The 215,025-nt window shown below is 37.3% G+C and overlaps 2 protein-coding genes across 9 annotated transcripts; one reads left to right on the top strand and one right to left on the bottom strand.

Moving 5' to 3' along the window:
* The first annotated feature begins 7,045 nt into the window (after nucleotides 1-7,045).
* CBR4 (carbonyl reductase 4) lies at nucleotides 7,046-13,108 on the top strand. 3 transcript variants are annotated; one of them, XM_066548262.1, is made up of 6 exons: nucleotides 7,046-7,125; nucleotides 9,031-9,191; nucleotides 9,711-9,831; nucleotides 10,303-10,439; nucleotides 11,039-11,173; nucleotides 12,545-13,108. In XM_066548262.1, exons 2-6 carry the CDS (start codon nucleotides 9,050-9,052, stop codon nucleotides 12,721-12,723), a joined length of 714 nt encoding a protein of 237 aa, XP_066404359.1. In that variant the 5' UTR covers nucleotides 7,046-7,125; nucleotides 9,031-9,049; the 3' UTR covers nucleotides 12,724-13,108. The 3 variants fall into 3 exon arrangements, with proteins under 3 accessions (XP_066404359.1, XP_066404361.1, XP_066404360.1); XM_066548264.1 differs by having other exon boundaries at nucleotides 7,069-7,125; nucleotides 9,050-9,191; XM_066548263.1 differs by lacking the exon at nucleotides 7,046-7,125 and adding an exon at nucleotides 7,204-7,550.
* A 9,585-nt stretch (nucleotides 13,109-22,693) lies between these two features.
* PALLD (palladin, cytoskeletal associated protein) lies at nucleotides 22,694-210,370 on the bottom strand. Of its 6 annotated transcripts, none has more exons than XM_066548254.1 (22): nucleotides 210,268-210,370; nucleotides 203,580-204,626; nucleotides 149,142-149,320; nucleotides 146,774-146,840; nucleotides 146,094-146,199; nucleotides 145,067-145,162; nucleotides 142,439-142,580; nucleotides 140,835-140,858; nucleotides 132,289-132,408; nucleotides 131,204-131,522; nucleotides 61,628-62,320; nucleotides 47,509-47,644; nucleotides 45,021-45,122; nucleotides 44,412-44,462; nucleotides 42,804-43,025; nucleotides 37,771-37,920; nucleotides 33,856-33,950; nucleotides 28,739-28,871; nucleotides 27,552-27,759; nucleotides 26,663-26,828; nucleotides 25,777-25,910; nucleotides 22,694-24,804 (listed from the first exon to the last, which is right to left on the bottom strand). In XM_066548254.1, exons 2-22 carry the CDS (start codon nucleotides 204,623-204,625, stop codon nucleotides 24,632-24,634), a joined length of 4,362 nt encoding a protein of 1,453 aa, XP_066404351.1. In that variant the 5' UTR covers nucleotide 204,626; nucleotides 210,268-210,370; the 3' UTR covers nucleotides 22,694-24,631. The 6 variants fall into 6 exon arrangements, with proteins under 6 accessions (XP_066404351.1, XP_066404352.1, XP_066404353.1 ...); XM_066548255.1 differs by having other exon boundaries at nucleotides 132,289-132,405; XM_066548256.1 differs by having other exon boundaries at nucleotides 145,067-145,141.
* Nucleotides 210,371-215,025: the final 4,655 nt, after the last annotated feature.

Genomic DNA, 215,025 nt, shown 5'->3' with positions numbered 1-215,025 from the left:
ACCCCTGTGATGTGCAGTATACAGTAATTCTCTATGTTCAGGATAGAAAAAGTACAAAAGATTTAGGCAAGTAAGGATAAAACCATAAAAATATATTTTAAATATACATCTAGGAATTACATATATATAGGTATAAATTTTTCCTGTTCTGGAAAAAATAAATCAAACCAGGCTCTTGTATCACCCCTACAGCTGTATCAGCCTGTATTGTGTAGCTTTGAATCAGAATTTTTGTTCAGCATTTTTGATGGTAAAATATATGATAAAATACACACTATCTAGACTAATCTGAATTGCTCTTCCCCCCTTCTTCAACTGTATTTCCTATAAATTTAGTATAGAGGAATAATAACAAAATTACCCTCTGGATTTTAGAGATGGTAGCTTGTGCAATCCTGGGTTTCTGCAAAACACACAATTAACTGTGTGCTGTCAGGCAGACCTTTTATGGGGAGCTCAGAAAATGTTTGACTTCTAGTAAAATCTCATCATAAACGGTGCTCTTACAAATCAAAACCTAGATGAGGGATGATTAAAAAAGCCCAGCTGTTGAAATAAGGTAGGTATGCATTTTATATAATCAAACATTACTTATAAAACAGTCGAGTGTGAACAATAGCTAATTTTTTCCAAGGAAGCTAATCTCTCCTGATAATTATTGAAAGAAATTATCCACTGTGATAGATAAATTGAAAAATGGTGTAAGCAATCATCTGAAAATACTTCTTTTCATCTTTAATTACCGAATTCTTACCTCGTTAAGCCAGATGATTGGGCATTATTATGATTGACTACTTTATTAGAAGGACATACAACAGTAAGGGCTTCTGTATGTCACAAGAAGATGAAGTCTTCAGTTAAGTACATGAGTGAGATGAAATGACAGCAAAGAATTTCTGAAGAAGATCTGATATGAAACCAGATTTATTTAGGACGATCTGATAGAGAAAATTGAATGTTGGGAGTTCCTCGAAAACTCTGTGAGCATTACTGAGTGCGATTCAGGCTGCAAAATGGTAACAAGCTGTAAAGAGTATTGGTTTTGACATTTCCTATAATACTGGTGAAGATAAAGGAGGTGAGCAGTCTGTGAGATCTGAGTGATTGTCACTAGCACTATCACAGTTGCCATTTATTATGGAGTGTGTTCAACAGTCATTGCTGGCAAACCATCAGCTGAAGTTTTGCCAGTGAGAGTCCTTATGTTTAGGATCACAGCTATTTGCAATTATGGAGGGATGACTACTCAGTCCCTTGACTTGCTGCTTTCTGTCAGTGCGTGGATGTGCTACATTAAGTTGGTATTCCTGTACTCAGTAGATCTGTGCCTCATTAGGGCTGCCCTTGAAAACATATTCATGGTCACATATTGGATGTATGCTAAAATAGCTGAGGCTATAAAAACAGTTTGTGCTTGTGGATGTGCCTTCAGTTTCCTGCTCTAAACAGCTTTTGAACTCTTCATAAATGTTATGAATGTCAAGGTAGGTATTTGGGAGAATGACTGATTTCATTTTCATGTATCTCAGATCTGCTATTTCCTGGATGTTAATTACTGTGTTTATGAAACAAAGATTTTGCTTTGTTTTGCTTTGTATAAGTCCTTAGAACTTCTCATGAGAAGGGAGGTGAAGTAATTCTTGTTACTTATTAACTATGTTTTTCTATTCTTCCAGCATAGGCCTTTAGATGAATTTTCTCACCCTAATGAGTTCAGTCCAAATTACTTGGTCAAATCTTTCTGTCTTTATTCCCTCACTTCTTTGTGACCTTTGCCCATTTCTCCCAACATCCCACCTCCTCCCCACTCCTCCACAAAGCAAAGAGTTTACTGACTGTAAATATGAGTAGACACAGCAAATTTTCAGGAGACTGCATCACAGGACCAAAGTGGGCAACAACTTGGATTTGCCCATACCATTTCTGGAGATTGGACACCTGAGACTATGATTAGGGATGTATTATGGCAGGAAAACCTTGACACTTCCTCCACCATAACAGAAAGGAAATTTTGTCTGGTTAGACAATTTTTTTTCTGTTAATCCTAATGTTGAGAGCAGTTTTTTGTATATTTTGGAGTGAAAACCTTTGCTGATGAATACTTCTCAAAAATACTCTTTTTTTTCACCAGAAATTGCAGTATTAGTTAAACATAGATTTTTACAAGATAAATTAATTCCTGAAATGATTTGTTATGAATCTTACTTTGCAGCTTATATAGATATGTAGTGAATGGAAATATGGATGAGACTATGAAAGGCAAAATGGGGAAGTTAAGGATGTTCATATGTAAAATAAAAGCAAATTATGCAAGACCTTGAGTAGATGCTTATCAATGGTTTTTAGCTATTTTTAAGTGCTGTTCCTGAAACTAATTCATTTTGGGTATATTAGATATAATTAAAAGTAAATTGCCTCTAAGAGAACAGGAGGAGAGTTATTTACCCTAGAGTATTCAAATACTTCTGCAAAACTCTTGGATGTTATTGTACCAGACTTCCAGTGATATTCTTAATGCTTATGAAATATGCAATACCCAAAAAAAAATATCCTTTCTATACAAAAAGCTCAGTGGAGACTGCTAGGAGTGACATGTCACTCCGTGGTGTCAGCTTTGACTGTTTTTCAGATTGCCCTGCTGGGAGATGCTGACTGCTCTGTGTGATGCACTTTGTAGTTTTGAAAAACTGTCTGTCAAAGAGGTGCTGTACAGAAAGGGGTGAGTTTACTCCCTCGATGGATGAGCTGGTTATTTCTTCCTTGTTCCTGGTCCTGGCTTGGGATTTAGGAGCTAAAAAGGATACATTCTGTGGCATACAGAAGGGGTGGGATGTGTGGAGGGAAGTAAGAGATTTCAGGACATGCTGAGATCCTAGATTCGATCTCTTTAGTCCAAAGTCCACTGATACACAGTGGGAGTGTCCAGTGTCTGTGGTCAGACAGGACTTGGGGACAGAGGCTGAATGTGAGACAAACGTTTCTTGAACACAGTTTTGCAGGGGTGGGTGACGTTGAGGTTGTTTTATTTTAACATTTCAGGTTCCTCAGGGCAGCACTTGAAGTGAGGTGCTCCATTTCAGCAGCAGATGAAGCAGCAATAATACAGGCTCCTCTCTGTTCCCTCCCTGGTGTGCCTGACTGCTCACTGGGAGCAGCAGCAGTTCAGTGACCGTGCTAACTCAAACATGGGCCTCACACTGACGTGTGAAATAATCCTGGTCCTAGTGGGAAAACCTGTTTAGCCAGGAGGATATGAAAACATTAGGTAATTTGCCAAGGTTCTGATAGCTTTGTTTTGTTCTGGGTTTTGGTGCTGTGTTTTGTTTTTAGAGTTTTCACAGAGCTTTTATACTTTTCACAGAGGTACCAAAAAGAAATTTTTTAAGAGGAAGAAGTTTTCAATTTTTTGAAAATGTACCTAAACTGTATAAATCCATTTCATGTTGGCATGATAAAAGTTCACTGTTATCACACAAGAACAAATATTGCAGAGATTTTGCATGGTCTAGAAAAACAAAACAGACTGCAGTGTCATAAAAAAAGATCCCTTAAGAGCAAAGGTGTGGCAATTTGGCCGCTTAAATATCTGAACTGCTGTGGTTGGGGAAAGTCTGCCAAGTGGCAAAATACTGGGAGGAGATGGGTGCTTTTTTCTGTCATAGAATAAGGCAGTTGGATTTTCCCTCAGCAGTTTATCTCAGCTTTATGTTGCTTGCCCAGAAGGCTGAGGCCATATCAAAGACATTTGGGAATTGCAACATAAAACTTCTTAGCTCTTTATTTATATATTTTGTATGTGTGTATAGCATGTATATATATAAAATCAGTGACTAGACTGGATTTTTCCCAAGTTAAATGACAAGTGCATTCCTGAAGAAAGGGGAAAAAAAAAGAGACAGCAGCTTCAGTGCTGAGCTGCCCAGGCAAAGTGGAAAATGATCAGGTAAAACAAGGCACCTAGTCCAGTTACACCCCTTTTTTTACTGGAAGAAATGCATGGCCATGTGTTGACTGTGTGACCTGCCATGGAGTTATCATTTGACCTGGAAAGAAAGAAACCTCTTAAGCTCTTCCCTGGCTTAATTCTGTTCTAAGCCCATGACTCCTGTATCCCAGATACATGTCCCCATCATCAGATTTGCTTAAGCTAGGGAGGTCATCTTTAATACACCAGTTGAAAAGCAAAATAGTTTCTTGAATGTTGATTTCAATTGATGCTTAATCCGCAAGGTTTTACATTTCTGGACAGTGATCATCTGGCTTGAGTGTCAAATCTTCTTGGCCCACTTTAATTTTGTGTTCTTGTTCCTATAAACTGAAACCACTTCAGACTGCTGGCTATGACAAGCTTGTTCAGTGGTGAAAACCTGAAGTTAGTGACCACGTTTCCAGCAAGGGAGGAGATTTGAAAGCAGGGTTTCTCAGGGCTGAGTGCTCCAACCAGAGGTGTTTGTTTCCAACAGGACTGAGCACACGTGCAGCCAGGTCTCCAGTTGCTTTGTCCCTGGCCTTACACAAAACCCATGTAATGTGGGAGGTATTTCACAAGCAGCACAGGGAACAGAATGAAATGCTGCTGGACATTGGAGAAGCATTGCTCTTTCAAGTGTGACTCTTGGCAGAAATTTAAGAGGCCACAGATTCAGGCAGCACTGTGGTTAATGATTAGACTCAAGTTCCTCCGTAAATCTTGCCTTAAATCAAAACCCAGGAGGAATTTGAAATACCTGATGAGGAGACCTCAGTTACAGTGGCCTGTTTTGTGCTATTTTGCTCTGATTTGTTTTGTGCTTTTAGATACATCAAATATAATTTCCTGTTTGAGCTATTCTGTTTTTTCCCATGTTAATAGAGAAATTCTTACTTGAAAGCAGTATCTTGGTTGTGTGGGAGAATGACTAAAAACTTTTAGAAAGGAATAAATAACTCTCTTAGGAAGAGTATTTTTGCTTTAGGCTTGAGGAAAGACAGCTGTGTCATTTTGTACATTGTGGACAGGCTCCAAGTGTGTGTATACATGGTCACACAGACAGACATACAAGAATTCTTAGCTTGTATGTTCACATTAATAGTAAGGCAGGCATAATAATGACCAGTGTTGAACTAGCTGTTACAGATCTGGTCATGATAGATGGAACATGTCTATCAGATCAAGTTCTTGTATCAGCTACTGTTCCCCCAAAAGGGGAGGTAACTATTATGACACTGATCTGTCTCTTGCACTCCACTAGCTTTATTGGGAAATCAGTGTGAATAAACTGGCTCAGCTGAACTCTGCTTAATCTGATCTCATGATTTGACCAGGCATCTGGAAAAAAAAAGGCTAATGTCACTTTGGCCAATGAATGAACATACAGCTGGTTTTAAACACTAAGTCAATGAACAAGAATTAAACAGAATCTTGTCTGAACTTTTGAAAAGGATATTTAACTTTGTCAACTATAACACACTTTAAAACCCCCACACTAAACTCATGCTTACTCTGTGTCAGCAAAATCTTAACAGTACAAGACAGATGAACCTTTAACTTTCGTACAAGGGTAGGTCAGCTGTATGGCTGAGGACACAGGTCAGAAATAAGGTAAAGTCATAATTACTTATAATTTTTTTCAGTTAACTATGAGCATCATATTGTATAAGGACAGCAGCAGGCAGATTTTATTTTCTCTGTGGTATACACAACTTCAGAAAACATCACTAAGGACCATTTTTTTGCACTCTGTGTTACTTTGCTTGTAAGTTTTACTTGAAGAAAAAGCTATCCTGGTCCTTAATTATGCTGGGTACAAGAAATCTTGGTCAGAGACTATTCTGAGTCACAACCTCATCTGTCAGTGCCTTTTCTTCTTTAACACTGGGGCCACCAGGCTTTCAGAATATGGCATGATCTGAAACATCATTGTATCACAAAATCTCATTCACTCTTTTGAAAAGAGCCATTTTCAATCTAAATATACTTACTAAAAGAAACTAATTCTCATAATAGCTTTTCTTCAATATTTTATTTTTCTTACAGATGCCCACCTGTTTGCCATGCCTAAATCTGCTTTTTTTTCTATATGTAAAGAATAATCTGTGGAAGAAGAATCCCACATGCATAGAACTAATGTTATTACATACACTACAGCTCCCCTGAAACACATATAATCTGAAATCCTGAAAAACACCTTTCAAGTCAAAAGCAAAAACTGTATGTTTGCACATAGAAACTCCAGTAGGATTTCAGCATATTACTCTGCAGAAAATAATAATAACAAATAACAAATTAATAATAATAATAATAATAATAATAATAATAATAATAATAATAATAATAATAATAATAATAATAATAATAATATTTTTTCTCAAAAAAAATTCCGAAGTGTACTCTTGTACAAAATTGCCATAGCTTTTATTAGTATTCCTCAGGGGGCAAATTTACTCAGCGTGTGTGACTTGAGAGTCCACAGAAACCCCTCCAGCACATCATCAGACATGGCTCATAACTGTAAACAGCATTACTGTTATAACAGTTTTTTAAATATTAGTTTAATTGCATATCACGAAGTTTGCTTTGGTTCCTGAATAGGAACTCTCACAGATGTTTCTGTATTTTGGGCTTATCTACCTTAACGTGTTTGCAATTTAACTCTTCTGCTATAGCGATACCCCATACAAGGTCCTTCCGATTTCGGGGCAAGGATACATGAAAATGAGAGAAACAAAATCGTGATTCATCTAATTGTTTGTATCTCTATATGAAGCACATTTTTGTGCAGGAAGGGAGGGTAACAAGGGCAGGACTGAGAGCTTCAGCTCCAGGCCGGACGCTGTAAATTGGAGTTGCAAAGCGGCAAGCGTGAGGTGAAAGCAGAGGTCTCTCGTGTGCCAGGCTGCTGAGGCCTGAGCCCCTCAGCGGCCGGGCCGGGCCGGGCCGGGCCGGGCCCTCGTCCGGCCGCAGAGGCGGGGGAGCGCCCCGGGCTGGCAGCCCCGGCTCTTTCTACCGCCGCCGCTCCCGGCGGCCGGTGCCCCGGCGGTGACGTCAGGCCGCTCGCCGTGACGCCTGCGCTCAGCGCGCAGCGGAACCGGCCTGCCCGGGGAGGGAACCGCTCTCCGTGAGGGAAGCGAGCCGGCGGCCGGGAGGTACCGGAGCGCACGTGGGACGCGCTCCTCACGTTCTGCTCCCGTGCCCGTGGCGGGGCGGCAGGCGCAGCCCGCGCCGGGCTCGGGGCGGGGGGGAACACGTAGGGACGGCGCGGGGCGACTCCGCTGCCACCGTGGCACCGGCAGCGCGCTGACTGCGGTCCCGGCGTGCCCCGCGGGCGCCCCTTCCCGCTGTCCGTGCCGAGGGCTCCACCTGCAGCCGGGCCCGGGCGGGAGCCCAGCTCAGCCCCACGGGCGGAACAGGGAAGGAGGGAGGCGCCCGGCTGGGCTGGGCACGGGTGCGGGAACCCCGCTCGCCCTTGCTAAAGGGGCCCTCCTTGGGCTGGCCGCCGGGCGCTGTGGGGTGGTGCCCTCGGAGTCCCGCGTTACGAAGTTTGGCTCAAAGAAGAGCGAAGGTGATAGAGGTGCCTGCGTGTGCCTGTTGCTCCAAGTATAGCTGGTTTTCCCTTCCGTTATTTATCCAGGGAGCAGCGGGGCATGACTCCTGCTGCAGCTTTTCCCTCCCGAGTCCCAGCTCCAGGGAGCCTGTGTGGCGTTTCTGTGTTAAAGCACAAACTGTATGTACTGTGTTGCAGGTAGGCCCTGCCTGTGGATGCCTGGTTAATGCACAAGGGGCTTTCTCTGCTCTGAGAAGTTGCCAGGGAAGGCAGACACGTGGGTTGGTTTCAGGCACTTGTGAATACTTAACTAGGGAAGAGGACAGACCGTCTGCTTGTTCAGACTCTGTCACAGAAGACCGAACTCATCATGCCACTGCATGAGTTGGTGGTGGCCTGGCACACTTGGTACCATGTGCTTTTCTGATTATCACTCATCCAGAAGGGTTTAATAGAGCTCAGTGAGACCAAGGGCAAGGTCTAAGGACTGGCACACTCCTTAGTGATGTATTGAATAGCTTCCGTATGTGTAGGAGTAGCTGAATAGACCTGAAAGAGGATACAGGTGGAGAGTGAAACAGTGAGGGGAAGGTATGAGGAGAAATGCATAGAATTATCTAATCAGAAAGCAAATTAAGAATAAAAGGAAGTACTTTCCGACAAATAATAAAACTCGTTGCCTCAGGATGAAGACAGTATAATTGGGTTCAAAAAGGATTTATTCAAATGTATGGAAAAAAGATTCATTGTTACTGCTTGATTCTGCCCCTGTCTCCTCAGGAAATCCCAAACCAGCTGATTGGTTTCTAGAGCTTGCAGAATAAAAGATCATTCTACAGAAGTGCTTCCTTTGTGTACTCCATTCTGAACATCAAAGCTAGCTACTTCAGAATAATTTCGTATTTCAAAAAGCTTTTTTTCTGCCTTCAAAAGCAGAAACAAAAAACCCCAGGCTTGTGGTAAAACACAATCTGACAGTATTAAACCAGTGTAAATACAATAGTTTCAAATCATACTCAGTAACATTTGCGCTGGTGGTGTCCAGCACAGATACTTTGGATGGAGTGAGACCTTGAGGCTAAATGATTTCAGCACAAGAATAGTGGTTGCAAGAACAATATAATTACAACCAGTACATCAGCTTTGAATAAGCAGCTGAACAGTACATTATAGCCTTTAGGTACATAAATCACATTATTCATCAATTGAATAAGAGTTGCCATAACTCTAGTATTGGAATGCTAGATTATGTGCGTGATTTTGAAATTTTTTTTAATACTTCATAAATATTTAAGAATTAACTTTCATTTGTAGAGGTGGTGTCTAATTTAGTTCAGCTGTTTATTTTGAATAAAAAAAAGAATACAAATGAATGAATAAAAACCAAATCACTAATTTTGTAGCCTGCGATTACAAACTGCTGCAAACAGGTAAAGGCTGTGATGTTGACAAGAACAGCAGTTAATGTCTTGCTCTACTGGACACGAAGTTGATGGTTTATTTGCAGTGTCTGGATTCTTTTGAAGATGGGCAAGGTGTGTGCTGTTTTTGGAGGATCCCGTGGGATAGGCAGAGCTGTGGCAGAGCTCCTGGCGCAGAAGGGCTGCCGCCTGGCCATCCTTGCCAGGAACCTGGACGTGGCCCAGAGCACTGCCCGTCACCTTGGTGGTACGTATGCTGCTGTGCACCCCTCACTGCTCCCTGCTTGGGTGACTCGTGAAAAAAAACCCTCCTTGTTTAACTAGATGGAAAGGAAAATAAAGGCTGAGGGACATTAAAAACCAGCTGTATTGCTCTGATTCTGTTTTCACAATAGTCCTCGAGAAAGCAGATTACCTTTTTTATCTGCATGATGGCAATTTTAAGATGAATGAAATTGTTTGGGGGTCACAATAGAGGTGGTGTGAAATGAGTCATCCTCAGCTCCTGAAGAAGCCAGAACTGAGACCAGTCTGCTCACACTGAACTTCTGACTCCAAAAGGCAAAAAATATAAAACAAGGAATTGTCACATAACTAATGAATACTATACTTGAAAATCGTCTTTATTTAATTACCTGGGGATTAAATAGGTTCCTTAAATTATAACTAGTTCAACATCTGTTTTGCAACTGAGCTGATACATTCTGAAGGAGGTTTATGAATTAAATACAGCTTTTATTGTGACATTACATATATTTCAATACAGCAGGACATCTGGCACTTAGCTGTGATGTATCCAGTGAACAAGAAGTCCAAAAGGCTTTTGAGGAGATGCAGAGGAATTTGGGTCCTATTAACTACTTGGTTAATGCAGCTGGGATCAACAGGTTGGTTACTCCTGACAAGACAATAGGTAATTCTAGATGCAGGCAGCCCGCTGTAAGGTGCTTTGGCCCTTTGTGCTTAGTAAGAGTGTTGTTAATGAGCACATCTGAAAACAATATTAAGTCCTTGCCAATATTTTGTTTCTGATGGCAGTAAAATGCTAACAGATGATACAGCTTTCACTGTAGTTTCTGCATTCTGAGTTTGACTTCCCCCTCTATTCTTCTACTTTTTCTCCCAGAATGGTCCAAAACAGTGCTTGATACCACTCTGCAAAGGTGGCTCTGTGTCTAGAAGCATGGCTAACTTGTTTTTTGCTATGTGTAGTTCTTGCAGCATTGTCATTTTGAATGCTCAAATGTATGGAACCACATACACCCCATTAATATTCTGTCCAACTGTCTTTTTTTATGAGTAAACATGATCGGGGGTTGTTCACTGAATTCTTTGGGTTTTTTTGGTTTGTTTGTCAGGGATGGTTTGCTACTGAGAACCAAGACTGAAGATATGATAGCCCAGATTCACACGAACCTTTTGGGAACAATGTTGACATGCAAGGCTGCTCTAAAGGTCATGATTCAGCAGCAGGGAGGTGCTATTGTCAATATAGGTAAGTTGTTTGTGTAGGCCAGTGGAGTTCTGTGTACTAGTCTTCTAGAAATGTTTAGCAGGTGAAACATATTACATTGCTTGTTACCATTTACTTGTTTTCCTTTTGATTTAGACATTCTATATTTAGCATTTCTTTATGAGTGCTTATTCTTTTGTGTAATTTCAGCAACTTCTAAATAGCTTTTTTTCAGTAATAAACACCTCAGAATTTATATTTTATTGAAAAAAGAAACTTTGCTATTCTTACCAATTCTTTCAATATCTATATATACCAGCTGCTGGCAATTAATTAAGAATTGATAGATTTAGTCAGTTTCTTTCTTTCTTTATTTAATGTGGGCAAGGATACTTTTTTTAGAAAAGTCTTAATTTTACTTTCCTTGTGCTTGTTGGTCAACATAGATACATGAATTATACAAAAATCATAACTAATTGGGACATTTGCTTATCCCAGCAGGCTAAAGTGCATAAAGTCATGCATATTTTACTCTTCTTGTGATGTCATTTTTCATTCCAAGTTTAAAACTAAAATGATAAAGTGAGTACAATGTTTCAAGTTATCCATTTAATCTTCTCTTTGATGTTTCTTTATTTTAGGGAGTATTGTAGGACTTAAAGGCAACCCTGGTCAAAGTGTGTATAGTGCTACCAAAGCAGGATTAGTTGGATTTTCACGCTCTCTTGCTAAAGAAGTAGCAAAAAAGCAAATTCGAGTCAACGTTGTTGCTCCAGGTTAGTTCTTGAGAAATTCCTGCATCCTTGACTGTTGCAATTCATTAAGACTGTGGATATTTCTTGTACTCTGAAAGTAACTTAAGACTAATTTCTATTGTTTTCTTCAGCTTTGTAAGTAAATATTTTTAATGTATTTTGTTTGTTTGAAGTATAATACATTCTTATAGAAAACCTTCAGTCTTTTCAAGGGAACACCAAGAAATTTGGAAGAGTGAATCTACCTATTCCTCTATCCATTATTACATAATGAATGTAGTTTTTTTCTTTGATCCTTCTTCAGAACTTGCTGTCCTTGCAGATGGAAGGATTAGATCTAATTAGAGACAGAGAGCTACCCTTGTCTCCAGCTAGAGGATGCTTGTTTGTTATTACAGAAACATGACAGACCATAAGAAAGCTGTCATAAAAGCACCCCTATCTCCCTGTAGTAAAAGGAGGAAGTCCTGAAAGTTTTTTCTGTGAGCAAAGGCTGTGATTTTGTAAGATGATCTAGTTCAAGCAAACTGCCACCCTTAAGGAAAAACCCCTTCTATATTTTCTGAATTTTTCCACTCATAACTGTGTACACTGCTGCTCACCTTCTGCTACCTCTGATGCCTTTCAGAATTCTACATGAACCTGTTCAGCTTGTGAACTAGGCAGGAAAAATACTTTTATTCTTTAGTGAGTTGAGCAGCTCATCCACAGCCATCATAAAGGGGCAGAGTATTACAGTAGAAAGCAAAAGGGAGTCTTTCCCTTCTTGATGGCAGCTAGAAAGCAGGTAAGATCAGCTGTTTATAAAGCTGCAGCTTTTGTGTAGAGTTGTGCAGCAGTGGGAAAGCCAAATCTCAGATAATGAAAAACTGTAAAAAAGGTCCTTCAAAAATGTCAAGAAATATTCTTCAAATGAGTGCTCTAATAGAAACTATGCAAGAACTGCCATAAGTTCTAAAATAGAATGCAAACACTTTAAAGTCAGAGAGGGTTTCTTGCCAGAGACGTTTTGTGCTCACATTTTAATTGAGAACATTTTGGTGTAATGAGTATATTTTTTCTTTCAGAAAAGTGATATTAAATATAGTTTTTGGATTGAATTTTAGTTACCCATTCTTGTTTGATTTTGTTTGGGTTTTTTAAACGGACTTCTATAGATCTCTGCATTTTGGTTATTGCATCATTGCTTCCAAAAATGAAAAGTATTTTATTGGTTAGATAAGAAAGTGGTTTTGGCCATCAAATGATGTGGGCTTCTTTGGGAGACTTTGAAGAATGGTAGCTGGTGCTGAATCCTGGTAATAGATTTCACTTTGTAAGATTCAGTGGGAAATCCACTAGATAAATTTAGTTGAAGGTTAGGTAACTCTTCATATATCTCTCTGCTCTTAGGCTTTATTCACACAGAGATGACAGCTCATTTGGAAGAAGATCAGCTGAAGAAATCAATTCCCCTTGGAAGATTTGGAGAGCCTCATGAAGTTGCACAAGCTGTTGTCTTTCTTCTAGAATCCCCATATATTACAGGGAGTGTTCTGGTTGTAGATGGAGGCTTGCAGCTTATGACCTAAGTACTGCCTTGAATAAATGCCTGCTTCAATGTCATGATGATAATATATAAATATATTCTAAATAAAGGGAGAGGGTTGGAAATCGTTTGAAGATTGATGTACATAATTGACTTGGTCTTTTTTAGTCAGAGGAGAAATTCAGCAGCAGTGAGGTGCAATGTGTGTGTTTAGCTGCCTGAAAGAGTCTGTTTGGTATTACAAAGTCTGTGTATGAAACAATTTGAAAAAGATCTGGTTTTGATACAATGATAGCTTTAATAATGTGTTGATATGTTTTTAAAGCACTGTATTTTTATAAAGTCCTGTTTGCTAATTTGGGATAGAATGAGATTTTATTTGAATTATCATGTTACACAAAGGTTAATAAAGTGCAGAGACATGTTTATTGGGTGGCAGGTATGATTGCATCAAGTTTTTCAAGTAGGGCAAAGATTGTGAACTGCATAGTTTTGCATTCTTATCAGTTAGTCCCTACAAAGTAGCAAGGAGTTTCCTTTGAGCTTTGTTTGTTTGTACCTCACACTACAAAGCTAGGAACTTCTAGATCTTCAGCATACCTGAATTGCCTTTAGAAGCTTTAATTATATGCAATGTGTTTTTATAAAGACAAAGCCTACTCGGTTCCATTCCTGAATGTATGTACAGCACTCACTCAATCCAGGGACTCTGGTGTGTGCCCACTGGAGGATTGGTACAGAACTGGAGCTGCTAATCCTGTCATACTCTCAGCTTGAGCTGCACATGCACTGCTGAACACTACAGCTGCAGACCTTGCTCTGTAAGACACTGCAAGGACTCAGTAGATGTTTAGAACATGTATCACTTCCAGAGCATGAAGTCAAGGTGTTTTGTGTTTTGCTCTGTATCTTCATGGGCACTCAGTTCAGCTCTTAAGTTGATGCTCCCTCATATGTATGTATAGTCAATAAAATGGCCATTTATTTTATTCAAAGCAGCTTTTGAAGCACAGTAATTTTTCTGCTGTAAATGATTCTGAGTTTTCCTGTCTTGCTGAAAACTTACCAAATGTTTGACCTCAGGCTTTTCTATTGAGCTTGAGTAATTTTTGATAATTGATGTTTTTATTGTCTCTGAAAAAAACTATGAATGTGGTTCAGGACCTTCACTTCTTAGCTCTGGTGTTCATTGCATCATGATCCAGATGTTGATTCAGCTTTTGAAATTACTTTCCATCTTGGCACACACCACAATACAAAAAGAAGAGATCTCACTGATGATAACTGTGTCTTTAAAGTTGGAGGTTTTCTTCCTTTGTGCAGCTGAGAAATTTTGTCTTTGTGCCAGAAAACAATACATCTTCAAGCTTCTTGCAGGTATGTATTGAGAAATAATACAAGGAGTACTTGTATGATCAGGAGATTTTACAGTTGGTTGTGCTACTCATTTTGGAATATAAAATACCATAGAAGTAATCCTTCCAGGAGTCCTTATCTTCCTGTTATCGCTGTTACGTGTCATATCTGTCTTTGCACCAAGAATATAATTGCTAATTATGTTTTTCCTTGATAGAAGGAGTTGGCCAGAGATGATGTGAATTTTTTCCAAGGGCACTGAAGGTGAGGAAGGACAGCTGGTACATTTTCACTAGTCAAGTAGGAATATGTCAGTGACTTGGCTGCTGCCCATACCTGCCCTTGGTATTTTACAAACAAACCCTGTGTGACATTTCTTGACCAAAAGCCAAACCTAAGAAACTAGAAATAATTTTCTTTTAGTAAGTTCTGACCCTAATTATTATTATCCCTTTTTTTTGGAGGGTAAGGGAGTTGTTAAATAGTTATTAGCAAATGAATTTTTAGTTTATATTTGCAATTAAAACCTGAAATAATGAAGAATCTCAGCATGCCCCACAGAGTAATTTCCTCAAAAAGTTCCAGTACATACTATGTTTTTATTATTGCTGTTGCCATAGGACCAGACTGAAGTGTTGGTAGCTTTAAATCATACTTTTAAAAAGCTTCCCCCCTCCCCCCTTTTCTTTGAACTGGTAAATTAGAACAGAAAACTGGTTAACATAATGCTGGATCTGTCTGGCCTGGTGTGATGTCTTGCCCAGGGGATGTAGGGACTGTGCAGGGTAGGTAACAGATCAGGTGTGTGTCTCCTTAGAAGATTCTGGTACCTCCAGCAGTTTGTGACTGGGATATTTGAACCCACCACTGTGCAGCTCTGGTTGAGGCCTGCAGGCATTAGAAACAGCCTTCAGGTGCTCTCTCTGTGTTGCTTTTGAATTTGTAGACTTCTTATCTTATCCTGCCTGCCTTAGTTGTTTCTGTTTCGTACTGAAGAGTCATATTTCTTTTAATTACTTGTTGCTGGAGAGCTCTTTTGTATCTTAAATTGTCTTTGCTTTACTCTTTGAGTTTTTCAAGGAGGGAGCACTAGGTAGAACTTCTTGCAGAATTCACTGTGGATCTATTTAAAAAAATTAAATTATTTTATGTTTTGTTTTATACTGTTTCCAAAAATTATGCCTAGGTGTTTTGCTTTTTCCTAACCTTTGCACTTTTATTTTCAGAACGGTAACTCAGTCCTGTGTAATTAATGGTCAACTTGGAGTTCATTTCCATATATATGTACAAAAGTCTGAATTTTTGGTTTTTTTCAGCATGTATTGTTCTCAAATATCTGCAGTGAGTTTGGTTTACTGGTTTTAACACCTATTTCCTCGGTGAAATCATTCTGCTATTTTTTAATTCCTTAATCTCTTTGTGACTTTAACTTAGTGTTACTGGAATACACTGTGGCATTCAGAAACTGCTGTCTCAGAACCCTTAGAAATAGATTGCACTTTGCCTGCCCCAACAGAGGAACTGTGGTGTTTTATTGGCACTGCACATCCTTAGAGGAGAACAACTGCTGATTCATACCCTTTGTCTTCTATCTTCAAACAATGTACTGATATGACAACTTCTTTTGGCAGCACAGCATCTTTAATAGTTTTTGGCAAGGGACTGTGTCAGATGCCTTTTAGAATTTCAAGTATGCACCATTATTAGATCTCCATACTCTCTTTTTTAAGTTCTTCTTTAGAAGAACTCTAAAATGTTTATCAAACATGACTTTCATTTGCAAAAGCAACTCTGTATGTTTATCCTGTTGTTTTCTTGGCTTTAGAACAATTTCTGGCACTTTGCTATGTACAGAAAAATATATTTGGGCTTTAATTCCCTGGATCCCTCTGGAATCTCTTCTCAAAAAACAAGTGGTCCTTCCCACCCACTAAAATCACAAGAACTTGCTGTCACGTTTGCCAGCTTCCGGTCACTTGAGGCAGGTTTCACTCAGAAGTTTCCCACTGCAGTTAGAACTGGGGAGTGAGAGCCTCATCTTTCCTCTTTGTCACTCTTTCCTCTGTAACCTCTCCCTGTGTAAAGGAAGGAGTAAAACCTTCAACAAGGTGCCTCCAGAAGTTCTCCTCGAGTTCCTCCATGGTACCAAAAACTGATCATAGGGATTTGTTCAGAGTCTGGGGATTTTTTTCCTCAGTGGGTTTTCCTTCCCTGAGCACTTTGCTTTTTATTTGATCATCTGCTTGCCTTCTACAGGCACAGTTCCTGTTCCTGAGGTGCCAGTGCACTTTTGCAGATTATTCCTCTGAACTCGATCTGGCTGTAAATGTTACATTCATTGACTGATTAAATTTGACTCCTAAAGCTAGATTGCTGGTTTTACAAAGGTTGATGTTTAAATGCTAGGAGCTTCCCCCTCTCCACAAAAATTGTAATTTGATGTGTGTATTTAAAATCGTTGTACTGAAGTTCAATACATTCAATCTTGGTGTTGTTCTTGGGCTGCATCTTAATTTTGACTTGTCTTTTTGGCTTAATTTAAATATTTTATTATATGTTGCTTATTTTTTATGGAAGTCTGTGGTAGTGGACTTCTGTCTTTATTAATAAACTTGGTCAATAGAAATAAAAGTGAAATAAATGCAGAAATAAAAGTCACCATTAAAAAAAATCACTATTTGAAAGTAGCATTTTGGCTCAGGCCGTGTACAACTGGGGTGACCACAGCCAGAGCTGGGTTGCCCTGATCAGTTGCATGAAAAAGAATATATTAAAACAGTGATCTTGGCCTCTTCAGTGTGACATTTATCCAACATACTCATGATTGCTGTCTGTCATCACAGTTACATTGCTGGCCTTAGACATCTCAGATGTCATAGCTATGGCTATACATATCCATCTTAAAGGTGTGAGTACCAATATCATCTAATAACAGAGTTTACCTTGCTAGGTTTGGAAATTCAATCCGTGTTTGATTGGATGATTTAATATGTTGATATTTATTTTTATGACTCTTCTATATATTTTGTATCAATATCTTTTTTATCTTACTTCCATCATTATTCTGGTATGTCTGTTTTGTCACTGTCCTTGATTAAAAGCAGATATCTGGGCTTTACATCTTGTGCTGCAGCATTTATGCCAAGCTGTATATAAATGTTTGGGGTTTTCTGCATATGGGTGTTTGTGAGTCAGACTGCACTTGACTGACTTAAAATGATTACTCAATTGAATTTTTAGAACTTCAGGGCACTATCATATTAGATATAGTTTCTGTGATTCCATTCCTAATGGAAACGAGAGAATGTGCTCTTATCCATCTGATGTTTCTTCACCTGCTATGTTGCTTTAAAGTCTCCTATAATCTCTTGAATATTAGCATCTTTTTGCCTCTTTTTCTTTTTAAGAATAGAGTATTTTCTGGATTCCCACTACTCCATGTTTCTGCAGTTTCTAAAGAATCTGTAGTCCTGTTCTTACAACTGTTTTTTCAGGCATGCATTGGAACTTTGCTTCATCCACCTAGTTTTGGGAGCATTTAAAGAAGGCTGCAGTGCAAATCTGGTATTTAACTTACTCTGTGTTTTATTCCACATCTTTTCTCCTGCCCCACCCCATCTCTCTGGTTTGTACATGACCTTTCACTACCACCACAGAATTTCTAAAGAGACCATCAAGGCAGGTTTTGAGGGTGGCTGCTTTTGCAGCTGTCATTTAATTCAGCATGCAGTCCTCTTACACAGCAACCCTCTTTCTGACTCACCCATAATGATTGCTTTGAGTTTTTACTCAGCTGGGTTCCTGCTTCAGAGAGGATATCCTTGCTAAAAGAAGGCTGTGTACTGCAGTACACAACCATGACAGTACACTGTCATTTCTGTGACCTGCCTTGTCACTACCAAGTTAGGAAATCTAAAATTGTTCTTCCGTTGGCTTTGAGTTTGATTCAGTTCAAAGTTCATAGGTAGTGTGATTTGCATGTTCTGGGGTTTAGTTGAAGCCCATTGTAAACCTAGAAAGTTAATTGTTTTGTATGTCTTCTCTGCATTCTTCTAATGTTTGGGAAGATGATGGAGGACTCCTCATCTTTTTTCCTAGGTAGGACATTGGAGCCTGACTTCTGCTTATCTCTTAAGAAATCTGTTTGTAACTTAGAATCTGCTGTAGTGAGCTCACTGGCTAACACAAACAGTCTTTTCTTGCTCTTGAGGCATCTGTTGCAATGGATGGGCTGGATGGGCTCTGAGCAACCTTGTCTAGTGGGAGGTGTCCCTGCCTGTGGCAGGGGACTTGGAACTACATAATCTTTAGGGCTCCTTCCAACCCAAGCCATCTGTGATTATTGTCAGTAAAATTCTGTAGGAGGACACAAAATTTCATGAGGTGGTTTTGGTTTGGGATTTTTTTTAAATATTGCAGCTGTAAGGAGGAGCTCTGGTGGTGAACAGCTTTTGTAGATTGTGGTAACAGAAATATATAGTGTTGTCTGAGGTGGTGCATACTGAGTGAGTTAGGGTTGTATCCCATGAAGAGATTTCACTGTGTCCTCCTGAGGGCAGTCTATCCTAAGGCATTATTGTATTGGTGATGACTTGGTGAGTAAACCTCTATTGTTTTGGGGAAGTGGAGTTGCTCGTGTAGATGCGAAACTGATGCTGGCATCCCTGTTACTGGTTTTGTAAAATCCTGTTCCATATATCCTCAGCTGCTGGGGGTTGTAAAGCATGACTTTTAAAGATGGAAAGGATTTCATACTGAGATCAGTGAAATTTGGATAGGAAGTGGATATCTTAATCCCAGCCTGCAAAATCTCTTTGTTATATCAGTACCTACATTAAATATACATTGTAATGATTATTTATTGCTGTAAGACAAATTTTCCTACTTTCATGTGTTGCACAGTGCGAGGTTGTATTACATGACCTGGAAATGTATATTGGCTGTTGCAATTATGTGACTTATTTTTTTGGAAGAACAGTGTAGTTCCTTTAAGTAAAGCAAATGAAAAATGAACTCCTCAAGTCCAGGTGCTCCCACTTGATTCAGTTAATCAGTGTTTGAAAAGACAGGTCAAGTGTAGTTGTGGAGAGAAGTCATTGGGTGTGCTTAGTGCCTGAAGAAGTAAGAACTCTGCTAAGTCCCAAGTTATATTTGATTTTCATACACACATTGTGTCCAATTTCAGATCATATGCTAAAGGCTTCATTTTGCTGTAGATACGTCTGTTAGTAAAAAAATGCTACCTGTACCTTGCCAAACATCTTTGGATCAGCATGTCTATAATCACAACTGGTCTGGTATTTTTATGGTTTTATTTTCTATGTTAACAGCTCTTATCTGGTAAGGTCTGGGATATGTTTTGTTCATGGTATATAACAAAACTGCTGGTTCAAATATGTCGGTATCAAATGCAGGGGGACAGCACCCAAGTAAAAGCCACCAAAGCTTCCTTGGGATCATTACACACACACCAGGGCAGTGTCAGTGGGAGCGTGGGGGGGCAGATGTCACTGAACAAATGGAGTTGTGTGGGTGTTCCTCAACATTTCCCAGGCTGCTGGCTGATGGTACTGAGGTGCCCTTGCATGTGTAGTGTGCTGATGAGTTTGCTATTGCTGCATGATTTTGAACAGTTTGTTTAAGTGCAAAATGATTATATGGCATTGCTGAAGCTTGTTAATGAAGCAGTTTGATGTTTTGTGAATTTTTACTTGCAGATCTCCCAGCTCAGTATTTTTAATGCTGAATGCACTCAACTGCTTGTTCCAGCTCTGTGCTAGAGGCTCTACTGTCAACACTTGGATGCCAATGACCTGTTAAAAGCTCTCAGTTGCAGTGATCCTCTCAGTATGACCTTTTATCCTAGTTTTTCAGATAGTTGGTAAATTTCTACTGCAGACTTCCTACAACTGTAGAGAAAAGAAGGAATATAGTAATTTCTCGTGTTTTGTTTAGATGTAATTTAGTGTGCATGTATGATTTTTGATGGTGAGATGTTCCTGTCAGCAGCAGACTGGAACTGCATCCATTCTTTGCAGGCTCTTGTAGCTCTGTTGTTGGAATGCATATATAGAACAGAGAGCAGCTATAATTTTATAGTTCACCTTAATTTTCAGGACAGCAACATGGGAGAGGTCCTTAATGTGCAATAGATTACAGGTGTGTTCCTGTTGTATAGCAAGTCTTATCTTATTTTCAGCACCTTTTGCAGTAGCTCAGAAAGGTCCTGTTTGGCAGTCTGGGTTTTGTAGCCTCAGTTCTCTACAAATACTCTATGATGTATTTGAGTTTTGGACAACTCTTGGGCCAAGAGTTGTCCAAAAATCTCGATGACAATATGTTTCCCTGAAACTGTGTTGTTAAGCACACAGGAGAAAAGTCCTAACATAATCCATTTGGTGTGATATTTGTGGAGCTCCTTCTGTAAGTGTTGTAATCATTCTGTGCAATGTCCATGTACTGTTATTTTTTTCTGCTTTCTTGTTCTGCAGCTGTTTCAGGACCATTTATGCTATTGCAGAACTAGAAAGTGATAGCAGTTGCAAGACTTGGCCAGTCCCCAGGGTTACCTGTTACACTGCAGTTGTTTTATAAAGCACAAAATTTCTCCTTCTGGGTGGTGTTGGAGTTCATCTCCATCTGTATGGCTGCTGAAATCATTTCTGTGCAGATCCTGCTGCTTCTTGTCTGGCTTTTGTGCTCTAGATGTGACTGAGCATTGTGTTCCAAACACATTTTTAGTAGAGATGGAGTGCTCTATTAGATAATTTTATGTTTTAATTACTTCTGTTAAAGAATGCAAAATGGCCTAATTTTGAGTTAGAGTTGCAAGCTTTAAGACAAGTCAAAGAATACTGTGTGCTGTCTGGAATACATTGTAAATTCCTTGGGGCAAGAACTGTGTTTCCATCTGCCTGATGTGTTTCATGTGCTCATATTTCTGTTCAAACAGAAAATCTGTGCAGAGGGAAGGCTGTTTCTTTTAGTTCAGGAGAATGATATAAATGTCAGTAAATTCTATCCCTTGCATGTACATTTGAATGGTGAGGGAGTGAATTAGACAACATGCATAATCCAAGCAGGCATTTCTAGTCTATGCTTGAATTTATCTGTAGTGCACAGTGTGGGTTTGGCAGCTGGGTCATGCAGTCAGAGCATGCAGCTCATCCCCTCAGCATCATGGCATGTTGGATAATGTGAGCTCATGAAGTACTTACATATGAAATCTGTTTGGGCTACTTGCAGAGGTGAGGATGTAGCAGTCCAGATGTGGAAAATCAAGGCATTTCTTAGCATACACCCTAAGTGAATTAAAATAGACCTTGAAAGTGGTGATACAGAAAGAAACAATGATTTATAAACTGGGGTTTCAAGCTGGACTGGTTTTGATCCCCAACTGCCAGTTAACTGTGATGGAAGCAAATTGTGTTTACTAATGGTGCTGTTGCCTTAAAGCTGTAGGATAAAGGCACTGTGTGCTAAGGTACACCGGCAGCTGCAACAACCTTCATGCATGTGGGATTTTGCACCTCACTGCTGGTATTCTTGACAGAGGTTTCTGTTGTCATCCTGATCGTTGTTGAATTGAGTCTCTGATTGCTGTGGATATGCTTGGACTGATCAGCTTCATGTATAATTAGAAGTCTTCCCATACCTAAACTGGAAGTCTTGCAAAAAGTCAAGGCTCGTTTTTATAGTCTTAAAAAAATGACAAAAGTACACTCTCAGGTCATACTATCTATCTTTGGACTATGTGGAAGGAGATTAAACTTCTGAAAGTTACTTTGATGCTTCCAAGAATTTTTGCTTTTTGGCTTGAGAAGTTAACTTGCTTATGCCACGCTTCTATCTCTGACTTTGTAAGCCCAAACAGTCCCGGTAACTAAGTAACAGCACAGCTGAATGTTTTCATAAAAACAATGTTGCTGCTTAGAGATGTGATTTACTACTTAAGTGTGTCTGTACATATATACAGAGGCAAAAAGTGATGATGACCTCATCTTCAATATGTCTCAGTTTTTTAGTCCCCAAGCCAAAGCCAAACTTGCTGTGAGCAGACACAACTCCAGTGACTTCAGTTGCAGTTATCACCATTAATGTCAGTGCTCACTTAATTGCTGACAGAAGCCTGTTTGTAGTGATCAATGCTTGAAATGTAACCCCAAAAGCAAAAATGGATAATGTTGCATCTTTCCTGGTATCTTCACATTGAAAAAAGGAGAAACTAGTTAACAGTCAGGATTGTAAGTAAAAATCTGACATTTTTTTAAAATTCAATTTTGATATTGTCTTGTTATTCTTAAATGAATTTACCACTGCTCAGACCATGTCTGTTGCTTAGAATCAGCTGTAAGTGATGACATATTGCAATTATTAGAAATACAAAACAGACCTGCATATTTTCTAGCCTATTGAAAAAAAAAGTATCTTCCAGTTCCTCTATTTGGCAAAAGTTTCTCAGAATTTATAAGTAATGTTCCTCTGTTCTGTTCAAACAAGATTCCAGGTCACAAGTAGATTATTCTGATAAACTCTAGTAGTTTTTAGATGCTGCATATAGGCCTCATGTAATCTGTATTCATAATATTTAAAATTTCCAAATCTTACACTTGAATGCTTGTACCGAAAAAGTTATTAATCTTTACCAGAAGAAAAACTTTCTATTTGTGTAATATTTATTGATGCTAAACCCACATTATATCAGCACAACAGTCCAAAGTAATGATAGTACATTTTTATAAATACAAATAAAAAGTGGCAAAATAATGCTAGTGAAGCTAAACAAAAAAGTAAATTAGCATGTCACAGTTGAGGAAAATTTGGCAAAAGATATGACATACTTCTAGAATAAAATCAGATTATTCCCACCTGACAGACTGACATTAATCTGGATTAACCATCCCCACTACTAGTCATATCCTGCACCAGAATAGTACTACCTTCTGTGCTAAAGTTTATTAGTCACTAAAAAACAAAACAAACTTTGTGTCCTTACAAAGCAATACATGTATAGCAGTAATGCAATATATGGTGTACACAATTACAAAATTAAAAAAAAAAACCAACAAACAAACCCCTAAGTACAGGACTTCTGAATAAATGAACTGAGATAAAAGATTTCAACACTTTTATTATAAATAATGAAAGATACCATATATGTGCTTCATATAAGGAATACAGTGTTTTCCTTTCCTAGCAAAGGATCGTAGCTCGTACCATCAAACACTCATTTTCCTTGTCAGGCCTAGTAATTTTTCCATCCATTCTCCCTCCCTCCCATTCAACTGAAATTCATTTGGTTCTAATTTAAAACTACCCAGTCAGGTGTGACTTAAGTGGGGCTCCACTTCCAGATGGATTTGCCTTTGCATTCTGTAAGTAGCCTTCAGGCTTTTCACCTATGGTGCACAGACTGTACCCTGCAAAAGAGTTGACATTTGCCTGCAGTCAGGAGAAGGAAAAAATAAAATCTACCAGAGACATGTTATATTAAGAAGAAAAAACAAAAAGCAAATTGGATTTTTTTTGCCTATCTTCATTTTCTACTTCCTCAGATTTGCAAACTATCACCTGTGGTGTATACTTGTCACTTAAATCTGTAGTGTAGTTTTAGTTTCAATCCATTTTTCACTTACTATACATTTCTAAAATCCTCATACCATACATATTACACAAACTTTAAACAGTCAAACATTCCATACATACACTCTCTTGTTTTCAGCTCACTTTAGAATTTCAGAATCTTGAATGGGAGTATTACAAGGTTCACACTGCTGTCCAGAAATCCAGAGAGTTTCAACGTCTTGCCCAGTCCCTCCCACCCCTTGCAGTAACTCACTGCAGTGGTTTATACTATCAGCATTTTTTCCCATCTAGTTACCAATGTGTAATCTGGAGTAGATTGTTACTATATCTCAACTCTTCTTTGTTGGCCTGCAGAAGTAAAATTATTTCTGCTTAGACTGCCATTGCTATGTGTTTGTAAATAAGCCTCCTCCGAGATGGCAAAAAGGAAAAACACAAATGAATTGAAAGTTAGGGTATTGATGTCCATACTAACAGCATTGAAAGAAAGATTCTTTTTTCATGGTTGAATAGAAAGCAGTTTGCAGAGATACAGCATTTGCTTACATTTCTTTTCCTTGTCTCTTCCCGTTTCATTCTTATAGTATTGCACTTGTTCATCATAGCTGTCAGAATGTGTGTAGCCATTTTAGAACTGTTGATAACCCTTGAAGAAAACATCTTGCACCATTAAGACTGTGTAGCATCTACTTACTGCTTACGAAGGTATGTAGTGAAAAATCTTTCTCTCTGATGCATTTTGGCCTCTATGAAAAGGGTTATGAAGCAACATAGGTTAAGGAACCAGTGAATGTGATTCGTTGTGCAATGTGTACATTTCTAATAATAATCTATCTATTCTTCTAATTTGGTATAATGAATAAGGAATATATGGTTACTGTGTTTGTTGTTTATCTTTTGTACATGAAGGTGTCTGCCCTTGCATAAAGTGACATAGGAGTATCATTGGTCAAGGCAATGGCTTTCAGTGTTTCTGCTTTGAAAGAAAATGATGGAAGCGGCAGTTGAATCTACAGATCGTCGCTCTCTACCAGGCCAGGCTGCATTGTCAGGTGCACTGGGTTTGCTTCTGGCTGGAAAGCTGCTTTGATGTCTAGTCCTTGGTCACAGAGAGCAGCGTACCGGCTGGCTGAGGGCCGCACCTTCTTTGGCTTGGTCTGCTGAGGGGGTTGTTGCCACTGAGCTAGAGATTGAAAAGCAAAGAACAAGTGTTAGCCTTCCTGAGCGGTGCACCTGAGTGTGCCAGATGCTCAGTCAACCCTTTGTGAAGGAGATAGTCATTTCTGAGAAGCAGAAAACCATTATATCAAAGGTAAATTTGTTTAATTTCTTCACATTGTTGTTTTTTGGGGTTTTTTTCTCAGCATCTAGTTTCACCTTCCAATCTGGTAAGTAAATACAACAGTCTGTGTTACTTTTTGGCATCGTTTTCTATTTCCTTGTGCCACTGAGAAGGGTGACAGCAAGGAGGTTGTTTCTGTGCACTCCTATTATGTAGCAGGCCTGTTCTAGGGTGAGTTGTTGCATGTAAAATGAAATTTTCTGGTTGCCATTGCCACCCCTTGTATACTGAAGAATGCTGAGCCAAATCTCCTATTCACAATTCCCACTTCCAGCACCACCCCAGAAACCATCCTTTATGAGCCTCTCCCCTTCCCCCTCCCAGTTAATTCTTGCTATGAGAAGACTGGTAAGAGATACTTCTTTAAGAAAATACAGGGCTGCTTTGGAACAAACTGAGTAATTAAGCAGAAAGCTATAAAAACATCTACTACACTTTTGGTAACTATCACAGGTGTATTACAAACTAATGTACAAAAGAATACAAAAGGTTAGGGAAGTGCCAGCAAAACAATACTAATAATGATCCACAAAAATCATATGATCATGCTGTTATCTGTTGTTAATTAGCTACATTTAATGTACGAAGCAAAACCAGAAAGCATGCAAGGTTGTTTTGCTTTAGGTGTCTGAAAGATGGTGAAATATACTTTGACAGAGCATTTGTTGTCTTGAAGTAGATGTTTACTATTGAGGAGAAACTATAAACAAAAGAGAGAGAGACCAGTGTAAACCATTCTGTGAAGAACCCAAAACTTATAGAACTGTTGCTTTTGGGGGGATTAATATGATCATGAAAATTGAAGCCACTTACTATAAACATCCAATCTGGCAGTGCAAGACACAATCCCAGCCTCATTCTTAGCTGAAACAGTATACCAGCCAGCATCCTCCTTTGTAGCTCCCTGAATAAGCAGGCAAATGTAGCCATAGTTATCCTGGTGCATGCTAATCAAAAGAAAAGTAGGAAATTACTATTTAAATCACAAACCAGTGTAAACTGTTTTAAAATGGCATTATAAACTGACCCGATCATAGTTACAGATTGATTACAGTCTAACTTTAATTAAAATTTTAATTAAAATAGAACTTTCTCTGAACTTAGCAAGTGGAAAATAAAGCCTTGAGTATGCTTGACAATTTGGCAGTTTAATATCCTGTATTGAAAACTAAGAAGAAAATACACATGAAGTAACTTTTCTTTCACGATTATGGATTAAGACATCTGGAGTAGCAGGAACGTGAGATCTTACCCAGACTTTTTGTGGAAAGGATAAAGAAATTCGAGGAAGATCTTAAAATATAAAATACTGAATCTTAGTTGCTCTACTGTACAGCAGAATTATGAATTAGAGTTTCTGCTGAAAAGCACAGAGTGTACCTTTGGAACCTTGATTTTCACTAGCAAATTTCTGTAGTTTTGATTCAGGAAGAGTAAAACTAGTTCGTCTTTTGCTTAGAGTGCAAAGGTAGTTGTGTAAATCTAATGATGGAAAACAAGTCAAGTTTTATTTCTGGTTCAGGCACCAGGCTGGATGCAAGTTTTGAGTAAATGTCATAAATTATTACAATCACTAGTTAATATTTATGAGATGCCCTTTACACAAAGTGTTCATGTGACCTTTTAGGTTTTTATTTGTTTTACAGGATAAATCATCATTGAAGTTTCACATGGGGAGGTTATTCTAAGCCAGTCTCACCTCACTCGGTCAGTGTTGTATGTGAGTGACTCATTCTCTTTCTTCCAGAATATCTGAGGAGATGGCTCCCCCGAGATTCGACACTCCAGTCGCACTGGGAATCCCTCAGTCACACCTGTGTTTTGAAGCTTCTCTATAAATACAGGTGCTTTTTGTACTTCCTTAGCTGTGAAAATAAAGATTGCAGTTATGTTGACATTTGTCTATGAAAACATAGCCTTTCTTTCAGCAGTGTGCCAAAAACAATTATGAAAGACCTAAGTGGCAGGAAATGTAAGTGCTGTCTTCATTAATCATGAAGTTCAGTCCTGGTTCCTCTGAAGAAGACAGTCCCATGATTATTTTAATAGGGGGAAAAGTGAGTGATGAAAAGCTGATTCTGTCTTAAAATAATTGAAATGTAGAGCATGACAACTAGATAAACCTGCTGCACTATGCTTGGTAAAAAGTGCTCCCCATATTCCACAAAAGCACAGACTTTTAACTGAAGAAGGAACTGCTGTACCAGAAATCTGCAGTGGCATTAGTCTGATGTGCTGTGAAATGCACGAGGCATTCCCACTGGCTGCCCAGGGGTAGACGTGGGTCTGCACAGATTGTCATTACAGAGAAACATCCAGGGAAATAGTCTGGGTGTGGCGTCAAGGCCAGCAGCCCCCTTTTCTTAACTGTGTGCAAAGACATTACATGCCAGACAACTTATGCCACAATGTAACATGAATAGCTCACCTATAATAAATATCCCATACTTCTGTTACTGCCAGGTTTCCTTTTTTCCTTTTCTTCCCTTTCCTCCACCCCTCAATGTGTCATTTGACATCATCCATGTTTCCTTTTTTCACACTATGCTGGCAGTGCTCAGTCTGAAAGCTTAGCATGAAGATGTTACCTGCAACAGTGAGCTCCAGGCTGAATGAATTCTCACCAGCTCGATTGCTGGCGATGCAGGTGTAGATTCCAGCATCTCTGGCTGTGACCGGCTCTATGATCAAGGAGTGCACCCCGTTCTCGCGCACCAGCATTTTGTGAGAGCTGTCAGGGCGAATTGGTCTGCCATTGAGCTGCCAGCTTAAGTCTGGAGTTGGTAATCCACTAACCTTGAGTGTAAAGACAACAGTGGGAAATTGTTTTAGCCACATGAAACACTGGAGGAGTCTTGACTTGTTTCTTCAAGGAAGTTTGGTTTGGTTTGCTACTGCAAGTGTACCAAAAGATTTCAAGATCTAACTCTGTCCCGATTTACACATTGAGTCACTTGTAGTCATTTACTTAACTTTCTGGCCAACTCCCTAAATTCCATGATGTCTTATGGGTGCGACTGAAAAAAGATCAGTGTGTAGATAGGCTAGAAGCTAAATAATAATACATTGCAAAACAAAAGGCAGGGTGACACCTTTTGTCTTTTTATTGTTTGCTCTTCAGGTGGAATGAGAAGATACTCCTTTCTAGATTAACTTCTTGTTGGAAAGCTTGCAGACAAAAAGATGTTAGCTGACCAACTACTGACCTCTGAAGCTGCATTCCACTGAGGTGTGCCCTAGTGACAGCACCACCTGCACTAGTTAATGCTGGGTCTGTGTGGACAAGTCTTGCACTCTTGAAAGCTGTGCCACTTGCTGTGGGAACAGCTTCAGAGCAAACAGCTTCTCCCAAATAGGTCAGCATAAAGTAAACAGGAGTTACCGAAGCCTGAATTATTTCTGCTCAGCAGAGTCATAAATCAGGTTTATACTGTTTGAAACTTTTAACAGGGGTTCAAAACTCAAGTAGTAAAAAGACTTAAAATTTAGAACCACATTGTCTTTATAGTGTGTGCTGCTTCCCTCCACACCCTTGTGTAGCTGAATTCTGTAAATCAGTTTACTGTGAGCTCTAAGATTTGCCTGAAGCACTTTCATTGGACAGGAGGGAAACTTTTATTGTCCACTTACTCACTCATAAGCAATGAGACTAATTACTCTGCTAACAGGAGCCGAAACTGCCAATAGGCAAAATTGCCTTGAAAAGAAACCAATGTGGTTTTTGAGTCAACTGATGTTATCAAAAGGCTGCTGCTACCCTTTGCATGACACTTGCCTTGCAGTCCATCCTGCATAGTTTTCCTTCTTGAACAGTCAGGTCTCCAGGAGCCTGCAGAAAATGAGGCCGGAAGAATCGTTCCTGAATTGGTTCATTTTCATCACCACTGTCCCTTGATCGAGATCGTGGTCTTAAAATAACATGAAATAAAGGTAAATTATTTTTTTTCTCTGCTAAATCAGAAGAACCATAATCACTTATAAGACTGGTTTGAATTTTAAACCACTTCTTTAACCTATACCATAATCACCCCATATTTACACACATGCACTGGTAGCATTTGGCCCAGACTGAGTTAATTATGACACTGCAGTTATTTAATTACTTTCATTTAATTCACATCTTGTGACAAACTATGACCTATAAAACAATATTGCTACAGAATAATAGCTTGTAATATTAATTAATTTTATGAATTATAGTATTTTTGTTTCATCTTTAAATCACTGAAATACAAATAAAACAAGTTAGCAAGCCTTGGCATGTAGCTTCAGTTCCCCATTTCCAGTGTCCTGTGTAATCCCCTCACTGCTGCTGATTACACCAGAAAGTACATGGACTGTTCATTAGTCATGGTTCCCTTTCAGCAAATAGCAGCAGCTGAAAGCTGACTCATCTCAATTGACAAGAGACCTTTCACATCAGAGTTATCTTCTCTTGTTCTGCACTAGTGAAGACCGTACAGAAAATTCTGTGTATTGAATTGCTGTGGATATATTTATTCCTCATTTAACAGGTTTTTTGTATGTGATACTCTTGAATATTTTCAATTCCACCAGACTGTGGAATTGAAACAATGAGAGTTTCAATTGTGAGAAATAGGGAGAATAACTTTGGTTGTTAGGTTTTTTTAATTTGATTTTTTTTTTAATATAAAGGTGCCATAAACAGTTTGATAAATAATAAAAATGAAAGAAAAATAGCTCCTGTCCCATACACAGTATCAATCACCTTAAGCTTCCATGATATCATTTGATTCATTTTCAGCATTGGCTATTCTTCGCTTTTAATTTGATCCAACTAATCTTTTTCTAAATGATTCCTCATTTAACTAGATTTTTGTTTCTATTGAAATTAGATTATTCCATTTGTGTGATTTAGTAATCAAATAATCTTGAATCAAAATTTTATGTCCATTTTTGTCCTTGCCTGATCAGCTCCATTGGGTTCCATTCTGGAGCCAGCTGCTGCCTACAGTAACATCCTGTGCAAAGAAGAGGAGCTACTCAAATATCCTCCAAAGACCTCTTTTATCAATGACACATTACAGTGAAATTCTCTTATTTGAATCCCACATCCTGTTAACTTCTGCCAGTGTTTTGTTTTGGCCACTGTTTGCAGTGTCCATGCTGCAGTACAGGTGCCCATATGCATTTTCTACTGCCCAAGGTCACTTCTCCAAGTTAAAATAATTCACAACAAAAAAGAGCCTAAAACCCTCAATGGTCACATTTGGAAAACATGCTGTACTACTGCATGGTAGATAAACACTCCAGCTGCATGCTCTGCTCCACTGAGGCTGCAGTTAGAGTTGCTTGAACTTGATTTATTTTGCCCTGCTCTTGTTGTTGCCCTTTTTTCTGCTTTTGCTGTGTTTGAATTGGCCAAGCATCACCTGTGCTACAGTATTCTCTTATTAATAACTCAATGTTGACTTTTTAATGATCATCACAGTTGTCAGACAGCTGTAACTAAGGGCAAATGGAGGGACTGGGGGAGCTCGTGTAGATATCACTCAGTACTGCCTAATAATGTGGGACTGGACACTGAAATGGGAAACACAGACTGACATCCCTGCACACACCAAGAGCTCATGTAACTCTTTAGGTGCCTAAATCCATGTCTGGAGCACCTCATAGTTTTTGCCACTTGAATACATCGAAAGCTACTTCCGTAGGTCCGGCATCGCAGCTCACAAGCAGCTCTGAGCTTTAACTGGTGAGCTCCTCATCAGTTTTGGAGACATAGATGCCTCGTGCAGGTGGATGGATGGAAGATGGAGAGCAACAAGGAAAAAGTGTACTGATATTGTTTAGTAATGAGTTCTGCAAGACCAACTAGAACTTAAGGTATCTAGTCAAGTGAGTGCTGCACGTGCAAACAACTTGAGCAAAATCTGCCTCCACATAATTGATAAGCATCCTGTTGATTAGATGCCAACAAAGTACAAGAAACTGATGCTTCATAAGGTTTTGTGAAGCTGAGCCAAACAGATGACCTGGCACCACAGAAGTGTGAAAGCCACCAACTCATTGCTGCAGCTGCAGGAAAAGGCAGCACTGCTCAAAACTGGGAGGTGTGTGGGGGGAACTTATGTTAAATAAAATGGAAAACAAGTTAAGAATTTGTGAACACAGATGTTACATTTCTATCTCTTTGTAAGTTTACCTTAAAATCACAGACTTTTTTAAGCCTTTGCCTTGAGAGGTGAAACTAGGGTCATTTCAATTCTAAAATATTTTGTGGTTTTAAACAAATAATGAAATGAGTAGAGCCAAGTAGCTTCAGATGTCTAGGAATGACAAATTGCAAAAGACTGGAATAACTTGGATTCATTGTGGGCTCTTTGGAGTTGCAATGCGGCCATCACATTGCAGAGAACAGTTTCAGCAGAACTGACATCATGTACTAAATGTGTCCAGGGGACACTCCATGGGTTGGTACAGTGCAATGCAATGGGAATTTCAGTCAGTAAGAAGATGAAGAAGACTTTATGACTGGCCATGTGGCAATGATCACTAATTTGGAATAAAGGAGATTAGTTCAAATTAATCCCCTAATTGAGAGCAGAGTGATAGGAATGTTTAGTTTTAAAATCTTCTTTCCATCTCATGTATTTTATGATTTACTTTGGACTCTGGCTGCCATGGTTAAGTGACACAATGTTTGTTGAGCACCTTGTCATCTAAGGGATTGAGTCCAAGCTTTGTACACATCAGAAAATTCAAAAGTGGCCACCCACATCAAGTGATTCTAAAAAAGTGATGTTTTTCAGCTAAGCAAATTTCAGAAAACTACATTAAGAGTGAAATAGAACCCCAGAGTTCTGCCAGAACACATTCTGTAAGAGATTAAATATACTTCAGGAAAAAGCCTGTCAACAATGTAACAAGTCATAAAATCCATTAAGCTAATAATTACACTTGTAATAAAAGAAGCAAACAAATGTTTTGTTATTTTCAAGCAGAAAATCTTATAGAAATAATATCATAGTGCCATAGGAATATTACTTATCAAAAGTCAATGGCAATAGACGTGACAAATACCACAGTATATGGGAGAACAGTCATTTGGGATATTACATTAGAAAAGCCAATGGCAGGACTCTGTCTTAGGAAGGTTTTACATGCTCCCATTTCATCAGTCTTGGGTAAACTCTCTGATGGGCGTAGTGAGAACTCACTAAACAGAGATTCTGTGCTGAATGCTTACAGAAAGTGCTCTTCCAGAGCAAAGATAATGGGATAAGCCCGTCACATGGTTATTTTACAGGAAATAAGAACCCCCAATAATTGCCCTAATTTTAATTAAACAGCTCTACAGAAATCCCTTATTTCTAATTCATTACTCACTGGACACCCAACCCAAAGCAACAGCAGCTGCTTGAGTGCCTGTCTCCATTAGAAAATAAAATACCAGCCAGAAGTGGCCTTAGACTTTGAATGCATTTGGAGAGATTGAAAAGAGCCTCCTCCATTATTACCTGAGGTTCTGTCCCTCACAAAAAGAGAGACACACACATTTGTCCTTCAGGAAGCTGCAGGAGTGGCAGCTGCTTGATGCTTTCACCCCTACCTACCTTCCCAGTATCTTTACTTTTAAAGATCTTTCCCCTTTGTCACCCTGTGTGCACTGACTTATTCAGCTGAAACCTGATTCTTCATGGCAGCTTTTCCCTTCAGGCACTAATGTGGACTTTCCATTTTTACCCATTACCTGAAGGTGCTAAGTGCATTAGTGACTGGAGATGCTACAGCAGGTGGTCCCAGCCTTTTCTGTGCTGTTCTCACAGTGCAGCCTGGCAGGATATTCCCCTCCAGAAGCACTCTGAGCTTTGGGCTTAACACAAGGTGACATTGCAGAGGGAGTTGGTGGCCATCTCAGAGAAATGCTGGGAAATGCTTTCAGGGTTGCAGTTTGTTCCACGCAGGAATAAGACTGACAAGATCTTTTAACCAACCAGTCTCACTTCCTAACACTTTATAGCTACCAGAGGGGGGAAGAGAGCCTGTTTTACATGCAGCAGTTCTACATTACATACTAGTACAGTACTAACTGTTACAGAAGTCCTTTCCTGGTTGTATACTTACTGTGTAATTACATGTACTCTGTATATTAGTTGGGCAATATTGAGATTCTATGGCTGTTGGAAGCATTAAGCAAAACACGTCATATAACAGCAGAATCCAGAAACCAGAGCCCTCACACTGCCTTGAAACAGTTCTGATAACCAAAATCAACCTTTTTGTACAATCTAAAGCTGTCTAAGCTGTGCTAAACAGACTCATAAATGCTTTGGGCAAAGAAAAAAATTATTTGAAGGGAAAAATTCCCTTCTATGGTCCAAAAACATAACCCATAGCTTCATATGGGAAAAATTGTAAACTCACCAAAAATAAGTTTAATACTTTATTTCTGACTCATAATTCCTTATAAGAAACTGAACTGAAACATTAAATACTGAAATACTAAAATATTTCTAATGTAAATCTGATAAAGCTCTTTGGCATGCAGTTATTAAATGGACACCTCCTAGAAGCTGCAGAAGATGGAGGATCCTGGTAGAATCCTCATCACATGAAATATTTTTAAAAAGCCTAAGTGGCAAGAGCCTTCTCAACAGCTGATAGTGTAATTTGAGATACTGAGTAACTAGTGAACACCACAGAGAAAGGAGGAGACAAGGAAATGTAAAGATATTTAAAATTCATGTCATTTCAGAGGTTGCTTATACTTCTGAGTGTACAAGTTCTGTAGCAATTTCAGACAGCAGAGGTCACATTTCTTCCTGAATGCCATGTTTTTAACTTATCTGCTTACCTCACATTCTTTACCTTACCACAGTTATTTTGCAAAATCCATATTATTAAAAGAAAAAAAAAAGCATCAAATACCTTCTTATGTGAGGCTGACCTGAAGGTGACCAAGGACTGCGGCCTCTTTGATTTACAGCTTGAACCATCAGCCTGCCTGTGCAACTTACTCTGCCCTGTTAGGATGACAGAGAGAAGGAACATTAAAAGACTTAAAATATGTAATAATAAATGTTCAACCTGATCTATTCTTTTTTTTTTCCTACTATTTTATCAGCTTCCAATCTAACACAGAACAGACTGGAATGACTGTGACTATAATACATTCATGTTGTTTTTTTTTTTTAAAGACTGTTAATACCACTGGCAATCAAGTTCCAAGTTCATAATGACTGTTACTGATGTGGGCAGGAGGTTTCCTCTGTGTGTGGCAAGTGGGCAGAAGCTGTCCCATGGTGATTGTTGTTAGTTACCAACAGAGTTGCTGCCTCCAAAGTGGATTGATCTACTTGATCTGGTGGGCCCAAAACGCAAAAACCCCTCATTACTTTGAAAGCCAAAAGAATTTGACAGGTACATAACAGGTCCTCTCTGCAGAGTGAATCTGGTTTGAGGAATTGCACTGAAAGGCACAGATGTGCTGATGGACATTGGTGATTTTTCAGGGTATTTTTAATGAATGATAAATAAAACATGGTTCTGGTGTATTTGCCCCCTTTTTTCTTTTACTTTGTCTTTTAGAAGGCAGGTTTTCTACCACAAGCAGCAGTCCTAACAGATTTGGGATGAGACTGCCCTGTAAGGGGTAAAAGCATCTGGTGGTCATAATAAATAACAGCTCTGCTCCTGGGCTGGTAGCAGTAAAGCAACATCCACATCAGCTTTGCAGTGTATTTCAGCTCTAAGCTGTGGGCTCCACACTCAAGTCTGCCAGCATAGAAGTGACAAATATTTTTATCACAATACTTGTGGGGTTGCAAATAGCAATTCTTTAAGAACTGTCCAAAGCCCATAAAAAACAATTTCACCAGGCTCACAAGCAGCCTTCAAATAGCAACAACTTTTGTGTTCCCTTAGAAATGAAGTCTGTTCTATTCCACTTCTATTCCCATGACCCATTTAGTCTGCAAGGAAAATCCCTGCATTAAAATAAGCCATTAAAATTGTGCAAAACCCACAGCAATTCCTTATGTAAAAGCTTTATTTTCCCCCTTATGTTACAAGACCATTGAAGACATCTGGAACAAATGAATTTCTATTTTGGGTACCACTGCATATTAATATTTTTCTGGCAGGTGATGAATACACATAGTTTGGGATCATTTCTGCATATCCCAGTACATGATGGTGTCACAAATGGAAACACAGAGGGCAATAAGGAATTTGGATAGGAAAGATTAAGCAAGAAGCCAAAGATTTCGGAAAGGTCACAGGATGGAGAGGATGGAAACAATGAGTGGGAAGTAATTAATGAGATGATGTCCTAGAAACTAAGGGAACTCCAGCCTGAAGACTGTGGGTGTGTAATGCAAAGAAGCAGAGAGAATGGGATAAAAAGAAAGGTGAAAATAAGAACATGATGTGAGCCCATAGAGTTCATAGAAAGCTCAGTTAAGGGATATGATCTCTAACTAAAGGCTTAAACCAGGCAAGGTTTCGTGTTTGTCTAGGCCCAGGGTCCATTTGCTCTGGATTAACTTCTATGGCAAATTTTACAACAAACCCCAGTGGTGTGTCAGAACTTTAATTCCAGCTCACTGCACTTTATGCCATGGGCAATGGGGCCTGCTGTGTTAACTAGCATGGACAATCTCCAGGGTCTGTCAACAAGGCATTTCACACATAAATCCTACTATGTTAGCCCAGGTCAGGAGATGGCATGGACTGGCAGAACTTTTATGAACTGAATCCTTTAATAAAACTGCTTCCTTTGCTTTAATAAAACTGATTTCTATCAGCTGAGAACACATCTTTTGCTTTAGAGTTTGGTGATTCCAATAGCAATGACCAAACACAGAAGCAGCCTAGCAAATATCTGCCAGTCCATCAGAGTTCTGATGGGAGCTCCCTTATATTTATGTACTTTGCTCTCTTAAGGAAAGGCTGCCAAATTTGCCTAAGTTTGTGATAGCTTTGAGACGTGGACAACTTTCCATTAGTATTGAGAAGACTTTGCCAAAATTATTTCCACTCAGGATGACTTAAAAGAATTGGAATCCAAATCTTTGAGTGTGAAAGGCTAGTGCATTAACTCACAGCCCTTCTTTGCCTCCATTGTGCTGTTAAATGCATAGTAAAAGCAAGCAAATAGTGGAAGAGATAAGTATGTTTGCTTAGGAATTACACTGTAAAAAGGAGGATGCTTCTGGTTCTTCTCCAAAGAGGGGAAAAAAGCACAAGCACAGAATTTTATCATTTAACAAAGCTGCTTTTTCAAGCTCCAAGCTGGGAACCACACAAACCCAGCTCATTTTAGTACATCCAAAAATCCACTAACAAAGTAGTGCCATCCATGACCAGAACTGGTAACCTGGGTCACTGTTGTGTCATTGAATGAACATTATCCTGAACAACAAATGCTCCGAAGTAGGCTGTAAATATTCAGGGACAGAGTACACTGCCCAAACACAAAGGCAGTTTGTTCAAGTTCTCCAAGACTTTGAATCACACAGTAACACTACACAGTGAAACTCTGTGCATGCACTGAGACAACACTTAGAGGAAGATGAACAGGAGCATTTCTTACCTTGAGCATGCATATATTTTTAAACCTGTTGTGAAATTTCACCACTTAAGTGGTACCAAGTATTGGTAACAATGTCATCTATGTGTAAAAGCTCCCAGCTTGAACAATTCCACGGCCTTATGCTACTTCATTAATATTTCTTTTACATTCTTTACTTTTCTACATATGTAGAAATAATAATTAAACCACCTATATTTAAGCACTGCAGTTCATAGAATCTACCCAAAAGCTGCTCTCTGTGTGTTGCCTGTGTGTACAACCCCTTGTATTCCCAAGCCCTCTGCAGTATGAGCAGGACTGACAAGCTGACAAAAATGGCAGCATCACGCTGAGTAACCTAGCAACGTGCACAACAGAGCACAACACTCCTGCTTAGATTAAACTCTGTCTCAGTGATACAGTTTGTTATTCTACAGTGTGATTCTGCTTGCAGGCCTAGTCTTGGCAAGATATTTGGCACTACAGAAGAAAATAATTCATTACATCCCAAAAGTTATGTTACTGCTTTGGTTTCTCACATGCAACTCTTTCCCCTCAATTTGCTGTGGTGTAGGAAAAGTGGATTGAAAAAGCTACTTCCATAGGATGAGCGATCTATAAGTTTGGCTGTGTCTAATGAACTAGTGGGCTTCTGCTGTGTACCTCAATTCTTGTATTAAATCTGCAAAGAAAAAGTGGCATTGCCAAGCCAGTAACACTGTGTGTTTCAGAAAAGCGCTGCTTAAGATGAACACAGGACTGCTACAGAATAGAGCTAGATTTTTTTTGCCTTACAGACTTGCAATCTGCTGATGTAAAGCATGTTGGGGTGTGATGTACTCCCACTCATTTAAAAAAATTGGCCTCAGTCAGTGAGTAGGGTGAACAAAAGAAAGGTAAATCTCTGGACTGGGTTACTTCTGCTGGTAAACTGGATCTTTTTCTCCCTTTATATATATGTGCTAGCCATGCTCAGTTAGAATACTGAGATGCTATCAGCTGAAACAACTAGTGTAAGACTAATTAAAAAATGATACCCCTCCCCCTGAAACCTCAAACCATAGGAAAAAAAACTACTGTTGAGTTGCTAATCTCTTGGAGATAGAAAGGTCCCACCCTACTGATGCAAGATGAAAACAGAAATCTAACTTGCATACTTTACTTTATTGTGACTTCATCATTTAATTAAATCATGCACATGTGAGATGAGATAGTTTTCTGAAGATTTATGTCCAGAAGGATGTTTGCTCTGGAGCCAAACCTTCATTTACCTGTGGGTTAGCAGCCATAATAGTGTAATTCCCATCATCATCCAGGGTGGAGGCTGCAGTATGCAGTGAGCAAGTTCCATCAGGTTCTCTTTGAATTCGGTAGTGATCACTCCGTTTAGAAATTTGCTTCCCATCTTTAAACCAATAAATCTACAGGAAAAAAAGCAAAGCACAGCTGGTAAGAGGTGGGTGCTCATTGCCATAATTTCTCATTTAATAGCACTAACGAACTGCTAAAAATATCATAAATATATCAAAAATATAAATAGCACTAACTAACTGCTGGAAAACTCTCTGGTAGGTAGTAAAAGAAAACTGCTTTGATCAACTCCTCATTCTATGAGTCACTTTCACTAACAGTTACAAGATTATCAGTGGTCCAAAGAGAAACAACGGCCTGAACAATTTCCAACAGAATGTACAGGTGCATAAGGGCTGAACAGTTCAAGAACTGAAACTAAATGTCATTACAAAGAAGAGATTATTGATTTCAGAGATCACTAACTTTACATTTATTCTGCCTAAATCTGAAAAAGTTGCAGAAAAACCTTGAGAATGCTTTTGCCGTCTTTTCAGAAAATAAAAAACCCCAAGATAATGATAGGCTTAATTAATTCAGTGATGAATAAAATAGAAGCAATGATCTCACTGTTGAAACACCCGTTTTGTCTCATATCCATTACGCTGAGTGGACTGGACCAAAATACCAGAGGGGATAGAGCTGCTCAGCTGGCAGTGAGCAGCTCAGTGTAGTGACATGATTGAACCTAACAATGTCACCCCGGTGTGACAGGCCAGCTACGCAAGCAGACAGCTTTGCAAAGTCATAGGAAATACTTCAAAGCAAAGCAGCACGTGGACATCCCTTAATAACTGCATGCCAGCACCAGCACAGCTCCAAGCTGCACAGAACAGTTACACTGGCTATCAAACAGAGGGCTTTTCCAATACTTTTGATACATAATTTTATTCTCTGGCTGACCCAATCTATACTTTCAGTGAGCCAAAAAAGTGATGTATGCGGGATAATATCTTACAGTAATCCATGAATTACACACGAAAAAAATGTACTTTTAGTGCCTCAAACTTGAAGGGAAAAAAAATTGACCTAGCTTTCAGGAGTTTTTTTTTTTACATTATAATAATAAAGTAAAATCCCAAACTGATATCTGCTGGAATCAAAAGTAAATGTGTGCATGAACACACACAGAGGAATATCTGAAAAATGTTATACTAGGAAGGCTGTACTCAGCTGCCCAAATCCATATTTAAGTAGAACATTATTTACTTGTTGTTTCTGAAACGTGTACTACACATAACATCAATTGTGTTCAGCATTTGAGACACTTATGAAGATACCTACATCATTTTTAGGAGGCCAACTCATTCAAAGTACAACTGTATTTGTCCTGGTCCTGCTGGGACTATTTAGCATGAGGAAAACACACATTTTGCTTAAGCTCATTCTTGAAGTGGGAATTTAGGTCTTAAGAGTGAGGAAAGGGCGCTGGCTCTCTAGTAAAAAATGAAGTGACAGAGCAATGTGCAATTCCATTCCTGATAGAGTTTAATCTGGTGGGTTCTTCATAGGTGCAATGTTTCAAAGCTTGAAATTCACTCACTTGGGGCAAAGTTAAGGGTATACGTTTGAATTTAACAAAAAACAATGGAGGATTTTTTTGGTGAAAATCAGTGAAAATTTTCCTTAAACATTTATCACTGTGTATGATTTTTTTATATTAACAGGCATTATGCGTAAGTTGAAATGATTTCATTTCCTCAATAGCTGGTTATACTTGTTTCCCATTTTGTCTGTCAGCAGCCTTGCAGAGGCTCTGTGGCCTGAACAAAAGGTTTAGTCATCTTCTTGTCTGCTGACAGAGCACTTACTGGAGATGTAAGAGATATTTGATCACTTACATACACATGCTAATGGGTGCTAAAACAACATTGCTGCAAAAAATGAGTTTTAACTTGCATGCTTTACATGTGTCATAATGTTGCTTGGAAATCTACTGCATTAAGTAGTAACTATTTAATAACAGTACACTTATCAGAAATATCAGGAGACATGCATGGAAATACACACAAATATTAACTGAACCAGCTATCCAAACATCATGTATATGTTGTCCAAAACTTATATCAACTGAGTTTAAAAGCATTGTCATCCCATATGAGCAATAAATTCTTAATATTACTTTTATCTTACATGGAGTTAATAAGTAAAAAAGCACCACTGCAGGAGACAATGGTCCTTGCAGTGAAATATTTTCTTTCTAGGATAACTTTCAATAAATGTACCATTAAACTACGTAAGCACTGAACACTGCATCTGGATTGCTTTTATTTGCACCAGATTTTCAGAAACCAGTGTGCAATGACTAGGAATACAATGGTATACACAGCACAAAGGGGGGTTTGATCTTGGGCAGCACAAGCATTTTTAATCACCAAGAATTATATTCAGCCATGTGAAGAGTGAGCAGTATGAGATTTATGTAACATTTGTGTCTCAATTACTCTCTTGTATGGCACTGTCTTAATTCTGAAGAGAATTAATCCCTTAAAAAGAAGTATTCCATAGCCCCTTCTGTAGCACCACAGGTTTCTCATTTCAATGAGAAAATAGTTTTACATTATACCAAAGGTTATAACAAAGAGTAGGCTCAGATTTAAAAAGTCATACATATGAAGACAGAATTTGCACATCAGTATTCAATTTACATGGCATGTTCAGGGGAAAAAATAATCAAGCCAATAACTCTGCTTAGAAAAATCCCTTGTAATGAATGCCAGATTTTAGAAACACTACAGTCCTTCCCAAAGCCATTCCTTGGCAGACCTGACAGAATACTTAGAAGGGAGGAGCTTCAAGTTAGTAAATTATTTCCAGCTTTTCATTTGCCAGAGTAAAAAATTTATTCACAAGCAACACTTCCAGCTTCAACAAACGACAGCAGAAGGGCAGCACTCAGCCATTGAGCTTTTCAAAACTGCTGTCTTGGAATGCTCTGGCAGATGAGGGGAAGACGGTCTTGGACATTTGTGAAGCCTGGCTAACAAGCAGCCATATAACAGGACTGATATTGGTTCCATCCAAGCAACTTAACAAATTACACAAAGCATCTGCGAGTGAATGGAACAAAGGGCCAGAGTTCCAGGTGCAAGAGCAAATCCCTTCTTAATGTGCACAATTTGACACTGCAGGAAAACAGAACATGGCTGTGAATTCACAGGGCATTCTCATCAGATACTCCTCTGTAAGGGCAAGCTTTGGGGGAAGTGCTAGGAATGTGGCTTCTTGGCTGTGCAATCCTTATCACCCCACCAAGGGAAAGAAGACATCCCCTTTCATCTGTCTTAAATGAGAGAGAGAAACTACACCTTAATTGGAAACTGTGGAAATTAGGGAATGGTGAAGTTGACTAAGGCTGACTCATAATAGGTCATCTAGCAACTTAGTCATGAGCCTCAGGCAGAAAGAATATCTCTGCACACACGGCACTTCTGTCAGCAACAGACCCATTTGCATTCCACCCTTGTCCAGCACAACAGACTCTTACCTAGGGTCATCTCAGAAGTAAGGCTAGACATGAAAAGTTTGGTTTCAGTCAGACTGGGCTTATCTTCCCAGTGTCTGTTTCTTCAGTTTGAAGCAGGAGTGCTTTTTCGATACAAGTATACTGATCTACCCCGCTTACTTTGTAGTGGTTCACATCATGTTGTGCTCTTGGAGCACAGAACTGGATTCCTTTCAGATGAAACTAAGCCAGAAAGTGTGCTCCAAGAACTCATCTAGTGTGCATCTGCTTCAGTCTGTGGGACGAGATTAGAGCTAGCCTGGAGTAAAACCTTCTGACGTGTGTAGGGGTGGAGATCTCATTCTAGAGATTTTCTTCTTCTGGTCTGCACTCCTTGCTGATGTAGATGTAGTCCTAGTTCTCTGTTCTTCCTCTGCTACCTCATAAAGTCCTTTTTTTTTAAATTAACAGTTTGTACAGTATCATATACATATATCATTTGGCATATAAAGTCACTTACATTTCTCTCTGTTTGAAATGCTGAATACCCATAAAACTTACACTGGAGGAGAGATTTGGATGTGAGTGCTTCTGTGAAGATCTTATATAACAGACAAAGCATCATTGATATTGTCTAAGAAGATAAGAGCCCCTGTCCACAAGAGGTCTCTGTGAGAGCTGTGAGAACTTCTCAGGGAAGACACTGGCTTTGGCAGGGGAGTTGAAGAAGCTGCTGCTGTTTGCCTGCTGCATAATCAGTCAGTTGATTGCCAAGCGATTTTTGAAATGGTTGTATGCAACCTATCCAAGGAGGGCATTCTTCCAGACTACTGACATCATACAGCTGGTACGTTTACATTTGCTACAAGGAAATGCTTCCCAAGCCCAACCCTCCCTCAGAAGTTCATCATTAAAACCTCACCATCATGTCTCATCTTGCTGTTGGGATATATGGTAGCTTATGGTATTTTATTACACCTTCTTCTACATTCCAGTAAAATCCAGTCTTGTTAGTGTGTGTAGATGCTGAAGAATGAGAGACACCATGCTGGCTTCTGAACTAAAACCCACATATTTTTGCATTATCATGTTACCATGCCTGAACTAATTACCCATGCTTGCAAGATGAGGTGGCTTTTGGGACTCCTATGCCAGCTTACATGGGGCTTTCTAGCATTGCACTGCATTCTGTGCACAAATGTACCCTGAAAGGTAATTCTGAAAATGACAGAAGCTTTCCTTCCAAGTAAAATAATTGAGAAGAAGCCTCAGGAGGAAGTAACTGAGAGCAGAAGCCTCACAGTAGCATTTTTTACTAGATTTTGACTGAATAACTCCAGTTGTGCCAAAAGAGATTCAGCAGTTTATGCTAGATAGAAGATTTTCTTTTCAAGTGTGAATATCTCCTGTTCCTGTAAGATACAGCCCATAGAGTCCAGAGCCTGATGGTAAAGGACCAACACAGAACTCTTCAGAGAAGTTCTAGAAAGATTTACTGTTTTTTCTTACCTTTGGCTTTGGATTTCCTGCCACTTTGCATGTAAATGTGACTGGCATTCCCTCAAAGATTTTGTAGTGCTTCAGCTTTATCTCAAAATAGGGTGACATACTGTTATCAATAGGTTCATCTCCATGTTGCACTTCATCATCTGATTCTTCCACAGGAGATCTCTCCAGCCTGTATTCAATTTCACTGATCAGCCTTTGCTCAAAGCTGGAGACTTTATATTCCTGTCAAATGAGACGTAGATATTAGTGTCCAGCTTCAACACATTGCTCAGGAAGATATGTTCTTAATATTTGGATTTTTTTATTTTACCAATCTTTAACAAGCCATTAAGTTTTTACATATAAAAGGAAACTGTATCTTGTTGAAGAAAAACACTATAATCCTTGTCTCCAATAGCTTCCCTATGAAACAATCGAGACATCTGGTATGAGGCAAAAACTGTATTTCATGTTGTCTTAAGGTCTAATTTATAAGGGGAAAGAAAGTCATTGGTTGCTTTCTTTCCATTTAAAAAAAAATCCTCTAAGAATAAAAGTATTCTGAGGCAGTTCATAAAGACAAAAGGAACACACTAACATTTCCTTGAGGGTACAGACAGATTTAGGGTGGGTTTTGTTTCCAGATGGCTAGAAGACCATATGGTTCACATCTGCTATTTGCATAGAACTCTACCAGAGGCTGAACCAGAATGATAAAATTATTTTGTTTACAGTTGCCTGTAAAAATGAGGAGAAAAATAAGAGAAAATTGCAACAGTGGCAGTCCATGATAGTTGTTTCCCTTTACTCCTGTTGCTATGATTCCCTTTGTGTGGGATCCTCCCTTAGAAACAAAATTTACCATAATTGTATTGAAGATATAGCAAGAAGAGCAGAAAGGTTCATTGAGTGACTTGCTTGAATTTGTTATGATTTTCTGACATACACTGTTATTTGCTTTCTTGAACTGTTACTTTGCAGAATTCCTGCTTGGAATCTTACTGATAAGAGTGATAATGTCAGACTGTAAAATAGCTCAAAAGCAGGAGAAAAAAATATTAGCCAATGCTCTTCTCAGTCAGCAGAAATTCAGACACTCTTTCAAATTGCTTTTGGCCATTGTCTCTGACTCTTGTATTTAAGAACAGAACATGCATCTCATGCAAAGTATCCTTTCACATCCCCATCCCCTGTTGCTGCCTCTGGTCTGAGAATGACATGACATGCTTCTGCCATTAGTTACAGAACTAATCATAACCCTCGATAATTGCAACAAATGGAAGAGCAGAGGAATACCTTGTAAGCTGCAGATAGTTTTAAAATTTCTTTGTTTCCTGAAGTGCACCATAAAAATAAACCATGAAGTATATGACAGTTAGTATCATGTCAGTGTATGTTATTGTTACAGCACAAAGATAGTGGAGCACATGATAATGGCTGTTAAACTGTCTGCACTCACACAGGCTTCCAGAACAACTTGAACATCCTCATAAATGGAGTGCAGTCCAATTCTCCACAGTTATTAATGCTAGATGACCTCTTGTTATTAACCAAGAACAGCAGAATGGAAAGGGGACAGAAAGAAAAACGGACAAAAAAAACAAGACAGAAAAAGGTGAAAATGATAACCTTTTGAATATCCATGGGACTCACTACAGAAGCACCAACAGAGCGAGCTTCCTGCAAGGGTAGAAGAAAAGATCAAGAGGAGAAAGAAGACCAAGAGATATCCATGACAGTTCCTCAGTTTTTATCAGGAGAATGTGCTTTGTGCAGCACCATAAGCAAACGAATGCTACACATTTCTGAATAGCAGCTCTGGCATCTAAACAATGGAGAGCATGTACCTGGCCTTTTAAGCAGACTTTCTGTTGTGGTTTTGGTCTGCACCCAAAAAGTGCCTATTATACAAATAAAGAGAAGATGGTTTCAAGATAGGAGATGCATTTCTGCCTTCAGAGACTTAAAGGTCAGGACAGAACAGGATAAACAGAAGAGTTTAGAGCAGAAAGGAGACATTCGAGAAGTCTCAGCCTTATGGAAAAACTGAGCCATGGACATGTGATCCTCCAGGTTATTTCACTAATAGATAACATATGACTTCTGTAATCAATAACCATCCTATCTTGTATATATTTATTGTCTTATGTAGGATTTTATTTTAATGACAATCATAGTCAGTAAAAGAGAAAAGCTGAAAGACATTTTGTCCTGTGAAATTGTAGAGTTATGTGGCACCTGTATTGCAGGATCTTCTTCTGGTTCCTGTATGTTGAAGACAGTTGCAGCACTGTCTGCTCCCAGCAATCGACGAGCCATTTTTTCCTCATATGTTAATCTCTGAACAAAAAATAAAAAGGACATGAGGGGGGAAGCAAAAGAAAGAAAAAAAAATAGTATTTTCCAATGACAAAGCAGTACACAGTAAGCAATGCTTAAAGTAATGTTGATAAAAGAGAGCAGCAATATATTTCTAACAGAAATTTTCTACCACAGATTGTAATGCATTTTTTTAGTATTACAAGTGGCTCTTTTGGCTTAAGCAACCCTTACACTGACTCTGCCATTTGTTTCCATCCTCATGCCAGGAACTTGGGTCAGAATGAGCAATAGGAACTGCTTAAATCATGGCCAACAGAAGAGGGCATATCAAATCATCCCAAATCTTATCCAAGTCATTCTGCTCAGTTTTTACATTAGAACCACAAGGCAGAAAACACTGCCACAAAATGATAAGGAGATTCTACTCTACTTGAATATTTTGTCCAAAATACAGAAAAATGTATTCTTCAAGATTTTAAAATTTCTATTTCTTCTTACTCTTTCAGAAATTTAGCAGACAGCTTATAAAAGACAATTTACACTGAGAAAACAAATTAAAGGAAAATCTTAATGCATAAGCCAATTATTTCATTATTAGTTTTCTTCCTGCATTTACAAATGCATTTCAGACACTTTCCTACAAATCAACATTGCAAAAAAAAATGCAAGTTTGTGGAAGACAAATTAATTTCATGGTGAAATACCTCATTTAAGGAGAAAAATGAAAACTGAATGAAGAATGGAAATTGTAAATATTACATCTACTGCATGTATGCTTTTTTAAAAAAAAATCTCATGTAATTAATTTTTGTCTTAATGTCATATTGCAGCTAAACTAGCAGGCTGAAACTCGTGGCAACTAGGTAGCAGTGTTGCCTCGGTTACAAGCATCTAAGGAAATCATGAACTTTTCTTCACTTATATTTCTTCTGCAGTCACTCCAAGTGCCCACTGCCATGATTACACATACAGAATTTACCCAAGACAGCAGGAATCTGCAAGGCAAAAGCCGCAAGGCAAGCACCAAAACAGAGTTTATTTAGTTCAAGCACCCACATCATCTGATCACAGTTGGTCTCTCTTTTTTTTTATACCTTGGGCCATGTGGGCATTCTCAGGACATTCCATTCATTTGTCCAGGCCAAACATCTCCCTCACTTTCCAAAATAGGCATTGACAGTCATTCTCAGCCCACTTCCTTGGAAAAAACAGGAACTAATACACTCTGGCAGTGATTTTGCTTAACTGCTACAGAAAACTGCCAAATGCTGTGGAGTCAATGGAGAAAGGTAACAGAAGCAGCAGACACTCTGAACATTCTCCCTACTTCACTCCATTGACCTTATTAAGAACCAAAATCGAGCAATGTTGATAGACAGTCTGACTCAATGGGCTTTCTTGAACTACGCCACCACAGTTCACAGCTCAGACCTAGAAGCAAACTTAGTAAAATTCTGGGCATTGTCCTGAGAAATGTAAAATTCTACTTCCTTTCAAAGTGACACAAAGGCATCCCAAGGTATTCAGACTTTTAAAAAAATATTTTATTGACAAAACAGAGGTGACAGTTTACATTTTAAAAATTACTTTCCTCTTAGAAGAAATCCCTGCTTCAAAGATAGTGTCTTAATAACTGTAAAAAATTCTTAGGAAAGTTGCTTCTCATCAACTCTGAGCAGGAAGAATTTGGTATTTTATCTTTCATGTGTATCTTAAGTGCATAAAAAGGAACAGAGCTCTTTGTGGCTGTGCATTTCCATTACTTGATATGCTCATTTTACCTCATTTCTTGACTCCTCAAGCAGTTCATCAACCCTTGAGTCTGCAAGTTAGTACTATGGGTTATTTCTGTTCTACTGGTCAAAATTCTATGAGTCAAAAGAAGCCCCCCCCCAGCTGCAGAATCTAATGATTCCTGATTCCTACTGGGTTGTTTTTCATGATGAACTGCCTTGTACCTCCCCTGATGTCCAGTTACCACCTACTGCTTCCCCCATCATCCAGTGGCTGGGCACAAGGTAGAATGAGCCTGGACTGAATCAGAGCTGTGCATATTCATCCACTCAGTAATGAACAGTCGAAAGCAAATGGCCCTTGAGGCTCAAAAAGTCATGGAGGTACAGACTGCGCAGGCTTCTTATGCAAATTCACCATTTTGGTGACTTCCATTGCTTTGTTGAGTCCAAGTAAAGTTGTCAAATAGGAGAAGGAATGATAGAACAAATTGTTTTTTTGTTCTATCTTTTGTTCTTTTGGAAATGCAGTTTTGAAAGTTCAATTAAAAATTATAAATACATAAAAAGCAATCTACAACAATTATTTTATATGTAGCATAGCTCAGAAACTACCAATGGTGCCCACCCTCATTCACTCCCATTCCCCAGGGTATTTTAGGTTTTTATACCGGTTGCCCGTTGTTCAAAAGGTCCTCTTTGAAGCGAAGTTTTCTCTCCAGATCCTGAATTACAGCATCCTTTGACCCTTGAATCTCTTCATCTGATGCTATCCTAGCAGTTCTGCCTGTTTTCTTGGGAAATCCTCTGCAAAACAGTACCAAAAAAATAATGAGCTTTACCTGAAGTAATTTGTACTTAGGAATGTATTTGGAATCAGTGTTATTAATGAAGAAAACAACATTGTGTCTTTGAAACTAGAGGTCTGACATCTTTCTTTCTATAGTGTCTCTACTAACTCACATTACTGATTAAATGGTTAGTTTAAGGACAAAGATGAAACTATCCTTTATTTATGCTTTAGTTAAAATAGCCCTCAGGATTGCTTGGCAGTGGCTGTAAACACCATACACTCACAGATGAGCAGTGGCAATAAAGCAAAATGAGAGGAAACATGAAAGAGAAAGCATGACTAGATAAGTGGGGATGGAAGATAAACTAGGTTCCTGTGAAGTACCAGAATAAAGATCAGGAAGATGTAAGACAAGGCAGTTAATTATTAATTTCTTATGTTATTTATTAACTAATTCCTTGTAGCAACTTTGCAATAACTGCATAACTTAATGTTTATTCTTCATATCTCTGTGAACACATACCCATGAGGCAACACATAAATGTTATTGCTCTAAGAAGAGCCATTCACAGCCTGGGTTACACTGGGAAAAAGAAAAGTCATCCTTGTGAAGCAGTTCTCAGCAGCAAGATTTCCCAGTGGAATTGCAGCCATTTAGCAGTTCGCATTCACAGAGCTAATTTATTCCTCTTACCAGCTCACAGGATAGGATTGCACTTCCAGCAATTTTCACTCCCATTTTCTTAAACAGCACAGGAAATTTTATTTTTCCAGACTGCACTAATATTTAACATTTTACAGTAATGTTATGATGGCTTTATTGCTGGAAATGCCCAACATGGGTGGTTTCTACTGGAGATCAGCTGTTCTTAACACAGTTGTGAAGAAATCAGTATTGCTATCACATTTGAAACTTGTAGCACACTCCATTTCTCCAGTGAAGTCACACAGGATTGTTTAAAACTCTGATAACTGGTTCAATATTAGTTTACAGGGTCTTTATAACCTTGTTGAGTAAATAGGGCTCAGCCCCATTACATGTGAATGTCATGGAAAACATGGAATTGAATCAGGTAAATAGACAAATTCAGATGACAGAGATAGGAAAAAAATCAGACTAGCATGTAATTGGCAAATTTATTTCCAATACCCAACTTAATAATTTAATTACCAGTGCCAAAATTCTAAACAAGAATCATAGATAACAAATTTTCTTGGATAATATTAAATTCTACGTTTCTATGGTTAGAGAGACTTCATTCTTCAGCAAGTGCTTTCAATGGTAATTTCCAGCATTAGAAAAAAATGAAAAAATACACATATACTCTCAAAAGCCAAGAAGGAATTAAGTGAATAGATGCAGAAGACAATAGTTGTAAAATTCCTAACTAAAACATTTCATATTCCATTGTTGTAAGTAAATCCAAAATGTGAAAACAGTGAAGTTCTTGTAACAAGGACTGCATTTTTACATTAAATCCCAGCAGAAGAGCAGACATTTGCCTAATTTCACAAACAGACATAGAACTATATCCCTTGCCCTAGAAATATTCATCTGTTAGCTGGTGACCACCAAGTAAAATAATTCCCTCAGCTTTCAGCTGAGGTCTTCTCAGTTACAGTAAGAAAGCAAGTCTCCTCCACTCTGTTTTGGGGAAGAGATAGGAAAACTGTCCCGTCTACAGGGAGCCAAGAGAATGTTAAGAGGCAGGGATAAGGTCTCTTCCAGAAAGAGATGCCTCAATAAGTCCAGAAATTTGGTGCAATAAATGTAAAGGAAGACATGGAAAGAAAATGGACAGGAGATGGTGGGAAGAGTGGATCAGAAGGGAATGTCCCTCAGGAAGGCTCAGCATCTGCTGGCAGGCGGGTGGGCAGGTGCCAGCTGCTTCTCCCCTTACAGTCCTTCCGTTCACCTCCCAGTCCTTAATCACCTAGGCCAGCATTGCCATGAAACCAAATTTTGTCACTTTTGAGACTACCTACCCCCCAAAAAAATTAAAAATCCCCAAACAAACAACAACGACACCACCCAAACAAAAGAAAACAAACCCAACCCAAAAATCAGCCAACTTCAAGGCAGCAATTTTCAAGTTTGGCTTCACCTTTGGCTTCACCTGTGCCAGCTTTTAATGGAGACATGCATCCTCCCTTGAAAATTTCAAGTAATACATTAAGAAACAGCTTTCATTCCTCATTCTCACAAATTTTATACTTGACTAATAAACAGAGTTTTTCCAGAAAAAGGCCTGCTTATGCTTGCTTATGCTACTCAATAGGCTGTAAAGGTGAAATGTACACTTCACCCAAGTAAGTCACAACAGTGTATGAAAAGAAGAATGAGCTACATGCTTGGGAGTGGATTTCAAGTAAAGGATTTTCTGAAGCACTATTGATTATGTCTGAAAACAAAACCCCCTAAGCAAATACACACATTTTTCACAAGGAAATGAGTACCCAGAGAATTTAAAGTTAGTAAGTTCAACATCCACACTAAACACAGAAAAACAGTATCACAGTCCATTTCTAAACAGAGTAGGGTAATAAGAAAATGAAAATTGAATCATGCCAAACCTGATGTTTATCTCTCTGTCAGGCTGAAGTGCGTGCAGATAGGCAACAAGAAGTAGCTTTAATACACTTCAGTTTATGGCTTCTGAGTTAGCCTTCAGGAGCTGCACTAAGTTCCCTAGTAAATCAGGGAAACAGAGCCTGGCTGAAATTTCTATGATATGGCTGTGTAAAGCTATTCAGTCTGAATATTCAGCTATTCAGAGACAACCAGTGATTTCTTTTTCTATCAAACTGAAATAATATAGTCCAATGAAGCATTTCAAAGAGCTCTGTATACTAAGTTGAGCGCTTAGGATTTCAGCCTTAATTGGAAAAGTGAAATAGAGAAACACATTTCTCAAATTGGTTGATGACACTTAATTTGCAGAGGCTGTAATTCATTTGCAGGTAACAACTGCCACTTACAATAATCTTCATCATTTGTCTAGAGGTGTTCTAATGATGAAACTCAGGAAAATATTCAAAGCATGATAGTAATGCTAATGGAAAATTAGCATTAACATGTTAAGCATCTCTTGAGAATCTATGAGATTAAAACTTGGAAATGAACAGTATTATTTCAAAAGGGAAAGAAATATAATTCCAGGGCAGCCCAGTATAAGACATGAAATTGAGCTGTTTTCCTTTATTCCTTGCTATTAGACACTGAATCCAGTTTTACCACTGCACTTCAAGAAAAATACAGCAAACTGGAAAGTTTTAGAACAAGAAAACTACCAAATGGTTTTAAAAACATAGTGACAAACTATGTCAAGCACAGAGAGGCAAAAATTCTTGTTTATTTAGTCAGGAAATTAGGAGAATGAAGATAGGCAAATCAAATGAAATGTCAGAAATCAGACAACAGCTGACATCAGAAAATGGCATTTAATCATTGTTCATGTCCATTGAGGATGATAAGTCACAATAACTTGAATAAGAACAGGCCTAGCTTAGACACAAACAATGTAGAACTCTCCTTCCTCTACCCTACAACAGTGGCATTTAAACGCTGGAGCAAGTTATGTAGCAAAGCTACATAGGAATTTTATTTAAGAACAAGGTATGCAAATATGACAGCAATGGACTGGGGATCCTGGGGAACTTTTAACAGGAGAGGCAGAGTCCTTAACAACCTTCCAGATCTCTGGTTTTGTGTCAGATGATCCCGAACTCTGCACAGTCCATGTGGAAGTGTCACCCAAGACCTAGTCAAGGCAACTTGCTTGAAAAGTAGATTATCGTCCCTATAGTATTTAAGCAAGGAAGCAGTTGGTTTAAAAATTTAACAATAAAGGTGAGCACTGGTCAATTTCTTCAAATACCTTTGGAGAGCTCCTCTCTTCCTCTTTCAGTACTATTTTAAATTGGGACAAAAAACTCAAAGCAGTGCATAAGGAAACACAGCTCTTCCTGCAGATGCTCTGTTTCCACCCGCTCTTCAGAATCTCTTTCTCTAACTATATACACTTTAAAAACTGTCCAAATAGATACATGTGTGTGTATATATATATATATATATATATATATATATATATATATATGCATACATACATACCCCTCAGCAAGTTAACTCTTAAGACATACATTCTTGGGATGAATTTCAAAATGTCTACAAAGCAATGATAATAAATAGAAGGACTTTAGTAAATCTATCTTCCAAAGCACAGATCCTTTCAGCCTGAGTAATGGTTTACATGGCAAGACAGCCTGGCAGCAAACTTTCTTCAGCTGCTTTTGCAAATATTTTCCACCATCCTTACATGCCCTTATCTGGATGCATTTAGCTCCAAAGATTTGTGTCCTCAGTGACGCATGAGCTTTCTTTCTGTCTTCTCTCTGGGATAATATCAAACAAAAAAAATCTGCCAATTCATTTATGTATTCGTATGTTCATTCTTTGCCCCAGGCAAATTTCAGATTTGCTGCATTAACCTAGCAAGAGACAGCGTATTTCAGGCTATTGACAGCATCAGTCTCGAGCACACAACCACCACCACAAATGTGCAGAGAAATGAACAGGCTCGAGAAGTAGGCTGCAACTCATATGGATTTTAAGCACCTCTGAAATACACATCACCTAAGTCAGTGGGGGCTTGAATCCAGGTGTAGATAAAAGCACAAATGTTTGAATTCTTTTGGTCAGAAAGGGTGTAATGAAATTGCCAAAACTGTCATCTTAATTCACACAGAGATTTTTGACAGCAAAGATTTTTGCAGCCTCGGCTTGGCTCTCCTTAGTTTTGAATATTTGCCCTGACATTTGTTTAGAATGAAAGCCAAACCAGCAGTACTTTTTATGTTTTAATTACACAGAGTGCATGCTGGATGCAATTCTCTCTTTTTCTATGTACCTTTACAGTGTAAACAAGGGCAACAGGCTGGCTGTTGTTATCCTTCCAAGAACAAATTCCTGTTTGCAGCCAATATGGCTTAGTTTCACAGAAATCCAAATTAATTCTCTGGTACTGAGGTAATGAACAGTTACTGTATTTTTTTTCCTTTCAAACTAAAGCCTTCCAAAAATACAGCTAATTCCTGCTCACTTCACACATTTTTAACTTACTGTAAAAGCAAAGTTACTACCAGCACTGTAACAGGTCACAAACTTTGAAGCTGCAGCTGTATAATAAAATTGGTTTAGTCTGATCTTGTCATACATGCTGTGGAGACCAGGAGCTTCAGCTGTGTCCAGTAATGTGATGTTACATGCATCTGAATGAAGGGAATGCCTGAAGAGCAGACCTGACTAAGGATGACTTCCAGCAAATGGAACAAATGTAACAAAAGTTCAATTATTTCTACCACCAGTGTTCTGAAACTGTGGTTGAAAAAAATAAATCATGTCTCAGCATTGGATAGGGTTAAGACAGAAATGAACAATATAAATTTCAGAACATCTTTGATTCCTCTTAATGTTTAGATAACAGAGTACAACTCACCTACAAAGTGCATGATTGCTCCCATTTTTTTTTCCTCTAAAGCTTATGTTTAAAAATGCATTTTTACTCATGAAAAGAAGAATTACTACTTTTTCATTCCCCTGTTTAGTTCCTTCCCCTCCTGAGCAAGCTATCTCTCTGCCTCATGCTGCACTGGTTACTGTAGCTACATAAGCACCATTTGCCTTTCAAAAGATGTGCATATATTTTGACATCAAATCAAAAATCAAATGCCTATTTTGTAATCTGAATTTCTGATTGTTACCACCAGTATGCTGGAACTGACGGTCAAGAAGAAATAACTAAAGCATCAACTGCTTTAGGTAGAAAAGGCTGGCACAATCCTCATAGTCCTGAAATCTTTAGAAGAACAGGTAACTGTGAGAAGCATGCAAAGAAAAAGCTACACTGGACTGGGAAAAGGTGTCATATTCAAAATATCAACTAATTTCAGTTGATGTGGTGTTACTGGTTAAGGTCTCTGCAGCTATCAAGCATTGTACCTGGCTTTTACATTCACAGATGTTTTTGTGGCATTCAGATCTGTTTAAAATAAAGAAGTTATAAAATTAAGTCCCCTGAAAAGAAAAACCTGCAGACCAAAACAAGCATCAAAGCCATGCTGTGAACAGCCTCTCTGTCTTTTCAATAGGAAAATACATGTACTAATTATCTTAGTTCATTTCACTGCCATCTTCAATATTCTTAAGTAGCTGCAAATACCATTTTGAAAAAGAACTGGATTATGCATATCTTGAAAATTAATACTTCCAGATGCAATGATTGTCAGGATACTGTTATTTTGGCTAATGTCTGAGTGTCTCCATGTTACCTCCTTGAGCTCTACTTTTGCACAGCTTTATTTGATTAGATCTGGGGCACAACCTGGATTTCTAAGTTCAAGTGGAACAAATATGCAGTCATCATATCTCAGAAAAGCTGATATGGATATGTATTTTATGATAAGCATGTGCAAAACTGAAGTCCCCAATATGAGCTGTTTCTTAGCACAACCAATAGGAACCGGTCTAATATCACAGCTAAACCCCTCATGTGTTGGTATAATAGCCACAAGTACTATCCAAGCTATGGGAAAAGAAAATTTTCAAGAACATTTAAACAAAAATTGTTTAATGGACAGGAGCAATAGCTTAACAAAATTGGAGGTTGAGAATGAATGCAATATTCATTGCATTCATTCTCTGATATTTTCTGGAATTTTTCCAGTTACAGCAATACTTGCCTTTAGATATGTTTCCCCAATATGTTATCTGGGAATATCTCCAGGTATGACTGAATAGGCAGCAAAGAGAGATGAGTTCTCTCTCATAAGCAAGGAAAACACCCTGACCTGTCTTCTCAGTTTGATGTTGGAGTTCTTAATCAAGGTACTTTCTTCTATGCATCATGATTTTCACATCAATCCTACTGTAGATAACCTCCATTTTTAAAAAGTTGTGGCAAGCATAACTTACAGAAAGTCCCATCTACATAAGACAGCCCTGCAGTTTACTCTAAAATGAAAGCTGGCTTTTGTGCTGGGAGAGTGTTGAAGGCTGTAAGATAAAAAGATAGAGAAGTGTATTTCTCCTCAGAGTGGTCACCATCATTGCCAGTTGACTAAAGGAACATGACAATTACTAAAATATTTGTTTCAATTCCATTTGAGACAGAATGCAATGGACAAATCACAGTACACAGCTTCAAGAACAGACCAGTAGCTCTGATTCAAAGAGAAAAAAGTGCAATCTCTTTCTGATCTTGCTTTTCTCATGATTCCCACATAATCTCCTTTATGATTTGGATTTAATGTTCTAAAGGTCACTGAGACAGCAGTTAAATTTTTTGCAGAATTATAAAAGCAGCTTATTTAATTACCTTCTACAAGGTAATTGTACAAGGTTTTCCATTTTCCATCCTTTTCCAGAAAGTAGTAACTCAATATTCATGTTCTTTCACCAATTCTATACAGTCATCTTTTTTTCCTGTTCTTAACTAAGGTAGTATTACTGAAGATATCTACTTTAAGAAAAGGTCTGCTTTAAGGAAAATCATTAATTTTTAAAGTTGTCTTCAAAAGGATATATGTATACCTAACAATATTTATTTTTTATACTTAGAAAGAGATCCCATTTCTCCAAGATAATTCCACATCCTCTATTGGCAGGTTTTATACTTTTTAAAAGCAAATATTCACTAAATAAATAGTCAACAAATCCTTCTCATGGGATTACTTGTGCTTTCACAAATGCTCATGTAAACATATAATTTATGTGTTTAGCTAGAACTTTTAGGTATACTTATCTCTATTCCTTCACGTGTAACTTTTTGATTTTTTTCTAGGAACAGTGAAGATAATTTTCTAGCTTCTACAAACTTAACTGTGAACTAACACCCCTCTGTTGTATGTTTCTGTCACATTAACTCTCTTCCCTGAAAGTGGTTTGTAACCAAAAGCTAATCTGAATACAACAGATCCACCCACCCTAGAATTTTCTTTAGGTAAAGAAGGAAAGAACTGAGATTTTTAAGAACAGTGTTCAACAGACTTACTCCAGCCAAGTTTTACCTCAGAAATTACTGACAAGTGCTCATAATTCCCTTAAGTACTTAATTAGCTATGCAGTTCCACCAGCACTTTTCTTCTGCTTAATAACACAATGCTTTAGCAAGACCTGAAGTCTACCAAATCTATTCCACTAATAAAAAAGGTTATTGCCAAAGCTTGTTCAATTAACTCCACCATAGCCACAGCTTGAAAATACTGGTCACTATAAAGTGTCTAGAGCTTACTGGAAAATTGAGATAAAATTTATTCAAGGGAAACACTCACCATATTGTTGCAAATAAATGCTTAAAATATTTAAAGATTGATTAGTAGGTATTAATGTCCAAATAAAATGTAGTAAATTCACAAGTAGTTATTCCCATAATACACGCAAGACTGTAAGACCACATGCTATTAAAAAAAAATCCAAAACAACCAAACCACAAACTCCATTCCAAACAAATTAACAATTCCCACTGCAATGTTTCCAAATCTATCCAAATTTAACTGGAAAGAATATTCATTGGTTCAAACTAGTTTAGCTATGCAGTCACTTCCACAGAATCTTAGGGTTCAAAACCAAGGAAAATGTTGAAACATTAGCATGGTATTTACTGTTCATGGGCCCACAGAATACCAGAATTGAAGAGAGGGTTAGAAATGTTTTTACAGAATCACAGAATATTCTGAGTTGGAAAGGACCCACAAGAAAAACTGAATCCAACTCCTGGCCACACACAGGACACCCCAAGAGTTACACTGTGTGCTTGAGAGCATTGTCCAAATACTCTTTGAATCCTGTCAGCCTTGGTGCTGTTACCACTACTCTGAGGAGCCTGTTCGAGTGCCCAACCACCCTTTGGGTGTAGACCAAGTATCCAACCTAAACCTGCCCTGACTCAGCATCTGGCCATTCCCTTGGGTCCTGTCACTGATCACCACAGAGGAGAGATCAGTGCCTGCCCCTCCTCTTTCCCTCACAAGGAAGCTGCAGACTGCAGTGAGGTCTCCCTCAGTTTCCTTTACTCCAGGCTGAACAGACCAAGTGATCTCAGCCACTCCCCATATGGCTTCCCCTCAAGGCCTTTCACCATCTTCATTGCCCTCCTCTTGACTCTCTCTAATGGCTTAATGTCTTTTTTGTATTGTGGTGTCCAAAACTGCACACAAGACTTGAGGTGAGGCCACCTGAGTGCAGAGCAGAGCAGGACAATCACCTCCTCCTTTCCCGGCTGGGGATGCTGTGCCTGATTCCCACCAGTGCAAAGCTGGCCCTCCTGGCTGCCAGGGCACAATGACTTTCCATCAATCAGGACCCCCAGTCCCTTTCCAAAGAGCTGCTCTCAAGCCTCTCATCACCCAGTCCTCTTGTATATCCAGAGTTGCCCTGTCCCAGGTGCAAAATCTAGCACTTGCCTTCATTAAACTTCATACAGTGGGTGATTACTCAACCCTCTAATTTGTCAAGATCTCTCTGTAGGGCCTCTTTGCCCTCAAGGTAGTTGACAGTTCTCCCCAGTTTAGTATCACCAGCAAATCTACTTAGTATTCCTGTGAGTTCTGCATCTAAGTAATTTATGAAGAGCACTGGCCCTACACTGGAGCCATGTGGAACCCCATTGGTGACTGTTTGCCAGCCTAATGTAACTCTATTTACTGGAATTCTTTGTGCCTGACCCAAGAGCCAGCTGAGCATCCATCATATGATGTACTGATTCAGCTGAATGCTGGACATGTTGTCCAGAAGGACACCATGAAAGACAGTATTGAGAGCTCAACCGAAGTCCAAAGAGATTACATGAACAGGCTTCCTTTGCTCAGCTAGGTGGGTTACCTTGTCATAAATGGAAATAAAGCTAGTGAAACAGGGCTTTCCCCTGATGAAGCCATTCTGGCCAATGACTGCATGATCCTTCAGGTGTTTTTCAGTAACTCCAAGAGTAATCTTCTCCATAATTCTACCAGGCACTGAAATGAGACTGACAGACCTGTAGTTTCCTTCATGCTGTTCTTGAAAACTGGGACAACATTAGCCAGCATCGAGTCAAGTGGGACCTCTGCAGATTCCCAAAACAGTTCAAAAAGACATTGAGAGAAGTCTTGTAATGACATCAGCCAGCTCTTTGAGGATTCCAGGATGAATCCCATCAGGCCTCATAGACTTACAGGGATCCAGCTGGAGCAGTGATTCCCTCACAAGTTCAGAGTTGACTCTAAGTTTATAATTCTCAGAATCCTCATCCTTCAGCTGAGGGCACTGAGACCCCCATAGTCCATGACTGGTTCTGAAGACTGAAGAGAGCATTAACCCTCTCTGCCTTGTCTATGTCCCTGTTCGTATGGTGAACATACTCATAATTTAACAAGTCACTGTTATTTCTGGACTGCCTTTTGCAACTAGCATATTTTTAAAAGTTCTTTTTATTGTGCTACACAGTACTGACTAGCTTCAGCTCTAATTGAGCTTTTCCCTCACAATTTTCTCCCCATAGAGGAGAGCAGCATCTCTGTAGTCCTCCCATGTCACCTTGCTTCTGCTGGTCAAACATTTACTTTTTTTTTGCCTTACCTCTAGAAGAAGATCCTGCCTAGCCAAGTTGGCCTTCTGCCTCACCTGCTTTTCCAGCATTTTGGAATTGCCTGCTCCTGAGCCCATAGGAGGTGTTGCTTAAAAAGTCACCAGTAGTGATGGACCCCAGCACCATCAAAAACATTTTCCCAGAGGACCTTACTCATTTTTTCCCTAAGCAGTCTGAAGTTTTAAATCCAATTGCTTTGTGGTTGCTGTGGCCAAGACAACCACCAATTTCCACTTCAGTCATAAGATTCTCTCTATTAATGAGCAGCAGATCAAGGAGGACATCTTACTGAGTTGGCTCTCTTAGTGTCTGCACCATGTAGTGATCATCCAGGTGTTTATGAACCTTCTGGACCTGCTTGTATTACCTGTATGGTATTCACTAACATTTGCCAAGTTGAAGTCCCCCATAAGGATAAGAGTGGTTAACTTAGAGATGTTCCTTAGTTCCTTAAAGAATAACTTATCAGCATCACCATTCTGGATAGGAGGTTTATAGTAGACTCCCATGATGACATTTGCATTACTTGTTTGTCCCTTAATCCTTATCCAGAGGCTTTTGACCATGCCATTGCCAACTGTAAGCACCATTCATTCCAGACCCTCTATTACATACAGTGCCAACCTCCCTGCCTCTCCTGCCCTGCCTATCCCCCCTGAAGAGCCTGTAACCATCCTTCATGGCACACCAGTCCCAGGACTCATTGCATTATGCCAATCATGTCATCTCTCTGGGGCTGGGCCAAAGCTTTTAGCTCCTCTTGCTTTGTCCTGCATCTGCTTGGATAGATTTCTCTTTTCAGTAGAAAAAATATGATACATGCATGGGAAAGGAAATGACCAAAGAAAGCTAATGAAGGAAGGTTTGACTCCAAGAGGAGTAACAAAGACTATTGGCTTGTATACAGCTACAGAGAACTTTACTGGTGCTGCCTTTGACCATTTCCAAAAATAACTGCCTGCACCTGCAATGTTTATTACTTAACATTTATTCTGCTCCTATCACAACACAAAACTGAAAAAAAATATGCGTACCAAGTTCTGCTTTTGAGGAGCAGATCTGTGGTTGTGCCAAGATTTAGCAATGACAAAGTCTTTGAAGATAAATGGCTTGACTAGTATTTCAGCTGCTGAGCAAAACTTTGAATGCAACAATTTATTTCTTGCACCCAGTCTGTAAAGCACACTGTCAGGAAACAGCATCATAATTTTCAACCAATAGATCTTGGAGGTCATGGCAAAATGGTGAGACTACAGGCTGAAGTTATGGAATAGTGTATGAAGCTCAGAAACTATGTCTCGGATAGAGAAATGTGCTGAAGAGGACTTGTGAGGATGGAGCAAAAAACAAAGGAAAAGAAGCAAAAAGTAAAAGGGGCCAAAAAAAGAATTGAGGCTATAGCATAAAGCAGAAGAGGCCTAAAGCTGAGTGGGAAATGGAGGCCAGGGGAAGAACTGCTCAGGAGTGGTATTAGAATTACGGGAAACAAAGTAATTTACTCAGCAAGACACACCAGACATTAACCTACACAGTAACATGAAAAAGAAGAAGCCAGGGAAAAATTGGCATCAAAGATATATAACAATAGATTATGGCTTTTCTGCATCACACAGTACATATTTTACCACGTTTTAACGTTATAATTCAGATGACAAATGCTCACTGTGTATGTATATATACATACACACATATATATACACACATAAATTATACACACATACATTCAGTACAGTTAACACGATCCAGCTCCCATCTGGACTTTATTTCCTGAGGGAATGCAGAAAAACAGCCAACTACCTCATCCTCAGCTCAGACCCTGAGGTTGCTGCCTTGTTGGGTGGGGGAAGGAGGAATATAGATAGACACATCATCATGTGCATACCCAGACTAGCTGCTGCACTTGGGGAAGTGAGGGGCATGGTGAAGGGGGAAGAATCTTTGCAGAGTTGTTTCTCTGTCCAAAGATCAAAGGGAATGAGGAAGAACATAACTAATGCTTCAAGAGAGAACATGTATCCATAAGCACAGAGTAACAGGGAAAGAGGGACACAGCAGAGGCTCAAGCTGCTGCTATTACCCTCACAGCACACAGAGGTGAGCTCAAAAATGAATCCAGCTCTTGTCAGAGCTGTATAGCTGGACTAGAACCCTTTCTTGGAAAATCAAGGGTAATAGCAGGCTTCAGTGGGCTGTGCTTACTGGTCAAGCTGTCAGTAAATTAATCATGCAATTTTCAGTGCTCAGTATCAATAGTAAAACTCAGCCAGTGCAAAGGACACAGTAAAACAGAAAATCACAACTATGATGACTGCAAGGGCAAATTGCAGTATTTATTAATTTTTCTCCTAAAAACTTTTCATAGCCAGACTCCATAATGAGCTGTATGAAACAAATCAAGATAAAGAAATGCTTTTTAAAACAGATACATGACTTATTACTTAGATATCTGTCCTCTTTCTTCTTTCTCTTCCTTTTCATATCTTGGATTGAAATAACAGAATTTCCCACTGCAACAGTATGTAGCTGAGCAAGTCACCTAGATACTGTAGATATGTTTAGACAAACTTCTGGACAAAGTTATAAATAAGCCTTGGATACAGCTATTTTCATTTTTGTTCTTCAGCATGTCTCTTTGTTCTCTAAGGATGGAATGAGAGTCTAGTGCCAGTAGAAAGAAAAACTGATCTATGATGGGAGCTAACATGCTCCAAAATACTATTTTGGCCTTTAAAGAAGACAAAAGGGGAAAATAAGTGAGTGGAGTTGTTAGGGATAGGGATTCTGTTTGTTTTTATGCACTGCTATTTTAAATCCCTCTGTAAACACTTTCCCAAGCTTCCTCAGAACAAAATCTCTAGCTGAAGCCAATGAACTGTTATGGCCACTTTGTTATCAGATGCATACTTTAATACCTTGTATTTTCAGTATCACAAAGCTATAAGGATTTCTGAAAGATATACTCTTTACTTGAAATTTCTCTACCTGCAGATGTAATAGGAACAGAAACTGCAAATATCACTGAATACGTGACTTTAAAAGAACTGGGCCATGAGAAGGGTTTTCTTGGATCTCCTTTCACTGCCCTGGGCCCGCAGAGCCTTTTGCTTCTGCTTTTACATGTTCTCAAACTCCAGTTTAAAGCTTCAGCTTCTCATCTTTTGTGCTCCTACTGTAGGGTTCTTTCAGAATCTCACTTCTGTGAGGGCTAAAAAACTATCTCACATCTTGAGCACAGAAGCACTTGCAATTTATTCACACATCTCTCCCTCTCAGATAACTGCTAACAGCAAAGGACCCTAGAAAAGTACAAATGAAGCAAGTGCAATAATCTTTACAATCTGCAGTACATCAAGGAGCTCATCAGCTGATACTTACGGAGGCGTCACTCCTTTCGGGAGGCCTAATGCGTTGACAGAAATGGGTGGTGGCTGGGATGGCAGCATGGAGCTGAGAAAAGCTGCTGGAGACTGGCTGGAATTAGGAAATCTTGGAGTTGGAGACAGGCTGTGGGAAGGTGAAGAAAGTGAAGGAAGAGGAGGGGGTGGAGGAGGTGGAAGTGGAAAGGAATCACACACTGGATATGTCGCTGTTGGACTAAAGACAGGTGGAGGTGGGGGTGGAGGGGATGGAGAAGAAGGAGACCAGGCATATTCCCCTTCTGGAGCAAACTGCTGAGAGAAGGGAGGAACTGGCACTCTCCCAAACTGTTTCTGAGAAGCAGTTGGAGACATAGGAGAAGGAAGGCTAGATGTGGATGACCCAGAAGATGGAGTCACGTAACCTGAAGCAGGGCTGATGTTCTGGGCAGCAATGAACTGCTTAGGCCGAGCATAGTTGAAGGAGCTGGAAGACTGCATGGTTGGGGAAGTATGAGAGTTAAGAATACTCATTGGCACAGGAGAGGTGGCAGACTGGCTGGACTCAAGCTCCTGGAAGGAGGGGGGAGGAGGAAAGGAAGGAGAAGAGGGAGGGTGCTGATGATCAGGTTGCTGTTGGTGACGATACCACTGTCCACTTTCTTGTTCCAGACGAATTTGGTTCTGCAGCTGCTGTATTTTTTGGGGGTCCCTGCGGGAAGGAAAAATAGACAAAAAGATGATCAGACATGCAATTCTGGCTGGAGAGGAGGTAAAAGTTCCACTGGTCTATGGTCCAGGAAAATTGAAAGAGAGGGAAAGTTCAAAGCATTTACACATGTTGAATAGCCCCACTTCTTCAGAGTTAACACATGGCTACAAAAGTCCATTTTTTTGTCCTCAAGATGAAGGAAAAAGGGTATGCATAATAGAATTTAACAGAACCATCAATTCTTCAAAAAGGTAAATTATATGGCAATGTGAAGCACTTAGGATATTTTAAAGGCACAATCCAGATAATGGAATTCAAGGTAAAAGCACTGAAACTCTTAACAAGGTTTCTTTTTGGTTCTTGTGATTATTTTTCAACGGCCCCATTCAAATGATAAGGCTGAAATATTTACCAAGTAACAACTTCAGCCGTAGCTGAATTTCTACTGTAGCCTCTGTGGGCCAATCAGACAGACCTAATTACAGCCATACTTTTAATGAAGAACTTGGAGACAAGGGACCAACTTCTGTGTTAGAACCATCCATGTACGTAGATGAGCAAAGACTTCTGAGAAACATCTGTAACCTAGGGAAGCTGTGAACTGAGCTTCCCCAGGTCTTTAGTCTCACTTTTTCTCCCCAGTTTTATTTTCAACTGTAGGTCCTGAGACGAATCTTAGTAGATACTTAATATCGTTCTGGGGCTATCAGCTTAAATGGAAGTAAGAATTTAATTTAGAAATTCAGAAATTCACTGGAAGAAGAGACTAAAAAAGTTAATATGCAGGAGCACTCAGAACTCTTAATTAAGGGGAAAAAATGAAAGAAAAAAGTAAAATATTCAGCACTGAACTGGGGGGTTTTTTGGTCTCAATACAGCTGTTTGAAAGACATTAAGCTCAAAATTAACTGTGGTCTATCATGTGACAATACATCAGACTAGCTTGCTTGAAATTGTCCTTTTTCTGATGGAAAACATAACTTTATCTCAATACTCCAAATATCCACAAAGTTTCAGCATATGCATATATACCTTTTCTGTATATTTAATATATAAATACTTTATTGTATACAAGTATGTCATTGTTTATATATAATTTAGGTCATCTAAGCAGACATTTTAGAAGCAGTTTGCCTAATGCATGGCATATGAATGTATGATTCTGGCACAACAATATACTTTTGTTGATAGCAACAAAATTAGAAATGGTAATACCATCATATTTTCCACTTGAAGATTAATTTTGATATTCCAACCATCTACATTTCCCAGAAAATGTTTTCTGACAATAATTCTGCTTATGATCTCTGGCCAAAAGAGATTGCTTAGATAAGAAAAAGGGGAGCAAGCTCTTTTAGGGCAGAAAACTGAAAAATGAGTAACTTGTACTTAACAGTTGCCTTTCTTTGGTATTGTTGTTGTAAAGATAGTTCAATTCTACCAATGTCTCACTAACAATACAAATTGCAGCACTTAAAAGGAGATTAACTTTTTAACTTAAATTAGCAACAAGAACATTTGAAACAGTTTACAGTTCACTTTGTAAATTTTAAAATTAATTTTTTAATGTTGATAATAGAGATTCTTAATCCCTATCAGTTTGACTTTTCATTCCACAGGATGCCAGCTGAAACTTATTCTATTTTTGTGAAATTACTTAACATTCATCTTTATTTAAATCAGTTAAACCAACAAAATTTTAGTTCCCGTCGACATTTGACTTGCTTAGTTGATGACAGCAACAGTTCTGGTCACTTCTGGCTGGACAGAGAAAACCCTGTAGGATTACTACTTTCACCTCATTCTGCATTTTTGGCCTGAATATTTGCAGACCTACTGTCCAATACCTCTAAAATTATTAACAAATAATAGTTATTTTATTTTTCATCATAATCATCCTCAATTTTTTTTTTATTTTTTACAGACAGACTAAGGTAAAAAAACGAAAAAGGGGACAATTTAGCATTGTAAATGAGGTGTTGAATATAGAAGAAACAGCTGTCTCCGACACTACTATGTTTATCCAACATGTGCTGAAAGCAAGTAGGAGTGTCATGTCTTGAGACCTTTTTATTTGCATTTGCCAAGTCACATGGCGCTGTGCCCGGCCAGCAGCATCCCACAAATGCCCATCTATGGCCTTGTCAATGCAAGTGCAGCGCTGCAGCACTGCCCTGCACTGCTGCTGACCCTGCCAGGCACAGGCAGAGACCAGATTCAGGGCATCTCTACAAAAGGATGACAGGCAAAAATGAGGTTGCTCAGCTCTCCCACTAAGCTTGACTTGAGGCTGCAGAAATATACATGCCTGTAAATCAGGGTTTATTAGCCCAGGACAGTACTGATTCAGGTTGAACAGCTGTTGGTCAGCTTAGAATCCACCTAAATTAAGTGTTTGTTTGCTTAAAAAATAGCATGCAAACACAACCATTATCACATCACTCCATGGGGCAAAAAAACCACGAAGACCAGCTTAGAGTAAATTTTCATGCCAGTCGTAAGAGTGCACAATCCTTGTCTGCAAAGGCATGTTCTCTACCTCAGAGCTATTCTTTTAACATCAGACACTGCCATTTTCTTGAGGAGAGGTATTCTAGAGATGTGTCATTATGAAGGAGAAAAGGAGAGGAAACAATAACAATTCACCAGTGTTTCTTTGGAATGACACCATCAGTGGTGGAAGTTCTACATAGGTAGATCCTCTGCTGTGACAAAGGCAGGGAGAGCCCAGCTCCCAAAATTATGAAAATTATTAATTTCTCATTAATAGGGAAACAAAGAAGGGAATTAAAAGAGTTTGGGTTTTGGATGAGATTACAAGGAAAACTAATTTAATTGTAATTACATCCTCTTTCCAATTAGTTGAAATGTGTTTTGTAATTTTAAAGGGCACACATGCGTTCAGGAAACACATCAAGCTTGTCTAAACAATAGAGCATAAACTTATTTTCTCATGTGGAATTTTTTATTTTGCCAAATAATTAATTATAACAATATAAGAATGAGCATATAAAAGTACTTTCTTAGCAAATTCAATCAGTAAATGATAAAGGTAAGTAATTAGAAAAAAATCATAGCTAGGATAAAATGAATATTGAGAAACTCCATCAACTCACTGAAAAGCAGGCCTAGTACTATATAAATATGTTCAAAACTTCTGCTTTAGAATTTGTAATGTTTTTCCAATACCAGGTATTATTAACCAAGATATTAAAATACATTTTCAGATGATCTGATAGGTATGCTAAAAAAGTTCCAAAATGCAAGCAGCAAGGCAGTAAGATGTTAATGAAAGCAGACATCAGTTACAACAGAGGGGAGGTTTCTGAGCCATGAGAGCAGCTCCATGCATGGGTTTGGTACTGGGCACTCAGAACATGCTCAGTAAGGTGATGACTTTCAGAGCTAAGGGACAGCAAGAAACATTTGAAAACAGATGTTAAAAGCAAAGAGGAGGGACATGAGACATTAGGTTTCTTGGTGGACAACAATGGTTGCCAATACGTACACTGCAGTTTAATAGCTACTTGAGAAAACATATTTTGAGGTATGCACTTGGTTTAAATTACAATAGGCTGGTTTATATTTTTATCCCATTTTCATAATGCTTTTTCTTCCTGATAACCTCTGTATCACATTGCTTTGAAAACAGAGCAGTATGTGACTGAGAATTAAACTGGTAACAACCCCCATCAGGAACTGTAAGTGCCTGAACAGAGTGGAGTAAAGGAGCAACATAGGTAGTGGTTGCACATCTCTCCAAGTCTCAACAAGACCTGGCTACTGAATTGCAGATAACATTACAGCAGATGGCATTCCCAGGAATGCAGTAAATCCTTCACACTTAACTTCTGTCCTAGGCTCATTCACATATTCCCAGTATTAGGGTATGTACCAGCTTTACTTTTATCTTACATTACAAAGCTTATTTAGAGAAACAATGTCCCTCTTCTGGGAAGCATCTTACTGCTTGCAGTTTAATCATCAGCTTTGTGTACCTTTAAACACAAAGGTTTAAAAGTTCATATGGAAGCCCTTCTATCCAAACTACCTCTCTTGGAAGGGGAAGTTCCCAAAAGGAAGAGAAATGCTGTTGTAGCCTTGAAGCCTTTGTATATGAAATGAACCCTATTGAGTCATGCCTACCATGAAGTATGCAAGGACATTGAAATTTAGTCAGTGTTTTACAACACAGTACACAAAGTAAATGGAAATAAATGACCACAGGTAAAGAACCAAGACTAAGTGATGTTTTCTATAACATTTTAAAATTCTAAATTTTGTACCTCCTGATCTCAATAAAATAAAATGGAAAACAGACAAAGAAAGGCAATTTTTGTTTGAAAGAAAGAGTAGAAAGAGTCCTATTTATCTCAGGTATGGAAGAATAACGAGCTCCCTTCTGTCTCAAGTCATTCCTGAGCAAAAGCAGATCGGCCCCTTCACAATCCTATCAGTGACCTGCTTTTTGAGAAACAGATGGTGCAGTTCTACAGAAATATACAAAACATACCACTGAAATGAAGGTACAGGAATATTTTAAATGAAAAATGAGCAGAATTAAGCACAATTTAAAAATGTTGAGCTATTTTTCTAAGTTAAGATTCAAAAACAATGCCAGAAAATGCCTGTATATTTGGGGTAACAACTACTCATCTCCATAAACTACTTTCCAAAGAAGATCTAGCTTCTAACTCAATACTATTGCTTCAGAATTATGCCAGAGCTCTACCGAAAGGGAGACAGTCACTATCACACTGTATCAAATGGCAGGGGCTCTTCTCACTGAGTTCAATGCCAGCAGCTCTCTATGTATAGATGTACTTTGTATATGTGTACATTTAGATATATTTATCTCTAAACTTTGGTATTTATACAATAAATACCAGGATGAGTTTTTTTCCATAATTTTTTAATTTATTAAAATTGGAATGTATCACATATATTTATATCTTTCTAGCTCCTGGGCAGCCAAACTGGATACCTGCTTCTGCATCTGTGGTTCCCAGCAGCTGTTAGGACAAATCTGCCAGGTAGCTCTTAAAGACATTTAATTTGCTTTCTACAAGTACAACATGGGCATTTTGCTGATATAGTACCTATTGAAAATTAGTAATTTTCTTAACTACTTCTGACAGCTACTATTTAAGAGACTAAAATATACATACCAACTTATCCAAAATGTGATAGCAATCTACTGGAATTCTACTCTTGACAAAATTCCTAATACAATTTAAATTTTTCCACCAAACTTACAACTTACCAATTCCTGAGTTGCTAAAAATGAAAAAACCCAAAACCTAAATTAATCTACCTAAATTAATCTGCCAGTGAATTAATTACCAGATGTACTGAAAAGAAATACTCAAAATACAAAAGTAACTCAGACTGAAATATCCACTGAATAAATATTTGCTTATTTTTAGAAATGTTAAAGATGTACATATATGTCAAGGCAAGAATGTGAATTACAGGGAGAATAGTTGCCTCTTTTAACAAAAACTGCTATGCATTCAACACACAGACAGCCTCCAGGCTGTATCAATACAAAAGCATTTAGACAAGTTTTAGGTTTTCTGAGACTGAACAGTCCCTAAGACTGTGGGAGGAAAAAAAAAGGGACTGTTTTAAATGCTGCAAGGGTTCATATTTATGTAAGACTAGAATTAGTCTTACATTGCTACAACTAGAATTATCAGTTAAAATAAAAATGGGGGGAAGACAGGTGATGGAGGGGACAGGATGGAGGAATAACAACAACAACAACACACAGAAACCAGCACCAGTTTGGGTTCTAGCATGAAAATATTCAGAGGTATATTTTGTCTATACTAACATTACAGGGAGGATGCAGGTTGTCATTACAATTTAAACCTCATGCTGGGTAACTTGATGGAGAACTGTAACTAGGAACCACTTCCAGCAGCTGCAACACTTTAACATTTTTATTACCTTCCCTTCAAAGCTTAACAATCTGAAAATGCAGATTTACAGAAATATTTTCTGTATTTCAGGTTGATATACAGGAGCATTTATAATTAGTTTCAATGTAAGCTAATACAGTCCTAGAAGAAGAAATATGATGCAAGAACTTACACAGGGACTGTGTTATGAGCACACACTGTGAAGCTGAGCTTAACTTTTCATCTAAAAAACTTCAAACACCCAAATGAGAAGTGTAAACCATCTGCATTGTTTGTGGACTCTTTTGTAAGGAAGTCCTGCTGTAATTTGGCTGTTTAAAACCTTTCTATCTATCCTAAAAAGTGGCAGTTGTAGCTGTTCCCATTTTCCACTCTGTTTTGATTATCTGTCAAACACATCAAGGTAATTTCTGTGCTAAGGAAACCAACAGTAGAGAGGGTGCCAGTATTCAGCAAACACGAGCCATTCTTTCGGAGACAGGAACCATTTTTTACCCCTCAATACCACTGCGGGGACATTTTTCAGAACATGCACCAGTGAGATAACACATTTAGCTTGGGTACAGAAAGACAGGAAATGGTGCTCTTGTGCACATTCATTGTTCCCAAAAGTCACAAAGATACAGTACAGCTTTAGCAAAAATGCTAAACTTCATATCTCTGGTAGGGTTAGATCATAAGAATCGGTCTGGTAGTCAAAAATCTGTCGGGCTTGGTAATTCAATTGTGTTGCACAACGAATGCACAGGCTATCCAGTGACAGATATAACAGCTAAAATATTACACAGGCCACAGGTTTTACTGAGAAAGGAAGCTGAAAGTGTTATGTTATTAAGAGGTAAATTGCACCGAGACATTAATTACAATGCAGGTTCCAATCAGCTGAATCAACCCAAAGTGTAGGAAATAATTACTCAAAATGCAGGAATGAACTGGCCTGCAAACAGAAAAAGAGGTCTTCTGACTCTGATTATGCTATACTAAATTATGTTCTGTGTTGACTGGTATATATTCAAAGAAAATATGGATTGGAAAAAAAAATCTAAGTATGAAAAACTGTGTTAGCCTAAAACCAAAAGTGAACAGAAGAAAAAGACGTAATAATATATATCTTCTCACTGGAACAACACATGCACAGTTGTCTTTTTTAATTCACATATTTATTTTAAATTTAATATATTTGATTAACAAGATGCTGTATAAATCATCACATCTTATCACTACTGATCACCAGAGTTAGGAGATTTGCTGATTTTTATGCTACTCAATAACTGTTACAGTGGGCTTAAAATTGAATTTCCAGGTCTTCAATATTAACATTCCAGTAACTGTCAGGTGTGTTCTTTGGGTTACATATAAAGATGACTGCTTTGTACTATTGAAAGAGATTTTCTTTGTGAGGAAGAATGGATAATATATTAAAAAGGGAAAAAAACTGAGTAGCTACTGTGTGTCCTGCCATTAAAGGGAGCCCACAGTTCCTCACAATGTGCTTTTAGGAAAATTAAAATTTCAACTCTCTATTAAAAATACTCACAAAACTAAGTTTCTAGTTTTGTGAGTATTTTTAGAACCTTTAGAACCTAAGTTTTAGGTCCTTTTATCAGCTATTCTGTATTCACAAACAGGTCTGATATTGGAGCAGGTAGGTGCCTCATGTAAAGCTGGGATATTACCAGCTGACACATCAGTAGTTTATGAAACTTAGTGGAGGTACCCTATTCTTAAACCACCATATGAAAAGGAACAACTGAAAATGAAATAAATACATAAGAACTGGTATTTAAATGAAATAATTGTATACTTCTGCAATTCCATTACAACAACATATGATAGACTTACTTTAGGTGTCAGCCCCATCTTAATGCCGTAAGAGTTTAGTGCTATACCATTCTGTCACTGTCGAGGTGGTCACGACACAAAGCAGAGACCACAAGCAGTCTCAGTTGGCAACTCTATTAGTGAACATGGTTGACTTTTATACACTTTCCAATTGTTTATGCTTCTTCTACCTTTACTATTGGCCACAATAAGTCAACATAATACTATTGGTGAGAAGTTATAGTGACTTCAACTAACTTTCTAAAAATGCTTCGTCCAGCTGCAAGGTTCTCTTATCTTTCCTCTCTCAGTCTCCTTGGTTAGAGCCTTGGAGAGAGCTCCTTATCAGCTTCTTCTTACTTCTCAGCTTCTTCTTGCTCCTTTAGCTAACAGGCCTGCTGTTAGCCCCTTCCACACCATTCTTCCTGAAGTCCTTCTGTGCACACAAAAATAATCCCCTCAACAACATACACTAACTTTTATGGAAGAAGGAGATGTACCAGGAAGTAAAACCAACTGCTAAAGACAGTAAAAATCTTTCAGCCTTGTAGTCAGGAGCATTGGAAACTGAAAATAACATTGCAGCTTTGCCCAGAAATTTTGTGACATTTATTCAACCAATACAATCCTAACACAATTATAACTTAGGCTTGGTACAGCAGAGAATGCTATATCCCCCAAAATAAAATAATTTACAGGGTACTGTCACACCTTATCTAGCCAGACATGTACTTCAGAACTGCGAGTTTGGAGGCTGAACTTTTTTGTTTGTTTTTTAAAAGGTGTCATCCCCAATGTATAAAGAGACAAGAAAAATTATGATACCCAAAATTTTGCTAAAGCACCGTCAGATATGAAGGGATGCTACTTTTTGCAAGGGTATTGTAAACAGAATTTCTCCACTTGGCTAAAACAAACAAACAAACAAAAAATCTTTCAGCAGTATTACTAAGCAGAGGCAAAATCCACCTACAGTACACAGATGTCACTGCAGTCAAAACCTGCTTTTAAGTAGTCAGAATATATTATGTGCCTGAACACTTAAATAGACCTGACCAGTACTTATTACATTCCTTGTCACCACAAAGAGCAACAATGCATACGGTTGTTACACGAATTTGGACACCAACATACAACCTGAATTAGCTTCTTGCAATGGCAACACATAATTTTAAACAGAATTTTGCTCATAAAGAGATATAGTGATGTAATGGTGAGATTTTTATTTTAAAACTGCTAGCTAAGTGTACAGTATATTGTTCTGGAAAGCTTAAATGGAATATCTTACGCATAAATGGCAGAGCAAATAATTTCTTTTGTATTCAGAGTGAAAATACATTCCATAAAGATGATTCACTTCAGGTACTATTTGTTTTTTACTACAGCAAACAACCTTGAGTATGGGAGACATATAGTAGAGACTTCTTCTATGAATTAAGTTGCACCTTAAGTGATGTATAATCACATAAAAAAGAAGGAATCATACAGGCAAACATGTGGTGATAAACATTTGTTACAGACAAATACTGTGCCAATGAGTATGAATGGCTGGTTCCTTCCCTAAAACTGTTTTGAATCTTGCTTAGCTTCCAGTGAAAGCAGCCAGCCATCTTATACAGAGAAAACAAAAGGAAGAACTATATTTCATTTTTTCCCAAATGAAATTATGACCAGCATGGTAACTAGCCAAAAACAAGGAACCTGACACTTCTCCTAAGAGAACAGTAAGGACATATCTGCATCTGGGTTTTCACTTGGGTCAGAAATGTGCTTTTGAAACAAATTTCCAACCATTTCCCACTTCCTTTTTCTCTGGTTTGCATCCATGAGAAGCCTCTCGAGAACATGAACTCCTTTCCTATCAGGTGAAATGAACTAACCAACCTGAGACACTTATGAGTCCATGGAACAGACTAGAGCTAGTCCAAAAGGAAAAACCAAAATCCCAAAGCTCAATGACCCTGAAGTGTGCAGATGCAACACCCTCAGCATGTTTCTTCACTCTATGGAGCCATCCTTGTTTCTGTGCACTATTTGCCAACGTAGGCTATACACTGAATAAACTACCATGAAGTGATAGTCAAACCATACAATCTAAGAGGCTTTTAAAACTAAGTGTGTATACCACAAGAGGTTTGTGGCTTTATATTTTGTCTGTCAAGTTCTGGTAAGTCAAACACATCTCTTTCTAAATGAATACACTGAAAATTATTTTATTTGATTTACAGGGTTTTCTTTATAGGATTTCTTTACAGTTTCAAGTGTACAACATACTGATGTGTAATATATGTCAAAAATAGGGTATCTTGCATATTATTAAACATTTACATACTCAGAGACAATGTATTGACCTATCCTAGTTAGCAATTTTACTATTTCTATGTTGTAGTACAGATTTTCCTATTTGGTTGCCTGCAGCTGACCTCTAGAAATCAATTCCACTCCTCCCATCTGCCCTGCAGTAAAAACCTTCCAGACAAAACAAACACGTCTTTTTTGCTATCAGTCTGATCACAGCAGTAAAAAGCTAGTTACAAAGTATATTTCTCAGGATTTAAAACCATTTTGTCTGACAATTATGAAGATTCACTCTTTATGGACTCAGTATTTTGATGACTCACGCACCTTCTCAGCCTGAATCTGGACACTGTCTGAGAAAGACTATTAGAAACAGCACTTGTCTGATTTAAGGGTTCCAAGTTATATTTTTCCATATTTATTAGGATAAGATTTATGTTAAAATGAACATTCCAGAATGGATGACAAGAAGAGTGGTTTACCTACTCCTATAATAAAGTTCATTTAGTTTATCTTGACCAACAGCAGTTTGTTTTGTCCTTATTGTCCCTGTTGTAAAAGGTTTTTACATTGAATTGTATATGTACTTTATTCCAGCCCACGTTCCTTGCCCACAGCAGGAAGGTTGAAACTAATTATTCTTTAAGGTCCTCTCCAACCCAAACTGTTACACAATTCTATATATAAATTGTTTCCTTCACATAAGTAGACTACTAAAATTACATTTGGAAACTATTGGTAAATCACTGTTAGTAAATTGAAATTAGTAAAAAGTAATCCATGCTTTGTTTCTATCATTCTAAGTGCTAGCAAGATGTAGAAGCTGCAATACGTATCTCTCACAATTAATCCAACATTGTAGTAAATTACTTATTAATTATTATTACTTATTAATTAATTAATCCAACATGAAGTAAATTACACTTGCAGTCCAAGCTGCTGTGATACTTCTCAAGTACACAATACTACAAGTATCAAGTACAATTCTCAAGTACAAGATACTACAAGTATCACAACAGCTTGGACTCCAAGTGTAACTTACTTCAAAAACAGCTGAGATAGAGAAAGAGAAAAATCAGGCTGTGCTTTGATAAATGACCAATAGTTTCATACGAAATATGTAATTTGGGACTTCCAGGTTACTTCAACAACAGAAGGATATTGACAATAATAATATTGGAAGCACTAAAGTCAGCATCAGTAGGGATCATATGGTTCTTCCTTTTTTCACTATGAATTTCCACATGATCCTGTTCCTCTCAGCAACACTCAGATCATGGTATAATGCTGGTCTGCCTTCTCATCTGCCTCCCTGCCTCTTCCTTTGGGCTACCAGCACATCTTCACCACCCCATGTGAGCTTCACAAGGCCTACCTAGGGTGTACCAAAATTCATGACTTTACCTTCTATCTCACTGCATATTCTAGCTTCTCTGGAAAACCATGCTTCATTCTCTGGAAAACCATAATTCATTCTTGGGAAAACACTAGTCTAAAATAACCTCACTTACTACAGTTTTCTACCATGAACTCAAGGAAAGTTATTTGAGGTATTCAAACCTGCGTGACCCTTGTGTCTCTGGGCCAGTTTACTTAAACTACTGTGTAGCCACAAATAAAATTTACACAGTACACTGACCTTGTTTCTCACTTGAAGGATCCTCCTAGTTCTATTCTGTTTCAGGTAGAAACCTCAAGCATAGCACTCAATGAAAGTGTACACAAAAACAAAAGCATTTGGATGGTTTGAGGTCAGCTAATTGATTAGACAAATCATACAAAATATGCAGAAAAATAAGTAAAAAGCCAAAAATCTAGAAAAAACCCAAAAATAATTTAAAAATTTGGTAGTTTTTGTCATAAAGGTACAAAATAAAGAAAGGACATTTAAGTTCTCCAACTAGTTGTCCTATATACCAGGGAAAGTGTGCACCCAGAACTGCAGAAAGATTTTGCTGCTTAGTATTTCTGTTTGGAGGAAAACAAGTATATTCCCCTACAGTCATCCTCTTTCTCATGCAAAGACTGTAATGAGTCCATGCACTCAGACTTACCACACTAATTACATTCTCACGCCCTAAAGGCAGTGTTGTTTGAAGCTGTCCATTTTTTGGTCATTTCATAAACCTTCAGAGACTGCAGTTTTCCAAATGAATTTCAAGACTTCAGTATTCAAGTTACTTAAATAATCAGTAATCCACAAGGCCTTAGTTTAAAAAATGGGGAAACAAACTTTGATAGCACATAATTCTTGCAGTACACTGTCCAGGCAATATTTCACAGATTAGTTATGTCTGATCTTCTACACTAGGGAGAACATTTTCCTGCAAGAGCCTAATACTAGAAATGGCATCTCATGATTCAAGATTTTTTGTTTGGTTTAAATTTGTCTAATGATTAAAATCTAATTTGAAATTAAGAGGAATCAGTAAGGCAAAAGTCCTAGTTTCATATATTTCATAATTGCAGGAAATGTTTTTCGACCCTTGGTTGACTAAAAATTTTTTCTCATGATTTTTAGCAGCATGATCTACTTCCCCAATGAATCACTCAGAATGAATGAGAAGAGATCTGCATACTTGGAAATAGCAACAGAATCTCGCAATCATTTTCAAATCTTCTAAACATTAGACAGATTTATATTGCTGAAACAAGCTCCAGATGTGTAAAACAGTAATATTTGATTTGTGATATGACTAAAAGATCATTTGCCTTTTTCTACTGGCCTTCAGTTTGATGTCACATTGCTCTAATACTTCTAGTCAAAAGGAGATACATAGGCAAATGTTCTCATCACTCCTCTTTGGCATCTCACAAAGTAGTACAGCCTCCTAGAGAGCCAGGGAAACCCCCAGGGTGCAGTTCAGAGTGTGTAAATTTGATGCTAAATGTCAGAATGTATGAAGACTCCCTCAAAAGCATTTTAGAAGTCATCCCAATAAACCACAGTCTTCAAAATGAAGACAGACAACTCAGATATGAACAGAAAATACATAAAATGTTTTATGCATCCTCAGTAATGCAGATAAAAATAACACTACACAAAATTCTTTCTCCCACCCACAACTTAGTAGCTCATGAGACAACTGAAGAACTCATAATAAATCACATGGTTTCACAATCACACTAGACTTAGCATTTAATTTATTAAAGTACCTTTTTCCCCATATACATTATGAGTTAGTTAACTAGTATGACAGCTCTTATTTATCACTTAACAAATGTACTCAGTACTCTTGCTGGGGAATATTCTTTTAGGTGGAATTAGTATGAGGGAGGATCCATAGTTCCAACACTACCACACCCAGCTAGTGTCAGAGTAGAATTAATAGAAAAGGTCAAATTGTTTAACAGCATTATGAAGTAACATTGTTAAAGTCAGGAAGAAATCTTGTGATTATTTATCAACACCATCAGCTGTAGAACAAAGAGTTGAACAAAAGCCAGGAGGAAAAAAATCTACTAATTTAAAAGGAGACTCATTTACTCATTTAAAAAGCAGTCCTAAAGAAAGTCAGAGAAGGTGATGAACAAAGATATGCCAAACTAATTTTAAACCTTGCCAAAAAAGCACAGTATCACACTGTATTCTGTATGAAGAGGAATGTGAATATTTCAGACCAGAAGATCAGACTGCAACAGGAATGTCAAGCTCGGTTTTAATCACACCAATCTTGTCAATTGGTTTAAAGTGAGACATCTGCAGTGCTTAGATTAAAAAGACTCAGATCAATGTACTTAACTTCCTTGTACTTTATGTTCCCTAAACAATCAGCAAAATAGTTCAATTAAAATGTTAAACAATGTTTTTCAGCACAGAAATACATACCTTGGAAGTACAAATGTAAAAAAAATACCCTAGTCTTTTTTATGCACCGGGAGCAAATCTAGCATTTACTTTTCCCAAGTTCAACCTCTTTTATTTCTGTAAGATACCCCAAAATCTTTTTATAAATCTTTCAATTGCATATAAACATAATCTCCTGGTATTAGTATATTAGCTTGGCTAAATATAGAAAGGAGCACTCACTCGTGTTTTATGGAGCATTTTCTTTGGTATGCAGCTAATATAAATAAAATGAGCAGAGAGAAGTTGGCAGTGTTCCACTGACATTACATCACTTTTCCTTAATAGGAAACCTCTCTGCAACTTAACATCTTGCTTTAAACACTCAGAAGTGTCCACAAAGTCTTCAGTGAGGATCATCATATAAGGCCAGGAGTTAGCTGCAAAGGGCTAGAACATGAAGCTGGATCTCCCAGTACAACATTGAAAAGAAACTCTAGTGAATACCACTTTTTAAAAGTCACCAACCACAGAGCAAGGGAGTTGCATAATGTCTAAGAAAAGACATCTGTAAAATGTACATAATTCCCATAAAAAGAAAAGGAAAAAGTCCTAATTTCTATGATGCTACTTCTCTAGACTCAGAAATTCCTCTAGAAACCAACAAATTAAAAACAGAGGCCTAATCCAACAGATACAAATAGGACAGAGACACAAGTATCTACCACAGTTTCATTTGCTGCTTACTCTTTGTGTTCCTCAAAAAGACATGATCTTCTATTTTGATGAAATTAATGACTGTAAAATATTATATTATATTTATTTACTAAGAGACAGATGTTGCCACCCACATAGGTTGAGCTCGTCACCAAAACAATAGGACTTTTTGACTGTACACAATGAAAATAAATTATATGTGCAGCAAAACCCAGTGGATCTATAAGATTCCTCTGAGAAAAAGACAAGTCCTTGCACTCAGTTTTTCTCATCCATCACTGGGATTGCTAGTCTTTATTGTGCCATACTTTGAGGGATGAAAAGCAATCCACATAGCACATGAAGAAGAAAAGAGCCCAGAGAAATTTATGTTCATGTTGTAATTAATGTAAAAATAAATTCCCGTTATTGTATTTCTAATGTGCATATTGCTGAGCAAAAATCCCATTCCCCTTCAAGTCTGCATGCTGTATTTGCTGGCATGGAATTTTATTGAGAACATAATTTATTGAGGCACTGTCACACAGACACACACATGAACACAAAAATGTATTTATCACAGTACAAAAAGTCATGGTAGGTCATTTCGTCCTCTGCTTCGTCCTTTCCAGAAAAGTTTGAGAGAAGTTCACTGAGTGGCTCCTACTGCTTTTAGTTGCAGCTGTGCAGCAAACAGTCTTTAAAAATTTACAGTAATTGTTGCCATGTTTACATCAGTGGCTCTCAGTAAAGAAAATACTAATCTAGTAAAGGTATGCAAAAAATAAATGTAAGCTGAGCTACAGTGACTATCACTATGATTGCTCTCACTTAGGAACCACCAGGTCTTACAATACCATGAATTCTCTGTCCCCTTAGTAAGACATTCCTTAGTACTTCTTTATGTCCAACCCTGTTCTTTCACTGCCATTTGTGATGGCACAACAGCTCAGGACCCTAGGAGAAAGGGCAAGTGAAGTAAAAGTCTACATAGAATTGGATAAATTGATGGTTTTGTTTGTTGGTTGGATTTTTTGTGGCTTGGTTTTGGGTGATGGTTTGTTTGTTTGGCTTTTTAAAGTCTTGAGTCTGTTCACTCCTTCAGACCAAAGAGCAGCCACCTGAAGGGTTCTGCTGGTGCAACAGCAAAGTGCTGCTTGTCCAGGAACAAGCGCTGAGAGCTGGACCTCTCATAGCTCACACTGCCAAGGCAGGGCTTGCAAAGCCTATCTTTAGTCAGTAATTGTGAAGAGTAAGAATGAACTTCCACATCCATTCTTCTATGGATGACTTTGCTGTTTCTCAACGGCAAATAAGATGATGAAGCTTTATTTCACATATACATTTTTAATTCAACTGCCACAAAAATGAATGAAGTCTTTAATGGAGACTTAAACAAAGTTTAGTTTACAAGAGAAAAGTAACTTCAAACTGGTTAGAGTGCCCATTGAAAAACTGGAGAAAATTTTACTTCCATTGCTAAAACTATATAAAGATTTCAAGTAGGGGTATTTGTGCAATACTACACTCTTACCAAGAACACAGTACAGGCCTAAAAATGAGGACATGTAGCTTAAGACTTGATTGCATGAATGACAAAGGTATAAATAAAAATATTCACTTGACCAGTTTCATCTTTGTGTATTTTTGTTGATACATGAATTGGCTACTTGCTCCATAACTAGATTTTCTTTTTTCTAAAACGGTATTAGAATTATTAGCATTAGCCAGTGTTCATTTTCCAAATGATCATTTTAGCAGCGGTTTCAACTAATGCCAAATTTTGAGAAAACATCAGGAAAAGCAGATGAATGAAGTTAAAACAAAATTGAAAATAATAAGGCACCTATATTTATCTAACATTAATTGAATCTTATTACAAAAAAACTTCACCAAAACCAGCTGATTGGACAACAGAGGTCCTGCTAAGTAAGTTGATATAACTCTTAGATTTCAACTATCATACTGTGTTGCTGTGTTATTTCAAAATCAGAGAAAACAGCTGCTAAAATTAGCTGCAACGGAAAAAAATCAACTGCAAGTCTCTCACTCATCCATCCCACCACTATTATTATGCAAGTTATCCTACTCTATACAGCAACCACAAGCAGAACTGATGTGCTAGCTGGGCACGTACATGTTGAATCCATCATCTTTTTCTTTTATCACAGAAAAATCAAGCTACAACTGCTTTCCAAATTTGTGTAAATGAATTCAGGAATTCACACTAGTAGCTTGTGTGTTCAAGCACACAGACATACCATTGAAACCAACAGGAGCAACAGTAATTAGTAGCTCTGAAAATCAGGCAACTTTCATTTGAATTTAACTTCATTCAAGTGAATATGAACATTTATGTTTAAAATTCATCCATGTATTGAAATACATTTTAAAAATATTTGTTTTAGCTCTGAGAGTAATATTTTTTTAAAGAAGAATTAAGTATCTCAGTTATTTTCCGTTACTTAAATGGCATAAAAATTCTTGGACATGTAAAGGTTTTGCACTCAGGTCCCAGGTTAAGTCCTATCAGTAGCAACAAAAATGGAAAGCATCTGATCAGCATTTGTGACTGAAGTGAATCAGTCTCAATGCTCTTTCCAGAAAACTTGTTACAATGTCTGAATATGCTACCTTTTGCATCAGCCTTTATTAGCATATTTAAGCAGTGAAAAAGCAGAAATCTTTCTTTTGTGCCTGGAAGATGTCCCTATATATAAAGGAGTATGAGACTTTTTTGGATGGATATTATCTCCCTGCCTTTGGTGTCACTCTAGAGTTTTTTCCAAGATTTACTCAGACCACAGAGAAGGCTTACCATGGCATACAAATCCAGGTAGTCTAAATAACAGTGATGAATGATATAATCTGGTTCAAAAAATGAAATAAGTGGTATGGCAGAATTTCTCACAAGCTCAGGAGAACTTTTTTTTGTTAAATGACCAAGGTAGCAATAATACGTAACTCTTACAAGCTGTAAACTAGAACAGGCTGCCCATGGATGTGGTAGAGTCACCATCCCTGGCAGTGTTCAAAAACTGTGTGGATATGCCACCTGAGGACATGGTTTAATGGTGAACTGTGTGGATATGCCACCTGAGGACATGGTTTAATGGTGGTGGTGCTGGGTTAATAGTTGGATTTGATGATCTTAAAGGTCTTTTCTATGCAATATTGAGACCGCTCACACAATGAAGTTTCAGAAGACACATCAGTTGAATAACAGTTTTAAATGCCTAGAAATGTATAAATCAGAAGGTATCTCCTTCAATACCACCTAATAATCACTTAATTAACTTTGGCTTAGCAACCAGTTGAACTAATTCTATGCAGTACTTTTCACCTACAGTTTAGAAATGTTGCTTTTCCCTCTGTTTTGGGCTAGGAAACACGAAACTAGAGCTGAAGGAAGCAGTTAAATTCACCAGCAAGGCTGGTGAAATTATATCAGATAAATATTCCTACCACAACAAGTGCTCTGAACTACTTAGGCATACATACTTATTATAGAACAGAAACAGAAAAGTTTAGAGTTAGTGAAACACAAATAAGTAAACTTGAGAGTTCTTAAAGACTTTTATAACTTTGAGTTATTCCCAGTCATTGCCCGACTTAGCCTGGATATGGTGTACAACACTATTATTTCTGATGGCTTACCTATCTTTCAGTATTTAGGCCAGTTTGTAAATTCACCAAAAGCAGTAAATGAAATCCTTATTTTACTGGGAAACAAAAAATCCGAACATGCCACAGATAAACCCTAAGAGTTAGCACCTCAATGAGAATTTGAGTAGAAAGACAGTTATTCAAAAACACTGGACAATGCGTACTATCATAACAGCAAAACTAGTAATATTTTCTGAAAAAAGGCACTGAAATGGTTTCATTAAACCAAAAGCACGAGTTTAGTTTAAACATGTTCCTGTCCACACAACATCCCAACCTGTACATCAGCATGCAATACCGATATGACCCGAGTCTGTGCAATGCAAGACCTGATTACAGATAACAAGACTATTAGGCACATTCAGCAATTTACAGGACAAACCATTAATTTAGGCCTGAACAGGTACATCCAAGAGCATCCAAGGAAAATTCTGAAACACTGAACTGCTTCTCAATAAGGAAAACACATTTTTCATGTCCTTTGGTATCCAAAAAACTATTTCACTACCTCTTTTCTGTCCTTAATGCAGCATGTCACAGTTACCTTAAATTATTCTCAAACTTCACCATTGGTCAGTGATTTTACCAAACTGTAAAGTTTTCAAAATTAAGGGCAATTAATTGAGAAACTGATCATATTAGTACCTTACTTCCTTTACAAGTCTCTCAAAGACATTTTCAAATTCATGTAAAGCAGTGAACAACCTTGTTGTGGTTTGAGAGGAAGTAAGTTTACTGGGATATGCTGTGGTCACCAATAGGTGGTCAGATTTTAATATCAGCACCTGGTGTGGCCACTGGGCCCATGGATAGGCCTCTGAGAACACAGGGGTTAAAAGCAGAGCGCTCCCGGGGGAAGCTCTCTTGGGTTCCAGTGAGGAAAGAGTTCGGATCTCTCCCCTGTCCAGCAGCTGCTGCTGGGCGGGGGACGGGAGCCATGCGGCCAGGTGAGGTAGGCTGGGCCTTGGACCGAGATGGCAGGTGAAGAGGCCCACGAGGATGGAAGGGTGGGATAAGCACCAGGAGGCATCGGGCAGCCCTCCCCAGGAGAGAGAGAGAGAGTACAGCCTGTGCTTGGGACTGTGCTACCTTGAAACTTGATAGCATGTGCTGGGAGCACAGCTGAGAAGGAGAAGAGGAGGGGTGCAGTGAGAAGGTGTCCGGCCACTGTGGGCATTCCTGAGAAGGCAGAGCCCAAGTTTTTAACCCTTTTTTGGACAATGAAAACCTTAACTTTAACCAGAACATTAACCTTTCCTAGAAGAGAGATAGAGATGAAATGGAAGAAGGAAACATGCAAGTGTGAAGGTCTGGGCAAGTGAAAGATGTCAGAAGAGTAGAGAAGAACTTAGGTGGGAAGAGATGATGGAGTGGCTTTTGCTGGACTTTTCTTGTATAGCCATGGACAGAACCATGTTCCTTGTGACACAGAGACTGCATCCAGGGGGAGGCAATGGCTCAGAGCCAAGAGGGTTCAGTGTTGAGACCCCTCGGCCCCAGGGGGTGAAATTTGGGGGGGACAGGTGTCCCAAAGGTGAGACTGTGCTCTTTTTGGGATGGAATAAAGCATCCTTAAAAGAACGACCCTAGAAGCAGCTCTGGTCCGTGTTCAGTGGTGAGAGCACTGGACATGGAAGGAAGATGTCACCATGGCAGATGTTCTCCGGGCGGTGCCACGAGTGACATGGAAACACACGAGGCTTCAACGGTATTTCCTGGGGAAGCCTATGGCACAAGAAGGACTCCTCTCCTCTTGATGAACCGAGAATTGATTATTTAAAGGGTGGTGATGGACCGAGAATTGGTGATTTGGTGGGGGGGAGGAGGAAATGTTTTTGGAAGGTTCTCATTTTCCCTGTGTGTTTCTTGTTACTTAGAGTTGTAGTTTAGTTAATAGTTTCTTTTCTTTATTTCTAAGCGGGGGCCTGCTTTGCTTATTCCTGGTCACATCTCACAGCAGAAACCAGGGAGAATGTATTTTCATGGGGGCACTGGCATTGCGCCAGTGTCAAACCATGACAAACCTATAACACAACTTTTGAGGAATCTGAGGTAATTAAACAGAGAAAGCATCTGAGAACAATTTCAAAAACGAACCACAGAGAGTAAGATTGGTAACTCAGGAAGTTTAACAGCAAATTTCCGTGATTCTACCTCTATCAAAAAGACCATCAATGATGACAGAGAGAATTTCCATAACTCAGAAGCACAGTAAGTATTAATTAATTATGTACTTATGAAAATTTTAATCTCTCACACAAGCAGCTTCTGTCTTGTATCACTCTTTGTATGGGGCCCTAGCCTTTCCATTAATTAGAAAGAAATTCACACGTTTTACAACTCTCTCCCAAACATCCCAGTTTCACTCTGATTAGTCAATCCTCCATTACCCAGCATAATCAACTTTGCTCTGCCAGTACTGGAAATTCTGGCAGACATAATAAATCTTTTTGGAGAAAAGAGAGGTTACTAAGCAAAAATACTGGGCATCACAGAGCTCTGTATGTTCATTCAAATTCACTCAACTCCCTCAGCTTTCATTTACTGCTGATCAGCTTCCTGCTTAAAAGCATTCCAATTCTATTCTGTTCTGCTCTTTATCAATGAGCATGTTCCTTCAAATATTAGCATTGCAAACAGTTCCTCTGATTCAGTACTCTTACAAGAATTCACTCAGTAAACACAGCCTGTCTCTTGCATTTGTAGGCAGTAATGCTCAAAGCACGAACATCTATCTTCTTAACCCAAAAAAGGACATAATGCAAGTGCTGTGTTTTAGTCAGAAACTGACAATTAGCCTCAGTGGTCAACAGAGCTTTCTTGTAATTTATTATAATTAACTGTCCCTAGGTCACTCCTCTTTTCCAGTTACAGTCTACCACAAAAAAAGTCCAAAGTTTGTGCCCAACAGGAATGTTAACATTACGAAGTTTCAAAACAGTTTCAAAGACTGGTAAAAGTGAGGATGCAATAGCCCTGTCTGGCAACTTGTAGAAGGAGCAAACTGCAGCCAGAAGATGATGAAACCAGAGGTATATTATTGCCTTTTTTGCCTATTTGCCTTTTTGTAAAACACTATGTTAAATATAATATTAAAGATTTCTATACTTTTTCTGAACCAAATATTTCATCACACAGATCCATGCTCACAGATGATAATGACATCTGTTGAGGAAGTGCACAAACGGCCTACTTCATCTCAAGACCTGGATACCAAAAGAACCTGAAACTAATTCATAACATTTGTGCTTACATGTTAATACCCTCATTAATAACTGCAGCCTGTAACAAACAGAACATCCACAACTTCTGTGCATGTTTCTGAGATCTAAATTTCTTGATACTTCTGTGATCCTGCAGAAGCTCTGGGATCGTGTGTTGAAGAAAACTTCCAGTGAGATACCACACACCAGCTGGGTATTCCGAAACTTAGACAATCACAAACCTCTGCTCCCGTAAGATATCAGCTCCTGCTCCAAAAAGCACTGCTTCCTTCCCAAAAAGATTCCACAGAGTTGAAACCAAGTCCTTGATTTTGGGCTAACTGCGATGCATGTGGTCAGTGCTAAGCTTCACCATGCCAGAATGGTTCCAGCGTACCAGTCCGCACGGCGCACGGCGTGCCTTTGACATCAGGACTAGAGTGGTGCAAGAGGTTCCAGCCAGGGCTGCAGAGAAGGCTCATGTGCTGCTTGCAGCTGGTTGCTGATGGCTGTAACTGGTAGCCATGTAACTGGTAGGAGAGCAAGGGAAACCTGGCAGAGATCCTGATTCTGGGCCTCCTCCTCTGTTTTCTGGTATTTCATGTGATTCTGACAAATGTCATTATTGATATTAATTGTCTCTGTATATCTATCCATCAACACGACCATTAACTTTTGAAAGGATGGGAGACATGGAAACCTAGAGTTTTAGAATCAGTGTATAATTTTTATTTCTGAAGTCACAGAAGCATTTCAAGCTGCTGTGGTTTATGGGTCATAGACAACTGTAGATGTAACCTCAAAGTCAATAGCTGAAAGTTCATCCATTGTTTTAGAAAATGTTGACATATCATTTTGATTTTATCCTAACAGACACGCCTTTTTTCTCTCCATCTATGTGGAAAATGTGCATGCAACAGTCATCTAATTCAGTTGCATATCCACAAAAACAGCATCTAAGCATAAGTGTTTCTGAATTACAACTGGTAGGATTTTTTTTCTCTTTTTTAAAACCAAAAACAAACAAACAAAAAAACCTAAAAAGAGGCTTAGGTATTTTAATACAAAGCAGAAAACAGAAGCAATAATTTTCCAGAAATTCCCGATGAACCACTTAAGGAAATGTTAAACAGTTAATAACTGCAAAATCTCTAGCAGAAACTCCAAAAGTCACTAAAGAAAAAGGAATGGAAACCACATGTAACATTCTAGAGACTCATAAGACAACACAATGTACTTTCAATATAGTGTGAACTTCCACAGTCTCACCTTATGGATTTCACATGCTACAGACACTCATAGAAGAGGTGTCTCTCTATTTTACATCACATACAGATCTCCAGATTTTGAAGAAGATAGGAAAACGATGAAGTTTTATAGGAAATCAAGACTTTCTCCTAGAGCACTGCCAAGCAATATGGCCATCTATTTACTGCCTGAAAAAATTGCCTACAAATGTTATATGCGAAAAAATAAGCATTATTAGCAAGGATATTGAACTCCTGAACGTGAGAATTGCCATGGATATACAAAAATTATCAGGTAGCGTTGGAAGCAGAAAAAGAGTAGAATTTGGCCATGTCAGATGAGGAATATATGTATTCTGAAAAAAAAACCAATCTGCAGTTTATAGAGAAAAATACGATCTGGTAGCTTGTCAGCTGAGAAATACAGATGAACATTTCTGAAACCCAGGCAGTCTTTTCATTAAAATGCCTGAAAGACATCTCTTTATATGCACCAACACCTCTCTAAGTGTGGATATCAATATTCCCTTTAAATATTCTTTATGTAATTCTGGTTTTAGGCACCTCAGATTTGCACAGAAATAAACAGCATCATCTTGCAACAGGCTCACCATCAGTAATGCAATACCAAGTAACTCACATCTTTATTAAATTCCCTAGAAGTTTTAACAGGAAATGCAAATCATACACAAACACAGACTGCGTGAAAATACTCCATCCACAAAATATGATTGCCCCTGGGACTTTCAAAGCTTCACTTCTACTAAAAAATTCACTAGATCTTGGGTCAGAACAAAAATAACCATAACCAGGTTGCCCTCCTGAAACCTTCAAACACTGCAAAGCAAGGCTTTGTATTTCAGAGCCAATGTAAGTAGAGTGAGGTGGGCTAAAAGAAATACAGCACCACTGGGTTTCTGAGAAAGGAAACTCTACTTTCATTTGTGCAAAACTTTCTATGTTGCCTTGGTGAATCTCCTTGCTGGCCAAAGTTGGCTATTAAAATAGTTTTTCACTTTAATAGCTGCTTTAAACAAAGTACCCTCATAAGACAGAGATTTTGTAGATGTGTGTGTGTAAGGACACACACACACATATATATTTTCACACACCATGAGATTCATATGCACACAGAAACAGACTTGCATTATCTTCTTTCATAAAAGAAATCTGCATAATCTGCTCTTTGAAGTTAGAAACATTTTACACACATCTGGATGTACATACACACATGGCACTTAGAACTGAAAGAAACAATTATGTTTCTAGTGAGTGCTTTCATACTGTGATTCAGTTTATTCAGAAGAATGAATTCAGCCATAGAGTAATAATTTAAAAATATTTGAAGATCCAACTACAGAAAAATAATTATGCTATTTTTAAGGATAAGTTTTCCATGTTGTGAGTAAGGTGCAAAAATGGGTCGGAACAAGCTCAGCTGAAAGCTTGGCCTAAACCCAGCAGGTTGGCTCTCCTGAGCAAAGTTGCTATAACACATGTGGGTCTTGATTTAAACCAGATTTCTGTATTCAGTGTGGCTGGAGAAATACTTTTTAAATAAATCTATAGCAGAAGTACAAAAAAATCTAAATATTCCATTCTCTTTTTCTATTCACTAGAGCCCAGGGAGGACCTCCTAATGAAGTTTGTCCTGTCTACCAGATACTGCCAGCATGCATTTCTTGCTCTCTGATGTACACTTCTTTTCATCACAGGAGAGGAATCCATTTTAATTTGCAATTTAAAAATTAAATCCAGCTGACTGAATCTTTATTACTGTTCAATATTTCGGAAGAGATCTTCAAGATCATCCACCCAGCACTACCACTGTAACTTCTAAATCACTAAACCTCATAATTTTTTTTTATTTTCTGATGTCTAATCAGTATCTCACCCTTCTCAGCTTGAGCCCATTATCTCTGATCCTCTTACTGCAGGTATGGAAGAAGAGACTGATCCCCACCTCAACACAACCTCATTTGAGACACTTGTAGAGAGCAATGAGGTCCCCCTGAACCTCCTCTTCTCCAGGCTAAATATCCCAAGCTCCCCCAGCCAATCCTCATGTTCTCCAGTCCTTTCACAAGCCCTGCTGTGCTTCTCTGGACATGCTGCAGCATCAAAACGACACTTTTAAAGTGAGGGATCCAAAACTGAACACAGTGCTCAAGGTGTGGCCTCGGCAGTGCAGAGTGCAGGGGGACAGTCCCAGCCCTGGTCCTGCTGCCACACTATTGCTGATACAGGCCAGGATGTCATCAGCCTTCTTGACCTTCTGTTTGAGAACAAACAGAAATTTTGTAAATGCTAGGATTCAAACAAATCCACTTGAGATTGTAAAAGTTTAATATTAATGTTGTAAATGTAATACCTTGTGTTTTCCCATTATTTACATACACACCTCTGTGTGTGTAATAGGTTCTGTGTTGTTGTAATAGGTACAGTAGCATACAGAACAAGTATCAGCCTTTACTGGGAATTCAATGGGGTTATATGGTTGGTATAAACGTTAACACCACTAAAACGGATTTTTTTTGTGTGCTAATCTATTTTTACATTTAAGTCTGGAAAAAAAAATGTAGCCATGTTGCCAATAAAAACCAAAAAAATATTTTCCTGTACATTTCTGTTGGCTGACACATCATGTCTAGAAATAATAGTATTTTCCTAAAAAACCTTTACTTTAAACAATCCCAAAAGAACAAATAAGTTATGTGCCATCCTATGAACATTTACCAGAACTTGGACATTTTGGCAATGCAGTGTAGAAGCTCCTGATGCATAGAGCAACTAAATAACTCTTCCATATTATGAAGGAAGAAGTAAGAACTCAACCCCTCATTACCACTTTCTGCTTGAAATACACTACAGTGAACTGTGATACCAGATTGATTTCTCAAAGAGAATAATTAGAAGAATTGTTTTTTCTTATCCTGTGTTATATGCTACAACACATAATGTAGACCATCTTCTGAAATTGGTAACAAACAAAATCTGAAGCCCATTTTAAAGAGAAATTTCAACAGGAAAATATTTTGTTGATATGACTGAATACAATTTCCAAGGCTCAGAAGAATGTCCTGGGAAGGACTGGAAAGAATTCTGAGTAACTGCTACAAACAATGGTTTAAGATAATCGAAGGTAATGAAAGATTTCTTACTCAAATTATCACTGGAGAGATATGCACACTATGAAAACTAGAGAAAGCAGATTTAGTTGCTTCTTGACTCACCTCACACAGGTGAACAAGGCAGAAAAATCCCAGCAAGAAATTGATCCCACTATATTTATTTATTTATATAAAAGTAAGTGCTGTTTTTCTTACAATTCCTTCCCTTTGTGGAAGGGGGAAGTGCTGGGGAGTGCCATACACAATACACTAATTACAATCACTTTCTGCTTCAATAAAGGAAATACAAACTTCCTGCCTTGGCAAAGATTGGAATGTCTCAAGCAGGTGGGATAAGGGCCATGTAAGTGTCTAGACAGAAATGTGGAGGAAAAGTATTTCCTAAATTTTCTATTCATGCGCTAACCCAGAAAGTGGACTACACATCTAAAAAGAACTGCCTTAATTATTGGGTCTTCTTCTTTGATAATTATGTTTTTAATTATGATAATTATATATATAATATATGAATACCAAACTGTTAAATTATCTATAATGCTCCAATAAGTTCTGACACTTGTGGTCACAAGATTCTTCACCTTCTGCAGCTAAGAGGTTTAAATTAGTCTTCCATGCATCCTATAATTTGGTTAGTAATTACTCCATACATATTCTTCCAAATGCATCTATTATTGCTACGAAATCATTGCTGAGTATTGCTATTCCTGAGTGGGCACTTCCCTCTAAAGGGAACTTTATTACTTAATGTAGCATTGAAATGCTAGCTGTTAAGAAAGGAGGAATGTTTCCAATGGAAGATGATACATGAATACATAAGTCCACAGGCATATTTTGATTAAATAATATTCTCAGGATAAAAGATTTCCAGTCAATTATTATGTTCTCAAGAATATATCTGGGACTATCAGTCAATTTATATGTTCTACGTAATCCTGAAATTTTTTTGGGGAAAACAAAACCTCCTTAGGGCCACCAACTCTTTGCAGATCAGTTAAGGTACAGAACAACCCCCAAATACTTGAAGACTCCTTTCTTGGACAGTAAACAGCAAATGAAAAAAAGCACATAGCAATAATATAAAATATTTTGTTTTGAAATGATGGAACTAATGTTGCATATGCTATCTTCACCTTTCAGAGTTTCTTTGCATTGGCCTTTATCTTCATGTCTTTCAGGTGTAGTGTCCACAAATATTCATAATCTACAGGAAATTATGCTATACACACAGAGAAAACCTACATATATGACATCACATTCAGTGACAGTCTACTCTGCTCCCAGGCACATGGATCCACATGAATGTTGGCATGAGTAAAATTGAAAAGCAGCTAATTTAAGTAGAACCAGATGAGAAATTAGGTTGTTGTTAGAGGAACACAATATTTTCCATCAACTGCATGATTTTACAAGTATGATTGGTTTCCTTTGCCCAGCTGAGAACCAGGTAAGTTCAGTAAGGTAAGTCTCTCATGGATCATTTTGAAACAGAGTAATAGGAAGAAATTCTGTAGAGGAGAGAAAGAAGAATTTCTCCATATAAGTGGACTGACCAGCATCCCACAGGTCAGTTCCAGGCAGACTGCTTCCTTGGTCTTCCAATGCCTAAAGCCCAACAGCTGAACATTACTCATCAGATTTACCACTGTGTCCTTACAAAAAAGGAGGCATGCTGTTCTAACATAGCTATTAGAAATGGCTGCTGTAGTCACACAGACCACAAAGTGGATGACAAAACTGCAATCACACTCCTGCTTGTGGAGCAGTTAGATGCCCTCCACAACCATCACATCAGCTTAAAAAATTCTGCAGTTTTATATGTTGCAATCATCACACAGTCTCTGCAAAGAGAAAACAGTAGGCTCGAGCTAGTCAATAGGCCCACAATAATTGGTGCATGAGTGTACAGCAAGATGAGCTTTGCCAGTAATATAAACAAAAAGAAAAGAAGAAAGAAACTTCAGAACACTTTGAGGATAATAGACAATTTTCTAGGATTTCAGTAAGTGTAAGAGCACAGAAACATTTATCTTACATCAATAGTTTTTAATTGTTAGTTAAAACACACTTCAAATTTTCAGGATAGTTTTTTACTGCAAAAATGTTCTTGACTCAGAAAGCAGCAAGAAAAGTTACGTGACATATATCTGCCAACTGCTAAAAAAGCTTGACCATATATCCACTGTTGCAATTTTAGGAAAACTGCTATGTCAGATTGCAGCGTGTGATAACTTGTTAAATTCTGACTTTGTGATTATCAGATTTCCACTATCTCAAAGATGAAAGAAATCTCATCTCAAATATGAGATCCACTATCAGATTTCCCCTATCTCAAAGATGAGGATTTGGTTTATCCAAATGAGACACTCCCAATTCCAACAATATCCTACCTGCATATTCCTGTGTGTTTCAAACATTGCAAGAACATCTGTATATCTCCTACCCCACATTTCCAGTTTCTTTTATTCAAACTCTTATTCCTCTGCCCCCACCTTTTCCCACAGGGTTTCTCCTTCTGGCCAGGAAAATCAATAAAAGAACATAATTTCACAGACAGTTCTTTCAGGTTTTGTTCCCCAACCAAAAGCAGGATGCAACACAATCTCTGTCAGAATCTGGTTCTCACAAGATTGCCTCATTTTCATAGTGAAGTGGTTTAGGTACAATCAGTGGGCATGTGCTGAACTTTTTCTATGATTTTTTTTTCCACCCTCTTGTTATCAATTCTATATCTTAATCCTTTTATGTCTGGTATGCGTTGTGAATCACCGACCAGATCTGGATGTCTGGAAACTGCTGGGCTTTCTTAAAGAACGTCATCAAAACTTTTCCCACCCCAGAATGCCAGTGTACCTCTGTGCACACAAACCCGTGAGTGAACATAAAACTTTCTGCACAGCATGTAATACATCTCACAAAGTTAATTTCAGAAATATAAGGTTTGTTCACAGGAATCATGGTTTCAGTTCAATACAGCCACAGAATACCATGGAAAAACAGTTTCTTGACCTCAAAGCCTAATGAAACTTTGACTGTGTCCACTCCTATTTTTAGATGTGTGCTCTGCAGTGCCATATTCCTTAATATAAAGCTGACCTAAATGTTCCAATAGCAGACGTTGGTTTCTCTTTGATAGCCAATGCATATCTCTGCTTTCCAAGTTTCTGTAAACACATCATTATAAAGAAGGCCTGTCTTACTTTTCCCAGCCTTCTTTCTAATTATGTGCCTACTGCCAGGAAACTTTTCTTTTTTTTTTCCTTTTTTTTTTGTCTTCACTACTAAAATTTAAACAAATATGTGATGTGTGCTACAGAAATGAAAAAGAAGGGAAAAAACCTCTAAGTTACAAAGTTACTAAGTAACACCAAATTCCTTTCAACAAGCAGTGATAAACATTAGACAAAAAAATTTAGCTACAAGAGTACATTAAGTGCTAGATGACCAAATATGTCTTCCTTATAGACGTATGAATTCCAGAGAACAACCCAAAACTCCAATGTTTGGTTTCATTTGGGTAAGAAGCTGTAGTAAATCTTCTAAAAGATCAAGTCTCCTGCCCATTACCAATTTTCTTCACCCAGAACTATCACTGGGTTCCTACAGATGTCTCGTACAAAGAAGGCTGGGAAGGCACTCATAGTTTTCTGCCCTATCATATTTGTTAAGGACTGACTTAGCAAGTCTTGGGCTACAGAGATGCACAGAGCCCCTGCCGCCACAAAAGCATCCTTTTTTTGCCTTTGGAAACATCAAGGGGACCGCCTGGGTCAGCAAATAAAGCGCATCAGCCAAACTCGAATGCGACTACAGACGATGAGGCAAACTAAAAGATCAAGAAAGTGTAGATCAAAAGTAGAAATACTCGAAAGAAAGGCGGTCAGCCCGGTCCGATTACAGCATGATTTCATATTCCCTGACCTTTCGCCTCCCATCACCGCTTCTGCCGTGAGGTAACCTCATCCGAAGAAGACACGTCACCGCGAACTCCTGAGAGTACGCTGCCGTCCTTACCTGGGCACGGCGGAGCGGGAGCTCTCACATAGCCGAGCGCCGGTGTCCCGGGGAGGCGGCGGAGCGGAGCGGCGCCCGCAGGTACCCCGGGCTATATAGGGCGGGCCCGGGGCGCCGCTCCGCGCCGTGACTCACTGAGAGCCGCCGCTGCCGGCGCGTCCCACTCCAGCGGCTTCACGTTAAGAGTCCCGGCCGCCGCGGGCGCCCCGAGGAGTGCGGGAGGGAGGCGGTACCAGGCTGCCGGGAACAGCAGCGAGACGCGGGCTTCCCTCAGCGAGTCGCCATCGGGATGTTCCTACCCGCTGCCGCAGCCTTAGTTACTCCCTCGGAGCTGCAAGAACTGTGACTCTGTGGTACACTTTTTGCCAAAAAATGCTCGGGTCCCAGGCTGGAAGCTCACTTTTTTCCTTCCAGGAACATCCATAGCCAGCAGAAAACCTTGAGAAGGCAAGTTTTCTGCAACAGCCTTGAGAAACATCTCAGGCTCTTCCATATTGCCATATAGCTGCACAAAAGAGAATTTACTTTAGCTTTTCTGCGAGGCAAAAGTTTCCACGATTGCCGCATCATCTTCCTCAGCATGACAGAGCGGGTGGAATTGCGACGTTTAATGTACAACTAGAGAAGCGATGTCTCAAGTTGTTCTTCTAAGTCCTTTAACACTTCTGTGTTCTTTTAAATTAACACTTATGCCACTACTCATCACTACCAAGACCCCAAGTGTTAAGATTAAACTGATTTTAAAACTTTTTTCAGAAAAAAATCATGCTATTGCACTGCAGTTACCTGTTTTACAAATAGTCTTCTGTGTGTTCTTCACCTGCCAAAGAGTAGAAGCATCAGTGATCAGAAAAAAATTACTATATGATATAAAAATCTAATTGTTTTGTGATCTAATTATACAAAACCTTCCAGAGTGTCGCTTACTCTAAATGCATTAATTACTACTACATATTCCACTAAGGCATTCATTTGAAGGTAGATAATTCTTCTTTTTTCCTCTTATTTTTTTTCCTTATTTTTTCCCACAAGGAGATAAAGAGTGTCAGATTTCTATGGTTGGTTCATACGCTTCCTACTATAAGCCACTTGGTCTGGATCCACACAGATTGCTTTCTTACAGGTTACACACCAACATCAGTTTTATAAGCAATCATAGCACAGAACTAATGACTAGTGACATCTACTTCAACATCTGCTTAAAACAAGATAGATAATCTCAAAAGATGCATCTATAAAATCACTATTCTCAATTCCATGCTTAGCCCATGGAGGTGATCAGTGGTATCACTTTCATTTACTACCTCATGAGCAGCAAGTAAGTGAATGAACATGCTGCCTTTCAGCTCTGCTCAACATCCTGGACAACAGGCAAAAAATTTTAGGGCAGGTGAAAGCAAGGGTGATCCTCTTTCTTCTCTGGGCTCCAGTTTCTGATCAGTGTGTATTATAGATCAGCTCTGGATGCCTGGAAATCTGTTTGGTTTACAAGAACATCACCATAACTCTTTTCTCCCAACTTGGTACGAACCTCCAAACTTTGGTATGAACCTCCAAAATGAGCAAGATGTCTACCTGAGAAATTTCATTCCACAGTGGACAATGCAGAACAAGGTAGGACTGAAAATTTCTCTGCTTACTCAACCCGTGTCACACCTTTTCACCATTAAGCCCTCTTTAGGACTCAGAACTCACTCCACATCACTCAGCCCCTCCAGAACACAACAGGAAGAACAGAGGAATGCTGCCAATTAGGAAAAAGGGTGGGGAAAATGAAGCATCTCCCCATTGCTAGAGCAGAGTGGCATGCCAGGACCTGGCAGTCAGAAGGCTGGCGCTGCACTAGTACCCTGTTTCCAATTCTGGCACATGACTCTGGGGAAGAAGCATGGCAGCTCATACACATGGTATTAAGATAGCACAAAGATAAAAGGAGTATCACTCATGGCTGGTCAGGTCTCTCTATGATTTTTGGTAGGTATGCTTGTCAAGAACTTTATCTAAAAAGCAGAACATAGTTCTGTTGCGGCCTGTAACAGGTGCAGATAATGCAACACACACAACAAAGGGCAGACTGATGTACAGTAGGAAAAGTCAGTGATAGAAAAACATTACCTGGACTTCACATCTCTTAACTTCACCTTCTCCTTTGTATTTGATTATAACAGATTGAGATAATACTGCATCAAAGACATGCATTAAATTCTCCAACATTTCTTCTGTCACAACTCTTAAAATTTTTGCACATAAGAATTTTATGTCTATGTGTGCATGCGTATGTTCAGTTCATGGGGATGGAAGATGAAAGCAGAGACAACTTGTGCACAGCAGCTGAGTTCAAGACACTTATCTTTGACTCCACAGCATATTTGGGCATGGAAAGTGAAAATGAAGCTCAGCTTACTGGGAAACAAGCATGAGGCACATTGCAAGATAAAGATCCAAAGAGAAAAGAAGGAAAACCATATGCTTAACTTAATATGATCTGTGATTCTTTCTTGTAAACAACTTTGCCTATAATTCCAGTTCCAGGAACATTTGTTTCTGGTTTAAGGAGTTTCCAACTATATCAACAGCATGACTAGCAAACCAAAATGAGGGAAAATAATTCACACATAAAAAGACAATTGCCTACAACTCCAATTAAGTCCTAATATTGAAAAAATAATTAAAACATAATTATAATGATAACAAACAGCTTTTGGAAAAATGAAGAAGCCAAACAAGTAATTTCTGTGGGCCAGGGAAGACAATGGTAGATATCACTAGTAAAGCAGGCAAACACCAAACTGCCTGAAGTTTTCTTGCTAGCATTCCTTCACACTCTGAGAAGCTTCACAAAATTAAGATTTACTTTTCAAATCACCCCATAAATAAAATGAAATTAGTATTGTTTGAAGTTTGAAAACTAAAAAGGATGGCTTCAGGAAAGAAAAACTGAAAATGCAGGGAGAAAACCTTTAACAAAGTAATCACATCCCAGCAATGAGTGAAAATAAATGAAAATAGCTCAATGCGAGTGTCTGTCAAATTCTTAAACTATTACAGAATAATTTGTAGCATTTAAATACAATCTTTCTGCCTGCAGTGTATCTTCAGCGAAAGAAGTGTATTTTAATAGCATACATATATTTTTATAAATAAAAACAACTGTTGTTTTCCAAGTGCTATAATAAAAAAACCTACACTTCTGTTGCCTTTCTTATCTTTGCCTCCTTGATTTTTCCCTCATTATAATATATAAAAATTTAGCATTGTAGCTGCTGACTTAACTGAGACATTTAAAGCTATACTGGAGTGTGCAATTCTGATCACACTAGTTAAGACCAGAAGTCTCAATTTTTTAAAATCAAGACAGGATATTTTGACAAAAGATAAAAATACAACAAATGAAACTTAAAAAATTCTGATATCTAGGAAGAAGTTGTGATCGAGATTCAAATGGTGCTTTCTAGGGAGGGACACACATGACATGAGATTTGTTTGGTCTTAAAATCTGGAAATTAATGCGAGGATATAGGCATGCCTGTAAATCAACCCAAATAGTATTCAGCTAGCTACAATGCAGCTTTGCATCATATTACAGTTCCAACATCATTAAACTCAGATGGAAATGTCAGTAAAGTAAACCCAAAGGACTGACCAGAAGAGGGAATTGAAAGAGTTTACAGGCTTCCAAACTGATTCACATGCAGCTTACTGAATTCAATGATCTATGGAGGACAGTTCAGCAATCTCCTTGTTTTTCCTACATAAGGGAAATGCATCCCATTTACACTAGCTGTGCAAAATAAGCTTTGGCATGCCAACCACTGCAGATTTTAAAATTTAATTTAAACAAAAAAAAGTATCTCCATAAAACTACATCACCTCCCATACTGTGGGATAAAACTTTGACAGAAAAGTCAAAGCATTTCTGCATAGCTTTGAATGTGGATTCCCAAGCCAGAGCAGGACACTGATTTTCTTGAAATGTGTGAGAGTTTGAGATTTCTTCAGAAGGCCAGAATGCAAAATTAGGATTTCCCAAAGCCAAAAGTGACTGACTGTACCTCTGAAATGGTAGTTACCAAACATGTGCCAGTCCAAAGCATTTAGCACTATTTCAAGTATTCTGTTCTACCTAACTTGGCTGGTGTTGGCAAACACTGAGGTAGTAACTGCAAATTGCTTTGTCTGGTCCTATTTCTGTTTGGTGAAATTCACAATGTCTGAACTGGAAGTATCAAGCTATTTGTGGCTTTTGTTGTTCTTAGCACTTCTGGAAAATAAAAGATCACATGTTTGTTGCAAGAAAGAATATTTAGGCAAACATTTCCCATCACTTTTAACTCTGCAAATACACACTATTAAAGTTATGTGCTTTGCAAAAAGGAAAACACAACTAGGGTCAACACTTGATAGCAAGTCATACTGCAGTCTCTGATCTAGGAAAACAGGATTCAACAACAACGACAACAAGAATTTTTTCTAAACTTCTAACAGTACAAACAGAAAAACAAAAATTAGAAGTTTCTATTACTGAGTCAATTTTCATAAGGCAGCAGTTACCATTTTGTGGAAATACACCTATGCTTGCATTTGTGCATACATACGTGGTGACGAAGTGACTCACACTCAAGTCTTCTTTGTTATACCACTATTTCACCTTTCAGACTAAAATAGCAAAGGTCCCCAGGGTAAAAAAATTAAATTATATTGATCAGACTTATTGTGCAACCCCTATGACAGCACAGAGGAGAACTGTGGGTCTACTATGTAGGCACTTTCTATAAGGAACTGGAACAGTGATGGTTGAACAACAAGCATATGGAGAAGTCAGGTATCCCAACGACTTCCTTAAATTCCTAGATATTTCAGTACCCACATGATTGGTCCCATGAGTAATCCATGAGATTTCCTGGCCTGCAGAACTACTGATACTGTGTGAGAGCTCTGGAAATTAAATATAACAAAATATAACCTAGAAAAAAACCCCATTCACTGCTCAGGCTTTACTTCATAGTAAAGCTGACATAACACTTTTCAGCTGTGATACTGAAACTCACTTTTACAAGCATTGCCATGGATTTATGAGATGTCTACCTGCACTTCAGATGCTAAAATTGTTAGAAGGCTTAAAAAAAGTCACAGAGGATCGCAGCAGTTTGAATGTCACCTGTAAGTCCTTCCCAGTTCTGAACTCAAATCTCAACAGTACATTCCCTTCTTTAATGGCCCCGATATGGCAATAGTGAGTGTGTTGTATCTTTCAATTAGTTACACTTCAGTAACTTACAGCTGCTGTAATTGTAAGGCCTGTCAGGAAAGATGAAGAAGCTGTTTCTTCTGAGCCAGGCTTCCCTACAGTATTTAAAATGTTTTTCAGTAGCTGTTTATGAGCTGATCGTGTCACAATTTCAAGATCAAGGCATAACTTACTTCCTTTCATCAGGATGTCAGGCTCACAGAGCATGTAATTGTTTGCTATAAAGGCTGTGACTTTAGGACACGTTCTGTTGCTTACATTTTCAAACCAGAGCAAACCAGGCCAGTATGTTAAATGTTACTGCTGAAGTTTGTGCCCCCAGCTATTTAGTTTTCTCTATTCTAGGTTCCACACACTCAGCAGAGATTATAGCTCTTCCTTCAGAATATTTGTTGTGTGGATTCTTCCTGCTTTGAGTCTGAAGTGAAAAAGTGAATGGTGTTCCATGTGTTTTTCCACCAGGAATAAGACCTTTTAACTTCAGCCCATATAGGTAGGTAAAACAACATCCCAAGACACTGGATCACAGGGCATGAATTTTACACCTATGTTTAAACCAGTACCTAACTTGCAATTCTGAAATCCCAGAACATTTTTCCATATTTCATGTTGTTATGAAATGCTTTTCTATCCGAATCACCAGGACAGTTTTAGGGTTTTCTAGCACTTATTTTCTTTCTTTTCTCTCTTTCTCTACTACTGTTCTTAACTGCAAAGACACCTCTGACTCTCAGAGGTGCCTGTGTACCCTTTCTAGATGAATTTCTAAGTTTTCATTAGAACACTACAGTAGACAAAACCTTATAACATGTTTTTGTAATGCCTAAAATTATCTGCAATGGGACTCTTTCCCCTTGGCAAAGGATGACTCATTTATCTTCAGTCTGCTAACCAACGGGGCTGCCAAAGACCCCTCCTTTCTAAACAAAAATCTGTAGAGAGCTTTCAGAAACATGAGAAAATATGACAAACACAGCTTGAGGCTGGCTGAAGATCACAGAAGGATATGGACAAGCCTCGATCCCCTGCATTCAGCACTCCGCTGGTAACAGGAGAGAGCAGCTCCCTGCACACAGACCGCTTCCCCGGCTTCCCCGGCATCTCCCCCTCTGCTCCTATTCTGAAATCCTTCAACTCCAACTTCCTTATTTGGTTGCCGGGACTGTTCTTTGTCTGGCTGAGCCCCCCGGGCCGCGCCGCCCCCGGCTCGGCCCGGCCCGGCTCCAGCGGCCACCCCGCCCGGGCCCCGGGCGAGCCGCGGCCATGCCCATGTAAGGAGCAGCTGCCGGGCCGGGCGGGCCGGGCTCCGGCCGGGGCTCCCTCCGTCCGCTCGGCCGCCGCCGCTTCCCGAGCAGCAGCGCTCCCCGAGCCGCCCCGGCTGCGGCTGCAAACCGCTGGCAGCGAGACAAAGGAAAATGAAGCGATGAAGTTCCAGTGTAAAAACTCAGAGATTCCTGTCGTGTTTTCCATTGTTCTTTAGAACAGGTTACAGCGTGTCCTGCGGGGATTTCACTGGTGCTTTCTGCAGAGAAAAGGAATCCCTCAACACTGCTACCTACTTTTTAAAAAGTTACTGTTCTGTTATGCTACGTGAAGAAACAAAGCAAGACTAGCTTTACTCTCAAAATATCCCGAAACTTTTAAAAGTAGGGCTTATAAAGAGGAGCTAACCTGCAGGAAGACAGTGAAATGTGCTAGGGGAACACTCCCTACTGCTGCTACTGTTGCTTGATACTCAGTTTTAGTAGCACTTCAGGTACTTCATGAGAAAGAGCTGACAGTCAAACTGTACAAGTCTATATAAGAAGCCACAGCAAGCAAGGAAGAACACTCAAATAAAAAACAAAACCCCAACCAAAACTCAGTCCTGCTGGTCACTGTATTTTTTTGTTCACATCTTTTAGATTTTTTAGTAGATTTATGTGATAGCCTTTTCTTTTTTTTTTTTTTTTTTTTTTTTTTTACCAAAGATCAAGGAATGCTGTAGGAAGTGATTTCTTTCTTTAAATTTAAATGAGAAAATGACAGCAGTTCAGGAGAATATATACTGAATATGTCCACACTGACAGCTGAGACAAAAGTTGATCCACAGAGATCTGGTTATCTGACTAAGGAGCTTATTGAGCTGTTACACCTTAAAAGGAAAACTCTTGACAAAGCAGCGATTTAAAATAAGTAAAAGTGTTCTGAAACAGTCCTTTCATGAAGTGTGACAAGAAACAACGTTTTGAAAAAAATCAAAGAAGAAGGTATAGCTAAATGTCAAACTTTTTAATTCTGCGTGGGAATCTGGAAGCATTTCTGTATTTCTCAATATGGTTCCCTAGTATTAAGTTATGAAAACAAGTCCTTAAATAATGCTAAAACTCCTTCCATTGTTGCAAGCTCTCGAGGATGTTGGTTGAAGCTGAAAACAAGTAGTAAACTGGAACAGAGAGCACTGCTTTAAGTCACTGATGTACAGGGCAATAGTGACTGCTCCTGGACACAAGTGCCTGAAAAAAATAATTACAGAGAAGACAAAGGTTCATTTATAACCACCTTCCTGTAAGACTCCAGCTGCACTCAAGTCAGTTGTACTTTCAGTTCAACAGAAAACTGACTCTGGTATTTTTATACCACATTCTTGCCCTCAACAGAGGCCTGAGCAAGTTTGTTTACTTGTGAGAAACTCTCAAACTAGAAAAACATAAGGAAACAGCTTAATAAAATAACTGAATAAATATATTGATGACATCATGATTACATTACATATTTAAATTAGCATGCTAAAATTCACCTCAGAAAACAAACAAACAAACCAAACAATTTCAGCAAAATAAGAAACATATAGGAACAGTTTAGGAGAATTTATGCCCATAAAGATCAGGTTTCAAGTAGTCTGTTTCAAGATTAATGTAAATAAAACATCCCTAACTGACAAAGAAAATGCTAAAATAAAAATCCAAACTACAGAACTATTTTAAGAATAAATTAAACTAAGGTCACAAAGATATAGCATTGTCAAATAGTAATTTAAAACAAAATGTGGTATCTTATGGAGCTCATCCTTTCTACTGCTAAAGGCTGCAGAAGTACCAGTTCATTTCAGAACTACTCCATCATCTTCAGCAGGTGTTCAGGCTACTGACAAATAACTCACTGCTGATTCTGCAAGCAATTTACTGTCCAGGCCCTGTCATCTGACATCAATTCATCTGAATGGAACAAATGACACCACAAGAGACGTGGTCAGGGTAGGAGGACATATCCTTCGACCTTTGACGTGCTGTTCTACATTTGCTCTTCTTCTGTCTCTGCTGCAACAGAAACTGGCAATGCTCTCAAGAAAGCAATCTAAAAATCTAAGATAAATGCATATGAAAGCTTAGGTTTCTACCCTTGCAGAGAGGGTGACCTCCCAGAGGTCTGGAAGTTACAACTCAACTGATTTTCAATGAAAGTTCCAGTCCTCTCTCTGTCTGGTGAAACAGGTTTCAAAGAACAGGTTTTGTTTCTCTAAATACTGCAGATAGCTAAATTGCTGCCATTGACCCCAGTGGCAATCTTAAATGTGCAAATTTATTTCCATGCAAGTAGAGCATAAATGCTCCCTGTGCCATCTTCTCTTTTCAGTACCTGCCAGTTTGTGCTTCCTTCACCTCCCCCAGTGAAGCCCCTCACTCCAACTACTCCACAGCTCACAATAAATCCACAGGTCCAACTAGACTGAGCCATGGCAGCCTCCTTCTCAGGGTTTTGAAGCACTGTCCTCAGAGAACCACACCATATCTTGTCTCTCCTTCACTTCTGCCAGAGGGTGCCCTCATGCTGTCCTGCCCCACATCCATGTTATTGCAGTTTCATGTGGTCAAAAACTAGAAGGCTCTGCATGAGCAGTGGAAGAAATGTGCTCTGAAAGATCACATCATTAACCCAACAGACTTGAGTAGTTTTATCGTCTGAATATGAAAGTATTCAGCACCAGCGCACAACCACTCACCAAGGTTAGAGTACTGGCAACAACTGTTTCAACCTGCTGCTTGGAAACACTGAATTCAAAAATCTTTACTATTATTAAAGGAAATATGAAAACAATGAAAAAAAGTCAGCATTTTATCAGTAAATTAAAACTGATTTTCCATGCTAATGTTCAGCTTTGTAATAAAAACTACTGGCATTATAGCATAAGCGCTAAAACATTTAGTGATATTGTAAAACATATTCAATAACACAAAATCATATTTCTCAGACTAAACATCTTATCATATTCCGAATGTATAGATACACATATTGATGATACATTTTAATAAAGATCTTCAAAAAATTCCCTGCCAAAGTATGAGTCTGTGCATTGACTTAACTGATAAAACAGGCTCACTGTACACTAGCCAGTTTGTTCATTAGCACAACTGTCCAACAAGAATTACTACACATCAGTTTATAGTTTCAACTGAATTATCATTTAATCTTAATGCATGTGTTTGTGATTATAGACCCATAGAAGCAACATTAATTATATAAGAAAGCCATATCAAAATAATATTGTCAGAATTTTCAGTGTAGAAGTACTAAAACTTATGCTGGGAGAGACCTGTATGAAAGCTACTCTGAAATGTAAGGTAGTTATGAGTGGTCAAAAGTCATGCATTAAGTTATATTTAGAGCAGCAGTCAAGGACAATGCACATGTCTGAGAGAGCTGGGCACAAATTCTTGGGAAGAGGAAGCACTATTCTCCATATGCATAGCTGGCAAACCCCATTGCATTTAGATCTGGAAAAAATTTACCAACATGTTTTCATCAAAATGAAGAAAATACACAGAACAGCAGCAGAAACACAACTGCAAGTAGATGACCATTTTTCAGTCTGGTTTTACAAAGAAATGTATAATGAATGACTTTGTTAGAGGATAACTAGTGATATCTGCAAGTGGTAAATAGTAAATAAGCACAGACTGCTGTGAGGAGCAGCAGAATGAAATGAATAAATGAAAAATTGAAGCTTACTAAAAATGGAAAACTTCTCAGTCTTATTCCATAGTTTGACTCATCTCAGTCTGTTGGGCAAAACAGAAGTGCTAAACAAAGAATAAAGCAGCACTGTAACAAAATTAACAACACAAAAGAATTTTAGCTCTCTTGGTGCAGTGTTCTAGTAAGATCTTCCTTTGTAGGATGCTCACAAGTTAAACAGAACTTTGAGGAACCAAAACCCTCCATTATGTATAACAAAAAGACAGGCATCATGAAGATTGGAGATGTCAAAGCACAACATGCTAAAGACTTAATTTTGGTTTAGAAATCAGGTTTCTTCTTCCTAGACATTAAAATGTATAAAACCAGAACTAAACAAAACAAAACAATCCTCAAAAAACTTCAATAGTAATTTGCAACAACTGATTTTATGGGTAATGTACTCCTGGTGGGAGTTCAGAATTACTTTTAGAAGATTTGTAGACAAGATTTTTATGCCCTGTTTACATTTTCTGGGAGCTTAAGAGAAAACAGTCTGAAATAAGCTGCAGCTAACATGCTACAGGAAATGAAGGAAGAGAACCAGACTTCTCAAGAAAGATTTACATTTATATAATGGTGATGGCTATATTTTGGCTTAGAAAGAGGAATGCAATTGTTCTAAAATACACAGAAAAGCTGTTGACTAGTGTTTCTCCTTACTTAGTGGATCATGAACCACTCCAACACTGTACACTGCAACAAAATGCTTTTTTAAGAGAGCTCTTTCACCATTGCACGATACTTTGTTTACAGACCAAAACATCTTGCATCAGCAATTCCTCTCTGTATGGCAACCAAAGAGACACTGAGCCAGCACAACCCTTGCTTACACCAAATGTAAACCCACCAGGAGATTTTCCATAGTTTCCATGGAGGAAGAATTCAGTCTGTTGGTAAGCTGCAATGTGTTCTTGGAAGTGTAACATCATCTTTTATGGAAGATGTCCACAGCACATTGATAGAAGAACCTGCAATCAGCTTTTCACCACTTTGTAACATTTACATTTGTAGGAATCAGGTGCCTTTGAAACTGAAGTTTAAAAGATGAAATTAAATAAAGGGGTGTGCTTAGTACATCTTAAGGACATTATAGCACGCGAGCACTTCTGTAGAGAATTAATTTATTTTACATGATCTGAATAGTGCCAGAAATCAGACTTTTTCTCTGCACTAAACTGTGCCTATATTTGGCTTGATCACAATATTTTTTATTTAAAAAGAAACAAGCAAAATCCCTTGCTACCAAAGATTCAGTTTTGGACATGTTCAGTATGACATCATCACTTCAGCCAGATTTTTTTCCACTGGGTCAGAAGTCCATGAATCACACACATAGAGTGGCTTACAGGGGATCTCTGGGCTGCTCCTGGCTTAGCAGGATATCTCTAGACATCTTGTTCTGACTCACAGATAAAAGGCATAAGAACTGAAAGCAAGGACTTTATCTTGCTTTCATTCCCAACATTTGTTCAAGATGACAACAGGGCAAGTTGTGAGGTGCTGTACGGTGACAGAACAGAGATTAAAGGAACTCATAGGAGACTAAGAAAGTAACTTGTAGCTGACTTTATAAACTCATTTTCATGTAATTTTTGAGATCTGTTTAGGTAGAAATGGATGAACAAACTTGTCCAAATTAGTTTTAACTTTGGTTTCGACCCAGTCTTACAGGTTCAAATTCCACAGAAATCTTTTGAGAGTTTGCACCATGTATCTCTTTCTGGACTTTCTACTCTTATATTTGGGAAGCATCAAGTTTTGCACACATCAGCTATTCAGCTGAGATGAAAATAAACTGCAAAGGGATATAGTATCATAAAACTTCATTTCAAGAAAGTATTGTAAGACAAATATGTTTATACTGCAGTAAGCCTGAATATTAAAATGCTACATTTCATTCAAGCAGGATTATTGGAACAGTTTTGCAAAATCTGTGATGTGTGACATAAACCTGCAGGTTTGGATGCCTTCCTAAGATGTATTCTTCTTAATCTAAATTACTTCACATTAATCACTTCATTTTCGCTATCTAGTTTCCAGTGAATGCTGTGCATTTTTTCCCGTTTCTTTTTTTCCCATGACCATAAATGGTAAAAAGATTGTGCCATACATTTAATTATTTCTGTTGTTTCATCTTGAATTTTGATAAAAACTTTACCACTCTCACTATGCAATTCTATTTTAAAAAGGTGGTTTTCACTTTAACCTCAATTAAAACATACAATAAAATGTCCTACACTTCTGTTGTAGGATAGAAATATTAACCTGAAGATATCCAGAAGACTCTGAAGTATTCTACATATGTTTCTTCTCCAAAAAAGTGTTTTTCATTGTTAAAGTGAAAATTTAAATAAAAACAAAACTGGAAGTATCTTTAAAAACAAGGTTGAACAGCTATCATGGGGTATCCTGTGGTAAAATATTCTGAAAAGTCAATGAAGAAGCAGACACACAGAATTTCTTAAAAGCACTGAAATTCTATTTATCTGTGTAGGTTTTACATTAGGTACAAGAACTTTGCAAGTATGCAGTTTCCATGTGTTAAAAAAATCATGCTCTGTAAAAAACCAAAAATCCATGCTCATAAGCCCCAAATTTTGGCAGTTTGTTGGGGGTTTTTTTGTCTTACATGAGTTGTTATGAATGATATTTTGCTTTCACATGGTTTAATCAGTTTTTTAAGGTCCTACTTGAATTTTTAACTAGACTTTAAAATTATAGGAGATTAATAAGGGAAACGGAGTAGATAACATAGGTGCTAAGGTGCTTTGATATTTTCCTTTTTACAGTGTTAGGCCGTGAGAGAGACCACTCTTTGACAAAGCTAAATAACACATGACACCAGCTTTGAGAACATGACAAAGACTGTGATGTGAGGTTTGAAAGCTCAAAGTTCCTCTGAGAAGATATACCCCAAAAGGAGTGCTGCAGGCCAGAGCCTAGAGGTGCTGAAATTTTCATGAGCTTCTGCAGGTAACCACTGTGAAGGCAAGTGCAACTGCAGCAGTCATCCTTAAGCAGCAAATTCAATTCATGGTATCACAGCTATCCTGGTGTATAATTATTTACCCATTCACATTCTACTGATATCAATAGGTACAAACAACAAAAGAAACCCATGTTTAAACAACTCCAGAAACAGAAACGACACCAAAACGTGTCCTGACTTTTCAACAACTAAAGGAGCAAAGCTGAGCACGGACCTCTGAACTATTTGCTGCACATAAACTCCCCTTATTGCTGGCAGGTCTTTTCACTGGCACAAGGAAGCCAGTATCTCATTATTACTCTAAATTACTTGCTCTTCCTTGCACTTTCTGTTGTGTGTTTTAAGGACCTTTTGTCCCCCCTCAGCCCACCTTAAAGAACTGCAATTCTTTTTTGGATTTTGGATAGTCAGCTAGGTAACTACACCAGCTCACTCTTCAAAACCCTGCCTGTCTGACTGATTTATTTGCATCACTATTTCCTGGCTTGTTCTTCTAAGAAATACTATATAGCTTCCTTTACTCAAGTACACATTCCAGAGAATACAACACACAGAGAAGTGAGGAAACAGTCTCACGGGTATGTAAAAGGCAATACAATGTTTTTATTTCTTTTTTAATTTCCCAGTAAGCTATGAGAAGAAACCTGCCCTAAATAGCACTGACAGAAGAATGGTATTATCAATAGTATGGTGTGATACATGATCTGGGATGTGATTCTCAAAAAATGAAATAAGTCTGATAAGTCTAATCACTAAATATACTTTCTTATAATACTTTAATCAGATATTGCCTGGACAGTATCCCATACATTCTACAATAAAGTAAAGGTTTGGGCTTTTGAAACAAGGAGCTGCAATTCTGGTCACTGATCTGGGAAACAAAAACATGAATTATTTCAGAGAATGGGAAATGAAAAAAAAAGCCCCAAACCAATAGCCACTAAATAAAAGCTGAAAATTTTCAGAAAATGGTAAAAGGAAAAAAAACCCCAACCCAACAAACCCAAAGAAAAGGAAAAAAAAAGCAAATTACACTTAGTAAAGCCTACAGGAATCAACTGGCTTCAGACCAAAAAAGGCTAATGGAACATAGATTACCTAAGGAGAAGTGAAATAAGTTTCCAAGAGCCATGGAAGTTGTTTAAGACAAATACTCATTGTACAGGGAAAAGAAAACAATTCCACTGGACCATTTTCCAAATGCCTGATCTTGCACTTCTTGCACAGCCTAATTCCCTTTAAAGTTACCAGTTTAGGCTATGTGTTGGGGTTATATAACTATGTCTTACAAGACAAATGCAAAGTAGTACAAAGCAAAATTATACCCAAACCAAGGATTAGGGAGAAAACCCCGTAGCTAGACAAAAATCCCTAGAAATCTGGAAAGAAAACTACAATGAAAATAGCTAGAGGTGAGGTATATTTCTAATCCCTTTTCCTAGAACTGGAAAAATACTGAGGAGGAAATTCAGAGTAAAGGGGGTGAAACTGTGAAAGTTAAACAGTCTTGACAAAAAGAGAAATATTTGAGTAACATTTCCTAAACTACTTTAAAAGGGAGTAAACTAACCAAATGCCATCTGAAATTGGCTGTATGCCCACCACTTTGGTTGACTTTAGGGTCAGTAAGACAGAGGACAGACATAAGCTAGCATAGCTGAAAAATCAATACAAATATAGTTAAAACACAGATGGAATTTATTATAGAGCAGCTGGAAATGCAAAGAAAGAATTCTGTGGATCCATACCGATAGTGTAACTTTGAAAAATATTCTTAAAGTATGAAAGTGCTTTACAAAACAAACAACTTTAAGAAGTGGTGTTAGATGTAGTCATACTACAGAAAACAGACTGTTCTACTCTGAATGTCTGGCATAATATTTCTGATCAGTTTAATAATGTTACCTTTCAAACCAGTCCAAACAGACTTGCTAATGAAGATCAATAAATCCTTCACATGAGAATATAATGTGCATACGACAAAATCCACAAACTGGACAGAAAACAACGGCACAAAATAAAATGGGAAATTCTGAGTGGTTTCTTTCACCCTTGATTTTCTGCTAATATATATTCTGGTTAAATTTTCTGGTATTTTGCAGTTTTAAAGAATTCCTGTAAACCTTTCAAGACATTCATCAATGTCAAGATTTTTATTCTGCTGGGAGTCATGTCAGAATCAACACAATAAATGTTACCATGAAGTATTGCTAGTGAGTCATTGTTCAAGAAAGTTTCCTAAGGTACCACTGCACAGGACAGCCAGTGATATCTTGTAAGTTTTAAATTTCAACAACCCCTGTTCTAAAATACTCTGTACCAAGAGTGACACGTAAAAGATTTTTGTTGAGGATGTATCAAAGCCACCTTCCACACTAAAAATGCAGTTTCACTGTTATTTTGGGCCAATACTGAAAGGGTAGTGCTCTGGTGAAAAAACTTTTTTTTTTTTTCTTATTTTTCAACTATATCAGCTACTTAATTGATCTAGTCAAGTGGCTGCATGATTGCTGGTGCCTTTGCAAGGGGAGAAGTTGTAAGGTGGGGGTTGAGGAATATAGGTTTATCCTTTTTGTGGCAAAGTATGGCCCTTGGTGCAGCATAATCCAGAGAAAAAACTACCCACTGCAGCAACATGAAGGAACTAGATTCTGCCATGTATCTCCTTGAGATGTATCTGGCATCCGAGACTTCAGATGAAGAGAACAAAAAACTGTGAACCTTCACACTTAGAGACTGGACAAACAATGCATAAAGAATTTATAAAATACTTCTTAGAGAAAACTACGAAACTCAAAGGATAGCAAGGTCACTGAGAAGCAGGTTACAGGTATTTCATTGAGAAGATCTCCACCTACTTAAGAATGCTAGGTCATTTCTGAACCAGAGTATGATTTTATTACCCCTTTTTGTCTCTATTGAGACAAATTCCTTCTGATCCTTCTTTGCAAAGTTAAAAAAACTTCATCTGACAGCAATGGCTCCATTAGATCTTGCAGTCTCCTTGATATGGTGTAGAATGGCTGACTAAATAAACATTCGAGGATACTAAACATATGTTGAATTCTCAGATCAAAACTGGAGAGGTAGATAATCTTTTTTCTGCTGTTGTTTCTCCAAAACATCTGTGGGATATTAGATATGTGGGCAGCAAAAAGCTCCATTCCCTCTTTAATCCTGCAACAAGCAGTTCAAGGAGCAGAAGTAGATCCCTACTTGGCAAAACAGCTTGGTTTCTGCATTTCTGTTGCTGGAGGGAGAGGTAATTTACACTACCCTACCTACTCGAGCAAACTTTCTTCACTGAAATGACATTCACCTTGAGAATGCACTGATAATTATAGTGGCAGAGAGAAACCTGCCAAGGTACACACTGCCTATTCTACCCCTCAGCACCACCAGCTCTGTCCCTCTGCAGTGCCATTGAAAGGTCTGGCAACATCAGCTGCATAAGGCAGCCACAGGTTCCATCTACAAAGAGTCACTATTGAGTGGCTGGTGTCTCTTCATCTTTACTGAATAATGAATTAAAGCATACAATTGTTTCTGGAAGTGTTCATCTCAAATCGAAAAAATATTACTCAGTCATGTAACTAAACTAATTTGTGTGCAGTGGCCTTAAATCTAAACCACAGTTACATCACCTTCAAGTCACTGGACCTAGAGATCTGTAGGGCAGTCTGTATGGCTAAACTTCCATGAGACAGGTTCTTGTCTCACTACAAGGCAAGGGGGGAAGGGAAGCTGTCTTGAAAGGATTTCAAGAACTTCTCTAAGCCTTTCCAACTACATAGCAACTAACCCTTCAGGATACATTAAGACTAAAGTGTAATGCTGGGCCAGTTCATGAGAGTAATTCTGACCACAAATAAATTTCAGGAATATTCTTCATACTTGGTCCAGAACATAGATTAATGTGATGTCACTCTTGATATTCTGCAGGACACTGTCAAACAGTTGTCTTGTTTAGATCCTTCCTTTGGGAGCTTCAGCTCTTGACTTTGATTTGTCTGCCTGATGTAAGCTAAGGCTCTCCTATCCTCCCACCTCATGGTTGAGGTATATCACTCCAAAAATGTTTGTTGGTTTTGGGTTTTTCTTAAACCATGAAAAATAACTGAAGGAGATTAAGTAATTATTATGTATGGCTGAAAATGGGACTGGATTAATAATTTACAGTCTGAACCATTTCTTGATCCCTAGGATAGAGAACAAGTTTGGGTAAAAAGTAAAATGGAAGCACATGAAAATAAATCCAATGTTACACAGGTTATATTAGTGAGATTGTTGTGGCCCTGAAAATGAACAGCCAAAGCATAGAGCAGAAAATCCTCATGGCATGGTTACAACTGCAGTTTGTAAGAAAAATCTACAGCTTCTGTGTAAACAGTTAATAAATCAAAATGTGGAGGTCACTAAAAATTGTGTTATTCCCTAGTTCCCTATTTACCTGATCTCACCAATCAGTATTTTGGCATTGTTCCTTATTAAAAACTTCTACCAGCTTTTATAATCTGCTAGATAGTGGGTCAAAGTGAATGAATATTATTCCATTACTGCTTTTACTGAAAAGCAAATACTCCTCAAGATTTTAAAACTCCTGCCAATATATTTTCATAGCCATGGAAAGCAAACAGCCTTGCTTGAAATCTTTATGCAAAGATATAAGCAGACATCCACAATTAAACAAGATAGGCACCAGCTTCCCTTTGAATGTATAAGTAAGATTAATTAGAAAGTAAAAATAAATAAGCAAAAACAGTGGAACTGTCATTCTAGTTGCCTCATACATTTTTTCACATAACAGAAGGAGAGCTTTACATGAAGAGGGCATATTCCTAAGTTCTCAGTATACTCTTGAAAGAGCGTACAGCAGGACACTTTCCTCATTATGGAAAATGTGATTACATATTATTTTCAGCAATATTTTTGGCTTTTGACATGAAGAGGATGCATAAACTATGCTGAAGTTGTCTGTATTGGTATTTTGGTTTTCGATTCAGAGTTGTAGTAGTGGGAGCTATAAGGAACCTAGAAATTAGCAAATGTCCTAAAATTAGCAAATGTCCTAAAAATTAGCCTAGAAATTAGCAAATGTTCAGTAGCATTGATTTGCAAGGACATAAAAAGTAGAAGAAAACCAAGAAAATCAGTCTTCTTACATGGTAAAATACGATTTGAGAAGAGCGAATGGTGCACCCTGAGTTTTTTCATGAGATAAAATCATAACGTGTATTGATGGGGCACCTGGACCCTGAAGTGCTCTCGAGCTCTGCAGATGAATAATCAAAACAACCACTGTAAGAACTTGTCTCCTTACTAACATCAGTGATGTGTGAGCAGGCTCCTAATATAGCTTTCTTTGCGTGCCCAGAGCAGTGTGAACCACCCCTAGCCTTTGCAAGCAGCCTCTTGCACAGTGACTGGTAAGCATTTGCTTTATGTCAACTGCTGGAACAGTTTTTCCGGTCACAAGGGAAGAGAATTCCAGCAGTTTGTCAGGAGCTGTAATTGCTGTGTGTGCTTGCTAGATAGACCTGTATCCTGTGAAGCACCACAGTTAATATCAGACCTAACTAATTTTGAAGCCATAAGGTCATAACTTCAACAAACCAATAAGTTCTTTCATGAGAAGTTAGCTGTTAAAATATTGAATGTAGTAAGTGAGCCATTAGTTTAAGAATTCTCAATTCTTAAAGCATTTGAATTTGTTGCTAAAGTCCTAGCAATCAGACTAAGTCTGAAGTGCTTCATGTGTGGTCATGAGTGAAAATAAAGAAGTAAAATAGCCTGACAGTCAAGAAACTGCAAGGAAGTAAGGGTTTCCTGAAATACCTCCCTTAGGGAGCTTAAACTAGGAGACTGGGAGTTATAGTATGCTTCACTGTTAAACTGGAGCATGGAATTATCTAAAGGAAAGATGAACTAGCAACTCACACTGTTTGAAAAATCAGTGGGATGAAGCACCTTTACAGCCTCTTCCTAGTTTACAGTAAGTGGCTACAATCCTCCCTAGGATGCTTTTTCCCCCTAATACAATAACAAAAAAGTTCCATTCAGATTCTTCTCTAAAAGGCAATGCATGAATGTTTCTCATTCTGTTTCCAAGTAGACTGATAAATATATGCAAACAAATACATTCCCACAGGGAGAAGAGTCTGGTTCAGCAAGTTAGTATAATTCATTCTGAAATGCTCGATTGTTCTGGCTGGAGCACCCAGTGTTTTTAATCTGCGCAGGAAAATCCTTTTTCACATTGCCACTTCAGCAAAAGAAAGCCATTGTAGAAGCATTTTTTTAGTTATATTTTTTTTTTTGCTTTGTGGAAATAGTTTTAGAGTCATACCTTTAAAATGAGAAAAACCAGCTGCAGCATACAGCTCATATCAATTCACATGGGTCCATGCTGCAGCCACTCACAAATACCCAAACACTGATACCCTACAACCATTTTTATGGATATTTAGACTAAGTGCTACTATAAACACTACACGCAATTTTACATTTACTTTTAAAAAAGAATGGTTTCCTTTTTTTTTCCCCAAAAGCAGAGCTATGAATAGAAAAACACAGATACAGACCCATTTTCAACATTGGCCTCAAAAGCTCAGACTATTGCATACTGGTCTCTAGCATTAAAAGCAAAAAATCCTTTGGTGATGGAATTTTGACATCTAACAAAAAAAAGCTCCAAACATTTTTGCACATGGACCAGGCTTTAGATAAAAAGCTGGCATGACTGCATCCTAATTTATCTGATCTAGTTTACTTTTCTCTAATACTGAGAAAAACACTCAACTGCAAGTATAAGTTGTAGAAAAAGAAATGCAATCATAAAATATAAATTATCTACTTGCTGGGAAAGAGAATTTGCCATATTTTCTGACTACTTTATTTTGCCTCAGATTGTACTGTTTCATGCAATTTTTCTTTACAATCTGATGCCTTACATAATTCTGTCAAGTGTCTCTATGGCTCTAAAATCATAATTCCATATGAATTATTATGATGTTAATAGAAGATAAATGTTTTCATTACACTGTAAAGAGGTTTCAGTGTCTCAGACATGCACAGCTGCTCTTGGCACAATCTGATAGAGACCAACATGTAGCTGGGGACAAAGAATGGAAATGTTAAGTGGAACACAAACATTTTCCATCAGTAATTTCAGGAATTTGAGTGTTCCCCTCTTATTCAGTCACTTCATCATCCCTCTAGGCACCTTTGCTATAGTTTCCCACCTCTCTGTTGACACAATTGTTTGTGCAATTTGACTGCCATGTAACATAAATAATATTTCTAATAAACTATTGTGATTTATCTCCGTCACCTCAGAAACAATTTATTTTTATTCTTCTCTCTCAAATAAATTACTAGTTGACCTATGAAGCAAAATTGACATTGCATTGCAATTGACGTTGCATTGCATAAATTTGGAAAAAAAATAACTTTTACTGAAAGTACAAGATGCAAGATTCCCAATAGCACTACAACTGTACAGCAGAAGGAAAGACAAGCTTACCCTGAAGAGAACCTACATTTGGTTAATTTTCATAGTTAGGGTGATTGTCTGGTTTTGAGTAAATAGCAGAAAAATGGAAGGAATTTGGGGAGAGGCTACTATGTTTGAAGAGACAAAAAATGAGTGGAGTGAGACAGGACAGGGGGTGGGCAGGAAAAGGAAAAAGAGCAACAAAATATGTGGAAAGAAACATCATTTTACACTGCTCTGTCCCTGTGTAAGTTTCTACAACTCTCCAAATGACCTAGCGTTCCCTCATACTTTTCTGAAGCCTAGGGTGAAACTCACTAACAGAGAGTATAAATCAGTTGCAGGTGTTTCTTTGGAGTCTGATTTTCTAGGATACTTCTTACTGCAGCTTTATCTTTTCAGTTACCAAACCTCAAGGGACTGTAAATCCTCAGTGAGAAACAAAAATCAGCAACATAAGGAGCAGATGAACTCATGGATAAAAATCCTGGGACAGAAATCCTTACTCTTAAACTAAAAACCATTTGTACTGCACTGTCATGAACTAGAAAAATCAAAACAACAGAACAGAAAAACCCAAGAGCAACAATAATGTTTCTTTCAGTAGAATTAGTGAGCAGGAGAGCATCATTACTGGAATGGCAGGAGTTCTGAAGTCACAGCTCCACACAGAGACGTTTAAAGGTGTCACTGTTATTCAGAACCCACTGCCCACTGCTTCCACCCTAGTGCCAACACAAGCATTTATGTAGGCATCTGCTGCATTTACTGCTTTTCACCAGGCATGGCATCCTGGGCTACTCTTACCTGATCCAAGCAAAGAAGATCCATGGAACCAGCCTGGCAGAAGGAAAGCCGGAAGAGGGTGATGGCATCTTTGACTTATGCTTGTTGGAAGTGCATACATGAGACTACAGCCTAAACTAATCCTCTCACATCTTTTCTGTACTAGTATGTTGAAAGTAGGCCAAAGCAGAAGAGGCCTCCAGGAATGCATATCACTAACAATATCTATTACTGAGAATCCATAAAAAAACCCTATGAAATAAAAAGCAATACAAGCTACAGAAGACTGGAAATATTTCAGTCCTTCCTCCCATCCATCTAAGAAAACTATGCTTGCTACAGCAAGTTTAAAATACCTCCTTCACTTGCTATATGACTGACTTGCTCTGAAATTATTCTTAGCATTAAAAGTTCTTTGAAAGATCACAGCTGTACAGTACACAGTAAAAACATTCTTCAAACAGAATATTTTTTCTAAGGTTTCCATGGAGTATTTGTGGGTCATTTGGTTATTACAACCACCCACTAAAAACAGTAACCTAAAGTATGTAATTAATTGGTCTAGAAATAACTGGTGTCTTTCCTCCTTCCCAGAGCATGTTTGCAGTGATTTGGAGTTAACCTGCCTTGTTTTGGCAGGCTGTCTCTGACTGAGCTGAACAAACCAGTTCTAAAGAGTCAGCTTCACTCTACCTGAAACATCTGGCATTTTGGTAAAACAAGAGCCTATCAAATGAAGTTTGCATTTAGAGCTACAGATTTTTTCTTTCATTTAAAAACAGTCACATATAAAAATAACCTTACAGCTATGAACTGCCAAGAAACTCAAATTGTAAATGCACTGTCACCATTTCACATGTTCTGTGCTGCTTTAGCAGCCTTATTTTGTCATGAATAATGCTTATCTACATATATAAGTTGACTTACATACAAAGTCAACTCCAGTTCCAGCAAGCTTAGATTAGATACCTAAAACCTGACTTCTAACAGATTGTGTGAACTCTGTGTGAAGACTGACCTCTAAATGACCATGTGAAATGAGCCTCACCAGTGAGACACCTACTCTACCCCACTGGAGAGATAGTGGGTTATTCAGATTTGCTCCTGAAAGACAAAGATGTAGAGAGGGTAATTGTAGACACAGTTCTCGGCAATCAAAGCCAAGAGAAAAAGATCCAGTCTTAATAAGTTTGAATCAGTGAAGAATTAAAAGCACACAACATACTAATACTTGTGGAGTAGCAATATGCTGTATCTATTCCATCAATAAACATGCAACTAGCTCGAGGCATGCATCTTCAGCACAATGGTCAAATAAGGAAAAACCAAGAGCAACAGCCAAAAAACCTGTACCAAAACTAAGATGAATACAGAAGTATTTTCCAGGTGAACACCAGAAAATCAAAAGTGAACTCACATTTAGCACACCTTATGCCTAGCTCAATGACTATCATACACAGTTTCTAAATTGGAGAGATTGAGGTTTCCTTTTGAGTACTGCAAAATATTTTTAAGTAAAGGAATCTTCAAAAAGGATTATCATGGGAATACACACACACATGTACACTACTACCCAATAGCATAACCACAGACCTCATCCAATTACATTTGAGATAATTTTTATACATAGAAGGAAGGATCTGGTAACCCTATTATTTCCACATTCTACAAGCTGTGTGTAACATCATTGTTCTGAGGACTGGTAAAGGGTATAGTTGGATTCTTCTTCAAGTAGCACAAGACTGAATCATCTTTTGGGAGCTTAGAACTTACAGAAATTTACAATGGTTTGCAAACATTTAGAAGAGATGAAATTATTAGTATCTGAAAAACCCACTCTCTTTCTTTCTAATTTTCTAATTCTTTCATGTTTTCTAACTCTTTCATGTTAATATATACAGCTCATTTCAAAGGATCTTGTAGAAGTCTATACCTTTAAAAAAAAAGAAAATAAAAAGTGTTATTTACTTGTATGAAACAAGAACAAAATCCATTGGAATTTCTGGCTAAAATAAACTACAATATTACTGGGTTTTTAGATCTCTTTCCAAGAATCTCCACATACAAGGGGTATTAAGTAGATACTCCAGTAAATCCAAGGAAAATCAGAGTCAAGTCATTGCAAATTAAAGTGGGGCTCTGAAAGTTTATGGTTTTGATATTTGTGAAGTTTGACATTGATCACTATAACAAAATTTACAAAAATACCTTTGGCTTCTCAAAATTGTTTTGGCATTTATATCAGATGTTTTATGTTTATAATACTTCTCATTTTAGAGAGAATATTTCTCTCATTCACTTTTTCTGAAGTTTAGGTGAATAATTTTCCTTCTAATCACAAATTAAAGCTGTAAAATACTTGAGTTGAAAACCAACTGCTTTCTGACAGCTTATGAGAAAGCCTTTGACCATATTAGAAAGAGATTCTAATTCATGGAGGATACTAGGTGGCACAAAGCAATAACTAGAACTGGTTACAAATATACTGTTTACTGTTTAAAAGTGTATGGATTCCCACAGAAATAAGGGCAAATGGGTACAGAGTACTCACAGAATCTGTGCTTATTTTCCACAAGGTTAACAACCAACAGCCAATATCCAAAGCTGACAGAGTTACCATCTGAAATCTGGACTCCTAAAAAAGTTATTCTGTCCTTAAATAACGCTCTACTGCATTTTCCCTTGGCAAAAAGTTAATGTTTTCTCTGAAACATTCCATGGATGAGTAAACATGAAATATACAAGTGGTATGCAACAAATTGAGTATAAACAGCTATTTCCTATCCCTAATATTTCCTTTAATAGGTTACGTTCATGTTGTCCAGATCCCCAGTCATTGATTTCACAATGTTTTCACTAAAATCATACTCGTACTTATCTGTTATTACATATTAAACTCTATCTGAAAGCTTTACAGAATATCATTATCCACAGCACTGTTTCAAAATGTTTGAGTCCAAATATTGCCTGGTCAGGCCTGGCAATCCAGTGCTTGCTCTTTCATTGTTTGAGTATAAAATGGGATTTAGATGTGATTTCAGCAGGGGTTTGTACCATGTGCATGCCTTTTCAGAAGAATTAGATTTAATCTTTCAAGACTGATCTTTTTGTCCTCATTTTTGTCATAAAATACATACTATACCAAGATTTACTACAGAGAGGTAAACATTTTCTAAGAATTTACTTCTAGCCATTACTGATACCAGTACTAATTGTATGACTGTAGTAAAAGAATATAAAGAAACATATTTATGTACCTCCCATTTTGCCAGAATCTTTTTTTCTTCAGCTATAAAATCTTATGAATTGCTGAATGAATATTTTCAATATTTCATCCTCTAGAAAACCTAACGGATTATATGTGAAATTATCATTTGTTATAGTAACTTGAAAGTTTGCTATTTATTCCGAATTGTCCTTATCTCATTTTGGAAACAATGCCATCATTTATTTAATGGCTTAAATCAATGTCTATTGTTAGAAGCACCATTTCAGTGAGCTACAATCTCCTTCTTTCTCTTGACTTACATAACATTATACTTTTCTTAAATAAGGGTTAACCTTGCCTTGCTTTAGTAAGGCTGGTTCTCTGGAAGAAATCAGAGAGGCTTGTTTAGAAAAGGATTTGACATGCATGCTCTATCCTGGTCAGAACTGGCAGAACAAACCTCTTCTAAAAAGCCAGCTACATCAAAGCCTCGGAAGCTCATCCACTTGTATATTTAGCTTACTTTAAAAAAAACCCCAAACCAAACCTCTTTTCTTTGTCCTTTGGCTACCTTTGATGAACTATACTTTCTGTCCCATAGCATTTCTGGCAGATAGTTCAGTTAGTTACCAAGTAAAACTTGTGAGCCTGTATTTTCTCTAAGTTCCCATACTCATATTCAAAGGCATGTCTTAAATCTAAAGTTTCCAGCATTTTGAGTTTCAGTTTGGCAAATTTACGCCAAGCTAGACCCCAGGAAAAAGACTCTCTCTGAATTTGCCATCTCCTCAAAACAATGAAAGGTTACATTGTTTAACATTACTCATTTTTTCATGTTTGTGAGTACTTTGCTTGTTAAATAAACAGCTTTTTCCACTTTTCTCCAAAGAGATCTTTCTCAAACCAATGAGAAAAAAGGGCTGCTTGAATTTGCTTTCCAAAAAAACCCCATTCAGAATTTTCCTCCCAAATTTGCCCTAAATCAAGACAAATACTTTTTGGCACCCAGTGTGTGGCTTGAGAAAATGGAAAAAAAACCTGTACTGATTGCATTTTAGTTTCATTTACTCTGTAGTGGGATAAAGGAGTCAGTAACCATGTTGCTTAAATTCATTATGTCTCTCTGGGTGAAAGCCTTCATGTGTTTCTGGTCCCTAGGTTTTTTTTAATACCTTTCTGGTGCCTAGGTCTATTTTCTTCTCTGGAGATAGCTCCAATGTTGACACACATAGCTTTTACAATAGAGGGGCATGGGTTTGGGTTGTTGTTGTGCTGAGCATAGTAATAATGGTTTATAAGGAATTAAAAAAGGTACTGAAGTTTGTTCAAGATATGTATGGTTTATGGTTTCTTCATCCTACCCTGTGTCCTAGTTGCAATAGCATATTTTAGGAGTTTATTTGTAATTGCACCCAATTTGTTAGAAGAGGAACAGGGAATGAAGCTTTTCAGCCTTTCCTTTGCTTCCCTTCTTCTGCTTTGAATCTGTTATGTCACTTTTGGGGGATGTTCAATTTCCCCTGAATGTTAAAGAGACCACTTTCCTGGTATTTTATCTAATAAGCTTCCTGTATATAGTTTGCAACTTGTCTAAAATGAGGGCTAATATGTCCAGAAGAACTAATGAGATGCCTGACCCAGGTGTGCACCCAAGCATAAAAAAATCCTGAGTGGTGTGGAGAATGGGAGGATATGGGCCAAACCCCAAAAGAATTTTCTGACCCTATAACCTGACCCTATAACTTGTTCCATATGAACAAATAGAGAACCCATATGAAATGGGAAAATATCTGAAAGAAAAGTGCTGTGATGATTCTAATAAAAAAAAAAGCTCATTGCAATAAGCTGGCATATGCTTATTGCACACTGCCAAATACTGTAGGGCAGCAGATAGAGACAGGGAGATAAATCAGCAGCTACTCCAGTCACTCAGGCTGCAGTCAACATCCCAGTTACTCAGGCTGCAGCTAAATCAGACAGTGAGCCTAAGCCCACAGCTAAACCAGACTGTGACCCTCAACCAATGGCTGCTGCTCCTACCTTGAGAGATGGGAAACACACAACCAAAACCAATCAAGCCAGTGGACAATGATGATGCAGGGGAAGGACCCTCAAAGCCAGCTCCAGCAACTGACTCAAAATCAGAAGTCATATTGAGTCCTTTTCCCTGAAGGACCTTAGTGGCCTAAAAAAGGATTACATTCCATGACCTAATGAATTGGTAATTAATTGGTTAATCTGTCCTTGGGATGCTGCAGACAAGGCTACAATTCTGGATAATACGGAAGCGAGGCATTTGGGATCCCTGTCACATAATCCAATTATCAACCAAGGAATAATGAGAGGGGCTAACCCTGACAATCTCTGAGCATGGATCTTAAGAAGTGTAAGACAAAGATATCCATGTGCAAACGATCTCTATGTGCAGCAACTACCACTTCATGATGGAAAGAAATTATAAAATATTTTTGGGGAACATATAATTCCATATAACATATGGTTACTGTGGCCATATGGAATGTTATGTTATATGTTATATGGAATATTTATTATGTTATATGTTATATGGAACATATAACATAATGGTTACTGTGGCCTTCTGCAATAAAACACATTACTGCAACTTCAGTCAATTATGAAGCCCTATGAGTTAGTGATAGAAAAACTCAAATGCTCTTGCGCCTCTTGTCTTTCTACTTCAAGAGACAAATATTCACATAGAAAAAATAAACTAGACAGAGCAAAAGTATCAAAACTGCAGAGTCCTGTCTCAGGGACCTTCTCATTTGTACCATGCTGTTTTTAATTTAATTAGCAATTCTTTGTCTTTCATTTAAACGAACACATAGAAGGGGAAAAAAAAGAACATAATATTTACCTGTACTACAGCAATAGCCAGGCTGGCCATTTGTAATTCGGGACATTTATAAAGGCTTTTTTTGCCCCACCCCCCAAATATTGTGCTTTGACTCAGGTGTTCTCTATGCAGTACTACAGTCCTCTGCTGTGACATATCATCAAATTCTTCTGTGACTTTAATAAAGAAAGGAGGAGGCTCATTGCATAATCCCAATGGCTGTGGCTGCTGAAAGGATGCTTCTGTACATGGAGTATTTTTTATGCACATTTCCAGAGTGTTTGCTCATAACCAGCATTATGTTATGTGTTTTAGTGGAAGCTGAAGTCACACAGCTCTGTCTTCAGGGGCTGACTTGGCAACTTCACTCAGACAAGAATTTACTAGATAACAAAGTCTGGAAATGTCACTAAAGTCCATTTTAGACTGTGTTGAGAGTTAAGTAAACATGATTAGCAAGGGAACCAAGAAATTCATGATAGCTGTGAATTTCTGCTTCTGACAGAAAACACTCCTTATCTTACATTACTTCAGGGAGGAAGAGTTAATTCCCAGTGAGCATTATAAAAGTAAACAGAAGTTGAAGTATATCCAAAACTAAAAATGCTAAGCAATTTTAGCTACTGAGTAACATCTAAGTCAATATAACTATTTCCCTAAGTATTTAAAATACTACAGATACTAATTTAAAAAAGACAACATGAAGCACTTCAGAGGACCTCTCACTTCTGTATAATCTCCAATGACAATTTTATCCTGTAAGAAGTTATGAAAATTCATGAATTTTAAAGATGTAATTAACATGCATGTTGGAGCAATTGGTTGTCAAAAGATAAAATCAGACTTTTACAGTAATGTCTCCCATTTTATATGTTTTGAATATTTAATTATAAAATAAAAAGCATTTTTCTCAAATGTGACAAAACAGAAAAAGTTACTAGTGAATTCTGAAAGCTGGAAAACAAAGATGCCTCCATCCTTTAGGTGAAATTAGAAGCAATCTGCTGCAATAAAGCTGTTTCTACTTATGACTGCTTGAGCTTTCTCTCTGTGAGTATTAACAGGTCATCTTCTCAAAAGAAGGGTGGTATCTAACAGATATTAAACTTTCCCTAAACTACAACAGCAGCAATCCATTCCATTATGCTGTACCTTTTGGAATGTGCTGTTGTTGCTTCAATTTATTCAATTGAAGGGAGAATACCTATCAGATATTCTGCCTCTAAACCACAAAGTTGCATTCTTTGACCAGATCACCACTTGCATACCTACTGCTATTCTTGAAATCTGGAGAGATTCTGCAGAGATACAGGGTTTGCTTACACAATTCCTATCATAGAAGCTGAACTATCAAGAGGTGACATTCGAGTACTCTGAATGCAGGTTCTCATTAGGACTCTATGGGCTTTAAGCTTAGTCAAGCTTACTTCCCTCATTCTCTTCCAAATTGAAAAAATAGTAACATTGCGCTGTACTTGCGAGCACAAATAAAAAACCAAAGAAATCCTTAGTTTAAGAAATCAGTTACACGGGGAAATTAAAAAGGAGACAGGTACAGATAGGAATGGTGAAAAAATGCCAAAGAGCTTGCACAATGCATTTACTGGCAAGGTACTTTACGAAAGTGCAAGAGATAAACTTAGATAAATTGCCATAAGATCAGTACCTCTTAAAGTTTGGCACATATACTGCGCACACACACAACAGTATAGAAGAGCATTTACTTCCAGGTTCTATGTCAGTCTCTAACACCAACAGAATAAGCAGAAAATTATATAATGAGAAGGTATCCTTCTGCAATCAGCGAGAAATTTTAAATAATATCCCATATACCACTTGCAGGTTCAGATAGATTTCTAATGTTTTTCTACTTTATTTAGATATATTTAAAACTAGAACCAGGTCCTTGGTAAGCTCGTTGGGTAAACAGCTGGTTTGTCAATAAGAAAATATCTCACCTAGTAATTGATGAAATAGGAACTGCAAGTATACTTTTGTGTGTGTACATTGATATCACATCCATTTCTGCATGCAGTGGAGAGGAAGCTCTGCTTTTACCAAAAATTTAATCCCTATATGCCAGTTCCAAGTAGGCAGTAGACTTTATAGGTGTCGTGTGATGGTTTTCATATTAGGAAGCTGTAACAGATTACAAGCAATTCCACAGCTGCAGGATTTTTAGAGGGTTAACACACTAACTCTTTCACAGGCATGTATTAAAAATGTAATATTAAGACATAGAGAAATTATAAGCACTTGCACAAACCGAGAACATCAGAACAACCAATCAGAACATGGTTATGGAGGAACACCATAGGTGAGATTAATAAAGAAGCAGAATGGATTTTTCACTCAAATAGGTAAGAAAATGACTTAATGATTCAAACTCTAAGGATACTGTTAACAAAGTAATTTCTAAAAAACTAAATACAGGGCCTTGTAATGTCAGTTCTATTAAAGCAAACCAGTAAAAATATATAATATTACAAAGAACTTGCCAGTTATCAAAAATAATTTTCCATAGTGTCTTTAATGAAACCTCTTTAATCAGAATTTTCACATTAAAAGTTTAGGCTTCTACCCTGTCTTTCTCACCCACTGAGAACTTAAGAAATTTGATCTGCATTTTATAAATCTGTCAGGATCATGCAAGTATTTAATTCCTTCAAGCAGGAAAATGAATGCAGAAGCTCAACAAAACTCACAGAAAAGGAATTTCTACAGGAACTCTGACATTATTGTACTTGAAATGGAAAATTTGAGTTTTTCCTCTGATTCTGCTAAGAACCCTTTGAGGTCTCGTGAAGACATGATAGTGCAATAAATGCAAAGCAGTCCTTATGCTGAATTGGTGAAGCTTATGCTAACAGTGGCTCATCTGTCTGAATTGTGAAGACTTAACAATTAAGACTTTCCATCAGAATGAAAGAAAGTGAGAGAGAGAAGTGAGAGCATGTATGACAGAGAAAGCATGAGCAACAGCAAGTGATGGAAAGGGAATGAAAGAAAAGCTACTTGAAGCTCCAGTTACTTTAACTTCTTTTTTTCTATTACAATTATTTTAAGAAAAGGTTTTGAAAAGAGAAATTTTAGGAAAGACTTTCCTTTAATTGCACTTTTCTAATCCAAGAAAAGAGAAATTTTCCCTCTGAATTGTTATTACTCCCATATCCATATGTCTCCCATTTCCATTTTTCACTGCAGAAATACATGAACAACTGCAACGGGATCTGAGTAAACTACTACCACTTGTACTAAATTGACTTTAATGAAATGAATAACAGTGAGAAAATAGAAAATATTTGTAAGAATTAGTCAAAAGAAACAAAAATGCAATGCCTTTGAGAGGTTATAAGAGGGTTGTCAAGATCTCATCCTGGAAGCAAAATTCTCAGAGTTTACCAGGTGTCCAATTCCATTAGCTTCATATATGCTAATTATTTTTCTTAATAAATACACTGCAGATTTTGGCAAGGATACCTCAAGGCCTGACACAAGGTAACAGGCAGGAATTCTAGAACATTCCAGATATCAACCAAGTTAGGTTTTCATGAGTTTTTTGGAGTTTTTTTAGACAATACATATATACTATATACTATCAAGGCTCTCAAATAATGAGACTGATTATATTTCCAGTAAAAAACTGTTCTACTTGGTACCAAGGCTAATCCTTCATCATCCCCTGAATGCATTTCCTACACCAGTGGTGAAACTATTGTGTGTAAATACAGCTATCCTGGCCTTTAGCTTTGGGGTCTTTTCTGGCTTCCCTACGTCTAATTTCCAACCAAATACTGAACTTCTTCTTTGCAGCTGAATTCTAGACTTGTGCTTCCAATTTGTTGTTTCTTATAGGATATAGACAGGGCCTCTGAAAGTGGTCCAGCCACTGTCTCTTACATGGTTTTTTCAGTGTTCTAGAAAGAGTCAGTTTATTTCCTTGACAGATATCTACTCCAGGAACACACTCTCTCCACTGGACAAGCCTTTTCCATTCCTACCTCCATAAAACCTCTAAGAGAGCAATAAGGCTGCTTAGGACAAGAATAAGGCTTACAGAGCAGGACCTGAAGCACTTGCTCAATTCTTAGGTCTTCTTTGGTATATTTAGTTACCTCTATTGATTCTGTTTATGACAGAAAAAAATAGCATATGTAAATTCTGTAGCTAAGTTTCATGGCATGCACTGAACTAGAAAAAAGCAAATGCCACTGAGTTCCAACCTCTTATTTTTGTCACCAGAAAACATTTCTTAACACAGAAAATTTAAACACAGTTAATATAAGTACATGAAAGAGGTATTGGTAGATATACCTGAGAACAAGGATTAAAACTTGAAATGACATACAAGAAAAATTTAGTAGTACAATCACAGGTAGAAGAAGCATGGAAACCATCTGACAATTGCATAACTTTAATAAAAAAAATAATCTGTCATATGTTAGGAGGGAACAGAAAAATAATAAAATCAAGTTGCTATATAACTATTCGAGTTTATTATTAAACTTCATGAGCTAGCACCCTGTCCAGCAAGTCTCCTTACTCAAGGATGGGTTCACACTTCTGCAGATCTTTTTAAAGCATGGGCATGACCAACTGCAGGTAGATGGGTAGGACTAATCGCAGATGGTTTCTATGATAAAGTAAATTCCACAAAAAAGTTTACTAAAGAGTAGGCACTGGGAGTTTGAGGGTAGCCAGCACCTTAACAAATTTGTGTTTAGATAGTTTTGCTACTTTTTTTGGCTATATATTAAAAAGCATGCAGTAAATTAGCTATTCAGAAGTTATCCTTGCTAAAATACATCCTGAAATTACCTTTTTTTTTTTTTAATTTCTTCAAGGAAAGAATATTAAAACAATTACGAATCAGTCCTCATAATGTTGGAAATTTCAAGCTGAAGTCACGTAGTTTTGAAATCCCATTCAAACATAATAACTATTTAACCCAACTACTATTCACATAATTATGCTTGTCTATCATAGAGAACTGTGGTGTCCAGAATACTTTGAAGTTCATGTTATCAAAAGGAACTTTATATTTATCTATTCAGACTCTACTAAACACATTTTCCAAAGAAAGTGAGGATTGACAGAACAAGCTTTGGCCAGTTCCTCTCTCTGTCTCACAAACTGATATTGGTTGATCTTTTATTTCAATTTTTTGACTAAAATACTTTTTGACCATCATAAAAAGTAATGTCAAAACCTGTACAAAAGAGACAAGCAGATTTTCTAAAATAAATATTGTATTTTTCAATATTAATCAATTTCCATGTCATATCTCAGTAAATCCTTACTCAGCTGAGTAAGGATTTCCAGTCTCTCATTTTGGATTAGAATACTAAGTGCTGTATGCAGAAGTTTTTTTAAAATTTCTCAAAAGACCTGGGTGCCAAAGGAAGTGTCAGTGCAATCTTCTGTTGTATTAGGTAAAAGTGCTTTGCCTGAATCAGATGGGACCTTTCTCTAGAAACTCACTCAGAAGGCAAAGATGAGAGATATACTATTACTGAGACTTTAAAATTTAGGTTTTCCTGAAATCCAAAATTATGAACACCATCTGCTTCAGTTTTTCAGCTTCATCTTCTACCTTCTACAGTTGGTGCGAGCAGTCCTGGCAAGTGGGTTTAGCTGTATCAAGACTGAGTAAACAAAGGTGGTTCAAAACAAAAACTATATCCCTTCTCATCTACCTTTCTCCTCATAACCAGCATAAGATGATACATTTGCAATTTCAAAATTATGTGTAGACTGGATATTTACATGGTCAGGGATGAAAGAATACCAAGGGAAATGTGGCTGCATGCCATATTCAGAGCCATGTAAAAATTAAGTACATGTGGTCATTAGACTGCAAGGATTAGCATGCAGGGATGCATTTAATCATTTTGTTTGAGATTTCTATCCTGTGATACCAAGAGAATCCTTGAATATTTCTGCAGGAACTCTCTATCCAAAAGCACAATGAGAACCTCCCAGAAAAGGCTGCATTTTAGAAGAACTGACCACTTGGATTTTCTTTGCTTGATAATTTTCATGTATTAAACCTACCCAGTTATTTAGGCGAGAAGGAAAGAAACAAACAAAAAAACCCAACAGAAATGTTCAAAAAATCAAAATGTTTCATTTGAATGCTTTTAGTTTATGATTACCAGAAAACTATCCATAAACTGTTTGCAGATGGATAGAACAACATTTTCTGCTATATTTTCTGGTTCAAAGGTGTATCATAAACTGTTGGCACAGTGTTCTATTCAACCTTGTAACAGAAAAAAACAAATTGCCCTAAATACATAATCTACCTCCCAGCCCCAGCATTTGCTGTCCTTTTCTTAGAAAAAATCCCACTCTTGGTACCTTGAGGAGCTGGTGGTGTCAGTAACAAAGGTATGAGAGAGGTAACAGAGCTATAAAGCAACTCTCGGGCAGAAAAGAGAGGAAGAACACTCTTGGAGGCACTAAAGACTTTTACAAGTTTAAAGCATGTGTTTAACTGAAAGCTTAAAATGCACAGGCTCAATCAAGTGGCTGAACTTGTGCACTTGTAGCCCAGAAGACCAACCATATCCAAAAGAATCATGACCAACAGCTTGAGGAAGCCTACTCTCCCCACTCTTTTGAGACCCTACCTGCAGTGCTGCGTCCAGCTCTGGGGTCCCCAGCATAAGAAAGACACGGATCTGTTTGAACAAGTCCAGAGAAGGCCACAAAGATGCTCAGAGGGCTGGAGCACCTCTCCTGTGAAGGTGGGCTGAGAGACCCAGGGTTGCTCAGCCTGGAGAAGGTTCTGGGGTACCTTAGAGCAACCTTTCCAGTACCTCAAGGGAGCCTATGGAAACCTGGAGCAGACAGGACATATAGGAGTAATGATAGTGATAGGACATGGAGTAATGCCTTTAAACTGAAAGGCAGTAGGTTTAGATTAGATAATAGGAAGAAATTCTTTACTGTGAGGATGGTGAGACACTGGAAAAGGTTGCCCAGAGAAGCTGTTGCATGCTTGAAGTATTCAAGGTCAGGCTGGAAGGGGCTTTGAGCAGCCTGGTGTAGTGGAAAGTGTCCCTTACAGGGGGGACTGGAGCTAGATAATCCTTAAGGGTCCTTCCAACTGAAATCAATCTATGATTCTATTAATTTCCCTCATGTCCTTGCTTCTCCTATAAACTGGATTACTTTCAGTGTTAAAGTACAAATCTGAAAAAACCAAGGTCCTGTGTGCATACCATGGTGGTGGCACAAACAGTATATGTATTTCATTACTGTTTCAAGGATATTTGACTTTTCTGGTTAAAATACTGATTAGCTTTTATGTAGGCAGGATGTACACTTAGGTGTCTCCACCTCCTTGGGTCAGAAAACATCAGTGCCAAAAGGAGAAAAAACCTGAAAAAATAAATGTATCACCTTTAACTTCTCTTGTTTTTCACATCTATTGTTAGAAAGATATTCAGACTTCTATTGCTGCAGATTTTAAAAGGCTTAAAGTTCATTTGTGATTACCCTTTGACACTATGTTAACAAAGACACAAGTAAAAAGGAAATTTCTCAGCAATAACTGCCACTGGTTTTGGGTCATGCTATTCCTTGATCTGAAATAGGCAATGAAATGTGACTTTCAAACTATTTTTCATAACACTTCCTATTTCCTCTCTTCTGTCTTCCAGTAGTCTCAGAGATTTTCACAGTGATCCAAGATCACCAAAAAAAGACAACTAATGCCTTGTTTTAAACTTACTGTTATCTGCTGCATTCAGTACACAGGTGTACCAGGAGAAATTATAACACTTCATATTCCTTTTCAGGATTTGCAACTTTTGCATAAGAAATGAGTCTGAGAAAATGGGGAAAAATCCTATTTCTTAGTGTATTCTCTCATAAAGCCTCCTCTATTTTCATGTATTATTTGTTATTAGTAAATTATAAACCCTAGTCCAAGTACCTGATGATCATTGAAATGGAAATGCTCCACTAAACTTTTCCTTGTTTTAACTCCATTTCTGTTAAAAATGTATTGGTATAGAATGAGAGGAAAAAAATAATTACAAATGAAACATCCATATATTACTTGTGAAAACAGATGCAGAAAATGGTCTGGACTTGTACTATTATCAAGGGATTAACTTTATGTGCAGTTATCCTGCTTTATGTTTTAGCAAGTTTAGTTAGCATTAGTAATTTTGACTACAGTATGTGTAGATCAAGGTTTAATTGAGGGTAGACTTTACCAGCAAGATAAAGATCCAAAGGTCCTTATCAACCTTGAAAGAGCAGAGCAGATGAAACAAAAGAAATGGATATGGATAGACCTTTGCTCATAAATGTAAAGCTACATGAATCATTGAACTGCTGCCTATTCTCAGATATTGTTTTTCTATCCAGCTCTTCTCAATGTATTCTAAAAAGTTTCTTATTGCTTGTAGATATCAAATACAATTATTATGGAAATAATAAACTCCCTTTAAGCTTGTACCCTGAGTCAATGAACTTTAAAATGATGGCTTGTTACAAAGCCAACAAACATCACACAGGTACCTCCAGTAACCATATGAACACCATCTTTTTTTCTCTTACTGTTTTAACAGACACATGGAAAAAATAAGAGTAATACCAAGCCACTTGAATGGAAGTTCTTAATTTGAAACCATAGACATGTCATATAGTAAAGTCCTACAGGACAGCTTTGTGTCTTTTTTGCAGACATTCACACTGAGGATTATAAGGGGTTTAAGGTAGAACTTTCATATGCAGACTTCACACTGAAATTACTATTAACAACATTTGCCTCATTTTGAGAGATGCAAAATATCTTAACATACATTGCTGGGGATCTTCTGAAACCTCATCTGTGCATTACACCATTATGGACTGAAAAGTCCAAGGCACAGTAATAGCTCAACCTCCTCAAATATGTCACTGCAGCAGAGATCAGAATCACAGAAATCAGGGGGTTTTGTCTCAGTTCAATAGTCCTTTCACTCTACAGAAACTCATGTTGCAAAAAAGACAGCATGAAATATTGTGCCTTTTAACCATATTTACATTAATGTCTTCTAGATTTCACCTTAGCAAAATATCTGGTGTTGATTACTTCCCCAGTTAATTCTATATGTATTTTTCCCAGAAATTTTTTATATTGTCATATTAAACTCTTTTAAATACTCTTAGCACCAGACTGAAGCAACAACTAATGATGCCTTAAGGATTACTAAACTGTCTGTAACCACAATCTGAATGTTTTTTAGGACTTTGAAAACACTTTTCAAGCCTGAAAACAGCTACAGTAACTCTGCAGCATGTCCACTCTTGCATTAGATTGAATTGCGATAAATCATTATTTATAGGTGTTGGTTACAGCTACATTGCCAAGATGCAAATGTATTTCATACTTCAAGAAGGTACTCAGTCTCTCCCTCTTGTTAAATTAAAAATAATAATAAAAAAACAAAAAACCAAAACCAGCCTATCATTCCCAAACTCTTTGCAATTACTTTTAGTGTTGGCTGAAGAAACTGTTTTCAGAGAGTTCACTGATAAACCTGTTAAGTAATTTATAATTTATGATAAACTTGAAAACAAAATATTATTTTGGAAATTTAAAACCAGTCTTCCTGAAAAATAAACTTATTAATGATTTTCAGAAGCTCAAAGCTCTCTCCATAATTAGCAATTTAGAAGTTTATATATCTTTTAAAAAAGGTTATAATAAGTGTGCTTGCTCTAGCACACTGCTAGAATGTGCTGATTCTATCATCTCTATGGACAGATACAATTCCATAGATGAGTTCTTTTCAAGAGAGATCATTCTCACGGTTGAGAGAGCTACTTTACTACTCAGCTAATTTTAATGTCATTATTTTGTTCACTGTTACTAAGGAAGCAGTTTTCCAAATGCTGAAAGCTGATTTCAAGTGTCTGCAGTCACGCATTTCTTTTTCACCTCTTGTTGGCACTCTTTCCCTTCCTTATGCTATAACTGTGCTTGAGAGCAAAATACTTGGCTGAGGAGAAGGCAAGATTTCAATTTCTGACAGCAGCAGCACAGACCTCCACTGCTCTTGACTGCAATCAAGATCAGGCTCTTGTACATCAAGTGTTGTTAATTGCAAAATAGAGGAATCAAGTGTAATTACACTAGGGATTCCAAGGTCATCAATTTGAACATCAGCAACTGAAGGGACTTTTGCAATAGCATCCCTCTCACGTTACTGTATTTTATGTTGACTCTATGTTTAAAAACAAACCAAATTTTGCACACATAGCAGTGGAACATTATACAATGTTTACACCACATTCTTTCCCTTATCTCAGGCAACCTTGCTTCTGGGAAAGAAAGATCTGGGGTGAAATTTCTTTGTACTGCTCTGCTGGAGCCACTATCTCCTTTCTTCACGAGTGGGTCTTGCAACAGATATGTATGGTGGGTATAGGACCACCTCTCTCCCATATGCACAACCACCACCATATACACTGTCATTTCACGACTCTGTCCTTCTAGTTCTTCCACTCCTCCTTCCCTTCTACAGTTGCCAAAGACTGCTTAGAATGACAAAGAGCAAGTGAAAGAAAAAGAGGTGAGTAGAAAGGGAATACTGTTAGCTCACTGTCTCAAATGTGGTTTTGTATATTTAAATTCAACAGGAGTGCTAAAATAACAGCATTTTTATATTTTATACGTTTCCTGTGAAAACACAGAATAAAGCAAATGACCTAGCTTAAGCTTGAAGACCATGTTTCATGCTTCTTCTTAAACACATTTTTATAACTTACAATTCCTTCCAACTATCTATGCAAATGAAATAAAGTAGCATTTTAGTTCATCCCATTCCAAATATCCTTGAGGGAGATGGAAAAGAGGAGTCTGTGCAATGTTAAAATCAAACTATAAGTTAACAGGGAGCATAATATTGCTTATGCATAAGGTATCATCATTAACAAAAGGTAAAAACGTTGCTGTAACTTTTTTACCACTCATTTCTCTGTCCTTTCCTAGAGCTTTGCCTTCTCAGATTTTTAGCTATAAGAGAGCTATTGTAATCTGGCTGAAAGCAGAACGAGATATGTGTTATCGATAAACATAAGAAATAAAAACATTACACACCTGAATATCCACTGACTACACAAACTCAAGCACACGCAGAAAAAAAAAAGACCTAACCAGTGCTGAAACAGAAATAGCGTCCAAAAATCTCAGGCCACTATGATCTTTAGGTATGGTGAATAGGGAAAAAAAGGCACGGAGCAACAGCCACTACAGAATTTTTCTGTTTGTGACTTTATCTTAAACCTCTCTAAAGGCATTGGGATTTGGAATGTACTTCCCTTTGATGTAGCACTATGTAAAGGAAACAAGTGTCTCCTCTGTTCAGCTCTTTGGCACATAAATCACAGCAGCAGGAAGACTGTTCAAGGGACAGGCACCATGACTGTCCGTTTGTCTAATGCTAAATTGCTTCAGGCAAAAATTTGCTGTCAACAAATATCACGTTTATAGGAAACAAAAACACTCAAAAATACTCACAGCTTTGGTTTGGCAAGCACAGGTGGTGGCTCCTTTGTGGGTGAAAGCAAGACAGCTGGAGGTGGGATGGATTTATCACCATTTGGCTTGCTGTTAATCATTCCATTTACTCCATGAAGAGGATGAATGCCATTTGATTTTTCCTCAGACGAATTGAGCTGTTGTTGAAGGTCTATCACACCAGGTCTCAACTCAGTGTTGTTTGTTTGGTGAGTATCTGTAAGTTTCTTGGGAGGAAGCTCAAGAGAGCTAATTTCAACTGGAGGAATTTCAACTGGTGAGAAATGATGGAAATCATCACTAGAGCATTCCAAGTTGGCTAAAAGAAATCAAAAAGAATGTCTCTTCAACGAGTCATAGACAAAGTACATGGTAAATACAAAGTGTATTTTCAGTTTTTTAAAAGCAAAATATCTTTGGTTTTATAAAGGTATTTTTCTAGTCTTCCTGTTGATAATTTATGCTGAATTAGATTCATGGGTGGCTATTTATTTTCTGAGTGTGCCTCATGCAAAAGGCACAACTAGAAACCTTAGGGACCTCTCTCAATCTATTTCAGGAATCAAGGCACTAACTGAGATTGACAACTATGGACAACAACAGCTAAAACAGGACTTCCTCTTCCTGGAGTTTCAGGATCACTGAGGAACAAATAATTTAAAAATGCTGAAGAATGCATGTATACACAGCAAGTTTGCAATGGCAGCTGGGTTAGTGCATCCCACGACAATATATATGGAAACAAAACTAAACATATGTCACGGTGTTTTATTTTACAGAAGGCCATCTCTAGTAGCATAGTTTCATCTCTTTAATTTTGCCTCTGCTGCCATCTAGTCTTGAACCCTAATGTTTAAGATATGCCAGGCTTGTGGCAGAACTTCAAAAATATATTTCATATTAATAAAAATATTAAACCAGGAAATGAACATAAGAAACACTAGGTCTGCTTTATATGAATGCACTGAGGTTGACAAACCCCATGTCTTACAACAGCCATTTTCCACAAAGAAAGCAGACTGGCAACTTCACAGGTAAATTAATTATGTAAGATTTATGACTAAAAGCTCCTCTTTGTCACATACCTGAGCAGACAGTTAGTTGTGCACTGCTTGTTACTGAACCATGTTCATTTGTTGCTGTGCAGGTGAAAATTCCTGAATCTTCAGGAAAAGTTTCTGCTATTACAAGTGTACATATCTCTTCTGGAAACAAACAGAAAAAATAAAGTGCATCATAAACAATTTAAAGGACCATGTAGTGTTATTTACACTGTATGTTAAAAAGACACCAGAAAGTAGACTTTTACGAAGAAATACTGTGAGAACTGCAGAAGAACTTCCAACATAAATGGCTTTAAGGAAAATCATTTTGCATCTGAAAGAAGTAAATTCATCAAGCTGTTTTCAAAACCAGCTTGAATAGTAATGTTGCAGTTACAAGTCTGTGCAGTCATTTTACCTACTCAACGTTTTCTTAATGCAGGATAGTACTGATTAATACAAATGAACATAATGGTTTCCAGAAACAATTATCTTTGCAAGCGCTTTTTGTGTCTGTAAATAATACCATCAGTAAAATGTCGCATAATTCTTTCTTTCTTTCTCTGATTTTTTTTTCTGTATTTAATGCAACATTCAGATCAAATCCCATTTCCAGTAAAACTAGAAAACATTTTATCACCACTTCCAATTAGCTCTTCTAACCACTATACTAACCAGACTTAAAAACTCCAGATGCATAAATATTCCCCTTATGCAGAGTTTGGGAAAATAATTTCTGTCTCTGTCTGCACAGCAGTGAGAATGGATGCATTAAAAATATAATAAAAAACAGTACCCCCAAACCTCTTCAGAATGCTGTGATAGATATATTCTGCAGCCATTTTAAATTTGTTCATTCTACTTTGATAAGCCATGGTATAGGCTTTGATTATACCAGGATTTCTGTTAGAAAATTTGTGTGAAGTATATTTGGTTGGGTTTTACAGTAACTTTTACAAAATCAATTTTATCCATTTATAATGGGCACACTTAACTGTTTAGGCATATTTTTCCAGTTTCTTTTAAGTCACTTTATTTTATCTCTACTTGTAATGGTACTGGTTTTTTAAAGATGTCACAGTACAGATAATTTAAATAATCCTACTATTTACACAACATACAGATACATACAGATAAATTTTTATACCTGGACAATGCTACATTGCTGGTCTCCTTAATTAAGACTTAATTAAGACTTAATTCAGACTTTCTTTGTCTTTGCTGATTTTTTAGTCTCAAAACCAAAGCAGGGAAGTTTTATAATGTTCAGTTGAATTTAAAAAAATAGAAAAATGCACTTTGCAATATGGACACTTACAATCCCATATATTATCACAAAATCAGCTAATAAAAGCATAATGTAAAATGAGGAAAAGCACTTTAGAATCTAATAACTTCCATATGAAAATTATTCTGTAGAAGAGGTTTGGTAAGGTCAACTTCACTTCTTATAGTTCAAATAGGAAAACATTTTCAAATAGTGGTTGTTTGGTTTTTTTCTTCCCCTTTGGAATGACAGACCTCTCTCTCATTTAGACAGTTAACAAAAAAGTTTTGATTTTTTTCCAGTTATAAATGACAATGTATTCAAAAGTTTCCTGTACTGGAAATGGGCTAAAAATGAATGACTGACTAAATATTTGGCTCAGAGTTGGTTTTCAGACAGCAGAACATGCCTTTTTTTTGGCATCGCAAACCAGTCAGTCATTCTGTGTAGCTGCAAGAGTCATGTCTGGTAACACTGTAGCACGTTGGATCTTATCTAACACAGATGAAGATTAATGACTCATGAAAGGTCTTATCAGGAAAGTAATGGGTAACACAAGCTAGTTTTTGAACTACTGAGATCAGCTTTTTTTAGAGCCTTGGTGTGTCATAAGCAGTTGAAGCTGTATTGTTAACCACACGTGCGTACTCCTGGACTGAACTGACCCTGGGGATGTAATCTTATACAGGCAGCATTCTAGTTTCCTGTTCATTTAACAGCAGAATGCTGAAAGCTGGTCTTTCAGGACTGCAAAAGAAGATCATTCCACCAGGCTGAGAACTGCTCTCTGAATGAGGTCAAAGGCAATATAAAACACAGCACCCTGCAGAAGTCCTATTTTTCAAAGACCGGAGCTAATTAATGCATAACATTCTTCCAGCTTTTTAAGTGTGCAAAATGATCACATGAGAAGATCTTCACTTTTCAGTGACAAAAGAATTCCAATGAATTCTACAATGATGTGCTTTGCTTACTGACGAGGTATGTTTTAAAATTATATATGGTAGATTGCAGCAATCTTTGTAAAAAAATTCAAAGTAAATTAATGATGAAAATAATAAGAGATTAAAATTTAGTCTTTTCAACCAGACAAACAAACTGCAACACATTTGTGATCAATCATAAGAAAACTGGCTAAACTGAAAACATGAAAATCCTAAGAACAAATCAAAAGGCAGCATGGGCAAAAAGCACATGTGAACAACACATTGCTATCTTCTTTATCGATTTTCCTCCTCCAAGCCAAGAATCACTCACCCCTTGCTAAAAGGCTTACTACTGTGGAACACATAGAAATGAAATACTAATTTGGCAAAAGAAAGGTTCTTTCAAGATTTCCATAGCATGCTCTGGATATACTCAGTGTTCTGAGTATTTTTCTACCTTTACATCCTGACTTATGTAATTATTTTACTTTCTGGTACTGTGCTAAGCAGAATCAGAAGATTTTAGGGAAATAATGTCTGTTCTACTTCCTGGCGTTCATCAGCTGACAAATAACTTCATCACAGAAATGTGTTCCAGAAAGCAGCTCTGAAATGCTGTTCTCAGGGCCTTAAAACATATTTAACACTTGACTAAATGAATACAAAAGCATTTTGTTCACTGAAACATGTAAAATGCTTAGGCATGCAAGTACTTGACTGTTTTGTCAGTTATTTAGAAAGAACGATTACATTTTACACAGCAATTCTTTCCCTTTATGGCTCATGAGTCCATTAGGAAGAATAAACTTTGGTAAGAGAGAAAACTGTTGCATTTTAACAATTTTATTACTGGCAATGTGTTTACTTCAGAATGTTTCTCTGTATTACATTAAAGGTAGAGCAGTTCTTTTATCTGCAACTTCATCTCTGAATGTGACCATTAACTGCCCCCACTGTAATGCACACACAGCTAGGGAAATAAGTACAGTCCCTTGCTGGTAGCTGTTCATTCCCATGCAACAAACAGATCAATTTCCAGAGCTGTAAGTTCAAAGCCATAAGTTTTCAGATACACAGGGACAGTGGGAAGTCACAGTTGTGGTTTCCTGGTAAAAATCCAACAAAACAGAACCCTGCCAACTTGTGTCTTGTTCTCCTTCACGTTCCACAAGTGTTTAACTCCAGTTAAACTCAAAGCAATAGGCCCACCAGGTTATATATAAGTATCTCATATATACAAGTATCTCATATATCTCAAAAGATGCACAGATACCTATATGAGATACTTATATATAAGTATCTCATATAGGTATCTGTGCGTCTTTTATAGAAAGAGAATAGAGAAGAGTGAAAATAGAGAAGAATATTGCAGAGTAGCCTAATAAACAGTAGTATAGCAGACCTGTAGCTTGCAATAACAAAACAAAAAATGTATTCAATTTGCCTGTTTCTGATGATCGCCATCCCATACACCTTTATCCAGTCAGACAGCTGTTCTAGCTTATTTAATAAGCTTTATGTCACTCAAGGAATGAAGAGTAAAATTTTTAGAAGATGCAAAAAACTGACTATGTTTGAAGATAACTCAAACAGCACCTATAAAACACTGATAAGAAAACTGAACAACAGCAAATGTGATTGTGAGCAATAAAATGCAGTTTTAGGGTGGAGAGCCTAGGTTACACAATATCTAATCAATAACCAAGATGTCTGCTATCTAGCCAGATTGGGTTAAATAAATGGGAACACTGCTATGGCAAAAAAACTTTAGCCCCCTAAACATTGTTCAGGTTTGAGGAGAAATTAATCCATTTATCACCGTCAAGGAAAAGTTTATGCTAAAGCTTACTCTAAGGCAGTTATGATACTGTAGATGCCCAAGCCACTTTGAAGTTAAGTTAGGTATAACTATGAATATTAATGCACTCCAAAAAGATTTAAATGTTTACAGTTGGAGAGGAATGACAGTGGTGGAGTTTTTTTAATCACATAGTACAAAACAGATCAGTTGTTTACTTTGAATTTGGAAGCATCAACAAGCAAGGATAGTTGTAGCAGTCAGACTTCAGATGAGGTGACTGACAGGGACAGAATTCTGTAGGTATCTTGGGAGCACAGAGTACAATTGAAAATTTAATTGACGAGCAATAATATGCAAATTGATCAGACCACCTTGAATGAAGGGGAATTTTAGCCTATTTTCAGTTTTTCTCTTAATCTGACTTCTTGAAATATGGCTCATAGAAGATTTCTCTCTCCAAGCCCTTGTTTGTTTCTCAGCAGTGAAAGAAGACAGATCCTTAGTCGTAATTCTCTTGTTTTCTCTAAAGAGTGCAAGGATCTCACATGCATACTAACCTACCAAACCTTCTATGTTTTGAATTTCATCAGCTACCAGAAAGGTGATTTTCTTGGTGCAGGGAAGCAGTATGGATTTCTGTAACATTTGCCATGTATTTTCAGTTTCAAATGTTATGTAGAAATAGGAGGGAATTTCTAAAGGAGATACTTAGAGTGGAGACTGGAACACAACAGTAAAACAGGAAACAAGAAAGCACAATCCAAGAGAAGTGATGACTATCTTTTGAGATGTGTTTTGTGAACATACACAGTATTGTGCTTAGGAAAAAAAAGCATGTATATGTGGCAATTCCCTGGCAACTTAAGCAAAATTACTTCATACACTTTTTCTTCTTACATGCTGTTAGACAATTGTTCTAATGTAATTCAATACAGTTTGTGGCTGTCTCCAGACAGCTGAGTAATGGTCAAAATATCAACAGCTGGCAAGTGATTCCATGGGATTTTTCATTCTCAGGCAGCCTGTTTTTGAAGGATTCAATCAGTATAAAGTCAAAATATCCAAGAAAGAAGTACAGAACAGGTAATTTGACAAACTGCGATGTTGGCTTTGAGTAATCTGACTAGCTATTAAATCACAAAGCAATCTGGAGGGATTTGCAATGCAAACTGATTTCTGTCTAGACAGAAAAAGGAGTGCAAAACACATTAGAGTAGATAGAGTGTAACAAAAAAAAAGTAGCCAAAAAACCCCCTTTGCTTCCTAATTTCTTACCTGTGTGAGTTCATTGAATATATTTCCTTTAAATCATTAGTACTGACCTATCAAAGGACAACCAATGTTATTATTGAGTGCTATAGTGTTTATTGATGGTTGGATTTTGGTTGACAACCAGCAATTAAAGTCATACTACAACTTGTTACAATATATGTAAAATTCCATGGATGTTTTACACTTCAAAAAATTTTTAGAAAACATGTCCATCTTTCAAAATTCTGAATACTTATCTAGCATATGCACATTTCCATGTCAATCTTGCATATGTATTAACCATATGCATTGAATAGCAGTTATGTGTTTGCTCATGAAAAATTTCCTCTGAAGGCATTGTTTAGTCTGGCTTCTAAGAGTTTAAATTACATCACAAACCAGTGCTGCATCTATTACATTTCTGATACCCATATCCAGCTTCCTGTTGTACAAATTTTAAGATTTTTCATGACATCCTAAAACCCAGTGTTACTTATTACTAGGGGTACTACTAATATACAAAACATTGCTCATTATTTATGCCAAAAGGAAATATTTACATTTTGCCCAAACTTTATTTACATTCCCTATGCACGCACAGTGCCAATTCCTCACAAATAAGCCAGTAAATGTACTGCCATTAATTTCTGTAGTGTGTAAGACACTGCACTTTTAGGATACTACATTATTTAATAGGGCTTAGTAGGAAAAAATAACTGTACAATTCTTAAGGGATAGTATAGTACTTAGCTCCATGATTCCAGGGAAAACAAAAGACCAAACTGAAATTCTTTCACAGAACGAAAGCACAGGAAGGTGCTCATAAATACATATTGCATAATTACAAGCAGGAAAAAAGAAATAATCCAACAACAAACCAGCCAGACTGCAGTCAGGCATTCACTACTGTTATGTCTATAAAACTGCAACAATACAGATACCAAAACTGTTCTGAGATGTCTTCCTATTTTTGTCTTGTCAACTCTCTTGAGAATAGTATGAGATACCTCAACATTAAATAACTTTTCTCTACTTGAGAAGGCTCAAGAAATACACCTTTCATGTAAGAATGCATTCCCTAGTACCCTTTAGAAGACTTCAGGTATCTTCTCTCAGGGTCAGCAAGCTCCCCAGAAATGGGAAGGAGAATGTTCAGCACTTTCAAAATGATTGTGCAGGTAAGTGAGGGGGCTGGCAAACTGATGATCTCTTTGGACTCAGAATCTCACCTTCTGTTTCCTATTTCAGGCAGCACTTAAGAAAGCAAGTTAATAGTTTCATGAGCTAATACCAACATACTTACTTCTTCCATAGCAATAACTGTCAGAGAGGCTACACAAACCTTGCAACTAACAATATGAAAATTAGTTTGTGAAAAACATCTTCTAGCACTCAACTATTCACACAAAGGAAACCTTTTCTTTCTAGGAAAAAAGTGCTTCTCCTTTCTACTAGATGATGCTGCATTCCTACTCTAAAATATTTGGTTCATCTAGCATTATACACATTAGGTTTATTAAAGAGGGCGAAAGGGTAAAATAAAATACCAAAACTAAACAAACATTCATGACTATGAGTTTTGACAGAAGAGTCTTAAATTGGATATAAAAACTCTAAGATAGGCTGGTAAATTTATACTTTGGAGAAACTTTTGTGTAAAATTTCACTCCTTTCAGGTACTATCTATCATTTTTAAGGACAAATTGAACACAGTTCAAGTGATTTTTTAGGAAAGAAGCTCCTAGTAAGAATGAACCAGATATGATTCTGATAATGTTGATAGATTAAATCTAGAAAAGATTTTGGTATTTTTACAGGAGAAATGTTCCTCTGAGAAGGGGAAAAAAGTCAACCTATTAAGATATAAAGAAAACAGCTAAACTGGGAAACTCATTCTGTAATATGTACTACAGGAAAATATTCTAAGATATAGAATTAAACTTATTTCAACACAAATGTATTATCTTTTATTTATTTTCATATCCAAAGGCTTGATATGATATTGAAACTCTCTTCAAATTGTTTTCTATCCTAACTTACAATACTTAAACCCTAAAGTTTGTGTTATGACTATAAAATACTAATAGTCCATTGCTAGCACTTGGACATATTTTAATTCCTCATTAGAGGTTATTTGGTTTTCCAATACTCTTTTTTCCTTTGTATGGCTCACATTTCCAGCCTCCACAAATGAAATCATTCAGTCACACATATTCAGGGCATCAGCTAATACTAGAGCTGATGATGTTGCACACCATGAATAACAGTATTAACTGTTAGGATAGAGCATGCACACCTGTATGTGTGTGCAGCCTATATATGTATAATGGACATGAGGCAAAATAGGTATATAACAATTTCGTGAAGTAGCAAGAAAATTATGAATAGCTGACAAAGAAAAGATTTTTCCCTCTTTCCTTCCTCTCATTTCCATGAAAATTAAAGAAAGTTGCACTTTTCCTAGCCTGTATCCTCATAGTCACAGTGCTACTTTACAAATATCTCTCAGCTGCTAGGTCTGTCCTGCCATCAATTCAACCCCTCAGAGTTAATGCATCCCCCCACTGATAGCATCCTTCAGAGACACTCTTTGGAAATACTCAGATCTAAGATAGAAAACTTTTCTGTTTTTTTCAGTGTCATAATTAAAACTCTCTCCGAATTCAAGAATATTCAAGCACAACTGGCCACACTCTTAAAGCAAAGTTCAGACTGTATTGCTGTCTTCTCTTCTACATGTTTGAGCTAGAAACATTAAAAAAACATTCTCAGTCTTTCAGCATCCACTTACTATTCAAGAACTTCCCTCCAGTATATAATGATGTATAATGGGAAAATGAAGCAGACAGAGAAAACCTGCAGCTGGAAGAACACTTTTTACTTGTTGAAATCTAGGACTTTTATCTTGTGAATAGGCTAGAAAAATTGAGTCAGTGCCTTTTTTGCCTTTTTTTTTTTTTTTTTTAGGATCAGGTTTTACTTGTGTTTAAGACACATCACATCTGCCAAGCTGGATTGGTAAAACTAGCACTTAGTGGTCGGGTGTTATGTAATTCTTATGAGTACCATTTGGGTAATGGAATTTTGTGGGACTTGTCCTTTTTCCCTCAGTAGCAAGCAAACCATTTACTCCCCTTGCTGGTCTAAATGGAATTTACTGTTTAACTAATAAAGGAATTGATGTAAAGGACAGAGTACAGTATGGGAGGTGTGATAAAGCAGCATTGTCTTTAAGGGGGTTTCAGTTTACTGCTGTTCAGCAGAAACACTTTTCTATTTATGGCTTCAGTACAAACTCAAAGAGCTAGTGAATCAAGAGATTATTTTTTCATATGATTCTTACCAGGTTCAGTTGCAGATCGTGGCTCTGCATATCACATCACAAGGAAGGAAAACAAACAAGAAAAATTTGTTAGAGATTACATTAATAAATACCAGTGTACTGAATGAACATATTATACTGAAATACTGTAAATAAGTAGAGAATCTGTACAGACATTACAAAATCAGCAATATTTAAATTGTTTGTCAGTAGCAGCAGTTCAGTTATTACTTCTAGCCATTAGCACTGAAATGGGAAGAGGAAAGGACTCTGTCCAAAACTGAATCCTGACAGACTAATTTCACAATCTTTTTCCATTCTGTATTAAAAACAGCCACTTCAGATTATTGCCTGAGCTGATTTTGGCTGAGTGCAGCTGTGCCAGACATGCTAGAACTTCAAGATGAACTGGAGCCAAAGGCAGCCAAGTGGGATGCCACAATTGTGTGGCATCACATCACCAATGTGTTTTTCCTCAGCCCCTTTGGCAGCAAAGTGCAGGCCAAGTTGGCTTTCACTTGGAATGGTGTCCACTACATCTGGAATTGACTGAGGTGAAGACAGCCAGAATCTCTTGTTGCTAGCTGGGCTAGAAACAAGGAGAGGAGTTAATTGTAATATTAAATCCAATGTTAGGGTCCAGTGGGAGCATGGGTGAAGATCATAATGGCAATACTCTTAAATTGTTGTAACCTCTGATTTGAGTTGCATGTTATAGGAATTCCTGTACCAGGAACAATGTGAAACAATTGAGCAGAAGCCCTCACAAGAAGCAGTGCAAGGGCAGTGATGACCTGGCCTGGGCTGGCTTTGGTGCTTGGTAAGTCCATGCAACACACCACCTCTCCTGTTCTGAGTATCATTGCAACAGATGGAGCCCAAAGACATGGACTAACTGAACTCAAAGTAGGTTTTGTGAAATTTTACAGGGATGATGCATAGACTAAGGGAATGCTATCTGTGTACTAGACCAAAGGATGAGAAATGGTGGTGCATGAGCATCTCTTGGCTAGTATGGGACCTGAGCATGACATAAATGGTATGGAATAAGGGAGTGGAAAATGTCCTGGGTTTAAGTGGGGTAGAGTTAATTTTCTTCACGGTAGTTGGTATTGGGCCATGTTTAAGATCTGTGCTTAAAACAGTGTTGGTAATACAGAGACTTTTTTATAAAGGCCTTTTCTGCTACTTTTATCTTGCTGATAGTGAGGAGGTTGAGATGCACAAAGAATTGGGAGGGAACACAGCCAGGACAAGTAAACTGCAGTGATCAAAGTGATATTCCAAACCATATGACATTATGCTCAGCATATAGATCTGGTTGAAGAAGGAGGAAGGGGTAACATTCAGAGTTAGTCAACATTCTTCCCAAACAACTTACAGGTAATGGAACCTTTCTTTCCTCAGAATAGCTAAACACCTGCCTGCCCATGGGAAGGGGTGAAAAGATTCCTTGTTTTGCTTTGCTTCTGAGACTTTTGCTTTCCCTATTAAACTGTATGTCAACCCATGAGTTCTCTCACTCTTACTTTCCAATTCACTTTCCCAGTACACTGGGAGAGAATGAATGAGGATCTGTGTGGTCCTCAACTGCTGGCTGAAGTTAAACCATGACATTGCCTTACTTTTTTGGAGAATTCTGAAGTCTGGAGAATCTTGAATTTCAATGCCCTGTCGAAACCACTTAACGTGAATGGGAGGGGGTCCTCTAACCCTGCATTCCAATACTACGACTTGGCCTTCAGATGCTGTGGCATTTTGTAGCTCCTGAAATGTAAACATCACAATTAAAATATACCAGAAGCACTTTACATTGTTAACAATAGTATTTTCTTCCCTTTGTAATTCAACTTTATTGTGTCATTACATTTTTGCAATAGACATTTTCTTTCATTCTGATTGAATTTAATATGTCTATATAGTTAAAAATTATTGTATAAGTTATTTACAAATACATTCTTAAAAAAGACCACAGACTGGAAAAGTGCAGAAGTATTTAATTGCTCAAATTAACACAAGCAGATCACTGTAGTTTGAGCTTTCAATTTTTGTTCTTCCACAAATTGAAATGAAAATTCTGGAACTATTGGTTGACTTAAGCCTGGAGCTGCTTTTCATCTGAGCCATATGTAACAAACGAAGAAAAATTAGATGACACCAATATGATTAGGATATATTAACTAGAGTATGGATAGCTTCTGAGACAGTACTCTGGCTGTAATAAATCATTGTACACACATGAAAAATTTTGGAAGAGACTAGATCTTTAATGAAGAGCTGCAACCAGAGGGAAACACAATATTTTAAGTAACAGAACTGACAGATGATAGCCACTATTTTTACCTTTGTTGTCTATCCCAATATTATAAATCAAGGAGTCCTTTTTACTCTGCAGTGGCTGTCTTATTTCCTTTGCAATTTATTGACAAAGTTTTAGACCTCACTACAGCAAAGCACTTGAAGTTAGGTCTAAGCTCAGAGTTATTCTAGTTTATATTCACAGATCTCTAGATAATCAAATACATAAGAATTTTGTTACATGGAAACCTGAACATCTTTGAGCTGTTCCCTGAACTTTGCATGGGGAGAAATTTATGTCAGGACACTGGATTAAGTTTATATTTTATTGTTCGTTTCTGGATTGTTTTCTTGTTTAATTAGTTTCTTTGGTTTGGTATGTCCCAGCTGTATTAAGCAGCTCAAATTCTTCAATAAAGAATTTCAGGGACAAGAGATATGAGCATTAGGAAGAAACAGCAGAATTTTGATTGCTTTGGTAGTCTCTGGATGTGGGATGGACTTCTATTTCCCACTCTTACCTGGAAATTGCCTGCCTCCCAACCATGCAGTAACCACATTCTCTAATCTCCTGCACCTCCACTATTCACCCTCTTGTGACACCTGCAGTATGGGTGCAGAATTAAGAGGGACAGAATCAGACCTTTCTAGACATGAGACAGGAATATGCTGGAGCCAAGCTAGACAGCTGTAGAGAGCAGGGCTTACTCTTACTCTTATCTCCAGGCAAAACTATTTGCTGTCCATATTAATTTTTAATCAAATGTTTTCCTGAAGTAATAACCAGAAATGCTTCATTTTGGCTTCAGCAAGTAGTGATTAAATAATAATTACTACTATGGAAATCATTGTTTGAGGCAAATTGAAATAATATTTTCAACTGAAGCTGTATTTTATAGATAGGGAAGCATGCCATCCTTTTTTTGCTGCTACCTAATTCCTGGTTCTTAAGTTTGATTTGGGATGACCATGAAGATAAATATTGACTTAAGTAATTACCTGAGAAATACTGAATAGAATTTTCTGAATAGAAACTTCTCTTCTAAAAAGTATGATCAGCAGAAGAAAGGATTGGCTCTTGTACTAAGCAGTGGTGAGGCAGCACCTCGAATCCCATGCTGAGTTTTGGCCCCTCAGGAAAAACATTGAAGTGCTGGAGCATGTCCAAAGAAGAGCAACAAAGCTAGTAAAGGGTTTAGAGCATAAATCCTATGAGAAGCAGCTGAGAGAACTGGTGTTGTTTAGTCATGAGAAACAGAGGCTTGGGGGATGTAATTGCTCTCCAGGAATTTGTAATGAAGTGGGGGTTGGGGTCTTCTCAAAAGTAACACACAATTGGACAATAGGAAATGGCCTGAAGGTGTGACAAGGAGGTTTAGATTGGATATTGGAAAAATTGTTCAGAGAAAGGGTTGCCAAGTACTGGCTACCCAGGGAAGCCACCATGCATGGAGGTATTTAAAAGCCGTGTAGATGTGGCACTTATCAACATGGTTTAGCAGTGGGCTTAGTCGTGCTGGGTTGATGGTTGGGCTTGATGATCTTAAAGGTCTTTCCCAACCTAAGTAGTTCTATGATTTTTAAATTACAATTTTTTTTCTAAATCAGAGTTTAAAAGCCTGTGTTATTTGTTCTTATCAGTGGATAAATTATTGTGAATGAAGCTTTGTCAAGACTATTATTAGTAATTAGTACTTACCTTGCTATATTTTACAAAGATTTATCAATGGAGAGCAGTCACAGCCATAAGAAAACTCATACAGAATATTAATTTTAATCCACTAGTAGAATGCATAAGAACTTAACTGTTGCAGTAGAAAAGTATTTTCTTAGGAAGTCATTGATACTGAAAAGCTTGAACTTGATCAAGCCTTCTTGCATTAGGATACATAATTTTGGTATTTTCTTTTGGACTACAAGAGTATGATATAAAAATCATGATGGATAAAACATACCTTTGTAAAAATAGGTGCAGAATAGATAGGCTTGGATCCATCCAGATGGTGCAGGTATGAAGTAGGGCTTTGAGCCTGCAAAGCAATGCAAGAAAGCTGTGAAATGGAAAGAATACTAGTTTCAATATACGGCCCCCGTGTATATGCAAAAATGCAAACTCTCACATGTGCAATCTTATTGTTCTTTCTACCATACTTCTTGGAAAACATCACTATTTCACATCTGTTATATTCTGAAATCAAAACGCATGCTTGAGGGCTTCTGTACTTCCAATAAGAATTTTGTGTCCAATTGTCTTTGCCTGAACGTATTTTGAGGATTTGACTCCTGTTAATAGATTCAAGTATATCTTTTGCACTGAAGCATTTTTGCTTCTCCTGCTCCTACATCCTTTCACTGATGCAGTGATAAATAAATCCAGGTGCCTCAAAGATTATCAAGGTTAGCTCAAGGAAGGGAAAAGAAGTTACCATGTATAGGATGACAGAGATTTTAATTTTGTTTGTATTTTACGATTTACATGTAAACATGTAAAGTTAGCTACAGTGGTATTAAAGACTTAGTACAAATGAATGAACATGATTTTCTATATTTAACATTTAGATAGTAAAATTTCTTTTTCTCTAAAGGGCCCAAAGAAATGTCAGCAATATTAAATTTGATAACAAAATTTAAAACTTTTGCTATAAAATATTGCAGGCATTCATTTGTAGTACATTCTTTTAGGACTTGAACAAGTCACTATTAAGTGATAAACTCTGTAATTTTCATCATCACTAGATCTGTCTGCTGCTTAAATGCTATGTTACATGTTGTGTAAGAATCCATACGTATATTTACTTTTATGTCCCATTCAGTGGATAAATACTTAATTTTTAAAAACCGTAATTCTTAACATAGTAATGCAAGTTTATAGTTTAACAATATGATTCCTCAAAGTGACAGTTTTTCAGACATTGTAAATCTTGGAAGAAAATCTGAAGTTTTCTTCAGATTTTTACTTTTTTAAAAATTGTCTAAAAATACCTGCTGACTGGGCATGGAGATAGGTTGAATTACAGCTGTGGTCACTCCTGATTTTGGTGTAGAAGATCCTATTGTCAAAGAAACAGAAGTGGTTTTCTTTTGGGCCCTGAAAAATAGAAACCCAGGAAGCATTTTATAGGATCTGAAATGAGAATGTGTTAGTTTTTCATACATAAGCCACCTTGTACTTTCTACATATTTAAATATGTTATTATCAACTGAAAAGATCAACATGACTGCTTAAGATCAAGATGGATGAATGAAGCTTGAGTAGAACACAACCTTTGGCTAATTTGCACTTCCTCACACAATAAAAAGTACTGATTTAAGATGAAACTAATTTTTTTTCTTTAATTGTAGTCCTCTACATATTTTTTTTGGAGGCACTGGATTGAGTGACTACAAATGAAAACTTGGTTAACTTGAGTTTACTTTTGAATATGAAAAGTTGGCATCAACAAATATGTTGTCAGAGTGAGGCCAGCCTTCTCTGACAGAACAAGCAAATTAATACGATTTACAGTTATTATACTACACATTTATATCACATGAGAGAAACAAAAAAGACAAGGCATACACAAGCGTACCCCAGATGCTTGTTCGGATTGTAAAACCAAAGATTTTCCAGTATCCCTTATTAAGAACATTTACACAATATTGGTAATGCTTTACATACTTACTGTGGCATAGCTCCAGATTTTAACTGGAAAATTAAACTTTCAGTCTCTGAATCTGTAGAACTGGCACCTGGAAAAGAAAGTTTTTTCAATAATCGCATATATTTTTATTGATTTATTTAATGTTTAAATTCCAAAGTAAAAACTATGATACTTTTGCATTTCACTTCAAGAATTGAGAACCCTCTGTAACAAACTATGGCAGTTTTTTTATCTGATAAAGACTGAACTATGTACTTTAGACAGTTACAGAAATCATAACCATGCCAATTTAATTGCACACTGCTTTCCCTGGGCTCCTAGCTGTCTCCCTTCATATTGAGACAAATATGGCCAAGACAGAAAAGAAAAAAATGCTGAGTACTATTGCTTTACGGGAAATGTATAATTTTATTTACTTAAATTTTAAATTTGAAGCTTAAGCAAACATATGGCTTATACAGATAACAAATCTTCAAACTTAAGTAAGAGCAACTCAGTGTACCAAGACATTTTCAGACTAAACTTGCTGCCCATGATGTCCACATTTCAGACTATTTACATTAACCTACACATAACATTTATTCTCTGCTATTTCTTGCCAGTGGAAGTCTTGATATAATGTATGTGTTTGGCAATACCCCGAGCTTACTTAAAGAAAAAAATATGAAAGCACTTATTCCCTTTGTCCTAATTTTTCCTAACAACAGATACTTCACACATTTATTCTAGACATTTATGCAGTACATATTATTCCTCAAGGAATTTGTGCATATATATGGATAGCTGTATGTTTAATGCAAACCATAAGCATTTCATAATCAATATGCACAGTATAGCATAGACAGATTCCAATGTAACAATGCTGGGACTAAAACACCCAAGTACCCTATTGATTTACAAAGTTTATGCTGTAAAAGAAATCAAAGCAATAAGTAGTATAGAACAGATGAGAAGAGAGAAGCAAATGTCCAGTCATCAAAGTAGGTCTACATGAAAGGATTTCTTAAGAACGCAGAACAACCAGGTCTTGCATGGCTGGGCCTGCTGCACAAAAGAGAGTATGACACATCAGTGTCATCAAGTCTATTAATGTACAAAGCACTGCTTGTGTGACAACCTGTTTTCCTTAAAAATGACAGGGGATGAGCCTTATGACTTGTACAAGTCTTTCTCTTTCAAAGTAACGTGTTATAAAACTTCAAGATAGGACTTCCATATAGCAAGACTGGCAGATGTCAGAGAATGAATTCTTTTATTCATCTTTTACTGTTGCTCCGGTCCCTATAACCTCACACAGCAGTATGCATTTGTACTACACCTGAGTAATTCTGAAATCATGATTACTATTGTAAAGAAAACTCCTACTAGAATCTCTATGATTCAGAAAGGTCTTGGGGATTTTGCTATTATATCCCAATGGCATATTAAAAAGTTCTGAGAATAGAGAGCATAATGAAATAAATCCTATAAAGGCTATGTAATGATTTAGCTAATTAAGAGCAAAAAGGGTTTTTTTTTGTTTAATAAAAATCTATTTAATAATTTTAGTGTGTCACTATTTAGACTTCTTGTGACTATTTCTTATGTTAATTTATTTTATGCTTTCAAGTGACCATTTAAATTAACTTTAATGAGTTACAAAAGGTAAAAGAATATGTAGTACCTAATTTTTTGGGAGATGTATGAAATAAAATAAAAATTGGTATTCAGTTAAGATAATCTTGCCTGAAATACAGTCCTCTACTAAAAGATAACTTAATAATTTTACTCATGGTCATCATTAAATTTTCTCAGAGAAAATAATACTTGAGTTATTACTAATTTTGCAGTCAGGAAATATTTTGACAATAACTAGCAGCTGTTTGTGGACAAAACCAATATGACTGACCTTAATCTGACTTAAAATCAGTATGCTAAAGATAATGGATTATAGTACATTTACACATGACTAAAGATGACACTAAAGACGAATCATTTTGGGCAGCCAGATATACTTGCAGAGGGAGGCAGATATGTCAAAACTGAGATGGGGATTACTGCTACCAGGAAAATCATTATTACTATCACTAGTCAAAACTTGAACTAGTGATTTACAAAAGTACAGCTTATAATGATTTGCCAAAGTTTTTGTTGGTTCCTCCTATTTCATTCTTTATCTCTTTTCTGCCCTAAATAAATAGCAATCTATTCAGTGATTCCTGATACATTTATAGAAATATCTGAATTAATATTATTTGATGTTAAAAATGTGTTTGTTAAAGAAAAGCAGAGGAATACCATAAAATTATCACCATACTGAATGTAATGTTAAGATAAAGAACCAAAAGTGAACTTCAGCTTAATTATCTTTTCTTATATGCATCAAGTATTTTATTATTTTATCTCTTACCTTCAATGAATATTTCAGCTGATGTGCTATCTGAACCAAAAGAATTTGAAGCCAGACAAGTATAGCGCCCAGTGTCGTCTTCAAAGGCTTCTACTATAATTAGTGAATGAAGTCCTCCACTTTCAGAATGGATCTGAATGTCAGGGGAATTCTGGAGCTCTTTTCCTTCACAGAACCATCTGCAGCCCACACACACGTAGAAAGACAAAGACAAAAAGAATATAAAGGATTGGTTCAGGCTCATCGCACACAAGAAGACATTACACTCTGCTGCAAAAATCTAAATTGCTACTGAAATCAGCACATGGTGCTTTGAAGTGTTTAACAAAGAAAGTATTTCACAAAGAAATGACTTGTTAGAATAAACTTTGTTTAAAAGGTAGGGAGACATATCTGAATACAAATAAAATTGTACACAACACACCCACATTTTAAAACTATCTCCTGTCCTGTTTTGGTAAATGAGTTTTTCCTGCATAACTTGTGTATTGGCTTGTTTTGACCACAGTCTAATCCATTTTGATATAATTTATCACTCCCATCTACCTAAGGTGCCTCCTCAGCAAGTTCACTGATGACACAAAGCTGGGAGAGGTGGCCAATCCCCCAGAGGGCTGTGCAGCTCTTCAGAGGGACCTTGTCAGGTTGGAGAGATGGGCAGAGAGGAACCAGCTGAAATTCAGCAAAGGCAGATGCAGATTCCCACACCTGGGGAGGAATAATCATGTATCAGTATGGGCTGGAGGCTGGTGGACACCCAGCTGTCCAAGAGCCAGCAGGGTCCTGGTGGCCAAGAGGCCAATGGTGTCCTGGGGTGCATTAGGAAGAACATTCCAGCTGGTCAAGGGAGGTGATCTTGCACATCTACTCAGCCCTGGTGAGGCCTCGCCTGGAGTGCTGTGTCCAGCTCTGGGCTCCTCAGGACAAGAGAGACATGGAGCTTCTGGAGCTCCTGTTGAGAGGGCAACAAAGATAATTAAGAGACTGGAGCATCTCTTATATAAGAATAGGAGATGGGCCTGGTCAGCCTGGAGAAGAGACAACTGAGATGGGACATCATGAATGTATAGAAATATCTGAAGGGAGGGTAACAAAAGGACAGATACAGCTTCTACTCAGTGGTGTCAACAGGACAAGAGACAACAGGCAACTGATTCACAGAAAGTCCCACCAGAATATTAGGAAGAACTTAACTGTGCAGGTAATTGAGCACCAGAAGGGATTGCAGAGAGAGGGTGTGGGGTCTCCCACACTGGAGATACTCAATAACTGTCTGGATGCAATCCTGTGCCATATGCTCTGCTTGATCAGGGAGGCTGGGACAGATGACCCACTGTGGTCCCTTCCATCCTGACCCATTCTGGGATTCTGGGATTTTTGTCCATCTTGCCCAGTCAACCTAACATGATCCCATGGCACAGGTTTCATATTGGTACGCTTTAAATAGGTTTACTCTTGCTTTTGATCAAGAACATAAACTGGTTTCCCAGGGCTGGATTTTTATGCATGTAAGTAATACATCTTCCACTACCAAAAAGGTACGTCCCAACAAAAGGGATGGATTTAGGTACAGACAAAACAGACACTTATCTAGGGTGACTTATAAGTATGTAAAAGCAAAGCATAATTTTGTTTACATCAGGTCAATCAAGCATTTGCCAGTGTAAACTACTCTGTGTTCTCAGCCCATACTGCTGCAATGAATGTACCTGTTCCCACCTTTTTTTCTGTTTGATGCCCTAATATCAGGTAGTCCTATTACCCTGGGCTATGCCCTGATTTATCTCTATCTCTGGCAGCCCAGCAAGTATGAGAAATCAGTAATTCTTGGGTTTTAGTATCTGCTGTGCATTTTTGCAGGGAGCAGAGACAGATTGGAGAGTCATTAAAAGAAAATCACTCATGAGCAACCAGTCTTCTGTTCTCAGATTGTCCCTATATCCTGAAAATAAATTTTGCCAAGCCTTGCCACGGCTGTTATTCCCATTTCAGTCCTGCAAACTGACTCTGATCTTTACCACTCTTTCTTCCCTTCTTCTCATTCCATAATCCTAATCTGTGTTTTTCTATGTCCTCTCCCTTCCCTCCTTTTCCTCTTCTTCCTCTGCCACCCCAACATTCAAATCTAACAAGAACAAAATGAGGAATTATCGACAACAAGCTTCAAAAGGGATCTTCCCCCCAAACTTTTAGTTTTCTACTCTAGTATGTTTTTTTAAAAAAATTAACAAAGATAACCTCAGAAATTTATGGATAGTCAATTCAAAGTAAAAGATGACCAAATTGTTAAAAATATTTTTAAATATTTAAAATTTGCCACAAAAATTTGGTATTTTTCCTTTAATTTGTATGTGTTGATGAGAGAATTTTTGCAGTTACATTCCAGTAATACTTCAGATTTAAATTTTTTACCCCTCTATCAGATGACTTCCCATTACCCCCAGAAACAAAAATAACCTCAAGGAGTTCCTACCTATTTAGGAAAAGCATGCAACACGACAGGATGACAGATACTATAAAATAACTATCAGTGAGAAGTCTTTAAAATTGAACAGCCTCACTTTTATTGTTCTTTTTAATTACAAACTTCATGTAATTAAAATAAATAAAAAATGGTTTAAAGCAGCCTTCTGAGAATATTGCATTGTAAAACTTGAAATGTCATGGTTATTACAGAATGCAGAGTTAAGAAACCCACCAGGTTTACACATAACATAACACAATTCCCCTTAACAACATAATAATTGTGGGCAAGCTCTCTGTGTTAATGAACAATAGATGTTTTATTCCTGAAGGCAAAACCCTCAGTTTGTAGTGGCATTAAGCTATATGCAATTGTCTTCAGTAATTAAAATGCTAACAAGTTCTTTTTCTGTCTTCTGTTACCTAGATAGTGCACAGAGAAAGTATCATTTTTGGAAAGAACTAACAAACTTCCATTTGTTTACTCAGCAGACCCCTTTGGCCTACTTTTACAACTATTTGCCTTGGAGACAAATCTATTCTGTCAGCTCTACTGCCAAAATTAACATTTCTCTTCCCCCTCTTCCCCTCCTTTCCTCTTGTCACAAGTCGTCCCTTCTACCAGTGTGAGGACCTCTGCTACTATTTCTGATTATTAGACCTTCAGAGTCTTAACCTCTGTGTAGCCTTTCCTAAGCTGCATTTTAAACAATATGCACAAGAGAGAAGTTAATTCAATTTCTAGACAATCACAGACAAGAGCCTGTAATATGAAGCCCTGCATAACCATTTGTTCTATTTTTCTTTCCTTTCCAGAAACATCCTGCAAAGGAAAACCTCTCCTCCAAGCCTAATTATTTTCTCAGACAGATCCTATTTTAGTTTCATGCAAGCTGTATGGCTTTCTATTGTTTCCTAAGTTCTATGTTCATAAAGTGCTTAAGAAATTGTCTGAAGCATGAGAACCTAAAACAACAAAAAAAATCCATTTATATATTTTTGTCAGGTAACATTTAATAAGTAAACTGTTTTCTTAGGAGGACAAGTTCTACGTTGTCCCTTGATTTGTGCATACACATGCACATGGTCAGTCTCAAGTAGTGGGAGCTATTCCTCAGCACTAGCTGGGATTAAGACTTGATGTATCACATCAGTGTCATACTGAAAACGAGTCCTGACCTGCTTCATCAGACACTGCCTGCCCCAGAGGAAAGCACATGAGTAAGCAATTCGATACCAAATTACCTCAGCTGTCATTAAGGCAATGTTTGATGCATGGGAAACACACCTGGTGCGGGACTCCACTGTTTATTGCGGAAAGAAGAATTCACCTTTACAATTGGCAAGAGCACAGGAATTTCAAACAGTGAACACTGGAAGAGGCTTAGTTGTACTCTCTTTCCGTTTCTAATTGTATTTTCTTTTCTGTGTACAGGTTGATAAAAGAGGAGGATTACTTGTCATGAATTTCTTTTGGTGATTACATCAAAATTAGGTGAATAAGAAAATACTCAAATACTGATTCAGCAATAACTTTCCAGTTGCCAGTTCAGATCAAGAGAGTTTGTGAATTCAAAAAAGGGTCATCAAATAAAAATAAGTGAAGTATTTTTTTCCCAAACACAGACTGAATGCCACTTTTTCATCTTTTATATATTTATATCTTTGTGCAGTCAGCCTTACTGCATTACAATCAGAATAATCATAGAGGAGAATTTTCTGCTCCTAAGGACTGAAAAAGATTCAAAGACAAATCTTTGAAGCATTCCCTCTTACTGCGAAGGGATCACTAAAGCAAGCAACAAATCACTATCAAAGGGAAAATGAGCCAAAGAAACCAGGACTCATGGCTAGACACAGAAAAATAACCACAAAGCAAGTCTTACAAGAAAATTCCAGTTTTATGCTAACTAGGGCAGCATTAACTCATGTCCAGTCTATTCCAGCCTACTGATCCTCTTGGGGATAAGAGGATTATTTTCTAGCCCTGAGAAGACAGAAATACTTCTGGAGAGTTAAAATACACCAAACCAAACCCAGCCTGAAAGAAAATAACTCAGAGGAACAAACGCACGGCAGATGCTTTGAGAAAAAGAAAATTCTCTACACAGAGACCATTGTTTTAAAAGATACCTCTTTCATAACTTCTGGGTACCAAGCGTGAAATCATCAACTCATTTCCCTATCCCTTTGTTGCAGGTTCTCTGTATGCATTAAGTGTGCAAATAGGAAAAAACCAGACAGAGACACCAACAAAAGGGTTTGCAGATGTGTGTACATATCAGTCCCCAGAATAAGTCTTCCAGCTTGCACTGTGGGTGCATTCCTGCAGGCCATGCTACAGTTCATGCAAATTTGTAGAGAACTGCCCCCTTGAAAAATAACAGAAACTACTGTAAGATGTCAGATATTGGCTAACCAATTAAAAAAAAAAGTAACATACACTTTATATAACTGAAATCAATTTTATTAGTCATTCTCTATCTTGCTCAATTTCAAATTGCACTGCATTTTTCTACTCTCTCCTACTTTCTTCTTCATTCTCTTTCCACCATTTCTTTTCTTGTGTGCATTTCCACTCTTTGTCTTGCTTTTCTTCAATCACGCTTAGTTTACACCTACATTATATCTCCTGTATATTAAAATTATAGCAATTAAATATTTAAGGCAGACAGTGAAACAATCACTAGACTGGAAAGTCAACAGACAAGGAAGAGGTATTTTGGTAGTAGGGGAACAATGATTAGGTACTCATTTTTCATGCTTCAAACCCTCTTTGCTTTTCTACTGGCTACTTTGTGGCAAAACCAGAACAGCAAACAAAAAAGGACAGTCAGATGCCAGGTAAGCAGCAGCTCATGCACACTGACATCAAGCAGCAAGCCACACAATGTGCCTTTCTATTCACTCCTCTTTTCTTTATGCCCTCACAATCCTCCATGCATGGAAATACATAGGAGCACGTGTGTCTGGGATTTTAATGACCCTGAACAAAATATAAACAGAGTTGAACAGTACACTGACTAAGTAAGCACAAGGGTCTTAAGAAAAACAGTTCAAGGTTCTCTCTAATGCATAATCCTGCTGGAACTTATGTTTTTTGAGAGTCACTGAGGAATAGAGAGGTTTTCCTCTCTGCACACTCTTAAAAGTTAATTTAAAATGGCAGCTGAAGTGAAACTTTAAGATATAGCCTTAGGGAGAAATTATAATAGGGAACTCTGACCACTACAGAAAGTGCAGAGAGATAAGCTGTAAATTAAAAAGTAATTTTATCCTTAGTGGTGTTAAGTATGTCCAGCAAGAAAAGTCAAAGTGAAATACTCTGACATTCTCATACTGGCAGAGTCAGCATTTCCATCACAATACTGTGTAACTCCCATTTTGTTTTTCTCCATTGAAACTAAGCAGTGCAGCACTTCCAGACTATAAAACATTACTACCTAAAGAACTTGACCCGATTTTTAAAAGAAATCAGCTTTTTCATAAAAGATTTAGAGTACACTGCAGGAATCAAATTATTCAGATGCTTATAATTCTCTACACACTGCCCAATATTTGTGCAATAGATATTTCATTATTTGTATAAGTAATTCATAAGAGAGTTACCAATAAAAACATACATACTTTAAGTATTTATATACTGTAATTCTAAGGAAAAAATCTGAATATAAATGCTGGTGCTTTGGCTGAACCTTCAGTTAAGCAATTAAAAAATGTCTCTATAATGAAAACCACAGAAGCCAATTTTATAATAAAAAGTGTGTTACATTATAAGCAGTGTACGTTAATTTAACTGATTGAACTGATTCTTCAGATTTTGCACAGTGTTTTTCTGTAATAACAAGTGGTGTAGGAAGTTAAAATAATGTTCACTACTTTCTACTCATTTTTTGCAGGAGTTACTTTTTATAAAACTGTATATGCTCATTAATTTTTTTGAACTTTGATTATTATAAGAAAGATACATAAATATTGAACATAAAACTAATGAAAAGTATCTAGCAGCTTTGTTGCTGAGCTGGCTTCAAAGTCTCATAGGTACATTTAAGCCATGCAACAAAGAAAGCAGGGAAGTGACTCTTGTTGGCTGCACTGTGGGGTTGGTGCAAATGATATTTCGCAAATGTACCAATGGTATCCAAATGAGATACCACATTTCAGGTAATCCTGTTTCATCATACGGATCAAAGACATTTGTGCAGCTGTTTTTATTCAACATGAACAGCAGGGAGATCATATTTCTTTAACTGGCCAAAAAGCAGTCAATATTAAAGGAAAAATCTGTATGCTTACCTCTGTAACCAGAATGAACAAATATCTCTTAAAGAAGTTTCTTCTAAAACAGTATTGTTTATGTTATAGTCAACCTTCTGAAATAACAGAATGCTGAAATGCATGCTGAATAACTTATTTTCCATTTTTGAAGCCCAAAGCTTAAACCCTACCTCACATCCTATTTTGATCTATCTTTACCCCTTTAAAAGATTTATCTTTTGCCCATATCTTTTTCCATTAACAAAACACAAAGTAATTATTATTCTTCATCTTAACTAGATGTTTTCTGAAGACAAAATAATTGTCCAGGTGTAGGTGTAACACACATATTTCACATTTTCAGAAACCTTTCACAGAACTTTCTTTTCCCTCTTTGGCCACTAGCCTATGCAATAAAAGTGTCACTTTCAGAAGCTGCAATTTAACTGACAAATAGATGTAGATAGATAATTCCCTTTCTTCTATATTTTTGCAATCATCAGATCAAGAAAGAGTGAAAATTCTGTGCAATTCAAGGACCGCTTATGTCTTATGAACTGCAAACAACCTTGTCTACAACAGGCATGTTGATTATTTGTGACAAGTAAGCTACATATTCAAAAATAATTAATTTCATCAAGAAACTTTTAAACTAGTGAGTTTGGACATATGTATAAATTTAAAAGCTACATGATCATGTTCATACATGTGAAAAAAGCATGAATTAAAAATCGAGGAATAAATTACATGTAATTTAAGATATGAAATTTTCAACACTTCTATTTGTAAGACATTTTTGAGGGCTGTTGGACTCATTAGATAACTGCAAGCTAATTTAGTGAGATTCTTTACATCAGTTTTCTTCAGAATATTCAGAAAACTCATTGCATTACAAGTCATTTACAATATTTAATGTATCAGTTTCTTGGATTCTTAATGTATCATCTCTTAATGTATCTTGGATTCTTAATGTATCATCTCTTCTTGGACAACTTATTCTCACTTCATTTTCTGGAGCACTATTTTGTCCCTGACATCTAAACGTTTATAGAAGAATATTTTTTATTATCTATTTGACTAAACCTGAATTCCTGCCACATGTATGCATACTACCAGCACTTACAGGCATACATTTGGGATAAATCTGAAAAGAGGTTGTGAGATCCAATGCAGTCTGGGCCAACATAGCTAGAGCCTCTTTGTGAGTGCCTAAGCAATAACTCTACTGTCTTCCAGGCTAGCTACACTGAAGAAGGATAAATCAGAAAAACTGAAAACTTCTATTCTCCTGAAAATTCAGAATATGCACTTTCTGGCACAGCTGAAGAGTCAAAAGAACTCTTTGCTTCACTCCAATTACAATTCTGTATTTCAGTAATGAATGTCATCACTCAACAACTTGGATGGCTGCATTTGACAATATTTAATTTTTTTCAAGCTCCCATTACATATTGAAACTGAAATAAATTTCCTTCAGAGCATAGCCAATATTGTGTCACAACAAAATACTTTCAACTTCAGGTGGCTAAATTCTCTTCCCATCACTGGAATTTACTCTCCTCTATAAGATCCCAACATTTAATTATAAAAGCCTGCAAATATAATGCAGAAAAAGGTATTGCATTGAAAATACCTTCAAGTTGCAATAACTCAACATTTTTATAATATATATATATTTTTCAATATCATTAAATATGAGATATGGCAAAATAATTAAATAGTTGCAAATTCCCACTTGTTCTTAATCCCAAATGATACCATTTATTTTTAGAAAGTGGTTGTTTGCTTCACATATATATAGTTGTAAATATATCTGTAATCTCTCCGGGTTTCATTAGTTTCGGACAAAAAAAAAAATCACAAATCAAGACCTGTGGATTCTAAGGAGTTACAATCTGGTCTACAATTTCCAAAATTAATTAAAATGTATTGAAAGGGAAAATTATTTGGTCTTCTGACATATCTACAAATGCAATTCTCTATTATGACTTAGTAAAAACAAAAAAGGAAATGAGCAGATACAGAAAGATACAGAAGAAAAATGCTCCCATACGAGTTTTTTGCATTTTCTGCATTTCATAAGTCTTTACACTGAAATTGGTAGGTGATATAAGCAGGAAGTGACAGAAAGAATTAAATGGAGTAAAAAATCAACTTGCATTCATTTATAACCTTAACCTTTCACATAACTTTCTCATTTTTGTATTTTTAGGTTTCATATTTCACGGCAAGTTTTTTTTACTTCTGAAATATCTTCTACATTTTGATCTCCACTGCAATAGCTTGCCTCCAATGCCAAAAAACCTGGAAGCCGTTTCCATGCGTCAGAGCACAAAGAAAGAACAGTTTATAAATGTGATGAATGAGCAAGTACAGTCATAAAAAGTTTGATAATAGCTGGCTCTGCAGTTCTGCGTTTAATATTACTGTAGATGCTTTCATTAATTTTTACTGTAATTCAAGTTTAAATGATTACCAGATAAAGCCATTCATTTAACACCCTTTGAGAATTTTATACTTTCAGAACACTGTCACAGAACTATGAAACATGTTACACAGAAGAATTCAGCACTGAAGAGAAGAAAACCCCCAGCACCTGAAACACGCACTTATTGCATTCAACTAGCTACTACACAGGAGCTCCTATAGTTTCAGGGCATGAAAAGCCAGACACTGAGCAATAATTTCTTCTATTCTGACAGGTAATTAAATTGACTGGTTTTGTACAACTTCCTTCTGGGGCCTGGAACATCTTACCCTGAAGTCAAAGTGTAGCAGACATTATCTGCATTTCAGATTGTTCCACTAATTCATTTGTCAGTAAGTCAAGCAGACCCCTTCTGCTCGTCTCTGTAGTTGTGCCAGCAAAAAAAATAATTGATCTGCTGTTTTGTTTCATGCAAAGATTATCATCTCTTCCCCCAAAAATCATAATGTTAGATTTCCAAAGCAGAGATGCTGCTCTGTATTTTTCACCCTGTAGCTAAAGGATTTTGCTCTGCATGGAAATACACAGATACAAATCTTCCCTCCAAAATGGACTTGAAAGTTAATTCAGGAAACTCTGCCTGGTTTATATCCCATAAAGCATCCTCAAATATTTGTTTAAACAAAGTTACAGAAAGATATCCCAAACATACTGAAAATTGTCCTCAAATGCATCCAGCCCTGTACTGAGAGTACAGTAGTCGTGCACAAAGCATATGAGAGCAGAGTTAAAGTATAGTGCTTAGAGAAAACACACATATGGTATTAGAGACAACATGCCTGGTTCCATTCAGATTGTCCCCAGATTTAGAGCATGCTGGAAGAGCCCACTAGAGCAGCATAGCAGGCCTCCCTCCTTTTATTCCACTTCCTCCCCCAAACATTTTTCCCATTCCATTAGGTTGGGCATACTCTTATGTGTATTCTCAGTAAGAACATTCACCATAATTTTCCACAGTGCCTAGCATGTGGCACATCTTATTGAATATAAGCATTGGACTACCTGTTAACAACAGTCTATACAGAACCTAATTGCACAATGAATGTTCTTGTATCTGCAGGAACTGAATAAAAATGTTTCTCTAAAGAAAAGCTCAATGAACTGAAACAGAAATTGGACGTGAGATAATTAGATATGTTTTACTATTGAGAAATGGAGGTTAAGCACTTTGCCCACTGTATCCCAAGAAAATAAGACACATCTCAGAACTCAGTTTTCACTGTCTTAACTCGAAGGCCACCTTCTATGCATTGTTTCTAAAATATGAGCAGATTCTGACCTTGCATTACCAGATGTACTGTTAGCCATAAAATTATTCAATCTTTTTGGAAGCTAGCAGATTGGCTTGAAGAGATGGATGTTAGTTATTATACAGCCCTGAATGCCAATGAAATACTGGAATTTCATTCTTAGGGGTCTGCTTACCTGTTGCAGAAGGATATTATGTGGCCACCTTCCATGAAGTCTGAAGGCAGTCATGCCCCTAAGCCCGGTAAATAGCTGTAACTTTGTTCACTTAGACCACATACCATGACTTGGTTTATGTCGACTTATGCTTAAATGAAATCACAACTTCTGGTATTGGATAGGAAATTAAGAAGATCATGGAAGGGAAGGAAAATAAAAAAATTAAAGGCAGTGAAGATGGTTAGAGCGGGTTAAAAAAAAAGTATTTAATAATCCCGTGTGAAATGCTGAACATTTTTCAGACACAAAGAACTGTTGAGGCTTGTAGGATTAACACAATTCCTTGTCTAGCTGAAATGGAATGCATAGTGCCTATAACTGAAATGCCACTCTTAGGTATTGCTTATATTCCTTTAGCCAGAAATGAATTTTCAAAAAGCATGCTGTCATTATTTTGCCTTCATGGGGAAGAGTACCTATTACAGAATTGCCAGGCATAACCTTCCAGTGAAATACCATTTTGAACTTTGAGGGAAGGACTGTAAATAGTTAGAAGTAAGAAAAAAGATGTAAAGTTATAAGGATGAAATCACATTTATGCAATTTGAGGTCTACACATAATTGCATTTTACACGATTGTGGTTAGTCAGTGGCAACTCAAGGCTGACAACATGCATGTCAGATGAAGAAGTAATAATTCTTCTCAAAGCCATAATACTTAAAAAGGGGAAGAAGATGAAAACTGTTTAAGACCAACCACTCTAGTCCACAGAAAACAAACCAACAATATTAAATTACAAAACCTTAATAACTTGCAAATCATCAATAAGTAAAAGGAAACCTCCATTCAGGATGTATAGTCTTGTTCATACTGAACACATGGAAGTGGTAACCATGGAACTTGTTGGTTTACCTTGAAAACTGGAAAACATCTTTAGATGTTTGGACAGGTAGAAAGCTATCACATGAACTTTGACATACATTGGCATCACTGTGCATTTTATAGGCCAACTAAATGATGCCTATAGAAGACAGTTAACTACATGATAGAAGCTGTAGAGATCAACTTCTAATTGGCACCTGCAACATTAGCTAAACTAGATCAAATTAAATGTAAAATGAAACTCTACATAGACAATACAAAAGGATTCCATTTTTTATGGGTACTATTCCTACTATCATCTACCTTTTTCTTCTCGATTATTTCAAAGCTAGACACAGTCAGTATAAGTTTGCTGAGCAGAAGCTAAAATACGTGATTCATTTGGGTCAGGTCAGCAACTTAGTAACTGACAACAAAGCAAGGAAGCTGTCAGCAGTTTAGTCAGTGCCTTGCATTAAGTATGACAGCATCAAATTTTACTCAGTGAGAATTTAGTCAGACTGCAGAGATTGGCAACACTCAGGAGAGTGCCACAGGGTGTAGAGAACAAGCACCTCAGTCCTACTCTCACCATTATTTTCAATACTGGCAACAGGTCTTGGAATGCTGCGATGTCAATGATGGAAACTGTTATCATCAAACTGATGATTAGGATGATTTATATTCAAATGGATGAGGATGCCCTATATTCACAGACATTTGCAACTGTTGTTTATTTCATGTATCTATGGATAGAAAAATCACCATTTTAACAAGTTAGTTTCTATGCCTATTAGTCTGTAGGAAACTGAAAGCTTTCTGAATTAATTTCCAACAAACTAGCAAAACAAGACTAATAATACCTGTTCTGATTCACAATGTAATATTATCAAAGATAATTTTCACAGTTGCTCATGGGAAAAAAAGCTTAATCTCTACATAAATAGCCATCATATTTACAAGGAATGTTATTTTTCTGTAGCAGGCTATTTTCTTATATCCTACCTCAGAAGCAAATTGAATCATAGATATAGCAAAAAGTTATCCATTAAAAGAGGTAAAATAAGATTCAAGACTTTGGACTCTGGGATAACATCTGTGGTGTCCTAGGACAGATTTAAAGTGTGCTGTATAAAAAGGTCTCATTGAAACAACAGATTTAGGAAAGAAAGGGTGGGGAAGGAAAATTGCCTGTCTTTGGAGCCTCAGCTCTCCCAAAACTTATGCCACTTTTTCCTCAGCATCCTTCACAGAGCATTCCTTTACTGAAATCTCATTCCATTGATTTCCTCAGTTTATACAATGAGATACCTGTCATTAGGGTAAACAGCTGCAGTACTGTGCATTTTACAACACACAAGCAATTTTCCTTAGGGGAGGATTACATTCATTTCCTCAGCCAGGTCTCAGGACTAGCCATCACCTTTCTCTAAATAAGAATGACTGACTTATGCTATCTGTTCAGATAGCAGCTGAAGTGCCTTTACACACCTCATTAGCTGCAAGACACAGCCCTCACTTCAGTCTTTAGTTTCAGCTTTATCAGGCAAGCTTACATCCATGTTTGACAGCTGTCAATATGGTGTGATCCTAGACCATGCATGTACCCATGTTTTATACTCTGGTGACTATTTCAGATTTTTGACTACTGCCTGCTTGCTCCAAACACTCATTTCAAGATTATTTTCAAATTTTCAAGATTCTTCCTACCTACTGACATACACCAGCCTAGCCAGCAATGCCTCAAAGAATACCATGCGTATTTTTCACAACCGTTATGATGCCTGAAATATGAAACAATACAAAGAGCAGGTTTGAGTGTAAAATCAAAAATTCCCTAGGAATCCAACAGGTTGAGGGTCAATACTCAAGACTGCTTTAAGGTTTACTCCTCTTTGCAATGACTTGAGTTTATATATGCTTGCTGTGACCCCTGTAAATCCTTGAATTCCTTGATTCTTATTTCCTTTCCTGATGTGCCTCTCTCCACTGATTGAGAAACTGTCTGAAGAGAGTGTCTATTTTACATATGCACAGTGAAACGTAGACTGCACCAGCATTACAGTCAGAAAAACTTGTAAGTAGTCATAGTTTAGGAAGAATGACAACTTTCAATCTAGTAACAGATGAATAACTGTATACGTACATACCCTATAAAAGCTGGCCTAAAGATGTTTCAAAGAACAGGATGTTCTGGAGTGTATGGGAAGACACAGGAATATTCCCACCTATACAACACAGCAGAATCTTGTCACCTTTGCTTCACTTGATCTGTAAAGCACTGAGGAGCCCTGGAATTTGTCAAGGACTTCAGGCACAAGATATGTCTTTTGAGATTGGGCATCTTAAAGGCCATGCTTTCTTGCGTATTTGTAGAAAGACTGTACTGTTCTATCCACAGTACAATTCGGATTGTGTAGTATAAAACCAAATCCAGTTGATTCTACATATTTTATATGCATTAACTCAGTAAAACTGAACACAACACATTAACATACCACAGGCAGGAATTTCAAGGCACTGTAGTACATATTTTGACCTCTGATTAATTCTCACAGCAGTTACTCAGAAATAATAAAAGCTTTCCCACCTGCATTACACACTTCAAAGTTACAAAAATCTGGAAATAACTTTTAAACATTTACATTGTAGTTTATGTGAGGCAGAAATTAACTAACACTGATTCATGAACTCTGGTTAATGTTTGGGTTTTGTTAGGTTATTTTTTTTAGTTTTTAGCCTTTTTAAAGTTAAGAACAAAGTTCATGCATGGTCTGTAAATTTGAGAGAGATGTAACGTTAAGCAAGGAACTAGTTGAAAGGGATGTACATAGCTATATGATCGATATTTTCTTCTTTTTTCCCATTTCCCCCTAGCTAAATTTATCATCCCAATCCTTAAAGACAGCAAAAAGCTCATAACAATTGTTTATTTGGTTTCCTGTTGTAGAATACTACTCCTGTATTATTTCTAGATAAATTACAATGATTTAGTGTAAGAATTGCCTTTTATCATTACTTCACCTTCCAAACAGATGCAAGAATGAACAGTGATTTTTCAATGCTGTAACTTCTGATTTGCATTCTATGTTTGAAACACCTTGGAATTTTTTTCTATTTTTTTACTAATTTCAAAAGTATCCACACAAAATAACATTCATAATCTGATACCCTCATTTGAGGAAAATTTATTTGGATGAAAGCTTTACATCAAAGCTATGCATCAGTTTATGGGAGAAATATAAGAATTGAAAAGAAAGAAGTGAGAGCACTGAGGGAAGAAATTTTCAGAATAAAGAATATACATTAAAAGAATATAGATTACTACAATTTCATTCTTCACAGTAGGGATATTTAATTGTTGTAACTATCTATGTAGAAAGTTACAACAATTTAAAGAGAGTTTACTTATATAAACTTTTCAATCCTCTTAAGAGCAGCACAAAATGCTGAGTAAGCAATTAACTTTTATGCAATAGAAAAGTTCTTTCCTTTTTGTTTTTGGTATTTTCCATAATATATTTGGAGTGGAACATATTTACTGTGATTTATGACAGGGAGATCTTCCCTTATCTCTATCCTTCTCACTCTCAAATCAGGTCACCAATTAGCCTGTAGTGTCCAAAAGAATTCCTGAGATACATTTGCTCTCATTTAAGAAAAGTGTATTTTCATCCCATGCAAAATATTCAAAAAACTATTTTTCATTTATTCAAAGGAACACTAAAAACTATTTGTTTTAACCCTGACCTTACCATTAAATGCTATGACCCAAACTCTCAGCCTCTAGGCAATTAAAAAAAAAATAAATCGTTTGAGTACATCCAGCCAATGATTTCCATGTTAAAAGAAAAGTCTAAGTTGGAGCCATGTGGTCTCAATCAGGCAGTAAAAACTCTGTATTTTCTTAAATGCACAACTGCAGTATGCCCATAACCTCTCTTTTAAATCATCTTAACCAGATCTGAATCACTCTCACCACAAATGATTTGGTGGCCCTGGAATGTGCTGGGGTAGACAGAGTTGCTCTGCAATGAACATTGAGATATTTCCCACTTTCCTAGTGTTAAGAGAATAGTCTGCAGGAAAAAAAAAAAACAAAAAAACCTACCCAATTCTAAAACATTAGAGCCAAGACAAAAAGTGACATCATAGTTCAATCATTCAAGAAAAAAATGCATCTACTGCCTAATAAATCAGTGTTGTGTGCCACAAAGCACAGTGAGCCAACGCAGACAAAGAATAGCTTTTCTTGTTGAGGCAGGGATACCACAAGCAGCTGGCAGATGCATATGTAATTGTAGTCACAGAGAGCCACTAAATCCATTAAGCTAGCCAGAGTAGGAGAAGCTGATCAATTAAAAAAGCAGAATATACACCATTTCAGCAACAATTTGTGCAGCCTCCTACACCACATTACAGTATTTCTTACCATAGGCCACCACCATTTTTTGCAGTTTAGTATATACATATACGACACTTCCTTAACAGCTTATAGGCAGATCACTTAGGATCAAAAACCATTTTGAGGTATCTGCATTATCTGAATGTATGCTCCTAGCCTTCTTCACCAGTCTCCTTAAGCAAATAGAAAGGACAGGCAAAAAACCACCTTAGCTTCCCCAGCACATCTCAGAAGGAGTTCCAAAATATTACTTACATCTAAAGTTATAACAGAGGAAAGGGAATGTAGGTCCTTGGGGGCTCCTAAAAGTCACATTTAAACAGCAAATGAGCAAGCTTTGCTTAAATAACTGTAAGATTCTTAAATACCATTTCCTCTTTAAAACTGTGTCTGGAGCCTGAAAGATTTCTTTCAGTCTTAATCACCTCAAAAAACAATTTAAACATGTGGCCAAAGTGATGTGCATTTAAAACAGGAATAGACCAGAGCCAAGACATTTGGATCCAGTTATTAACCTTCTTAAACTCCATGGATGTAGGAATCCAGGGATTTTGGTACAGGCCCATCTCTGAACTCAGCACTCATTGCCAAACCTCACAGTCAATAGAAAATATACTTTAACATATCAAAGCAGGAAAAGCAGCATAAAGATGTCAGATTTTTCCACCACATCAATGAGAAAAAATGTCATTATAGCACCCATGTAAATTGTGAAACTGAAAGCAGCTGCTGAGGCAACCTGACATGGTGCCATTGGCAGAGGGGGGTCCAACTGAGGAAAACAATATTCCATTTTTAGCTCTGAAACACAATCTTTACTAGTTTTAGTGTATAATTCCCATTCAGTGAATAACTTACCATAAACAGAGCTAGTAACTACTATAGAAAGAAATGCCCTAGTACCTGGCAAGCAGAGCGTACTAAACATCCCAAACATCCCAACTAATTGCACACTGTGCTGCTGAGCACTGTTTCACAGTCAATCCATAGAAACATAATTTAGCAGATAATTTTTAACAATTACCACACCTAAGTATTCTCCCAAATGAAGGGTGAAATTTAGAATGACAAAGCTTTGGTTTTGAGTTTCTAAATTAGAAAAAGCAAACACACAGACCTCAAACAAACAGTTAATTGACTGTGACTGCTATACTTCACACAATCACATATTTGCCCATTCAGCATACTTTTCATGTGACAAGGTTCACCTTCACAAATACTTGATCACCAGCAGTTAATAACTGGATAAAGGGAAGGGAACTCTCACTTTGTCAACAAAAAATATTTGAATAACTACTTGAAGTAACTGATGGAGCCAGAGTTAAGGCAAGGGAAAGGAATTTTTGCCCCTTTTAAGATCGATTGTCCCAGTAAGGTTTCTTTGGACTTTTAGCTTTAAAAGTATGTAAGTACATTCAGTCACCTGGTCTTTTTGTCCCCTTTTGTCAAATTTATTATACAGTTGACTTTCTGGACTTCAAGGGTTTCTTATTTATCACTTTATTAAGATAACCCACGGAGCAAGACATAATAGCATGCTGATAGCAGGGCTTATCAGTACTTTTAAAACAAATGGGTCCCTGCAGTGAACTTCCTTTGACAGCTAGATGGCATTTCTGAAAGCAATGCATTTGGATTAACCTGCCTCGGTTCTGACGATTATAAAACTTTTCCTAAAGACAATACTGAGAGATAAAAAAAAAAGTCTTTGTAACAAAGCAAACCGTTTTGCTAATAAACTTATAAGGCAGCAGTTGTAGTGCTTTGAAAAAGCAAGAACAGTGAAATAATTTTGCATATTGGAAGAAAGCAGTCCCTTTGCAGGACTCCTGTCCTCTCTCAGAGTCATTTATTCAAACCTACACTCTTTTTACACTGTACATTAGCTTTCACTTGCATGCTCTAGAACAGTAGACTCTCAAAGCTTTTTGTTTTTAAAAGGAGATTCACTTTGCTCCTAATAGCGGGAAGGGAAGGGGGAGGGGATGTGCTCTGAATGAATGCCAGTCATTTAAAACAAACTTATTTTGGGTGCCTTTAAACTAGTCCTGGGATGCATGTCATCCCTTTACCCTCCCCATCCTCCTGAACTTTAGTTCTACTCCTATCCTCTGTGATGGAACACCTTTACTTCCCAGGTTCAGCTCTTGCACTTAAAACAAATGAGTTACTATGCCAGTTAAAGTTACTCTGTACTACACATAACAAAACAAAACAAGTTTGCAGAAAACCTAATAATAAAGCCATTTTGGAAAGCTTTCCAAAATTGTACAGACACTTACGAATTTTGTTAAAATAGATACATTCTTATAAAGCTTCTTGGAAAGGGAAAAATGAGGAACATTTTACTGCTAGGCACTTTTCCAAGACCACTATAACAGCATACACTGTGTGATTCACTCGTACTTTCCCCCCCTCTCCTATTGTAGTAAGCTAAAGCACCTTATGGTTTCCTGCACCTTTATACACATTTAAGAATGGCACTTACCGTTGTGGCACAGAGGGACCCCACCCCCGCAGAGAGGCTGAGAGCTGATGGTCTCTGGGTCCTTGATTTCTTGACTAGCCCCGGCTCTTAGCTTTGCTGCTCTAAATTCATTCTAGTCCGCAGAGGAGCACAGAAAAATTTAATAGACAGTTGAGCTGCCAAATTCCAAGCACCACGACCGGCAATGAAGACGTTCTCCTTAGTTCTGACTGAGTCCAAAGAACAAAGCCTGCTGGCAATGAGGAAGCGGACTTTAAGTCCTCTGGCTCCAGTCCAACTGTTGCTCTTGCTGCTGCTGCAGAGTACGTGAGAGTGTTTGCATGAGCTTGTAACGCGTGTAAGAGATGGGGGCTGGGGGAAAAGAGGGTGTGTGTAAGGGGAGGAATGCTAGTCATATCCAAAAATAACATGAAGGAAGTCAAGTAGTGATCCGTCTCCCCTCATTCTCTCTCCTTATCGCATGTACCGAGAGTGTCGCTACCCTAAGATTCTGATCTCAAGAGTAGCTAGAGAAAAAATTCCATTGTGACTTGCAGCCCATATGATTGAGCTTTTAAATTGTAGCTGGGGAGCTGTACACTTACAAGAACACGTCACAAAATGCATGATTTAGTAGCAATCTACTTAGTGATACTGCAGCCAGCAGCATTTCACACTGTGTGCATTTGTTTGCAAACTGAAGAGAAAAACCAGAAACTGCTAACATAGTTTACTACACACCAGAAAAAACAGTGTCACGTTTGCTTGCCCAGAAGTTCCTAAATTCCAATCCTAGGTATTTCCAGCTACTGTTAGTGTTGATTTTCAAAATAGCAAATACTACAAGTTTACAATATAATGCAGAAACAGGAATATAAAAATCTCTATATAGTTTAAATTTGCCCTGTTTTTTTACAATTATTTTTAAAAATTGCACATGCAGAAGAGTATTATGTCAAAAGGAAAATCAACACCTATGAGACAACACAAACAAGAAAACCCCACCTAAAAAAAATAAAATCCTTCCTGAATAACCAGAAAGCTATAATGTAACTATTGTGACTTCCCTTATTCTGTTAAAACCCTTAGAATACTGATTTCAAAATTAAGGGCTTTCAAAAAATCTTAAAAATAGTCATTAACAAATGAAGAACAAATTTAAGGAAAAATATTAATAATCCATTAATCACAAAATCTTCTGAGTTGGAAGGGACCCATAAGGATCATCAAGTCCAGCGCTGAAGTGAGTGGCCCATGGAGGGAATGAACCCACAATCTTGGCATCATTAGCACCATGCTCTGATCAACTGATAGCCCCAATATTATTTTTAGTACTTGTATTTAACCTGCTTTCTGTCAAATCAAATTGAAGACCTCTAAAAATCTTTATAAACTCAGGAAGAATCTCTGTGATTAGTTAACATTTCTGAAGAATCTTTACTCAGTCTAGTAGTACTTCAGTCTCAAGGAACTCCCTTCAAAATACTGTAAGATAAAACAATGCAAGCCATACTTTTATTGTGATACTCTCTGTGAAGTGTTTAATTAAATTTTAATTTAAACATTACAATATAAAGAAAGTTCAAAGCAATTTTGCGTTTAATTTAATCTCATGCAGATTAGTTTAGCCCATGATTCTGAGGTGTTTGACGTGGTGCTGGGTATTTAGGAAAAACAAAACTGGGAAACTTCAATGATAAATGGTTTTGAAATACTAATTTTCACAACAGAAGTAACAGTGGTAAAGAAGGCAGAAACTAGTTAGAAAATACACTCTAGTGTGCAAGTTTAAACAGCATAAACCAGCCACCTGTTTACACAAGTCTTTGTTCCTTAATATGGGAGACAGTGTAGCTCAGACATAGTGATTTCCATATCCAGGGTCAGCACTTGTGGACCTACCCCTGTTTTATCCTTTAGTAAAAATAATGAAGCTTTGGATAGGAGCTTAGGTTTCATAGAACAGATATAATACATTTCCCTTCATTCCCATTACATTAAAGAAATGACAGTTCTTTTCCAAAGCTACTAGTGGAAAATTTTTTATGATAAATTTTAAAACTACAAATACATTTTATGTTGAAGGTAAATCTCAGAAGCCTATGGAAACCATCTGGAATGCAGGGAAGTTATGATGATTTAAGTTTGCCTTCCTGCATATTCCCTAGAGACTGAATTTCAATATATTAGAAGGCCATAAAAGTTACAGTAAATCCAAGTTCTGTATCAGGAAGGTCAGTTCTACTGTGTGATGTACTTTCCTGTGGGTACTTGGTAGCATCACAAAGCTTAGCTTCCTCTGCTGTCTCGAAGTTTGCCAGCCAAAATTTGACCTGACAAATTTCACAAGTAAGGAAAGATCAAGAACAGATAAGATTTCCTGAGGGCTTTTAGTCTACACCTCATCCTATCTTGAACATCAGCTGCACTGAATTTGCTGAACTGGCTAATTACAGTTCTAACTTGAAAAACACTCTTCAAGAGGACAACAATAAACCCACATTTAGTTAGCTATGCAATCCAGACTCCACAAAAGGGAGGTTAGTCCAAAACCCAGTTTTAGTCCAAACATTTGAATTTATTTTGCTGTTGTGGAAAAGAACAGGCCTGAAAGAATACAAATTCAGCAAAATTACCCAACATAAAGACAGAAAAAAGCAAGCAAACAAAAGAACAGTGGGGGACTGTCACCTTCTTTTCCTCTGTCTGTTGTCATAACCAGACTCAAAGCTCTTTTCTGGAGAATTGGAATCCAGACAACACAAAATTCCAATATTATATGATAAATTAAGGTTAAGTATTTCAGTATCTGATACTCCACAATATTCATCCAGCCAAAAAATCATTACTAGCATAGGTACTACATTCTTGTTATTTTCGATGTCTACATAGATGAAAGACATGCAACACATAAAAAAGCCCCAAACCCTGGATTTATTTGTTATTGGGTAATTATTCAACTAGAATATTGAATTTTTTTGGGAACTACTGGCATAAAATACTACAACGCTAATATTGCTCTTATTTAACTCAAATATAAGGAAACCCTTTGACATTTAGGAAACTTACAATAACTGTATATTCACTAATATGCAGCTGATCTGCTCCAAGCAAGGTCTTATTTTCTGCCTACAAACAATTTAGCTGCAAGATTCAAATTCTGATGAAGATCTACCAGAATTTGGCTTCTTTTCCAACTGTTCTCATTTCTAGTTAAAGAAGGAAGGAAGAAGAAAATATATACATTAAAAATTCTTTGATTGAAATGTCATTCTTGTTACATGCAGAAATGAGACACTTTGTGCTAGAAATGCTTTGACTGGTAGGATAGAGCCATCACAACTTGATTGGCACTCAGACTAGATGGTTATAGCAACTTTTGAAGCATTAAATAAATTCATCTAAATTATAATCAGCAAAAAAGAACAGATTTTAAAGAGTCTTTAAGTATGATCACCATGTTCTAAGAACAGTATGAATGCTGGCAGTAATATCAAGATTTTCTCATATTACTGTATGGGAAGGCCTATTCAGAAAGGTTATGGCAGACCCTCCTGGACTCCTTGCACCAAGAAGCCACCATCTTTTAGGTTTTTGGTCTCCCAAAGATAAGAGTATAATAAAATAGTAGCCATGTACCAAGAGGAAAGAACAAATTTTACTTTGACATTTTACTGTCTTTTTTTGAGCACTTACTAGACACATACTCTGGTAAACAGGGCAATTTAACAACTTCAGTGTCATGTATTCTGTACACACAAATAAATGTGTTTCCAATATAGCCTATGCAAATTTGGCATTCAGCAGTAAAGGTTACACACTCTTTGGATGGAGGGAGTACTTGCAAGACAAGTGCTATAATCTAATAAAAGAGACAAGAGTGGTGAAAAATGCAAAAGATAGAAGCCTGAGGTCAGACAGCTTGCATTTTCCTAAATCAAACATTTTCCTTTCAGTATCCACATATTTAAATTGTTTAAATGATGACTCAGGCTGACTTTATCTTTGATTATAAAATATTTAAAAGTTTTGCTTTTTTTATCCATACATCCTTATCATGGTTTCTGTGGCTACTGACCCAAAGCCTGCTTTTTCATAATCTCCTTTGCTCTCTCCTCTCCTCCCAAAAACTTATGTTCTTTTAAAAAATAAAAAGTGGTTTGTGGCATAGGTTTATGGATAAACTTTTACTCTGTAAAGATAATGTATAAAGTATTTGCATGTTCTGAAATTATTTAATGTTGAAATTTCATTCTCCAAAACTAAAAAGGCCTAAAGAGCAATTAAGCTTTTTTGAAAGTTAGACTTATTGTGTGTTTTAAATTTTTTTTGCCTCAGAGGTATAACTTAAGCTAGTTTTTATTTCAGGTAAATATAACTTCCCTCCTTCCCCTTTTTTTTTTTCAATAAAATTTCACAGATAATATGATTTGAATCAGAGGAAAACAAAATTTTCATAGTGTTTGCTTTGCATGAATATTTTCTTATTTTAAAGACAAAAGAATATACATAATTCTGTCTTTGGTTGTCCAGTGTTTCTATTTATTGTTAATTTGCTTATAAACTGTAGAGATGAAGAAGAACAAGATATTAGAAGCAACTGTATAAGCAGGCATGTATTCAGATATCTCAGAATAAGTTAATTAATTAGGTTTCTTCCACATAATCCAAGGCCAGAATTAACACCACACCTAAACGGGAGTTTTAAAAAATTCAAAAGATTTTAAAAGTTAGTAACTATTAAAACTAATGGTACCTATAAGCAAAATGCTCTCCAACTTTGTAACCATATGACATTAACAATATATGATCAGACAAGCTTGGTTTTCCAAATGCTCCATAGTTGCATCGTAACATAAACTGAGAGAAAGACATATTTGCTACAATTACACAAATAAAAATCATCCTCATCTGTACTTAGGCCTGAATATTAGTCAAGTAACATGACTGATATTTCAGAGCAAGAGGAAAATGTAGGAATCTGCCATTTAAATGACAACAGGAATTCCCCAAAAATCAAAATGTCCATAAACTGTTTTATTAACCATTAATGATTACTTGCCAAATCAGAAGCTATATCTGATTTCAATGGAAACTCATTTACATTTAAGTGGGATATATGCAGGCTTCCCAAGCCCAAACAAGTCAATTGGCTGAAGTATTTGTTCCCAGAACCAACTTCTTTTTCCTTGTTTATGGAATCCACTGTAATCTCAGGATAAGTATATAATAATTAGCCCTGAAAGAGATTCAATTTTAATTGCTTAGTGATTAAATAAAAGCACTTTAAAAGGATGCATGGACTAGGATAATGGTAGGGTGGAGATGAGGGAACCAAACATTTCCAAAACTCAACTAATCTACTTGTTTAATTAATTCACTGTCCATATGATTAACAGAATTCAGATATTCTGCTTGAGGTTATTGCTCTTAGGAATTGCAGAGTGTAGAAAATCCATGGTCACATTACTAAAGAAACTGGAACCACAGGCATGTCACAGTCTTTCTTTCCAGGCTGACAAGGCAAATGGCTGGGACAACTGACCAGACTCCAAGAAACATCAATACAACTGTTGTGTTCTGTGGAAGCTGAGCAACTGCTATCAGTTCTTAAAATAAGGCTTCCAACACTACCAGCACATCCTTCTCTATACATACTGATGTCAGCAGATAATGCTGCCAACTGACCACCAAATCCATTTTTGCTAAGAAACAAGGAGTCAAAGTAAGAAGAAGCTCATAAAAATTTCTTTGAGTTTAAACTAAGAAGAAGTAGTTTTCCTTAAAGTAACAAAATTGTCACTAAATCCTCTACAATATACTCTTTTCCCCTTGTTCATTTGCAATTGCAGGAATCTTTGAAGAACAGGGTCTGTGAAGGAGAACTATTTATATTAGTTCTTAGCATAGTTTCTGGGTTTATTTAATGTATTTTTGTTTGTTTGTTTTTAATATGAGCAATGCCAAAATCATTATCTTATGATCTAGTAACTGTCAGGAGTTAAATAATAATGTAGCAATACAGCAAGAGGTTTGTGAGGACCAAACCCTTCCACCCACCACATATCTCGTATTCTGGTGGGATTTTTCGTTTGCTGGTTTATTTTTTAAATTACAGTTATTTTCAAAAGTATAGGCATCGTTTTATCACATTTTAGTTGGTCCTTCAAAGAATACATTTATGCAGCATCTATTAGTGAAAGAAACAGTAAATGAAACAATCCAGCAACTGCCGCATTTCCATTTAAATAAAATTATATTTAACATTGAAAAAACAAGCATTTTGAAAAAAATAGAATTAAATAAAGTGTAGCTGACACAGGAAAGGATCCCCCCTATTTTTTCTTGCATCCTAAAGGTTCAGTTCTTGAACTGTGATCAAGGTTTTAACTGACAGCAACGCATCTGCCATCCCCTGAAAGCCACATAACACCAATTAAAAAATAAGTTGCATTATTTACCACAAACCCATGCAAAATTATAACCATCCTGCCCCTCTCAGCATAAAAGAATAAATCATTCTATTATCAGCAAACAGCATGTTGAGAACCAGCAACAAAAAAGCTTTTAAATAGGAAGAACAACCTCCTTTTAAAGAAACACAGTGATTAGCTTAAGCCAAGTGAAAAATGCTGCATTTTTCCAAGATGTGTTTACTAAGCAGTAGAAGCATTTAACAGATTTGATGGTTAGCCAGCATTTATAAACTGCCATAAAGAAAGCAGATGAATTGGAGGAAAAAAACCCCTTTACTGGGTTCTGATGTTAAATTTAATCAATACTCTTGGAGTTCTTATAGTCAGAATACCAAGACTTAGATTTCAAAAACCCCAATGATTCTTGGGATTACTTTTAACAGAAAACATAAATTCTTTGTACAAATGCTTTTTGTTAGACAAGAGTAGAATCTAAGTAAGCCAAAAATCCATATCCAACTGCTATGGGGTAAGAGCAGTATTCATTTCTACTTACATAGAAAGAGAACTATCACTACTGGTCTTTTAAAAGCAAGTTACAAAAGTAGTCACAATTCTTCCTTCTCATACTTTTGTGACATTATATTTTGAGACATATTGTATTAAAAAGTTATATTTCTCTTTAAGGTTAGAATATTTTCTATATCAAAGAAACAAAAAAACCATAAATTATATTTATAGGGAGTACAGAGTATAGGGACTAGAAATAACTTAGGAATTAACATTTGGCATAAAGGGAGCATTAATATCAACATAAAATGAAATTAAAAGTAAATTTAAATAACATGCCAAAAGTATACCTTATTCATAAAAATTTTTAAAAATAAAATCTCATTCTTTGCATATTCACTTTGGAGTTGACGTGTAATTTTTTTAAACAAGCTATGTAATGTCTCAAAGGATGATTTCCAGAAAAGACATTTTGGCACAAACACTAAGGATTAGGTTTGGGTGGGGAGAAAACCTCCCAATAGATCACCTAGCAGAGACTGCTGACGGGATCGTAAGGGGTTCCCAGTTCATGCATCGCCTGGATCAGACCTCAGTTGAACATCAATCAATACTTTTTATATAGATTCAAGCTTGCTTTGGCTGCTTGGATAGCTGTGGAGTGAAGGCTGAGTTTTACCAGGCTGCTTGCTTCACCTACTTCTGGTACAAATCCCCTTTCATGATTTGAAAAAAATCTTAAAAATGCTATTCAGATGGATTAGCCATGCAGCAGTAATTCTTCAAAAGTAACTTGAGGTAAACCACATATTTCTATTCCTAAATTCAGAGGAAAATGAGTTCAGGAAATGAACTCACAGGTAAATTGAAAAATAAAATTAAAATCCTCCAGAAAAATCATACTAAACATATGATGCTGTTTCCCTTCTAATGCATTGCTTAAACATTGAAGAAGAGGATTTTTGGTACATAAATGCTGACACCTGGATTTGATAGTGTTTCTAGCCAGTGGTAGGCAAAGCTGTACTCAAGGTTCTTTTTGCCATTGTTAATTAACTTTAAAATTAAGGTTTTTCTGTAGTCCCTCAGTATGATGAGCACCAGTAATGAGTATCCAGAAATAAAAGCAAAGAGACTTGCATGGTAGAACCCGGTCACATTTCCCATCATTCTGCTATGCAAGTTCTGAGCTAATTGCATGGCAAATAGGATTTATGGTGAAAAATGGATACTCCATGCATACACTCTCACAAATTTCTTAATCAGCAGATATCCTGCTGTTCTTCAGTGCAGTATCTGTGATCTTTGCATACCTTCAACAATAGCTTCACAAACTGGAGGGCAAACTGCCCAAGCATTTCTGGAAACACATTCTTTGAGTTTCCTTCTTGCAACATGGCCAGCTGCTCTATAGCAGCTGATGAACAAATGCAGAAGGCATCCACAAAGCATTCAAACACTTCTGAATGCGTTTTGCTGTCTCCCAGCTTCACTGTGCACAAAAGGGTTAAGCTAGGCTGAAAGGACTAATGAGTAATGCAGCTGGCAAGACTGTTCTCCTTCCCCTCTCACTGGAAAACTGGCTTTTGTTTCTGCCTTCAGTGAATGAACTCATGCAGCAATACCTGTTGGCAAATCGAGGCTTGTTGTATTGTTAGGATACAGACAATGCTGCCAAGTCCTTGATGTCTTCACAGATCTTTGCTACACAGATTACTGTGCCAGGGACTCATCAGATGATCAAGCCCACACAGTGCCAGAAGTAACATCCAATGGCCACATACCAGTCAGAGCTCTCAGGACACAGATAGATCATCTCATCTGTATATTCACAAGCTCCCCTCTGGATACCACTGAAAATGCCAAATTCTCATTTAAAATGAAAAGCATTTAATTTCATGTATGTAGCAAATTAATGCAAAACTTCTAATTCCTTTTCCTTATATTTCCCCCTTACTACACTGAACATAGATATCATTAATGCTGATTTCTCACTACTTCTTGCAGTGATCCATGCATGTGGGGAATTGGAATAAATTTACATTTACTTGCTTATCTATTTACACAATTACAAACACTGAGGCTCTTGACTTGGTGGAGGCAGAAAGATACTGCTATGCTCTAGCCTTACAAAGAAATTAAAGCTGTTAGGTAATAGTGCTCCATTTTCTATATGCAGTTTAACCACTTTGAAAATAGCCAAAAAGCACATAAACCAAGTAAAGTCTGTCTGTGCCAGTGTTCCATCATCAGCTCCTCTGTTCCAAGGGCAGCTGTCTCTAGGAGAACTCACATAGTAAATGCCTTTCAACAGAAACATCTTCAGAAGGAAACTTGGGCATTTCTAAAACTGTATGTAGCATGCTGAACTGCATTCACCCTTCTAGTCTGGGGAGGAAGGGATGAGCCTGGCTGGTTCTAGATGGTTCACAGACAGCCACTTGGTATTCCCTCTTATTTTACTGCTTTTTGGAAGAGTAGCAAGCTGCTGAATGACAAGGAGAGTAAAGCGAATGTTGCTCCAAATACAAGTTACTGGGGATATGAAATAATATTCTAATATAAAGAGGAAGCAGATCAATACACACAAGCATGAACAATATTTTCATTAAAATTGCTAGTACATATCTAAAATAATTTATATTAAAATGCATGTATTTCAAAATACAACATTGACTAAAAATATGAGAGTAGTATCTTGTACAACTGAAGTACTGGACAAGATTATGGAGACTTTGAGCTACTTAGAGCTCATGACATGATTAATGTAAAGCACCTCAAACTGCACAGTTTCAATTTTGCCAGCATTATATTATCTCTGTACTAAAATATTGAAGACCTTCTCTGTAAATATGCATTCAAAACCAAGAAAGTTTTCTGGCTTCCTTTCCATGCTTATCAGATCTGAAAAGAGAGAAAAAACCCAAAACCAGATGCCAGCCAATAGGTAAGATAAATAGTCCACATCCATTATTAAACTCATATCATGCAGTCAGAGGTTCAAGAACTTGCTTCTCTATAGCAAATTCCTGGTAGCAGCTCATAGTTAAGGCTGCACTGCTTTTTAAAAGGAGAGCAAGACTTTTCCTTTAGATATATGCATATATTTTTAAACTGCACATAAGATTGAAATATTTATAAGAAATAAAAGTTATTTTCTTTCTGTTCATAGTGCTTTTCAGAAACGAAGCTTAAAGACTTTTTCTGCTGAGAATTTCAGCTTTTCCCCTTTTGCAATCCCGCCTTTGCTACCTGAAAAAAATAATTAGTCAGAACACGGAAGTGTATGTTCTGAAGTTTTCACTAGAGAAAAAGACAGGTTTAATTAGGATTCAGTTTACTTTTTTAACAGCTATTTGTATTCAGACAGAATTTGGTTACATACACAGGAGCCTGAATGACTGACACAGGCTGTGGACACGCACAAAACTGTCTCCATCTGAAGAGATTACTTTTCTTTAGATTTTGCACCCCTTATGTAATATGGATTCTCATGCAAATGTTCTGGCTATCCCAGCTCAATGCCACCACAAACCATATCTAGCACCATTGGCACCACTCCCTAGTCAAAGAAATGCAATGATAAGCTACCCAAAGGTCAGATCTTTTTAAGCACCTAAGTACTGGTAACGCTAACTCAAAGTTAAGCAGGGAAATATCGAAATCTTCTTTCAGGTGACTCATTCTGAAAAGCTGCATTAGATCTCTGAAAGCATCAGAACACAAGTGAAAGCAGGCAGTTTGAAGTACCAATCATTAACATACGGTCACTAAAAAGTCTTCTCAATAGATGGCAAATCTCAATGGAGGAAGCAAAACACAGAATATTACATTTTGCTTTAATGTTTGTTATTTTGTATGGAAAACGAAGAGGGGGAAAAAATACCTTTAGACACCCAAAAGTCATGAGAATTTTGGAAGTACTGTGTGCTAGCACAGGATGGGGGAAATCTCCGGGCAATACACTAGAGTGCAGTAGAGAGGCGTCTGAGGGAGCCTGTCCTGCTGCTGACAAGGACAGCGTGGAATGAAGGTGCTACACTTCGAGTACTTTCATCTGGCAAAATGGTATCAACAAGGCTCTGAAAGTCAAGTCAAGTGAAATTTTAAAAGGGGATTAGGTATAAACAACAGTATGCTTCCAGATATATTGCACAGGACACAAAATCCAGGCTGTAGGAGCATAAGTAATCTGCAAAGGGCTGACAATCTTTCTGCCAAATACATCCTTTTAAAAGCATCCAAGATGAGACGTCCTGCAATTGGCTAAAAAAATATAATCTGACATTTCCATTTTTTTGGTTACAGTTTTGCCCACCACATTTAGGAATGAATACAAATTAACACACAGGAGGATAAAACCAGGAATTGAGCTACACTTGAAGTACACCTGCTTGCAGCTTTCCTTTCTAAGAATGTATGTTTACATAACATTACCTAATGGCAGTGATAATGCTGGAGACTGGACTATCAGTTTTCAGTTATCACCAGAGAAGACAGGCTGATACCACACCAGCTAGAAGGACAGCCACATAAAATGTGACATTACATAATTCTTCCCCACAATAAAAGGTGATGGAACCGATATCTATAACCGATATCTATCTATAGTATATTGTACAAGTTTCAGTTTAACATCTGGACTAAACACCAACAACTTCCTCCAGCATCCTTGAAGTGCTCCTTAAAATGGATGCTGGAATGTTTAAGAAAGAGTAGCAATCTGAGGCTTGCTAGTGTCAATATGTAGTCAGCTAAAGATGCAACCATTGAGAAAGACTTGGCTAACAAATTATTTAGCTCTAAATTGGAATGCTACATGCATCTCTTGTTCTTATACCAAAAATGCTAATTTGTCCCCAGTGTAAACACTCTTCATAAAATGAGACTCTAAGATATCACTTTCAAGTGTTTGGAACACTGACCATCCTAAAAGTTGTATAGCATTTGCTCTCCCTGGCTGCAGTGGTGTGTACCATGGACTTGGTGGTACAGTCAGATGTTTGCGTTTTTTTCCTTTACTGCAAGACTATTCCTGCAGAACAAAGTGCATCAAATTAACACTTTTTTTCAGGATTCTATTTTTCATGAGATGAAATTTCAGTATGATTTTCTCAGCTGTGCCTACCTAAAATTAAATGCTTCCCTCATAATTTTAGGTAGATGTGTAGAAAACTGGTATAACAAATCTCTATGCAAAATCTTATGGAAGATAAAATAGCATTTGCAGTGTCTCCAGGTAATTTGATTTTACCGACACAGTCATTCCCTTGTAGCTTTCATCCACTCTTGATTGAACATATACTCTCACACCCACGTATTTACAAGAAGCAAAACATGTGTTTAGTGGTCTGGCCAGGATCACTCTTATGCAACATGAAAAACAAGGGATGCTGGCTATCAAGCTCTTGTGTTTTTGTGAAGTTTCTTCTTGCTCAGCAGCAATTTATTTTTTTTTTTTTGTTATAGAAAGTCTTTTGCTATAAGATTTCTTATTTTTTTGGCTAACAGAAAAAGAAAAAGCACATACTACAATCTTGTTTCCATCCTTCTGTTGTCAAAATGCAGAGTCTTCCACTGACAAAATGCTAAAGACCTATTGAGACTTTTTTGGGTTATGATACAAGTAAGACAGCATTTCATATGATCGGCTGGGAATTATCTTCTTTACTATCTTTTGAGGCCATCCTTTTAACACTTAGGCTGTTTCTTCTGGTGCTTATATATGCATTTTTACTCATGCTTCATTCATAGCAATCTTAAAATTTCATATGAGTCTCTACAAAAGTTATTTCCATACTGATAATGCCAAGTCCCTACTATCTCCTACCCTGTGAGAAGATCCCAGTGCTATATTGCATAGGGCTTTGCCTTGTAGGATTGGCAAAAAACAAAAACAAAATTTGCTTTCAAAATCCTATGGGTATGGTTACTGCTGACTGATAAGTTTCCCAACCAGTCTGTGCAGTATGTTTTGAAAACACTTCTAGCCTTCATTGCCAGGGCGGGATCAGGAATATAACAGATATCCCTAGTGACAACTTACTGTACATAAAAGCACTTACCAGACCAGACTATAGATATATCCATACAAAGAAGCACTCAGTTTATTATTAATACATAATGCAAAAGTAACTCCTGCCCAGTTCCTGCTTACCAATTCAGCACTCTGCCTTACACCCTGTACTCCTACAGAATGTGACATGGCCTTTCCTCCTTGATGGCTTTCTGAAGGCAGAACTTTAAGCAGTCCCTCAGGCCCAGGACTTCCAATACTCTCTGGAAAAAGAGGGATGTATTCATGGAGTGCACATTGCTACTTTGGAAAAGCTAAATACAAAATAGATAATATTCAGTAGAGGTTACTGATGTTGATTGCACCTCCTCCCAAATAAATGTAGGTTCTTCTAGGAATAAGATCATGGGAGCTCACTAGCACCTTCTAACACTCTAATTTAGAGGGAATATCCAGGAATAATAAGAGCTATCTGCCAATTTTCTTTCAAGCCCAAAAAGTGCTTCCCCTGCATTTTCAAATATGGCAGTGTGATATGTACTCAAGTCATTGAAATGCCCGCAACTCCAAAAGACAAGTTGAATTCAAGCATGCTGAAATTATTTACTGCAATCAGTTTCACTGAATTAGCTTATAAAATATAAACATTTAATCTGAGATGCTATTGCATATAATACAAATAGTTGTAGTCAGAAAGTGAAGAAAAAAAAAAAGCCAAAGACTTAACTGCTTACTACAGAATTTTCATTTTGTACACCTTTCCCAAGACTGAAATTGTTTCTCCTGAGCCTAGGGTAGATGTTACTTTATAATAGATAACTACCTATTAAAAAGCTGAATCAACTTTTCATGATGCAGTTCTGCAAACCCTATCTATGCCTTTGGAGCTTAGAAAAAAAGCAGATAAGAATGTTTTGACTAAAAAAAAAGGAAAGAAAGAAGTCTTTAGGTGAAATATTTAGGTATGCAATCACACTTGCCTTTTTTAGTTTTGGTAGCACTCAAGGTTTCTGCAGCTATGAAGCTAAAATGGTTCACAAGTCAAAAATCTAAGTTCCTAATACATCCAAATCCAGAGATAAACAATTAATATCGTAAAAGAAATACTGTGGAAGTTTGTTATTAAGATCTTTAATCTAAGAACATTCCATGATCAAATTCCTTTCTTCTTTTGTAACATTCAAGCTTAATAAAAACAGAAGTTTGTCTACCTTTTAATCTTATTTTATCACTCTGCTGGTATGCTACTCTGTCATCAAGATGTGGAAATCAGAGACTACAAATGTTAATTAAAATAACACAATTCCGTTTGGATCCAAAGGAAGCCATACAATTCAGGGCTTGAATTTCTCTAAGTGTTCTATGGGAAGGTCAAGATCAAACATGTATAAATGCAATATATAACGACATCATTTTGGTGTTGCCATAGTGAAGAGGGGAAGAATTACTGCTGTAAGATGACACACATTTCATATGAAAGGAAGCTCTTGCTTTCTTGCTACCACAAGAGCTTCCTTGTGTCCTAATCTGAAATATTTCAAACCAAATTTGTCTTATGAAGACCATATTTATGCAATTCTGGTACAAGTAAGTATGATGACCCTTACGGGGTTGAGTTCCTCCAAGAAAGAGCATGAAAACAAAATGCTTTGTGACCACTGTTTTTATTCTACCTGCAAGGAAGCTTACTGATTTCTTTTCTACATATTCTTAATTTTCATAGTCTTTAAACACTCATTTTACTCCTTTGTCTCCACAAAGTCAAGATCGTCATGGGGAAACTTATGTTAGAGAACTAATGTCTAATGATGAATGATAAATATTTATGATAATGTCATAAATAGCAAGCATAAATATTAGAACTTAAACACCCTAAATTTTATGCCAGCTTAGTTTTCTCTAAAACCATCCAAAAATGCTTCAATCTATGATCTTCTCTTACATAGAACACATAATGCTGGCAAGCCCTTCAACAAAAAGTCTTCTGGATAGGGTAAACACTAACTCACTTTAAATTCAAGAGTAGAACCAACAGAGGCAGAAAGCATAGTGTAAAGACAAAACTTCAGGGAAGTATTCAAGGCAAGAGATTTAAGTAAAATCAATATATCCCTATGCTTAGAAACATTTTCTACTGAAAAATCTGTTTAATAGTCTTTGTCAGCAGTACAGCGTGGACATTGAAGTTTTAGACTTTTAGATCCCAACCAATTTTAAATTTAACTATGCAACTCATGTTTAAGGACTGAGCAGAAACCATTATATCACTGGTCTTTCTGGTCTTCAGATGAAGTTGACCGATCCTTTCAAGTGACCTATTAAAATCACTAGGAAATCTGTACAATCAGCAAGAATCAGAACAAGGACATGCTCTACACACAATGAATGACTTTATGGCATAGGAAATTATTTTGTATTAAAAATTTGCATAAGCGCTAAACTTTGTATGGACACTGCAGATTTAAACAACTGTTCTTTCTGACTTCAAGAGAAAACACCTGATAGACTATACCTCCACAGTACTGATTGAAAGTGGGCCACAGCAGACAGCTTTCGAGAATGTAATCCTACTGGTTTGGAGTCATGTATGAAAAGTGGCAGGTTTTATTTCATGAATTTGAAGTCAGACACCTACACAGAATGATAAAAAAATTAAACTTCAAGTAACTCTTTCGATTCAAAATATCTCAGCTTAAAATTTGAGTTTAGAATTTGGAAGAAAAACTACTTTTGTATTTTTGATATTTTTGGACCTTTGTTTCTACTATTGGCATATACAATGTAATTTCACCTCTCTCCTCAAGTCAGAAAGAGTATCCAAACCAAAAAATAACTGTATTTCTAAAAGAAAAATTAAACCAAAAGTAAAGGTAGCATTTTCCCTATTGGCCCCAAAGGACTTAAAACCTAGATTCCCTACCATATGTGCAAAAAGTTTGAGATATTATTATTTATCCTATTCACTGGTGCAATATATACCTATTAAAACTTCTACTCAAAAAACTCAAATACTGTGTTTAAACTAAAATGAAGATGGAAGTCTCTAGAACAGAAATTGGTTTTTATACAAAAAACACCATTAAATGATTGAAAACCTATAAAAACCACCCATGTTAAATGTCCCAATACTTGCTGACTTATATGGTTCACCTCTTTGGATACATTAAGTATTTTCTTTATAAAGAAGTATATTCCATAGTAAGAAAAGATAAAAGGAAAAGGAGGCAATATAGTATTTCACAGTTTATTCTTCTATCCAGAGTGAAGTAGGGCATTTCAGGAACAAAATGAAGAATTTCCAAACAAAATGGAAGATGTGTTACTAGGTGGCAGATCTTAAAATCTAATAAACAATACTTGTGAAAAGATTTCTTTTTTTCCTAGTCACTGCCTGTTTATGAACAATAAAAAGTAGCTGAGTGCACTTCCACTAAGAGGCCCTAAGGACAATGAGGACTTGCAAACTTTAAATACTGCACACACAAACTCTTACTGAAATTAGGAATAAGTTAGCATAATTATGCTTTTCGGTAAATATTTGTAAGTCATTAACAACAGAAAATTAAAATTGCTTCCTACCTAAATTCTTCATGAAGCAAACCTCAGCACTTTGTAATACTTTCCTGTCATAAAACTGCCAAGTATTTGAGATTTCCAGATGAGATCATACTCAAAAATGTTCACATCCTTGAAGTGGGAAGGGGGTTGTCAGGAGGAGGAATTGCAGCACAGCGCTATGGGCATGAGTAAAGCTGCCCCAGAGTGCCCCGCCTCTCACTGCCTGCTCTGGACCACTGGAACAATATTTGCTGGTTGCTATGTAGACAGGAGTCATTGCCAATTCATCCCATTAGCAAGACTGAACCTGGTTTTGGTTGATAAGAACGGGTATTGTTTGAATAAAATGTGTGGATAAAATACTCCCCACAGGTAAAACTGGTCATTTTTATGTACTTGGAGAATGTTCAACTCATGCCTCGCAACCACGCATTTAGTAGAAACTTATTTCCATACCATTGTTGTTGGCCTTTCTTTTTAGCAGATTTGGAGGAATGATACCTCATATTTTTTCAAAAGGCACATCGAATTTGTAGTGTATTTTAATCTTTTCCAACCACAGGTTAAACAATCATTCTAAAAATAATTTTACAGTTTATTGGGTTTTTTTAAAAAGTCAGCTGGAGCAGCTGTATATCTGACAAGCTGACTTTGTGCATCTCATGAGTAATGACTGACAGAGGGTTCTGAGCTCTTGGTATTATATTTGGAAAGAAAAGGCATTGCATACAAGCCTAGTGCATTAAAAAGCATTGCTAAGAGGTTGAGCACTCAGATGCTAGGAAATGCCAAATAGCAAACACATACTCGAGAGAATCAGCTGAGCAGATAATGGTGTTTGGGAGAGGAAAGGATGGGACTGTTCATTACCAGGTTTTTTCCAACATATACTAATAGCACAGGAGGGGCAAGACTAAAGATCTGAGAGACTGAAAGGAGCCTGTTCTCTCTCTCTCCATTTTCCTTAACTTTATATTCCATGTCTATTCCTGTTCTATCTCCTTCAGAACCTTGATTTCATCAAACAACATTTGGACTTCTTTGCTACATAATGTCTACCTACTTTAAAAACTATTATAAGTATTTGTTGTCTTTTTATTTCCCTCTACATGAACAATTCATAAGCAACTCCTTTTCAGAATAAACAATGATATAAAAAGTGTTATCAGTGCTTAGCAAAGGGGATTGCAAAATTCAATATGAAATATTTAGGAGCTGGTTTATTCAGAGAGAAAAGAATGCAGAATGTATTTAGAGCAGAATTTCTATTTGTTTCAGTTGCAGCTGAAAACACTGACCTCATTACCTAGAATAACGTGTAATCTTCAGTATTCGTTCAATAACTATGCATATTCATTCAATACCTAGTTTTCCGGCTCCAGAAACAAAAAAACCTATGAATCCCATAAAATTCCTTTCTTGATTTTACCCCTCTACTGTATCTGCTGAATAAGACCATGCAGGGAAGGGGAGGCAGGGAGGAATGTGGTTATATAACTACATCATGCAGTGTACTGTTTGAGTGAAACTTGGTTTTCTACATTTTGAGTCATTAACTTTATAACTTCAATAATTATTTAGAACTCAAGACAATTTTATGCTTCTTGGAACAAGCCAACAAGGTAAGTTCTATCATACAGTATTACAAAAGGCATGAAATCACATCAGGATGTTTTGATCTACCATGAGAAATTCTTATTAAACAGCAAGTGAGAGTTGAATGTTTTTGTCCCCACCCATCCTGGTCCCATCCTTTATATGGCTCTATCTTTTTGTATAGGTAGCCCTAAACCATGTACTTCACATTTCCTAGCACAGCCTCCTGACCTCTCATTCAGTTTTCTCTGTTTTTCATCTCCTTCCATTTATCCTTACTGGACTGCAATTCCAGCATTCTTAACCAGGCACTCTGTCCTTCCCTCTTGCCCTGGTTTTCAAGAGCTTTTATCTGGTCAGTTCCCAGCTTGTTCACAGCTCCTGACAGTGGCCTCTTGTCATTCAGCGCACCCTATACTCCTGTTCAAGGCTTCTCTTCAAACTGTCCCAGGGTAATGGAGAGCACAGAAATCCACCACCCTGTAAAGGTTTATGCTTCTTGGATTGGGTTCTGAGATGAACATAGCAAATACTGTACATAATCTTTGCTTTAGGGCAAAATTCCTCAATCATGGAACTACATACAAATCCAGAAAGAACTGCAGGTTGCAACTTGGCCAGCTCTGAGTGGATTTTCATAGGAGTGGCAAAAGGCACATCTCTAGCACAAAGGTTGCCCTGTATCAAATTTCAAAATATGCCCTAAAGAACTGGCAGGAAAATATATATATTACCAGGCACCATTTTCTTTTAATTCAGGCAAACGAAACACCCAATTTTCTGCTCATTCCTCTCTTAAAAAGAAAATACCTAAAAATCCCACACCCTTAGCAGTCACAAAATCCTTCCCAGAACCTTTTAATGGGTTGGTACTTTTGAAGTTAAGGGATAATGAAGCTGTAATCAGCAAGTCTTCAAAGGATAGAAATAATTAAGGGAGGTGTGGATGCCCCCAAAGAAATAATTTATGATGTGATGTCATTCCAGTATCTGGCATTATGAACCAGAATGCATGCATAACTAGCAGGACTGATGTTGATTCTGCCATGTTACCCATGGTAGAACTCCTGCACAAGACTGATAAAGAAGAAGGAATCTCACATTTCCTCCAAGACATTTTCTGTTGCAACATCCATCCTACTTGAGCAAGAGAGGGAATCAAGCTGCCTTGATGGAATAGAATGTTTTTGTATAAGTCTTAACTCCCTCTACTTCACCATGAACTACATGGATATTGTGATTGTTCAATTATTCACTGAGACAAGAAATAATCACCATCACAATTCATATAACAAATGTAGTACAGGTAGTGATTTCAAACATTTCAAAAGCATTTTAAACTGGTGTGCTTCCTGAAACAGACTTTTTTAGTACATAATAACATATTGTGGTAGGTTTGTCCCCACAGGTAGAATAGTAGACAACAATTTCCAACTGTCTTGGGCAAAACCCTTTTTCACTGCTCAAATTTTAGCAGGATGAAGTTTTCTGTACAATAAATAACAATTCTTTTAAAGGTTCAATCAGTAACCAAAATCCTTTCAAGACTGATTTGTAATCCCTCCAACCATCTACAGCCTTCCCCCTTCATTCCTGCTTCTTCTCCTGCCTTAGTCCTGTATAGATTCATTCATGCAATGGTCTTGCCACAAAGACTTTCAAAACAGTGAACAAACTCACTTGGTAGAATAAACAGGAGAAGCAGACTATAATTGCAGGACCCATCACTGAACTTTTCAGGATTTATTGCTGACATTGACTGTGCCAAGTGTCAGTTCTGTTAAGTGAAATACTGCAAATATGGTATTGGAGTGTTTGACTTTATGGTGACGCATTTTTGCTACAGTCATGAATAATATATGCTGTTCTCTGGTATATTTCCCAGTATACTGTTATTCACTAGTAATAAAGGCTCTTACTAAAACAATGGTATTCTGTAGTTTCCCCCCTCTTCCCTATCCAATTAAAGCATATTTTAAATAAATACCAAAAAAATAGTTAGACTGCAGTCGACTTTTCAAACAAGAAGTTCTCTTCTTTAAGGTGACAATCTAATTCTAGAAAGCAGTGTGAAATGAAGTTAGTGTCTTTAAAAATATATTACTTTTCAAGTTACTCGATACCTTCACTCTCCCAGAGAAAATTTCCTGTTCTGGCTGATGGCCAAAGAGATTATTTAGTAAGAGGCCTTTTGCCTTTCATTATTTAGGCAATATTTCATACTACTACAATGTAATCAAAACACTTCCTTTCTAGCCAATATTTGGCCCTAACACAGATCAACATTTTTTCCATTGGTATTTTTTAGTAGCTGGTCTGAAGAAAAACATCATTAAATCTCAGCATTTCTTCATTTTGCCTTCACGCTGTGATAAATATCAAAAGTATTCTGTTAGATCTATGATGACTGCTCTCAAAGGGTTCTCAGGCTATAAGGTTTCATGAAACATAAAATTAGAAAAGTGAAATGGATTCAAATATTAAGCAAAAGGATAGTTTTATTTCTCTAAATCCAAAATCTAGAAATAATATAACCACATGCAAATAAGAAAAACCATTCAGATACATTTTAAAAAACTTGCAACAATTGTAATTTGTTTTTCTCACATCAAGTTCCTTCCCTGGTTCCTGCAGAAAAGCAACAAAAAAAACCAGTTTTGTTTTCAAACCAAGACAAGAGACTCTCTACAGAACTTGCTGGATTTAGTGAAATTACACAGAGCATCTCTGATTTGTCTTCCTGGAAGAAATTGGGTTTTTTAAACGTCAAGGGGCCAATAGAGAGGTTTGCATGAGAGACATGGTGTATTGTGAAAGCATGGTAGACTACCATCTTTTCACAACAACGTCTGTATGTGTGGGACAGACTTCAGCAGGCACAGGCAGATTTGTTAACAAAGACAGAATAAAGGGATCAGGAGTTCTAAACTCTAATGGTAGCTCTGGAATGGGACTTGATGCTCTGGTGACAACCACCACAGCCTTGTCATAGTCATTCTCTACAACAGAGTGACTTCATGAAATTCTGTATCCCAGATGAGAGGTGGCTATAGTTAGGGTGCAGTAGAGATACAAAAATGCAGTAAAACTCAAGTCTAGTGAAAATGGCTACACTCTCACAAGATTAGAGAAGTAGTAGTTAATAATAGTAATAATAGTAATAGTAATAATAATAATAATAATAATAATAATAATAATAATAATAATGCAAACCGCAAGCTCCATCTAACCAGCTATGCCCTACAGGCCTGAGTGATACTTGCCTTTTTTGCATTGTGTGATATCTTTGTGGTCCATTAGGAGAGTCAGTAACTGAGGGACCATGAGGTCTGTTGTTCTACAGATTTCTTTAGTTCTGTAAGCTCATTATATCAGGAAGAAGGCAAAGCTCTTTTCTGTTCACTAGCTTGCCCTGCTCCACATTTATTTCTCACTAGTGCCCATGTTTCATTACAAGAGTTTAAGACTTGAGAAATAAGTGGAAAGTACCTGTAAGACCTGTAAATCTCTAAGATCCTTGAAACCAGTCTCCTAGCTTTCTGCTTATAGCACAGTGTTTATGATAAAGGGCATTTTGAAATTGGAACTAATAGTGCAACATGCTTGCTTTGTTGAAGCTTTAAAGTATGAAAGATTGTTAGAATACTGAACTAACAGTCAGGAACCTTCCTGTCTCTTGCTTGCTCTCTTTAAACACTGACAGGCTTCAAAGTCAATCTACCATGCCCATGCAAATTCCTCTTGCTTTACTTAACTACCAAATGAGAAGTGGACACTTCCAAGCCATTGCAAAATATGACTGCAGACTCATCATGAGCCTGAAACAAGACCCTTTGCAATGGAGTCCTTTTTTACATATTGTGCTTTTCTATTTATTCAGGACCTTGGGTTTAAGAGAACTCTTCAGTGCAAGAGCTTGCATTAAAGGCAGAACTAAAATAGTGCTTTCCTCCCCTCCCTGCCAAACTGTGAATAACTAGCAGTATAACTAGCAGGAATAATTTAAAACTTTCCCAGAGCTATTATGCAGAAGAACTGCATCTATCAAAAATTAATCTCCCTCCAGCTAAATGGTCAATCTCACAGATTTTGTCATTCCGTACTTCAGCAAGCTGAGAAAAGGTTCAGTTTTATTCTGTAACATTCACTAAATAAACCTAGCAGAACATTTGATATAATTGATCTTATAGCTGAAGCTACCCTGCTTCAGCTTATGCAAGAAAGATTAATTTTAGAATACCAGCTGCCTGCAGCATTGTAGAAGCCTCAGAAATTCTCCTCCTCCTTTTTTCCCTTTGGCCCACAATACAAGGTTTTCTAGGAAGTCAAGATGATATGTGCCAGATTGAATATTTGATACTGTGTGTTAAATAGTTTTGTTTTTATAAAAAAAAAAACAAAAAACACAGTAGTTCTTTAAACTGCCTCATAGGATTTCAAATAGATGACAATCTCATTTGCACTTATTCATATTTTGTTTTGGGGCCATACAGTTCAAACAATACTGGTGATACACTAAGCACAATATGAAACCTACATTCACTGAAATAAACATGGAAAATGACTAATTAAAGTCCTCACAGAAACATTTATGCTTAAAACTGAATAAATAGCATCTTCTTAAAATGAATTAGAAATATGCTCATGTATGTCAACCACTACTCCTTCGTTTTAATTTCCATCATGTTTGTTTCAGTAATCTTCAATATACCATGCAATTTGCTCCATTGTTGCTGGGTTTTGTTGGTTTTTTATTTGGCTGGTTGGGTTTTCTTTTGTTTTGGTGCTTTGTTGTTGCTGTTTTTATTTTTATTAAAGGAAAAGCAAAGCACAGTTCTTTATGGTAAAATAAGTGTCTTTCCATGAGATTGACAGTCATGTGTCTTCCCCCTGAGAAGATTATGTTAGCCCTTGATACACTGCAGAACAAAGAACCAAAAAAGAAACTCCACATTTTAAATAGCCTACTGTCACTCTAAACAAAGGTGCAAACAATTATTTTATAGCAAAGATTACATGTGTGTTAAGTCGCCACTGAAATCCCTTCTACTTCAGATAGTGGGTGTTAAGAATTATCATTACACTTTTCAAGACTGGAATGAAAAGTTCAATGCCATGTTTACACCTAAGATATACATGTAATATACACAGAATGGGTAATGGAATAGTGTTAAAAACCCCCCACTAGCTCCCATGCTCCAGTTTCTTTCAGAATTGATTTCACATATTCAAAGTTTTGGATGCTTCCATTCTTAATGTCCACATGGATCTTGTAATCTTTACTTATTTTTAAGTCAGCCATGAATTTAGTCACAGTTTTTTAATGACCAATGAGGGAAAAAAGCATTTCTGTTCAAAGACTATTATTAGATGCCTCCTATATGACCAACTATTTTGAGGGAGATTATATAACTAACTAGATGGTTTCCATTTTGAGTACAGGGAAAGGTACTAAGAAACTGTATTTGTGCTACTTACTAGGAGTAAATGAGCAAGTAAGAAAATAGAACCAATATAATATACAAGGCAAAAATAAAATGGTGTGAAGCTATGCCCTGTGCACTACTCACTCAACAGGAACCAAAAAAGAATTCAAAGGTTGAAAACTTACTAAGCAACTAAAAGAAACAGTTCTTCTTAAGAACAACAGAACAGCATTTTGATGAAAGTCTTAACACATTTCACATATCAAGAACTTCATATTGAGGGCGGACTTGTTCTATTTGTGGGAAGACAAGAAAAATCAGCATCACTCTTTGGAAATGAAGGACAGCCCACGTTCCATGTATCTAAATGTACTAGCTCAGCTGAGGCAGTTAAAAAGAAACAAAAAGACAGCAAGAGGCTAAAGTACAGGTACAACTACTTGAAAGTCTTAATTGTATTCTAGTGGGAGCAGAATTAGCATCTTAGTAAAATACCTTGCAACACATGATGGAGCTTCCTTGTTCTAATCAACACACCTGCAGCTGAGTTTCCATAGCCTGCTTCAATCTCCAAAATTATATTTGAAAACCAGACCTAATCTGAGGAAGAAATATCCCTAGATTTAGATTCTGTATCATATGTATGAGTGGAACTACTTTATACTGTGAAAGAGAAAATTTACTGAACACCTAAGGAATCAGTAGGGAGAGATGAAGACTCTTGGTAGAATGACATAAAGGGTTATAATTGCCCTTCTGAGAAAATAAATTGCTATTACTTGAAATACAGGTTTTAGGAAAAGCAAAAAAAGGATAGGCACAGATAGTAGCATTAAATGCTTTACCACAAAAAAAAAGTATCTCTTTTTTTTTTTGTAAATTACTAAAATCAATTTCTAAAGCAGAATACTCCATTAGTAATATAGACAGAAAGTATACAGTAAAACACTAGGAACTTCATCTTTTCTGTTCTATGTTTATGTATTTTTATAATGTTCAACTTGAGGTTTAATTAGTGGAAACAAGTAAAGGATATTTCTATTGAAAGACAATGTGACTGGCAGAAAAGGAGTCAGATCGTAGTATTCCTTCTAAATCTGCTCCAAATAACCTCAGCTTCATCACTTATGAGCAGGAGGTAAGATTTTTGATGATAGCAGTGGGAGTCCTAAGAGAGATATCAAAACCAGATTGTACCAGCAAAGAACAAGTTCCAGTAAGGGCTGTGCCTTAGGCCTCTCTCTAGCATTCCAAAGCACTGGCTGTTTCTTCAGTTCTTTCATTTCATTTGCATGCAGTGCAGTTTTCTGGCACTGCCAATTCACAGAATGCCTTAGTCATATATGGGAAGAGCCACACATAGGGTCTGTGGTTCCTCGTATCTCCCACTGTCAGACATTTGCATTCCAAGAATCTTTATTAGCTGTGTGGAGAGCCTTTCTAAGGAATCAGGAGTTGCTTATTTTGTCTCTGACATTCCTTATCTAATGAAGCTATTGCATGGGTAAGCACAGATAGCTGCCAAAAGTGCAGCTACAGTGTTGCCAGCCAGCACTATGCAAATTTCAGTAAAAAAAAGCAGACATTTCACTTTGAATTGCAGTAAGATGGATAAATTACTCCAATCTACGTACCTTGGTACTAGTCCTACAATTCTTGAGGCAGAAAAGGGCAACCTATTCACCAGAACAATGGTTTTGCCTTCAGCTTGTTTCACAAAACTCCTGTGGACTGGAAAGCAAACTTAATAGAACACCATGTAAACTGGGTGTAAACAGAACTTGAACTTAAGTGAGGACTTCTGTTTCTAGACTGCTATGCTTTTGTTTGTCCCATGATTGTTCTTGCAGCTGTATAAACCCTATTACAACACTGAGTTGGGTTTCAGGTTGTAATAATCCCTGATGCAAATGTTAAGATTAGTAAGATTAATTTTTTTTAAGAAAAAAAAATAAAAAAAGAAACATACTTAGGTCTACTGAGATTACTGCAAGTGCTAGTTTCATTGATGGTGGAGGGTAAGGAGATCTGGCAAGGTTCTGTACAAAACAGAGTCAATAATAGATTTATCAGGTAATGTGTTTCAGTTGGAAAAGTGAATTCCCTCCAGTTCATAGGATATTCATAACATGTCCCATAAAAATTACCTAAATAAGGGCCTTTCACAAAAAAACAGAACTGAATTTGGTTTTCACAAAGATGGGGATAAATTCTCACTTGAAAATGGGGAACGAGTAGTCTAGATTGAATAACTTGCTCTAAGAGCAATTCTCTGTGATATTAAAAGAGTTTACAGTTAGTAATAGGTGCCCATCAATTGTACTATAAATGAGAGATGGATTCTATTCGTCTAAACTTTTTTCCTTGGCCACTTGAAAAGCACAACTTTATCACATAAGAGGAGATAAAGAAAAGCTGTTCACATATTATGCAAACTGTTTTTATAAAGCACTGCAATGCTCACGTGAAAGGCACTTCATAACTGCAAAGTAAGCTATTTTTATAATGCTAATGTATGCATGAATTGCAAGTACATAATATTAATAACATGAAACAATGAATCACTTTGATTTCAAGCAGCATATTAGCATTAGACTAAAGGAAACATAACAGATATGTCTTCATAACAGATTTGTGGCAGAAAAATGTTAGTCTCCTAAAATCTATCCTGATTCTAATCCTAAATATCCTAGCCTCTGTTTTGACCTGCAGGTAGCTGGAAAAAAAAAGAACCTCAGTATTTTAGGAGTCATTCTATCTGTTAATTCCCTCCAATCCCCAGGCATTTTAACTTATTTCCCTTTCCCACAGGAAGTCAGATCTATTCAAATTCATACTACTCCCAGTCCTGAGCTGTGTACTCATCTATGCTGAGTAGCATCACACCAACTGGTAGCACACTACTTGAAGGAGTGAGGTTCTTGGAGACAGGGCAGTAACACACACTTTGAACATGCAGTACAGGCATTCAGCCCTTCTGAAACTTTCCCTTTGTAAATACAGGTGAAATTACCTAGCTGAATTATTCCTCGTGATATATTAAATAAAACAGCACCTTTTCTCTATCCAGATTAGCTACTTATTTGAGAAGTATGCTAATTTCCTGATTTATAGAAAGACATCATATGGATATTGATTCAAGTTTTCAATACTTAAACAAATCTCTCAGTGTTTCAGCTGTTTGCAGTTTTTTCCTATTCCTACTGATCAGTTTCCCTTTTGTGAGTCACCTCAGATACGGCAACTTACAGAGGCACAGAAATAGAAATTAAGCACATTTCTTAAATTAATACATGTGAAAATTTTTCTTGATGACAAAAGCTAAGAAACACTTAAATCTCTAAGGGGAAGATATCTTAGTAAAGATTTCTTCTGTACAAAGCTAATCTTCCAAATTTTGTTTGTTCTGCTATCATACAGGAAATTCTATCTCTTCACTACATAACTACATCATTTTTAAATATCCCAAAGTGTAAAAATCCCAAATAATCTTTTAATTGTCACTTTTTTTCTAAAGCATGTGGAATGTGAAAACTCATGACAACATAAAAGGCTACTTGATGTTCTTTCCCCACCACACAATCCAAATGTGAACAAAATTGTACAAGGTATAAAAACCTCCATAGCTAACTCTTTAACTTTCCTGCTTTCTTTATATCTTTTTGCTCAGGGAAGGAAATATGGATACTATGAGAAGGACTTGAACTTGGAAGATCCTTGTGGGTCCCTTCCAAATCAGGATATCCTATAATTCCATGACTTACTTGTTTATTTTCCTATGTTACAGGGAATAGTAGGACAAGGGAATTTCCTTTACTCCCACTTTCACCATTGCATGGGCTGGAAAGGCAAGTCCATTTACTAGTAAATGAACCACAGTTCCAGCCCACTTAACAGAGCCCTATCAAACTATAACACTTGTTAGAAAAAACACACTTTCCAGATGGGTTCCAGAACCAATAAAATAAGCTCATTATCCACTGCTGTTTAATGATTTTTCTTCTATGATTGTTCTATTATAAGCTTTTAGTCCATAGCCTTTCCTACCTCCCTCAAAGCCCTGCCAGCTCTAATAGCCCAAACCGAAGTTTAACATTTTCAGCTATGAATTTTGCAGAGAAATCCTATTTGTTCAATTTCATTATCCATGTCTTTAAAGGTAGCTTTCACATTGCCAAGAATGCATTTACACAGCGTATTTCAGACATGACAGTTTTTTATTAGAAAGAATTTTTAAATAATCAAGTTTCAAAGTTATACTTGTATTTACTTAATTTATATTTATAAAACAATGTATTGTGTTTTAAAAAGATATGTCCTGTTTAAGTAAAATTAATAAACTGCTATAGTTGCCCTTAAGAAGGTTTAAACCACCCAAGATGTGGTATTGCCTTTAGGCAAATCAGCAAGCATGTCAAAGTGTATTAAGCATGATATTTTAAATGGTACTTGGAATGGCACTTCATACCTGTTGAACACTGATAAGTAACGATGCCAGAATTACTTACTTCAAACACTTCTCTGTGAAAAGCCTCACTACTCTTTTCTTCTCTTTCAGTACTAGTAAAATAGGCCTAAATCATGTCAGTTCAATCCTGCCTCTGTTCTACTTAGCCGCTACATTTAGTTTTAATTTTCACAGATCACTTTCAATTAGTCCATGACAAGCAGATTGCTAATGTATTTCCTCACTGCCAGACTTCTTGACTGTTGATGCTTTGCACAATACTGGAAAGGCCCTAAGACAGCATATAAGATTTATACAAATAAATTCTGAAACATGAAGTAAAAGCAGCCTCTTGGAATTCTGCTTCTGGCACCGTTTCAGCCCCACTTTTCTGGAAAATCTGTATTTTAAAACTACTTCAATTAAATTTTGTTTTTAAACTAAAAATGTTTAACATGGACAAAGCTTGTGTAGTGAAAGAGCTTTCTGAAGACATGTGGTGCCACATTATTTTAAAGTTCATCCAAGTCTCATCCTATTCCTATGTAAATACATGGCAAAAGTCCTTTATGTTTTTTCTACTATTTAGATAGCAGCATAATTTTTATTACTTTACTTTAAAGCTTTTCATGTTAGCCATCAAGTATTTTGATAACATTTTCATCCAATCTTTGAGTCTTTTTATAAATACCAGTCCATACTTTATTTATTTTGGGAGCATTACCAAGGAATTTTAGATCTGCATTCTTTTACTGAGAGGCAGAAAAAGAAGAATAAAAAGAATAAAAAAGTGAACTGAGATGTTTTTAAAATCTCACTAATGCAATCAGAAAAACTAAACCAGAGACACTGGCATTCACAAACAGAGAAAAATAAAGTACTTGAGCTGGAATTCTCCTAATTTCAGTTTAAGAGAATAATTCTAGTTCCAATAACTATCCCTTTGATTTTGCAACTGCCTCTTGCAGCACTTGTCTTTATGCACCTAACAAGCTTTACTCTTCCAATTTCAGGATGAAAAAAACCATGCACAAAAACCAAAACAAAAGCATGAAACTTTCAAACCCCAAAATTTACAAGAGCTATTTCTGCATTCATGAAAAATGACAGTTCCAAAGAAAGAGAGCCTGGTGATCCACAGAGCCTGTATAACAAAGATGAGGAAATGCTTACATCATGTAGTCAAAACTATTCTAGAGAGACAATAAATAAATGAAACATAAGAATAACCCCAGTGTCCAGAATCTACAGATCCTCCCTGGGGCTTTTACAAAATCCAGCAAGTAAAGAGTTTCTGTCCCCATAGGCCACCTTCCCAACCACATCCACACATTCTTTTTGATCTTTGAATACTCATTTTGTAAAGGATCAGTGGATTACTCTGCCCGTTTTCTAGCAATTTGTTTATTTAATAAGACCCATATAAATTATCCTGTTATCACAGTCTGAACTTTGTAAAGATCATGTCACATAGGAAAGAGCCATGCATTCATTCCAGGTACCTGTTTTAAATATTGTACTCTATGGTGTTAGACAGGCAAGCAAGGGAAAAAACCTCACCCTCTCAAACAAAACATTTGGTTATCATTATTGTGGGTTAACTCCAGGAGGAAATTAAACTCGAAATAAGCCACTCCCCTTTCCCCTGCCCCTTCTGGCGAGGGAGGGACAAAAGCAGAGCCTATGGGTTGACATAACAATTCAGTGAAAGATGGTTTTCTTAACATCTGAAGAGAATCCTAAATTTTCAAAATCTTTTATAGCAGTCCTGAAAGAGGAGTGGAAAGGGAGTGGTAGGCTGGAGAAAATCCTCCTCCTCTGTTCCTCCTATAGGCTGGGTATGACTATTGATGAATACCCAGAGGTATCGGACAAGACCAGGCCAAATGACCAACACTGAAGTGCATATCCCTAATGACCCTCATTGCCCTTGACACTACCATGTCAGAAACCAGTATCATGTGGTACATCAACAAAGCAACCCCAATACCTCTCCCTGCTTGGAAAAGCACCTTGGCCAGCAGTGCATATGGGCACATCCACGAACAGAGCAAGCAATGACTGTAACCAGTCACTCCTATGGAGTAACAACCAGGCAATGACTGCAACCAGTCACTCTATAGCTATAGAGTAACAACATGGCTACACCGACATGGCACTAAGCTCTGACCCCCTCTGCAACCAGACAATCATATACAATAGGAGTCTCCCAAATGCTGTTCTTAACGAGCACCATGGCAAATCTTCTTTCCAAGTGGTTCTAAGGTAAAAGAGCTATTACTTACAAGTAATGAAAACTGATGCACTACTAGCGTTGATCAGATAGGCCACACTGTTTTTTAAAGCAGGTGGGTACATGACCTACACAGGCCTTAACTTCACTGTGTGTTTTCCCCAGATGCAGAAAATCCTGAGAGTGTGGCCTCTTATGGCCATAAAATGAATGGAGAATGGAAAAGGAAATATCTGAAAGATGCACGCTACCTACCCAATACCTGCAGGCCACAAATCCCTATGGGCAGCTCCTGCAATAACTTTACCATTTGTGCTGGGTTATTAACCCCCGATTCCCCAGCAAAGCCCACTAGTCCAGAACACTGTTCTAAAAATTAAGAATTAAGGAGCAGTTTCACAAGTCACTGAGGTGACTTTCAACACTACATTCCAGATCTGCTCTGAAATAAAATTCAAACTCCAGGGATGCCTGGAGATGGCCAGGCCTTACCTGAAAATCAGCAAAAGCAAACAAACAAAAGACACAAGAATAGCATGGTATGCTCCAATAATCAAAGAATATAAAAGGAAATAAATGAGAAGGGAAGAAGGGCTAAAAGAATAATGAGGTCAACTGTATATAGCTATTATGTTGACTTGCAAATGAAGAAAAAAGTCCAACAAAAGTAAAGAAGACATTTTTGATAAAGAGAAATAAAAAAACTATTGTGACAGAAAAACATTGAGGATGCAGAAATATAATTTTCGTATTGATATGAAAGGGAATGATATTGAAGATATTTTATCTTCATTGAGTGTAAATAAAATTCTAAATGACAACATATTACTGTTGAGAAGATTTCTTAAAAGAGTGTACTGCCAGATTAAAGTGGCTAACATCATTTTTTTATTTAATTTCAGCAATAAGAATGCTGTTAATACTTTCAGATGGTTGTCAATGCTCCCTCCATACACAGAAAAACATCCAGATCTGCAAACAGAACATTTTTGACCCAAGGAACTCCCTGGTTACAAGAATATTCTTCCATTCTTAACAAGCACCCTCTGTTTGGAAAGGGCTAGTAAGAAGACAGATTAGCAGGATTCTGCTCTGAAAAGATTAATAGAGGACTATGGGAGATTTGTGTAAAAAAGTATGTTTATTGGGAAAATATTTTAATAGAGAAAAATATGGGGAGAATATAAGAAAAATTTGTGTTTATATTTGTGAGCAATTTGACAACTAACTTCATGAATTATCACCCTTAGGAAATAAATGCAAGATATTCTGGAGACACTAATTATTTACAAAAGGTTGCGTAATAAAAAAGCCACTATTTCTTGTTGCACTGTCCTAGATATTAATAAAGACTTATAACAACACTGAAATAATGGAGCAGAAACAATTGCATAAATTGTGGAAGTATTTTTGATGAATTCTAACAGCAAAATATGACATTTTGGGGCTCAGGTAAAATCACCTCAAAGCTCAGTACAAGACTTGATTTTTTTATTGTATAAGAATAATACATATAGTTGTTACTGATTTTCAAGTCACAAGAGCCCTCTCCTCCCACACAGAATATATCCTAATCTTTTTTATGTGTTATGAATTATTTCTGCAATCACTGTAGCTAACATAATGCTTGTAATCTACTAAACTCTGTTTTTAAGACACATTAGGCATTTCATTGTTCAGAAATAAATTTTGGTCTGGGTCAAGCAAACAAGAATGGAATTATCAAATATTTTAAACAAATTCATCATAAAATATCTTCATTAAAATTTCTCACTCATGAAACTGGTTTTGTTTTTAACTAAGGATACCTAGAATGGTCAAGTATGTCCCATTACCACACATACATAAATAACTATTCACATTTGATAAAAATAAGTACTACTAAAGCCTTGCCACTATAGCATTAGTAGAACATCTCTATCCCCCACCAAGGCACTGGTGTTTCACTACAACTACAAAATCTACTCATAAGAGACTTCAAAAAATACAACTAAATTCTATCTCTAAACCACAGATTTTCCTACCTCAAATCAAGTCCAGCAAAGAAGCAGAAACTACATCTGGGACACCTCTTACCAAGACTTAAAACTACCAAATTTCCAAGACTTAAAACTACCAACTACTGTGTAGGTAGTTTAATCACTAAACTAAAACCCTGTACACTTGGGTTTTTACACAGCTGTGTAGATTTGTGTTAAGCATGACTTAATCTGATGTTGAATTTTCTTTGCATCTGTGCCTGATGGGTGGAGCATGGTGGTGCCACAGTTTATTGTGCGTTTTTAGGCTTCAAGGCCTTTAAAGACCATAAAACTGGGTAAGATTTTGAAGCTATAGAAGTCAACACAATTTGGCTTTATTATAAATTTAAATTGTACTTTACATTTGTTTCTGTATTTTCTAAGAATGGTTCTGGGTTACATGCAAGTAATGGTTCTAGGTGGGGATTTTGGGTATTGTTACAGTCAAATCTAGGCAAACAGAACTTATGAGAAGAAAAGGATTATAATGAGAGCAAATTATTTCCTTAAAGCAAAGAAACCTCATTCTTGTCATGTAATATGTGGAAAGTGACTTATTTTTTGCTTTGATTTGGATTTTTTTTTTGCATCAATTTGCTGTGGAAAAAGGAATATATTTTGTACAAAAATTCCAATACCTCTTATGATACAGAAGCTGGGTGAATATCTGTAAATATTTTAATCACAGCTTACAGCTCAAGGTAGACCTCAGAAAATACTTTAATCATGGCTTACAGCTCCAGGCTTTGAAGCAATGAAATATTCAGGTGGTGAGGCGAATGCTGAAGAGGTCTAAGTCACACCCAGCTGGGATTTGCTTTAGCTAGCTCAAGGCTAATGTGAGTATTTTAAACACAGCATTGCTGATGCACTTTGAAGGACAGTTACTGACTGATAAATTGGTTTTGAGAGTAACAGACATTTTGTTTCAACTTATATTTCACGTGTTTTAGACTTTCTTTAGAAGGCAGATGTCCTAAAACTTTTCAAATCACTATGTACCTTCCTAGGTCTTAGGCTGGAATCTGAAATCTTACAGAAATATAATAATTCTTCTGACCAGTGACAAAATATTCATTTAAAAAAATCTGATTTTCTGCTAGTAGAACTAGTAAGTTAGACATTGAACTTTGAAAAAAACCATTAATGATACTTGAAATGTAACTGATTATTTTCTTTTGGATTTCAACACCAAGATTCTAGTTGTAAGTTCTCCTGTCAAAATATACTTTTTCTCTATTTCTAGTACAAAGCTACTATGGTCAAGTTTTATCACTCATAACATAAACACTTACTGTTTCACTTTCAGCTGTGTATGGCTATGAACATCTAAGGAACTTAAATTTTAAGAGGTTTTCCTAACCAAATAACCTTCAAATATTCACCTGGTCGTTACACTACATTTGATGTTTTCTTCAATTATACTAAGGTTCTGCAACATTGTTATGTTTATCCTCATAAGAAAAGTATCTGGATAGAGAAGGATTCTAGCTTAACTTTGTATAGGCTGAGGACTAAGAAAGTTTAGCTACAAAAAAGCTATGAAAAGGGAAGAGAACCAGTTATAAAGATTACTTGGGTCCAGGCTAAAATATGAGGCATAGCAAAGCAGTAACATGCTAAAAGACCAGAAAAGCCTATGTAGATTCCTTTGAAGGCCTTTTGCTCTGGTGTCAATTGGATGATTTCATAGTTGCCAGTGCTTGATGCTGCTTAAATATCAGCTGTATTCATTATTACACTGGGCAACTTTTTGAGTGCTTCATGAAATAAGAATTTAGTGAGTTTCTTGTCATCATTAAAATATTGTTACTTCCTTATGACTTTAGGAAATGTGGCTTCCAGTTTTCTTCCCAGCTGAGGCAAAAATAAAACTGAAAAAAAAAAACCCCACAAAAATCCCAACTGCTTTCTGCTTTAATCACACTTATTACACAAAGTTCCAAAACCAGCCTTTACAGTGGCTATGTTATTGAAACTGGGTTTTCTGGGGAAAACCAGAAGAGCTGAAGCTTGGTTTCTACAGATTTATTGCTATATGCAAATGTACAGCCTGTGGCTGCCCTGGCTCATGCCCTTGTCTGCATCCCCTGTTGATCAGATTTTGCATGTGCCAAAAGGCTCGCTCTTACACTTCTCACACCAGGGAACTGTTCAGCTTGTTCCATTCTTTTGGCAATGCAATACAATGCTTTCCTAATATCCATTTCTACCTTCTTCCTATTCAGAAACCTTCACAAAGAGCTTAATATCTTTTACACATTTATTTTTCTGGCCCGTTTCTTCAGTAAACTGTAAATATTTTGAATTCATATGATTATGGTCTGAAGATTGTTTTCCACATATATTACAAACCCAGAAACCCAGTCTAATGAAACAATAGTCTAAGTAAAGTGCTTTAGAAAACTGGATTATTTTCATTACCAAAATACAAGAGAATGGTCAACTATTATTGTATCACTGATGTTTTGCTTTATTTTTAAACCATATAAAACTCCCATTTGCAGAAAATACTTCTGAAAGTAGCACAGACATTCTTCACTTGCTCTGCAATATGTGGGTGGTTTTAAATAGGCTTGTCTTTTTCCACTGCAGCAAATTAACTATTTACTGGATATATATAGGATACACCATGAAACTCCTTTTCATATCCAAGAAGAAGGACAGTGATGTGCCTAGATGATACTATGAAACTGTTTATCAGTTCCCAGTAATGCTTTTATAGATAAAAATCCATAACATATTTTTCTGCATGCTTTCTCATCTGGAAAGAACCCCCTCCTTTCCCCAAGATTCAGACTTTGGAGTCTCCCCCAAACATCGCTCAAGTGTTTGCTGTCTCTTAACCCCTGAACGAGCCTTGGTTTTGCTCTCTTGGCTCCACAGCAGCGCTCACTTGAGGGCTCTGTGCCGCCCGTGCTGTGTGTGAGTGACCTCTTCAGCCAAGTCGCTGCCACTACAGAAAGGACATGCAGAAGAAGTGCATCGACTTCCGAAATGAGTAGTTTTTGAGGTGCAGCTGCCGTATTTTTCCTCTCTTGAGGATCCATAATGAAATAGAGATGAAGGGGGAAATTTGTTTTCAATGGAAACTTTGAAAAATTAATTTTTATTAGTAAGTTCTTTCAATTGCCAGATGGAGAATTATTAATAATTATTTAATAAAACCAATTTGGGAATGGACCATGAAAGTGTATTAATTTGACTGTCAGGGAGCTTTGCAAGAGCCCAAAAATTAGCATGAATCATATTTGCCACAATGCAGTAATGGCTGTATCTACAGGCTGCTAACATAGCACAATTATGTGTGTCAAAAGGGAAACAAGACAGAAGTTACAAATTAATTTATACTGATGTGATTACTTGAAAGTATACTTGATTTTACAATAACCAACTATTATGTCAGCAATGTTTCTCATTACTCATTTCCTCAGTCATTAAAAGCCTTCTTATTTTATGATTCTGCCTGAGTTAAAATTCAAAAAAACAGTTTACATGGCTCTTGGAGACATTCTAATTAATCAGCAGTAAAAACTGTATCACCTTCTTGAGATATGCTCTTTAGGAGCAAGCTGTCTCTTCTTTTACCCAGATTGATGAAGTAACAATCACACAGAATGTTGCTAGAGCCAATTCTATTTCTAATTTTGCCATGTGGCTCTTAAATCAAGAAGAATTTAATTTTCTAAGCAAACAGACTGAAACATTCTAGTGAAATAAAGACACTAGAATATGTTATTCTTTGTGCTTTGTAAAATTACATGATTGACTGCTCTTCTGTGACTGCCTCTAAGCAAGTCAGTGTCATACCTGTCCTTAGGTATCTTCCACAATCAGGTGATGCTATCTGGTGACTTAGCACCTACCTGACATCAGGGACTGGGTTGCCAGCAACTCTGCACTCCAGCAATACTTTGTTTCCTTCGGCAACTTCCTGGCTCCGGAGCTTCTGAGTGAATAGAGGTGGTGAAAGTTCATGCTCTTCCATGTTGATGAAGGGACGGCACAGGACCATTTTGCTCTCCATGATGCTCCTCCTTCCAGAATAGTGTTCTCCATTCAGATGAAGTCCAGGTAATTTTTCCTCAGGCTCAGTCTCTTGATGTGGTTTGTCAAACTCCTGGTTCACCAAGGTACTTAAAGCTGGTTGTTTCTTGTTAGGTGACAGGTATCCGCTGTCTGGAGAAGAAGAGTCCCCATCGGGACTACGGCCTCTTGTCTTTGCTGCCTGTCTAAATATAGATGATAACTCCTCTATGAATGTGGCAGCTTTGTCACACAGCTTGTTCCTGAAAGGAGCTTCTCCCTGCAATGTTGATTCAGAGTTCGGGCTTGTCTTAGGCATACATGCACCACCTTTCTCTGAAAATTTCAGGCTTCTGACAAAGCTGGGACTAGCAGGTAGAAAAGGTGAGGTGCTTGCTTGTCCCCTAGAAACTGTGACAAAACTATCCTCTGTCTGAGGTGCAGCGGATTGCTCGTTCTGATTCCTTGGGAGAGCATGACTTGCAGCAGATGAAGTCCAACTGCTTGCTTGAGGTGTCTCTACAGTGTCTTGCTCATGCAGGTCGGTGTCCCTGAAAGAAGGGGTTTCTGAAGGGCTTGAAAGAGGGGTGTTGAGATAATGAGTAAAGTCTGGTACTGTGCTCTCATCTTCCTCCATGGAATTGGCAATGGCTTCTCGAGCTATGTCAAGGCTCTTACTTATCTCCTCCTGGGTAAGGAAGGCAGAAAGTTCATTTGAAAATTCACCATTCTGTGTGTCTGACAGGGAATCACAGAAAAAGTCATGGTAAGATGAAGCTTCTGACATATTTTCAGGATATCCCTTACTGCTGTCTCTTTCTGGAGAGTAAGTCTCCTTCAGCATTAAAGAAAGAGGCAATGCCCGGCCACAGCCTCTGTCTTGCATCCTGGAAGACACAAGAACAATTCCTTAATGAAAAAAGTTATATCCTAGTTCCCACAAGCTAGACACAAAGCTGTAAGATAAGCAGAACATAATGGTGTATGACATACCATAAACCTTGTTTTCTATTAGAATGAGCCAGGACTGCAAATTGTCTAGATGGAAATGAGAGCACTTAGGAGTAATTTTTCTTATGAACCTTCCCTCAGAAGTATGAAGACATCCTTTGCCTGTATATTGCCTAGCACAACATTGATTCCACTGGATCAATATGATATATGTTGTTATTTCACATCTGATTGGTTATTTTGCATCAATTCTATTATGTTTCTTTTTTTTTTTTTTCCTGGTTTTAGCCTTGTGAAGATTTTGGGAATATATTTACTTTTCTCTTTCCCATAACATTGCCTTCCAGACATTAAACCATCAAATTCTGCGAGAAGTGTTCAACTTGAAACCATTATGAGGATACACACAAGGATATTTGGATTAGAAATTCCAAATTATCCTTTCTGTTTAATGTTGATAATGTGTTTGATATTATTTTACTTATTGTGCTAACACTTTTAACTTGTTACCAATTTAGTAGCACTTTCCTCAACACTGAAAAATTACCATATGCTAGAAGTAAAGCACTGAAGAAATAGATTTCGCAACCTATATATCATCCTGCTCAATGGAAGTGTTTAATGTATATTTTGTACCAGTTTCACAAAGCAGAGAAGCATTTATACCTCTCCAGTTTCCCAACATGACTTCAGAATTAGGATGAGCATTCTCTTTAAAGTCAACAAGAAACAAGACATCAGGGAAACCACACTTTCCCCAGGGGAAGGACTGGCCTGAAAATCTCCTTGCTGAAATGTATTTGTCTACCTGGTCACTAGATTGTGGCTGATGAGATCTGAAACATAATTATTGTTTCTGCAGAGCATCTAATTGAATTGAACATCAGTGGTTTTAATTACCCTGAAAAATTCTCTTATTCTAATGATAATTTCTACAATAAAAAATTTTACATAAGATTTAAAAAGGGAAAATTTCCTTTAATTCTCTACTGATAGTGAAGAAATGGCTTGACAGTCATGCGATGCACTCGGATGTATTTTACATCAGCTTGTGCAGGCTCCAATTACCTGTAGTCACTAAACCAGGGCTTACCCAGCATGTAGTCATTAAGTGACTGATAGATGATTGGAATTCTTGGCTTAGCATATGTATCTCTTGATATGCCTGTTTGTCTTGCCAACAGATTACAACTCAATGCATAAAAGAGAAGTCTAAGGAACCCAAAGCATTTAGAGTTTGAGAAATGTTTTTATAGAATTCAGTGATAAGTTTATTATTTGCTGGGATTACGTTTTCCTTTCCTGTTATCTGTGCTTACAGGGCAACAAATTTAGCAACCATGCCAATCTCTTGTCAACAAAATCTAAAAAAGTATATACAGTATAACTGACTACCACATAGCAGCTTTAAAGAAAGAATCTGAGAAGCCCAGCAAACAGTTGGTCTAGAGGCTCAGCTGTTCAGGCATAAACTGGAGGAATGCCAGGGAAACAAGAGTTAAAACTGCAGAGTTTCTTCCTCCTTAATCTTAGATTTAAAAAAAAAAAACTTTGTATTCCAATGAACAAAGGTGCTATTCAGACAACATGTAAATATCTGTGCTTCAAATTATATCTTTATTTAAATCTGACACATGTGGGTTCCTAGCTTGTTCACATCTCAAAGTGACACATTACATACTCAGATAAACTTCCCTGACTTCCAACACTGAGCTGCTCTAATGTTTCAATGGGCTGTTTCATGGGTAGGAGGACAATTTTACTTATTGTTATCCACCCAACAGGATGATTAAAATTAGTGTATTATGAATTCACATATTTCTTCCCAATACTCAGCTTTGTCATTAGAAAAATACAATGGCTACATATATAGTAATTTTCAAAGCCTGGTGTCTAAATTAAGTGAATAGTCTATACCTGGATATTTAGATAAAGTTGATGGATTTAAATGTGCTGATTTATTGGCAATTTCTAATGCTGATAAGCCTTCTTGGTGAGAAGGTTCCTGAAAATGGATTCATATGTCTAGCTTTAGGGAGCTGAATGGAAGCTTCCAGGAGAAAGACTTTTTTCAGCCATACTGTAATACATAAACTCACTATTCTTTTAGAGCAACTTGTAATCACAGTGAACTGGAGGTGAAGTATCACTAACCCTATCAAGTAGCTTATAAGATCATAATTAGAAATTTTGAATGCTATTTCTAGCTTCTCCAAGTTGGACTACAATGTATTTATAACAGTTTTCATCATCACACTCATTAGGTAACCTGCAAAGCCATATACTGTATCATTTAAAGACACAAGCATAAATTACAATGTTGCATGCAGATCAACATTATTACATACAGACTACTTATGGGGTCCTATTTGTAAATATTTCAAAATTAAGCCCAAGTAAAACCCACATTTTTTATCATGCAGTTTAAATACCTATTCAAAACCCAATACAGATGCTCTAAAGAATCATATGGTAAATATTAAAATTGAAATGTATTGGATTACAATAATTTCAGAAAAAAAAAGAGTAACTAATCAAATTAAAGTTTTGTAGGTTTATACAGTAAAATATGGAAAAACATAGAAAAATAAAGGACTCATTTAAAAAAAATAAACATCCTGAATTTGCAGAACCTGCCAAAAAAGAAAATATGATTTAACATGACCCAATTATTACTTAACAGGACCCATCTCTTCAAAAGAATCGTACGAAGGATGAAATGTATCTAGTAAGATCTTTTAAAACAAAAAAGGCACATACTTTTTCTCTGAATTTTGAAATCCTGCAAAATTACTCCACAAACACAACAATTACGATCAGCAGAAAATATAAAACAGATCTTACAATAAGCAGGCCAATATGAAGAGTTCAAGTATAATTAATAGTAGGTAAAGTTGTTTTTCTCCTTCTCTATCAGAATAGGCTTAAAGTCGCTCCAGCTCTTCACTGAAGCTTGCTTGGTCCTTAGTCGAGGAGACTGTGGCCTGTGCGTTACATCCGTCCTCTGTGCCTATGAAATTCGTACCCCCCTCATCTATATTTGGTAACTGAACTCATGTTTCAGCAGACTGCCACTATCTGGAATTCCAGCAGAAGCGACGTTAGGCCTGGAAGTGGCACAAAGTTCTCTGTGCTTACTACTCAGAAATTCAGAGAAGTTAGCCATTCCATTTTCTACACCATTTTATGGTAATAGATTTTTAATTTTTTTTCAACAGCATTATTTTCATTATAATAAATAAAATAACTGCCTTTTTCTGCTAAGAATAGTTTAAAATCAATAGCTTCTTGTGTACCTTAAAATCTTGTAGAAAAGAAAAAATTAGAATAATTTAGGTTGGAAAAGACCCTTAACATTTTTGGATTTATGAGTAGAAATACAGAAACTTTTTGTAATAATTGATAAATAATTTGTAACCATATAATACACTGTATAAAGAAATTAACCTACTGAATTTTCACATCTCAAGTGAAATAATAAAAGAAAAGAAGTATCTCCTTCAGAAAAGGCACAAAAAATCCCTGGAAAACATGTATGCTTTAAAAATACCCCACAACTCTGACACATGTATTAACACTGCAACAATCAAAGTACATTTTTGGTTTCTATAGAGTTGTAGAGCATAATGAGTAACAGAGTCAATTCTGTTAAGGAAGTACTTTCACCTCATTAAAACTCCTGTGAGAATTTAGTCCTAGGAAAAAGGAAAAAAAAACCTGTCCAAAAGCACTTTTTCAAGCACATAATTTCTGTTAAAACTCAGTGAAAGGAAGAAGTAAACATGAAGACTGTTGGTTTAATCTAGAGACTTTATCACATAGTTTCCAGAAATAAAAGCAATGTGTGGGCAATGTGGTTTCTGCCAGATTGCAACCTATTGGGAGTCACATGCTCCAGAGTGGAGAGAAGAAATTATAGCTCCAAAGAGATGCTACAGACCTCCGTCCCTTCTGCCAGCATCCATTATATCTGCTCTCGGATTTGAAATCATTTTGTACACTGGCATTTGCTCTTAGCTCAAGGTCTTCTAGATACTGCCTTGCATTTTTTACTCAAATTTGTTCCTTGGCAACAATGTGCAGTAGATGTACTCTTGTGACAGAAGAGCTCAAGAGACTCAGAGCTCCCTACAGGATCCAGACCATCTTTATGTACTAACAAGTCCCAGTACCACACATCCTATTTCAGTGCTTGATAGAGCATCTTGGCATCTTCATACAGGCAATTTCTGTCCCCTAATCACAGCTTGAACAGACTCACTGCTGGACTGGGAATGCTTCACAATTTATACAAACCCCATTTTTGCAGCTTGAGATCCTTACCATGTTGTAGTGAAATTAGTTAAAAGGATTTTTTTCCAGGTAATTTTACAGTGATTTCAGTGTGTCAAATAAGAACAGAACCATGATTCTAAAAATTTCAAGCTGAAAACTGTGCACAAAGAAGGAGCTGGTTATCCAAGAGTTAACCACTGTATGCCTAATTTTTAAGCGGTCACCCCACAAAGTAAAATCAATGTCCTTTTTCAGGCACCCAGAATCTCCACTAAATAACCAAAACTTTGCCACCTTGGAATGGGAGTCAAAAATAGCCTGCATATAAACAGCAACAAGCTGCCTTGGGCTATCTTCAGCATTTTCTACAGGGAGTGGGTGGAAGAAATCCTGGTTCGTGCAATTATGTGTTTAAATTTTCACTTCTGGGAAGAAAATATATCTGCCTGTAGATATCTGCAGAGATATTTGAAAAGAAATTTAGCTTTCTGAATACAAATAAAGTATTATTTTTTGTAAATGAAGTATGCCAAATACTTTTTGTACAGCATGATAGAAACATTTGCCCAGAAAGTGAAAGATTAGTGTTCAATTAATTCCTCTTCAACAGTTAATGAAATAGTCTTCATAACCTGAAAATAGGGCAAGGTTTATTAAAGCTCTATTAAGCCATGAATAAAGTTTCCCAACACTCTTCTTCTATGATTTAGGGAATGCTTATATTTTTTGATGTGTACTGAATATTTCAGAATCAAGATCTTCCATTTTTATTGCAGAAACAATGTGTGCTCTCCTTTATAAACACAGGAAAGGCAGTAAATCACTATAAACAAATGGCAAACAGACTAAAACTTTGGAACAGCTACACATTTTGTAAGATAAACACACTTTAATATGCAATGACGTAACAATTTAGCATTTGCATATAATATTTTAAAATTAATAATAGCATCAAGCAAGATTAGAGATATACAGCTAATATGCTCACTCCATTCCTATTGCAGTATTATGGAAAATTCAGCTGATGAACAGAACTCCACAGAGATAACAGTTTTCACTACCAATATATTTGATGGAATGCAGCTGCAGTTTCCCTGAAACCTTAATAATAGTTTCTAACACTAGTCAGCTCAAGTCCTTCCAAATCCCATCCCAAAACCCATAAAACTATTCTGGTTGTACAAACTTATCATTTGATCTGATGAAGATGTTACATAATGCAAAAGATTTTCATCGTTAATTGTATAAAACCAAAATACAAAATATAATAATATATAATGCTCAAATGATTAATGTACTTACCTGAGAAAGCAGAGCGCCTCTGTTATGGTCCCTGTTAATTTGTTTCTTACTCTAAATAGCAACAAGATAAAATACAAGTAGATAAGCAATCTCCTTTCCAAGACCTGAAGTCAAACACCAGTATGCAAACTTCAAATAGAAATCTCTCAGAACTGCTTCTACTTTAAGCAGCAGGGAGAGATACAACCTCCTTTACCAGTTGCCACAGAAACCTCCAGTTATTTTGAGTTACTAACAGACATTTCTTTCCACCTCTGAAAGAGCAAAAAAATAATCTGGTTGCCTGTGCTTAAACAGACTGGGTCAATGTCTTGCTGTAGTTCGATGCCATACATAGCTTTGTTCTTTAGTTTTCCTTCAGTATGCAAAAAACATTTAATTATGCTTGTAAATACATAGTAAACGGATTTTTTTACATAGCTAGAGCTAATCTATGTTTTCATAGAGTGTGTTGGAAGTGTCTACCTGTCATATATGTATGGAAGTGTCAAATGTAGCAAGCAGTGTCAATGATATTCAAATAAAAATTTTCCAAGTTTCTCTGAGAATCTTGGGAGTGCAGTGGGAAAGCTTATATGCCTTCAGCTTTTCCTAGTAGTTGTATGGTAATCAGTCTGGAAGAAATACAGCAATTTTTCAAATTAAACTAATAACAGAACAGTAATAATAACACCCAGCCTTCTTTTACAGAATATTTCATCAACAAAGAGATTGAGGGGCTGCAAGTAACAACACATCAATAAACTTTGAAAATAGTACAACTTGCTAGAATTACCACAGCTGCGAATAGGAAAGGAAACCATAAAACAGAAAGGAAGGCTAAGTAACTCACAAAGAACTAATTCCATTCTGTAAACTGGGAAAGAGATGAGCACTTCTCAGTCCAGGATCTATAGTCTATCTAGGGTCTTGATGAGGCAAACTACCTCAAGAGAAACTTGTCATTCTGCTTCCCTTATCTCAAGACTACTAGAACACTTGGAATATCATTCTGTCTCAAGATGATCATTCTGTCTCTTTATTAGCCCAACAGGTAATAATGGAACACATGCACAAACAGCTACTTGACTGGTGAGTGCCCCCAGCATCCCTTAAAATGTCAAAGGAATTTTAAAATGTCAGGAGTTTGCATCCCTGTGCGCTGTGATTAATTCACTTTTGCATCTGCGGCTGTGAAGCACATTGTGCCCTCACGGATTTATCACAAAGGTGAAGACACGTAGGGCAAAGCTGTTTGATCTTTGCCTACGAACTCGGTGCCCAGGGTAGAAATGTCTCTGTGCACGTTACCGGGGAGCGGGGGGCACCCTGCGAAAGGCGGTGCTGTCCGAGCCTGCCTCTTGCCAGGCTCTGTGTTCATCTGACTCCTTCAGGGCCGTGTCACCATGACACGCTGGTTCCTGACTGCCTCTTGCCAGGCCCTGTGTTCATCAGACTCCTTCAGGGCCGTGTCACCATGACACGCTGGTTCCTGACTGCCTCTTGCCAGGCCCTGTGTTCATCAGACTCCTTCAGGGCCATGGCACCATGACACGCTGGTTCCTGAGCCTGCCTCGCTGCCTGGCCAGACCCTTCACTCGCAGCCCCGCACACGCTCTGCTGCGTGAGGCGCTGAGGAGAAAACGCGGACGGGCTCCGGGTTTGGAGGAGCTACTGGGCGCCGCTGAATGGCGACGGTGCTGGCGGTGAAGAGGTGCTGGCGAGAGCGGCTGCTCAGGCGGGGCAGGCAGGGTGAGGCTCTGTGGTGAGGGACAGGGAGCGTGGAGCCTGCCGCTCTGTGCGGCTGTGGCGGCACCGGGTGCCCACGGGCCGAGCTCGGCCTGCGGGATGTGTTGCTGTGCAGAGTACCGTGGAGCTGCGGCCGCACCGCATCGGCGGAGCTCATCGCCGTGCCATGGAGCTGCGGCCTCACCGCAGCCGCTGGCCCACAGCCGTGCCATGGAGCCGCGGCCACACCGCAGCCGCGGATCTCACAGCCATGCCATGGAGCTAAGGCCTCACTGCACCGGCGGAGCTCACCGCTGTGCCATGGCCTGGAGAAGGCCTTCCCACTGCCCGGTTGTATTAAAATATTTAAAGCGTGTTATCTAGTGGTGTCAAAGAAAAGAAATGAGGCGTCAGCAAACTCTGAATTGGCAGTCTTCTGTGGTTCAAGTAGAAAGGCCATTCCAGATTTTAGCATTTGGGAATGTATACAAATAAGAATTTAAGCAAGCATGTGTTACAGCTGATTTTAGTACAAAAACTTAAATCAATTTCATGTTGAATTAAGAAGCAAGAGGGAAATGAGTGAAGGTTAAAGAAGGCAGCACTAATGCAATCTCATAAGGATAGAGAAAGCAAGGATAGAATTTGTCAGTGTAGCACATGGCAATATAAGATTGTATAGTACAAGTAAAGAGCAAGTAAAGATTTCAAATTATATGATAAGTTTAAGAAATCTAAGCTATATCAGCTTAGTGTAGTATTACATAATTGTAGTATTACATAATTTTCTAAATAAAAGAAGGGAAATAAATTAGAGTTAAAACACTCTAGTGGAAAATCTGTGTCACAAAAGTAATGCTCTAACTTAAACAAGCTGTTTGAAAGAAGAAAAGCAACCTGTTAATGTTAAATAGTTAATTTTGGTCCTGACTCTGCAAAGCAGAGTTAACACTAGTCTCTTTCTTAAAATTTTCTTTTAAGTAGTCCATATACAGACCTTAGTTCTAATTCTGCCCAGTTTTGTTTAACTTAAATGCTTTAAGTGTTACTCTTCTCTGAGTTGATTTTGTCCTGTATGCTGTACATATTAGTCATATTCATTATGACTTTACCAATTCTTTTATTTTAAAATTAATTACATATGTTATAACTACCTGTGCTGTATCTGAAAAGTTACTCATCCCTCTAGTATAGAACTGCTTAATTCTAAGTGCTGCAGTCCTATTCACATTCGATATTACCCTCACCTCTGTGAAGATTATATTTCAAACAGAGCTGATTTTTTCTTTTATATAAGAACTACTTGCACTTATGCATATAATAAAATTCCCATAGCTGGGCAGTGAGAAAAATGCTTTATAGCATCACATGTCATCCTTTTATGTTGTATGTGCTAAGATTTAGACTTTCCTCTTCGTGAGGAAAATGATCTCTATTAGATCAATTTTAGCTGCAAGCCTACAGTGCATATTTTACATGTTTATATTCACAGCCAGTCATGTATTTGGATTCCTTCTTAGCATGTGAAATGTGTTTGATCTGAGCAGGCACAGACAGAGCTGAAGTTCAATACCAGATAAAAGCTTCTTTCTTTACAAGGGGATTAACTTTGAAAATGGAATGTGCTCCTTTCAACAAAATGTGAGATGCTGATCTGTAGGAAAATAAATATTTACTTCTTTCTCCTTTTTTCATAATACAACTTTGCATTACTTTACCTTTGTAGCAGCTATTGCATGCTGTCTTTTGATTATGCCAAATGTATTGCTGTAGGAAGACTCCACCTGCCACCAAAAACATGTCGGATGCCAGACAGGGGTAGACAGCTGTGTATTGCTGCCAGAGTCACAGCACTAACAAAGACAAATGTGCAGGAATGTGACATCCATATGTCTGGAAAGAGGAATGAATGCTGAAGGAGGAACATGGAACAGCTGATTACTTCCACTGTTAGCTTCAGTAGGACTAAATTAAAAAAAAAAAAAAGTTAAAACACAGCTGGCTATTTAGAATGAACTGCTGAGAGATTTGTCAGTCAGTAGCTCCTATTAGGGAGACACTTAGCTTGGGGATATTTTTGGAAAGAGTTTCCCTGGAGTTGGAGAGACTTCAGGCCTTTTGCTTTTTTCTGATTGGCCAACAGACAGGTGCTGAAAAAGGTGGTGGCAGAAATATTGCAGACGTGGTGAATAACACACAGACAAGCAACAGCAACTTACTTCTTGTTTTATGATAGGGTATACCATGTAAAAATATAACAGAATTTTTCCTTTCTCTCTTTCTGTTGTGAAATGAAAAGAGATCAGACAAAGAACTGATTCATGTTGGTTGAAAATACAATTGCCTGCATTTAGAGTTTGGGAGGGGTGTGTTCTACCATAGCAAATGTTTAACACCTTAAAACTAAAACCGGGTGGGTTTTCTTGTGTTTAAAGAGTCTGTGTCCTTCAAACAGAAATGTATTATTGCATTATATATTAAAAATTTCCTTTTAGATAGAAATCATGTAGCAAACAAACTGTTTTTAAAAATAGGTGCTTTTAGGAATGACACAAAGTAGGCCTCCAAGCTTGTGAGAGAAGAAGGAGCCTTTCAGTGGCAAGGACAACTTGTGTGACAGCACTGAGAATGCTTATATGTCTTCATTTTGGATTCAATTTCTAGAGCTTGGACCTCAAAATTGAATCCACTGGTTCTGTCAAAAGCAAAAATTAGAATTTTGACAGAGTACTGATCTTGTACTGATAAGTCCATCTCTCACTAGGCATTATAGCTTCAGAGCCAGTGACTAAACATTGATGGGGTACAATCCTGGTACTTTGGCATTGACAGATTGGAAAAATTGACAGTCAAAATTTTTTTAAGTTAAACAAGCTGTCAAACACCATCTCTGTTTAGACAGGATCCAGCTTTTTCTTTTTCTTAAAAGGTGATTATTTCTGGTGAAAAAAATAAATTGCAGAGGCAAATTGATACATTTAGAAGGCAGTGATGAAAAATCATTAAAAAATACATTTCAGAGAAAACATGATAATTTCTACTTGCCATCAA

Source organism: Molothrus aeneus, chromosome 4 (genome assembly GCF_037042795.1).
Source record: "Molothrus aeneus isolate 106 chromosome 4, BPBGC_Maene_1.0, whole genome shotgun sequence".
Classification (NCBI taxonomy): domain Eukaryota; kingdom Metazoa; phylum Chordata; class Aves; order Passeriformes; family Icteridae; genus Molothrus; species Molothrus aeneus.
Note: the sequence above shows the minus strand (reverse complement) of the source record. Positions and strands in the feature narration are given on the sequence as shown.

Bases quoted from the DNA above. Each gene is read 5' to 3' on its own strand.
- CBR4 (XM_066548262.1), top strand. From the start codon at position 9,050: ATGGGCAAGGTGTGTGCTGTTTTTGGAGGATCCCGTGGGATAGGCAGA. The intron at 9,192-9,710 runs GTACGTATGCTG...ATTTCAATACAG, and splicing joins CACTGCCCGTCACCTTGGTG to CAGGACATCTGGCACTTAGC. The intron at 11,174-12,544 runs GTTAGTTCTTGA...CTCTGCTCTTAG, and splicing joins AGTCAACGTTGTTGCTCCAG to GCTTTATTCACACAGAGATG.
- PALLD (XM_066548254.1), bottom strand. From the start codon at position 204,625: ATGCAAGACAGAGGCTGTGGCCGGGCATTGCCTCTTTCTTTAATGCTG. The intron at 142,581-145,066 runs GTATGTTTTATC...TTTACATTTCAG, and splicing joins CTGCACCTATTTTTACAAAG to GAGCTACAAAATGCCACAGC. The intron at 24,805-25,776 runs GTAAGTGGCTTC...TTCAATCTCTAG, and splicing joins TGCCAGATTGGATGTTTATA to CTCAGTGGCAACAACCCCCT.